This window comes from Panthera tigris, chromosome B2 (genome assembly GCF_018350195.1).
Source record: "Panthera tigris isolate Pti1 chromosome B2, P.tigris_Pti1_mat1.1, whole genome shotgun sequence".
NCBI lineage: Eukaryota > Metazoa > Chordata > Mammalia > Carnivora > Felidae > Panthera > Panthera tigris.
Window position 1 is genome coordinate 1,788,460 of NC_056664.1, and position 243,793 is coordinate 2,032,252.

The 243,793-nt window shown below is 47.2% G+C and overlaps 11 protein-coding genes, 1 long non-coding RNA gene, 6 other non-coding genes and 2 pseudogenes across 40 annotated transcripts in view; 12 read left to right on the plus strand and 8 right to left on the minus strand.

The window, feature by feature from the left end:
- The window catches only part of GPX6 (glutathione peroxidase 6), an 18,190-nt gene extending 5,108 nt beyond the window's left edge, over positions 1 to 13,082 (plus strand). The window contains exons 1-5 of one of the 4 annotated variants that reach the window (XM_042985449.1): positions 1,488 to 1,615; positions 5,074 to 5,227; positions 10,260 to 10,377; positions 10,865 to 10,964; positions 12,127 to 13,081. In XM_042985449.1, the coding sequence (XP_042841383.1) occupies positions 1,529 to 1,615; positions 5,074 to 5,227; positions 10,260 to 10,377; positions 10,865 to 10,964; positions 12,127 to 12,324 (657 nt within the window). In that variant the 5' untranslated portion in view covers positions 1,488 to 1,528 and the 3' untranslated portion in view covers positions 12,325 to 13,081. Of the gene's footprint in view, positions 1 to 1,487; positions 1,616 to 3,466; positions 3,967 to 5,073; positions 5,228 to 10,259; positions 10,378 to 10,864; positions 10,965 to 12,126 lie in introns of those variants that run through there. The other 3 variants (XM_042985448.1, XM_042985450.1, XM_007092718.3) reach the window with 3 other exon arrangements.
- Positions 13,083 to 23,134: 10,052 nt separating this feature from the next.
- On the plus strand, positions 23,135 to 23,208 carry TRNAT-CGU. The gene has a single exon. It is a non-coding gene; the product is annotated as a tRNA-Thr (tRNA).
- A 3,491-nt stretch (positions 23,209 to 26,699) lies between these two features.
- On the minus strand, positions 26,700 to 26,772 carry TRNAM-CAU. Its single transcript has one exon. It is a non-coding gene; the product is annotated as a tRNA-Met (tRNA).
- Positions 26,773 to 28,942: 2,170 nt separating this feature from the next.
- TRNAL-AAG lies at positions 28,943 to 29,024 on the minus strand. The gene has a single exon. It is a non-coding gene; the product is annotated as a tRNA-Leu (tRNA).
- A 990-nt stretch (positions 29,025 to 30,014) lies between these two features.
- On the plus strand, positions 30,015 to 30,087 carry TRNAM-CAU. The gene has a single exon. It is a non-coding gene; the product is annotated as a tRNA-Met (tRNA).
- A 2,246-nt stretch (positions 30,088 to 32,333) lies between these two features.
- On the plus strand, positions 32,334 to 32,407 carry TRNAT-UGU. Its single transcript has one exon. It is a non-coding gene; the product is annotated as a tRNA-Thr (tRNA).
- Positions 32,408 to 39,028: 6,621 nt separating this feature from the next.
- LOC102971930 (olfactory receptor 2B11-like) lies at positions 39,029 to 39,973 on the plus strand. The gene has a single exon (XM_007092731.1). It carries the CDS (start codon positions 39,029 to 39,031, stop codon positions 39,971 to 39,973), a length of 945 nt encoding a protein of 314 aa, XP_007092793.1.
- A 3,537-nt stretch (positions 39,974 to 43,510) lies between these two features.
- LOC122238489 lies at positions 43,511 to 47,297 on the plus strand (annotated as a pseudogene).
- Positions 47,298 to 49,073: 1,776 nt separating this feature from the next.
- On the plus strand, positions 49,074 to 69,379 carry ZSCAN23 (zinc finger and SCAN domain containing 23). Of its 7 annotated transcripts, XM_042985446.1 has the most exons (7): positions 49,074 to 49,702; positions 55,541 to 56,024; positions 56,265 to 56,415; positions 56,732 to 57,357; positions 61,855 to 62,062; positions 65,706 to 66,227; positions 68,620 to 69,379. In XM_042985446.1, exons 2-5 carry the CDS (start codon positions 55,617 to 55,619, stop codon positions 61,903 to 61,905), a joined length of 1,236 nt encoding a protein of 411 aa, XP_042841380.1. In that variant the 5' UTR covers positions 49,074 to 49,702; positions 55,541 to 55,616; the 3' UTR covers positions 61,906 to 62,062; positions 65,706 to 66,227; positions 68,620 to 69,379. The 7 variants fall into 7 exon arrangements, with proteins under 7 accessions (XP_042841380.1, XP_042841381.1, XP_042841377.1 ...); XM_042985447.1 differs by lacking the exon at positions 68,620 to 69,379 and having other exon boundaries at positions 65,706 to 67,316; XM_042985443.1 differs by lacking the exons at positions 61,855 to 62,062; positions 65,706 to 66,227; positions 68,620 to 69,379 and adding an exon at positions 50,236 to 50,326 and having other exon boundaries at positions 56,732 to 57,788.
- A 3,354-nt stretch (positions 69,380 to 72,733) lies between these two features.
- ZSCAN12 (zinc finger and SCAN domain containing 12) lies at positions 72,734 to 91,764 on the plus strand. Of its 2 annotated transcripts, XM_042985429.1 has the most exons (5): positions 72,734 to 72,813; positions 73,265 to 73,720; positions 78,502 to 78,667; positions 80,657 to 81,791; positions 88,343 to 91,764. In XM_042985429.1, exons 2-5 carry the CDS (start codon positions 73,310 to 73,312, stop codon positions 88,506 to 88,508), a joined length of 1,878 nt encoding a protein of 625 aa, XP_042841363.1. In that variant the 5' UTR covers positions 72,734 to 72,813; positions 73,265 to 73,309; the 3' UTR covers positions 88,509 to 91,764. The 2 variants fall into 2 exon arrangements, with proteins under 2 accessions (XP_042841363.1, XP_042841361.1); XM_042985427.1 differs by lacking the exon at positions 88,343 to 91,764 and having other exon boundaries at positions 80,657 to 83,391.
- A 13,376-nt stretch (positions 91,765 to 105,140) lies between these two features.
- Positions 105,141 to 105,492, plus strand: LOC122238490 (annotated as a pseudogene).
- A 1,856-nt stretch (positions 105,493 to 107,348) lies between these two features.
- Positions 107,349 to 120,825, minus strand: LOC102964179 (zinc finger protein with KRAB and SCAN domains 4-like). The gene is made up of 6 exons (XM_042985431.1): positions 119,738 to 120,825; positions 113,072 to 113,527; positions 111,394 to 111,541; positions 110,248 to 110,330; positions 109,178 to 109,301; positions 107,349 to 108,296 (listed from the first exon to the last, which is right to left on the minus strand). The coding sequence occupies exons 2-6, from the start codon at positions 113,480 to 113,482 to the stop codon at positions 107,434 to 107,436; spliced, it is 1,629 nt and encodes a 542-aa protein (XP_042841365.1). The 5' UTR covers positions 113,483 to 113,527; positions 119,738 to 120,825; the 3' UTR covers positions 107,349 to 107,433.
- Positions 120,826 to 120,932: 107 nt separating this feature from the next.
- Positions 120,933 to 129,950, plus strand: LOC102964468 (zinc finger and SCAN domain-containing protein 31). 4 transcript variants are annotated; one of them, XM_042985432.1, is made up of 5 exons: positions 120,972 to 121,043; positions 126,491 to 126,596; positions 126,721 to 127,183; positions 128,075 to 128,225; positions 128,725 to 129,950. In XM_042985432.1, the coding sequence occupies exons 3-5, from the start codon at positions 126,803 to 126,805 to the stop codon at positions 129,498 to 129,500; spliced, it is 1,308 nt and encodes a 435-aa protein (XP_042841366.1). In that variant the 5' UTR covers positions 120,972 to 121,043; positions 126,491 to 126,596; positions 126,721 to 126,802; the 3' UTR covers positions 129,501 to 129,950. The 4 variants fall into 4 exon arrangements, with proteins under 4 accessions (XP_042841368.1, XP_042841366.1, XP_042841367.1 ...); XM_042985433.1 differs by having other exon boundaries at positions 121,028 to 121,043; positions 126,497 to 126,596; XM_042985434.1 differs by lacking the exon at positions 126,491 to 126,596 and having other exon boundaries at positions 120,933 to 121,043.
- A 5,584-nt stretch (positions 129,951 to 135,534) lies between these two features.
- On the plus strand, positions 135,535 to 170,917 carry LOC122238491. Of its 3 annotated transcripts, none has more exons than XR_006217419.1 (4): positions 135,535 to 135,642; positions 152,350 to 152,473; positions 170,045 to 170,366; positions 170,627 to 170,917. It is a non-coding gene; the product is annotated as an uncharacterized LOC122238491 (long non-coding RNA). The 3 variants fall into 3 exon arrangements; XR_006217421.1 differs by lacking the exon at positions 135,535 to 135,642 and adding an exon at positions 136,141 to 136,512; XR_006217420.1 differs by lacking the exon at positions 152,350 to 152,473 and having other exon boundaries at positions 135,543 to 135,642.
- On the minus strand, positions 142,436 to 173,050 carry PGBD1 (piggyBac transposable element derived 1). 4 transcript variants are annotated; one of them, XM_042985426.1, is made up of 6 exons: positions 172,971 to 173,050; positions 167,800 to 168,200; positions 166,295 to 166,451; positions 148,153 to 148,249; positions 144,205 to 144,705; positions 142,436 to 142,832 (listed from the first exon to the last, which is right to left on the minus strand). In XM_042985426.1, exons 1-6 carry the CDS (start codon positions 172,981 to 172,983, stop codon positions 142,781 to 142,783), a joined length of 1,221 nt encoding a protein of 406 aa, XP_042841360.1. In that variant the 5' UTR covers positions 172,984 to 173,050; the 3' UTR covers positions 142,436 to 142,780. The 4 variants fall into 4 exon arrangements, with proteins under 4 accessions (XP_042841360.1, XP_042841358.1, XP_007092765.2 ...); XM_042985424.1 differs by lacking the exon at positions 142,436 to 142,832 and having other exon boundaries at positions 142,854 to 144,705; positions 172,971 to 173,038; XM_007092703.3 differs by lacking the exons at positions 142,436 to 142,832; positions 172,971 to 173,050 and adding an exon at positions 171,556 to 171,715 and having other exon boundaries at positions 142,854 to 144,705.
- A 4,713-nt stretch (positions 173,051 to 177,763) lies between these two features.
- Positions 177,764 to 199,226, minus strand: ZSCAN26 (zinc finger and SCAN domain containing 26). 2 transcript variants are annotated; one of them, XM_042985437.1, is made up of 4 exons: positions 199,161 to 199,226; positions 182,812 to 183,291; positions 182,372 to 182,489; positions 177,764 to 179,091 (listed from the first exon to the last, which is right to left on the minus strand). In XM_042985437.1, exons 2-4 carry the CDS (start codon positions 183,229 to 183,231, stop codon positions 178,190 to 178,192), a joined length of 1,440 nt encoding a protein of 479 aa, XP_042841371.1. In that variant the 5' UTR covers positions 183,232 to 183,291; positions 199,161 to 199,226; the 3' UTR covers positions 177,764 to 178,189. The 2 variants fall into 2 exon arrangements, with proteins under 2 accessions (XP_042841371.1, XP_042841369.1); XM_042985435.1 differs by lacking the exon at positions 199,161 to 199,226 and adding an exon at positions 185,249 to 185,467.
- On the minus strand, positions 192,467 to 194,051 carry NKAPL (NFKB activating protein like). The gene has a single exon (XM_007092727.2). The coding sequence runs from the start codon at positions 193,928 to 193,930 to the stop codon at positions 192,719 to 192,721; it is 1,212 nt and encodes a 403-aa protein (XP_007092789.2). The 5' UTR covers positions 193,931 to 194,051; the 3' UTR covers positions 192,467 to 192,718.
- Positions 199,212 to 207,647, plus strand: ZKSCAN4 (zinc finger with KRAB and SCAN domains 4). The gene is made up of 5 exons (XM_042985430.1): positions 199,212 to 199,637; positions 201,156 to 201,303; positions 202,365 to 202,447; positions 203,394 to 203,517; positions 204,399 to 207,647. Exons 1-5 carry the CDS (start codon positions 199,212 to 199,214, stop codon positions 205,259 to 205,261), a joined length of 1,644 nt encoding a protein of 547 aa, XP_042841364.1. The 3' UTR covers positions 205,262 to 207,647.
- A 17,166-nt stretch (positions 207,648 to 224,813) lies between these two features.
- ZSCAN9 (zinc finger and SCAN domain containing 9) lies at positions 224,814 to 235,009 on the minus strand. 4 transcript variants are annotated; one of them, XM_042985438.1, is made up of 5 exons: positions 234,936 to 235,009; positions 232,993 to 233,499; positions 232,667 to 232,814; positions 227,388 to 227,486; positions 224,814 to 225,825 (listed from the first exon to the last, which is right to left on the minus strand). In XM_042985438.1, exons 2-5 carry the CDS (start codon positions 233,407 to 233,409, stop codon positions 225,224 to 225,226), a joined length of 1,266 nt encoding a protein of 421 aa, XP_042841372.1. In that variant the 5' UTR covers positions 233,410 to 233,499; positions 234,936 to 235,009; the 3' UTR covers positions 224,814 to 225,223. The 4 variants fall into 4 exon arrangements, with proteins under 4 accessions (XP_042841372.1, XP_042841374.1, XP_042841375.1 ...); XM_042985440.1 differs by having other exon boundaries at positions 232,993 to 233,579; positions 234,936 to 234,957; XM_042985441.1 differs by lacking the exon at positions 227,388 to 227,486.
- A 6,037-nt stretch (positions 235,010 to 241,046) lies between these two features.
- On the minus strand, positions 241,047 to 241,128 carry TRNAS-GCU. The gene has a single exon. It is a non-coding gene; the product is annotated as a tRNA-Ser (tRNA).
- Positions 241,129 to 243,793: the final 2,665 nt, after the last annotated feature.

The window sequence follows — 243,793 nt, forward strand, 5'->3', positions numbered from 1 at the left end:
GCTGGTGACCTCCCTCCAGCCTCAGGTTCCTCGAGCACGAAGAGGAGTGTGTGAATGGCTGCTTGCCCGTGTCAGGCGCTGGGCTCAGTCCTGTATCGTTATCAGCACTGCTGAAGCCTAGCAGGTAGACACTATTATGCCCATATTACAGATGAGAAAACTAAGGTTCAGAGACCTGAGCCTTTTCTGCATCAAGGAGCTGGTCAGTGGTGCACAGGGGTCTTGAACTCAATGGTCTCCGGCACCTCATAGTCACCTCATAGTCTGCGGTTGGGCCATTATTTGGGGGCTGAGAGCGGGGAGAGGCCGGAGAGCCTGGGAGTGCGTGTAGGCCTGCACCCCCCCCCCCCCCCCCCGAGGGAGCCTTCTGCTCAGCTGCTGCAAATGTCCTGGGGACCTGCAGGCTGGAACAGGGATCAGCGACCAGGCCAGTTTACAGGCCCCTGAGAAGAGCCGGGAGATCTGAGCCGACGGGAAGCGTGTCTTTCCAGAGAGTTCGCCAGCCTCGGGGTCAGGCGCAGAGGCGCGCGCGGGTGATCCTGGCAGAGGCGGGGAGGAAAGGGCTTATAGCCGAGAAGGAAGGACTTAGCACCTCCGTTCACAGGGGTCTTTAGCCGAGCCGAGCCGAGCCGAGCCGGCGGGCAAACCGGCGGGAGCAGGTGGGAGAGCGGGTGAGGGCGCCTCTCCACCCAGTCACACGCCTTGCAGCGCCCCCGCCCGGTGTCGGTTAGGGCCTCGCAATGACAGGTGTTTCGGAGGAAGCGGGCAGGTGCTTTACAGAGAGAGACCCCAGCCCAGGGCCGCTCCGGACTCACAGTGTAGGTCGTTCTCTCCCGCGACCGCCCTGCAGGTGTGACCCCACCGCCCCCGGCTGCGCCACCTACGCGAACGAGGTCCTCTCCGGGGGACACTCGGGCCCCGCGGCCAGACTGCGTCATTAGGAAACACAGTGCGCCGTGACTACTGAAGGAGGTTTGGGACACAGGACCGAGAGGTACCGTCCTCCAGGACTGCGCTTCTCAAACTTTACTCCGCACACGAACCACGTGACGCTCGTTTTTGAAAAAGCAGATTCTGATTCAGTGGCGGCAGCTTCACTTCCAGAATGCGGGGAGCACCTAGGGGCGGCCGGTCACTTGGAGAGGGTGGGGACGGCACTTCCCGGTCCCAGAGAGTGGCCTCCGCCGCCACCCGCCCGGACACGTGCGCCAGAACAGGTGCAAGACGTCTCCCGGATGCACCCGGGCTAGCGGAGGGCGGTAGGCGCGAGGGAGGGGCGAGCGGGCAGGGGGAGCGGGGAAGGCGAGGGGAGGAGGAGCGTGCAGGGGCAGCGGGGAGGGGACAGGGAGAGTGAGGAGGGGAGGGGGCAGGTGCGTGCGCGTGCGTGTGTGTGTGTGTGTGTGTGTGTGCGCGCGTGCACGCCGCCCTGCGATTGGAGGGCGCGCCTTCGCCCCGCTCCCGCCGGGCGCTCAAAAGGGGCCGACGCTCCGGGGCAGCGCAGAGCCTCCTGGGCGAGTGCGCACCGGCCATGGCCCCGCCGCTCTGGGCTTCGTGCCTCTTCCCCCTGTTCCTGGGAGGCCTCGCTCAGCCGGCCTCGAAACCGCAGACCATGAGGGTGAGTGTCCCGTTGGGGACCCAGCGGACCGCAGCGCCCGACGACTCACCTGGCCTGCGGGGCCTCGTCCGAGGCCGAGGTGTCCGGAGCCCTGCTGAGCGGCCCCCTGCCGGGCGGTGGTGCCACCGCAGGTGGGACCCAGGCTGCCTGGGCGCCGCGCCCGTGGTCTGGAGCTCGTGGGAAAAGAGCTAGCTGATGCCGGGATGCACTCTGGGGCGTCAGGGTCAGGGAACAGGGGCTTCTTTTTCCCGGGGAATAATAAAACACACAAGGCCAGTATTTGTTGGCCCAATGTAATTTTAGGGGACGTGGGCTGGTGAGCAGCGGTTGGGGGTGGGGTGGGGGTCCAAAGCTTGTACCAGAGGAGGAGGATTTGCTCTCAGGTCGCAAAGCTCCTGATGCCCCGAAGTCCCCACACTGGAGGTCACCAGCCACCCTGTAAAACATGTGTGTACGAGCCTTAGGACACAGGGTGGGGACTCCGTAGGTGCCTTGAGGTACCGGCAGATTTGAACTTTAAAACCAGACAAATTCATTCAAAAACAGCCTCACTTGTGGCCTTAAACCAGTTACGTCCCTTTTTCTTGGCCTCCCCCTGGTCTGTAGAAGGTGGAGAATACCGTGGTAAAGTGCAGGGACCCCCAGACAACAACCAGAGGGGAGGCCCCCCATGAACAGTCAAGAAAGAAGTCTTGAGACGTTTTCAGTGCAGAAAGGTGGTTTTATTATAGCACAGGGACAGGACCCGGGGACAGGAAGAGCTGCACTGGGGTTGTGAGGAGTGACTGATCACAGGAGGTTGGGGGACAGCATAAGGGTCAGGAATTTGGAAGCAAGGCTTCCAAGACCTTGAGGGGCGAGCTGCTGTTACGATAAGGTTAGTTATTACTGTTTAGTAAGACCTCAGTCCTGAGACCCTCCAGATGTGTATTGATCCGTATGTTTGGTGACAATTGCTAACGTATATGTAGGGGGGTGTTTGTGGTTAGTGAAGTCACACTGACCAGAGCAAAGCTGCAGTGGTAAAACGTGAGAGGAAGTCTCGCAGGAGCTGTAGGAGTGTTACGGTCTACATGCCTCGGGAGCCCTGCCTGGAGACTGCGAGCCACAGCAAAATTCGGCCTTTGTTCGTTCTTCTCCCATCACCCGCAAAGTTTCCGATTCCGCAGGTCTCGGGAGAACCCAGGAACTTCCGTTGCTAATATGTCCCCAGGTGATACTTGTCTAGGTCCGCAAACCACTTTGAGCGCTCTGCCATTTGGGTCCCTGTGATGTGTAAGATGACGCATATAAAATGCCCAAAGACTGGTAGCTGTTGTAAGAGCATTTCCCCTCTCTGAGAGGACAAGACGCAACCTGTGGGAGGCATCCGGTCTGTGCCAGCCACTACCGCCTGGTTGGGGTGGACTCGCAGCGGTAGAAAGCCATCCTCTGAATAAACGGCTGCATTTTAGGGTATCCTGATCCCTTCAGACTGGAGCAGAACTCACCTTGGAGTTGGGAAGGTCCACCCTTCAAGTGTACGGCTTTCTTGGGGTTCTGTATCCCACTTACGGGGTGATACCCACGTGAGAGACAAAAGCCGGGAGTTGTTGTTGAGCCCAGAGGTAAGGTCGCGTGAAGGCAAGAGGTGCACGCATCACAGTTCTTGGAACGATTTCAGTGTGTGTGTATGTGTGTGTGTGTGTTACTGTTTATTTTTGAGAGACGGAGAGCATGAGCAGGGGAGGAGCAGAGAGAGAGGGAGACAGATTCCGAAGCAGGCTCCAGGCGCTGAGCTATCAGCACAGAGCCCAATGTGGGCTGGAACCCACCAATTGTGAGATCATGACCTGAGCTGAAGTTGGTCGCTTAACCCACTGAGCCACCCAGGCGCCCCTCCATGTGATGTTTTAAGTTAAGTAGCAAAAAAGGCAACTAGTAGGAAGGGTTTGCGTGGAGCCAAGGCAGAGGCACAGGAACACAGGCGCACGGATGACAGCATCTTAGGGGCGTTCGGAGGCCAGCGTTCCCAGACGTTTGGATCAACGTGTGTGCTCCGGTGTGGACGAACGGGCGGACACCTAGAGAAGGCGCCTGCCCAGGGTCACCTCCTCCTCCAGGACAGTGAGGAAGCAGCTACAGACTCGAGAAGTGGACAGCATGTGGCCTTTCCTTGCGGAAGCTCGTCCATAGGCGGTCCCCTTACTGCTCCAGGCCGTCCTTTATGGACCAGATCCCTGGAGGCTCCCGCTCCATTGTTCTAGAATCCTCTGACTTCTGTGCAGTCTCCGGGGGTCTGACATCTCCTCAGACAAGAGCAGTCCAGCCTGTCATCCGGCCCGGTCTGCCTGGAACACGGCTGCTTGTGGGTGGGCAGCTCCTTCCCCTGTGTCCCATTTCATCCAGGAGCAGTCACGGCTGTCCACAACAGGGGGCAAGAAAGATGAGTTCTGCAGCAGTGGGCACCGCACTGGCAAGGCTCTGGGCACGGCCTCCATGGGACCCAGATGGAGAACACGTTATTGGCCCAGCTCTGGGGGAAGGAAATCACAGTTTAAGAACGTATAGATGAAAAATGGATGTAAAACCGCAGAGATCTCTTAAGCAAACTCTAGAAGGGCTGGGATGACTGGAGCATGGTGTTAGTGTGCAGTGTCAGAGCACAGGGGACACTCGTACTGATCTTCCAGGGACGGCTAGAGCGTCACACGTGCACACACACATACACACATGTTCGTGTGCACATACATACATGTGTGCATGCATGCAGACATATACACACATGCATTCACATGCATGCACACACACGTGCACATAAATGCACATGTGTGTGCCTACACATATGTGCATGCGCATATATACACATGCACACACATACAAACATACACACATGCACATACAGGCACTTTTTTTTTTAAAGATTTTATTTTCAAATAGTCTCTACACCTGAGGCACCTGGGTGACTCAGTCGGTTAAGCCTCCAACTTCAGCTCAGGTCCTGATCTCATGGCTCATGAGTTCGAGCCCCGCGTCGGGCTCTGTGCTGACCGCTCAGAGCCTGGAGCCTGCTTCAGATTCTGTTTCTCCCTCTCTCTCTGCCCCTCCCCCACTCATGCTCTGTCTCTCTTTCTCTCTCTCTCCTTCAAAAGTAAGTAAACATTTTTTAAAAATTAAATAATCTCTACACCAAATGTGGGCCTCAAACTCACACCCCCAAGATCAAGAGTCACATGCTCTACCGACGAAGCCAGACAGCCCCCCCCCACACACACAAAAAGGAATGTCACTTACAAGACACACATTCTAGTGGTGGCCTCGCCATAACTAAAAATATTGCTGGAAAAAATGTCCTCAGTTCTTAGACTTCCATGGTACTGCATGAAAGACCGTCAAGCACTTTGCAAAAATCCACGGGTGTTGGGGATCATTGTTTATGTCAATATCATCTCATTATGGTTGTTTTTGTTACATTCCAGATGGATTGCTATACGGGGGTGACAGGCACCATCTACGAGTACGGTGCCCTCACGCTCAGTGACGGGGACTACATCCAGTTCAAGCAGTACGCGGGCAAGGTCGTCCTCTTCGTCAACGTGGCCTCCTACTGTGGCTTGACAGCTCAGTATCCTGGTAAGAACTCGTGTTTCAATTCTTTTGGAACCAGCTTTGTCAGATGGCCACATCCTAATTCCAGAGGTTTTCCCAATTTGCCATTGGGGGAGGGGGTGGTGATCACATGCGTCCGTCCCCCTCAGTCCTGCCACCACTCTACTCCTTGGGGGCCAACAGAATTATCTCCAGATCTGAGAAATAAGATTCTCCCGAAGATGCAGTCAGAGGCCAGGAACGTACCTGTCACCAAACGAGGTGGTTTGTTCCTCGACGCCCTGAGGTAGAACATTTACTGTGGGGAACCATGGGGCTCCTCAGTAAGAAGGTGCTGGAAAGAACTTATTTGAGAATCTGGGCTTGTGTTAGGTGCTCTGGGGCAGAATTCAAGGGGTGGAAGCTTTGCCCTGAACTGGATGCTGTCAGGAAGTGAAGAAGTGGGGACAGTTCTGTGACAATGATTAAGATACACCTTCATAGGGGCGCCTGAGGGGCTCAGTCGGTTAAGCGTCCAACTTTGGCTCAGGTCATGATCTCGCGGTCTGTGAGTTCAAGCCCCGCATTGGGCTCTGTGCTGACAACTTGGAGCCTGGAGCCTATTTCAGATTCTGTGTCTCCCTCTCTCTCTGCCTCTCCCCCACTCATGCTCTGTCTCTCTCTGTCTCAAAAATAAAATAAAACATTAAAAAAAATTAAAAAAAAAGATACACCTTCATAGGGGCACCTGGGGGGCTCAGTCGGTTAAGTGTCCGACTTCAGCTCAGGTCATGATCTCACTGTTCACGAGTTCGAGCCCTGTGTCGGGCTCTGTACTGACAGCTCAGGGCCTGGAGCCTGCTTCAGATTGTGTGTGTGTGTGTCTCTCTCTCTCTGCCCCTCCCCCACTCATGCTCTGTCCTTCTCTCTCAAAAATATACAAACATTAAAAAAAAATTTGTCTCAGTAGATCCTATCTATGAGGTAGGAGGATAAAATAAGGCTAAAACTGTAGCCAGTGAAGAAGCAGAAGTCCCTTACATTGACAAGAATAGGGAAATTTGGGGCATTTTGCGATTTGGACAGGGTTCATGTTTTGTCTGTGTGACAATGTGATTATGGAGCGGTCTTGTTTTGTCTTAAGTCCTCGTGGTCCCGTGTTGTGCGACACTGATGTCCTGTGTAACTGTACCAGGGAAACGCCAAGCCGTGGCTGGACTCCCAGGCCAGAGCCTGGCTTTCAGGGGCCGCCTCTGTCTTTCTTGCCCGCTGGTGACAACAGCAGAGAGGACTGATCTCTGATCTTTTGGAAAACACTCGGGTTCCACGGCACTGCCACAGGACACAAGAGGGAGATGTGGTTTTCTAAGCGATGATCTTTGGTGTGGTGGCCGTTTGGGAAGATGCTGTATCTCTCCAAACCTGGCCCGACCTTCTGCCACGCCTGAGGTGGATTCTTTCTTTCCGTGAGCTCCTGGGGAAGACTCTGGGTTCCCTGTTGGTCCAGACGTGGTTATTTAAAGTTTTAGATGGATTGCAGTAGAGATAAATGCAGTTTCTGACACACCAAGAATTTTTCTGCCTTTTTAAAATGCTTGTTTTCAAGGTTAATTCAAAAGGTTAAGTGCATCAAACGCTACAAAGAACGGAATCAAAATAATACAGGAACAGCTTTTAAGAAGAATGTTTCACATGTTGACATGTCCACATTGATATCTATTCAACTGATCAAAAACAAATTTCCTGGGCGCCCAGCCTAGGCAGCTTAGTCAGTTGGTTAAGCGTCCGACTCTTGATTTCGGCTCAGGTCGCAATCCCGTGGTGTGTGAGATCGAGCCCCATGCTGTCAGTGTGGAGCCTGCTTGGGATTCTCTCTCTTTCCCTCTCTCTGCCCCTTCCCTGCTCACGCTTTCTCTCTCTCTCTCTCTCTCTCTCTCTCTCTCTGTCTCTCAAAATAAATAAATTTTTAAAAATTTTTAAATAGAAAGTCCCATCGATTTGTCCTTTTTTCTTTTTATTCCCATCAATTTGTCTTAATGAAACTTCAATAATAAGAAATCCAAGAACTTTCTCTTTTTTTTTTTTTAAGTTTTAATTTAAGTAATCTCTATACCCCATGTGGGGCTTGAACTCACAACCCCAAGATCAAGAGTCTCACACACTTCTGACTGAGCCAGCCAGGCGCCCCCAGGAATTTTCTCTTTTAACACCACTTAAATTTAAGTACATTGCAACCTCATCTCTAAGATACGTGGTTCACTATATTTTGATATTTTATTTTATTTTATTTTATTTTATTTTATTTTATTTTATTTTATTTTATTGTTTAATGTTTATTTTGAGAAAGAGAGAGAGAGAGTGCAAGTGGGGAGGGGCAGAGAGAGGGAGACACAGAATCCAAAGCAGGCTCCAGGCTCTGAGCTGTCGGCACAGGGCTTGAACTCACAAAGCATGAGATCATGACCTGAGCTGAAGGCAGATTCTTAACTGACTGAGCCACCAGGTGCCTCTAAATTTTGATATTTTAAAATTAATACTTAGCAGGTGCTATGGTCTGAATGTTTGTGTCCCCCCAAAATTATATGTTGAAATCCTAATGCCCAATATGATGGTGATAGGAGATGGGGCCTTCAGGAGGTACTGAGGTCATGAGAGTGGAGCCCCCATGGAGGGATTAGACCCCACAGAACACCCAACCCTTGCACCGTGGGGGGACACAGGGAGAAGGTCACAAGGGTGGGACCCCCATGGAGGGATTAGACCCCACGGAACGCCCAGCCCTTGCACCGTGGGGGGACACAGGGAGAAGGTCACGAGGGTGGGGCCCCCATGGAGGGATTAGACCCCACGGAACGCCCAGCCCTTGCACTGTCGGGGGGACACAGGGAGAAGCCGGGCAGTGTGCAGTCTGTAGAGTAGAGAGTCTTTGCCGGAAACCACCACAACGGCACCATGACCTCCGGCTTCCAGTTTTCAGTTCTGTGAGCAATACACTGTTATTGTTCATCAGCTTCTAGGTCTATGGTATTTTGTTACAGCAGCCTACAAGGTCTAACACGGACGGGGCTGCTTGATTTAGGCAAAATTATATGAATTTTATAATTATATCTAATATATATTATAATTATATGTATATAATTATATAATGTACATAATTTAATTAAATATAATATTTAAATTATATAGTTATATGTAACATAAAAGTATATTATATATATTATAATTAGTTAATTTTCGAAGAACCACAAAAAAAAATGGTTCACATTCACCAAGGGACTCTAAAGACTTTTTAAATTTAGTGGTGAAATTGTGTATAAAAAGATACTCTCAAAAGCACAGATTATGAAAAGATCTTACATTTAAAATAGTTTGGGGGGGGTCACTTTATATTTATTATTTTTTTATGTACAATTGGCCCTAGGAAAAACCCTGAAAAGCTACAGACTAAATTTTTACTTAATTTTTACAACACCTCAGGATCTAATTATAAGAGCCTAAATAACAGTTTAATATCACTTAGCAAGTAGCAATTTTCTCCCTTCAAACAGTTAAATTGGAAACAATATAGTAAGTTTAAAAGTTATGACGTTTAGGGGTGCCTGGCTGGCTCAGTTGGTAGAGCCTGTGACCTTGATCTCAGGGTCATGAGTTCAAGCCCCACACTGGGCATGAAGCCTACTTAAATTAAAAAAGCAAAAACAAAGTTGTGATGTATAAACAGCAATTCCGTGGAATGAGAATCTGCTTTTAAATGTTCAGTTTTAATTTAAATTTGTTCTGAAAAGGGACTGTATTCACAACATTTAAAATGTAAAAGATACAAAAGGCTTTAACAGTGCAAACATCCACATTTCTTTCTTTTTGGGAAACCACTGTTATCCGTTTAGGGTGTAGACTTTCATAAACCTCTAATGTCTATGCAGGCAGATACCTCTCTCCTGTAGAAATACACGAATACACACGTGCAGTCCCGCACCTTGCTTTTTCACATAATCAAGCATCTTGGATGTTATTGTGTATCAGTGCGTGATGAGTTTCCTCATCTACTCGAAGGCATAGTTTCCACTCTGTTGCTGCGATGTAATTTATTAAACTAGCGCATGAGAATCGTAAAGAGCGTCTCATTCACACTTTACTCCAGTTGGGGAAATTGAGAGAGTTAAAGGAATCCGCCGAAGCATTAGAGCCAGGATCGGCTAGGTGTTTCTGCCACAGGAAGGGACTGTTCTTGAGGGTTAAAGACAAAGGTGAGTACGGACGGTCGCTGAAGAAACATACACAAACAGGAAGGCACTGTCACTTAAGAAGAGGTTTTGGGGGGAGGCAGCCGCGGCAGAGCACAGGGCGGAGTCTGCGTGGACTGACTGGCACTGGTAATGCGGACCGAATACGTGGGGACTGAGAGTGGCTGACGATGAGATGCTGGCAGGGTCTGGACACAAGTCAGCAGCTTCTGGCAGCAGGAGAGCACAGGAGTTTGTGGTCTGGAATCCCCGTGAGCGTTCCAAGGAAGCAGAGTAAACAAGAGGGGAGAGAATGCTCTGGAACCAGGCTCTGAATTTCTGCGCCCAGGTGACAGTACCCGAGAGTGCTCCTGGGAGGAGGCCTGGGCATCAGGTGTGTGGTCATGGGGCATCGTGGGGGGTGAGTAGCTTGTCCATTTTGTTTGCCTTTGCCTTGAAAATTTTTGACCAGTCAGTCAGTCTACCACTAAGGAAGGGGGCAGTGGCATTTAAATCTTACTTCCACTCAGAATCACACAGGCCCCCGCCCCTGCCCCTTTCCTCACCCCTGCCCCACAGGGCTAACCGACCTGTGCTTTCTAACAAGCACCCCCACTGGATGACGCAGCAGAGCCACTTACGGGAACCACCACACAAGAACAATGGCCGCTGTTTGGGTCTGTTTCTGGAAACTTCCGTTCCGGCTTCTTGCTCTGCCTCCTCAGTCTCTGTAACCTTGAACTTCTCGCTCATAGTCCTCAGTTTATTCATATGATCAATGGATCCATCCAGTGGTCTTTCCCTGTGCAGGGTGGCCTGCAGGCCAGTCTGCCCATGCTGCTGTCTTCCCACAGAACTGAACGCACTTCAGGACGAGCTGAAGCACTATGGCGTGGTCGTGCTGGGCTTTCCGTGCAACCAGTTTGGAAAACAAGAACCAGGAAAGAACTCAGAGATCCTTTCTGGGCTCAAGTGAGTGCCTGCTGGGACCCTGCAGAGACCCTGCCAGGATTTCCCTTCCTCCTTCTGCCTGGAGGCCGGCTTCCTCTGGAAACTTCCAGGGTGGGTGGTGGATCGTTGGGTCCAAAAACATCATTGTGAAGCTTTGCGTGCAAACTTGCCTGCTGGCCGTGCTCAAGCATTCGCTCTGCCTTGAGCTCCTTGATAATGACATGAGGGGAATGTCCAATGGAAAAGAAGTACGGGACGACGGCAGGAATGTGGGCAATAAAAATGAATCGGGATCCTGACCTTAAAATATGCCTTCCAGTTTTCTTGGAAGTCTCTACTGGCTCCATAATGCATGACGTCCTGACTCCCAGAGACCTCTCTTTCCTCACCTTCCCTGTCTTCCGTGTCTCCCTCTTTATCCTAACTTTTGTGGTAGAGTTATGGTGGCCTTCGCCATCCCTCCTTGTCCTAACTTGCGCCCTCTTGGGAACACGCTGGTTCATTGCAGGTATGTGCGTCCAGGTGGCGGCTTCGTCCCCAGCTTTCAGCTCTTTGAGAAAGGGGATGTGAATGGAGAAAACGAACAGAAGGTCTTTACCTTCCTGAAGGTGAGTGCCCACACACCTGGCAGGCGTTGGTCATAGGCAGAGATGCCCCGAAAGCATGGGGCTCGTTTTGGATCGAGGTTGGACTCCTTGGAAAGAAATGCCTAGATAAGTTCAAGAATCATGGCAATGTCCACGGTGAGGCTTGAGCTTCAACTACAGGAAACGTAACCTGTGACAGTCCTGATGTGGACCAGCGCCCCTTACTGAAGGGTAGCGATTCACTCTTCGGTGGTCGTTTATGGAATCCCCATAGGTATGAGGATCTCTGCCCACTGGGAGCCCAAAAGTGCTAATAGGGCCCAGCCCTTCCCTGGAGGCTCCTCTCCAGTCAGGGAGACGGACATGGAATTCATGGAATTCATAACGTAGAGTGCGTATGGCAACTTGTCTTAGCGTCACCGAGTCTTAGAACCACCCAGGTTCTCTTAGGCCACAGGTTCCCACATGCTGGTCTGCCAAACAAGTCTGGTCCCCGTTGAAATTTTCACCCATCCATTGCAAACTGAAGAAAAAAAAAAAAGGCAATGTGGGGAGTTTTTCGCAAAGCTCAGCTCCTTGAATCTAAAAGACCGTCATTTATTCTGATATTAAATTATTTGTTAAATCCTATAAATTGCCATTTCTGTTGCTCAAAAATGGTGATGCTATTGATATTTCTTCGACCTAATCCTTTCAAAGTCTGCTAATTTTAAATTTTACAGTTAGGTAGACTTTTGATTTTTCTTACTGTCAAAATAAATGTGGGTTATTCTACATTCATCTCCGGAAAATAGTTACTAAACCTTTACCACCCTATGCAGCCCCAAACTCTGGGAACCGCAACTCTAAACCGAACCATTTCTCTTTTCGGGTAAGAAAACCAAAGCTATAGAAATGGTAGGACTTGGCAAAGAAAACAGAAGCTATTATTTTACTGAAGCACCATGATGTAACCATGGGAGAGGCAGACTGGGAAGGGAGGAGTATTTTCTGTCATACTGTCTAGCTCTTGGTTGTTGTACTGGTGATGTTGCATTGAAATGTGTGGTTCACTGGGGGCACGTCGGGGGTTCACATGTTGACACGTGGATGGTGAGTACTCTGGGGCTCCAGATAAAACTGGACCTTACAGAAGCACAGGGGGAAAAAAAAACCTTTTCTCTTTTTCATCTCTCTGCTCCAGAACTCCTGCCCTCCGACCTCGGATCTTTTGGGCTCACCAGACCAGCTGTTCTGGGAGCCCATGAAGGTCCACGACATCCGCTGGAACTTTGAGAAGTTCCTGGTGGGGCCCAACGGGGTCCCTGTCATGCGCTGGTTCCACAAGGCTCCCATCAGCACCGTCAGATTGGACATCCTGGAGTACCTGAAGCAGCTATAAACCAAGTAGAAAGGCCCAGAGGCCGTCAGAAAAAGCCACCTGCCTCCCACCTGAAGGACGTGGTTGAACACTGGGTCCATCTTTGCTCCACATGCCTTCCTACCCAGCGTCCCTGTGACCCCGCCATCTTGGATATGCGTGCGTGTTGCTGTGCGTGTGCTGGTGCGTGTGCTTGAGAACAAGGCAACGAAAACCTATCTCCCCAGCTCTCTGCTCCCCGAATATCAGGTTTTTTCCACTGCATTGCAAAGGAAAAGCAGATTTCCGGGTAGATGGCTCAGACTACCAAATATCCCTGAAAAAGGTGATCCCCAGGAGTTCTGGCGTCTGTCCTTCCCCATCCTGGAGGTTTGAAGAAAGCAGGAACTGGCAGCAAGACCCTCAAGACCCCCTTCATAACCTCTCCTGTCCTTGAAGATAGCCCTGGGGTGGAAGCTCTTCCTCTCCCAAGTGAGGCCTTCTGTCCCCCACACCCTGCACATTCCTACAGGGCCTCTGAAGTCCGGGTGAGGGTGGAAACCTGGGGTCCCTGAAGGAAGGCAACTCCCTGATGGGGGCCCCCGGCCCCTCTGGGTTGGACCTACCCAAGCTTCCTTGGCCCCTGTCCCTTAGTGGTTCCAGGGCAGGGATGTCCCTTCATTCTGAAGCTGGGGCTTTGTCCTCACCCTGAGCCTCCCCCGCCACACACATACCTCTTCTCATCACTGACTCAAATAAAGGAAATTCTGCAGCAGAGTTGGTTTCCCGAGGTGTCTCCCCGCTCCCGGATTACATCCCTGCACCCTCAGTATTTTGTGTTTCCCACATGCACTCTGGATGCTTCCCTGGCCCATCCAGACACCAGGTGAGGCTGGCGGCTGTAACCGTGGACACTGACCTTGCAGAGGCAGCCGCCCCTCCCACTGGGGTCTCCTGGGGGCCCACATGTGAGGTAGCCCTGCTTCTCTCCAAAGACACAAACATTCTGTAAAATTCCTGCTCACAGTTAAAAATCTAAAAACACAGAAAAATGGAAGAAAAGTGAAACAAAATGCCCCCCAATCAGGGGCAAAGAACGTGCTGGGATGCCCCGTCCAGCGGCTGTTTTATCACCGGGGTTCAGCCCTTTCTGCGAGCACAGACTGCAGAACACCAGAAACTAGGAGAGGCTTGTACGAGGAAGTGAAGCAAAATAGCTGTTTTTCTTTTCCCTTTCAGAAATTACTTTCAACAAATTTCAATTTTTTTTTGCACTTTAAATATTTTTTTGCACTTAAAATGTAGAGGGAATTTAAGTGTCAGTGGTGAGACATGATCATCGGCTGTGCGCCGGGATGGAAGCAATCCCTGACTTAACCTCTGTGTAGAACGTGCAAACTGGCAAAGCCAGCGATGGCAGGGGAAGAGATTCAGACCTGGGGACTCCAGCTTCCAGAAGGAACAGGTGCTCTGGGAGCCCAGGAACGCAGGCGTTCACGCGGTCCTCGGGGAAGACCTGGCCTCCTGGAGGAACTGCCGTGGAGACTCTTGGGGTCTGGCCTCCAGGGCTGGGCTGCGTCTGACCTCAGAGGAAAATGTTTTCCCCACATTTGGATGTTTTGTCTTCTTGCACTCAAAATCCAGTCAGGAAAACAAAGCCTGGCCGTCTGTGGCGTCCCCTCTGGATGTGAGACCCCCAGAGGCCTCGCCAAGCAGGGAGGGAGTGAGGAGGGGCTGCAGGGCCTCTCCGGTCACGGTGGGAGATGTGTTCCTTGTGGAGTTTCTCCTGAGAACCCCCAGGGACCGTAGCAAGGCCTCAGAAGCTTCCACACCTGTTACTATTTTCCGATGAGGATCATCAGGGGCCAGGAAGTGGGTGCAGGAGGCGGGGGCCACTCGAGGTTCCAGTTCAGCGTAAAGCAGAGAACTGCTGTGTGAGAGTGAGCGCTCCGGGCAGCAAGTCCCCAGTCCGTGGGAGAGTCCCGAAGCCAAGAAGGAAGAGGGCTCGGCTTCCCCGAGTGGTTACGCTGAGCGTCTGTGACAGGCTCCATCCTGTAGCTGCTGTGAAAAATGCAGGTTCCCTCCGCGATGCCTCCCCCCAGGGCTGACCCTGCAGGGAATCCTTGATGCCCCCCCAAGGCTGACCCTGCAGGGAACAGAAAGGCTGATCTGAGGCCAGAGAAGCGGGGGAACTTCCTGGCGCTGGGAGGTCGGGGAACTGGGGCAGGTGTGGGGGCAGGTGTTGAAGAGGATGGTGGCAATGATGAGGAGAATGTAGAAGTCTTTATAAAGGGGGGATCCGGAGATAAAGTGCCCGCTTCTCCCCTCCTCACCGACCACTGTGACAGATCTTGGTCCCCTGGGAAAGCCACACACAGAACCTTCCGGGAGCGGGCGGGCTGCGCAGGACTGCTCAGGTCCGTTAAGGAAGTTGGAACCTTACTGTTGCCGTCTTGGTGCTCATCATGACCTCACTGGCTCTATTATTGCTGCGGAGTTTTTTCTTCCAACCAGAAGTTCCCACAAACTATCATGCAAATTAGATACACTTGGTGCAGTGTTTTCACAGGCATCTACCCCACCAGCCACCTAACAGGTGTCTGAAATGACTATTGCTCTGCAGATCACAAAACCTTTGAGGACAGTCCCCAGGCGGGATGGGGGGTGGGGTGCGGTTTCCAAAGTCCAGGGAACCAGGACTCAGACCCTCTAACCGCCTACTCCCAGAGTTGAGATGCGGCCACTCCCGGAGGCCAGACCCCAACACACTCTCCCTCCGGCAGTTACCACGTAGAAACCAGGCCTCCCCGAGGACTGCGTGAACATTGGCGTTCCTGGGCTTTGGGAGCACCTGTTCGTTCTGGAAGCCGGAGTCCCCAAATCTGAGAAAGGGAGGGCCAGGGTCCATGCCAGAGCACATCGGATCTCATCCTGTGACTCCCACAAATACCCCTTGACTTGGCTTCGGTTCCCAGGAAGCAGACTGAGACTGAGATGTGGACACATGTCGCTTACTGAGTGGTCTGAGAAGAAGGGACCAGTGATGCAGGATGGGGCAGAGGAAGGAAGAAGATAACGCGGGATTTCTGCTGGAGATTACCTCGGGATAAAGCCCGCTATCATCATTCCACCTTGAAGGAAGAGGGATGGTCTTTTGTAACTCAGGTCAGTCAACCATTGCTGTGGGGTCGCCCCCAGCCCCAGGGTGAGACCTCCAGGTGAGGTGACTCCTCTGGCTGGAAGGGACAGCTGGGAGCCACAGGCGGGGGCAGGGGCACCATCCTGCCAAAGCAGACCTGGGTAAGGCCATGGAGACTGCCCACTACCCTCCACAGTTCCTTACCCAGAGGGACCCCCGAGAGTCTCCACCCACCCACGTGTTCCCCTCCTCACCCTCCATCCACAGGGAGTTCATTCTCTCGGCGATGTGTCCTGACCAGGACCAGCAGCAACAGCATCACCTGAGAACTTGTTAGAAACGCAGTTCTGAGGGGCGCCTGGGGGCTCAGTCGGTTGAGCGTCCGACTTCAGCCCAGGTCATGATCTCGCGGTGCCTGAGTTGGAGCCCCGCATTGGGCTCTGTGTTGTCAGCACAGAGCCTGCTTCACATCCTCTGTCCTCCTCTCTCTGCCCCTCCCCCCTCGTCTCAAAAATGAATAAACATTAAAAATATTTGACAAAGAAATGCAGTTTTTAGCTCGCTCCCAGACTTACTGAATCAGAAACTCTGGGGGTGAGAACAGCAGTGTGTGCTTTAAAAGGCCTTCCGCCTGGGTGGCTCAGTAGGTTAAGCCGCCGACTTCAGCTCAGGTCATGATCTCACGGTCCATGAGTTCAAGCCCCGCGTCGGGCTCTGTGCTGACAGCTCAGAGCCTGGAGCCTGCTTCTGCTTCTGTGTCTCCCTCTCTCTCTGCCCCTCCCCTGCTCATGCTCTGTCTCTCTCTGTCTCAAAAATAAATAAACGTTAAAAAAAATTTTTTTTAAATAAAAAAAAAAATAAAAATAAAAGGCCTTCCGGGCGATCCTAGTATATGCTGCCCTGGGGAGTGGAGGCTGTGCACAAAATGCTGGCGTCTTGACACAGGATGAAAGAATTGCCCCTGCACTTCACGTGGTCGCCCACTGTGCTCAGCCCCAGCCCCACTGCCTCCCCCGTTCAGCCGGTAGGTGTTCCTAAGACCCAGGGTCGACATGGACCGTTCAGCCATCCCCCGGCTGTCAGTGCCCTCAGTGTCTGACCTCTGTGGTCTCCACGTGGGCCCAAATTCAAGGTGTATCATCACACACACCTCCTTGACCAGACCTTGGTCAGGCTCCTCCGATCCCCCTTCTCAACTAGGACTTGACGTTGGCCAGGCTTTGCCAAGAATCCTGCTACGTCTCAGTAGTGCTTGGCCCACTTCTCCTCACCCTGCGTGTCAGCTGTAAGTGCCCACACGTCCCCGCTGTGTGCAGAGCGGAGTTCAGTCTGGCTCCCCTATTTCCAAACTTTGGGCTCTGTTGCAGATGTCTTAGATAAAGTCTTCTGTCCGTTTGAACAAGTCAGAACAATTTTCCTTTATCTTCCCAAAGACTCAGACTTGCAATGTGATTTGGAGCCCGGGAAAAGTCTCACTTTCTCTTCTCCCGTCACCACCCCGCCTGCCAGCCCACCTCACCCGCTGCTCTGACTACAGAATTTTCTCTTGCTTTCCTCAGGTTTCAGGTCAGAAACATTATTTTCTTTGAATCTGGGAAGTTCCTGATAGAGATTCTGTTCCCCTTCCCCCCCCTCCCCGCCCAAATTTTCCTTGTGAAATCACACAGACTACCCACCCTTTTGTTCTTCTAAAAGGAAAGAGCAACGTACGTTGAATTCTTTCAGACGCCGTTTGGCCTCAGAAATGTAGTGGCCTCGACACGGTGCAAACCATTTCGTCACCTCAGAGCGACACTTAGGGCAGACGTACAGCTCATACCAATTCTTAGTTTTAGGTTTTTTTTATTTTTTAAAAAATTCTTATAACATTTATTCATTTTTGAGAGAGACAGAGCATGAGCAGGGGAGTACGGAGAGAGAGGGAGACACAGAATCGGAAGCAGACTCCAGGCTCTGAGCTGTCAGCACAGAGCCCGATGCAGGGCTTGAACCCATGAGCCATGAGATCATAATCTGAAGTCGGATGCCCAACCAACTGAGCCACCCAGGCACCCCGTCAATTTTTAGATTATAATTTCAGAGGGACTAGAGAAAAGATGACTGGGGATCTTTTCTTTTTTCAGATCTTTTCTCTCTTTCCAATTTCTTTGCTTCCGGCAGGCAAATCTGTAGGAATTGAAATTGAGTATCACCCAACAAATTAGTTTTGAAGAACCTGATATGCTGACACCTTGAGCCTCACACGGTAACCCTGCCAGCCTGGGCCTGGAGCTCTGTCTTCACCTCTGGGACCTCAGGACCGTTCGTGTACAGGACACTGTTAGCCTGCCCAGAAATACAGAACGCTCAGTTGGCGGGTCATGAAATATGAGTTTGCTGTACTATTTGATAATATGTGATATGGAAAGTGGGAAAGCAAACTGGATGGATAAAGCCTATCTAGGGGGTAATTAAGGTAGTCGCTCATGAGATAAAGGCAAAACTTCATAGGATGTGGGAAGCATAGATAATAAGTCGCTGGTGAGACAGGCGCAATTCCTAATTGTGTTAAATATAGATACCAAGGACATTAGTAACTTGGAAGATAAACTAAATGGAATGTAAGGAATACATGGAATGCACGGATTATATGATGGAACAAAGAGGACTGTTACTTCGAAATGGTCATCAAACTAAGTGATACTCAGCAGGGCAATTTTTCTATTCCCTTAATTAGGGAAAACTGAGTCTCAGACAGTGACTTCCCACCAAAGGAGAGAAAAGAATTTACGACTTTAATAGTCTATTTAAAATTCTAATATAAAATTGGGGGTGCCTGGGTGACGGAGTCAGTTAAGTGTCTGACTCTTGATTTCGGCTCAGGTCATGATCTCATGATTTGGAGGTCTGAGCCCCACATTGGGCTCTGTGCTGACAGTGTGGAGCCTGCTTGGGATTCTCTCTCTCTCTTTCTCTCTCTCTTTCTCTGTCTCTTTCTTTCAAAATAAATAAACAAAAAATTTAAAAATAATAAAATTCTAGGGGCGCCTGGGTGGCGCAGTCGGTTAAGCGTCCGACTTCAGCCAGGTCACGATCTTGCGGTCCGTGAGTTCGAGCCCCGCGTCAGGCTCTGGGCTGATGGCTCGGAGCCTGGAGCCTGTTTCCGATTCTGTGTCTCCCTCTCTCTCTGACCCTCCCCCGTTCATGCTCTGTCTCTCTCTGTCCCAAAAATAAATAAAAAACGTTGAAAAAAAAATTAAAAAAAAAAATAATAATAATAAAATTCTAATATAAAATAAATCGTGATCAATCACTGTGTTCTAAGGGTATCTCCTGGCTTCAACATATATTCCTAATTTGCAAAGTTATGTAGAAGCCATGCCTCTATGTCTGCTATCAAGTTCTCCTGAAATCAGCCACTTTATGCCAGTACATTTTCACGGACCATGTCTAAAAACCCTAGCCAAAATGTGAGCTAACTTTAAACTTTCTACTTGTCTTCTCTCAGTGCAAAGAGGATGAGTAGTTGATGTGAGCCTGGCATTAGCCACATGGAGCATAAGACCTGGGGACGCAAGACTGTGGCAGGCGCTCCATAACTGGATTATTCATCAGGAACCAAAGCCCACACCTGTCCTGCATTTTAAGAGGTACCGTCCATCAGGGGACAGAAGGTAGCAAGAAGGCGAGGACAAAACGCTTGCCTTGAAGTTTTGAGGTGCCACGGGGCTGAGGCTCATTCTGCCCTTCATGGTCCCAGCCAGGAGGTCACCCGATGTCTACAACTCCCTCCATGCCAAGAAGGACAAACTTGGGACGCTACATAGCATCACTTAGGATTGTTTTTCATAATTTGGGGGGCAAATTCAACTATCCCTCATGGGAAACTTGATCCAGAATGTTTTTGTCCAGGCAAAACCTCAGGTTTGTATCTACTTAAACCACAAGGTTCTTTAAGACAATATCAGATTAAAACTAGAATTTTATCTTTGGAATAGCTGGTTTATTGATGGGTTACCTGCATTAATAGCAAAAACTCTCGATGACATCAAATTATGATTTCACAGTAGCAGGCGCCACTTGGAACACTCTACTAATGCTGTGATTGCCGTGGTGAGTTCCCAAAGATCCCTATTTGAGCCTCAACAGCCGTGACTGCATATTCCCTTATGAATACACGCGTGAGGAGGGAACGGATGATGGAGCATCATCTCGGGTACTTACCCGGTTTCTGGATTGTGGTGTTGACAAGGAGAAAAGAATAGGAAGGACTGGATGTGCTCAGGTGTCTGTGAGATAATAAGGTGGAAATGTCTCATAGGCAGCTGTCTACAATCCTGTGAAATTCTACAGAGGTCTTTGTGAGAAAGATATTTAGAAGCCATCAGCCTATTTTGGGTAGTTGGGAGATGCGAATGTTTGGAATAGTATGAATAATCTCTCCAGGAAAAGTAGGACAATGAAGGATGCGACCTAGAAAACACCAACATTAAAAGGGTGATTCTCCCACTCGTCCCAGATTTTCAGGTCAGAAACACATTTTATTCAAGTCTCTGGGAAGTTCTTGGCCAGAATGAGAGATTCCATTACCCCTAGAATTTCTCTAAAAGGCACACAGTAGGTCTACTCAAAAATCTCAATTGCAGTTTTTCCCAGCATTTTAAAAGGTCAAAACCATGGATTTAAAAATACTAAAAGTTATAAGTGGAGTTACAAAGATTTTTGCCTTTCAATACTTATGCTCAAAAAAATAAAGCAGCAATTTTCATTCAGCAGAAATTCATCAGAGATACAAGTAGAAAGACACAATTAATAATTGGCTTTAATTTACCATTCTCACTCCAAGAAATATCAATGGACAAAGAAATAAGCAATAAGAAACTTTAAAAATAATCAACAAAACTAGCCCGATAAATACAATCAAATTATTTCCTAAAGACGGAGAATACACCATTTTAAAATTACCCATGGAATTTCATAACTTGACTATGTATTGGTCAGTAAGAAACTGTCAAAATATTTTCTTAATTTAGAAAATAATGTACTAGAAAATAAGGATAAAAAAATAAGAATCAAAATATAATTTAAAAATATAAATTTTTTTGCTTAAAAAAATCAAATTCTTCTTAAAATATCTCAAAGAGAAAATCAAAACTAAAACTGAAGGCTATGCACAACAGAATGAGAAGACAACATATATTATTACCAGTAGGATGTAACTAAAGCATGTCAGTGGGAACAATTCATAACTTCAGATGCATTTTTTAAAGAATAAGATGAAAAATGACTGAATTACTGTTTAGTATACCACTTAAAAAGTAAATAAAAGACCACAAAACCTATCAAATGAAAATGGAAGAAAGAAATTTAAAAAGAAAAACTGTTTACATGCTAGGAGAGCTAAAAAAGTCTTCTTGACAAATGAAACCAAAATACAACCCAGTGGAAAGTCTAATCAAAGGAAAATATAAAATCAGAATTCAAAATTAGTAATGAAAGTGTAGCTATATGAATAGATGAGAGATAGTTTAAGCAAAAATCAAATATTATTTACAACTTTATACCTCTGCATCTGGTGATAAGAGTAATGAATGACTGAGTTCAGGACAATATAAATGGCCAACATTGATGTGATAATAATAATGAGCAACATCGACTCAAGGCTTGCCTGTGTCAGGAGGACAATATACGAGGACAATAGACACAGTGAATCAGTTAGTCTTTTAGTGTCATTGTCTCTCAACAAATACACCGAGAATCACAGACAGTAGGACATGCCCAAGTTAAACATTCTGCTGGAATGTTAACCAGAGAAGCAAATGAACAGGGCGTCAGGCCTCTTTTCCACTCTGAGAAGCACTCACTCCCTTAGGCAAGTTCCTTCAAATTGCCAAGGATCAGATCACTCCCGTGGTCAGTTGAAAACAGTTCCAGGGCATAAGAAATGGAAAGCTGCCTGACCTGCTGGTCAGGGCCACCAAAACCTGATATAAGTAGCACCCAAAAGAAAACCAAGTGAGAACAATTCAACTCTAACGTCTAAAGATCAACATCTCAAATAAAATATAACTAAGAATCCAGCAAGAATAGTCAATTCAACAACACCAAACAAAACTCACTCCAGGAGTCCAAGGATTTTTTTTTTTTTTAATGGCAAAACTCATTTTACAAATGCAGACTGTGGTCTCATGACTTCTGGCTAAATAGAGCGGCCAGAACCTCTCTCCTACCTCCATGACCATAATAGACAGTTCAGATCCCTCAAGTGTTTGGTGAGTCATGTCTATTTTCCCTCAGTTTGTGAACCTCAAAATAGTTTGCCGAGATTCAAAAAACAAACAAAACTTCCAAGTAAAGTGAAAAGAGAAATGAGTAACTGACCCAAAAGTAATATTCACAGTTCATCGCGCGCACGCGCGCGCACACACACGATTCTTTCGGAGCTATTTCCCGTGTGGAGAACACACACCGGGCGGCCACGTGCGCGTCACCCACTCCCTTTGGCACAGGCGTCGGGAGTCCCACGGCCTGCAACCCGCACAGTCCGAGGCGACGCGTGTGCTTAGACCGCCCCTTGAGCCCACCGACCGGACGCCAGGTGCCGAGCCCCCGGATTGGATCGTCCGCCTGAACTCTGCCCCCGGGACACGGGGCTGGGGGTGCGGAGGGGGACCCGGCCGGGGAATAAAATCCGGCCCCGAACCCCCGCGCGGTCCGGGTGGGCCCCCGACTCTACCCCCATTGCCGTTCTGGCCTCCCAGCCGCCGCCCCCCCGCCGCCCCCAGTCCCGGCCCCTCCAGGTCCCCCCCACCCCGCAGACCCTCGGGTCCCAGGCCCCGCCCCGCCCTGACGCCGCGCCTCCCGCCCGCGCAGCGCAACAGGGCGCCTTCCGGGTCCAGGGTGCAACCGAGGAGGTGAGGGTCACCGCGGGGCTGCGACCTCGGGAGGGGGGCAGGGATGACCTGGGGGGGGGGGCGAGTCACTGCAGGAGGGCGACCTGGAGGGGGCAGGGGTGACCTGGGAGGGACAGGTCACCTCAGGGGGCGACCTCGGGGGGGAAGGGGTCACCTGAGGGCGCGGCGGGTTCGAGCGGAGCAGGCCTGCCATGCTTGGCGAGCTGATTTTCAGACTGTCGCCGAGAGCAACCGAGGGGACCGCAGATGCGGGAAACCAGCCGACAAACGGCTTTTTCCTCGTGGATGCTTCAAAACTTGACCACGTGGCTCGCACTGCGCACCCCTCCCGAGAGGCGCCCCCTGCAGAGTCGTTCCCGCAGATGTTGGCTGAGCCCTGGAACAGGGCCGGGGGCCCGCTGCCACCTGTCGCTGAGGGCCCCCTGACCCCGGCCTCCTCCGCTCGCCCGGGGACGCGCGGCTCTTCGTGTCCCGGATCTGGAGGCTGCAGGCGCCTCGGGCAGGTACGCGGGTGCCCGGGCCCGGCCGCTCTGTGCAAATCCTGCGGTCATCTTTAAGTTGTAAATAGCCCTTCTTGTCACGGTCTTCGCCACGGATTGCGTGGCCTCGACCCTCTGTGGCACTCTTCCTCCGGGAAATAGAAAAACCCTTGGTCCGCTCCTGCGGCCTCCTGGTGCTTCTGGTGTTCTGCCCCCAGCGCGTCCTGCGGGAGAGAAGCCTCCCTCCGCACCCGCGTGTCTTCCGGAGACCACCGCGATGCGAGCTCGCTTCCACCCTGTCCAAGGGACACGAGGCCTCAGCGCGGTGCCGGCTCCCGGGTGGCTCTATGGCTTAGCTGGTTAAAGCGCCTGTCTCGTAAACAGGAGATCCTGGGTTCGACTCCCAGTAGGGCCTGGCGTTTTCTGAAACCCACTCTTCCTGAGAATCGTTTTACGTTGGCGAGGCCCCTCGAGTCAGTCCTACTCACCCCCCAAACTCTCACCAATCTCCCAGCGGTGGAACCCGAGCTGTTCGGTTGCAGCTTGCTCGAGCTCCTTGCTCCTGAAAAGTGGATTCTTAGGGAGATGACAGTTCAAATGCGACCCACTGCCGAGGAAGGATGCTTTTCCTAGTAGAAGGGTGTTTGAGCACCTGCGGGGTGTTACAGTTTACAGCAGGCAGACACGGAGAAATGCGTAATGTCTCTAGATTCTAGCAATCTCCAGCTCTATTTATAATGATTTCATAAAATAAGAGAAATTCATGAACCATGAATCCTCTGTTGACTACAGAGAAAACTTGGGGTGTTTGCGGGGGGGGGGGGGAGAGAATAAACAGTTAAGATCCCTTGTTAATCCTCTTAAGGAAACTTTAGGAATAATGATCAATTGGAAGTTAAAATGTCCGGGACCCAAGAATTCCCAGGGGAGGACAAAGTTACTGTGGGAAAAGAGCAGGTTGGGGGACACCTAAGGCCGCTTCGTTTGAAACGAAGTTTGTAAGATTGAACCCTGCATGTGGGCTCTGTGCTGACAGCTTGGAGCCTGCTTGGAATTCTCTCTCTCTCTCTCTCTCTCTCTCTCTCTCCCTCTCTCTCCCTCTCTCTCCCTGCCCCTCCCCCGCTCTCTGTCCCTCCCTCTCAAAATAAATAAATAAACCTTAAAAATAAAAAAGAAGACATCCAGATGGCTAACAGACACATGAAAAGATAACTCCTAAAAAAACCCCAAACAACTCAATTATTTTATTTTTTTTAATCATGATAACTGTAGTACTCTTTAATCCCTACTCCCTATCTCCCCCAGCCCCCCACCTACTTCCCCTCCAGTAACCATCAGTTTGTTCTCTATAGTTAGGAGTCTGTTTCTTGGTTTCTCTCTCTCTCTCTCTCTTGTTTTCCTTTGCCTATTTCGTCTCTTAAATTCTACATGTGAGTGGTCATATGGTATTTGTCTTTCTCTGACTGACATTTTGCTCAGCATTATACTCTCTAGCTCCATCCATCTTGTTGCAAATGGCAAGATTTCATTCTTTTTAAGGCTGAGTGATGTTCCACTGTATATTCTATGCCACATCTTCTTTATCCATTCATGTATCCATGGACACTTGGGATGTTTCCATAATTTGGCTATTGTAGATAATGCTGCAATAAACATCCAGGTGCGTGTATACCTTAGAATTAGTGTTTTTATATTTTGGGGAGGTAAGTATCTAGTGGTGTGATTCCTGGATCATAGGTTAGTTTTATTTTTAATTATTTGAGGAAACTCCATACAGTTTTCCACAGCAGCTGCACCAATTTGCATTCCCACCAACCCTGCGAGAGGGGTCCTTTTTGTCCACATCCTCACCAACACTAATTATTTCTTGTGTTTTTGATGAGTGATGTTGAGCATATTTTCATGTGTCTGTTAGCCATCTGGAAGTCTTCTTTTTTTATGTTTAAGGTTTATTTATTTATTCTGAGAGGGAGGAAGAGAGAGCAGGGAAGAGGCAGAGAGAAGTTTCCAAGCAGGCTCCAAGCTGTCAGCACAGAGCTCACATGCGGGGTTCAATCTCACAAACTTGGAGATCATTACATGAGCCAAAATCGAGAGTCAGAGGCTTAACTGACTGATCCACCCTGGCACCCCTGGCCATCTGTATGGCTTCTTTGGAGAAATGTCTGTTCATGTCTTCTACCCATTTTTAATTGGGTCATTTGTTTTTTGGGTGTTGAGTTGTATCAGTTCTTTATAGATTTTGGATACTAACCCTTTATCTGATATGTCATTTGCAAATATCTTCTCCCATTCTGTCGGTTGCCTTTCAGTGTTGTTGATTGTTTCCTTTGCTGTGCAGAAGCTTTGTATTTTATTTTTTAACGTTTATTTATTTTTGAGACAGAGCATGAACAGGGGAGGGGCAGAGAGAGAGGGAGACACAGAATCTGAAGCAGGCTCCAGGCTCTGAGCTGGCAGCACAGAGCCCGATGCGGGGCTCGAACTCACGGACCACGAGATCGTGACCTGAGCCGAAGTCAGCCGCTTAACCGACTGAGCCACCCAGGCGCCCCCAGAAGCTTTGTATTTTGATGTAATCCCAAACCACTCAATTTTTTAAATGTGCAAATATCTGAACAAGCAACGCAACCGAGATAGAGTTGGCAAATAAGCATATGGAAAGGTGTTCAACACCGTCTGCCGTATCAGGGGATTGCAGACTGAAACAGCACTGGGATACCACTAGGTGGCTACTGCTATGTCCAAACTCCAATACAGGAACACCAACTGTTGGTGACCACGTGGAGCAACAGGAGCTCTGATTCGTTGCCGGTGCGGAAGCAAAATGGGCAGCCACCGTGGAAGAGAGGCTGGCAGTTTCTTACAAAATGAAAGAGTCTCACCGTGTGACGTAGCAGTAACGCCTCTCAGTACTTCACCCTTGTCCACGCTGAATGGATTCCGAGAAAAGCCCATGTAGACCTGGGATTGAAATGGTGACTTCTTTACCGTTTCCTCCTCAAACCGCCTTCCAGGAGGTGCGGGGACTTGACACCAACTGAATGAAGTCTTTTACGGAAAAGGGTGATCTGGAGCCTGGCAACTTCGGGGAGGAAGGGCCTCCTGCCCCAAGCCTGTCATCCGTGGAGCACACACTCTGCATGGCATCCACAGGACACTCACCCGGGTCTTGAGTGTGAGATGGGCAGACACTCTGCCAACTGGGACAGAAGGCAGACCACCCGGAAGGACGCTTAACTCCCAAGATGTCAGAGTGAGGGAGCCGGCTGAGCGTCCTGCCTGGCCGGGAACCTGCGCTGCCTTCAGGGGGAAGGAAGCCCAACTCCCATGGCGGAGACTGGGCGGGAGCGGATTTTTCCCAGGCCTGGAGAGCCGGCCCAACACGAAAATCCAAAAGGGACTGGGGAACTTCATTTTGAACTTGCCCAGGACTGGTGCCTCCTTCTTCCCTCAAGGGCTTCCCTTTGCAGGGGGAGTCTCTACCATGGTTATCTATGCCTGTCCCACCACTGCATTTGGGGGAGCAGATAGCCTGTGAATTTCGCACATTTGCAAACGGGGAGGAATTGTGTCCGGAATCGCTCACACGTAGAGCCACCGCTCACACACCGTTCCTAACTGGGCGATTTAGACGAGTTGAGATCTGGGGAGACTGGGCTGGGGTGCGTGTTTTGTCCTGGGGGACCCGTGGAAGGCTTTGGGGAGCAGGGGGCAGGTTGTTAGGTGCCATAGCGTCTCCCCGCCCCCTCCCCGGGATCTCGGCTTCCCAACCTCCAAACCTGTGAGCACGGTGTCCTGCACGGCAAAAGGGGCGTGGAGGGCGGGAGTGAGTCACGGGTCTTGAGGCGCGGTAGTGGCCTGACTTCTTGGTCCACAAGGCGTGGGAAGGGGACAAAAGTCGCGTGCCTTCTCTGAGGCTCGAACTCAGGACCTTCAGATTATGAGACTGACGCGCTGCCCGCTGCGCTAAGAAGGCACCTGCCCGGCGGGCCTCTCGGCCTCTCCATCCGGTCCAGCCCCGGCACCCGAGGCACACCCCGGACCCGGGAGGTCCTGCCCGCTGTCGTGCGGCCCTCCGCGGACACTGTGTCCCCGGCAGGTCACACTGACCGATCCGAGTCCCCGGGCTTTACCCTCGAGGAAAGAACCCGCCCCGAGCGGCGCCGCCACACGGCTGATTTCACCCCAGCCCCACGTCGGCCCCGCGTGGGGCCAGAGCGCGCACCCTCCCCACCCCCCGACCCCCGCGGGACCTCCGGACCGCGGGCCCCGCGCCTGCCCCGCACACCTGCCCCCTGCCCCCGGGCGGCCGCGACCCCCGTCCCCGACGTCCAGGCAGCAGGTGCGGCGGGACCTCCGAGGACCGGGAAGGAGCCGCCGGGTCGGCCCCGGAAGACCACCGGCCACGCGGACCGCGTCCTGACTCAGTGCAGGCCTCCCACGTGCCATCTGGCAGCCCAGGAAACGATTCGCTTGGTTTTCCTGCGAGTAGAAGTTCCTGATTGGAAGGGCCTCGTGGAAGGGCTTCGTGATGTGCGAAACGGGATGACGTCTAACAGGAGTGTTTACGCCACCGAACCCTGGACACAAGACGGCCGCGGATGCTCGGGAGGGACGCGGGTAGTGACGGTGATTGGTATAGCAAATAAAAAGTCCAAAGGAGGGAGCGGCAAATATATACATTAGAGTATGATAACAGTGGTAACTAAGTAAACAGAGCAGGAGGGATTGCTCAGCGTATGGTGTTGAGTAGTTACTTGGGAAAACAAAGCTTACAGCAATACACCACCTGCAATAATAAAAGTTTCCAAGTAGATACAAGTTTTAGAAGTGGGGGGGGGGCAGAAATATAATTCTTAGCACTGCCAAGGGAGACATTTTTATGATTTTGGTGTAGAAAACGAGTTTTTGCAAAAAAATTCAGAAACAATGAAAGTGACGTAACTCACTATATTAAAGCCATATTCTGCTTAGATACTCCGTCGTCCCCTCAAGGAAATTGCATAAGCAAAGTGAAAAATCAAATGAACAAGTGGTGGGGAAATGTGTAAGTTGTGTTGTGAAGTTAATTTTCCTAATATAAGTAACTTCTATACCTCAGCAAGAACATTCCAACTCACAGGAAAGACGTGCAAAGGGTATAGACACTGAGTTCATGAAAAGGGAAAAACAAATGGCTGTGAAACATGGAAATATTATTAATCTTTCAATAATTATAAGATGTATGAGATTATAATAAGTAATATTATTCTTAAGAGAAATGCAAAAATGCAGCTACAGAACTGCAGTGAAACCCCACGTTGCACCTGTCAGACTGGCAATCAAAGAAGCTAACAAAAACAATTGTTTGGGCTGGTGTTGCTTAGCATTTACACACACTGATTGAGAGTCCCAGGCTCCTGTGACAGGTTACCACCGGCTCAGCAGCTTGAAGCCACAGGTATTTCCTCCCAGCGCTGGAGGCCACAAGTCCCAACGTCAGTGTTACTGGGGGGAAATCAAGGCGCTGACAGGGTCGCAGTGGCTTGTCTCGGCCTCGTATCCATACCCTTTTTCTTTCCCCCTCTCTCTTGGACAGTTGTGAGGCAGTTAAGGTCCGCCTGAACCATCCAGGATAATTTCCCCATTTCAACTTTTTGCCATATAAGGTGATATTTACAGCTTCCAGGAATGGGGAGGAAGGGGTATTTTTCAGTCTACTACCGTCACTATGTCCTGAATCCACCTACAGGCACGGGGTTTCCTGGTCTTAACTTTAGTCTTCTTCTCTCCTTGCATCTCTAATGTAAATCTCCTTGCCTATTATTGAGAATATTAGATGGCTTAATATGTGTAAGGAACCCATGACAGTGTCAGGGGACTAGCAGGACATACGTGGCAGTTGTGATGCTCATACCACGCGACAGGCTGGCGGGGAACCAGGACCTTCCCAGGCGCTATAGGAAGACAGTTTAGTAACATCTGGGGGAGGCCAGACTCAACAAAAGTGCCACCCCAGGTCGGGTCTCACGACCGCTCCCCTGCCGTTTAGGGAGCTCGGTGTGGCTGGTGGAGGTCTCACTTCCCTGTGAACCTCATGACCTTACATTACATATAAATAATTAGCAGCCAGACTTTTTTCTAAGGTCTGCTCACAATATAAAGGCTGGCAGCGGTGGGATTCGAACCCACGCCCCCGAAGAGACTGGAGCCTTAATCCAGCGCCTTAGACCGCTCGGCCACGCTACCGCACGCCTGCTGTTTGTGGATCCTGTGGGTGATGAGAAACCTTCCTCACCACCCCCCCCTCCTCCCCGCGATCCTTCTCCGGGGTTCTCCCCCTCCCACGACCCCAGGGGCCAGAACACCGCACACCCCGCGGGGTCCGCACGGAGGGGGGGGGGGCGCCGCTTAGAGCCCCAGCGTGCAGGGGTGCGGCCGGGCAGTGCACCCCCGCCCCCCTCTCGTCCAGGCCCGGGCCACTGCCCATCTACACCGTGGACATAAACGTGCGCACAGAAGGGATGGAGAGACGTGTGTCACTTCAGGTAAGTGGCTTCAAAGAGCACGGCCCAGAGGAGCTCACCGTCACTACCCGCGTCCCTCCCGAGCATCCGCGGCCGTCTTGTGTCCAGGGTTCGGTGGCGTAAACACTCCTGTTAGACGTCATCCCGTTTCGCACATCACGAAGCCCTTCCACGAGGCCCTTCCAATCAGGAACTTCTACTCGCAGGAAAACCAAGCGAATCGTTTCCTGGGCTGCCAGATGGCACGTGGGAGGCCTGCACTGAGCCAGGACGCGGTCCGCGTGGCCGGTGGTCTTCCGGGGCCGACCCGGCGGCTCCTTCCCCGTCCTCGGAGGTCCCGCCGCACCTGCTGCCTGGACGTCGGGGACGGGGGTCGCGGCCGCCCGGGGGCAGGGGGCAGGTGTGCGGGGCAGGCGCGGGGCCCGCGGTCCGGAGGTCCCGCGGGGGTCGGGGGGTGGGGAGGGTGCGCGCCCTGGCCCCACGCGGGGCCGACGTGGGGCTGGGGTGAAATCAGCCGTGTGGCGGCGCCGCTCGGGGCGGGTTCTTTCCTCGAGGGTAAAGCCCGGGGACTCGGATCGGTCAGTGTGACCTGCCGGGGACACAGTGTCCGCGGAGGGCCGCACGACAGCGGGCAGGACCTCCTGGGTCCGGGGTGTGCCTCGGGTGCCGGGGCTGGACCGGATGGAGAGGCCGAGAGGCCCACCGGGCAGGTGCCTTCTTAGCGCAGCGGGCAGCGCGTCAGTCTCATAATCTGAAGGTCCTGAGTTCGAGCCTCAGAGAAGGCACGCGACTTTTGTCCCCTTCCCAAGCCTTGTGGACCAAGAAGCCAGGCCACTACCGCGCCTCAAGACCCGTGACTCACTCCCGCCCTCCACGCCCCTTTTGCCGTGCAGGACACCGTGCTCACAGGTTTGGAGGTTGGGAAGCCGAGATCCCGGGGAGGGGGCGGGGAGACGCTATGGCACCTAACAACCTGCCCCCTGCTCCCCAAAGCCTTCCACGGGTCCCCCAGGACAAAACACGCACCCCAGCCCAGTCTCCCCAGATCTCAACTCGTCTAAATCGCCCAGTTAGGAACGGTGTGTGAGCGGTGGCTCTACGTGTGAGCGATTCCGGACACAATTCCTCCCCGTTTGCAAATGTGCGACATTCACAGGCTATCTGCTCCCCCAAATGCAGCGGTGGGACAGGCATAGATAACCATGGTAGAGACTCCCCCTGCAAAGGGAAGCCCTTGAGGGAAGAAGGAGGCACCAGTCCTGGGCAAGTTCAAAATGAAGTTCCCCAGTCCCGTTTGGATCTATTTCTGGGCTCTGTTCTGTTCCATTCTATTTTTGCCACCAACACCACACTGTCTTGATCACTATGGCTTTCTAGTAAATCCGAGGTCAGGTGGTGACAGTCTCGAAATCTGTTCTTCTTCAGTTTTGTGTTGGTTATTCTGAGCCATTTGTCTCAACTTTGGAATCGGTTTGTCAATATTCTAAGTAACTTGCTGGAGTTTGGGTTGGGATTTCCTTGAATCTATCAACCAGGCTGTGTTGAGTCTCGGGTCTGCGGTCCGGGTAGACAGCAGGGAAATGTTTTCAAGGTCTGCAGGTGGAAGTCACCGGGGTTCCCTCCCCGTCCCTGCCTCCCCCCCAGGGGAGCTGCACTCGGGGTTGTGCTTGCCTGACTGGCGGAGGGTGGGGGAGGGGAAGGAAGGGAGGGAGAGAAGTTTGGGGAGGGAGGGAGAAAAACAAAGACCCGGAGTTTAGGTCCTTTGGAATTCGGTGCGGATGTCACGCGGGGCAGAGTCCACACGCGGTCTGGGCGCGTCCTCCCACGCCGGTCCCTGCCTCCCGGTCTCCCGCCCTCCGCCCCTCACCTCCGGGTGTCCAGGACCCCTGCCCGCAGACATCCCCCCAGTCCCAGACCCCACCCCGGTCAGTCGCGGAGCCTTTCCGGGGGCGCAGCGAGACCAGGTGCCAGCTTGTGCGCCTGGCTCTCGGGGCCCTGGGTACGACCTTGGGGAGGGGGTGCGGGCCATCACTGGGGTGCGACCTCGGGTGCGGGGTGCGGGTCACCGAGAGGGATGCGACCTCGCGGGGGGCGGGGGGGCGGGTCATTGCAGGGAGGTGCGACCTCGAGGGCGTGGGTCAGGTCACCGTGGGGTGCGACGTCGGGGAGGCGGGGGGAGGGGGCGGGTCACGGCTGGGTGCGACTTGGGGGACGGGGGGGGTGGGTCACCGCGAGGGATGCGACTTCGAGGGGGAGTCGGGGAGCGGGTCACGGGTTGGTGCGACCTCGGGGGGTTGGGGCGGATCACCGCGGGGGATGCGACCTCGGGGGGTGGTGCTAGAGGGGAAAAGGCGTCCCCGTCGCCAGCTGAAGACGCCCCGCCCTCTCAGGCGGCCCGGGCTGCGCGGGGTGGACGGAGCAGCGTTCGCCGGAACCGTAAAGCCCCAGGAGGACCGACCCGGACCCACGAACCAGCTGGAGCGCCGGGGGCCTCTCCACCTCCCCTTCGCCTCCAGCGGGGCACCTGCGCGGGTCCCGGCAGCGCCCTCCGCGCGGGCGTCGTGGATTGGAGACGCGGCATGCCTCGCTTGGCCGAGGTCCACACCCCGGCATCCCGCTCCCAGCTCCTGACCCTCCCTGCAAGTGACTGCTTGCGCAGTGCAGGTGCCGGGTGCCCGGGCGGCGCTCCGAGAGTCCTGCGTGAAGCTCCTTTGTTAGAGACCCCAACTTCGCACATTCGAAGGTGGAGTCCACGTTACAGAAGAGGCGCAGCCCCCGCAAGGTGTGATTTTGGAAGACGTCATCCCGCTTGGGGGTTACGGGGGATGGCGTCGACTTACTGAGGGCTAGCCTCGGCCTCAGAGAGGTGCTGTGGGTTATCCTTGGACCGAACGAAGCGCTGGGAGGCCTAAGAGGGCAGAGGCGCGGAGCGTGTCCGCTTCCCACCGGGTCCTGCACCTGCACCTGCTGGGGCGGGAACGTTTAGTCTGAGAGCGAGGACAGACCTAGCACCGACCCCGCTGTGTGCGCAGGCCCCATGGCTTAGTTGGTTAAAGCGCCTGTCTTGTAAACAGGAGATCCTGGGTTCGAGTCCCAGTGGGGCCTCGGCTTTTCTCTTATTGATCCATTAACCCCTTCTGCTCCTTGTTCTGCACTGTATTCAGTGTTTCTATAAATTCTGACACAATCGTTCATAAAGCACTTGTGACCGTGAAATTCTCACTCTCAAGGGAAAGTGATGTTCCTTTATGATCAAAGTGATAACGACTGTAAGAGAGGGAATCAATAGAAATGGACCTCCGGTGACTCTCAGAGCCGAGAAACACAGAAATCGGCAACTCCCTACTTCGCTGAAGCTCCTCCGTGTCCTCGCTTTTTTGGGGGGAGGGAAGTGGCGAGGGAGGGGGGGGAGACAATATAAATGTTCCCAAGTCTTAAAACCTTTTTCTGAACTCCCACAGAATTTATTAGTGATTGTAGAAAACCCAGCATGGTATGTTTTACATGTGATTTTCCAAATACTACTAAATTATAAAATAGTAATTTATATTTTCTTATGTGTCTTCAGTCTTCAAGGGAGGCTTTTAGTCCCCAAGGAACTAAATAAATTGGCCCCACGGGAAACTGAACTTCAGTTCTGCAGTTTAAAACGCAGAACGATCCTACAACGCAGTGATTGCCAAGCTGGGTATGCACTGGAGTCACCTAGGGAACTTGTTAAAACAGTTTCTTGGGACTCATCCCCAGAGGTTTTAATTTGGTGAAGGACCCAGCTGTGTGTACTTTTAGCAATTACCTTTGCAAAACTCCAGCTTAAAATATTGCAGACAGAGCTGAACCCAGAGGGAGGTGGGTGTATGCCCTTCGCATTTTCGTGCTGGTTCACGAACATCCACTTACCCTCCTATCATCAAGTTCGAATTGTGGGACGTCTACAATATTCCAGGTGTTTTCAGACCCACCCTCTCTTAACCCACCAATCCTGTCGAACACGTGTAATAAATAGATCTTTGTCAATATGAAAACAGCCTCAATAATGTTCATAGACACATAGTTAAGGACAAAGTTCAATGTCAAACCCAAGCCTGTCTGATTCTAGAACCCATGCTTTTCTCATGATACATGTCTTCTATTTTATTAGAGTCAATAATGAAGTCTTTGGTCACAGAGCTGAACAAAGTTAAGTGACTTGGACTGATCTCAAACCTAGTCAAAAAAAAAAAACAAAAAAAACAAAAACCTAGTCCAATGGGTTTGGGAGCAGGAGATAACTCTGGTTTTTGTTTGTTTGTTTGTTTGTTTGAGAAAATTCTTGCCCAGTGAATGACTGCTCAACTCATGTTTGAATCATGGAAGAGGAAAATGTAAAACAAAACCTCAGGAAATGATGTAAGAAGTTCTCCGTGAGGAATGAACAGACCCTGTGAACAAACCGGGCCTGTCTCCTAGGATCTATCTTCTTTTGCCCTGGACAAGCTCTCCTCATCCCCTGCTTCTTTTGATTTAAACATAGTGTATTAGTCAGCTGGGGCTGCTGTAACAAAATATCACAGACTGGGTGGTTTAAACAACAGAAGTTTATCTTCTCATAGTTCTGGAGGCTAAAAGTCCAAGACCAAGGTGCCATCAGAGTGGTTTTCTGGTGAGGCCTCTCCACCTTGTAGACATCAGCCTTCGTGCTGAATCCTCACATGGCTTTTCAAGGGGAGAGAGAGACAGCGAGACACTGTGATAGATCTGCTAGCTCTTTCCCTTCTTATCAGGACACCAGTCTTTTTAAGTAAGGGTGCCACCCTTATGACCTCAGTTAATCTTAATTAATTCCTTAAAGACCCTATCCCCAAATACAGGCACATTAGGGGTTAGGGCTTCAACATATGAGTTATGAGTTGGAAGGGTGGGGGTGGGGGGACACAATTCAGCCCATAACAAGCAGGAGAGGGAGAATTGTGTGGCTGAGCTCTGAGGAACAACTTCGTCATGACAGCATCTAAGAGCTGCTAAAGTGCTACCTGCTGAAAAGGGAGCTTTGTGGATGTGAAGAAAGTGTTGAGAAAAAAGTGTTGTCATATAGTCAGCAAGGATTTGGCCTTTAAAACACTTTTTAAATGGCTTTTTCTGTTCTGCCTGGTCCTGAGGGGTGACCTGGCCTGACATATTCTCCCATATCATAATGGAGATAGCTGGAAATTTTCCCAGCCTTTGTAGGAAATAAAAGGAAGACTTAATTGGATTAACACCATCCTGAAGCCAGCTGAGAAAGACATGAGCCTTGTCTCCAAGGAACCTCCAATATGGTTGAAAAGACCAAATAAACACATATCCTAAACACTACAGACATAAAAAAACCAATGCTTACTCATGACATTTGCAAAGAATTCACTTGATGTCTGAATTCTGGAAATGTGTGAGCCTTGGGTACATTGGACAAATTACACCTTTTTAAGCTTCAAGTTCCTCAGCTATAAAATTAGGACATTAGAGGCACCTGGGTGGCTCAGTTGGTTAAGTGTCCACCTTTGGCTCAGGTCATGATCTCGTGGTTTGTGAGTTCAAGCCCTGCGTTGGGCTCTGGGCTGACAGCTCAGAGCCTGAAGCCTGCTTCGGATTCTGTGTCTCCGTCTCTCTCTCTCTCTCTCTCTCTCTCTCTCTCTCTCTCTGTCCCTCCCCTGCTTGCATTCTGTCTCTCTCTCTCTCTCTCAAAAGAAAATAAACATTAAAAAAAAAAATAAAATGAGAACATTCATAGTGCCCATCTCAAGGAGTTGTTAGGAGCATTGTATGAGAACATTCGTGTAAAGTGTCTAGGATATATTAAGCTACTATCATCATCATCATCATTAATGCAATATATGCTTTCTGCAAATTGTTGGGGTAAATCCTACTCACCCTTGCTATTACAATGGGACTAATGGGTGGAGGCAGTGACGCCCTCTATAATCATAACCCAAACTATAAATAAAAGATGGATGCTGTTTCCCCAGGGAGATTCACTTGCCAGGGATGTGCCCCACCCCGCCCCCAGGGGCCACTGGCATAATGGGTGAGAACTGGCTTTATATGCCTTTGAACCAGACTTGGCACCCAGGCCTCAGGAAACACATTCACCCTACCTGCCGCATCAAGACCCTTAGTGGCTCTTACTGAAGCCGAATCGTACTTGCTTCCCTCTCCCAGGACTTTTGGGATCCAACCCTTTTGCAATCTTTCTCCTGACTAAAAGCTTCTATAGCTAAAGACACCTGCTTTATACAAGTTCAAATGAGAAGAGGTATGTTCTGGTGATGTCTCTTTCTAGTCACACCAGCCAAGAGGGAAATGGGTATTGTTGAGTTTTATTTTGTTTTGAGACAGAAAGTGAAGGTTCCAAACTGTGAACAAGATCAAGCATGGTGAGGCGACCCCATGAGCTAAATGAATTCTCATTCTGCCAGACCAATGGCTAGCGTGTATCCACTTCAGTCCAGAATTATGTGCAAAAGATCCCATTGTCTAGGAGACAGGAGGAAAGAGAGCAGGTGTCACTAAAAATCAGTTCTCTAAAGGCCAATACTCTGAAGATAAATGTGAAGATCAAACGTTGTGAACAGTGACCAATAAGCCAAAGTATTGAGGATTTTTGGTGGGGGAGGGGATGCTGTGGGATCTTGTTTTATTCTTTTCCTCTGCCATTTCATATGCAGATGTAGGAACTTCCTGGCAAATGTAGTTTATTATGTTCTCTGTTTTGTGTTTTTAATTTATTTTTGAGAGAGAGAGAGAGAGAGCATGAGTAAGGGGGGCAGAGAGAGAGGGAGACAGAATCTGAAGCAGGCTCCAGGCTCTGAGCTGTCAGCCCAGAGCCCAACATGGGGCTTGAACCAACGAACAGCGAGATCATGACCTGAGACAAAGTTGCCCACTTAACCGACTGAGCCACCCTGGGTGCCCCTGTCCTCTGTTTCCGGAGACATGTTCCCTTACCACTGCCTCTGCCCTGATATCTGTCCTTGGTGGTGACATAGCAGCAACAAAGCGTCCTAACCGTAGATTCAGGTGGTTGTGTGACACTTCATGAATGGGAAGTTGGTCAAGTTGACACAGAAGTGACTTGAGAAGCAGAATTCATCCTCTGGACCCCGAGGACCCTTTGTCACAGGCCAAGCTTTAAATTTACCTTTTTTTAGGATGCCTTTTTTGGTTAAATCACATACTCCTCTCAATCCTCACATACAAGCCCCTTCCTGTCCATTGCATTTCCATTCTCTCAGCACCTCGGACTAACACTTCAGATTTCTCTCCACTGCTTCCTCTGTCTTGCACACATACCTGGCTCCTGATCATTTCCTAGCCGACACTCTCAGCCTCTCTCCCTGGACTCCTGCAGCAAATTTCCAACCGACCCCCCAGTTTCCAGTCTCCTCCCCTCAATCCCTCATTCTGCGGCCCTAGTAAATGTTCGGAGTGCCGCTCCCGTCATTTCACAGCCCTTCTGAAAAAAGTCCTGATTCGCTCAGACCCCTTAACCTCACAGTCAAGATTTTCCGTATCCTGGACTCGAGTTATTTCTACAACCTGGTTTTCCACTGCGCCAGTCTATGCATCCTAGGCTGCATCATCAGTGCGTGCTTCCAGTTTTCAAAAAAATGCGTCTCTCTCTAATGCCCTTTGCCATCACTTAGAGATCTCAAGATACCCTTCCATCCCTTTTCATTTAATTTTCATTTCTGTTCAAAGTTAAGAAATAAAAGAATACTATGAGCTCGCATCGAAAAACCTTCCTCATCGCTCCTCACACTTGATTCCTGTTCGCCTGAGGTAACACATTTTTAATAATTTTGGTGTTTTCTTCTATTCACCCATATTTCCTAATAACCAGCTTTCATTCTGTTTGGATTTTTTCACTTTAAACATGATTTGTTTATTATTTACTATGAAAAATGAGAGGGGCGCCTGGGTGGCGCAGTCGGTTAAGCGGTGGACTTCAGCTCAGGTCACGATCTCGCGGTCCGTGAGTTCGAGCCCCGCGTCGGGCTCTGGGCTGATGGCTCAGAGTCCGGAGCCTGCTTCCGATTCTGTGTCTCCCCCTCTCTCTGCCCCTCCCCCGTTCATTCTCTGTCTCAAAAATAAATAAAACGTTAAAAAAAAAAAGAGAAACTTTAACCCTTACATAACAAAGAGAGAGTGAAAGGAAGAGCAAATGAGAGAAGACAGAGAGAGAGCGCTCTATGCCTCACCCTTCGAGTAGTCACACATCACACTGTTTAGTTACAGCAGCATTGAGGGTTTACGCTTTCGTGGCTGTGTAAACGTTCGTAAGGATGGAATCATGTAATGAACCACAGCTGCTTAAAACTCTCCTCTCAGTTCTATCGCAGATGGTACAAAATTCCTTTTTTTTATTTTTATTTTTTTCATTGTTGGAGCTATGCTGTTCGACCCTTGCTGTACTCTAGCACGTTCCCAAGACGTCCCATTACTGTTGTTATGGGATTGCCCCTCATCGCGGGTTCCCTGTCTCCTGGGGTCGTCCTATTGTTTTGTTCTCTCCCCTATTTTGAAGGTGTATAGCTTCCAATAACTCCGTAAGAAATAGTGCCTGGGAAATGGCATTTGGGGTTTTGTTCATGCCTTCAAATGTCTTCTTCTAACTTCATACTTGATTGCTTGGTTGTGAATAGAATTCTAGGTTAGAAATCATTTCCTTGAGAATTTTAAAATCATCGCCCTTCCCTTCTCACTTCCATGGTTGCTGTTAGGAAGTTCAGTACCATTTTTTATTTTGTTGTACTTCATATGCATATTTTCCCCTCTGGAAGTCTTTGGGATCCTGTCATCCTGATTTATCTGGATGCCACCTATATCCTCATTCCAATTCTTGGAGTCCCGCTCTTTCCTCCTCAGTGCCCCGACTTACGAGAGACCTGCAGAAAATTTCAACCCACTTTCTGGTACCATTTTCTGTTTCAGTCAAGGTCCCTGGTCGTAAACAAAGATAATGATTATGATAAGTTAAGCAGAAAGGAGATATTGGAAGAGTGGTAGTTTACAGCGCAAAAGGAGAAGAACCAAACTTGATCAACAAGCAGAAACGAAGGGAAGCAAGACACAGCCAAGATCCCACTCCAGAAAGACGATGAAGGATATATCCTTTAATGCTGTCACATGGGACATCAGTCAGGGAGGCACCTGCTCTGACAGTCCGTTTCCTCCTCCCCATTCTTTTGCATCATTTTACCAAGATTCAAATCCTGTGTAGAAGAGTCTGACTGACCACATGTAGATCACACGTACCCTTTAGCTCAAGGTTGCTGGGAGAAGAATACACTGCCCACCTCCCAATGGCTTCTTTAATCATGCAGAAGAGCCACAACCACTAATGTCCACTAACCTATCACACAGTGCTTTGATTTAGGAAGGAGATAGATAGATAGATAGATAGATAGATATAGATAGATATAGATACATAGAGAAAGAGATAGAGATAGATAGCTATAGATATAGATAATATAGATATAGATAGATTTGAAAGCACTTTCTCTACTGAAAGGGCTTTTCAAATGTTACTTTATAATGTTAATTATAATTATGATATTCATTAATGTTATGATTTATATTGAGCATGTCCCCCACCTGTCTCGCATAAAAGTATATTTTTTCTCATGTCTTCAAAACTTCTGCTAACTTGGGGTTTTAAAATCAACCTTATCGTCCTTGATCTTAGCAGGTGTTTCCCATCAAAATTCAATGAAGCACATGAATGAAAGTTTTCCAGAAGATTTAATTCTTATGGGTTTTACCAAATACCCTTGGTTGGATCTCCCTCTCTTCTTTGCCCTCCTGATCTCCTACACGTTGACACTGTTGGGAAATATTGCTATTATTCTGGTTTCTCAACTAGATTCCCAACTCCAAAGTCCTATGTATTTCTTCCTCACAAACCTCTCCTTTTTGGACCTCTGTTTCACCACCACGACTGTACCCCAAATGCTGTTCAACTTGGGAGGCTCCAACAAGAACATCACTTATGTAGGCTGTATGGTGCAGGCCTATATATTTCACTGGCTGGGCTGTACTGAATGTGTCCTGCTTGGCATCATGGCCTTAGACCGCTATGTGGCTGTGTGTAAGCCTCTGAGGTACTCTGTAATCATGGACCACAAGCACTGCCAGCAGCTCTCCAGCTCAGCCTGGCTCATTGGTCTGGCAAATTCACTGCTGCAGTCGACACTCACAGTCCAGCTGCCCCTGTGTGGGAATCAGGAGCTAGATCACTTCTTTTGTGAGCTGCCCGGGCTTATTAAGATGGCTTGCACGGACACCACAATCAATGAGGTCACTTTAGCAGTGGTGGCCACCTTTCTGATAATGGGACCCCTCTCCATGATTCTTGTCTCTTACAGTTGTATTGCCCAAGCTGTATTTCGAATCCCTTCTGCTGATAGGAGACTTAAGGCCTTCAACACTTGTTCATCACACTTACTGGTGGTGTCTTTATTTTATGGCCCCGGCATCTACATCTACATGCAGCCCTCAGGGGACAGCCCTCAAGACCTTACCAAAGCTCTGACACTGTTTTACTGTGTTATTACTCCTATGGCCAACCCATTCATCTACACCTTGAGGAACAAGGATGTTAAAGGAGCTTTGAGGAGATTTCTGAGGAGTGCCATTTTGTCCAAAAGAATATGAGAAAATGATGCTTTGCTATGAATTGAAAAGCTCAACAATAAACTGAAATATATCCTCCTTTAAATATATGTTTCACCAGAATTGTGCTCAAAAGCCAACTCAAGAAAACCTTCATGTGCTATATTTATCTACACCACTTTTAACACCAGTTATGTTGGTTTATTTCCAACACCAGCCAATTCTCTGACACCAATGGGGTGGCCTACAATTCGATTCAATTCTGATACTAACTACCCAGAGTTAGCATAGACTCCACAACTTAAGGGCTCAGTCCCACAAAAACAGCCTCCACCTTGGATGTCAAGCAGAAGTCCAGGCCACCTACACTTATGACCCACAAACTAAGTCAAGGATTTCTACAACCTCCTCAGGTTTGATAATTGGCCAGAACAGTATATAAAACTCAAGGAAACACTTTTCTTACTTTTACCAGTTTGTTACTAAAAAAACAAAACAAAACAAAACAAAACCACCTAGGAAGTGCTGAATGCAAGAGGTGCATGTGGTGAGGCTTGGCAGGGAGGGGGGTGGGTAGGGTGTCCATTCATTCTCAGAGCATGACACCTCCCAGCACCTCATTGTGTTTACCAACCTTGAAACTCTCTAAACCCCATTGTTTAGGGGGTTTTATGAAAGCTCCATTACACAAGCATGATTGATTAAATTATTGGTGAGTGATTCAATCTCCAGCCTCTTCCCCTCCGGGGAATCCAGGGAAGGGGCCAGAAATTCCAACCCTCCAATAGAGGTAGTTCCCTCTGGCAACCAGGCCCTTCATCCTGAGGCCATGAATCACGTTATTAGGATAAACTCAAGTATGACTGGGAGGGCTTGTTATGAATAATAAAAGATGCTCCTATCACCCCTATCATTCAGGAAAACACAAGTTCTGTGTCAGGAACTGGGGGCAAAGACCAAATATATATTTCTTTTTCTCACACTTTGCTTGTGAAAATAGGTACCTTCATAAAAAACACATTTACAACAGGTGTTGTTAATTGCAACACATTAAGTGTGAATCAAAAAGTTGGTATGGTAACTACTTAATTTGGGTCTATTCTTCATAGTCTAAATTATAACAAATTATATTTGAATCAAAAAGTTAACATTTTTAAAAAGCTTTTCATGAAAAATAGCATATTTTTCTGTCACATTTGTAGAAGGGAATTGAATTTATGACAATTGAATAAATGGAATGTAAGACCAAACAAGATGAATAGAAATGATAAAGATGTGTGTCACAAAATAAACATAAAAAGTAAAGTTGTGGTTTTGAAAGTGTAGGCAATAGTATATTTTTTTCTATGCAAAATATAATAATTATGTAATATATACATTACCCTGCAATCACTAAATACGCAACAGCTAATAAATATACAGATAGTTTATGTATGGGGAAACATAGGGAAATATACCATTATGTGACAAAACTTGGTCTTGCAAACAAATTTTTAAAAATGCAGACAAGGTTGCAAACTGACGTGGGTTCCTGGCTCCTTCTGCTAATACAAGCTGGGAAATGTGATAGGTATATGAAAGAAGTTGAGGGGTCTTAGAAAATAACATTTTTTAAATGTGAGAAATAGTTGGAATATGTAAATTAGCTTAGTGCTGTTATCTGGAGGGCAACAGGACCCTAGAGAAAGAGCTTTGAGGGCCAAGACTAGAGGATAATCTTGGGAAAACCTTCTCGCTCACATGTGACATGAGGGGATCCTTGTCCTCATTTTGGAAAAGCTGTCTGTTGTTCTTTGAAATATGAGGTGGTTACAGCCTTTTGGAAAGCAATCTAACAGGACCTGTTATTATTAAAAATATATATGTTTTTCTACCCAGCAATTTTACTAGAAATAAAATCATCTGTGAGGAGGGCATGCGTAAGAATAAATGCTGCAGGGGCACCTGGGTGGCTCAGTTGGTTAAGAGCCAACTTCGGCTCAGGTCATGATCTCGTGGTTCATGAGTTTGAGCCTGGAGTCAGGCTCTGTGCTGACAGTTCAGAGCCTGGAGCCCGCTTCGGATTCTGTGTCTTCCTCTCTCTCTGCTCCTTCCCCACTTGTGCTCTGTCTCTCTCTGTCTCTCAAAATAAATAAACATTTAAAAAATTAAAAAAAAAAGAATAAATATTGCAGACTTGTTCATTATAACAACAACAACAACAAACAGAAATATTTTTTAGGGGGATCCTGGGTGGCTCCGTTAGTTAAGTGTCCAAGCCTTGATATCAGCTGGGGTTGTGATCTCACAGTTGTGGGATCGAGCCCTGAGTTGAGCTCTGCATTGACCGTGGGAAGCCTGCTTGAGATTCTCTCTCTCCCTCTCTCTGCCCCTTTCCTGCGCACTTTATCTCTCTTTAGAAATAAAGAAACGTCAAAACAAAAAGAAATATATTTTAGTATGCTATTGATAGTAAATTAGCTATTAAAATAAATGCCTTAAGACCATTAAAAATAATGCTTAAAAATTATTCCAGATGACTTGGAAGGATCTATCTGGCTGTAGGGGCTCTTTACACATGATAACTGCCTGATATGTGTACTGTTATTCTTATTTTACAGATAAGGAAAGGAGGTACACAGAGATTTAGTAACTGGATCCTGCAGGGACCAAGGGCAGGCTGTCCCAAGATGGGCCTCCTAGGTGTGAAGGCTATTTTGAGTTAAAAAGCAATAGAAACCCAGCAGATTCTGGAAAAGCTCTTTACCGCCCCCACAATTACCTAAAAAGAATTTAGGTAGAAGAGCTGCTCCAGGAAGAGCGGTAACCATGGACAACCACACTATGGTATGAAGTAGGCATGGTGGACAGAGAGGAACCTGGCAAGGCTTCTTTGATCAGGGTCCTCCTCTATTTCCCATTGTTTCTGAGCGGTCGTGAAAACGTCTGTTTACCAGACACTTAACTCTTTTTCATCTGGTGAACTGCATTCCTTCCCTTGGAGTCTCAGACTCTGATCCCTTCTCTTTAGTTGAGAATGACATATGTGCCTCATTTTGCCAGTCTTTGGAATTTCATGTCTGTGTGGCTTCCCCTCACGTATACTATTAAATTTGATGTTCTCCCTTCAATCCGTCAATTTGATTCTTTTTGGGCTAGAAGGATCTTTAGGGCAACAGGTATTCTTGCTCCCCCACAATCCATAGCACAAAACTAACCGACCGGTTAAACCCCACAGTGCCCGTCTGTAATTGCACATGAACATGTGTCTGCATATATGATCACACGAGCCGGGAGGAAAATGCGGGAAGGGACAAGGGGAAGTGTAGACTTCGGGATGGCAGAGGTGGAGAGAGGAAGAGGAAAACCGTGGGGGGGGGGGGGAGGGGGGAGTGGAAGAAGAACAAGATCAGTATCTCCAGACTGACGGTCATTTCTGGACCAGCCAGCCAGGTGTTGACCCGGCAGAGCCCTGGTTCTGCCAATTCCCAGGCCACGCGAGACCACCTGGGACAAAACGCAGCGGTTTCCGGCCGGCGGGAGCCACAGAGACGAGAACTCCTAGAGCGGCACGGCGCACTTCCGGGTTATAGGCCGGCAGGAAGTGGGGTTTCTGGGCTTCCGGGTGAGTGAGCCCAAGCTCACCGACTTAGCTCCGGACCCGTCGCGCCGAGGGTAAGACCCCGCATGCAGGAGGCGGGTCTCCTGGTGACCCACGAGGGCCCGCCCCGGCGGCTCCCGTCCCCAGGGCTGTCCGGAGTGTCAGAGGGGAGCCCCGCATCCGGCTCTGTGCTGTTTGCAAAGCAGGCCGAGCCTGCTTGGGATTCCCTCTCCCCTTTCCCTGTCTCTCCCCAACTTGTGTGTGCTCTCCCTCTTTCTCAAGAAAAATAAATAAACTTGAAAAAAAATTTAATAAAATTGAAAAGGGTTTAGTTGGAGTAGAGTGAGCACAGGAAAGACTGGTAGGAAAAGGATTATTCCCTTCATTTCGGAAATAGTCAGAAATTTCCATTAGAAAAAAAAAATCCATTACCAAGAATGTCAACTCCTCCAATCATCTACATCAATCATTGTTAGCCAAACTTCAAAAATCTTTTCTGTCCTCTGGGCAGCCTTTAACGTAGATTAAATTGTAGATTTTCCTTTTTAACTGGTGGCAATTTTTCATCTTAGCACTTTCCTACATTTTGTGAAGGGGAATCTCCTTGCAGCAGAGAGCCGTCTTCGCGGACCCCTCCCCTCGCCCCCAGCTGAGAGAAAATGGCTACAGATCTTATCCAAGAAGGACAACAGGAAGGACCTGCGATGGTAAAGGTGGAGGAAGATCACTTTTACGTACAAGAAACTGACTTGCAGCTGAACAGCCAGTCCAATCATCTTCCACCAGCGCTTCAGGCTCTTCCCTTACCAGGAGACGCCTGGACCCCGCGAGGCGCTGCGCCGGCTCCGCGAGCTGGGCCGCCAGTGGCTGAGCCCAGAAACGCACCCCAAGGAGCAGATCCTGGGGCTGCTGGTGCTGGAGCAGTTCCTGACCATCCTGCCCGCCGAGCCCCAGGCCTGGGTGCAGGGACAGCACCCAGAGAGCGGGGAGCAGGCGGTGACCGTGCTGGGGGATCTGGAGCGGTTGCTGGACGAGCCCGGAGAGCAGGTGGGAAGAGAGGCATGTTCTGTGGTGACAAAGCGCAGCATTTACCGGTTAGGTCAGTAGGAGAGCTGTGAGGGCAGCCATGAGCTTCCGTCCCTGTCCTGCATCATTGTTTCTGTCTGTTCCTTTTCCTGCCTCATCTCTCCTTCTAAGTCTGTTGAGTCCTTTCTCCCTGTCCTGGCTCCATAGGAAGTACTTCCCAAGGTTTTAACATCTAGTTCTCAGGGCACTTTCTTCCCAAGCCCCGTGGTCCCTAATTGTCCCCAGGGCACATTCCAAGCAGTTGGACAGGAAGTGCTCTGGGAGGAAGTGACATCCCTGGGAGCGGGCTGCCAGTCACCATGTGATCAGCTCCAGCACGTGGAGACCCCGTCCAGCATGACCTTGGAGCCCCATTCCCTAGAGAGAGGTGAGGAGAAAGAGGAGGATCTGTCTGGAAAGGTGGATCAGGGTAGCTGGGCTCCCGCTTGGCCAATCACAGCCATTCTTTACAGTTTAATCAGGAGTAGTATCCAAGAAGACTGATGGCCGTGCATGATTTCACCCAAAATCCTCCCTGGCTCATCTGCCTCTCTGTTTGCAAAGTATAACCGGTATTCTTGACCTTTTAAGCAAAAGATTTTTATTTACTTATTTACTTACTTACTTTAACATACCCATCTTTGCTTTTCATTGAAACGTGGAATTATCACCTCATTCAGTGGCTTCTTATATTATCTCTCCATTATGATCTTTACAGAGGCCTCCTCAGTGTCTTGCCCTATCCTGTCTTTCTAAGTTTTCTCTATCCGTTAGGATAGAGCCACCTTTTAAACCTTTCACTTTGACTGCACTGCTCCTATCTTCTTCCACATTAAATTCCCTCCTGTTTTCATGCTCATACCTTCCCCTGCATCTCCAGTCTACTTTCAACCCTTTTTCCCTCCCACATTCTCTCCATGTCAGGAAGAACTTCATACACAGCATGTCAGATGTGCTTCCCACTAACAAAGTTTCCTGATCCTCTTTTTACGTCCTGATCCCCTTCACAATCTCCAGAAAATAGGGATAAAGTGACCAGAACAGCCAAGAAATCAGACCTTTTCCGGTATTTCCTTTGAGTTGAGGTAGAATCTTCATCTTAATGAGTCTGGTGGGACATTTATCTCCCTCGGGCCAAATTTCAGTAAAACTGTTTTTCCATATCTTAGTTAATATAAGGGAATTGTCAGTTTACACTGAATCTTCAAGAAGTGCCCTATTTGGGGGAAGATTAAGAGGAAGTTTTCTTTCCAAGCAATAGAATGAATACACGTTTGTCTTTCTGCTATAATTGAATTTGATTGCAGTTTAAAGTGCTCTTTATACACTTAGACTTTTTTCTTAAGTTTATTTATGTATTTTGAGAGAGAGAGAGCAAGCACAAGCTGGGGAGGAACAGACAGAAAATCCCAAGCAGTCTCTGTGCTGTTAGTGCAGAGCCTGACTCGGGGCTTGATCCCACAAACCACGAGATCATGAGTTGAAGTGAAGAGTCTGATGTTTAACCAACAGAGCCACCCAGGCACCTCCTATAAACTTAGACTTTTAACAAACATTTTAATAATCTGTGCCCTTTGGTAAATTCTGTTCTCTGTCCTACCTTGGTAAGTATCACTTTCACCTTTCCTCTCTAGTACTTGCCTTCCTTAACTGAGCTGAGGACATATTTATTGATTGTTGGGGGAACATGACCACAAAAGAGAAAAATGGTCCCTTGGGGTGTAATAGACCATCAGCTCAAACAGGTGACATTTCCATTTTGTTTACTTTTATAGATGTTTAAAATTTTCCATAACAAAAAGTTTGGAAAGAAAGTGACATTGGAACGATCCATGTCCTAGTTTAGATAGTGAGACCAAGCCCAAGGCTGGGACATTGGCTGGGAGGCAGGAAGTGTCCAAAGGAATGGAATCAACAGAAGATGATACTCTGTGGAATCTGCAGAGGCAGGACCAGTTTCCAGGGGACCCATCTTGGAGACCTTCATGAATGCAAGGACAGGTCTGGCAGGCATCAAGGAAATTCAGAGGAAGGAGAGCCACACAGATGTGATCAGTGTGGGAAAAGCTTCATGCGCAGCATCAGTCTTCTTGGATGTCAGAGAATCCACACGGGGGAAAAGCCCTTTCAATGTGAAGAGTGTGGGAGAGCCTTCAGTCAAAACAAAGCTTTTTAAGTGCCCCCTGATTCACATGGGTGAAAAACGATATTAGTGTGATCAGTGTGGGAAAAGTTTCAGTCAAGACTCAGTCCTTCTTAGATGTCAGAGAAATCACACTGGGGAGGAAGCTTATGAGGAGCGAACGTGGTAAAACCTTCAGTAACAGCACAGGACTCGCTCATTGGAGATGCCGTTCCTTAAACCAGCACACTGACTGTGGGAGGGTTTTCAGTGAGTTCAAACCTCACCAAACATGAGCGAGTTCATATAGGAGAAAAACCCTAGGAATGTGATGAATGTGGGAAAGTCTTTAGTGGAAGTTCTGACCTGAACAGACATCACAGAATCCACACTGGAGAGAAACCCGATGAACGTGGGAAGGCCTTCCGTTTGATCATGTGGCAATTCTATTAATTTTGTTTTTGAGGAACCTCCATACTGTTTTCCACAGTGGTGGTACCAATTTACATGCCCACTGGTAGCGTACAGGATTCCTCTTTCTCCACATCCTCATCAACACTTGTTATTTCTTGATTTCTTGTCTTTTTTATTTTAGCCATTCTGACAGGTGTGAAGTGATACTGTGGTTTTGATTCACATTTTCCTGATGATTTGTGATGTTGAGCATCTTTTCACGTGTCTGTTAGCCATCTGAATGTCTTCCATGGAAAAGTGTCTATTCAGGTCCTGTGCCCATTTTTTAATCGGATTATTTGGGCCTTTTTGGGGCTGAGTTATAGAAATTCCTTATATATTTTGTATGTTAACCCTTTATTGGATATATCATTTGCAAATATCTTCTCCCATTCGGTAGATTGCCTTGTTATTTTGTTGATGCTTTCCTTTGCTGTGCAAAAGCTGTTTGTTTTGGTGTAGTCTAAATAGTTTAATTTTGCTTTTGTTTCCCTTGCCAGAGGAGACATATCCAGAAAAATGATTCTACGGTCAATGTCAAAGAAATTACTGCCTATGTTTTCTCCTAGGAGTTTTATGGTTTTAGGTCTCACATTTAGGTCTTTAATCTGTTAGTTTATTTTTGTGTATGGTGTAAGAAAGTGGTCCAGTTCCATTCTTTTGCATGTAGCTATTCAGTTTTCCAAGCACCATTCATTGAAGAGACTGTCTTTTACCCCATTGGATATTCTTAACTCCTTTGTCGAAGATTAATTGACCACATACATGTGGGTTTATATGTGGGTTTTCCATTCTGTTCCATTGATCCGTGTGTCTGTTTTTGTGCCAGTACCACACTGTTCTGATTATGACAGCTTTATAGTATATCTTGAAATCTGGATTGTAATACCTCCAGCTTTGTTCTTTTTCAAGATTGCTTTGATTATTCAAGGTCTTGTGGTTCCATACAAATTTTGGTATTATTTGTTTTAGTTCTGTGAAAAATGTTTTTAGTATTTTGTTAGAGATTGCATTTAATCAGTAGATTGCATTGGGTAGTGTGCATGTTTTAACAATATTGGTTCTTGCAGTTAATGAGCATGGAATATCTTTGTTTCTGTTATCTTTAACTTTTTCTATTATTCATAATATACTATGAATCCATTTTTAACAAGGATTTAATCATTGGGGTTATGATTGCATAAGAAATACCTAATGACCTGTCATATTAACAAAATTTGAATGTTTAAGAACATACAGTCTGGGAGGCTATGTGAAAACAGGCACTCTCAGAGTGCAAAGTAATACAGCCCTTACAAAGACACCTCCCTTTCTCTCTCCTCACTTCTCATTTCTGTTTATTCATTGATCATTGCAGCATTGTTTGTTAAAATATTGGAAACAATCCAAATACCCATCCCTCAAAGACTAGTTGAAAAAGCCACACGATGGAGTACTATGCCACTGTAAAAAAAAAAAAAAAAAAAAAAAAAAAAAATTCAATGAACAAATTTAGAATAATTTCCAGGTTTTTTAATAAGTGATAAAGCAAGGTATAAAAGAGTGTATATAATATAATTTATGGAGGTAAAGAAGGCAGGTGCTTATTTTTGTAAGAGAAAGGAGAGGAGAGAAGGAAGGAAAGAGGAAGGAAGGACAGGATAAATTAAAACTAATGAAAATGGGGCATGAGTATATAGCTGACCCTTGAACAAGGCAGGGATTGGCGTTCTGACCCCTGTGCAGTCAAAAATCATGTGTAACTTTCCGGGCATCTGGGTGGCTCAGTCGCTTAAGCAGCCAGCTCTTGATTTCAGCTCACCGTTTGTGAGATGGAGCCCCACATTGAATTCCGTGCCTGCTTGGGACTCTCTCTCTCTCTGCCCCTCCCCTGCTCCCTTTCTCTCTCAAAATAAATAAACTTTAAAAATTGTATTAAAAAATGAGATAAAATCCTGAAGAAAAAAAAAATTATATATATACTCACTGATATGGCCTAGAAGCAATGATATATCCTACTACCCATGGCTTATCCGCTGGTTTCTGTATACCATTCTCCACTGAAAGGAACCAGAGCTTCATGCCTTATGGAACAATGGTGGATTCTAGGTCCAGGGCAGGTAATATATAAAGTGAACCTGAAATATCTCGTGCAATTAAGTAAAGTGCACAAAAATGATTTCTTTGCAGGAATGGCAATAAATGCAGAGGGAACGTGCGTCAGTTTCCTCATCTGTTAAATGGGGATAACTATCTAACTTACAGGGTTGCAATGCAGAATGAATAAGTTAATATGGGCTAAACACTATGTTGGCTGTTGTCCCATTAACCCCGCGGGGCAGAATACACCTCCCAGCGCCTCACTCCACCTGTGGAGCCGATTCGGCGGGGCGACCATAGAGGCGTGAGACCTCCGGGCTTGCTAGAAGGAAAGCGGCCGGAACGCCGTCCCGGAGGTGGCACGCGTGACGCACTTCCGGCCTTTGTAGCCGGTCACTGTGCGGGCTGTGGTTGTCAAGGACCGGGAGGCGGTGGGGCCTGGCGGGGTGGCCTCTCCTCCCGCGGATGCTCGGTGAGCTTCGGAGTCGGGCCGCGCCGGTGTGTGAGCTCTGTCACCGGGCCGGGTGCGGGAGGCGGGGGCGTCCTGACCGGACCCGAGCTCGGGCGCCTCGGGCCGTCTCCGTCCCCATAGTAGGATGAGGGGACAGGCGCCGACGGAGGAGCGTTCCTCTCGGCCTCTCGGGGTCTGGTTCACCACCCACGGGGGCGCTCGCGATTTGCTTATGTTTGCTAAGCGAATATTTCAGCAGCAGGTAGTACGTTCTGGGCAGGCGTTGTTCAAAGCACTTCCCAGGTAGTAACGTATGTAGGTAGGCTCCGAGTACGGACCAGCCCTCTCCTGCCCCCTTTTCTAACATCGAGAAGGAAAGTGAGGCCCACTCACTCGACCCAACTCATACCAGCTGGTAAGGGGTGTAGTCAGGGTTCAGATCCAGGCCGTTTTCTTAAACCTGCTGTGCTGACTCTGTTCTTTTCTATATTAGCTTCACGGCCACAGCCCAGGGGTTACTTATCTCGTTTGAATCTGGTCCTCCTCACTTTCAGACCTCAGGAGTCCTGGGCTTCCGGTTAGGATTTAAGAGTAGAGAAAAGTGTTATCTGAACACATGGATGTCTTCCAGAGTACGTTTGCAAGGTTGGTGAAACAGCTACTTTAGTGGTGTGTTAACACGTGCTTCCCCGCCCACTTACCCTTGCTGTGCTTTGGGCAATAGGAAGGAAACCTTACAGTCTTGGCCCCAAGGGTAGGTAGCAGGTATTGATTAAGCCACCTGAAGCCAAAAATTGTACAGTATTTCTTTAAAAGTGGAAGTTTATTGTGTGCCAGGCTTTGTGCCGAACCATTTTGTATGCATTGTCTCCTGTAATACTCTTGACAACTTTGCAAAGGAACTGTCCTCATTTTGTACACGAGATTGAGGATCAGAAAAACCAGTCAAGTAACTTGATCAAGATCACATTGTTAGTCAGAATTCATAACTAAATCTGCTACCTTATACCACTTTCTACTTATTGCAGATGCATAGGAAAGGTTGTGTTTGTGTGTGTGTGTGTGTGTGTGTGTGTGAGTGTGTGCGTGCACACATTAAAGATGCACAGACGACGAAAAGATACATTCTAATCTTTTTAAATTTTTTTTTAATGTTTCTATTTATTTTTGAGACAGAGACAGAGCATGAGCAGGGTAGGGGCAGAGAGAGAGGGAGACACAGAATCCGAAGCAGGCTCCAGGCTCCGAGCTGTCAGCACAGAGCCCGACGCGGGGCCCGAACCCACAAACCGCAAGATCGTGACTTGAGCCAAAGTTGGACGCTCAACCGACTGAGCCCCCCAGGCACCCCTGATACAGTCTAATCTTTAACGGTGTCTACTTCTGGGGAGTAGAGCTTGATGAAGGAATTGGCTATTCTGTACTTTTGGGATTTTGTTTTAATGTGAGAGCTAACTGCAAGATAGAGACTGGGGGCAAAATGATAGAAGAGCTGGAAGGAGGAAGAGGGTGGGCTGGAACGCATGAGGAAGACCTCAAAGGATGTGAGATTCAAATCAAGGTGCAGAGGTTGGGTAGGGTTGGAACAAGTGCAGCTGGCAAGACCACGGATATGGAGCAGGGATGAGGAAAGCCTGACTAAAGAACAGTGAGAAGAGAAGCCGGAGTGGAGCGGGCAGGTTTTGCATGTGGAATATGGGAAAACAAGAGGGGCCCAACAGTTGAAGCTAGAGACCTGACTGGTCTTGAGCCGAGCTTGAGTGTTTCGGGGGCCTTAGATGGTGATATCAGGGGGGAGGGTTTGGGAGTGCGTACAGTAAGTAGTCGGGGGCCTTAGATGGTGACCTCAGCGGGGAGAGTCTGTGGCTGCATCCAGTAAGTAGTGGGGGGCCTTAGATGGTGATGTCAGGGGGGAGGGTTTGGGGGTGCGTTATGATAAAAACATACTTGGTTGCATGCTGCTTGATCTTCAGCAGCATGTATTTCTTTGGTAAAGAGCATTCCTCCCTGAGGGCAGTGGTAGATTTGGGAGTATCAAGCTTGCTGAGACTCTAGGAGAAACTTTAAAATGCAGATGTGGTTCTTTTAAGTGTGAGAGATTATTATGCTAATTCTCTACCTGGCATGTACCGATGGCCCCCTACAAAGGGTGGTACACGTTCATACTACTTCGAATTATGAGTTTGATCTTTCTCGAGTTGCTCGTGAGAAATAACAGATACATTTATAACCATTCTGTTTTTCACTGTCAGGACAATATTCCCTAAGGTACATGAGATTTTCAGCACTTAACAACAAAACAGGATTTGTGTTAGGTGATTTTGCCCCGCTGTAGGCTCATGTTTACGGTAAGTGAGGCTAAGCTGTGATGTGTGGTCGGTTAGGTGGACTCTGCATTTTCAGCCTATGATATTTTCAACTCATGGTGCGTTCATCAGGACGTAGCCCCACGGTAAGTCAAGGAAGGTGTGTACAATGGGGTGGTGAACCTAAGTGAGATTAATAGCTGTATGTTTGTGAGCAGGAGGGCAGCACTGGGTTCAAAAAGCAGCAAAGATGTGCCGGTGTGAGGCCACCAGACAGAAGTGAAATCGGGAGGAAAGCGAAAGGGAGCCTATCCAGAGAAGAGAGGGAAATCGATCTTCGTGAAACTGAGTAAAAATGTGAAACACCACAGAGCGGAGATGACTTTCTATGAGCAGAGCTCAAAGCTTCAGCTGCATTTTCTGTGAATAGAAAATCTTTGACTTAAAGCCAAAGCAGACGGGCAGCAAATAGGAAAGAGACCTTTTTCAGGGCCTAGAAGATTGACAAAACAAGAGGGCATGAGTAGCCGTTTAATCCTTTGAACCTGTGTTCGGTTAACTGAGTGACATCAGAGCGCATGTCCTTCACTTACCTGTTTGATACTTGCACCCCAAACTTCCACACCCTAGAGTAGACCCTGCAGACCACGCTTGCAGCCACAATCATCGCTCCCGCAAAGACTAGATAGCTTCTGTCTCTGCTTCCACTTTTCCCATAGTCTGTTATCACAGCAGCTGGTTATACTTTCATATTAAGTGTAAGTAACATTTCGTCGCCACCCCCCACCCCACTGTAAACCTCAATGGCTTTCCACATGTCTTAGACTAGAAGGCAGAGCCCTCACGTGGCGTTTCATAATCTCCCTACCTGACTCTATCACTGTACCCTTTGCTCTCTCTGCTGTCACCACATTGTTCAACTGGTTGTTGCTTGAAGAACGCAGCCGTGCTCCGGCCTCCAAGGACTCGGTTCCCTTTGCGTGGAACCATCCTTCTCCAGGGAGTCCTGTGACCGCCACTCACTTCTCGAGTCTGCTCAGACGTTACCTTATCCGCAAGGCCTTCCCTGATGCCCCACATGAAATGGAGACCTTTCTCCCCATCTCTTTTACCTTGAATTTTCTCTGTAGCGTTTGCTGCTATTTGGCATATTACCGTCTGTCCCTGTTGGCCCCTTCCGTCTTCCTTCCCACGTAGAGGAGAACGAGTGGTGTAGTGCTCAAGACTGAATTCTGAAGTTAGATTTGTGGGGTTTAAAAGGCGGCTTCCCCACCTAGGCCTGTGAAACTTGTTTCACGAAGATTTAAAGTCTTTGCGCCTCCATTTTCTCATCTATGATACTGGGTAATTACAAAAGCTTACTTGAGGTTGTTTGAGGATGAAATGAGGTAATATATGTAAAGCGTCTAGTACAATGCCCGGTACCTCAAAAACAATATACGTCAGCTGTTACTGATATTGTTATTAGAATGTAAATCCCATGGAAGTAGGGACTTTGTTTTTTTTTTTGCAGCTTATCTCTAGTGCATAGAACGGAACCTGGAATATGGCAGGCTCTAAGTAAATGTTGGCTAGATGCATGGGTGGTGTGTGAGAGCTTTGGACAGAAAAAGATAACGTGGTACTCGAAGTGATGGTGAGTCAGTGCCAGGCAAAGCTGGGGAGGGAATATGAGCTCAGGGATCCTGCCTTTGGAGGAAAAAACTCTCTCCACTTCTCCTGGAGTGGTGACTATAAAAGTTAGTGAAGCCAGAAATGTTAGGAATTTGTGGAAAGGATAATATTTGCAGGTTACCCAGAACGATGCTTCCCTGCCCTGGTAGTCTTTCTCTTCCTGATAAGTATGCCTAATACTGGCGATGCAGATTTAACTTCTCTTGTACTCGTAAGTGATCCATGTTCGGTTGTAATTAAATACCCTCTCCTTAGTTTTTCTTTTTATTTTGTGATGGATTCCAATACCTAAGAACAGTGTTGGGTTATATTTACAATGAATTATAAAAATTTTACTTAAATTTGGCAACTTTTTAAAGCTATAGGTCATGACTCATGTGGATCATGAAGTCCATGTGGGCTGTGACCAGGGTTTTTTGTTTTGGGGTTTAAAAACAACAACCAGGATTTAGAAAAAGAATAATACATATCACATAAATAAGGGTGCTTAGTTTTTGTGAAGTTATTATTTCAGTTATGTGTGTGCGTGTCTCATATACATTCATGTACACACACATGCATATATGTGTTCTGGGTCTCAGTATAAAATACCTCTTACTGTGGGTCCTGGTCAAAAAAGTTTGAAAGCCTCTGCCCAAAAATGATCCTTTGAAATCACTAGGCTACATAATATTCTTTCAGAAAATTGCTTTCCTTAATTACTATTCTGGTTTAGATTCTTTCATAAGCTTTATGTGGTCATAGACATTTGTGTCTTTATGAGCACTGATTTTATTTTACGCATTGCTGTCCACTGTCCATCCTCAAAGTCTCAAAGATAAACAATTTCCAGGAAATTAAAGGACGAGAAACAGCTCAGACCCTACCCCTGTTTTAAAATATCAGAACCAGAGGCTTGGATCAGTCGATTGAATGTCCAACTCCGTAGGCTCAGGTCACGATCCCAGGGCTGTGGGATCGAGCCCTGCATTGGGCTGCGTACTGAGTGTGGAGTCTGCTTAAGATTCTCCCTGGTCCTCTGCCCCTCCACCGTGTGCACACGTGCGCTCTCTCTTTCTCTCTCTCAAATTAAAAAAAAAAAATTCTAAAATATCAGAACCAATATTTCTTTCATTTTAATATCTCTTGACTACTTTCTGATTCTTTTGCCGTGGTGTTTTGATTGCTAGGATTCATTTATTCCTTCAATAAGATTTATAAGAAAAATGACAATAGTAGTAATGTATCATACTTTAGGATTTACCGAGCTGCCAGCTTCCTGTGCTCTTTATCCATGATCTTATTTTATCTTCATATCCCCTAGAAAGATGGGCCCGCACAGATTGTACCTGGAAGATCGGGTCTCAGCCCAAGTACAGAACTCTTTCCTGCACACCTCACCCGACTGGACAGACTTGGCCTCTCCTCCCCAGTACATTTCTTTGGCTCCTCATTCTGTCCTTTTATCTTTACTTCTCCCTTCTCCATTTTGTTTCCCTTTTCTCCTTGACTCTTAGTGTCCTCTGTGACCACTTGGCACCATGATGCTCGTTTACCTCCATTCAGCATGACACGCCACGTCCAGGATCTTGCCATTCAAATGGAAACTCAGTTTATTCTAACTGAGTTACTTGAGCTGATTCATTGAGGATGATCAAAATGGTCCCTTCTTCAATAAAACCGTGGTTGGCGGGGGGCCGGTTCTGGGGAACGTGTTCTGTTTCTGTTTTCCTTCCCCTGTGTCACTTGCCTCAGGATTTGCAAAGTCCTTACTGTTAGTCATGCATTCTCTGCTCTTCACTAGACAGTGACTGCTTTTGCTATAAATACCCCAGTGCCCGCGAGCAGAAAAGATTTTCTGCATTTTAATGTTTTTTTTTCTCTGCAAAATATGTTTTAGATTTTAGGATTTTCAGAAGAAAAGATCAAAGGGAGTCATCAAGGATAGATTCTTTTTCTGAATAGTGAAGCCTAAAATGGCCACAGCCTCCGTCCTTCAGACTCCAGAGATGCAGGAAGGACGTCTGGCAGTAAAGGTAGAAGAGGAAGAGGGGGATTGTGCCTCTGGGCAGGAATCTGGCCCGTGGAGAGATCACCCGCATAGCAGAGAGATCTTCCGTAGACGCTTCAGGCAGTTCTGCTACCAGGAGACCCCTGGACCCCGCGAGGCTCTTCGAAGGCTCCGCGAGCTGTGCCGCCAGTGGCTGAGCCCAGAAACGCACAGCAAGGAGCAGATCCTGGAGCTGCTGGTGCTGGAGCAGTTCCTGACCATCCTGCCCGAGGAGCTCCAGGCCTGGGTGCGGGAGCACCACCCGGAGAGCGGGGAGCAGGCGGTGACCGTGCTGGAGGATCTGGAGCGGGAGCTGGACGAGCCGGGAGAGCAGGTGGGAGAGGGCAGGACAGAGGTCGGTAGCTGTTAAGAACGAGTGTGGGGTTTCTGCGCAGCAAGAGGAAGAGGACGAGGATTTCTTTGTGCCTGATGTGGTCTATTGTGGGTGCCCCATCCTTCTGCCTGTTTCTTCCTGCCAGTTTCTTGGTCCTTCTTTTCCCGTGCAGTGGGCCTGAGGAGGCCTCCTTACGATGTCTTCTCTGACAGTTGATTTCTAACCGTCCTTAATTTCCAGCAGGTTCCAGCCTGTGCCCGTGAGCAGGAAGAGTTGGTGAAGGAGGAGGCGGGTCGGGGAGCAGCCCAGGACTCCTCAAGCGGCCAGCCCCCGACCTTGGAAGGGCCGCATCAGTGCAGGTCGCGGGAGGTGTGCCTGCTTCGGGAGATCGGTGAGGACTGGAACTTCCTCAGAGGCCTCCCTCACTCCCTCACCGTCCATCTGCTCAGCGTCTGCTGTGTGCCAGGCGTTGTGCTTGGTCCTGGGGACACGGTGACCAGCAAGGAGGTTTGCGGCCTGGTTGGGGGAAGACAGTCCCCTGACAGTTACAGTTCAGTGTGTCTTCTCCCTGAGGTCCGGGCATCCTTGTCTAGGTGGGGGAAGTACACAGAACCGTGCTTATGCGTCCCCTGCCACCCACCCTCCTGGTTGCTTTTTTCTTTTCCATTTGGAAACATGACGTTCATGTGATCCATTTCTCGTTTCAGGGGATGAGGCTGGGGCTTGGAGTGTGCAGTCAGCCCCGAAGAGGGAGCTCTGTAAAGAAAAGAAACGTCTTGTGGAAGTTCCTGAGAAACTGAACGGTGACACTCTTCTGGGGCCTGAGTGTGCAGACACATGTGACCAGGAGGGCAGGTGGGAGAGGCAGCGGGCCAGCTCCTCGGCGGAGAGACCCTACGTCTGTGGTGAGTGTGGGAAGAGCTTCACCCAGAACTCCATCCTGATCGAGCACCAGAGGACACACACCGGGGAGAAGCCCTACGGGTGTGATGAGTGCGGACGGGCCTTCAGCCAGCGCTCGGGTCTGTTCCAGCACCAGAGACTCCACACCGGGGAGAAGCGCTACCAGTGTGGCATCTGTGGCAAAGCGTTCAGCCAGAACGCGGGGCTCTTCCATCACCTCCGGATCCACACGGGGGAGAAGCCCTTCCAGTGCGGCCAGTGCAGGAAGAGCTTCAGCCGACGTTCTGTCCTCATTAAGCATCAGCGGATTCACACTGGAGAAAGGCCTTACGAATGTGAAGACTGTGGCAAGAACTTTATTTATCACTGCAACCTCGTCCAGCATCGGAAGGTCCACCCTGGGGTGGGTGCCGCTAGCCCCCTGGAGCAGGTAGGGCAGAGGCTCCCGGTGTCGGACCCTAGTGGAGGTGGTGGGGCAGGCTCTCACTCTGTCCCTGAAGCAGAGTCCTAGGAAAAGAATCGTTCGGTCCTCTGGAGTGCAGACTGTGGAGGGTGTCCGTGTTTTTATGCTGAGAGAAGCATGATATGTTAAGTCCATCTGTCAGCTTCTCTGGGGTCTGTGACATCCGTGTTTGCAGTAGTGAACACTGTTGTGGTGACTTCATCAACTGGTCCCACACCTGTCTGTGCAGAAAGTTCTCCAGGTGTGCTCTAGGAAAACTCCTTCGTCCGAGTTCTAAGAAACTTTTTTTAAAAAGTTTTAAAAAATTACATGCTACCTGAATACACAATTATGTTAAAAGTAGTTTGAATATTTAAAAATTAATTTAAAAATAATGGCAGTAAAACTTGCAACTTAAACGATTTGATTGTTTTCTCATAAGATATGATAATTTGCTTTTTAACCTACAAAAGTGGACAGATAAATCCTCCCATAGATACACAGAAGGCTTCTCCCTGTTAAGAACTCTGTAGAGTTCCACTGACTCCGCCTTCAGTGAGGAACCAAGGACCCAAGTGAGGACACATCAATGTGTTACTGTTGCTCGAGATTTCAGATTTGTGTAGACCAAGAAACTTATCTAAAAATCTGGTATCTCACTTCTGATCTTCATTACGAAAATATAGGCCTCTTTGCATTTTTCCTGTGATTTATAAGCATTTTTGGATTTTGCTTTCTTTATTTAACCCTTAGTTATACAAAATTTCAAACATATACAGAAGTTGAAAAGTATGATCAGTCTTCCACATTGATTGTTTTTTATAAGCTCCATGCTTCTCAGCATTACCTATTAATTACCACCAAGGCCATGCTTTAAAAAACTTCTTTCCCTTAACACTGATTGAACGTTTACCAAGCTTTATACTAAGCCTAGGACACAAAGAAATGGGAATCTATGGTGATGACAATCCAGATTGGAGTACCAAATACACTGCAGGTCACTTAACCATGATAGAAACATCATAAGGGACCCTACAGATCACTTCTGTGCCCCTTATATGATACAGAAACGGAGGCTGGAAGTGACTGCGGACCTTTCAGCTGGGTCACCGAGCTGGAGCCGAAACCCTGTCTCCTGATTCCTAGTGTTCTTTCTAAGCATCTGGAAGCATTTTATCACCATGTAGAAATGACCAGTATAAGGAACTTCCAGGATTTAGAAGGCACTGAGGTTAGAAGGAACTTCCAGGATTTAGAAGGCACTGAGGCACAGCTCAATAAAGCCTCCCGTCTGTGCATGTTGCTCTGTTCGGTTTACAGCCGAGTTCCAGGAAGGACTCCTTCCACTGATCCCTCATTTGGGGCATTTTATTTATTTATTTTTAATGTTTATTTATTTTTGAGACAGACACAAAACACAAGCAGGGGAGGGGCAGAGAGAGAGGGAGACACAGAATCCAAAGCAGGCTCCAGGCTCTGAGCTGTCAGCACAGAGCCCGACATGGGGCATGAACCCACAAACCACGAGATCATGACCTGAGCCGAAGTCAGACGCTTACCAACTGAGCCACTCATGTGCCCCTTATTTATTTTTGTAGTGAATGATTTTTTTTTAACTTTTAATTTACTTAGAGGGACTTTTCAAGAAGATAGTTCATTCTTCGTCTGATTCAAGTATGAAAGCAACATTAAAAAGGGAGCCTATCTTTTCCCTCATAGGTAGCCATTTTTCTAGTATCTTACATATCTTCAGTGTTCCTTCATGGAAATACAAGAAAACGTGAACATATATAACCTTATTTCCTTTGTTCCACGGAAAGATGGTGTATATTTACACTCTTCAACCCCTTGCTGTGTTCATGAAACAATACAATCTTTAGAGAAACAGCCAGCCTCCTCTCTGTTTACAAGTGGACAGTATCTCATTTGCTGATGCTCCATACTTTAACACACTGGTGTAAATGCACAACCACTACTTTGAAATGTTACAGATTATTTCATTCTCCTCCCAAATGTACTTCAAGTCAAACTTTAAAAGCTAACAACTTCCACGTGAGCTGGCAAACAGGGTTTCGGCAACTAGAGGTGGACATAATTCTTCTACAGAGAAATGCAGAGTGGTGGGGATGGTTTCAGTCTCGTGTATTTGGCTCTGTTAGGTATTCTCAGCATTTCAAACCATTAGTGTCGCCGCTTATGGGTAATTGTAGGTCTTCTCAAAAATCTTAAATTTTCTCAAGATTGTATTTTACTGTATCTTGAGGCTTAACCATTTCCAAAGGAAATACATATAGATTTTAAAGTGAAGAAAGATCTAGTAGACTTAAGTTTGAAATAAAATCAACTTCTCAAGTAAACATATATTCCATTCAGTGATATGAGACATACACTCTAATAATCTGAGTTTGTAAGCATCACAGATACCTCTGCATATGCCAAAACAGCATGTTTGGATAATTCCATTATATCAACTCTTAAAAGATTTAAAATATGAACAGATCAGGATTTTAAAGGATATAGTTCTAATGGATTGTTTTTACAGCTGCAATTGAAGATTGAATGTTTGGTTTGTTTTGTGCTTGTTTTTGTTTTTTTGTTTTCACAGCTTTTCAAAAATTCTAAATTTTCTCAATAACTGATAAAAATGCCAAGAAAGAAAAGATGTTATCTGTGCTGTAGAGGCATATACCACTCGAGTGCAGTGATGGTTAACATGATTAAAACTGACAGTTCACCAAACTAACTTGCCTTGTTTTCTGATACGAATACTTCTTCTAATTCTTTTATCTGGGATGCACATTTGTCATTAGTTGACTTAACCGCTAGACAGGGGCATGTAGGCCCTGGCCTTTCCTGTGATTACTCCAGCCTTCCTGGTAGGGTGCTCTTAGGTGTTGTCTCCCTTTACATTTCTGAATTACCCTCACTTCTCTTTTCTTTTTCTACCCTGGCTCTTTTCACTCAACCCATCGAGTCTCTGGCATTGATCTCCTTTCAGCTGCTCTGTAAACCAGTAACCATCTCTCCTTATGCCTTTGAAAAGCCCCAGTCTGAAAGACTAGTCAGTTTTATGGCTGAGCAAGGTGTAAGAAGTATTGATTCAAATCCAATTAAAAAGACTTATTGGTTCGAGGGATGCCTGGCTATCTCACTCAGAAGAGTGTGTGACTCTTGATCACAGGGTCATGATTTTGAGCCCCACGTTGGGTGTAGAGATTACTAAAAATATAAAGAAGCCTTACTGGTTCTTGAGGAATAGTACAGCACCCCTCTGAGCATTGTTAGGACAGTGAACACTGTATGTCAAGAAATGACTGAGAATTTTGCAACTGAAAGCTATCTAGAGCTGTAGGTAAGAGCCCTGAAGACTCTCTTTCACTATAATTTTTATTTGAGGAACCAAATCTTCAAGGAGAACCAAGTCTCTGTCCAGATTTTGTATTTGAAAATGACTTCTATTTTCTCTATCTGACAATATTTTTCCTTTAAAAAACAATTTATAGTGGAAGATTGTTTTACATTTTTCCAATAAGACAAAAAATACCTCTGAGAAAATTTTAAAACAATGGCATATCTAAAGTCAAAATTATAAAATATGAAGTATCTTCTCAGGAGCAGTTTTGAAATCTATGTACCAGTATACATGTGTGTCACTGGTTAAATGTTGAGTTAGAAGTTGAGAGAGAACGTAAAAGTTGAGAGGAAAGTAGATTATTTGTAGAAGGAGCTGGAAGATAGCGGAAAGTATCTGCGATAGAGGAAACAGGGTGAAGAAGGCGCAGCTAAGACAGGCTCAAGAGCCGTGAGTGTGCAGGGGTGGGGGCCAGATGCAGAGGTCATGGAACACTTTGTTAAAGCATAATGGAATCATTGAAAGTATTTTGTTGTGCTATAGGAGTTTCTTAACAAAAAATGAGAAAATATTAGCTTTAAGAAGAAATTTTGAGTTGACCAATTTCATACCTGCATGAGAAAAGTGAAGTCCAAAGTGGTTAAACACTCGTAGTGATCTATTTTTTAATCACATTAAAAATTTTAAAGTTAAAAATCTTAAAAATGTTTAAAACAAAACTGTGAACAAAGATCATTGTGAATTATATAAGGTTTCACAGGCACTTGGACTTGGAGGCTCAGAACCTTTTAGGCCTCTGCAAACAGCAACAGCAGCAACAAAACAGGATGGAAAAAGGAAAGGGAAGAACGAAATGTGAGAACATAAAAAGGAAGCAGGGAAACTTACACGCTAAAACTGGATTAGGCCAACAAGTGGTGACCAAAGAGAAGGAAAAAATAAAAAGAGACGTTGTTACCAAGAAACGTGCTTTGTCCGTAAATAATACCTATTAGCCCTCCGGCTCTCAATTGGTCCGTGTGTCTTAGCAGTGGAAAGAGTCCCACTGCTCTTCACTCCTCACTCTTCTCGGTGCTCTACGTAACAAAGAGGAGGCAAGCACAGTGTGTAAATCACTGATTTCTTTTTTTTAGGTCTCTCTGGACTCACACCCAGTTTTCCATGCCAACGTCTCAGCTCTATGATGAAGCCACTGCTTCTGAATATATACCTGTGTTAGAATCACCTGGGTTGTTTGAACTGCAGTTTCCTGGGCACTACCACAGACCGGCTGAATGTTTGTGAGGGCAGGACCTGGGAATCTGCATTTCAGCTAGCGTATCGGTGGTTGTCAGACTTGAGGTAACTATATATAATGTATTGCCCAATCTAGGACACTTCTGAGAATGAAAGGGATTGCTGTTAATAATTACAGCCAGCCAAGAGGCATAAATCAGGATGTATGGTCTTCCTACTTAAGACTTTTCCTGCTGAGGAGATAGAAGAAGAAGAGACAGAAAGAATACAATGTTCTCATGAAAGCTAAGGTAGAGCATCTATGAAGGAGCTGTGGGATGTTTAGTGTAGCCACCTAGACCAAAGTAGCCACCGTCTGCCTGGTTTGAAATAATCCCCGTTAACACACTTATTGGATTAGGTAAGAAGGGGTGGGTATGCCTATAAAAACAACACCCACCCAGAAAAGCCCTCCCTCCCCCCCAAAAAAAACCCACAAACAACAACAAAACGCTTAAAATAGCTAGTTACCTAAGATGAGCCTGTTGAGACTATGGCTTACCAGACAAGAGAGATGACGTTCCAGAAGCATAGGAGCATTTCCGTGGTAGAGGATCGATGGACTAGTGAGGGCTGTTCACCTCTAACACACAGAGGAAGCGTGGGAATATAGCGCGCCAGATCACAACCTCGCGGGAATAAGGCAGAGGGCAAGCCGTTTGAAGCAAGTAGCTAGGATGAACGAGGTCCAGATACTGTGCCAAGTTTCCTAAGTTATCATAATTGATGCACATTGTTCACGGGCTGTGCAACCAGAGCGCTCTTAACACCGCAGGGTACCAAACACAGGCTGACCAGGCCCCACATTCCGCAGTTGCCCCGGGGCCATTCACAGCGGGGACCGGGCATGTGGCTTCCCCTCACTTTCTGCTAATTCTGCAGAGTCAGGGATCTGTAAGTGGTTAGGTTACTCAAAAGGACCGGAGTCACATGCACAAAGATTGAGACGGTGGACAGCAAAGCAGCACCTGCCCCTCTTAATGCCGCTTTGCTCAGGTGGGTGTCGATTATTGCTTCAGACCCTGGGGGCCGAGTGGACCAGGGTCCTAGGGAACGGAGGACTGCGTCGCATTCCCTCAGTGTAACAGAGAGACGGGCCCAGGCTGAGTGGCTGCTGGACACCCGGTGGACCCGCCTGCGCTGTGCAGAGGCCACCGAGGGCCCCTGCGGTGGGAGCCGGCCAACCACTGAGATGCAGGACCTCTGTGCTTCCTAGAGGGGCGGTGTGGAGCGGGTGGAGGCGTGCCCGGGCGTCGTGACGTACTTCCGGTCTCGTGTGAGCCACGGCTAGCGCGAGCCTTTTCCGGCGGGAGGCGCCCGCGAGGCTTGGTGGCCGCTGCCCGAGACGCAGGGTCGTCTGTGTCGCCGCCCGCGGACGTGGACGCGAGCGCTGCGCGGACCACCCGCTTCGGGGCTCCGGGCGCTGGTGCGCCTTTACGGCCGGCGGTGGTTTTCTGTCCCCCTCCGGAGTCCTGTTTTCATCGAGGCCTTCGTGGCGGTGGTCATGACCTTGCACGCCCGTGCCGGGAGGGTTCGTCCCGGAGGACGTACGGTGACGGGATCTCAGGACTTAGATAACGGAGGAAAGTGTGATTTCCTCGGCTCAGAGAACGTTGAGAAGTGAGCGCGTCCTTCGAGCGGACATGGGATGCCGGTCGCGTAGTGCGGGTCTCCAGGTGCTTTTAAGACCCCTGTAGCTCACAGTGCCGTGGGGACGAGGGGAACACCCTTGCGATACCGCGCGGATGCCCGGAGCCGGGGGTGGGGGCACCTCCCGGAGAGGCGGAGAGTTGAGGGGAAACGGGCGACCGGAGGCAGCCGAGGGAAGGTGGGTGTGCTGTGGCCGGGGCGGAGAGGATGAGCAGGTGACAGCTGCGATACCCCAGGGAACTTGGACTTGAAAAGGCAGTGTGCCTCTCCGTCCTTTCCGTGTGACGGCTCCCGCACAGAATGCACGCGATGTGTGTGCGCACACTGCCTCGCAGAAGGGAGCAGGCCCCGGCTACGCTGCCCCGGGTCCGCGCGCGGCCGCCTCGTAGCCCAGGTGGTCAATGTGCTGGCGCTGCTCCGGGAGGCGAACTCCGCAGAGACGGGAGTCCCTGTCTCCACGCACGGGAGCAGCGTCATCTTACTAGGCTTCTAGAAATTCCAGGAGCGGGGTGGCAGATGGATTGGAAGGGGGTAGGACTGGAAGCAAGAGAGGGGAGAGGTGCGCAGGCGTCACGGAGAGAGCCGGTACTGTGAGTTGGTGAAAGCCAGGTGCTGGCCGTGGAAGTGACGAGGGTGGAGTGGGTTGTGTGGAAGACGCGGATTTAACTCCACTTGATGTCTAAGGGAGAACGATTGTTGAAAAGGTGCTGAGGACAATGCCCGGCACGTAGTACGTATTAGAAGCTTTATTTTTAATATAGTTAGGGATGATTAGGTTTTTGGATTAGTAGATGGTAAGGGGAATGAATGTGTCATTTTTCAACGTTTTTTATTTATTTTTGGGACAGAGAGAGACAGAGCATGAACGGGGGAGGGGCAGAGAGAGAGGGAGACACAGAATCGGAAACAGGCTCCAGGCTCCGAGCCATCAGCCCAGAGCCTGACGCGGGGCTCGAACTCATGGACCACGAGATCGTGACCTGGCTGAAGTCGGACGCTTAACCGACTGCACCACCCAGGCGCCCCTGAATGTGTCATTTTTAAAGAAATGGGTAGGGCCACCTGAATGGCTCAGTCGTTAAGTGTCCGGCTCTTGGTTTCGGCTCAAGATCTTGTGGTTTCTGGGAGCCCCAGTTGGGCTCTGTGCTGACAGTGCCGGAGCAAAGTAAAGTTAAAAAAAAATAAAAAGAAATGAGTAATTTTGGAAGAGCCATTGATTATGAGGGGAAAACAATGAGTTAATTTTTGGTGGTGTTGAGGTGCTTTTAAGACCTAGGACTGGAAGAGTCTTATACCATTGGACTACAATGGTCTTGATCTCCAAAGTAAGACTGGGAAAAGAGAATAGATTTAGGAGTTGTTAGGTGAAAGCGTCTCAGTTCTCAGATGCTACTGAATGGACGAGATTGCCCAGAATGAATGTGGAATGAGAAGGCCGGATCCCAGCTTAGGGTAACCGGACATTTCTTGGCAAGCTGAAGAAAAGCCATAAAGTGGACTTAAGAATGAGCTTTTGACAAGTCCTTATATAAGCTTGAGCACCAAGTGTTGGTCTAAGCACTTTACAAAAGCCAGCTCATGAGAAAACGGCCAGAAGATTGCAGTTCCTTAGAAGATTGGGAGTGGTTAGAGTGTTAGGGACTGCGGGGGCATCTGGTAAGTAAAGGACTGAAAAATACTCACTGGGTTTGTATACAAGGGGGGCTTTGGTTAATTGACTTGGGCCCCCTAACTCAAATGTGGGACACCCCAACTGACATGCACACTGTTCTTTTCTAAAACTAAAAATGCCTTTGAAAGAATCTAGCATAATTCTTGGCACAGGGAGGTTGATTTATAAATATGATTGACTAAATCTGTGACACGCAATTCAAGTAAGCAAAGCTGTTTGCGTTGTTTTTGTTATCGGGATATTTCACGTTATCTGAATATTTCACTTCAGTTTCTAGATCTAAAAGCTACTAGTATTGTTCTGTAGTCCTAAAGTAACCGAATTGTCTATAAGTCAATTTTAGGACATTTTTCTAATGACATTTTGTGCTTGTCTTATCTTTTACAGGGCCTCTTTACCTTCAAATCATTGACTTGACCACAGCGATTCACTCTGAGTAAATATGTTCTTAGTTTGGAGTTGATCTCTGTTAACAGTGATGTGTTATGCCTTATCACCAGCCTTATTAAGCCCCTGCTACTGTTGTGGTGAACTGCTTTGCCCAGGAATGATTCAGTCCAACCCTTTTGGGCTGCAGAAGAACAGAAGGGATGTCAAATAGTTAAAGCATCTAGCCTGCACAGAAATGGTGCTTCTGACAGTTCTTCGGACAAAACTCATGGCAGTTCTGTTAGGAGGATTCCCTTGGGCCTCAGGAGTCCGGCTCCAGGCAGGCTCTCCGCCGCCAGTAGCTGCGGCCCGAGACGCACAGCAAGGAGCAGATCCTGGAGCTGCTGGTGCTGGAGCAGCTCCTGACCATCCTGCCCGCGGAGCTCCAGGCCTGGGTGCGGGGGCAGCATCCAGTGTATAGGGAGGAGGCTGTTACTGGACTGGGGGCTTGTTGAGGAAGCTGGACCATGCAGGAGGAAGGTGAGATAAGGAAGAAACAATCTATTACCAGAGGCAGGTATTCTCTCCAGAGAGAGAGCAGAGACTTGAAGTTTCCTCTCAAGTGTAGTGAGAGGAAATGGCTAAGATGCATGGGCCAGAGTTGTGTTCCCCTCCGTGTCCATTTATTCCCTGTCCTTGTAGGTCAAAGGAAACTCTGCTTTCTGTCCTCCTCTTCTGTTCCCCGATTAATACTGGGATCTAAGCTCTAGAACCCTAGCAGATACCACCCTGGTCAAATTTCTCTAATTGTCCCTGGGTCCTTTGTCCTCCTGTGGGGACAGGAAGGGCAAACGAGGGCCCTAAGGGCAAATGGCTTGCCTGGCAGCAGCATTAAGACTCACGGGGTGGGGAGGGCAGGGCAGCTCCAGCCAGAAACAGGGCAGCTCAGATCTGAATCTACTGAGGAGAAAGAGGAGATCCTACCGGGGAAAAGATCAGAAATGTCTTTTGCGTTTTTCCAAATGAACCTCATCACTAAACCTTTTGCCTACCTTTCACTTGATGTCTTCTTTCATTTTTACCTTGTCCCTCTAAGCACATTGTTTTAACCTTGATTGTCATTCTCCCTTCACTACTTTGCACTAACATTGTTGAAAATCCTGATTCTATTGAAGGGTTGTTTCTCCATTCTAACTGAATACTGCCAGCTTCCCTGGGCCTGACCTTTTATGCCAAAGGCAGGACAACATTTTTCTACATTGAAGCCAATAGAAAATGACTCAAAGGCTACATACAATAGAAAAGTTATTAAATGTGCATTTTCAAAGACTTCGTGTAGAGAACAAAACTTATTTAGTATTTTTATGTGCTCATTGGACAAGCACACATATATGCCCAAATTGTAATCATACTGAACATACCAACTGACAGTACTTTTAAATTTAGTATTACATTATGGACATATTTCCCAAGAGTTACATGTAATGTATACATATGGCTGACATAAGTTCCATTGTACAGATAACAAATTATTTTTCATTTTTACTTTAATCATGTCTTTATTAAAAATTAGCTGTCCAGAATGATTTGACATTTATGGAACAAATAAACTGAAGCTTATGCAGCAGGCTTCTTGTATTACATGGTGGGTTTCTCTTCTGCACACTTCTCAGCTGCTGGTCTCCTATATTTATGACATGAGTCTAGGCATTTGACAGCTTTCTTGTTTCTGGTATAAAAAGAAGTATAAACTCATCTAATTCCTTTCCTCCTCCTGAAATCAATCATTTTCCCAAGGACCCCAGATTCTGTTTAGTGAGAAATGGTATTTTAAAACCAAAAATAAGGTGCTAGGAATGCTCATATTGTTATTGGACATTGTTCCTAGGCCTTTCAGTGCTCAGAGCTAGGAAGAATTTAAGATAAAGTATGTATTGTGAATTCATACTGACAGTTCGAGTTCAAATTCAGGGCCTTAATCTTTCATCTGCATCTCCTTTTAGAGACTTTCAAAGATACCGGGAATGATAGAGTATGAAATACTCATCTGTTTTATCCCACAGTATCTCAGTGGCCTCAAAAAAAATGTTAACATTACCATCAAATATGGTTTTTATAAACAGCTTAATGGTGGTGCCTGATTTTTCCATTCTTTTGTCCTTAAGTTCTATATCATTGGGTATATACAAAAAAATTACTCTTCGAAGGACATTGGAAATAATTTCTCTTTTGTGTGGTTATGTCACCAGCAGGTACACATTTAAATTCAGTTTGTTTCATTTTTGTTTCAATGTTTAGGGATTGCTTTTTTTATTTTATTTTTTATTTAAAATTTTTTTTTCATTTTTTAAATTATGTGAAATACAAAATTTTATACATGAAATCTATAAAATGTTTTCAAGGAAATTCTCCTTTTCCTCCTCCTGTTCCCTCTCTCATATAGGTAATCTTTTTTGCTCTTTAATGGTTTATCCCTTTATTATTTATTTATTATAGGCACATGTGTACATGCACACCCTTCCCTTTTAAAAATAACACACTATAGGGGTGCCTAGTGGCTCAGTCAGTTAAGCATCTGACTTTGGCTCAGGTCATGATCTCACAGTTGGGGAGTTCAAACCCTGCATCTGGCTCTGTGCTGACAGCTCAGCCTGGAGCCTACTTCGGATTCTGTGTCTCCCTCTCTCTCTCTCTCTCTCTCTCTCTCTCTCTCAAAAATAAATAAACATTAAAATTTTTTTTTAAATAATAAAAAAATTAAAGTAACACACTATAGTTTAAGTCATAAACTCAATACACATCTGTCTTACATGAAACATTTTTTCTTCCCTCTAGCATGTAGTTTGAATGAGACTTGTTCAGTGAGCAAGTAACTGAGTAAGGTATGTGTGAATGAGGGAATTAGGCTGAAATTTTCAATCTCTTCTTTCAGGTGATTTGGTCAAACTGGAAAATGAGAAGGTGTTTCCAAAGTAGAAGAAATCTGAAGAAATAACATGCCAACAGGGACACACTGTTAGATTTGATGGCAATATTCTTAAGTGCCTGAATTATGTAGAAGTCCCAAAATACCAGAGAACCCTAGAAATAGATCTATGATTGCATAAGTGATGAATGTGGAATGAGTTTCAGAGCTCCATCCTTATCCAGCATCCGAGATACACAGGAGAAATGCCATGAAAATGAGAAGTGTGGAAAAGCTTTTAGTCCAAGAGTGCTGGCTTCATTGAAGATAAGAGAATTCCCACTGAATTAGACCCACAAATATGGAGAATATGGAAAAGCTCTCGGTGTAGACACTGGACTAGTTCATCATAGAGAACCCATGCTGGAGAGGGACCCTATAATAAAAGTGACAAGTATGGTAAAGCCTTGGACGGTCAGCCCTTAGCCAGGACCAGAGACTTCACACCAAGGAGAGGTGTTACCATCTTAAGTGTGGGAAAGGTTACAGTCAGAACACAGAGATTTTTCACTGTATCAGAGTCTGTGTTGGAGAGAAACTCTTCGTTTAATCAATGTAGTAAGAATTTTCCTGGATATTTCATTCCTTATTAAATACCAGAAAACTCGAGTGTGAGAAGTTGGTAAATGTGAATGGAAAAGCCTGTGAACAGTAGCATCTCATCTAACATTAAAAATTTTAGGGGAGCCTGGGTGGCTCAGTTAAGTGTCTGTATTTCAGCTCAGGTCATGATCTTGGGGTTGTGATATGGAGGCCGATGTCAGGCTCTACACTCGGCATGGAGCCTGCTCAAGATTCTCTTGCCCATCTGCCCTGCTTGTGCTCGCTCACTCTCTGTAAACAAAACAAAACAAACTCTTAAAGTGTCCAGCATCTGAAATCAGCAAGGCAGAATTTCTCCATACCAGACCTCTGGGTGGTCTTTGATGGGAACTGGCCTTTCAGAATGTCCCTCAAAACCTTGTCAGATTCAACAGAACAAGCCATTTACTTTTCCTTAACCGTCTCCTCAAGCAAGGTGCCTGGGTGGTTCAGTCAGTTGAATGTCCAGCTTCAGCTCAGGTCGTGATCTCGCAGTTCGTGAGTTTGAGCCCTGTGTCCAGCTCTGTGCTGACAACTCAGAGCCTGGATCCTGCTTCAGATTCTGTGTCTCTCTGTCTGCCCCTCCCCAACTTGCACTCTTTTTCAAAAATAAACATTGAAAAAATAATTTTTTTTAAGTCTCCTCAAGCAGCTACATTATTTTAGTGATTCAAAGGGCTGCTTCTGGACCACCAGTTCAGATTTCCAGATGTTTTAATTAGTTCTTAAATACAGTTCTTACAAAAGCTTGGACTGTTAAATTATTTTAGTGAAAATTTAAGTTATGTATAAAATACAAATAGGAATGTTATTAGATGGTTAATTATTTTAAATGCTGCAGTTATGATTTGCCAAGTCAAAAAACTTGTTCAGCATCTTTTTAATGATGACATGGTGAGTTCTTGCGCCTTCCGTTCCTATCTAGGGTATGATGTATGACGTAGCCCCCAGTTAAGACTCCAGACAAGAAAGATGCATCTTTATTTATTTTTTAAAGTTTTTTTTTTTTTTTTTTTTTTTTTAATTTTGAGAGAAAGAGTGTGCACACATGAGCAGGGAAGTGGCAAGAGAGGATCCCAAGCAGGCTCCACAGTCAGCAGGGAGCCCAATATGGGGATTGAACTCACGAACCGTGAGATCATGACCTGAGCTGAAACCAAGAGTTTGGACACTCAACTGACTGAGCCACCCAGGAGCCCCAGGTGCATCTTTTTTTCAAAGAGGTGTATTGATTTGTATTAGGAAAACAGAAAAGACCCAAGTTAGTGTTCAAGGGAGAATAAGCAAACTCAAATGCCCAGAAAAGGCAGGTAATAAAAATGAAGCAATCCTAGAGTCACAAAGAAAAACAAAAACCATTATTTTACATTGCATTAGGTTCAGGGAAATTGTTAGGATTCTCTTTATTGATTTTGAATTCTACAGGAGAAAGATGATCAGGTTAGTTATTCATTGCGACCACCATAAACAATGATCTTTTCCTACTCTTGAGTATAGTACAGTTGACCCTTGGACAACATGCAGTTAGGGGTATTGATCCCCTATACAAAAATCTCAGTATAACTTGACCCCCAAACACTTAATCATCAAGAGCCTACTATTGACCAGAAGACTTGCTCATAACCTGAAGAGTTGAACACATATCTTGTATGTTATATGCATCACATACTGTATACAGAGAAAAAAAAATTTTTTTTCAGTTTTTAAAATTTTTTAAAAGTAATCTCTACCCCCAGTGTAGAGCTCAAACTCAGGACCCCAAGATCAAGAGTCACACTACGTGTGAAAAAAAGCTGAGGTTCTGAAAGGTTCTGAATGATGTTACCTTCCTCTAGATTTACTTTTGCTTCTACAGGCACTTAAGAATATAGTTGGGAGCGCCTGGGTGGCTCAGTGGGTTAAGCATCTGACTCTTGATTTTGGCTCAGGTCATGATCTCACAGTTTGTGAGTTCAAGCCCCACATCAGACTCTGGGCTGACTGTGCGGAGCCTGCTTGGGTTCTCTGTCTCCCTCCCTCCTTCCCTGCTTCAACTCTGTTCATGCTTTCTCAAAGTAAATAAACTTAAACAAGCAAACAAAAAAATGAAACAGTTGCTTGGAATAACCATCCCATGAGATTTCTGGCCAGGAATTTGGTGAGGTCTCAGCTGGAAATTTCTTCCATTTCGTGTGGCATCTTACAGTGGCACTTGGTGGTGTTTATCTGGCAGCTGGGTTTGTTGGAAAATCCAAGCTGCACTGCCATGCCCAGTGCCTTGGGGTGAGAACAGCTAGAAGGACGGTCTTGGGGCCTCCTTATGTGATCTTTGCAGTAGGGCCATCGGACTCTTTCTGTGGTGGCTCAGGACTCCAGGAGCAATTGTTCCAAAAAACAGTGAAAGCTGCTGCTGTCCTTAAGGGCTCAGGCTGGGAAACTAAAACAGCATCAGTTTTGCTGTATTTTATTTGAGCTGTCCTCAAGCCCACTCAAGACTCAAGGGGAGATGACATAGACTCCACAGCTAAACAGGAAAAGCACGGAAGAATTTGTAGTCATCTTTAACTTTCCAAAATACCCTTATCCACCCAGATATAAAGCCTGGGGAAAAAATAATAAAGTTGTTTTTGGATTCTCTATATAATTAATTTTTTTTCTCCTTTCTTGCCTCCTTTTTAACTTCCCTAAAGACACCCAGCATGACTCTGAGCTAATCAAGTGTATCTGTGTTCATTTTTTATGTACAAAGTAACAAAGTGATCTGACATTACAGTTTCACCATTTGAGTGAATTTTTCTCTTTTCGTTTTAGAAGTAGTTAGAAGGCTTATCAAAATATCACAGGAGACGGCATTTTTTAAATGTTGGAATCACCTGGTTTATAAATTGTCCAAATGTTAGTAATAAACTAACGTCTATTCTGTGCCCCTACATCCCTGGGTTTCCCGCGTGTACGAGACAGGAACTCTGCTCCTCGGCTTCCCGTGTCTTGCCCCTCGACGCGCAGGTGCTTTCTCCTGGCACTTGCACCGGTGACGAGACCCGCAGCGCGCAGGTCGTGCCTGGGGCTGGCACCCACGCGGCGGAGCCTACAGAATCGGACGAAGTCACAGAAGGGAAGACGACGGGCCAAGATGTCCCACGAGCAGAGACGCCAAGTCCCCAACAAAACACTGGCAAGTTGACGCTAAAAATCTATAAAATGAATTACACACATGACAAAGTGGCACCGATTCCAGGTGTGCCAGGCCTCGCTCACCGTGGGGCGGGGCAGCGGGGACGGCGGGCGGGACCGGCAGGGCCGAGACCTGCAACATCAGTCAGCTCCCCGGCCACCTGCCGCGACCCGCGGGGCCTCCGGCTGTAGCGGAAGTGCGCTCGCGCCCACCGGGCCCACTCTCGCGACCTCGTGGGGCAGCGCGGGATCCGCCCGGCGAGTGCCCGCCCCTTCCTGAGGCTGGAGCGGAAGTGCGCGCGCTCCCGCCCGGCTCGCTTCCGGCCTTTGTGGGGCGCTGTGGGCTGTTCGGGCTCCCGGCGGCTTGGACCGCGTGACCCGTGGTCTCCCCGGGAGGGACCCGGCTGCCGGCCTCGGGAGCTGCAGGTGAGCGCGCTGCTGCTCTCCCCTGCCCTTCCCCGCCGGCCCGAGAAGCCGCAGGGGCGGGGGGCAGCCTTCGGGAGCGGCGTCCGCCGCCCTTTCACCTGCTGCGGGGCTGCCGCGCCGGTTTCGTGGTTTCCGCCACACGCCTGCCCGTTAAAAGAGGCCGTCTCAGTGTTTTATTATTACTTGTTTGCTCTGAACGTTGGTTGTGTTCCATTTGGTCGTCCTTTATTCTAGGGCTAAATGGAAGTGTTGCCTTTGTGAAGTCCTTAAACCCTTAGCACCTTTTACTGACTCTTTCTCTTTAATGTGTTCTTAAGTCTTTCGTATTCAGTTTCCGTGAGTGTCGTGAATTACCCTGGGGGTGGCTTGCAAAGCGCAGAAGTAAATTGTTAGAATTTGCAGTTTTCGCTTATGGTGTAGCTTGTGTTAAAAGCGACGGCTTCTCGCTCAGGTCCACCCTTGCTGGAAGCACCGCTAGAGCTTCTGCACGGCCGCGATGGCGTCGGCCTGGGCTGCGCCGCCCCACGAGGAACCGGGTGCGCTTCTGGAAGTAAAGGTGGAGGAGGAGGAGGAGTACAGGAATACCACCAGACGGGATCAGAACCTGCGGAAGAACAACACCCACAGCAGGGAGGTCTTCCGACAGTACTTCAGACACTTCTGCTACCAGGAGACGCCTGGACCCCGCGAGGCGCTGCGCCGGCTCCGCGAGCTGTGCCGCCAGTGGCTGAGCCCAGAAACGCACACCAAGGAGCAGATCCTGGAGCTGCTGGTGCTGGAGCAGTTCCTGACCATCCTGCCCGAGGAGCTTCAGGCCTGGGTGCGGGGACAGCACCCGGAGAGCGGGGACGAGGTGGTGACCGTGCTGGAGGATCTGGAACGGGAGCTGGACGAGCCTGGAGAGCAGGTGAGAAAGTGAGAGATGGTTTGTGACTGAGATAAGGTAAGTTACGGATTTGTAGGCCAGAGCGAAGGACCGCATTATTCCACCAAGTCATGGAAATTTGGTGAATGTAGTCCTAACTTACTTATATCTTTTTTATGGGAGGATCCTGTATTTCTGTAGTGAGCTTATGGTTTCCAGTTGATGAAATGCTACTCAGAAACATTAGAAACAAGATTTATTTCATTATTATTTTTTTAATTTACATCCAAGTTAGCATATAGTGCAACAATGATTTCAGGAGTAGATTCCTTAGTGCCCCTGACCCATTTAGCCCCTCCCCCCTCCCACAACCCCTCTCATAACCTTCAGTTTGTTCTCCTTATTTATGAGTCTCTTCTGTTTTGTCCCCCTCCCTGTTGTTATATTATTTTTGCTTCCCTTCCCTTATATTCATCTGTTTTGTATCTTAAATTCCTCATATGAGTGAAGTCATATGATACTTGTCTTTCTGTAACTAATTTCGCTTAGCATAATACCCTCCAGTTCCATCCACGTAGTTGCAAATGTCAAGATTTCATTCTTTTTGATTGCCGAGTGATACTCCGTTGTGTATACACACACACACACACACACACACACACACACACACACACACACATACCATATCTTCTTTATCCATTCATCTGTTGATGGACATCTGGGCTCTTTCCATACTTTGGCTATTGTCGATAGTGCTGCTATAAACATGGGGGTGCATGTGTCCCTTTGAAACAGCCCACCTGTATCCCTTGGTAAATACCTAGTAGTGCAGTGCTGGGTCGTAGGGTAGTTCTACTTTTAATTTTTTTTTTTTTTTAATTTTTTTTTTTTTAATTTTTTTTTTTTTTTTTTTAACGTTTATTTATTTTTGAGACAGGGAGAGACAGAGCATGAACAGGGGAGGGTCAGAGAGAGAGGGAGACCCAGAATCTGAAACAGGCTCCAGGCTCTGAGCTGTCAGCACAGAGCCCGACACGGGGCTCGAACTCAGAGTGCGAGATCGTGACCTGAGCCGAAGTCGGCCGCTTAACCGACTGAGCCACCCAGGCGCCCCTCTACTTTTAATTTTTTGAGGAACCTCCATACTGTTTTCCAGAGTGGCTGCACCAGCTTGCATTCCCACCAGCAGCGCAAAAGGGTTCCTCTTTCTCCACATCCTCGCCAACATCTGTTGTTGCCTGACTAGCATTACTGTTACTGTTAGCCATTCTGACAGGTGTCAGGTGGTATCTCATTGTGGTTTTGATGATGAGTGATGTTGAGCATTTTTTCACGTGTCAGCCATCTGGATGTCTTCTTTAGAAATAAGATTTCTAAGAGAAAATGTTAAGTGAGCGTAACGGGGTGCGCAGCAGTCTCTTGGAAGGGACATTGCTTCTGTTGCAGGACACAAGTAATTAAGAAATAAGGTCTTGCAGGTATATCCACTGCTCTGCATCCATTAAAGGATTAAAAGATGGAGAAATCAAGGTCACCATCTTGGAGGAATGTGAGGTCAGAGCAGAGAGGTTCAGAGAGCAGGGACGAGATTCCTGGAGTAGTAGAGCCCAGGTAGGTCCGACACATGGGTAGTGAGTAGAAGGGTTGAGAACAGAGTCCAGGACCTTGAGTATCACCTGTGGAGTGTAGAGTCTGTTCTGTAGGACACAAGCTTCTAACCTTTTCTCTTTAAGTGAACTTCTCTAACGCCAGGATCTAACCAAAGTATGTAGAATTCTGTTCTATTTTGTTCCAACACTGATAAAAGACAGCAGTTCTCAACCAGTGGCAATTTTCTGCCCTGAAGGGCATTTGGTGATGTCTTGGCACATTTTTGGTTGTCATAGTGGGGGGAGGTGCTACTGGCATCGAGTGGCTAAAGGGTAAGGATGTTTTGGAATATCTTATAACGTATAGGATGGCGTCTTATAACAGGGATTTTTCTGACCCAACGTGTCAATAGAATCAAGACTCAGAAGTCTTGGTATGAAGAGTATAAAACAGGGAAGTAATAAAGCAAGAAATGCAACCCAGCATTGGCAAGGGGGAGGAACATGTGGCAGAGTTTGAAGATCTGAGTTTGAAGTAGAGTCAAGACGGTGAGGCTGTGAAGGATGAGGCATGTCTTAGGTAAGTATTAATTGGAAACGATGATAGATTAGATGGATAAAAAAGGGAAAATTCTCTACGGAGCCATCGATTCTAGGCTAAGCGTGGGGGATTTCAAGCTTGAGAGACTAGTGTAATTGAGGTGCTCCTAACAGAGTTCAAGGCTATCGGGGATGGTGGATTGGGGGAAAGTTCATTCGTTCAGAAGACATTTATTGAATGTTTAATATGCACCAGGCACCATTCTAGGCACTGGAAACGCAGCAGTGCACAAAGCACAGAAGTTGCCTCTGTCTTGTAAACAGATTATAGTCTAATGAGAGTAGTAACCAGGTGGTGCCAGGTGGAGATAAATCCTATATGAAAACAGCAATGAAGCGGAAAAAAGGTAAACAGTGAATGAAGCGGAGACTGTGCGATTTTTGACAGACTGGTGAGGGAAGGCCTTCCAGATGGGGTGACATTTAGAGCAGAGATCAGGCTGTGCAGTCACCTAGGCTGAGGACACTCAGCCAGAGGAAATAGTGGGCAGGTGAGAATGTGCTTATCGTGGTAGAGATGCAGGAGGTGAAATCAGGTAGTTATAACGAGATCAAATCGTGGGGGCACTTACAGGCCATTATAAGGACTTTGGATTTTATTCTGAGATGGAAAGTCATTGGAGGGTTTTGAACAGAAGAGAGGTTTAATCTGACCTAAATGTTATTTATTTATTTTTATTTTTTTAATGTTTATTTATTTTTGAGAGAAAGAGCATGAGGAGGACGAGGGCAGAGGGAGAGGGAGACACAGAATCCGAAGCAGGCTCCAGCCCGACGCGGGGCTCGAACCCACGAACCGTGAGATTATGACCCTGAGCCGAAGTCGGACGCTTAACCGACTGAGCCACCTAGGCGCCCTATGACCTAAATTTTAAAAATAATCACTCCAGCCGCTCTGTTGGAAGAGTCCTAGATTAGGGTTCGTGGTGGGAGTGCTGGAGGCCCAGGGTCAAAGGTCAAAGCCGGGAAGCCCAATCAGCACTAATCCAGGCAGGAGGTACCAGTGGCTTGAACTGTGACAGTAGCAGTGGAAGCAGCGAGATGCAGTTGGATCTTGAGGGGGTTTGTTTGAACATCGCATCGTGTCACATGGGTTTGTCATTCAAGGAGATGATAAAGGCGGGGAAAGAAGAAGGTTTGGAGTAGGGGCGGGAATCTAGAGTTACTAGGTTTTGGATGTGTTGAATTGTAGATTCCTCTTAGAACCCAACTGGAAAAGTTGGGCAAGCAACTCCACTCAGCAGAGGGATGTGTGCTGGAAATAACAAAATTGGAGCTTGTCATAATATGGGTGATATTTAAAGCTGTGGAACAAAAGGATCGACAGGACGGTGGAAACTGAGAGGGAGTGGCCAGGGAGATGGGAAGAGAACCAGAAGAAAGACTGGCACTCCCAAGTGTGGGCAGAAGTAATTTGGTTTTAAACATGTTGTCTTTGTACTGCCCTTTCCCTCAAAGCATGCTGGGGGTGGCTGATGGAATTTCATCCTGATTTCTGAGGCCTCACCAGAGATCCAGGGACAGAAGGAAGGCACAGCTCACTGTACCGGCCTTTTTCTCCTTCCAAATTTGAGGTCTGAAAACCTTTTTCTGTCCGCCTCTGAGAGCATCCTACTGACTTTGGCTCTTATTCTGGGGTCAGAAGTTACAGAACGAAGCTGTGTTGGAAGTAGAGGCAGCGTGTGGTGATTTCTTACTCCCAGAATGTAGCTGTTGCAGGATTAGGGGGTAACTTGAGGGTCTGTTGTATGCCGGTGCCCCCGCAATGTGCCTCATGCATAGTCTGAGTCATGCACGGTCTGAGAAACCACCCAGGGACATGGAGCTCCTGAACCAAGAAGCAACTAAGTGGCCCCCGAATCGCTGCCTTTCATACCACGCTGGGGAAATACAATTTATTTTTAAATACAAGAGGGAGTGATTCCGTGGAGGAGCGGAAGCCAGAGTGAGTGAGTTTAGGGAGCAGAGGTCAGAGGTGCAGGAAGGAATGGGGTTGAAGGCAAGAGTTGAGGTTACAAGGTACGGGCCTTGATGAAGCAAAGTCCTCTTCCTCTAAGTGGAAGGGAGTAAGTGTATGTGGGGTGATGAAGAAAAGAGTGGGTGATCTCTGAAGTGACCATGACCTTGGACAAGGAGAGAACAAGGTCATCTCCTGGAAGGAAGTGGGGGAGGAGCCTCAGAAGAGCAGAGACTGTAGGGAACAGCTTCCTCCGCCCATCCCCTGTCTTTCCTCCCTCTTTCTCCTTTGTTCCCTCTGCCTTTTTGCCTCGTTTCTCCATCATTTCTCTTCACTTACCCCGTCCTTTTCTTCTTTTTCTCTTCTGTTTTAATTTCCCCCAAGTTCTTTTCTTGTGCTCGTTGCTTTCCTTTACCTTCTCTTCCTTCTCTCCTTCCTATTTTCTTCCTCTCACATCTCCACTTTGAGCATAAGACAAAGACGTGACGGTGGCACAGGCAGCATTTTTTAGCGGTTCAGAACAGAAGGGCGGGGTTCCTGGAGGAGGTGGCTTGTATACAGGCCTTGAAGAATGAGGCGCGTTACAGCAGGCTGATGTCTGGAAAGAAGTGCAGGTGCCGGAGAGCCGGGTGTCACTGCCTCGGATCGGATCCTATACCGTTGTTTCCTGTTGGCAGGATGAATGTGGCCACCGTGTCCCTGTCCACACTGAGCAACAGGACACGCTCTTGCAGGAGACGGCCCTTGTGGGAACAGGACGGGAGCCCGGCATGTCCCTCCCATCCGGGGTTGCCCGGCTGAAGTATGAATCTCCAGGACCTGGAGCCCAGCCGGAGGAACAAGGTAAGGAAGACGGAGCAGCTTGGGAGGAAGGGAAGACAGGCAGGCACAGGACCTGGGGCCTCTTTAGTTCCGTGTACCGTTTCTCCTCGTCACAGTCAGGAAGACCTCTCGTGCACGGACTCTCAGCTGGTTCGGTTTGTCACGCTTCAACTCTCGTTTTCTCTTCATGTTAATATTTTGTTCTCCACTCCTGCAGTATTTTATGAGATCGCTTAATTGAGTCCTTCTGATAGTTACTTTCCTTCATACTGACTTCCCTGCTATTTCTGGTCTTTATCCTGTCAGATGGTGCTACTGTCCTCCTGCCTTCAGTAACCAGGTTTTGGCCCAGGATGTCTGCAGTTTTCAGATGGTTCAGGAGAAAGCATCTATATGTGTACTCTTAGGAAAAGGAGAAACAGCAAATGTGGCAGAATGTTAAGTTGGTGAATGTGCGAAAGACCCCATATTCCTTATCTCTGTGTTCTCTACTTTTAATTTTTAAAAATAGGTAAAAATTCTTATAGTTAAGAGATAAAAATTTAAAGTTACCCAGTGACAAGTTTTCCTTCCACTCATTCCCTCGGCCATCTGGTCTTCTCCCTGCCCTGAGATGAGTTGTCACTGTTCTGTTTCTTGTATGTGCTTCCCTAGAGATCTTTTTATATGTATACGTTTTTCTACATTCAAGCAAATACATTTTCTTCTCTTTATTACTAAGATGGTAAAGGTTTGCGTTTTTAAAAAAATTTTTATTTTTTTTATTTATTTATTATTATTTTTTTAATGTTTATTTTTTGAGACAATGCGAGAGACAGAGTGCAAGCAGCAGAGGGGCAGACAGAGGGAGACACAGAATCTGAAACGGGCTCCAGGCTCTGAGCTGTCAGCACAGAGCCCGACGCAGGGCTCAAACTCACGGACAGTGAGATCGTGACCTGAGCGGAAGTCAGACGCTTAACCGACTAAGCCACCCAGGCACCCCTAAAAAAAATTTTAAATAGAGCATGCATGCACGCACATGAGTGGGGGAAGGGCAGCAGGGGAGAGAGTCCCAAGCAGGCTCTACACTCAGAGCAAAGCCCGACTCTGGACTCTATCTTACAACCGTGAGATCATGACCTGAGCCGAAATCAAGAGTCAGACGGATGCCACCCAGGTGCCCCATATTTTTTATTTCCTAACGGCACCTTAATATTAAAATGTACGGATGGGGGTGCCTGGGTGGCTTAGTCAGTTGAACATCCGACTTCGGCTCAGGTCATGATCTTATGGTTTGTGGGTTCGAGCCCTGCGTCAGGCTCTGTGCTGACAGCTTGCTCAGAGCCTGCAGCCTGCTTCAGATTCTGTGTCTCCTTCTCTCTCTCTCTCTGCCCCTCCCCGGCTCATGCTCTGTCTCTCTCTCTCAAAAATAAATGTTAAAAAAAAAATTTTTTTAATGTATGGATGAACCACACAATTAACTTGTCCATTCCCCAGTTGTCCCCAGTGATTTGCTCTAACAGGTAGTGCTGTGGTGAGCGTGTGTGAGTACTTCAGTATAAATTCCCATGTGTGGAATTCTAGCCCCAAGGTTAAATACAGTTGTCATTTTGATGGACATTGGCAAGTTGGTCTGTATGAAGCCCGGGTCAGTTGACACTCCCACTGGCGATGTATACCCATTGCATGAACAGTGTTCTACTGATGGGTGGAGGTGATGGGTGCAAATTGTACCTCAATACTCAAATTTGCTTTTCCCTTATTTTGAGGTGGGCATCTTTAAGAGCTGTTGTATTTCCTTTCCTGGAAACAACTTTTCCTTTCCCCAGTTTTTATTGGATTATTGGTCTGTTCCATAACAATTTTTGGAGTGTTTTATGTATTAGGTCTGTTGTATGTTTTAATACCATTGTACAGTCCTGCAGAAACTCCGGGTTCTTAACATGTTTTTCACCTGGATAATGAGTGTCTGGTGAGGTGAATATGTTGTCTAATGAGGTGCAAACTAGTAACCGTGATCCATTGCAGTTTCAGGTGTTGAGACTGGAAATAAGTACAGGAATTTAACTCTAAAGCAAGAAGTGTCTGAAGAAGCAGCACCGCAGGGGAATATGTGTAGCGGATTTGAAAGTGCCATGTCCCGGTCGGCTAGGTGCAGAGAAGCTTACGGATCCGAAGCAGAAACAGAAGAGTCTTCTGGACCCTCCAGGGAAGGTGAACAGTCTGCGGGTGATGAGAACAGACTCCGTCTGACTGAACAGCAGAGGGTCTGTCCAGGAGAAAAACCTCATGGGTGCGAGGAGTGTGGAAAAGCCTTCAGTCAGCACTCGAACCTCTTAGAACATCAGAGGGTCCACACTGGAGACAGGCCCTACAAATGTGAGGAATGTGGGAAAACTTTCCGTGGGAGAACTGTGCTGATTCGGCACAAAATAATACACACCGGAGAGAAACCATATAAATGTAACGAGTGTGGCAAAGCCTTTGGCCGCTGGTCAGCTCTTAACCAACATCAGAGGCTCCACACAGGAGAGAAACACTACCACTGTAACGAATGCGGCAAAGCCTTTAGCCAGAAAGCGGGCCTCTTTCACCATCTCAAGATCCACACGAGAGACAAACCATACCATTGTGCTCAGTGCAATAAAAGTTTTAGTCGGCGTTCAATACTCACTCAACACCAAGGAGTTCACACTGGGGCAAAGCCCTATGAGTGCAGCGAGTGCGGGAAAGCCTTCGTTTATAACTCCTCCCTGGTTTCCCACCAGGAGATCCACCACAAAGAAAAGTGCCATCAGTGTAAGGAGTGTGGGAAATCCTTCAGTCAGAGTGGCCTTGTTCAGCATCAGAGAATCCACACTGGGGAGAAACCTTACAAGTGTGACATATGTGCAAAAGCATTTATTCAGAGGACGAGCCTTGTAGAACATCAGCGAGTTCACACTGGAGAGAGACCTTACAAGTGTGATAAGTGTGAGAAGGCCTTCACTCAGAGATCAGTTCTCACGGAACACCAGAGAACCCACACCGGAGAGAGGCCGTACAAGTGTGACGACTGTGGGAACGCCTTCCGAGGCATCACCAGCCTCATTCAGCATCACAGGATCCACACTGGGGAGAAACCCTACCGATGTGACCAGTGCGGCAAAGCCTTCAGACAGAGGTCAGATCTTAGCAAACACCAGAGAATCCATAGTAGAGGTGCTCCCTCTAATGAGTGTGGGGAGTCGTTCAGGCAGCCCTCAGCTCGTAGGCAGCAGCGGACTGTCCACGAAGGGGAGGAGTCTGTTTCTGGGATGACCACGGGGACGCTGTGTCCCAGAGTACAGGCTGGAGAGGAATACTAGCTTGGGAGTGATTCCAACGGCAGTCACCGTTGCTACAAGGACACCTCAGACGTCTTGTAAAGGGTTCGCCGTGTGCCGCGAGTGACGTCAGCTGGTGTGTAGGACAAAGAGCGTAACACGAAAGTCCTCTTCTCGCCAGTTTACGGTGGAGCCTGGGGTCCGTCAGGTCACGTGTGAGCTTAGATCGGACTGCAGGACGGCAGAAGTGATCTAAGCCGCGTGTCCGTGAGGTGGCGGGTGGCGGCCAGTGCTGTCCGTCCTGAAGGACGGATCACCAATGCCTGAGCGGGCCAGCCAAGATTGTATTGAAGATCGGGGTTCAGTGGGCCGATTTGGAAGGCGGGGTGGAAACCAGGGTAAAGCCCACGTAGGGGGAGGCGAGGACACTCAGGGCTTGTGGCGCCAGTGGCAGCCTGAGGTAGGGCATCTGTTCAGGTGGGCAGTGGCAGAGATACCCTGGGAACGGCTTGGGCCGGGCTGGGAGGGCGCGGACGGTGCCTCTTACAAAAGGCACAAAGCACTTTTCTTAACTCCTAAGATCTGCCTGTAAATTAAAATCCTTCTCTGTTTTAAAAGTGAGGGTACGCCTGCTTCTGGAGAGGGTGACCTAGCTACAGTGTCACAGGGAGGGGCCGGCAGTAGGTCTCTGACTTGTCCTGTCCCTTGCTCTCGTGGTTCTCCCCTTCAGTGCACATCAGAGTCCCCTGTGGAGTTTGGTTAAGATGCCTGCGACCCCCTCACATCCTGCTTCGTGAAGTCAGGGGCGGGGGCCGAGAATCCCCATTGTCCAAGCTCCACGGTCACCTGATTCTAAAATTCGAGGAACACTGCATTGAATCGCAGCTGCCTTCATGGTCGCCTGTGAGGTGGGGAAGCGTGAACACGGGCCACTGAACACAGGCCACTGCAGATTCTTAGCTTGGGGAAAGCTCTGAAGGACAGGAGTGAACAGGGAAATTAGACAGCCATCCAGCATCAGGGGCTTCGGGATGGCCTTTCCACCTCTTCCAACTTAAGTCTTAAGGAAATCGGAGACTGACCTAACATTGTGAGGCACTAGAGCACAAGGCTGTGTGTTAGTTAGGGGAGAGTGCTGGTGTTCTGGTTTGCTCCTAACCTCTCTTTTTTCCCAGCTTATGTTCTGAATTCCCTAATAGTTGCTCTTCAAAACTGGTTTACAATTTTTTGGTTTGTATACCTTCTTGAGCACATAAAAGAGCCAAAGATTGGTGACTCTATCCCTTGAGGCTTGTGCAAAAACATCAACCAAAAGCTAGTTGACCGGACTCCCGTATCACTGAGTAAGCAGTTCTGTTGTAGATGAGGGCCTGTGACTCAGTCGTGGACAACAGGCACGCACACGTGGCTCCTGCTCAGTTTATCTTTTCTTTTTTTTCTTTTAATGTTTATTTATTTGGAGAGGGAGTGAGAGAGAGGACTCTGCACTGACAGTGCAGAGCCCGAGGAGGGGCTTGAATCCACAGCCCTGGGATCATGACCTGAGCTGAAATCCAGAGTCAGATGCTTAACTGACTGAGCCACCCAGGCACCCGGTTTATCTTTTTATTTACAGAGATTATTTTTAATCTTCATTGACATGTCCTCTGATTTCCTTCCCTTTGTACCTCACCGCAACAGGCCCTACAACTTCTGGGACTGCCCCACGCCCCCTCCCCCAGATCATCCCACACAACTCCAGGATCCTCTTCTCCCCACACCTCTAGCTCCTTAGTGGGCCTGAAGTGGTGAGACACACAAGGGACAGGGGAGAAATGAGGGTAGTTAACGTCTTTACTCCTAACTGCCGTTCTGTCCAGCTGCCATGTCTATCCTGTTTCCTCCCCACTCCTGTATGTACTCTGCCCCCCTTTCCCGACGGCCCCCATCTCTTGCCCCTCTATCCATCACCCTGTCCAGAACACAGTATCATCACTGGTTGGAACCAGAAGTCCCTGGAGAAATTGATACGTTCTAGCTTCTAAGCTTTAAGTGTGAGCACATTTTCATAATAATAATAATGGTATTAGTACTATAATTTAGGTACATTGTGTGTCAGATTTGCTTTTGGGATTGGAATTTCCGTGACTAAGGGAAAACATCCTGAGTTCACAATAGAGGAAAGCAAATGAGCATTTGAAAAACAGCTCATTCTCAAGTTGAGGACCCTTGAGGTGTTATATCCTAAGACCAACATCGGAGCTGCACACAGAAGGCGTCGAGGCAGCTAGGGTTGGGTACCTCCTTTTTTACCTCCAGAAAACTGAGTTTGTTCCCTGAGTGAGGCTGGGGGCTCTCAGCCGGGTGTGTTCCTGTTCTCTTCCCAGCTTCCCCTGCCATGCGTCTCACTCTCGCAAGCTCTTTGTTGGAGGGGACGTTGCTTAGAGATGAGAACCTAAATGAGAATGTCCTTCAGATGCTGTCCATGCTTGTCACCTTGCCTGATTTCGGACATGTTATCCGGACTGAAGTTACTCTTCATAGTAACCTCAAACCTCTAATCTTACTGCTCACTGGAACACGACTCTTAATTTAAACTTGCTTTTGGCTCTCAGTGCTGTTATCTGTGGGTTCCGCCCTTCATCTGCTCCTAAACACATCCTCTCAGGGCAGACATGTTCCTCCATTTGCCTCTAACACCTTTATTTGCATAATATGAATGAACCCTAGACAAAGGTCCAGACTAGTGGGATATGCCTATCATATAGGATACAGTTCATAACTTGGTTAAAAATAAAGGTGGGGGTTTTGTTCTGGTTGTTTCTTATGCTTAAATGTAGTTGCACTACCAAGAAAAGGTGAGTGACCTGGCGTTTCCAGGTAGACATCAAAGGGGCTCAAACTATCCAGGATAAGAAAATAGAACAATTGGAGCTAAATGGGCAACACAGGGGTAGGAGACCCTGAGGGGCAAGTGGAGGACGTGACCGAGGTTAGACACAGAATTGGGGAGTGCGGTGCACAGAGAATGCCTCACAGTGAAGTCCACGGTACGACGTTCTGAATAAAAGGTAGACGTAGAACAGCGACAGGCTCTAGGGTCGTTTGAATAGCTTATCTTTGCAGATTTTGAAACCATCAACAACAGGTGGCAGGACGGAAAGGAAAAAGGACACCGAAGCAAGTCCAAGGTAGAAATAATGTCAGTCCAGAGTAGTGACGTAACAGCCAGCTTGAGCAATTGGTGCGACACTCAAATGATGAACGCAAAGCGGTGGCTTGGAAATAACATTAAGGATAAGAGTGAGATTGACTGGCTTCTCTTTTCTGGTTGATTCAAGGTAAACAAGATATTCAGTGTTTAAGACAAAAAGCTCCTGTAGGGTTTGGGGGAGAATCAAATTGCTAAAGCAGTGAAAAGTGAAGGAGGCTCGGGATGAAAAGTAACGTGACAAACAGGAGCTCCAGGGGGCGTAATAGGGGTTGCAAAGGGAAGAAAGATGGGCCTCCTCCAAAAGAAACCTCAGTTGTAGGAACAGGCTCCCGGAATTTTGGGTATGAGATAAAGCTAATGCGGAAAAAGTGGGACGGAGCAGGGCTCCAAATTGAGAAATGTCCGCTGTGTGTTGAGGGCAGAGGGGGAGAGCACGAAGGTACCAGAACGTGGGGCAGCTCTGCACTCCCGTACCCTGAATGGAAGTAGCCTCCTGTTACGGTCCATAGATGATCTGTTCCAGAACTCTTAGAGTCAGAGTCCTTATTGGCCATCTTTTGGAGTCAAGAAAAGGGTTTGTTAGTAACATGTTAACATTAACAGCTTATTAAGGGCCAGGCATTACTAAAGTGCTTCACATGGTTTTATTTTTAGCCGTGAATTGGAGGAGTTGAAGCTGCCTCAGGTCACAAAGTTAGAATGTGGTGGGGCCAAGATTGGAAGGCCAGCGGCCCAGTTCCAGAGCCCATGCTTCCTTGTCTAGTTCAGTTGAAGGAACCCTGTGTTGCAGTCATAATCAAGTAATTATCTGGAAAATCTGTCACTATTCTGGAAGATATTCAGAAACCCCAGAGTCCTGGGTCCAAACACCCAAGGCTAATAATACCACCACCACCCTCTCTGCATACCAACTCTTGGATGAGGTTTGGTCAGCATAACATGAGCCCTAATTCTTGTTGCCTCACAAGGAGGGTGTCCACAGGAGACATTTCCGCTAAAAATGGGCTCTTTAGAGAAAGGGATCCCCCTCCTGGCTTAGAGCTGAAATTCACTCTCCTTTCTGACACAATAGGAGATTTTTGGCAGTCTCCATTGATGCACATCAGAAAGCTGTCCCGTTTTGGATCTACCCAGTAGCCCAAATGGATCTCTTCTATGTAGCTAATACCACTTCTAAGATGAAAGAACCCATCATTATTACATGAAGTCGTTCTTTGAGGTGCCTGTCCTGTCCCCACAGCCCAGAATTGGAGCAACAAGTGCGTGTTCAACTTGGTGATAATCATGCGATAACCTTTACTTTCAACGGCCATCCTTTGGCACTGAAAAGTTCTGTCACAGCTGCTCTAGCAGTTCCTTTTATTGGAATTTCTGTAGATCCTGCCATTCCAAATACTGGGTATAATTGGTAAGGAGTCCTTGCACGTTTTTTACACATGTATTTCTGTAAATATATGGAGAGTACGTGTGAGTATATTTTACAAAAATGTGTTGTGTGTGTTTTATACATACAATAAGATTTTGACAAAGCCAACCGTGATGAGTATTTTCAGCTCCTCAGTTGATCAGCTCCTTAGCTCACATAAGACCACCGTTGAAAGCCAGGAGTTTTCCCTTGATTTCATGGAAACCATTGATTCTCACCCATGGGTCTGAACGCCCATCAGCCCTTCAGTCAAGGCTCGTCTTCCGCCCGTCTCAGTTGAAGGTGGTCTTTGGGTAGGTCTTTAGCCTAAAAGGCCTGGTCCTGGATGTCCCAAGGGCTTTCTAAGTGAAGGTTACTAGTAACCAGTAACCTAACTGTACTAGTTAGGTAACTGTACTAGAAGGTAACTAGTAACTAGTAACAACCAAGGGTTAGGTGTTTATTGGTTCCTCTCTAAGCCTGATACGCATATTTTACTTTTTGAGCTAGTGCTTCAGTGTGCCTGCTTCACTGAGATACTTAGGAGCAGGTATCTCATCATTTCATACCCGCTAAAAGTGGCAGCTTGCAGTTTACTGTAAATTCCAGCTGAGTGAGTTTGGGCAAGCGGTTTACTAGCCTTGTGTCTCACTTTCCCCTTGGGGAACATGGCAATAGTGCCACCATCTCCTGGGGCAGTCAGGTGGGCTGAGTGGGTTACACGCGAAGCACTTGGACGGCGCTTAGCGCCTCTGAGGTGCTGTACGGCCGTTGGCGGTGTTCGGTCACCGGGAGCGCCCGCCGCAGAGGTCACCCGTCCCCGCGCGCAGTTCCCCCAGGACTGGTGCCAGGTGCGCCACCCAGTCCCGCAGTCACTGTCCTCCGTGGGGACAGGCCTCCCCGTGGTTACCGGAGATGACGCGGCCCAGGTTCGCGCCCTTCGTCTTCGGGGGTGGGGGAAGGCGGCTCTGGCTCGGTCGTGCGGCGGGAGGTGGGCCCCGCCGGATGCTCTGCGGGGCTGGGGACTCTGCCAGGCAACCACCGAGAGGAGAAAGCCTCCAGATTCCTAGAGGAGACCGGCGGCGCCGCGGCCGGGGCCCCGCAGCTGACCGGGAAGCGCGCGCTCCGCCGGCCTCGGCGCGCACCTGTATCGGGAGAGGGGGCGGTGCACCTGCGCGCGCCGGGCTGGCTCCGCCTCTGACCCGGCATCTGGGACTGCGGGGGCGGGGGCGGGGGGGGAGGGAGGGGGCTTCGGTCAGACTTCAGCGTTACAGGGGAAGTCAAGCATGGCCTCCGAGTTTTGAATTGTATTAGGATACCTTGGCTGTGGGACACTGAGAGTGGCTGGGGAGGTGATCTGACTCACGACTAGAAGCCACTTCCCGGTTATGTGATTTGGCAAACGATTTGATCCCTCTGTGCCACAGTATCATTCAGCTGTCAGTGGAATTATAATAGTGTCTACTTAAATGAGTAAATTTGTAGTCACTTTTAAATAAATATTAGCTGTTATTATTTTCTCATTTCTCATGTTATCCTCTTACCATTTATTTGGGATTCTCTGGGAAGAACCGAAGGGAAGAGCGTCATGGTCTTTCAAGCTTTATTAACTAATATTTAGGAAGTAAAATATTTTAGCATAGGGTGCTAGCTAATAATTTGCAAAGCCACTCCCACTCTTCTAATGTATTTAGCTTCCTAACAAAGTTCCTTTTTCTTTCAGTGCATTGTCTGAGTAGTGAGTTCTTGAGTAAAAAAAAGAGCTTAACAAAGTTTAGAGGTTTTGTTAACAATCTTATTTTGTGTCCCAGGAAGAAGACCGACTACAAGGAAATACTTCTGAAAAACCAGCGTGAACCTCAAGCTGGAGTGAATCTTCTCCTGAGTGCTCTCATTCCAGAATGGGGTTCCTCCTGTGGGAAGGTCCCTAACGTGACTGATGGCCGAGGGAGAGGGCTGTGCCTGGGACCACGCTGACAAAGAAGTCACGGATATTCCTTCAGACTTTTAAGTTGCTACTACCCAAGATAGCTGCCTGCCCCCCACCCCGGGGCTGCCAGAAGACTCAGAGAACTTTACCTGCAGGTGCTGAGATCAGAAACAGACCAAGGAGCAGGTGCTGAAGTAGGTCCTGACACCTACCTAGGGAGCTGCACAGTTAGGCAGGAATAATACCCAGAATGTGGAGAAGAGGCATCACTTGTGCTAGAGAAGTTGGAGACAGCTTGGAGGGAAAGCCATCAGGTGGAAAGGGTCAGGATAATCGCTTATGTTATGGCTTGACTAGTGACAGCCTTCTGGAATGGCACAGAAAGCAGTAAAGCTGAACTGTAGGATTCACCATATGTCTCTGAAGCGAAAACCCAGCGCCTCCCTCGGGGCTTTAATTCGCCCTGGTATTTGTGCACACCGGGAAACTTCCGATGTTGGGTTCAGTTTTCCAAGACCAGCTTCATCCTATTGGCTCTAGGGTTCAGGCTAAAGGATAGAACAAGATATGGCAGAGAAAGTACTTCGGAATCCGAGGCTTCACATGCAGCCTGTTAAGACCCAGTTTTAGTTTGACTTTCATCATTATTGCCTTTTGAAACAGAAAGCCAGTGAGAAAGGGTGTCTGCAGAGAGAAGAGATCCTTGAAAAGAAGCTTTTTGGGTCTCTCATTAGTTCATGTCCTTTCCCTTGAAAACTTGCCCCTGTCTCCTTGTTGTCTGCCCAGTTCTTTAGGTGGAAACTCAGCTATGTTTGTGAGCAGTTTTGTTGTTTGGTTTGACCTATTCAGCTACTTTACTTCAAAGTGCTGCTTTCTTATGTTTTAGTCCTGAACATTACTGGAAAAATTATTTTTCCCCACTTTAGTTTTTCCATATCAAAATAGTATGTAATTTTGAAACATTTTCCCATATCAAAACAGTGTGTATTTTATAACTGAAACCTAGCTGTTGCTTCGAGTTAACTTTTGTCATATCCCACTGTTCATTGATTCACTCAACCAATATTTGTAGAGCATTTATTTGTCTGTAGTAGTGGCCTAGGTACATTTCAGTTGGTATAAATGATCCTTTTAAGTAGTCCTAACAAATTAAAATTTCTCTTGATTTCATTATATTCTATTTTTTATGTCTGGATTCCAACTGATCTCCTTAAGTTTTTTGATTATACCTTCCTGGTTCTTTGTCACATTTTGTGGGAAAATCCTCCTTGCTCTTCCAAACTTTCTGCCCAGCTGTCTCTTCTCACTCAGAGTGGAACCTCACGTGCCTTTTTGGGCACTTTGCCAACCTGAGATGATAGTTTAGATACATAAAGGCATGTACTTTAAAACTGGGTTTTACCTTTGTCACTGTTCTTCATTTTTAGTCTCATTATCTCAGCAGAAGAGACAACTGACATTTGAATTATCTGTGCGTTTTTTTAGATGGTTATACTAAGAATAAAAATAAGGACTTGTTTCCAATTCTGCAGATGTGAAATGCTGTGGTGGGATCTCTCTAGAACTGCAACATCTATGTGGTAAGTGTAGTAGCAGCTTTAGTAACTGGTGAGTCCTTACTCAGCATCAGGGAATACAGATGCCGCAGAGAACCTCCTTGCGGGCAACAGGTTTGGAAAGGCTTTTCTTTGTAGCGGGTCCCTCCTTTCCTGCCAGGGGATCCACCACAAGGAAAAGTGCTCTGTGTTAGGAGTGTGGGCATGCTTTCATGTATTGTGGCCTTATTTTACATCAGAGAATCCACATAAACGAGAGACTGCATAGATGTGGTGACTGTGAGGAGGCCTTCATTCAGCACAGAACCTCAACGAACTGTACGTGAAGGAAATGGGAACACCTTGACCCAGAAGTCAGGACCGACTGCACCAGAGAGTCTACGCAGGAGGGAGATCTTGTCAGCGGGATGAATGTGGGCATGCTTTGCATGGAATCACCAGCTTTATCATTCAGCAGTGGAGAATTCGCACTAAAGAGAAACCCAGACAGTGTGAGGAGTATGGAAGTCTTCAGGGTGGTTCCACCTTGGTAAACATCAGTGAATCCGTAGGAGAGAGGTTCTTATAAATGGCAGGATCACAGGAAGTTGTATGGGCAGAGACCAAATCTCAACAACAGAATCTCCACAGTATTGAAAAATTAATTTAATATAAGTGCACAGGTTCCATTCCCCATGGAATGGGTATTCTTAATTGCCCAATTTGGCCAATAAAAACATTCAGTGGATGCCTCAGGTCAAGAAAAGGAAAGGTCAGCAGTTCTTTCTTGCTATCTAGAGGAGTCTGTAGATGTGACCAACCAGGAATTTTGAAATGAGCTGCTCACCTGCATGTCGGGACTTGGGACACTGTCTCCTGGGTGACAGTGCACACTGGGGACATGTTTCTCCCAGACATGCTCTTCTCAGAGCTTCATTCAACAAGAGCAGATTACTGTCTACTGTGGTCATTTTATTTTACTTGTTTATGGGCTGAATAGGTTTGTGTCTGTACCCCAGGACACACAAATCACATTTATAAAGTTTCAGTACATGTAATGAAGAACCACGTCATTAATTTGTTGGATGCTCCCCTAAATTTGGGACTGCTTCTGTGTTCTCCAGCATAAGGCCATGCAAGTATCCTTCAGAGTATATATTTTCCAGCTTTGGTTTAATTGTTGTTGTTGTTTTTAAGATAGTGAAATTGAGAAATAATGATGAAGATATTTCCCCTTATAGATAATACATTATATAATGTGAAGGCTAATACTTTATGTAACTTGCTTATTATCCTTTTCAGTTCTGAAACAAACTAAACGGGGAAAGGATGTTTAGAAGCTTTTCAGCAAGTTGTTAATATAGCCCAATCTCTATGAGAGAGAATGAGGCTTATGTATTTTATACTAGGTTACTAAATACAGGAATACTTAGGAATATAGGAATTTAGGAATTCCTAAATATAGGAATAAATATAGATTTTTAAACTTTGCAATGATTATTTCAGAATTCTGAGTATATTTGCTGTACATCCCTATTTTTTTTTTTTTTGCATAGGTATTACAGTCCATTTAGAAGATGGACTGCATTCTATAACAGGTCTTTTTAGCATCTATAGAAATCACGTTTTTTTTAAATTATTTTTTAACTTCATTATTATATTATGTGTAAGGATTTTCTAATATTGAACCAACATTGCATTCCTGCAGTAAGTCCTGCTTAGTCATGGTGTATTCTTTTCTTAATGTGTTAATGAGTTTGACTGCTAATATTTTATTTACTCCATTTTCTTCAATGTTTATGTGAAATTGGTCTGTAATTTTTTTTTGTACTATATTTTTCAGGTTTAGGTTTCAACATTTTATAAATTTTTAAAAACTGTTTTATTTATTTTTGAGAGAGAGAGAGACGGAGTGCAAGCAGGGGAGGGGCAGAGAGAAAGGGGAAGAATTCAAAGCAGGCTCTAGACTCCCAGCTGTCAGCACAGAGCCGGACGCGGGGCTTGAACCCACAAGCCATGAGATCATGACCTGAGATGAAGCCAGATGCTTAACCAAGTGAGCCACCCAGGCACCCCTAGGTTTCAACATTTTAACTGCATTTTTAAAGTAATTACATTTTTGTTCATTGTTAATACTCTAGAACAATTTATAGAGCATTGGAATTAGCTAGTCTCTGAAGTTTGAATTCTGATGTAAAACCATCTGGGCTGAGTGCTTTTCTGTGGGATAGTTCCTTGGTAACCTTCTCTGTTTCTTCCATTAAAAAATAGTCTGTTTGGAGGGCACCTGGGCGGCTCAGTCAGTGGGGCATCTGACTTCAGCTCAGGTCATGATCTTGTGGTTCGTGGGTTTGAGCCCCACATCAGGCTCTGTGGCACAGAGCCTGGAGCCTGCTTTAGATCCTGTGTCTCCCTCTCTCTCTGCCCCCCCCCCCTCGTTCTCTGTGTCTCTCTCTCAAAAATGAATAAATGTTAAAAATAAATAAATAAAAAGCCCTTTTGGGCTTTCTATTTATAATGGGGGTCAATTTTGGTGATCTAATACTCGCCTAGAAAATTAACCATTTCATCTATATTTTAAAATTTATTTGCCTCAAATCTGCAATATAATCAGTTATGACTTTTTAAATAGCTTTATTGAGGGAAACTGATGTACAGTAAACTGCAAAGGTATACAGTTGTACATATGTTTTAACATGTACACACCTGTGAAATGATCACCACAATCAATATAACGAACATATCACCCAAAAAAGTTGCCTTGTGTGTTTTGGTAATTCCTCCCTTCCACACTTCCCTGCATCCTGCCATCATCTCCAGACAATCTGTGCTAGAAATTCCTATAAATTATTATAAATTTGCATTTTTTAGAATTATGTATGGATGGAATACAGTATGTTCCTTCCTTTTTTAGGCTTCTTTCATTCAGCATAATTATTTTGATATTCATCCATGTTGTTGCATATATCAATAATCCATTCTTTTTATTGTTGAGTATTTCATCGTATGGATACACCAGTTTGTTTATACAGTTACCCTTTGATGGACATTTGGGTTATTTCCATTTGGGGGCTCCTAAAATGAAGTGGGTATAGACATTTGTGTACAAGTCTTTGTATAGACATATACTTTCATTTGTTTTCAGTAAATACCTAGGAGTGGGATGGTTGGATCTACGTGATGAGAATATTTTTAACTTTTAAAGAAACTCAAATTGTTTTCTAGTGTCTGTCCTCTTTCACACCCGTACCAGCAGCGCACGAGCTTTCCCTCACTACACATTCTTCTAATACTTGGTAAGGTCGGTCTTTCATTTCACACGTTCTAATAGGTGTGCAGTAGGACCTTATTGTAATTGTGATTTGCATTTCCTAATGACTAATGATATTGAGCATCTTTTCATGGGAACATTTGTCGTTCCTATAAAGCCTTTTCCTGAAGTATCTGTTCAAGTTTTTGCCCATTTTTCCCCTTCTCTAAGAAGTACCATTTTGTCAGTCAGCTTTGATAGGTGTATTGTGCTGGGTCAGCCATTTGTTAAATGCAAAAGCGAGGTAGAAAAATATGACCTTCTAACCTCTAGGGAACTTACTAATTGGGAAGACAGAACTTTATACCCCAAGAATACCTATGGAGCTACCGCCATCACATAGAAATGACCAACTACCCCTCACTCCATACATCCCTTCATGATACAGTTTTCTTCGCTGGTCTGTAGGTATGAAAGAAATCCATGATCTGGAGCCCTGACAGTTTATTCATAGTTTCATTCTACTGGGGCACCTGGGTGGCTCAATCAGTTGAGTGTCTGACTCTTGATTTCAGCTCAGGTCATGATCTCACGGTTTGTGGGATCGAGTCCCACGTCGGGCTCTGCACTGAGCACATAGCCTTCTTGGGAATCTCTCTCTCCTCTCTCTCTGCCCCTCCCCTGCTTATGCACTCTCTGTCTCTGTCTCTGTCTCAAAATAAATAAACTTTAAAAAGTAGTTTCATTCCACTGCTTTTACCCTACAAGGGCAATGCTGTCAGCCATAACAGAAGAGGTAGAGTGGTGACACATCATTAGACTTCATGCTAAAAATGAAGTAACTTAGGGGCGCCTAGGTGGCTCAGTCGAAGTGCCTTACTATTGGTTTCAGCTCAAGTCATGATCTTATGGTTCATGAGTTTGAGCCCTGCATTGGGCTCTGTGCTGACAGCAAGGAGCCTGCTTGGGATTCTCTCTCTCCCTCTCTCTCTCTCTCTCTCTGCCCCTCCCCCACTCTCTCAAATAAACTTAAAACATTTTTTTTTTAATGAGGTAACTTAGATTTAATATGGACTACTGGAATCTGAAAGGTCGGGAAAAAAGGGCTGCTTGGACTGCTTCAGTGGAGTTGCCACGAGATGTGGGTGGGAAAAGACTATATGAAGAAGGTCTTTTATGAGTGTTTTCAAATGTCTTCTCAACCAGAGTGATTTTGTCCCCTGGGAGTCATTTGACCATATCAAGAGACTTGTTTCAAGGCGGCAGGAAGGTGGGGGGGTCAGTGTTGGGGGAGGTGAGTTAGTGGTTGGGAGGGGAGAGGAAGGAGATACTGGAATCTAGTGGGTGGAGGTCAGGGATACTGCTGATCCTACAATGCACAGGACAGCCCCTCACAACAAAATTATTCAGCCCAAAATGTAAATAGTGCTGAAGTTGAGAGATTTGTTGAAAAGAAGAAAACTGGAAAGAAATGGAAGTAGGAAACACATGTTTTCTTGGTTTAAATTCTGGAACGTTTCTGAGCTTGCTTGCTTTTTTTTTTTTTTTTTTTTTTTTTTTTAATGTTTATTTTATTTTTGCGACAGAGAGCAGGGGAGAGGGGCAGAGAGACAGGAACACAGAGGATTCAAAGCTGACTCTGCGAAGATAGCGGAGAGCCCAATGTGGGGCTGGAACTCACTAACCTGAGATCATGACCTAAGCCAAAGTCAGATGCTTAACTGATTGAGCCCCCCAGACACCCCAAGACTAGCTTTTTAAATGTACTACCTGATTCCTTAGGCTGTATTCTCTCAACCAGGAAATGAAACGCTGAAATCGTCATCCTTTGACTCATGTCCCCACCAGTATTGAATTTAATACCCTACAAAGTTTTTCTGTGGGAAGTTTGTTTTCTCAGCAGGGTATATTAACAGAAAGAAGGGGGGAGAAAGGAGAAAGAACCAGGAGGAGGAAGAAGAATCAACGGGGCTGCCCACTCATATTTCCTACGAGCAAGGCACTTCTTTTGGATCTTGCATGTTCATTGGCTGGTCCCTGATCAAAGGCAGGACAGATAAGTAGCAGGCCGGTAGGGGTAAGGCGCTATTTTTATCTAGCAAGTACTCACAAAGCACTTACTTGCTAAAGGACCATATAGAACAAGCCTGGTCAAGTGGGCAAACAACCCTATAAGGAAAGCGTCTGAACCTTACAGACGGAGTTGAGCCCCCACAGTCCGCGGGAGGAAGGGGTGCAGAGCGCCAGCTTCGGGAGGGAAAGGGAAGGCGAGCCTGGAGAACCGCACCCCGTGGCCCGCTAGGCCCAGCCGGCCGCTCTCTACAAAGTCCTCAAGACAACCATCGAGTTAGGGACCTTCGTGCCATCCTAGAGCGGCCCGGAAGCGCATCCGTCAGACGCAAAGCGCGGCGGCTCCCGCGGTGGCCGGGGGCGCGCTGCGGAAGCTGTTCTCGGTTGCCGTCTTCCTCAGGTAGGGCTGGGAGCCCCGGGAGGACGCGGAGTTGGGGGTCGGGCCCGGGGAGGCCTCCATCGTCCTTCCCTCCTGGCCCCTCCCCGGCGGCCCCGCGCTGAAGTCGGCCCGGGGCGGGACCGCGCGTGGTGGCTGGGGAGCCGCGGCATGGCCTTTGGGAGGCTTCGGCCACGGGTGGAGGGTCCGGGCCCCGCTCCGTGGCCTGCGGGACTCAGGGGTCATCTCAGGGAGGCCTGTCCTACGTGCATCCCTACTGCTCTTCATACGGCTCCTACTGCTTCGTGTCCTCTAGAACCCGCTCTTCGTTTTCGTCTGTTGCTTATTGCCTCACAGCCAACTCACTCCCACCCCGACATGGGTCTGAGCCCCCGACGGCAGAGATTCGTGTCTGTTTTTAACTCGTAAGAAATGTAAATTGCCCAGAACCGTGCCTGGCGGCAGTTAACAACTGTAAGTGTCGACTGTTATTATTTCGTTCAGGCAGCATCTGGGGCGCCTAAAACAGGCCTGGGACGTAGTAGGAACTCAGTGTTTATCGAATGAATGAATGAATGAATGAACGTAGTAGGAACTCAGTGTTTATCGAATGAATGAATGAATGAATGAATGAACGAACGAACGAATGAGGTTCTTGCCAGAACCTTATGACCAAGAAAGGAAACAGATTTTCTGTGATTAGTTAAGCTGTGTCAGTAAATGCTTCTGAGTAGGGCACTGAGCTGGACGCTGGAGGTAGAGATTCTTAGCAGAGAGAGGCTTTTAGGGCAACAGGGAAAAAAGGAGAGCTAATTGTATGTATGTATGTATGTATGTATAACATAAATAGCAAAGAACCACATGGCTAGCAGTGACAGAAAGTGCTACTGTGATCATTTTTGCCTCTCACCAGTAGGCACTCTGGGTTGTTTTATTACACTGATTTTTACCCAGCATCCAGTTTCAGCATCACAGACATCAGTGGCCAAATGACTTGAGGTTACATTGGATTTTTCAGGGAATACAGAGCTAAAAAACACAGCACTCTGTTCCCTGGAAATAATGCAGGTAGAAATTAAAATGTGAAATGAAAAGGAAAATGGAGTGTTTGTGATCTCATTGAGAATGCTTTAGCTCACATGCTTCACTCTTAGGTTGTTTTTGTTTGCTGGGAATTTTTGCTGGTTGGTTGTTTCGGGTTTTGTAGGAGTCGTTGGGACTTACTTGGATATCAGATCTGGGATATTTGCTATTGGACTTGGAATGAGACAAATGGGATTAACAATTTTCTGTTTTCTGACATTTTAGCTACTCCATTTTCACGTTCTTCACATTTTTAGTGTTACTAGCAAAAGATGGAATTCAACATACTTAGAGTCCTTAATCACTTAACACATCTTTTGGGGAAGGTACAAAACATTAATTACACAGGATTATTGCTAGGACATAACCTTTTCTGTTAACAGAAATCCAGTCACTCTGAGGCATCCACTGAATAACTTGAGGGTTTAAAAGATATATGTACCAACTAAATTGTACATATTCAAATAAGGAAGTATAATTTAGCCGAAGAATCAGTCATTAATATCATTTAAAATTTACATCTCCAAAAATGTATATATTTGGGGGCCTGGATAGCAACGTGTTTTACTTTCTAACTCTGTATGGGTAAAACCTCCCCTAGAAGATGGCTTTTGGGGCAGAAGACATAATCCTTGTTGGTGCCCCTTGTAGTCTTGTTTATTTGGTGTGTCTAAGTCTGACTGTCCATGCATATCTATCTCATATGGAGCACCCTTTGTGGATTTTCTTTTTAGATTCATTTGTTGCCTTTCAGTTTTACGGTGACAAAACTTTGCATGTGTAACTATTTTTTAAAAATTCTATTTCCAGGGCGCCTGGGTGGCTCAGTCGGTTAAGCGGCCGACTTCGGCTCAGGTCATGATCTTGAGGTCCGTGAGTTCAAACCCTGTGTCGGGCTCTGTGCTGACAGCTCAGAGCCTGGAGCCTGCTTCTGTTTCTGTGTTTCCCTCTCTCTCTACCGCTCCCCCATTCACGCTCTGTCTCTCTCTGCCTTTCAAAAATGAATACATGTTAAAAAAATTTTTTTTTAATTCTGTTTCCCTCAAAATGCATGCCTATGTAGGTATAGGAGGCCAGCACTCCCAATGACACCTTTTAACTTGCCCTGCTTTTACTCCTTGAAGGGCAGCCATCTTGCTCATTTAGTAACTATCTGCCTTTTTCACCCCCTTTCCCCCTTTATTCCCTCCTCCATCTAGTTTTCCTAAATGATAGTCCTCCCTGCAATCTATGGCTACTTTCTTCCTTTCAGTTAATTGGCCAAAGTAGTGAAAGGCATATGAATTTTGGAGTTAGAGACCTATGTTTAAGTAAAAAAGCTTTCGTTTCTTCCTTTTTTCTTGGATATGTCACTGAACTATTCTGAACTTCAGTTTCCTCATTTGTAAACAGATTATAATACCTAAATTGGTCACTTGTAGGAATTCGAGCATCAATATAAGCATCATAAATGTAAGCCCAGCACAGTACCTGGCATACAGAGGATAGTCACTAAATACTAGTACTTGTCTCTTCACCTACTTTCCTCCCCGTTACATGTCTAGTAGCACCCAGCCTTTACCAATGACCATTTCTTTACATGCTTATCGAAAGGCCATTTAAGTCAAATCCATCTTTGGCTCCCTACTCTCTAAAATAACCCAGACTTTCCAGATTCCCCTTTTAAGTAGGTTGGATTACGCCCTCCCCCCTCTTTTTAAAGTTTATTTATTCATTTTTGAGAGAGAGAGAGAGAGCACACATGAGCCGGGGAGGGGCAGAGAGGGAGGGAGACAGAATCCCAAGCAGGCTCTGAGCTGTCAGTGCAGAATCCAACATGGGGCTCAAACTCCCCAAACCGCAAGATCATGCCCTGAGCCGAATTCGGCCACTTAACCGACTGAGCCACTCAGGTGCCCCAGATTACAGCCCCTTTAAGTGCTCTTTTAGGAACTAGAAATTCCTCCCACATAATAGAGCGTATTCAGTGTTAGAGATGTTTCTTAAAAACACTGGCATATCCCAGTGCAATCTCTGTCAAAACACTAACAGCATTTTCCACAGAGCTAGAATAAATAGTTCTAAAATTTGTATGGAATCACAAAGGATGCTGAAAAGCCATAACAAACTTGAAAAAAAAAAAAGCTGGAGGCGTCACAATTCTGGACTTCAAGTTATATAAACAAAGCTATAGTAATCAAAACAGTATGGTACTGGCACAAAAATAGACACATAGACCAATAGAACAGAATAGAAAATCTAGAAATGAAGCCACAACTATATGGTCAATTAATCTTTAACAAAGCAGGAAAGACTATCCAGTGGGAAAAAGTCTATTCAACAAATAGTGCTGGGAACACTGGACAGCAACATGCAAAAGAATGAAACCAGACCACTTTCTTACATCATACACAAAAATAAATTCAAAATGGATTAAAGACCTGGGGCTCCTGGATGGCTCGGTTGAGTGTCCAACTTCGTCTCAGGTCATGATCTCATGGTTCGTGAGTTTGAGCCACATGTCAGGTTCTGTGCTGACAGTTCAGAGCCTGGAGCCTGCTTTGGGTTTGGTGTCTCCCTCTTTCTTCTGCTCCCTCACTTGTACTCTCTCTCTCTCTCTCTCTCAAAAATAAATTAAAAAAAATTTTTTTTAATTAAAAAAATGGATTAAAGACCTAAAATGTGAGACAGGAAACCATCAGAATCCTAGAAGAGAACACAGGCAGTAACCTCTTTAACATAAGCTGTAGCAACTTCTTTCTAGATATGTTTCCTGAGGCAAGGGAAACAAAAGCAAAAATAAACTATGGACACTTAAAAGAAAAAGCTTCTGCACGGCAAAGCAAACAGTCAATGAAACTAAAAGGGAACCTATGGAATGGGGTAATATATTTGCAAATGACATATCTGATAAAGGGTTAGTATCCAAAATACATAGAGAACTTTTAAAACCCAACACCCAAAAAATAAATAAGCCAGTTTAAAAAATGGGCAGAAGACATGAGTAGGGAAAAAAAAAAAAAGGTGCCTGGGTGGCTCAGTTGGTTAAGCGTCTAACTCTTGATCTCAGCTCAGGTCTTGATTTCAGAGTCATGAGTTCAAGACCTGCCTTGGGCTTCACACTGGGCATGGAGCCTACTTTAAAGAAAAAGTGGGGTGGGGAGACATGAATAGACATTTATCCAAAGAAGACATACAGATGGCCAACAGACACATGAAAAGATGTTCATCGTCCCTTACTGTCAGGGAAATGAAAATCAAAACTACAGTGAGCTATCACCTCACATCTGTCAGAATGGCTAAAGTCAACGACACAAGAAACAACAGATGTTGGCGACAATGTGGAGAAAAGGGAACCCTCTTGCACTGCTGGTGGGAATGCAAACTGGTGCAGCCACTCTGAAAAACAGTATGGAGGTTCCTCAAAAAGTTAAAAATAGAACTACCTGACCATGCAGCAATTTGCTGGAAGGTGTTTATCCAGAGAATATAAAAATGCTAATTCAAAGGGATACATGCACCCTGATGTTTATAGCAGCATTATATACAGTAGCCAAATTTTGGAAATAGCCCAAGTGTCCATTGACTGAAGAATGGATAAAGATGTAATATGTATGTGTGTGTGTGTGTGTGTGTGTGTATACATATATATATATATATACACACACATATATATATATATATATATGTTACTCAACCATAAAAAAGAATGAAGTCTTGCCATTTGCAATGATGGATGGAGCTAGAGAGGATTATACTAAGTGAAATAAGTCAGAGAAAGACAAATATATGATTTCACTCATGTGGAATTTAAGAAACAAAACAAACGAGCAAAGAGGGAAAAGAGAGGCAAACCAAGAAATAGACTCAACTGTAGAAAACAAACTGATGGTCACCAGAGGGGAGCTGGGTGGGGGGGGATGGGCTAAATGGGTGATGGGGATTAAGGAGGGCACTTTGTTGTGGTGAGCACTGGGTGTTGTATGGAAATGTTGAATCATAATATTGTACACCTAAAACTAATATTACACTGTGTTAACCAACTGGAATTTAAATAAAAACTTTCAAAAAAAAAAAAAGGACATTGGCAGATTCCTATAGGTTAATCACAGAACAGACTCTTAGGGTTTTGGAGCAAAGCCATGCCATTCTTTTCAAATAATTATTCTCTTTCTGAGAAACAGCTATTGGCTTGCTAGTGGACCTTACTAGAGAATAAATGTTTGGCCACAGACCACTAAGTTGTCATGTAACCTGATCTGTTCATCATGAATTGGATGTTATCCGATATACCAAGCCTTAAAATTGGGCACGCACAGCAGCTTCATTATTAAATGGAAGTTGTATACATATGGTCAGGCTTGAGCAGTCTTGCGGACAAATGTAAGTTGCGTGAGGAAGTGACCCAAGTACTCAAGACCTTTACTCTTGTTGCATTACTTCTCTATTTGCCTGAACCTATAGCCTCATGGGGAGTTCTCTGTGACCAGTTGAAGGAGTAAGAAAACAACTCGGGCCTGGTTTACGGATGAATCTGCATGACATCTACAAAAGCAGACCATTGCAGCACTATAGGCCTACTCCGGGATGGACAGTCTAGAACAGTGATAAAAGGAAGTCCCCCAGGAGACCTAACTTCAAGCAGTGCCCCTGGTTGTTTATTTTGTTTAGGAGAGAGATGGCCAGAAGTAGGAGTCTAACAATTTTGGGTTGTGGTTCTTGGTTTGGCTGAAATGTTCAAGGAACCATTAGAAGGAGGTCTGGGGAAAACTGAATAGACCTCTCCAAATGAGCAAGAACATGAAGTTACACATGTACCATTAAGTGTTTCACCAAAGGGTGACCTCAGCAGAGGATTTTAATAATTGGGTGGGTAGGGTGACCTGTGTCATAGTTGTCAGCCTCTTTCCGTAGATACTCCTGTCGTTGCTTAATGGGGTCCTGAACAAAGTGGCCATGGATGCAGGGATTGAGTTTACGCATGGGCTCACTTCCACTCACCAAGGCCAGCCTTGTTAGAGCCGCTGCTGAGTAATCTGTGTGTCAACAACAGAAACCGACACTAAACTCTCAGGATGCATCATTTCTCGGTGTGATCAGCCAGCTACTTAAGTACACTCAACTGCTTCCACCATGAAAGGGAAGTGTTTTGTTCACACTGGAATAGACACTTACTCTGGATATGGATTTGCCTTCCTGGCCTGCAGTGCTTCTGCCGAAGCTGCCTTCTGTGCATTTACAGAATGTCTTATCCACCATCATGGTATTCCACACAGTGTCACTTTTCTTTTTTTTTCTTTAAAAAAATTTTTTAATGTTTGTTTATTTTTGAGAGAGAGACAGAGTGTGAGTGGGGGGGGGAGTAGAGAGAGAGGGAGACACAGAATCCGAAGCAGGCTCCAGGCTCTGAGCTTTCAGCACAGAGCCCGATGTGGAGCTCGAACTCATGAACCATGAGATCATGACCTGAGCTGAAGCCAGATGCTTACCGACTGAGCCACCCAGGTGCCCCACACAGCGTCACTTCTGACCTGGGAACCCATTTCATAGCAAGTGAAGTGGACACTGGGACTGTGTTCATGGATCTCCCTGGTCTTACCATAGTCCTCATCATCCTGAAGCACGTGGCTTGATAAAACAGTAAAGTGGCATTTTAAAGCCTCAATTATGGCTCAGCTAAGTGGACATGCTTTGCAGAATTGGTATTGTTTTCCAGGATGCGATATATGCTCTAAATCAACATCTAATACATGATTCTATTTCTCCCATAGGGAGGGTCAAAAAGTCCAGAAATCAAGGGGTAGAAATAGAAGATACTTCACTCACTCTACCCCTACCAGAAATGCACTAGCAAAATTTTTATTTCTGATACTGACCTTAGTTTCTGCTGGTCTAGGGAGGAATGCTCACCTAGACGACACCACCTGGCACCACAAGGATTCCATTGACTGATAGCTGGCCGCTTTGGGCTCCACAATGCCCCTGAATCAACAAAGTGTCACTAGACTGGCTGGGGTGACTTATCACCCCAAGGGGAAAGTGGGTTGGTACTAGACAATGAGGAATAAGGAGGAATCCAGGAGTTTCTGGGCATATTTCAGTGCTATACCACCTGTGGTTAACGTCAGTGGATGACTGTGACAACCCAGCACGGGCCTCAGTCTCTTTGGGAATGAAGGCTTGGGTCACTCCGCGAGGCAGAGAACCACAAGCAGCTGAGGTGATTGCTGGGGCAATGGGAACATGGAATGGATAGTGAAAGAAGGTTGTTACAAATAACAGTGAAGACCATGTGACTAGCTGCAAAAAAAAAGCACAGTGGTAGTTATGACTGTTTCTTGTTTTGCTATGAATGTTTATGTGTATCAACCAGATTTTTTGTTGTCTCTCCTTATCATTTAACACCTGTTGCTGGTAACATGTCGATATAAAGTTAAGTTTATACTTCAGTATTTGGGTTATGGGGTTTCAAAAGGAGTGAATCAGGTAGGAGATGAATGAACATCAGCAAAGACAAAAAAAAAAAAAAGTAGGGGAGGGGTAAGGAGAGGGAGAGGGACTTTGTATTGTTTCTTGAGGACAGAGTGGTGATGGTTCTATGAGGGTTCCAGTATGGTTTAGACGGAAGTGCACTTTTGTATCTGTCTTTATTAGGCGACTAAGTATGGTTAAGGAAATGGGTATTGGTACCACGTTGCAGGGGTGGATTTTGATGGCTTATGTTGCGTCAGCTTGGCCAAGCTAAACTACACTCCCCAGAATCCTCTTTCGAGTATGTTGCGATTAGGATGGGCTGCAAAGATGGTCCCTTGAGAGTTACCGGGCAGGCAGGAGGCCGCAGCCACTAGGTGGCACACAGGTGCTGTTGCTAAGCCGCTGGCTCACCCGGTTGGTCTCAGGTACCTGGGTCTTCCTTCTGGTTGACTCCTGACCCAGCCCTGTGTGTTCAGCTCCACACAGGCTCACTTTCCACAGGATACCTTTGTCACAAATGTCAAACGAACAGACACAGGTATTTGCTGGCTTGTGATCTTCCCTTCCTGACTACCTGCTTGTGGGCTTTGGAGCCTCATGAAGGCTGTTTAGCCAGCCCCCCAAAGGCATAAGCCTGTTGACAGATACACAGATGGTAATTAGGTAGCTAGACAGATATCCTCTGTTCTCTGGTTGAACCCTGACTGGTACGGGGAAAATAAGACTCTCTGAACCCAGAGTCTTTGGCCCACGTTCCTTACAAGGTGTTCTTTTTCTTTTCTGGTCATTAAAATTTCTTTCTTTGAACATTCAAGCCTGGGTTCTTTTTCAGTTTCTTTGTTTCACTTCTACAGCAGGCAAAGTTTTACCAGTGATTTTCAAAAGTGAGTATAAGCAAATCACCTGGGATCCTGTTAAATGTAGATTCGGTATCTGTAGGTCTGGATCTTAATTTTTAATAAGTTCCCAGGTGACACTTATATTATCTTTATTCATTTTCTACTGCCATCTTAACAGATTACCACAAACTCGGTGGTTTAAAACAACCTAAATTTATTATCTCAGAAGTCCCAGTTAACCCAGCTGGTTTCTCTACTCCAGGTTTCACAAGGGCCAGAATCAAGGTGTCAGCCAGTTGGGTTCTTCCTGGTAGGCCCCTGGAAAGAATCTGATTCCAAGTTCATTGGTGGACTTCAGTTCGGAACTGGGTTCCCCAAATCCTGATAGAAGAAAGCAAAGAAGATCTGAATGAATGGAGACACACTGTGTTCACGGATTAAAAGACACAACACAGTAGGGATCTGTTCTCCCTACACCGACAATAAATCAGGTTTGATACAGATCCTATCAAATCTTAGCAAAGAGTTTTCGTAGATACAGATAAGCTTCTTCTAAAATTTATATGGAAAGCCAAGGGATCTGGGAAAAACTAAAATATGAAAAAGAATAAAGTAGGAGGAGTCAATGAGCCTGATGTAAGCTTACCATCCACAGTGGTGCAAACAGAGTTCAGTGCTGTGGACCACAGGTCCACACAGAAATGCCCAACTGATTCTTTGCAAAGGTGCAGAAGCAATTCAGGGGAGAAAGGATAGCCTTTTCAGAAAATGGTGTTGGCACAAATGCATGTCCATAGGTCAAACAGAACAAAAACAGCCTAAATCTCACACCCTATACAAAAATCAGCTCAAAATGAATCATGGATGAAAATATAAGACCAAAACCTATAAAGCTTTTAGAAGAAAGCATAGGAAATAATCAGGACCTAGATTTAGGCAAAGATTCTTAGAATTGGTATCAAAAGCATGGTGATTAAAGGAACAGTTAATAATTTGTTCTTCACCAAAATGTAAAAGTGTTGTTCTGTGACTCTTTCCACCATCTTGGAGCCTGTGGATTCAGGACTCCTGAAACGACAAATATGTCTGGAAGGCTGTGGCCCAAAGCCATTTTTGCTGGCTATAAGTGGGGTCTCCGGAACCAGAGGGAGCACACAGCTCTTCTTAAAATTGAAGGTGTTTATGCTTCAGAACTGAATTCTGTCTAGGCAAGAGATGTGCTTATGTGTGCAAAGCAAAGAACACCACAGTGATTCCTGGTGGCAAACCGAATAAAACCAGGGTAATCTGGGCAAAAGTAACTTGTGCTTAGGGAAACAGTGGCATGGGTCGTGACAAATTCCAAAGCAGCCTTCCTCCTAAGGCCACGGGCCACAAAACCTGTGTGATGCTGTACCTCTCACGGATTTAAAGTAACTGAAAAGTAAGAGCACCTGGGTGGCTCAGTCGGTTGGGCATCCAACCGTGGCTCAGGTCATGATCTCACAGTTTGTGAGTTCGAGCTCCTTGTTGGGCACTGTGCTGACAGCTCAGAGCCTGGACCCTGCTTCGGATTCTGTGTCTCCTTCTCTTTCTGCCCCTCCCCTGCTCAAACGGTCTCTCTCTGTCAAAAATAAATAAATAAATAAATAAACAAATAAATAAATAAATAAATAAAAATACTACAGTTGACGCTTGAACAATATGGGGCTTGGGAAAGCAATCCCTGCCCAGTTGAAAATCTGCACATAACTTTTGACTCCCCCAAAACTTAATTACTAATAGCTTGTTGCCCAGAAGACAACAATAAAGTCAATTAACATGTATTTTTTGCTATATATAATTATATACTATTTTCTTACATTAAAGTAAATAGAGAAAATGTTACTAATAGTAAGGAAAATATACTGACAGTACTGTATTTATCGAAAAAAATCTGCAAATACGTGGACCTGTGCAGTTCAAACCATTGTTGTTCAAGGGTCACTGTAATGCTGACTTGCAAAATTTTTTCTCAACAAAATTTGACTATCATGAGGGGAAAAAAGGACACTCTACAAAGTGTGCTTCAGAAAAGTGATAGGGGTGCCTGGGTGGCTTAGTTGAGTGTCTGACTTGATTTCGGCTCAGGTCATGATCCCAGGGTCGTGGGATCAAGCCCCGTGTTGGACTACGTGCTGAGCATGGTGCCTGCTATGTCCCTCTCCCCTGCTCACACTCTCTCTTTCTAAAATTAAAAAAAAAAAAAATTTTTTTTTTTAAATATTAAGGAAAGTAGGTAGCCTCATGAATTAACTTCATGGCTAAAATTCTCATCATGAATACTTAAGGAGATGGTACCACATTGGTGACGTGGAAATTAATATTTAAGACCAAGACGGTCCCACATTAATAATGGAATTTTGAAGCCTAAGTAATACTTGCTTTAAATATTTGGTATGAATCTACTGACCTAAAGGAAGTTTGAACTTAGGAGGCGTAGGTCGTGACTCGGTCTACTATCCTTTTCGGTGGAGTGGGCTATGGGCAGGATAGTGTCTGTAGCTTTAGAGAGCACTGGGCCCAAGAGAACGAAAAGGTGAGAATAAAGATGCTGAGCATTAGAGAATTTATCATTTTATTTTGATTTGATTAATTTTCATACAGTCCGCATAGGACTATTTTCTCTGCAAAGAGTAGCGATATTAACGAATGGAATCCCAAGAGTGGCACACATTCACAGTGATTTAATGATGAAGAGCCTGTTTGAGGTATTCACGTGAAAATTCCTAGTCTGGTCAAGAAATTGGATTCCTTCTATCACAGTAACCCCACACGCACCCCACTCTGCCAATCCTCTGATTGGCAAAAAATGCACTAGATTAACTCGGAGTCTAGAGCCTCCGAATTAGACACAAGCTCCACCAGGTTTCATGAGAAGTTCCTCACAAATCTAGGTGGTATTGTGATGCAGATCTACGAAGGTCATTTCAGTGTTACATTTAGTGTTTATTAGCACCTGTGTTTAAGGCACACTGGGAGGCATAAGATGTCACAAATCTGACTGTGGAGGATCCGTTATATGTAAAACGAACAGTCACGGCAGCAGCCCCCACATCAGAGCCATCTCGCCAGGAGACGTCATCAAGTGCCGGCTGGAGGTGGTTAGCCAGTCTGGAGGCCCATTTCAGTCCAGTAGGTGAGAACAATCATTTCATGTCCTACCTCTTCCAGGCAGCTCTCCCAGAGCCTCCTACCAAACAAGCTGTTTCCCAGCCACCTTCTAGAATGTAGAAGACCATGCATCCCTCCAGACTCGGCCTTCTAACCCGAGATGGCATGTAGCGGTCAGTGAAGCCTCAGCCCCGTTCTGTGAGGAATGAACGACTCTGGCACGTACGACGGGGCTCACTGTGATAGAACTTTCTTTCCCACATGGCTCCTCCGGTGTTGAACAAGGTATGAAGTTCGGGTGAAGCCTTTCCCACATGTGTCACACTGATAGGGTTTCTCACCGGTGTGGATTTTCTGATGTTCGAGAAGGCTTCTACTCCGAGTGAAACTCCTGTCACACTCGTCACATGTGTAAGACGCGGGAGCCTCAACGCTTTCCCACCGGCTTTCCACCCTCCCCCGACCCTCCCGGGTCTCTGCACATTCACGATCCTGCGCGTCTTTATCGCCGTGGATCCTCTGGTGTCTGAGGAGATGTGAATTCCGCCTGAAAGCTTTGCCACACGTGTTGCACTGGTACGGCTTCTCCCCTGTGTGGATTTTGTGATGTTCAAGGAGGCTGCAACTCTGGCTGAAGGTTTTCCCACACTCCTCACACCCGTAGGGCTTCTCCCCGGTGTGGGTTCTCTGGTGTTTGATGAGGTTTGAGCTGTGACTGAACACCTTGCCACACTCCTCACACTCGTAGGGCTTCTCCCCGGTGTGGGTTCTCTGATGGATGACGAGGGCAGAGCTCCTGATGAAGGTCTTGCCACAGTCTTCACACTCATAGGGTTTCTCCCCGGTGTGGATTCTCCTGTGTTTGGTCAGGCCTGAACTCTGAGCAAAACTCTTTCCACATTCGTGACAGTAGTGCCTCCTACTTCCCGTGGCAGTTTTCTGCTTTCTCGGGAACCTGCCCTCCTGTTCGCCAGCTTCGGTGCCTTCAGGAATCTGGGCAGTGTCTTCACGCGGGGGGCGTGGCATTCCCCCAGACTCTTGTACTGGCCGGACCTCGTCCACAGGCAGGGCCCGGATCTCGGCCTCTGTCTCACCACCTGAAATAACAAGTGGCCACACGTGGTCAGGGATGCCCTGCCACGCAGGAAAGCTGTGACTACGGTTCCACATACGCGGGGATGGGGGTTTCTGTACAAGAACGAGGATGGGGACGAAGGGGAGAACGGGCCTGGGGTCATTGGAAGCAGGGTGATGGGGGTGGAGGAGGGTGGGAAGGACCGTGCTGGGGACACTCGCAGAGGCTCTAAGTCCTGAGGACGAAGGCAGGGCCCTGCACTGGGGCTGGACTCGAGGAGGGCTGGGCAGATGGCAGCGGTAAGCAGGCACGCGTGAGGACCTGGAAGTGTTCCGTGCGACACAAGGAGAGCAGGCACGTAGAAAGCGATCGTCGGTCAGGGACGGTCCTCTTGGCTCTTATCCCAGACGAAGGCAGGGGCCCCAACACGACGGGCTTCGGTGCTGACAGGTCTGAGCCAGCGCTCCTGCTGCACCATGGTCGAGCTGCACGAGCTCAGACGGGCCGGGCTGTCCCGTGTGTCCTGCACCCCGATCTCTAGCTCACTTCTCGCGCTCGCCCTACAGTCCCACGGCCCATTTCCCGAGGACACCCCAGCTCTCGTCCCGTGTCGGAACCAGCAACAGAGAGGGGACCAACGGTGACAGCCCTACTATGAGCCAGGCCTGTGCTCGGGGCTCTACCTGCCGTGTCCCACTTAACCCGGCCAGGACGCGGCAGGAAAGGGAAGGGAGCCGGGCCGGGAGGGTTAAAGATCGGGTCACGCACGTGGTTAGTAGCTGGGTTCAGAAACGGTGGCTCTGAACGCAGACAGAATTCAGACAGCGTCTTACGGCCCAGTAGGTTCCAACCGACAAAGGAAGCCACGAAGGCCTACCACGAACCAGCCCCCGTCAGTCTTACCCGGGGAGGTCAGGCCGCCGGGGTTCTCCTGCCCTTCGTCTCCGTGGAAGCTCCCCCGAGAGGAATCCAGCTGCGCCCAGCCGGAGGAGAAAGCCAGGGCCACGTCTTCCGTTTTCAGCAAGCCCTGAAACGGCACACGGGCCTCCTAGTTCCTCTTACCCAGAGTCCCTCCCGGAGCCGGGTGCTGCGCAGAGGGGCTCAGGCGGTGAGGGGACGGTCCCCGAAGGCTCCGCAGACCAAGCCAGCGCGGCACCTAACGCTACTTCTCCCGGTCTCAAGTGACGGCTTCATCAACAAAACCACTGCGGAAGTAGAGTGACAGCACGTGAGGACAGGGGTCTCCACACAAATACGCCAGTCGCCTGCGTCTCTACACAAATACCCCGGACGCCCGCGTCTCCACACAAATGAGCCGGACACCAGGGCAGAAGGTAAAGAGATTTGGAAAACGGAGGCCACGCCACTGCAAGGACCGGAACTGACCCCCACTAGTGATGGTGGCTCATTTGTATTAACAGTTATTCAGATACAGTGAAACGTGGGTCTGAAGTGAGGAAAGTCAGGGAAGCCAATGGACACCACAGAGCCTCCAGGGCGTGGAGGACCGGGTAAGAAGTTCAATCCAGTTTAAGTACGGACTGTTGCGATCGTGTGACTAGCTGACACACGTGGGCATGCCGTATCCGTCCCGGCAAGCTAAGGGACCACGTGGTTACCCCCCGGTAACAGGGCAAGAAAGCAAAAGAAAATCTTCGGAACAAAAGCACCGTCACAACAAAAGCTTCAGTTTGCTTTTGCAGAATCACCGTTACTGATGAAGAAGATCCCACTGAAGAAGGGGCTGGCCAAGGACACGGAGTAGGGGTCTGGCAGACGGCACCCAAGCTAGTCATGAAATAGGACGAGGCTCCCAACTAGGCACCAGGAAGTCAGACAGCGACAGACGACACTAGCATACACGAGAAAGTTGACATCCCATCTGGCATTTGGCTGGAGGATGTAGACGGGGACGGGGCGACCCTCCCAGGATGCACCACGGTAGCGAGGGGCAGGGAGGGGCTCCGGCTCACCTGGGGCTCTGGGGGCAGCCTGGCCGCCACCACTGCGTCTCCTCTGCAGCGCCCTCCCGGGGCAAGCCCAGGACCCTGGAGAACTAGGAAGGAAAGAAGCTCTGGATGAGACGTCCCTGGCACTCAGCCTCCCTCCCTGGCCTGCGGAATCCAAGCTCAAACACTGGGCCTGGAACTTCGTACAGAGTGTGTCTTCCCCAAGGCCCGATCCCTACCCGCTCCAGTCCCGGGGCCTAGAGACCTGTGCTGTGCTCTGCCGACACACAAAATCTATGCAAAAACGGCAGGATCCTAGGAAGGGATGGTGAGTTTAAACCACATAAAACAAGCTTTTCATCTGAAGATACCCTGGGTTTTGCTTGCGAAGGGGAGAAGAGTAAGATTTCGGTTAAAATGCCTTTAGAGGTCATTAAGGGCTTTCTGCTTTGGTTTGGAAGAACTAGAGTCAAAATAAAGCTGGAACCAGAAGGCAGAAATGGGCATCTGCTTGTACAGAACTTGCTCAGCGTCCAGAAGAACCCGAGGTCTCCCTGGAGGAGGCAAACTTTACATGGAGCACAAAACAGCTGGTTTAGCTAGAGCCTGTGTTGGAAGTCAGGACTGCGTGTTGGCCGGCGTCTCAGTGCTGTGTGTCTTGGGACACGTTCAGGGCACGTGAGAAGACACCGCAGGACATACAGCCAGTCCTGTGGAGTAAATCCTGCTATTTTCATAAGAGACCCAGGGTTTAGACATTTATACTCTAATCCGCAGTAGTCCTGTAGTCTGTGGGATATTCTGACGGGCTTTACAGAGTCTGTTCGTTTTCTTCTTGGCACTTACCACTACTGGAAGCTGTACTGTTGTGTGTATGTGCTGTCTTCCCCACTAGAATGTAAACCCCAGTGCCACCAGGAAGGACTCCGTCTCACCAGCGGCCGGTCCTCAGCACCAACCACACTGGCTACCACGTAGGAGGCAGAATTACGTGTTACATGAATGGGGAACCGATTCTTTCCAAACCACCGTTTGAAATTTCCCTTTCAATCTCAAAGTGGAGTCCGTCAGTGATGGCCAAATAAAGTCGCGCTCAGCGCCCCTATCAGATGATCGTCAGTGAAGCTGGACAAAGTCTGCAGGTTCACGCGCCCAGAAGAGAACACTCACCTGTGCCTGGTAAGGCCCATGATCCCAGAGATTCATGCTTGAGCAGAGCCCTCACCGGCTGGAACTGGGCACTCCGTGATCCGCGGGAAGGTGTCAGTGCTGCCATCTCGCAACAGACAAGCTCTTGGCCCTGGTCACCACCTGGGACCTAGAGGTTATTCATTCGTTTTCATTATTTGTCAGACATTTCTGGAGCACTTCCCATGTGCCTCACAGTTTCCAGGGCCACGAAAAACATTAACTCAGGTAACACAGACAACAACCTTGAGGTGGGTACCGTTACCGTGATCATTTCACCGATGAGGAAGTGAAGGCACACAGAGAGTAAGCAGTTTTCCCAAGGTCACCCAGCTTATAAGTGGCGGTGCTATAAGTGGCGGTGCTAGGATGGGCACTCGGGCAGAGGGACCCCAGAGCCCGTGCTCTTTGCCATTACCAGGTGCTCCCGCGTTGTATACGTCGTGCTTTTACAAAGACTTGGGAACCGGTGCTGGCTCTCAAAATACTCCTATCTTATCTGACAAGTGAGGGTAATAATTTCTCGTTTATAGGGTTTTGTTATTGGTTTTGAGAACCAAGAAAGATCACAGAATGTGAAATCACCTAACGCAGGACACACGGTCTATCCCCACTAAAAGGTGGCTTCCGTGCATTTATGGGCAAATTGCACTTGTCAAGTTACTTTCTCACGTGCAGCTCAGAACTCCCCACATCTTCTGTAATGACTGAGGAGGCTGAAGCTAAGAGACTTGAAACGCCTTCACTGTGAAGGGCTCGCGGGCAGTGGGCCCCAGTGCAGACCCGTACCTCCTGGTCAGTGGTTAGGAGGCTCTGGCTGCAGTCCCCTGAAGGAACATTAACTGGTGCACAGACGACACCACCTTAGAACAGACTGGCAAAGCAAGAAAAGGCGGGGAGATCAACCTGTTTTCCACCAGGGGTGTTCTCTAGCCTGGGGTCCTTGGACTCCTCCCATGTGGTCCATGAACTTGGGATAGGAAAGGAGTAGTTTTATTGTTACCAGCCTCTAAGGGAACGTGGCCTTTCCTTCTATTATAAATTGAAGCAGCAATCATGTGGCATAAGCCACGGCACTTTGCCACCAATAGAAATTGCAGATGTTCTGGGGCGCCTGGGTGGCTCAGTTCGAGCCCCGCATCGGGCTCTGTTCTGACACCTTAGAGCCTGGATGGAGGCTGCTTTGGATTCTGTGTCTCCCTCTCTCTCTCTGCCCCTTCCCCGCTCATGCTCTGTCTCTCTCAAAAATAAACACTTAAAATTTTTTAAAAAGAAAAATTGCAGATGTTTTCACACCACAGTACAGCACAACGAACAGTGTCAAAGTCACTCATGCTTCTAACGACTTTGAAACTGCACCCGGGCTTTGGGCCTGTGCCCAGGTCTTACTGATTAGTGCAACATTTTTAAAAAACGCACGCATAACGTTGTCACTAGTTTGTTTAATGCTTTGCTGGGTGTATTTCAACATAATCGAGTTCTTCTGTGCTCCTTCATGTATCTAAAAATTCTGTTACGAGGAGGGGCCCAGGGACTCCACCCGAGTGGCAGAGAGAGAGAGAGAGAGAGAGAGACAGACAGACGGGGAAGTTCCGATGTTGACGGCACGCCCCGCCCTCGGCCCCGAGACCTGGGTTAGAAACCGGGCTGGGGCCTCTACCTGCGGTGTCGGCGCCTCCAGCTGTCTCTGCAGGTGCTCCAGGAGCACCACCACCTCGTCCCCGCTCTCCGGGTGCTGTCCCCGCACCCAGGCCTGGAGCTCGGCGGGCAGGATGGCCAGGAACTGCTCCAGCACCAGCAGCTCCAGGATCTGCTCCTTGCTGTGTATATCCGGGCTCAGCCACTGGCGGCACAGCTCGCGGAGCCGGCGCAGCGCCTTGCGGGGCCCCTCGGCCTCAGGGTAGCGGAAGCCCCGGAAGCGCCGGCGCGAGTCTTCAGGACCCCGATGGGGGCTGGCGTCCTGCACGAGGGCAGAGGCCTCTCCCGCTTCCGTCTTCACCACCAGAGGCCCCATGTGGTTCTCTGCGGACTTGGCGTCCCAGGCTGTGCTCTCCGCCGATTCTCCAGCCATCCTGGATCTGGCTCTAGTGGGCCGCCGTGCTCCTGCAGGAGGATCCTACCGGTGGAAAATCACTATTAACCAGCGACAGTGCTGGCAGCCCCCTCCGCTCAGGCCCGGGGGCCCAGACATTGCCAGGGGGCAGCTGCGATTTCTTCTAGCCCCATCCTCTGCAGCACCTGAAACCATAGTCCCACAACAGGCTCCTAGGGATCCTAGGGGGTGGGCCTGAAACCCCCCACCCCCCATCTCAAGACTAGTCAGGAAAGAAACAGTGACCGCTCAGATCATCCCATTTGCAGCCTGCTCTGTGGGTGGCCTAGTTCTAAGACCCCAAGGAGTCCTGCCCAGGTCCCAGGATTGGAATATGATGATGTAGCTCGTAGCTCTCATGCCTGGACTGAGCACAAGGAACTGAATTCCAGCAACTTCCACGAGCTTGTAAGCAGATCCCACCCCAGAACCGCCCTACCAGCACCCTGAATTTGGCCTTGGAAGACTAAGATGAGGAGTCTGCTGAGCCTGCCTGGCTTCTGACCTACGGGATGGGGAACATCTGGTCATTTTAAGCAGACAGATTGTGTAGATTGTCACGCAGCAGCGGAAAGTGAATACCAGCTCCTTTTCTGCCATCAAGGCCGCACATTTGGGGGAAGAGATTAGGAAAAGGCAGGCCCTGAATCGAAAGCAGTAGGACTGGATTTAAGCCCTGGACACCTGCCAGTGAGGCTCCCAGTTCTCTCTGAGGTGAGTCTCGCCCAAACAACAGGCATAAAACTGACCCAAATTCAGCTGGAAGTAGGGCTTCCCTAGGCCCCTCCCAGCTTTGGGCTGGAGACCTTTAGTGTCTGTGAGAAACATCAAAGCAGCGGAAACCAGCACCGTGTGCTGCAGAGTGGCTGCACCTCGTCCTTAGCAATCCTCACCCTGCCACTCCTCCTCCCCTTCAAGCTGAACTTCTTGAAAGGAAACATCCAGACTCCCGCTGGCCTTCGGCACGCCGTCAGCAGCAAGCCACCAGCGGTGACCACTGAGAGCTCCTGCGCCAGAGGTGCGCCCCCAGCTGGCCTTTTCCGTGGCTGCTTCTCAAGAAGCTGATGCTGCTGTCCACTTCCGGAAACAGTCTTGTCCCCGATCCCGGGCCCCACTCCTGCTTGTCTCCTTCCCGTTTCTTTCCAGCCCCCATTTACAGCCTGGTCAGGTGAACTCTCCCGCCAGACAGCCAGGCTCATGATCTTGGCTCCACTGCTTCCTTACTGAGTGGCCGTGGCAAATTAGTCCACATCTCTGCCTCACCTCCCCCACCGTACCAGGGATATTGGGAGCATTAAGTATGTGCATACAGTTCTTATGACACTGCCTGGCTGGTGGTAAATAGCACGTACATGTCAGCTAATAGCATATAGTTCACTGGCCTTTCTCCATTCTGTTCTTCACCCTTTCCTTTCTCCACATTCTTCCCCAGGACTGTCTTCAACCGCCTGCAAGATTTTAACTCTCACTTCTAGGCTAAAGACTCCTAATCCCTATTCTGAACTTCCTCCCAGGCAGTTCTGGCTGGAAATCCTACAAATAAACCCAATTCAGACCATGCTGGTTTTCTTCCCCCTACTCTGCTCCTTCCCCAGTCTGGCATTCTCTAGAAACAGCAGCACCACCTGCCAGGTTTTCCCTCATCTATTCTACCCTTGGGATGTCTCCAGAGCTGTCCCTTCTTGTCTGCTCTTGCCCTTGTCCTGGCCCAGGTCCTCAGCACTGTCTCTAGCCTTTTCTGCTTTCAATGCTTCTCTTCCTCCCCACCTTCCCCCAAGGGACCTCTTCTAAAATACATACTTAATCAAGTCCCTCTTCTGCCATTCCTTTTTTTTTTTTTTAATGTTTGTTTATTCTTGAGAGAGAGGGAGAGAGAGAATCCCAAGCAGGCTCCAGGCTCTGAGCTGTCAGCATAGAGCCCGATATGGGGCTCCAACTCATGAACAGTGAGATCATGACCTAAGCCAAAGTCGGACACTTAACCAACTGAGCCACCCAGGTGCCCCTTTCCGCTGGCATTCTTACCCAAGTAAAGCACTTGTTTCTTCTCACACCCACTACTCATCCTCTGTCCCCATGAATTGGTAAATAAACTCTGGTCCTGCAGGCTGAGAACTGCTAAATGCACCCAGCCAAGGAGCCAGGGGGGCTCAGGTAGGGCTCACCGTCCAAGGCCCTCAGATGGTGTCCAGTCAACGGAGGTATCGGCTTTTCAGTGGGCACAAAGTTTGCCCAAATCTGTAGGAGGCCAGCTGCTGCCCTGGCAGCTTAACGTATTTGTTTCCAGGATGTCACATCTCTGCAGGCCAGCCACGCCAGCTCTGAAGCTGAAATGCCCCCTGCCTAGCACCTTCTCCACCCTCTTAGGCAGAATGAGGTCTCCTCCCCTGACACTTCCTACCTTCCTCAGGAAAACCAAACAAGAGAGCTTATGGAAAGCACACCGGAGTACTCAAATTCGTATGAAAAACAACAGTCCTTGTGCATCTTTGTTCTCTATTTAAAATTCTGCCAAACCTGATGGACTGCGAGCCTCCTGCCAACAGCTCTGTCTTTAGCTTACCCATGTTTGTATTCCTAGGTCCTGACACGGAGTAAGTGAACCGATGAATGAATGCAAAAGCATTAGAGACGAAGGGTGCCTGCTTGGCTCAGTCAGTGCACCATTTGACTTTTGACCTTGGGATTGTGAGTTCAAGCCCCAAGTTGGGTGAGGAGCCTACTTTAAAAAAAAAAAAAGCACTAGGTAATTAGTTATTTCTGTAAGCCATGGATTCTGCACTTGGACACCACTGACATTTTGGTGGGATTAACGGTGTGTCTGGGAGGCTGGGGGTGCTTCTCGGTAGAGCAGGATGTTCAGCAACCCCCCCCCTCCTCTGCCCACTAAATGCCAGTAGCTCCGTCCACTCCCAGTTATGACCATCGAAAGAATGTCTCCAGACATTGCCGAATTTTACCTTGGGAGCTAGAGGGCCATAGTTTAGAAACCCTGCGTTCACAGGATGTGCTTAGTCTCAGCTTGGGGGTACCTTGGGACCAGAGGAGGGACTCCCCTGGCAGGTGAGTCAGGGCAAAGCCGCCCCCAGGGAACAGAGGCAGGCACTGTAGGGACCAGGTGTCCCCTGGTTGGACACCGGCAGCAGAAGGGTGTGCAAACAGGCTGGGGGTCTGTGTCCCCTGCAGACGGTCCCAAGGAGGAGCCAAGGGAGGGGTGACCACTGCTCTGACACTGGGGAGTGTCAGATGTCAGGAGGGTCACAGGAGAGCCACCTCACAGGACAGCAGGCATTAACCATAACTAGTGCCGGCACCAGGCTGCGTAAACTACCACTCCTCGTGGTTAGAACACGGGCATGAGGGTCACATCCCACCTCTGCCACTTGTTTGCTGAGTGACGCTGGACATGTTGCCTATTAACTTCTCGGCGCCTCAGTCTCCCTGTCTCTAAAAGGGAGATCGCAAAAGGGTCTACTTCGTGCAGTTGCACATGTGATCTCTGTAAAGCACTTAAGAACGCTGATACACAGAAGCATTTATTGGAGTAAATGGAAGAGGGTGGGATTCTAGATCTGTCCCCTCCAATTTTAGCACAGACAGGTAAGAAAACTCTTCCCCCACCTTTCCTGCCACTCCCCCCCCCCCCATGAGTCCACTGATCCAGGAAAGGGAGAAGGGAAGAGTGGAAGGGAGAGCCCTATCAGGCTCTGCACTGACAGTGCGGGGCCTGCTTGGAGTTCTCTCTCTTCTCTCTGCCCCTCCCCTGCTCGCTCTCTCAAAACAAATAAACATCAAAAAAAAAAAAAAAAAAAGAGAGAGGAGGAGGGAAAGAAAAATGTCATAGATTAAAAAGGACTGAATAGACAAGTCAGCCAAATCCAAATGGTAAATTGTATTTGGACCCTATAGGGGAAAAAAATAAAACCAGCTGTAAAAAGGTCGTTTCAGGAGTGCCTGGCTGGCTCAGTCAGAAGAGCATGCAACTCTTGACCCTGGGGTCGTGAGTTTGAGCCCCACGTTAGGTGTAGAGATTACTTAAAAATAAAATCTTAGGGGCGCCTGGGTGGCGCAGTCGGTTAAGCGTCCGACTTCAGCCAGGTCACGATCTCGCGGTCCGTGAGTTCGAGCCCCGCGTCCGGCTCTGGGCTGATGGCTCGGAGCCTGGAGCCTGTTTCCGATTCTGTGTCTCCCTCTCTCTCTGCCCCTCCCCCGTTCATGCTCTGTCTCTCTCTGTCCCAAAAATAAATAAAAAACGTTGAAAAAAAATTTTTTTTTTTTTTTTTAAATAAATAAAATCTTAGGGACGCCTGGGTGGCTCAGTCAGTTGAGCATCCAGCTTCGGCTCAGGTCATGATCTCACAGTTCATGAGTTCCAGCCCCGAGTTGGGCTCTGTGCTGACAGCTCAGAGCCTGGAGCCTGCTTCAGATTCTGTGCCTCCCTCTCTCTTCCCCTCCCCTGCTCATGCTCTGTCTCTCAAAAATAAACAATAAAAAAATAAAAATAAAATCTTAAAATACATATTTCAAACAATCAGGAAAATTTGAATACAATATTAAGGAATTACCGGCAATTTTGTTGAGTGTGATAATGCTATGATTACATTAAAAATTCTATTTGTTAGAAATTAACATTGAAGTACTGTAGTTGTATTTATGGGTGAACAGAGATGATCGCTGGAATTTTCCTTAAAGTACTGAAAGAAAGAGGGAAACAAGGGAAGGACGGATGGGGGGCGGGGGCGGCAAGGGAAAGAAAGAGAGAGGAAGGAGGGGATAGAGGTATGAAAGAAAATGGCCAAAACAGGGGCTCTTGGGTGGTTCAATTGGTTAAGCTTCCGACTCTTGTTCTTGGCTCACGTCAAGATCTCACGGTTTGTTTAAGTTTGAGCTCCCTGTCGGGCTGTGCACTGATGGTGCAGAGCCTGGTTGGGATTCTCTCTCTCCCTTTCTGCCCCTCCCCTGCTCACACTCTGTCAAAATAAACTGAAAAAAGAAAATGGACATAGATAGTAGTTGTTAAAGCTCAGTGATGGGCATACTGGGGTTCATGGTAGTGTTCTCTACATTGACCTAGGTTAGACATTCCCCCACCCCCCATTTAAAAATTAACATCCTACCTTCCTTTTTCCCTTCCTGACCAATACAGTCTAGAAGCATTTAGGTGGGGTCACACGAGGTGAGAGGGCCTCGGCCAGCCACCTGGGAGCCCAAGTGGTGTGAGGAGGGCGTCCCCAGAGCTGGGGGGAGGCACGTGTGACAGGAAGATTAGCACTGATTCATCACTACCATCAATCTCACATTCCCCATCCAGGTTTCACCACCGGTGGTATTTGGGGTCTAAGCCCAAATGAACAGAGTGAGAAGGCACTGGATTGGGGGACCTGCTATAAACAGGAAGTGTGATCAAATAAGTAAATATCTTGAAGATAAGGAGAGCAGAATTTCTCATTATCATAGAAGAGAGTTACAAATATGGAAAAAAATCTAGTGTAAGTCCTGTTATTAGGACTGGAGTTACAGGTGTTGGTATGAACTCAGTTTCCCAAACTAATAGTAACAAGGAAACCTACAAGTAGAAACACTAAGTTACAGACAAATACATCAGGCTAGCACGTAGGGCTCTCCTGGAGGCTTGCAAACTCGAAGATCTGCAGCTCGGGGACAGGACCCGTGACCTCTAACACTGGGGTCCGAAACCTTCACTGTTAAACCATTCCTGCTCCTAGTGAATCCAGGCGCCTCGAGGAAGGGGCACTCCCAAATTTTAAAGCCTTGGGGGAGTCTCAGCATCACAACACACAACACATACCAGCTTGGGTCTTTGCTTAGGGACAGGCTCTTCTTGAGAGTATTTTATTTTCCTTTCTAAAATAGAGAAATCGTTCATCACGAAGAAAACTGACAGATGGCCCTAAAACTTAAACGTAAGAAAAGCCAAGATCACTCATGAAAGAGAACAGGCCGTCATAATGAGAAGTAACAATAGCAATGATAACAGCAAATCTTTGAATCGTTCTTACTCTGTGCCTGGTGCGTGTTACGCATCTTAACTCGCTGAAGCCTCACAAAAACCCCACGACTTAGGTGATATCATTTTTTCCGGTTTACAAAGCAGTCAGGTGAGGCACAGAGAGGTCAAGGGACCGGCCAAAAACCACAAAGCCAATACGTGGCAGGGGGATGAATCGAACCAGGCGGCCTGACCGCACAGAGACTTAGGACCCGGGCACTGACCTTGTCTTCGAATGGAGTGCGACCTGGACCCCATCTTCGCGGCGGGTGTGTGTGCGTGCGTGCGTGTGTGTGTGTGACCCGGAGTCCCGATTGCACACACTGCGAGGCTGCGGCACCTACCCGGAGGCGGGCGCTGCCTCCCCGGGGTCCCCTCGCGGGAGGAGGCGGCTCCTCGGCAACCCCACCCGGACCAGGGGAGCCGGCTCGCCGCACCCCAACAGTTCCGAAAGTAGCGCCCCCGGGGCGGGGGGGGGGGCGGGGCTGCGGCTGCGGCTGCGGCTGCGGCTGCGCGAGGGACTTTTGGGCCTCTCTAGCCGCCGCCGGCCGCCACTCGGTGGTCCCAGCCACCAGAGCTCCCCGCGCCTGACTTCCGCGTGCGCTGCGTGGTCCCCGCCACCTGCGAGCCTGGCGCGTGGCTGTCAGCGTGCGCTCGGTGGTCCTGGCCGCCTGTGCTCCTGGAAGTAGTCTCCTCACTGGTCCCCCTTCGTCTCAGATGCTTCCCATCCTGCGACCACAGCCACAGTAACATGTGCTCCCATCACCTAACTTCTGCTGAGGGACCAGTACAAGTCCCATCCTGCGCCATCCAGCAGTGGTCACACACAGTCCTGTCGTGCTTCTCCTCCTGCTTCTCCCCGCGCTCCTCCCCTGGTCCTCGTCCGATGCTCCCCGCGCTCCTCTGTGATCCTCCGATGCTCTCCGCGCTCCTCTGCGGTCCTCCTCTGATGCTCCTCCCCGGATCCTCCTCCGATGCTCTCCGCGCTCCTCCCGGATGCTCCCCGCGCTACGCCAGCTCTCCTATGCCTTCTGGGCCGCCTATTCGGCTTAGTACGGTTGTCTGTGTTCTAAGTACACAGCGGTCACTACAGCCTGGTCGATTTACAAACATTTATTTCATTTCGGCTACACATCAGCTTTATGTAGTCACTTGTGTTCACGTGTCCGCGTCTCCTCCTCGACTCCGAGGATCCAGACGACGGTCAAGAGTAAATCAATCACCCCCACAACCACCATCTCCTGTGGTGCGGCCAACACCGAGGGAGCCACGGGTGGCGAGCGCCGGAACTGGCGGAACTGCTGCGTGCCCGAGGCCGCCCAAACGGGAGGGCTGGCGGGGCTCGCGGGAGCCGGAGCTGGTTGGCGCGGTGGCCACCGAGACGCAGCGACCTGCGGGGTCCTAGAGAGGACAGGAAAGCTCCTGGAAGACAGCGGGGCTCAGGCGGCTGACGAACTTCCGGCCTTCACGGCCGCTTGGTTGCCAGGGCGCCGCTACCCGCCGCGGCCCCGGAGCTTCCCTGGACCCGAGGTGAGTTTCGGAGCCCTCGCCCCTCGCCCCTCGCCCCGGGCTCCCGGAAGACGGTCCCGCCCCGTCGGGCGGTGGGAGAGACCCCCGCAGGGGGCGGGGAAGAGGCGCTCGGCGGCGGGTCCTGCTCCCCGGGGAAGGCCGGACTCCCCGGTACCCGCCCCCTGTGCGTCGCCAGTGTTAGCATTATTGCATCTGTTTTTTCTCTAAATATTTCGAAAGACCTCACAAGCGTCCTGACTTGTCATTCCTAGTTTAAAAATTGAGGTTTTATGGAAGCAAATCACTAACGCACCTGACTAGATGTAGGAGCATTCCCTAAAATCACCTAACAGCTAGTCCCTAGTCGTCCTACGGATGTCTTTTCCAACTGATGTGCACCGACTAGGATCCAGCTAAAGACTATTCATTGCAAGCAGTTGTCTTTTAACATTTAAAAACGAGTCCTGCCTTTCCCCTCGCTTCTCCCCGTCCGTCGAAGGGAGGAGTTGACAGACCTCCAGGAGGAGAGCACCGTCGTTTCTGGATTTACCTGCGGTTCCTCTACTCGTGGTTGCAGTTGGTCGTGCTTTGGGTTGTAGTTTACAACACAAGTGGTTTACGATTTTTGTGATCTCTCTGTTGCTAATGCGCTGAAGCTAATAAGAAAAATGCTCTTTTATGCTTTTTCCTCCCGTGTTTTTAGTTCAGCTAAGGAACAGGAGGACGCATGTGTTTGCTGCCTGGCACATCATTGACACTTAGTATCTGTGAGTTCTTTAGTGGGTTATAGGTAATTCTAGGAGCTGACTGTTAGGGGTGGCTCAGTAGGTTGAGCGTCCGACTCTTGATTGCTGCTCAGGTCATGATTTCATGGTTTGTGGAATCGAGCCCCAAGTCGGGCTCTGTGCTGACAGTGTGGAGCCTGCTTGGGATTCTACCCCACTCACTCTCTGTCTCCCTCTGTCTCTCTTTCTCTCTCTCTCTCTCAAAATAAGTAAACTTAAAAAAAAAAAAAAAGAAAGAAAGAAACTGAATACTGGATTTAGGATGAGCTCACTTACTTCCTCCAGGAGTCTGCCTGAACACACCTCCCAAATCATGCCTTGTATTTCACCAAATTGTAATTCTCTCCCCTTGAGCTATAAACTCTGTAAACCCAGCTCTTAGCCCAGCTCCATAAACATCTGTCCAAAGACTGAAGCATTTTTGTACAGTAAAAATTAAGCTGTTTTGCCTTTCAGTTGTATTTTTCAGAGTTAAATAAACTTGAAGAATACATTATTGAGGCGGGAGTCTTTCTGGATCCCATGCGACGGCCTCCCTCCCCACTCTTCTTTCACCTCTGGGCTTTTCGGCCTGCACTTTGGCTCCACCGTCATTCCTTAAGCTCATTCGCCATCCAGTAGCAGAGCTTGAAACATAAATCCAGTCTCTTCGCTTCCCTTCGTAAAAGCCTACTGTGACTTTTGCGCTTCAAATGAAACCCATGCTCCTGGCCCTGCACAATCTGGCTTGTCTTGCCGGCCTAATTCTTTGCCACTCTTCACTCTTCTGTCTGCATCCGCTCCAGCCTTTCAGGTGTGTGACCACATGGGCCTTGAACGGTGTCACGTGCTCTTCCTGTCCCCCATCTCTGCTTTTTGCGTGGCTCGCTTCCTTTTTGCTGTTAAGGGCTCAGCTTACACGTCTACCTCCCATCCACCTGTCTTAACAGGTCCTCCGTTTATTTGGTAACTCAGTGGTTGATTTTCCTCCCAGTACTTACCACGACTGTCATTGTATCATTTGCCTCCTCACTTTTACCATTGTTGCTCTTACTTTTGTTTTGTCTTTCATAAGCCCCAGCAAAACAGGGGCGGGGTCCGTCTTTTTGACGATTATATCTCTGGTGCCTCGCTAAGTGGCCTGATGCATTGTAGGTGCTCAGGGAACGTTTACGGAGTAAAATGAGTGAGGAAATGGCAACATCGATCTAGAACACAGGAATCGACATCAGAAGAAATCAAATAGGAAAACTTTGAAACTTTGAGTGTGTAACAAAAACGGCACCGAATCTATCCACTATATTTTAGAAATACGAGTTGTCAACACTCAGTTTCTTGCAGTTGTAGGACAGAAGTTCCTGGTAAAACTGAGGTCCCCCTTTCCTTGCTGGCTGCCAGCAGGACACTGGTCTCAGCTTCCTTTACACGTGGCCCCTTCCTCCAGTGACCAGCCAGCAAATGTGCATCAAATCCTCCTCATGCTTCAAATCTCTGAATTCCTCATCTGCTACCAGCCAGAGAATAGTCTACATTTAAAGAGATCATGTAAGGGAGCACCAGGGCGGCCCAGAGGGTTGAGTGTCTAACTCTTGATTTCAGCTCAGGTCATGATCCCCACTCCACCCTCCGTTGGGCTACACATAGAGCCTGCTTGAGATTCTCTCTGCCTGTGTCCCCTCCCCTACTCATGCTCTCTCTCTCTCTCTTTCTGTCTCTAAAATAAAATTTAAAAATTTTTAAAAAGTCATAGAAGTAGTGTAGCCCCACCCAGAGATCTATCTTCCTATCATAAGGTCCACTAATTAGTAACCTTAATTATGTTGCTGCGAGAACTGGAGAGACTCCCTGGCCCTGAGGCTTTCACCTAGTAATCCCAAGGATGTCACCAAAGGGTCTTGGTCACATAAAGAATTCAATGACGGGGGCACCTGGGTGGCTCAGTTAAGCATCCGACTTCAGCTAATGTCATGATCTTGTGGTTTGTGGGTTAAGCCCCACGTTGAGCTCTGTGCTGACAGCTCAGAGCCTGGAGACTGCTTCAGATTCTGTGTCTCCCTCTCTTTCTGCCCTCCCCCACTTGTGCGCGCTCTCTCTCTCTCAAAAATAAGTAAACATTAAAACAAATTTAACTCATTACATTTGGTTCATCAGATGTGTATCAGCTACCTGCTTCCTCCTAGGAAATCAGATGACACCAAATTGTACTTAATTGAATCAGGGCACTTAATTGAATAAATCAGGTAAGTAAAACATTGAAGAAAGTTCCATCCATAATTTTATGGCAAATGTACACTTGTACATCTTCTAGGCATTTTGTCATAAGAGGTGTTTGGGATCTGTAGCAAGTTGGGATGTGATCGGGAGTGGAGAGAGACCTGGGCACCAGATAATGCTGACAGATCTCTGGGGGGGTGGGCGGGGAGCTTGGGGAGAAGGGAAAGAGGGTGTTTCCCGTCCTTCTTCCCTTCCCGTTCCTTGCCACGTCTTGATGAGATGAAAAGGGAAAATTCATTTCTTGGTCCACAAACCTCCATGAGTAAAGGCAGGTTCAGGGCGGCATAAGGGCAGGAGGTGAGATCTCACCCGGCAGCTGTGGGGAGAACAGACAGAGGCTGCCCGCCTGTGGCTTTGCGTGTGTGGAGGACTCGCCTGCGCGGCTCCGGGGTTCTTGGCAGCATTAAGCATAATCACAGAACAGCTGTTGCCTGTAAATGTAACCCCGTGGTAAGCCACACTTTTAACAATCATGAAGTTAAATGCAAATCCATAGTTAGGACTTCTCAGACTTACAGTCTTCTTGGACTGAAGACTCAAAAAAACTGATACTCGGTACTGCAGTAAAGAGTAAAAACAATGCAATTGGCCGTGGACATTGGCAAAGCATAAGCTCCAGTCCCTGGGACTCTCCCGTTTTCTCAACACCATAACGTTGTTCATGTAGATGTCACACGAGCGTCTGTCTCCCCCACCGTAGGCGCCATAAAGGCAGGGACCAAGTCTATTTCCTCTCACCGCTCTGACCTGAGCACTATGTCAGGCATCTGGTCAGCACATGTATTTGAATGAATGGGATAAATGCATTTTCCCGCAATAAAGTACAACTGGAAAACTTGTAAATTCTCTCAGACATTGATAATTCTATTTTTTAATGTTTATTTTTGAGAGAGAGAGAGGCAGCAAGTAGGGGATGGGCGAAGAGAGAGGGAGACACAGAATCCGAAGCAGGCTCCGGGCTGTGAGCTGTCAGCACAGAGCCCGACACGGGGCTCGAACTCACAAACTGCAAGATCATGACCTGAGCCGAAGTCGGACGTTTAACTGAGCCCCCCAGGCACCCCAGTAATTCTGTTAACACTGGGCTGAGGCCATGTATAAAACTCAAATGCTACCATTAAAGTAAACTGTCAGTGTAACCACCATTCGGCCTCCCAGCTTACAGTCCACAACCCTGCAACATATTCTCACGATTTCCTTCCTGAATCTTCCTCAGTATTTCTAAACACAGATCTAACGCTGTGACAGTGACATGAAAGCCTCACTGCCCCTCAGTTTTCCGTAGGATAGAGTCTAAACATCTCAGCCTGGAGTTCAAGGCTGTTTTCTGTTCCCACCTTACCTCTTCCCACACGTTTTCTGCCCACACCCTGTAATCTGTAGTCCAGCCACCAGCACCCACACCGGTCCCTAGATCTTCTGTGCCCTGTAACCTTAGAGAGCTTTGGTCCTGTTGGGTCTCCTCCCGTCGCCCTTTCTTTGCCTGACAAATTCCTGTTTGTTATTTTAGGCCTAATTCAAATGCATTTGCCCGTAAGCCACATGTTTTCACTGCTCCATACCCAGTCAGAATGATCTTTTCCTACTCTTTGCTTTCTGGATATTTGGTTAAATCCTCTGTTATAGCACTCATCACTTGATTTTTTTTTTCACATTTATTTATTTTTGAGAGACAGAGACAGAGCGTGAGCAGGGGAGGGGCAGAGAGGGAGGGAATCACAGAATCAGAAGCAGGTTCCAGGCTCTGAGCTGTCAGCACAGAGCCTGATGCGGGGCTCGAACCCACGAGTCGTGAGATTGACCTGAGCCGAAGTTGGACGCGTACCCGACTGAGCCACCCTGGCGCCCCCATCATTTGATTTTATAGCTAGTCTTGTGTGTCCTGTTCTTTACCTGATGCTACTGTGTATTGACTGTCTAGCAGGTTTTTAAATCACTATTTTTGTTTGTTTTCTTGCAATAAGAATTTCAAATGATACAAAAATCAGGAAAAGTAGAGAGTATTCTGTGTAAAGTAGATTTCCCTTCTTCTTGTTCTGCACCTGCCTGGTTCCCTCCCCAGTGGCCAAGGCTGTGTCTCAGTTTTTCGTGGCCATAACATGGTGTAACAACCGTAAAACTTCGCGGCCTGCAGCAATACACATTTATTTAGCACAAGAATCTGTGGGGTGCAGCTGATTGGGCAGGGCTTACCCGCGTGTCTGCAGCGAGCTGGGGGGCCGCCGAGCGTCTCGGCAGACACGTCCAGGCTCACACGTCTGGGGGCCAGCTGCCTGTCAGCTGAGCCGGGAGTGTCCATGTGCCTCTGTCATCGGGGGGGGGGGGCCAGTGGGTCCACCTCCTCACGGTCGTGGAGAGCAAGCCCGGGGGCTGTGTCACACAAGTTCTTCCCAATGTTTGTGTCGCATTTGCTGATGGCACGGTGGCCAGATCCAGTCACGTGGTTGAGCACAGACTCCCAGTGGGAAGGCGCTGGAAAGAGTGAGGAGGCCGGGCGGTTATGTGCCACATGCTTTTCTCCAGATTCTGGACAAAGGTAAGTAAAAGCCTAGATGTACTTTCATGAACATAAACGGTAGCGCGATGCTCGTTGTTCCCGTGCTTTACTTTTTCCCCCGGCACTTTTTCACTTCCATGAATACATAACGTTTTATCGTCAGGTGTGTGCTCTTCAAGAAGAGCAGGCCAGGGAGCCCTGAATCCGCTTCCCTTGCCCGGGCTGGGGCGAGCCTTCTGAGCAGGATGGCTTCGGCGGAGGAGCAGCCCGGACTTAGAGCCGTGAAGGTGGAGGAGGACCGTGTCTGGGACCAGGAGACCTTCCTTCGAGAGAGCGGCATTTCTACTCGGGAGGCCTCCCGCCAACTTTTCAGGCACTTTTGTTACCAAGAGTCCCCCGGGCCCCGCGAGGCGCTGCGCCGGCTCCGCGAGCTGTGCCGCCAGTGGCTGCGGCCCGAGACGCACAGCAAGGAGCAGATCCTGGAGCTGCTGGTGCTGGAGCAGTTCCTGACCGTCCTGCCCGCCGAGCTCCAGGCCTGGGTGCGGGGGCAGCACCCGGAGAGCGGGGACGAGGTGGTGACGGCGCTGGAGGGTCTGGAGAGGGAGTTCAGTGAGCCTGAGAACCAGGTGAGAGTAGGAAGATGGGCTCCCAGACGCCGCGTACCGAGTGATCCGGGCCAGCTGGCTGCAGCCGGTTCTCAGTTGCTGTGTAACAAACTACCCCCAAGCGTGATGGCTTAAACAACCCCAGCACTACCTCACGGACTCTGTGCGTCAGGACCTAGGGAGCTGCTTAGGAGGGTCCCTCACGGGGTTGCAGTGAAGATTTGTTTTCTTAACTTGGATTGTCTTTTTACCAGTCCTCTGAGGCTGGGGTGATCTAACCCACTCTCCTGAGGTGGAGAGGGAAACTGAGGCACGGAGCAACAGGGCCTTACAGTGAGTCAGGGCCACAGGCCCCCCATGAATCCCGTCACCCAGAAGCCAGACACGGTGAGGCGAGGTGTAGCGCCGGGGTCGCTGGGGTGGGTGGCTGCAGGGCTGGGCCTATTCCAGCCCCGTGCACAGGGGAGCCCCCTCCCGGCTTGCCTGGGGCTGGTGGGTCCACTTCTGAGACTGCTCCCCCTGTGGGTGCTGGTGGGCGCCCCAGTTCCTCACTGGTGTCGGCCGGAGGGCTTAGATCTTTGCCGCGTGGGTTTCTGCCTCGGCTGAGTGTCCTCGCACGTCAGCTGTCTTCCCCGAGAGAGAGAGACAGACAGACAGAGAGAAAAGGAGCATGAGGATAGAGCCACAGTGCTTTGTATGACTTAGTCTCAGAAGTTGTAGACCATTGCTTCTGAGTCACTAAGTACAGCTCACACTCAAGGGGAGGGAATCAGGCAGGAGTAGGGATGGAACTCTGGGCCTGTCCCCATGCCATCCCTCTGCACAATGTTTCGGACGGTTCCTTCCATAGTATATTAGCCTGGGCTCCCGTGTCCCTCTCTTATGAACCCAAATATACCTACCTGCCTCCAGGCCCCAGACGATGCCCCTGGCCATTCGGAAGTGCTGTCAGAGGATGGGGTGCATGTGAAGGCCAAGCAGGAATCAAGAGCCATCCAGCTTCAGGCCACGGTGACACAGCTCAAAGGTGAATCTCTCGGTCCCCACAGATTTGGGGAACAAGGTAAGGACTTTGATGGGTCCACCTGGGATCTCTGGTGGCCCTGCTGTGTAGGGTAGCAGTTAAGACCGTGGACTCTGGGGTCAGAGTGCCTGCGTGGTAACTTAAGCACGGCCACTTAGCAGCTCTGTGACATCGGGCAGGCCAGGTGGCCATCCGGCACCTTTGGTTGACGCATCCATGGGATGGAAATCATCACAGTCCTAGAGTCGTTTGGGGATTTCCTGAGTTGACGTGTGTGAAAGAGGTGGAACCGCGCCTGCTTACACGCGTCCTTTCGGGAGCCTCGCCCGCCCTCTCCGGGGCCCCTGCAGCCATCGCAGCAGCGCTCCTGACCCCGCTCTGGTCTCAGGTTCCTCCGGAGCCCTTGTCTTCCTCACTCCGCCACTTCTGTGCTCTTAGAACGCGTGTGCTCGGACGGGATCTTCCGATGCCCCGTCCTGTGGCTGTGCTGTCCCGAAAGGACAGAGACGTGACGTCGTCCGTGCACTTACCGTTCCAGGCGCTGACGTCGTACCGGAAGGCCAGGAGTCGGCGGTGCGGCAAGAAGTTTTGAAGGAAGTGGAACATCTTGCAAATAGCCGACTCCAAAGAGACGCTCCCCTGGACCCTCAGTGCCGGGAAGCTTGGAAGCGGGAGAGCAGGGCGGGAAAGCCGAGGGGACGCGCCGCCGGAGAGCGACCGCACAGGTGCGGCGAGTGCGGGAAAGGCTTCGCTCAGAGCTCGGTCCTCGCTCAGCACCAGAGAACCCACACCGGGGAGAAGCCCTACGAGTGCGACGAGTGCGGGAGAGCCTTCAGCCAGCGCTCCGGCCTGGTCGAGCATCAGCGGAGCCACACCGGGGAGAAGCCCTACGTGTGCGACGAGTGCGGGAGAGCCTTCAGTGCTGGCAACGGCCTCATCAGACACAGGCGGATCCACACGGGGGAGAAGCCCTACGGCTGTGAGGAGTGCGGGAGAGCCTTCCGCCTGAGCTCGTACCTCGTTCAGCACCAGAGGATCCACACGGGGGAGAAGCGCTACCGCTGTGGCGAGTGCGGGAAGGCCTTCAGCCAGAACGCGGGGCTCTTCCAGCACCTCCGCGTCCACACGGGGGAGAAGCCCTTCCAGTGCGGCCAGTGCGGCAAGCGCTTTAGCCGGCGGACCCTGCTCGGCAAGCACCAGAGGAGCCACACCGGGGAGAGACCGTACGCGTGTGACGAGTGCGGGAAGGCCTTCGGCCACCACTGCAACCTCATCAGGCATTTTAGAATCCATACCGTTGCCAAACCGGACTGATTCCCCGGACGCCCTGACTCCTAGATGGGGCCGCCTTGGAAAGTCGGCCTTTCACGTGGCTCATTTTGTTTTGGCCAGATTTACGGTGCTCCGGATCGAGTAGCTCGTCTGCAGACCCGGTGCCGGGGTCTCCCGGTGAACGGCCGCGGTTGTGGGCGGTTCCGGGCACCCCCCCTTCTTCCCTATCCTTTGGTTCGTTTCTACTGATTTCCCTCAAAAGAGACCGAAATCACCTGGAAATAAATTGCTGCGGAGGGGCCGTTCTTGGGTGATACTGAATACTGAACAACTCTGAAAAACTGGTTTCTGTGTATGTGTATACGTTTTAAAGATTGGGTAAATCCAGGAGCGCCGGGGGCCTCAGTATACTCTTTAAAGATTAGGTAAATCCAGGGGTGCCTGGGTGGCTCAGTCGGTTAAGCATCTGACTTCGGCTCGGGTCATGATCTCGCGGTCGGTGGGTTCGAGCTCCACGTCGGGCTCTGTGCTGTCAGTTCAGAGCCTGGAGCCTGCTTCGGATCCTGTGTCTCCCTCTCTCTCGGTTCCTCCCCCACTCCTGTTCTCTCTCTGTCTCAAAAAATGAATAAACATTAAAAAAAAATTTAAAGATTGGGTAAATTCAAAGAACATCAAGACGAGGTGCTCCCCACCCCCCACCCCCCCGTAAAAGTTACATTTTATACACACCTAAGGGTTGGGAATGACCAGTGCCGTGGTCTCCCCGAGGAACGTGGTGGATGACCATCAGAGGGGGTGGTGTACTATCTAAGCAGCGTTGTCTGTGGCGTGAAACGTGTGGTCCTGACAGCTTAGAGCGCTGTGTGCCGGGAGATATCTGAGTGCAGGTCGTTACCATATTTCAGGTTTCCAGTTTTGTTGTAAATAATGAGGGGACACTTGAGCGCTTGCTCGGTGCACTCTTACACTTGCAGCCTCTCGGTCAGCATTCTTCCCCTGCCTCTGCCTTTTGGAGGTCAGTCGGCGACGTTGAGTGCCCTTGCAAGAATCATGGAGGGGGCTCTGTGGAGGAGGGGGGCCGCTGACCTGGGGCGGCCTGCTGCTTAACTGGAGAGACCAGCACGCACAGACCGTCGGCTGTCAGAGCTCAGCACAGGCTCTGGCACCAGACAGCGTGGGTTCCAGTCCTGCCCTCTGTGAGTCGTGCGACCTTGGGTAACTCACTCTAGACCCTGCGCTACAGTCTCCCCACCTATAACGGGGTGCTGGCGGCGCCCTTCGCACGGGGCACAGGAGACTAAGTTAACACAGGGGCGCCTGAGTGGCTCTGTCGGTTAAGCGTCCGACTTTGGCTCAGGTCATGATCTCACGGTTGTGAGTTCAAGCCCCGCGTCGGACTCTGGGCTGACAGCTGGGAGCCTGGAGCCTGCTTCGGATTCTGTGTCTCCCTCTGTCTGCCCCTCTGCTGCTTGCACTCTGTCTCTCGCATTGTCTCAAAAGTAAATAAACATTAAAAAAAAAAAAAAAAGACTAAGTTAACACAAACTTTGAAACACTTAAGCCAGAGAAACGAAACGATACCATCTAATGAATATGGGTGGCATTGTGAGCACGCTGGGACTCCCTAGGATATTAAACGCCCCTGCGGACATTCTCATTATACTTGTCTCCACGGTCAAAATCTGAGGCAGAATTCCTAAAAAGAGGAAGTAAAAGTTCAGCTTTAAAGTATACTGTGCTAAACCTTTGTTTTTGAGGTTTATTTTTAAAAAATTAGAATGTGTGTGTGTGTGTGTGGTTTCCCTTATAGCTCTTACAGCTTTGGGGGGGGGGGTGGCTCTTTAAAATTCCTTGACTGGGGCGCCTGGGTGGCTCAGTCGGTTAAGCCTCCGACTTCAGCTCGGGTCACAATCTCACGGTCCGTGGGTTCGTGCTCCGCGTCGGGCTCTGGGCTGATGGCTCAGAGCCTGGAGCCTGCTTCTGATTCTGTGTCTCCCTCTCTCTCTGCCCTTCCCCCGTTCATGCTCTGTCTCTCTCTGTCTCAAAAATAAATAAACGTTAAAAAAAAAAATTAAAATTCCTTGACTGTTTCATTTGTGAGTAGAACAATTGGTTAAATTCAGATTATCCTAGAATAATGCTTATCAAATTTTAGAGTATCTACAAATGACCTGCGATCTTAAAATACAGACTCTAATTCCAAAGGTCGGAGCGGAGCCCAGCAATCTGCATTTTCAGCACGCTCCCGGCGCTGCTGCTGGTTCCCAGAGCACCAAGGCCACGCGGCCCTTCGGAAACGCGAAGGGGCGCCAGGCCGGTGCGGTTTCCCTCCCGCCCCCTCCCTCCTGCAGCCTCCGTGGGCGGCAGCGTGTAGTCCCCAGAGCGGTGCTCCCGCGCAAGAGGGCGGAGGGGGAGGCGGTGTCTGGCACAGGCAAATCCAGCCCGACCTTCAGCCGGGGAGTCTGAAAGACGCCCTCCATGTTCGCCTAGAGAAAGCTGCGGTCCTCGTCCTTCGTGCCTGAGCTGTGCCCGAGCTCCGGGGGTGAAGGCCCAGGGGCTGCCCCGCGCCCACGAGCACACCGCAGACCTGCCGGCCCTCCCGGGGACCCTGGGCATCCAGGACCCAGGGACCAGGTCCCCGCGGAGGTGTCTGTACCTGCCCCTCCCACGTACCGCCCTGAACTGGAGTCTGCCCCTCTGGGTTCCCCACCCCAGGGCTCCGCACGTTCCAGCCTCCTTCCCTCCTTCCCTTCTCTATTCGGGAAGGCAAAGAAAAGCCCCCAGAGGAGAAAGCAGCCACAGGAAGCCAGAGGGGCAAAGGAGAAAAGCAGGGGGTGGGGGAGAGGAGGCCTTCTGAGGGGTGCAGGGGGAGAGTCTGGAAAGAAAGGCCTAATTCAGGGCGAGCCTGCAGCAGGGAGAAAATGGAAGGGAGAATCTGGGAATGTTTTCATTTTATTTTTCAGGTTCTGTTTCAATAATCTGGTCCAAGTGTTGCCCAGTAAACTGGGGAGACTCTGGGCCCTGGAGTCTCGACCCAGCCTGTCCCAAAGATGTTTATTTTAAACAGGAGGTTTTCGGTCTGATCAGAAGAATTCAAGGACACAGCAAATGAGCGACACAAGGGGGAAAGTTTATTTAAAAAGTACGCTCTTGAGGGGCGCCTAGGGGGGCTCAGTTGGTTCAGCGTCCAACTTGAGCTCGGGTCATGACCTCACAGTTCATGAGTTGGAGACCCACATCGGGCTCTGTGCTGACAGCTCAGAGCCTGCTTAGGATTCTCTCTCTCTCTCTCTCTCTCTCTCTCTCTCTCTCTCTCCCCCCCCCTCCCCCCGGCCCCGTGCATCCTGTGTCCCTAGGGCTTGTGTTCTTTATTGACAGTTGTTAAGGGGGTGGAATATCCATTATTTGGAGCAGGAATTTCTTGGAAGCAGGATTTTTTGGTTGTTTGTTTTGGGCCTTTTCTTCATTATTTGGTCAGGGGTTTCCGGCCTACCTTGTCAGTAATCTTGGGCCTGTGCTTTGTTCTGGAATGCTGCCAGGACAGGTCTCTGACCCTCTCCATAGCTGGCCCTGACTTCCCCTTTGCTAACCTCCAGGCATTCCTAAACAACTGCTACTCTAAGTTTCATTAATATTTGTGGAAAAAACATGGGGTGCCTGGGTGGCTCAGTCGGTTGAGTGTCCGACTTCAGCTCAGGTCATGATCTCACGGTTCATGAGTTTGAGCCCCGTGTCGGGCTCTGTGCTGACAGCTCAGGGCCTGGAACCTGCTTCGGATTCTGCGTCTCCCTCTCTCTCTGCCCCTCCTCCGTTTGCGCTCTGTCTCTCTCTCAAAAATAAACATAAAAATTTTTTTTAAAATATATTTGTGGAAAAAACATTTAAAGACCCAATTTCCAAATATCTCCCTTTTAAAACAAATCTAATCATAAGATAGCATTATAATTTATGGATCTATTAATTACTTATTTTCCATCTTCCAGTTAGAACATGGCCCGTTTTATCCAAAGATACCAAATGCTACGGCAACAAACAAACCAAGCGAAGCCCAGAGTGTCTCTATGAGTGTTGGTTCCTCCCGAAAGTTGAGGCTTTACTGACTGAACCAAATGGCTTCCTAGTTTCTGATCGCTTAGTCTTCCAGCCGGTTTTCTGTAATGCTGCGCACGAGACACTAATCCAGACATGTCGAAAAGAACTCCACTTGGGACATCTGAGACTCTGGTTTTCCGTACATTTTCCCGTTAGTAAGGACTTGCAGGTATAGGCTCATATGTATTGTCCGTATAGCCTGCCAGAGTTCCCTGGGGGTGGGAGGTGGTTTTCCAGGAGTTTTGGAACACAGTTCTCTGTTCCTTTTAGTTATATTTTTTTATTTTATTAAAATTTTTTTTAACGTTAATTTTTGAGATAGAGACAGAGCATGAATGGGGGAGGAGCAGAGAGAGAGGGAGACACAGAATCGGAAGCAGGCTCCAGGCTCTGAGCTGTCAGCACAGAGCCCGACGCGGGGCTCGAACTCACGGACTGTGACATCGTGACCTGAGCCGAAGTCTGATGCTCAACGCACTGAGCCACCCAGGTGCCCCTAATTTGTTTTATTCTTAGACTAAGGCTTGAATAAGATCTAAGGATATTAAACGTGGTAGATAGGGTGCTGCCTGTGAATGTCACTTCTAAACAGCCGTAATACGCTCTCATGTGTCTCAGTTTCTCCCAGCAAGGCCTAAGGCCGTCTAGGGGGCCCAGAGCACTGGACAATCAGTCCTTATGGATGCGTCCCCCGATAAACCAATCATGAATTACCTTACGAGACAGGAAATTCCTATGGGAGAGCTAAATCTCAAGGAATTCCTCACATACTCCCGCTAGGCTTTCGGTCACCTGAAAGCACCATTTGGCCAGAAGAAGCAAGTGTCCCTTCATCTGAGCTGCGATTCAGCCTCTCACTTTTCTAACCAGAAAATTTTATTCGAGCCTTATATTAATAACATCAATTAGTATAATGCTAAATTAAGACAACCAACCCATAAACTTCCCCCTCTAGGTTATCCCCACTTAGAGAACATTACCTGTAACCTTTGACCGCTCAAATAACAAGCCCATCAACTCAAATTGACGAGGTCTGGAGAACGGGAGAACACACCAGATACACCTTCGAGGGGCCGCGAGGTCAGGGGTATAAAGGGCCGGTGCAGGTACTCGCTGTGCTTTCCCGAGCACCCCCGCGGTTTTCGGGTAAGTTGCTCTGAGCGCCTACCGGCTACACCAAGAAATGTGGGGCGCAGAATGAACAAGCCTTTTAGAATTTCTTTACAAAAGGAAGAGTTTTTAATTGGAGCCGAAGTTAGGACAGCTGGCAGGGGTACACAATCTTCAAAAAGGGCTCTGGTAAGGGAGTGTTTGGTGTTGCGGTGTATACGTTTTTACATAAACAGTTGCGAGTCATCGCGGAGCTTATGGAACTGTTTTAGTATCTGCAGGGCAGCATGGCTTTAAACTTACTGCAACCAGGGATGGTGATTCCTTTTTCTTTTGTGTTCAGAATGCTTTCTGGTAACTTTAACCAGGCAGAGGTACAGTGTGTGTTCACAGCAGAAAGAACCCCTGCTTTGAGGTTTTGCCCAGTTGTTCTCATTGGCAAATGTTAAAGTATAGCTTCCCTGGGAGTCCAGGAGCAGGACCCACAAACATGAGAAGCTGAAAATTCCCTTTATCACGGGAAGTGAGGGAGTCCCTCCGTGCAATCTGGGAAGAGGGTACGCCTACCAGCAAAGGGATGAGGTGGAGCAAAGGCCCTAGGGATGGAATGAAGATAGCTTTCCATTGGGTGTGTGTGATGATCCTTACCTTCCCGCAGAAGGGGCGGCCGTGGGCATTCGCCACGGGCCTTTATAACGGCGTCAACGGAGCCCCGCATCGGCTTCATGTTGTACTTGATTGAGGTTCATATTTGAGGCTGACTGACGCCCCCATCTAGTGTTTCCTATTAAGTGCCTGGAAACTTTGTGCACCTGGAAAGTCGCTTTTTCCTTCCTCGTCTAGAAGGAGTAGGTGGTGCCTCACGCACAGGTATCAGTGTAATTGCTGGGAGACTCGCGGCGTCCGGAGCCCACGGCCTTCGCGCGCACGGGAGAACACGGCGCTGAGCGTGGGGACAGGTCCGACGGCCGGCGAGCGGCAGGTAGGGGACGGGGAGAAGATGGGTGGGGGCTGGGAGGGGACGGGCGGGGCAGGGGCGGGACTGGGGGGCGCTGGGGTCCGGCGGCAGGCGCAGAGAACTACGCTAGTTTGTCAGCACAGCGCAGGTGTTCGTTACTCTGCGGCTGTGTGCCCGCGGACGAGCTCCTCACGTCTCTGCGCCGCTGTGGAAAGGCTGGGGGGGGGGGGAGGCGGGAGGGCGCATCTCAGGAGGCAAGGCGGCAGGTGAGAAGTGGGATGGGGCCGGGAACGGGAAGGCTAGGGCCAGCCTGGTTTCCTACGGGAGGTCCGCTTTGGGGGAGTGGGGAGCGGGGCACTTCTTACTCCCCCACTGGCCGCCCGCGAGGAGGCCAAAGAGCGGACACAGCCTCCGAGCAGCCTAGAGAGGCAGCGGAAGTGGCCGGGCGTGCGCCGGAAGGGGGTCCGCGCGGCCTCGCCGGCCCGGCTCCGGAGCCTCGGTGGCAGCCCCGCCGCGGCCGGGTGAGCGCGGGCCTCGGCACGTGTGTCGTCTGTGATGGCACAGAGCGCTAGGGTGCGCGCCCGCGGGCCGCGTCGGCGTGACGCGGTGCCTCCCTGGGCTCCGAGCCGCGTCTGGGAGGAGCGCTAATCCCCTCAGGCGGCCGGGCCGGACTTTCGTCCCTACGGCCCTCCTAGAGCGGAGGGCGCGCGTTGCGGGCTGCTCCCCGCGGGCTGGCGTCGAGGTCGTGTCCCGTGGTCGCTGCTGGGGACGACATCGCCGGCCGGACTCGCGCATGACCGAGAGCGACGAGCGGCTCCCCGCGCACGTGCCGGCGCGCTTGCCGTTCGCGTCTGCCGCCTGAGGTTTTCCTCGAGGGTGTCCCGGCCCATGTCTGTGAGTGCTACTTACATGTGGCGGCGTATGTTTACACGGTGTAATATTCTGTGTGTGTATGCTGTGTACCTACCAGACGTACATGTGTGTCGTCACTGCGCTCGGGCGTCCTCCCTGCTTTATAGAACACACCTCCTTTGTCACGCACTGCGGTATGTGATCTCCTTCAATTAAACGATGATGGTAAAAGTGTACTTTATTCCTACGCACCCATGCTTCCCGCTTTGTGTTTTGGATACTGACCCTTTAGGGGATATGTCGTTTGTAAATCTCTTCCGTTCATTGTTTCGTCTCTTAGATGGTTTCCTTTGCTGCACAGGAGCCTTTTATCTCCACGTGCTCCCAGCAGTTTATTTCTGCTTTAGTTTCCCTTGTCTCGGGAGACACATCGAGAAATATTTTGCTGCCACCAAGGTTGAGAAATTACTGCCTATGCTCTGAACCTAGGATTCTTACGGTTTCAGATCATATATTTACGTCCTTAATTTATCTTGGGGGCATATTTTCATCTGTGGTGAACAAAGGTCGTCTGGTTTTATTCTTTTGCATGGAGCTGTCCAGTCCCAACACCATTTGTGAGGAGACTTTTTTCCATTGTATATTTTTGCCTCCTTTGTCGAAGTTTAATTGACCATATAATCTTGGATTTCTTTCCTGGATCTCTGTTCTGTTCCAGTGCTTCCTATATCTGTTTTTGTGCCGGCACCATACTGTTTCAATTAGTACAGTTAGGGAGAATAGCTTGAAATCTGGGATGGTGACACCTCCAGGTTTGTTTTTTCAACGTTTTGGCTATATGGGGTCTTCTGTGGTTCCTATACAAATTTTAGGATTATTTGTTCTGGTTCTGTGAAAAATGCTGTTGGTGTTTTCATAGTGGTTGCATTAAGTCGGTATATTGCACTGAGTAATATAGATCTTTTAAGAGTAATTGTTCTCCCGCTCCAGGAGCGTTCATGTTTTATTTATTTTTGAGAGAACACGTGTGTGCAAGCAGGGGAGGGAGACACAGGATCAGAAGCAGGACCCAGGATCCCAGCTGTCAGTCCAGTGCCAGATGTGGGGCTCCAACCCACAAACCATGAGATCATGACCTGAGCTGGTGCTTAACTGAGCTGCCCAGGCTTCCGGGGAGCATGGACTGTTTGACTGTTCGTGTCATTGTCAGTTTATTTCACCAGTGTTCTTATAGTTTTCAAAGTACAGCCCTTGTACCTCCTTGGTTAAGTTTGTTCCCAGGTATTTGATTGTTTTTGGTGTAATTGTAAATAGGGTTGTTTTAATTTCCTTCTACTGCTACTTCATTATAAGTGTATGGATTTTGTTTTCTGCAACCTTACTGAATTCATTTATCAGTTCTAGTTTTCTGGTGGTGTCTTTAGGATTTACTCCATGTAGTGTCATGTCATCTGCAGATAGTGAAAGTTTTCCTTTTTCCTTACCAATTTGGATGCCTTTTATTTCTTTTTCTGGTCTGATTGCTGCCGCTAGGACTTTGAATGCTATGGTGAAAAAAGTGGTGAGAGTGGGCATCTTTGTCTTGTTTCTGATCTGAGGGGAAAAGCTCCCCCCCCCCCGCCCCCACCGTTGAGTTTGATGTTAGCTGTGGCTTTTTCATATATAGCCTCTACTATGTTGAGGGATGTTCCCTCTAAACCTTCTTTGTTGAGGGTTTACACTATGGATGTCGTACTTTGCCAAATGCTTCTTCATCTATTGAAATGGGTCATATGGTTTTTACCCTTTGTCTTGTTGATGTGAGGTAGCATGTTGATTTGCAAATGTCAAACCACATTTGCATCTGAGGGATAAATCCCAGTTCATTGTGATGCATACTTTCTAACATATATTCTTGGAATCAAATTTGCTAGTATTTTGAAGATTTTTGTGTCTGTGCTCATCTGAGATACTGGCCTGTAGTTTTTCTTTTTTGGTTAGTGGTGTCTTTGTCTGGTCTTGGTATCTGGGTAATGCTGGCCTCATAGAATGAATTTGAAATCTTTCCTTCCTTTTTTTTTTTTTTTTTTTTTGCAATTGTTTGGAAGAGTAGATGTTAACGCTTCTTTAAATGTTTGGTAGAATTCACCTGTGAAACCATGAGGTCCTTGACTTTTTTTTCTTGGGAGCTGATTACCAGCAATGAAATTTGAGTCTGTAATCATTCTGTTCAAATTTTCTATTTCTTCTTGATACAGCTTTGGGATGTTACATGTTTTTAGGAGTTCATGCATTTCTTCTAGGTTGTCCAACTTGGCATGTAATTTTTCATCATATTCTCTTAATCCTTTGTATTACTGTGGTATCGGGTGTCAGCTATCTTTTTTCCGATTGTGTTTGAGTCATTTTAGGAGTCTGGTTTAAGATTTATCGATTTTTGTTGATCATTTCAAAGAAACCATCTCCTGGTTTCATTGATCTGTTTTGGGTTTTTTTTTATAGTTTTAATTTTTTTTTATTAAGTAGTCTTCATGTTCAGTGCAGAGCCCAATACAGGGCCTGAACTCACAACCCTGCGATCAGTCCCTGAGCTGAGATCGAGTCGGATACCTAGCCCACTGAGCCACCTAGGTGCCCCTGCTGTAATCTTTCTTACCTTTCTTCTACTGATGTTGGAATTGGCTTTTTTTTTTTTTTTTCTTCTTCTGGCTCCCTTAGGTGTAAGGTTAAATGGTTTTTGAGATTTTACTTTTTGTTGTAGGCTTGTATTGCTATAAACAAACTGCTTGTGCATTTCAAAGATTTTTGTCCTAAATGTTTTCATTTTCCTTTGTTTCCATGCTTTTAAAAAAAATTTCCTCCATGATTGCTTGTGTGACCCATTCATTGTTTAGTAGCATGTTATTTAACCTTCTTTTATAGGTGTTCTTTCCAGATTTTTTTCGTGGTTGATTTCTAGTTCCTCAGCATTGTGATGGGGGTGCAGGAAATGCATAGTATGACTTTGCTCTATTTGAATTTGTTGAAATTTGTGATCTATTTCGAATAGTGTTCTGTGTGCACTTGAGAATAAGTGCATTCTGCTGTTTTAGGATGGAATGTTGTAAATGTATTTGTTAGATCCATCTGATCCAATGTGTTGTTCAAAGCCACTTTTTCCTTGATGTTCTGTTTGGATGATCCATTAGTGTATAGGGAGTAATAAAGTCCCCTATTAGTATATTACTATGGCTACTTCCTTTATGTTTGTTACTAGCTTCTCTGTTTTGGTGATTATGATTATATAGTGTCCTTTCTTCTTGTAACAATCTGTATTTTAACACCTATCTCTTTGAGTTAGTGTTCTTGTATTTGGGGGGTAAATACCCCATAGTGCAATCCTTGAATCATAGGGCAATTCTGTTTTTAATATTTTGAGGAACCACCGTGCTTGTTTTTCATAATGGCTGCACCAACTTGCATTCCCAGCAACAGCGCAAGAGGGTTCTTTTTTCTCCACTTCGGCAAGGACGCTTATTTTTTGTTAATTTCTTGTTAATTTTAACCATTTTGAAAGATGTTAGGTGATACCCCATTGTAGTTTTGATCTGCATTTCCCTGATGGTGAGTGACATGGAGCCTCTTTTCATGTGACTGTTGACCATCTCGATGTCTTTTTTGGAGAAATGCCTGTTCATGTCTTCTGTTTCTGTTTCATGGTGTTTTTGGTCTTCTGCTTATTAGAGTATTTGTTTTGTTGGTCTTGAGTTGTAGAAGTTCTTTATATATTTTGGATAGGTCATTTGCAAGTATCTTCTCCAATTTAGTAGGTTGCCTTTAAGTTTTGTTTTCTTTGCTGTGCTGAAGCTTTTAATTTTGATGTAGTCCCAATAGTTTGTTTTTGCTTTTATTTCCCTTGCTCTGGAGAACAATGCTGCTATGGTCAGTGTCCGAGAAATTACTGCCTGTGTGCTCCTTGAAGATTTTTAGGGTTTTAGGTCTCACGTTTAGGTCTTTAATCCATTTTTGAGTTTATTTTTGTGTATGGTCCTCCAGGGGCACCTGGCTGGCTCAGTTGGTAGAGTATATGGCTCTTGATTGTGAGTTTGAGCTCCACATTGGGTGTAGAGGTTACTTTAAAATAAAATCATGGGGCACCTGGGTGGCTCAGCTGGTTGAGTACCCTAATCTTTTAAAATTTTTTTTTTTTTAATTTTATTTTTGAGAGGCAGAGACAGAGCACATGTGGGGGAGGGGCAGAGAGAGAGGGAGACACAGAATCCAAAGCAGGCTCCAGGCTCTGAGCTGTCAGCAGAGCCAGATGCGGGGCCTGAACTCACAAACCATGAGATCATGACCTGAGCCGAAGTCAGATGCTCAACTGACTGAGCCACCCAGGCACCCCAAGTACCCTACTCTTGATTTAGGCTCAGGTTAGGACTCCACGGTTGTGGGATCAAGCCCCACATTGGGTTCTGCACTAAGTGTGGAGCCTGCTTGAGATTCTCTCTCTCCCTCTGCCCTTCTTTCATGCACACTCTCACTGTAAAATAATAAAATGAAAAGAAAACCTTTAAAAATATTTAACTAACGTCTACACCCAACACGGGGCTTGAACTCACAGCTCCAAGATCAAGAGCAATATGCTCTGTCAACCTAAGCCAGCCAGGTATCCCCAAAATAAAATTTAATTTTTTTAATTTGTAAAAAATTTACATCCAACTTAGCGTATATCACAACAGTGATTTCAGGAGTAGATTCCTTAGATTGCTTTAGCTATTTGAGGTCTTTTATTTAGAAAATCTTAGGGTTTTTTTTCTAGTTCTGGAAAATGCTATTCATATCTTGGTAAGGATTGCATGAAATCTATAGATTGCTTTGGATATTTATAGATGTTTTAACAGTATTTGTTCTTCCAACCCATGAGCATGGAATATCTTCCATTTGTGTAGTCTTCAATTTCTTTCATCAATGTTCTATAATTTGCAGAGTACAGGTCGTTCACTTCCTTGGTTAAATTTGTTACCTACGTACTATTTTTGGTGCAACTGTAAATAGGACTATTTCTTTCTGCTAGCTCATTGTAAGTGTATAGAAATGCAGTAGATTTCTGTGTATTGATTTTTGTATATTGCTTCCTTACATATTATCAGTTCTAGTAGGTTTTGGTGGAGTCTTTAGGGTTTTCTATATATAGTGTCATGTCCTGTGCAAACAGTGAGTGTTTTACTAATTCCTTACCAATATGGATACCATGGATACCTCTTATTTATGTCATCTAGTTGTTCTGGCTAGGACTTCTCAGTGCTATTTTGAATAAAAGGGGTGATAGCAGACCTCCTTGTCTTGCTCCTGATCTGAGGAGAAAAGCTCTGTTTTTGACATTATGTTGGCTATGGATTTTTCGTATAAGGCCTTAATTATGCTGAGATATATTCCCTCTAGACCTGCTTTGCAGAGGGTTATCATGAATCAATGTACTTTGTCAAATGCTTTGTCTACATCTATTGAAACAGTCACCTTGTTTTTATCCTTTCTTTTATTAATGTGATGTATCACATTGTTTTGTGAATACTTAACCACACTTGCATCCTGGGAATTAATCCTGCTTGATAGTAGTGTATGATTTTTTAAAATCTGTTGGATTCAGTTTGCTAATATTTTCTTGAGGATTTTTGTGTCTGTGTTCGTCAGATATTGGCCCTTAGTTTTTTTGTTGTTGTTTTTTTTTTTTTTTTTTTTTTTTTTTTTTTGGTGGTGTCTTTATCTGGTTTTGGCATCAGGGTAATGCTGGCCTCATAAAATTAATTTGGAAGTTTTCTTCCTATTCTATTTTTGGAATATTTTGGGAAGAGTGGGTATTCTTTAAATGTCTGGTAGAATTTTCCTGTGAAGAACTTTCCTGTGAAGCTGTGTGGCCCTGGACTTTTGTTTTCTGGGAGTTTTTTGATTACTTATTCAATTTCATTTCTGGTGACTGGTCTGTTCAAATTTTCTATTCTTTTGCTTTGGGAGGCTAGGTTTCTAGGAATTTGTCCATTTCTTCTAAGTTGTCCAGTTTATTGGCACATATGTTTTCAACTGATTTTAACAGGGGCTTTATGTCAGCTTTACTCCTAACTTCTTTTCCTGATGGTGCTGTCGTTACCTGATTTGCTTCATATTTCATCATTTTTCTCAGTTTTCAAAGGCACTGCTTCACTTCGTTTTTCCTCTGTAGCACTCTTCTTCAGCATGCTTGCCTGGCCCTTCTCTCCTATGCACCATCTGATCCAGTTTTATGGTAAAGCTGAGGTCTTCAGCCTCTTATCACCTAAGGTTTTAAGATCATCTGTACATCATGAGCCCCGCCTTAATTTTTCAATTGTAGATTCAGCATCAGTCTTTGGTTATTATGGCATTGCCTGAATTAAAAAAAAACAAAAACAAAAACAAATAAAACCTCCACAAAGAATTAAAGAGACACAATTTCCTCCTTTCAATGCACAAATTAATCCAAGTTATTTCCCACATATTTCACACCAAAATTAGTCATAGAAAAAGGTGTAGCACTCAGTCAATACAATTTTTTAAATTACTTCTTTGAAACTTTACATAGGTCATAGATACGACTTTTTAAAATGTTAATTTCATTACATCAGGTTTGCTTTGGAAGGGTACAATCTGACATATACCTGTGATTTTATCTTGTTAATACTAGCATTATGCTCATTTTATCTGCCTTAATCTGATAGATTAGCATTGTTCTCCAAGTAGAAATGTGCAACATATCTCCGAAAATCCAAGAGGTCTAGAGAGGTATCTGGGTTACAGGCTCTGTGTAGCTGCCATGCATTGTTCATGGCTACGTCAATTATGTAGCTCACTAAAATTGAGTACCATTTTTTGCTTCTTATTCTCACCCTGTATTTGGAAATGATTTCATCCATTTTAGCTACACCTTCCTTGCATTCATCATACAATTTCACTATAGACGGTTGAGCTATCTGATGGATCTCCTCATCGTCGGCACAACAACTTAGCTCACTGGCCGGTTCTATGCCTACGGCATTGGAGCACAGACTGATGATGCCATCTCCATGCCAACGACACAAAATTATCTCCTCATTTTCTTCGACTTGGAAATCGAAATACCCCTTCTTCATTTTTTTCATATGTTCTACATTCATAAGGGGACATTTTTCAGTCCTGTTCTCACGAATTGTTCCTGTTGCCCTCACTCCTTTCTTCTTCAAGGCTGACACCAATTTGACACTTGTAAAGAAGCTATCAAAACACAGGTGATAGGGATATTGGCCTCTCTCTAAAAGGACATCAGCAAAATGCATCACTAGATTTCCACCTAAACCAAGGTTAAGATCCTTATCCACCATCACAGATGATTCTTCTTGATGGGGCTCAAACCAAACCAGATAACCCTGTGTGGTTGTGCCACACCAAATTTTATAGCCAATTCTAATAGGTTTCCCATTCAGGAATTGGTCACTATCAAAGCATTCACACATTGTCTTATCAAAATAATAGTGTTCTTCAAGGGGAGCATAGAGGAGGAAATTTCTATTCATTTGCTTTATGAGAGGCCTCAACTTTGTAAACTTATCTTTTTGATCTAGGTGGTTGTTATCTGCAAAATGTAGGTATGAGAAAATCAATTCAAATCTGTCCCTTCTAATTGCATCCTTGACTAGGTTCTGATCGGTATCAGAGATTTCCCAATACATTCCCCTTCTGGGACGCCTCACAAATCCACTCAAAAGCAAGATCCCAAACAGACACCTTATTTCCTGAACTGTGACTTCTAAGTTGACATTTTTCTGAGATGCATAATTATTGGTTTCGTTGACAATCAAGCTGAATGTTTCGTCATCAAAAAATAATTCAAAGAGTTCTACTGGGTTCAACTTTTCACTTTTGAGATTCAAAAGTCCAGAATCCAGTGCTGACCAGCTTGGAAAGTTGGGTTTAAGGTCTCTTTTGGTCCAATTCTTCTCTGGGACGTTTGATATCTTTAGCCTTTTTGGAGCAGGGTGGCCCTCAGGCTTGTTCTCTTCTTCTACATCTGAGTCACCAGAAAATGCAAGGCCTTGGAGCAGTTCACTCACTCGAGCTTTGTCCTTTTTTCTCCCTTTTCGGGTAATGTCTCCTGCAGCATATTCCAAGGAGGAGATGTGCATTCGGGCCCACAAGTCACCTGGGTGACGGTCCTTCAGGGTGTTCATATGTACAACTGTCCTGTCAGTACAGACAGAGGTACCAGGTGGCTGGGGCACACAATCTCTGGAAATGAAAAAATTACCATATTACAAAAATCCTTAGTCTTCCTCACCATGACATCATGAATCTGGTGACACCTAAGTATTCTTCTGCAAAGACTACCCCTTTCTCACTCCTAGGACTTCGGCCAGACCTAACACTGGGGGCCTCCCTCCCAGTAGCTGTTGAGTCTGAAACAAGGAACTGGGCAGCTGAGGGCAGTGCCTCCCCCATCTTCAGGAGCGAGTGGCAAACATCCCATGTTACTTTGGGCCCAAGTTGAATCACCCCAGCCTCTACAGGGGGAGATGGGCCGAGTCCTCTGCTTCAGGGCTTCCCTGTCCAGTTGAGCTTCTGTCAGTAACGAAGCTGAGGTTTTCCAGAATCCTTTTACTCCTGTAGCTCTATCAATTGACTCTAAACCTGGACCAGGAAGGAGGTTATTTACTGGGCTCCTTCACACCTCTCAGGATTTCTGAACACGGAAGGATCTACATTCACCTGGTGGACACTCTACTCTGGGGAGAAACTCAAACTTCCTGTCTTTGAACTGATTTTTATAGGGTTACAAGGAAGCGAGCTAAAGTTACCAAGATGAAACCAACAGGACATTAAACAGTCTAGTTCTAAAAGACTGAAGGGCAAAAAGCAGTGAAGGGAATAGAATTCACACTACATGTATTGACTCATTTCCTTAAAGCCTTTATCATCCGAGGTGTCTCCAGTGTGCTTGTCTGGCCCATTCAACACACCACCCATCCTAGGGTTCCCAAATACTCTCAACTGCAGGGACCCTCCTCGGCCCTGTTGTCATGCTCAATCGCTGCCCTCCCATCTCACCAACTCCTCCCTTCCCTCCCTACTTGTGGACCTCATGATCCATCACAGCAGCCCCTCTCGGGCCGGGATCATCAACCCCCTGCTGCGATGTCCCTCCTCTAGCCCCAGACCAGCAAAACTTCACCCAGTGGAGACCCTGGCTGGTTCTTCTCAATCCACACCCCAGAGCGAGCAGGGCCACAGATATCCCACGAGGGACACTGACGCTCCTTCCCTCTTGCCCCTTTATCCCCTTTCCCCACACTCCACATCTTGGTATCCGCAAACAGAGCCTTGTTTCCTACTCCAAAGAGGACCATTTCTCAGGCAGAAACCTGCTCATTGAGACGGTCTGCCTTCCATGGCTCCTGTAACTCCTCCCAGTCTTCTCCAACCCTGTCTGGGCACAGGCACATTCACTTCTCTGTCTGCTTCCTCTCCATCTCCTCTGCATCTAGCAAATTCCTGCCTGGTGCCCGAGTCTTGTTTCAGAGGTCAGTGCTCTGGGACGCTGCCTCCAGCATCCCAGGTCTTGGCCGGGTGCCTCTCCATACCCACAGCACAGGCACGTGTCCTGCTGCACTGTGGTTCTGTCTGCTCCGCTGTGCCCTCACATGACCCACTGCAGGTGGGGGTCTCTGTCACACAGGCCTCTGAATACAAGTGATAAAATGCTTCCTGAATGAGTGGAAGAAAAAAATATCTAAGTTGGAAACTTCTAAAGATGTGCCTGGAAAACGGTCTTGTCAACCAAACTCTCTTGACCTCTCCTATCAGTTCATCCTGGATTCTCCAAACCAAGTTCTTGATGCATACCTCTGTCTAGTTCACCTTGACCTGTGACACCCAGAGAAAGCTTCCCTAATTATCTGCTTCATGACAGTGGCAGAGTCGGGGACTTTCCTGCCAATGCCCCTTGCCCTCTTCCCTTTAGCCAGTCAGAGACCCCGTTCTGGGGGCAGCAGTGCGTCCAGGTAAAGGCATGAATTGGTCTCAGCCAGGCATAGTAATGCCATTCCCCTTTCCTTGGTACCCGCCGTCCCCAGCCTCTCTTATAGCCAGAGGTGGTCACAGAAGTCCATTTCTGCCCGTGAGGAACAGGGGAGGGCGGGGGGAGACCTCTCCTTTCATGGTGCCAGGAACAAACAAGGGTAAAGATGCCCTCCTACCTCCTTTCTGTGCTCGAGTTGCAGGGACCATCATGGTCCTCGGTCAGAAACCAGCACACTAAGGAAGGTAGAACAAGAGACCAAGAGCCTGGATCCTTCAGTGTGAGAACTGAGTAATGACAAATGCTGGAAGGGTGTGAACCCTCTACTGAGCCGAGTACAGGTGGGGTGTTCTTCCCAGAAGTCAAGTCAGCAATACTGAGCTAACTTTAGTAAAACACACGCTACGACTCGGAATTCTGTTCCTAGGTGTTTGTCCCAAAGAAGTTCTCGCACAGGGGGCACATAGAGGCTGTTCCGTGCAGCAGTGTCCCTACTGATGGGGACCTGGAAGCAGCTGGGTGACCATCTCTGGGGAAGCTGACAGGCCACAGATGTACGTTACAGATAGTATGTGGCAGCTGTAGGTAAAGGAGTAGATGTGTGCAGATAGCTCCTAAAACGTTATGCTGAGTGACAGAATATTCACAATACTATTTAAGTAGTTTAAAACATTCACATCAAAGTGCATATTTTTTACAAACAAATATTGATAACGGGTACACATTATGGCCCTAAATGGTAGAAGAAGGAAAGGAGAGTTGTTAGTGGGGGGAAAAAGTGGGAAAGAAAGTGTGTAAGTGTGGCTGGGCAGGGGTAGTGGTGGGGAGATGCTGAGTCAGTTTCTGTTCACTGAAGTTAAATGTCTGACAGGCACAATATATTCCTATTTTGCAGTTAGAATGGTCACAAAACGTTTCTGGTAGAGCTTGGTTTGGACCTCAAAAGCTTTATGAAAAATTTCACTTCTCTTAAGCTTTAAGACATTTCCATTTTCACTAAGATTTAGCCCCATTTCCCTGAGATGAGCAAGTGTCCCCCCCACCCCAGGCTTCAAGCTAATTGTCCCATGATGTTTTCTTTCTCCTCTGTGCTCATCTCGGAGGAGCCAATGGCCTCACCCAAATCCAACCCCCTGCCTTTGATCAGGTCCTTCCCTGTCTGCTTTAGGAGTATCTGTGCTACATCTCCCTCCCTTCCCTTAACCCTTTCCTCCACAACCAAGGCTTATTAAGTACCTACTACTATCTTTAATTTCAGCTTCATCAGCTACTTTCCTGGTAGTTCTTGTTCAGGACTCTCCCAGTGCTCTTCGTTTCTTCACTGCCATGATAGCCCTCACTCTTGTCTGAATTCTCTTCCTTTTCTGGCTTTTCTTCTCTGTAGCTCCACCAAGACAGAAGGGAACCCAGGGAAAGGTGGCCAGGCAGGGTAAACAGAGTCAGGATAGGATTCCTGGGGGCAACTGTGTACCCACCGAAGGTTCTGTATAATGAGGATACTGACCGGTCCCCTTCCTGGCCCGGGGCCTCCTACCATTCCTGAAGTGAGAGTAGTTCTCTTCCTGTATTCCAGGGAAGCAGCTTTGACCAACTAGGTTCTCTGGTCATTCCAATTTGTTCTTACAGCTGCAGGATCAGTTCCACTTAACATGGACACTCACCTGTTGGGTGCTCCTGAGGCCTCAGCACCTTGCTGTATTTCTTCAAAAGTTTCTTGCTTTGCATTAAACAATCCATCTTTACTTACAGCTTCTTCAGCTAAAATAAGAATATAAATGTCATCATCTGCATTTTCCCCCTCAATTCAATATCCAGAGGGAATAGGATTTTCAAATTAAAATAATCATCAGGTGCCCCAGAAGTGCCATCACAGCCAGTCCTACAAAGTGTGGCACAGCATGGGAAGATAATAAGAAACGTCAGTTAGCTGGAGAGAATGTCTAACAAGGCAAAGCAAATTTAGAGAAAATTCTACATGGACAATAGTATTCTCAGAGAGTGAAGAGAACTTCCTCCAATATGAAGAAGGGATCAGGCAGAGGAGTTTGTGAGACTTCCAGACATGAAGAGCTGTCTGAAGATGACAATTACATGGAACCCTTTATAGGGAAGAAAATGGGAAGCAAAGCAGGACTCGTGAGAAATGATCAGAGAAGATAACAAGAATCATTAAGCTGACTGATGGGGAGGGATGCAAAATGGTAAAGACAGAGAAGTGTGGGGGCAGAAGCGGAAGGGAAAGCAAGGGTCTGGAGGGAATGTGGGCTCCCCGGGGCCAGGTCAGAGTTAATAATGATGGGACAGGGGAGCAGCCCGAGGCTGTCACTACTTATCAGATGGAAGTCTGTAACCTTCTGAGCTGAGTTCCCATAGAGGAGCTCTCTCTCCTCTGAGCCAGACTCAGAAGTGGCCATTCTGGGAAATCGGCAAAGGACAGCCTCTTGGGGTCTTCAGTGGGGTAAGGACTGGGGTCCAGTTGTGAAGGGTGGTGGCTTCCACACTCTAGACCAGTGGTGCCAAGACAAGGACCATCCTTGCCTCTCTCCTGGGCTGTGGGGGTCGGCAGCAGTCCAGAGGGTTCTCTGGCTGGGAGGTCCCTTGTTCTGATCTCTGCCTTCACATTATAAGGACACCAGTCACCAGCCCTGGGGCCCTCCCAGATCCTGTACAACCTCATCTTCACTTGCTTATACCCACAGAGTGTCTTTCAAAATCAGACCACACTGATAGGTACCTACAGTTAGGGACGCAGATCTTTCAGGGGGACACAGTTCAACCCAAACCATCAGTTACATTGAAAATCCTGTAAGTTTTACTTCCTATACAATTCTTTTCATAAGAGTAAATTAAGAACAGAAGACTCTGGCTTCAACAGGATCAGGAACCAATTAGAATCCGCAGTAAGGGACCAAGTGAGGAGAGGACTCCACAGGCACATGTTTTGAGAAAACTGAGGTAGCAACAAGGACTTAAATTTTAACTAAATGACTAGGAAAATGATTGAACCACCGTGAGATCAAGGAAAAAAAAGGGTCATCTGTGGTAATGTGAAGTTTTGCTAAGGACAAATTCCCATTACCATCGTAACTGTGAGGTCTGTGCAGGAACACCAAGAATATAAAGGAGTGTGAGGAGGAACCTCCCAAAATAAAGCATCAGGCCCTGAGCCTCAAAGGAGTGGAGGCACAGTCTGCGACCAAGCATCTCCCTGCCCTCCCTCCCTCCCTCCAGACGTGGACGTGCCTCCTCCACACGGTACAGAATGAGGCAACAGCCGGTCACTGAGACGAGCCCCTGCGCGAGGCACGTGTGGTCTGCTCTCGTCACAAGGGGAACGCAGGGGGCTGGTGCCGCCCCACAAGCTCCCACAGGTGAGGACTGCTACCCACGCGCCCGTGAGCTGGGAGGAGACAGGAGTCCCGCGTGAGACCTGACAGCCTTGACGAGCGCCTTTTGTGGGGGGCCCGGCCTGCACACCTTCTGCTGTACATTGAACATCCCCCATCACTGTATCCACTTTGCCAGGGAGCCTACCATTGTAACACTTCAGGGTCTGCCGTCCACACAACTGAGTGCTCATGAGCTGGTCGAGTGCTTTACGGTGATGCACTTGTACATAGCAGAGGAGGGAGAAGCTAGTGCTAAAGGAGAAATTAAGCTGAGAACAGATAAAGGCCAGGGGGAAATGGGAAAGTAGAAGAGGGAGTTGTGGTGACAGGGAAATAACGAACCCCCCCCCCCCCCCCCCCCGCAGACACAAATACAAGTGGCATTAGATGTGAGGTAAAAATGTTGGGAATGTGCCACATAGGAGCTGATTCCAGAACGACCGACAATAAGTGGGGCACCTGGGAGGGGGGTGCTCAGCCAGTTAAGCGTCTGACTCTTGATCTTGGTGCGGGTCATAGGATCCAGCCCCAGGTCGGGCTCTGTGCTGGGCCTGGAGCCTGCTTGAAATCGTCCCTCTCCCCGACTCTTACATGCTCTCTCACATAAAAGTGAGCTACACTACCCATGAAACTAATGTAACATTGCATGTTAACTACGCTGGAAGTAAAATTAAATAAAAAATTTCAAAGGCATGTAAAGTCAGGGGCACCTGGCTGGCTCAGTTGATAGAGTATGTGACTCTTAATCTCAAGGTCATGAGTTCAGAGCCTACTTAAAATAAAAATTCTAAAATAAAGGTACATAAAGCCAAACAGACCTTTGTTGATTGACTGCTTAATCAATGACCCATTAATTAACTTGCCCAGGTCACACCGTTGGCAGATAGCAGAGCTGGAATTCAGACCTCCACATATCCTTCTTGTCTTTCTGGAATGTTTTCCTCCTGTCCTGGAGCCTGGGGACAGAATGCTTCTCTCACCTGAAGGATGCCAGGAATGAAAGTAGGCTGTGGGCTGCACGTGGCTCTCCCACACCGTCAGTTCACATCACCTTTAGGCCATCGTGCTGTCTGGTCTTGACCCTGATGGACAATCCTAAGGCCTTGGCTGCTGGGGCAACCACACCACTGAGGCAGGCACAACTCCAGCCTGCTCAGTTGAGAGAGAGAAGGATTCCAGTTTGGAGGCTAAGGCCTAAACCACTGCCCTTTAATGAAGGCAGGGATCACACCATTCAAATGCCGATATATTGTACCACAATGTGAAACCCTTGACCACTATCTCCTCCTAACTGCTCTGCTGCCTCAGCATCTAAGTTCAAGATAACAGAAAATTGGATTCCTTGGATAATGCAAGAGGCAATTTTGCAAATCACCCTGAGCTAAGAAGAGGCACCAGAATACTACAAAATCAGTTACTGCCTAATGAGATTCTGTGGTCAAGTTCTGTATTTAAGGTTCACACCTGAATACTGACAGTAAGAAGAGGTGTGTCTAAAAATTCTCAGAGGAGGCACAGTTCCCTCTTTCAACCATCTGACCATCGTTTGGGTGCACGGGAGGGAAGGAAGGGTGGAATTTTCTGGTAAAGACAGCTAAGAACTATGTGAGTATGGGGGCTATGTCATCTGATAATGAGGCCATAGAATTGGCAGGCAGAGAACAGGACACAGGCAAAGAACTGAAGGCCACGAACCAGTCCTATGTGGCCCCCAAAGGAATGAAGAGACAAACTCAGCAGGAGCCAGAACACTCATCAGCATCAGCTATTAACTGAGCTTCGACTATACGCACAGCAGTGGGCCTGGAGCAAAGGAGGTACAAGCTAAGGAGTTTGCTCTCGGTGGGTTGGGTTTACAGACTGACCAGAGGAAGAGAATGCAGACAAACTGGGTATGCTGGCAAAAGAACGGGGTTAGACTGCTGGGAAGATGGCACTCACCTCGTTTCTCGGACACAACTACCTAACACTCACCATGGTGTAAATGCCCCAGAAAGCAACCCGAAGGCTGGCAGAACAGAGCCACAACTCAATGTAAAGAAGAGGACACATCAAAGAAGGTAGAAAGGGCGAAGATACGGTGAGGAGCTAATACCCACAGGACTCTCCCCGGGGTGGGGGCATCTGCAGGCACAGGGAGGGTAGACAGACAATCACAGGGTTGCCCATGTGGGAAGATGAAGCCTCAAAACATTTGGCTTTGAAAACCAGAGGGGCAGAATTTCAAGATTCTTACAACCAGCAGAACTTAAATCTGGAATTTTAAAAATCACCGGGCTTGGGGCACTTAAGTGGCTCAATCGGTTGGTTCATCATCCAACTTCAGCTTGGGTCATGATCTCATGGTTTGTGGGTTCAAGTCCTGCGTCAAGCTCTCTGCTGTCAGTGCTGAGCCGGTTTCTGATCCTCTGTCTCCATCTCTCTCTCTCTGCCCCTGCCCCACTCGTATCCCTGCCTTCTCTCTTTCAGAAATAAACATTTAAGAAAAAAATCACCGGACTCCGCTCTGGGAAAGAATGGAGGCCAAGAGAAAACTAAGTCCCTGCCCTTAAAGAGACGACACAACAGCCCGTGGAGATTCAGCATAGAAGCGGTAGTTGGAAAAACACCTGGGGCCTATGGGAGGCAGAGTTCTTTGCTAAGCTCAGAGCATGTCTGCAGGGACAGAACCCTGGAAGACCACCCCCCAGGGACAAAGGAGCCAGCAGGTGCCATTTCTCTCCCCCAGCCCCCAGGATAGACACATGGAGACCTGCGGGAGCTAGTGCAGCAGTAACAGTCACTACCTAACTTACTTACACCTCACCCTGCACTTTGGGGGATCTGACCCCTCCAACCAGGCCTGCCCCAGCACTGTGGGTACCCTCCCCAGAGGACCGTCGAAAACCTTGCTAACACCACCTCTCCCCAACTCGCGAATGTGATGGATCCGCCTCTTCCAACCCAGCTGGCCTCAGTCCCCATTCACAGAGGGCTGTGCAGAAAACCTTAGTAAAGCTGCACCTTGGGGATCCACCTCTCCACTACACTTGTGGCCAGAGCCCATCCAAACCGGGGCCACAGGCATGGCAGCATGCAAGCAGCCCAAATGAGCCACCGCCACTCCAGAGTGACTCCTGCTCCAGGGACAGGAGAAGAGAGTCCTACGTACCACTCCAGGTATAGCCCCAGCAGTGGGCCGGGGGCAGAGAGCTGGTCTGGTCTGATTGCAGGTCCCACCACCAACGAAAAGCTTCTCAGGCGACAACACAGGGAAAGTGCCCAACAGTTGCCTGCTACTGCATCTCTGGCAAACACCTGGTCTGACTCCATTCGTGCTCGATGCAGTCGCAAGCTGCTTCACTAACACCACAGGGATCCCAGAAGGAGTAGGGAGAGAAAAGAGGGAAGAAAATTTATTTGAAGAAATAATAGCTGCAGACTTCTAAATGCAGGGAAGGAAAAAGAAATCCAGATCCAGGAGGCAAGAGATCCGCCCCAAAAACTCAACCAAGGAGGTCCACATCAAGACACATGATAAATAAAACGGCAAAAGGTCACGATAAGGAGAGTTTTATTTTTTTTTATTTTTTATTTTTTTTTAATTTTTTTTTTCAACGTTTTTTATTTATTTTTGGGACAGAGGGAGACAGAGCATGAACGGGGGAGGGGCAGAGAGAGAGGGAGACACAGAATCTGAAACAGGCTCCAGGCTCCGAGCCATCAGCCCAGAGCCTGACGCGGGGCTCGAACTCACAGAGTGCGAGATCGTGACCTGGCTGAAGTCGGACGCTTAACCGACTGCGCCACCCAGGCGCCCCTAAGGAGAGTTTTAAAAGCAAGAGAGTCAGCTGGGAAGATGGCACAGGAGACGGACCTTACACTCGCCACGCCCCACATGAACAACTAGAGAATATCCACATCAGTGTATATAACCTGGAAGTTACCTGAAGACTGACAGAACAAACTCACAACTAAAGACCAAGAAGAGAGCACGCTGAAGAAGGCAGGAAGGGCAAGGATGCGGTCTGAGAGAGAAACAGCCAGACCATGGCCGTCCGTGGTGGGGAGGGAGCTGGTGGCAAGATGACGGGCAAAAACAGGCCTTCACACAGGGAGTCCACAAAAGAGAGGGCAAATTCCCAAAACATCTGCCTCTGAAAGTGAGAGGGGCCAAATTTCTTGAGTTCTTATAACCAGTGGGACTCACATCCTGGAATTTTAAAAATTGGTGGGCTCAGTTCTGGGAGAGCCCGAAGGTATTAAGACGAGTCCCCACCCTTAGCGTGACAAACAGCCCGTGCAGGTACAGTGTGGAACGAACAGTCTGAAAAATGGCAGGGGCAGACAGGAGAGTGGTTTGCTCAACTCGGAACATGGCATGGAGAGACAGGGGTCGTAGGGAGACCCCTCCAGGAACAAAGGAGCTGGCAGGTGTCACTTATCTCCCTCACCCCCAGCATAAAAAGCAGCCACCTGAGGAACCAGCTCAGCTCCAACACTCTAAACCTGACTTCCTTCCACCAAGCCCCCACCCCTGCATGTGGTCAGAGCTGCCCTTTCTAGTCCTCCTCAGATTAGTCTCTGCACCCAGGGCCTCGGCCCGCAGAAGAGCTGCACAAACCCTGCCAACACATCTCCTGACAGTGCACTTTGTAGGACCTCAGTTCCGGCAGCGACCAGGGCAGGTCACCTTTCACAAGTGACCTTTCACACCCCTTATTAAAACACACCCCACTCCCACTAGGGACTAAACACTGCACAGAAGAGGCAAAGAGAAGCTCTGCAGACAACTGGCTCACGGAAAAACAGGCCAAGATTCAAAAGCAGAACACACACAAGAGACATAGAAAACACTCCCTGGAGCACCAGGCCTAGGAACAGGGGACACTGCAGGGCAGGGCACTACAGGACCTCTTCTTCATAAGGCTCTTATCCTTAGGAGCAAGAGAAGTAGCTAACTTTCCTATCACACAGAAACACAGAGAACTGGAAAAAATGAGGAGAGAGAGAAATACGTCCCAGAACAAGACTAATCCACAGCAAGAGACCTCAGTGAAATGGATAGAAGTAATATGCCTGACAGAGATTTTAATAATCCTAAAGATACTCACTGAACTTGAAAAAAAAAGTGGAGGACATCAGTGAGACCCTTAACAGAATGGCAAAAAAGAACCAATCAGAGATCAAGAACACAATTCATGAAATTAAAAATACACTTGAAGGACAAATAATCCAGTGAAGAAATGGGCAAAAGACACGAATCGACACTTCTCCAAAGAAGATATCCAGATAGCTAATAGACACATGGAAAAAATGCTCAACGTCACTCGTCATCAGGGAAATACAAATCAAAACCACAATGAGATACCACCTCACACCTGTCGGAATGGCTAACATTAACAACTCAGGCAACAACAGATGTTGGTGAGGATGCGGAGAAAGAGGAACCCTTTTGCACTGCTGGTGGGAATGCAAGCTGGTGCAGCCACTCTGGAAAACAGTATGGAGGTTCCTCAAAAAATTAAAAATAGAACTACCCTACAACCCAGCAACTGCACTACTAGGTATTTATACAAGGGATACAAGTGTGCTGTTTCGAAGGGACACAGGCACCCCAATGTTTATAGCAGCGATGTCGACAACAGCCAAAGTATGGAAAGAGCCCAAATGTTCGACAGATGAACAGATAAAGATGATGTGGTATATATAATGCAGTATTACCCAGCAATCAAAAAGAATGAATCTTGCCATTTGCAATAACATGGATAGAACTAGAGGGTATTATGCTAAGCGAAATTAGAGAAAGACAAATACAATATGACTTCACTCATGTGGAATTTAAGATACAAAGAGATGAACATAAGGGAAGGGAAGCAACGTAATATAAAAACAGGGAGGGGGACAAAACATAAGAGACTCTTAAATACAGAGAACAAACAGGGTTGTTGGAGGGGTTGTGGGAGGGGAGATGGGCTAAATGGGTAAGGGGCACTAAGGAATCTACTCCTGAAATCATTGTTGCACTTTAAGCTAACTTGGATGTAAATTTAAAATTAATTAATTTTTAAAAAATAAGCACATTGTGAGGAAAAAAATACACTTGAAGGAATAAATAGCAGGCTAGTCAAAAAAGAGGAATGAATTAACCGTAAGACAGAATAATGGAAAGTAACCAAACTGAGAAATGGAGAAGCAAATTATGCAAATTAAGAATCCTTAAGGAATTCAGTGGTTCTACCAAGCCTAACATTCATATTATAGGGATCTCAGAAGAAGAGATAGAAAGGAGGGAGGGCTGCCTGGGTGGTTCAGTCAGTTGAGAATCCAACTCTTGATTGCAGCTCAGGTCATGATCTCATGGTATGCAGGCCTGAGCCCCTTGTGGGGCTCCGTGCTGACAGTGGGGAACCTGCTTGGGATTCTCTGTCTCTGCCCCTCCCTCTCCCCTGCTCATGCTCTCTTAAATAAGTAAACGTTTAAAAAAAGGAGGGGGGGAGAAAATTGACTTGAAAAATAACTGAGGGGTGTCTCAGTCAGCTAACCACCCAACTCTTGATTTCGGCTTGGATCATGATCTCATGGTCGTGGGATCAAGCCCTGCATTGGGCTCCATGCTGGGCACGGAGCCTGCTTGGGATTCTTTCTCTCCCTATCCCTCTGCCCCTCCCCAACTCGTTCTCTCTCTCAAATAAAAAAAATAAATAAATAAATAAAAATTAAAAAAAAAACTGAAAACATCTCTAATTTGGAGAAGGAAACATATCCAGATAGATTCAGGAGGCACAGAGATCCTCCCAAGAATTTAACTCAAGGAGGTCGACACCAAGACACATAGTAATTAAAACGGCAAAAAGTAAAAAAAATAAAAAAGGCAAAAAGTAGTGACAAAGAAAAAAATCTTAAAAGCATCAAGAGAAGAGAGTTGCATACAGGGGAAACCTGATAAGGCTATCAGATTTTTCAGCAGAAATTAGCAGGCCAGAAGGGAGTGGCCTGATATTCAAAGTGCTGAACGGGAAAAATCTGCAGCCAAGAAAACTCTATCCAGTGAGGCTATCATTCAGAATAGAAGGATAGATACAGAGTTTCTCACAAACAAAAACTAAAGGAGTCCATGACCACTAAAAAAGTCCTGTAAGAAGTATTAAAAGGGATTCTTTGAGTGGAAAGGAAAGACCATAAGAGTATGAAAAGTAAAAAAAAAAAAAAAAGAAAGTAAAAACGAGTATATCTGTAAAAATCAGTCAAGAAAGAGATTAGTAAAATATGAAACCATATACCTAAAACTTGAATGGTGGGAGGGGGAGAGGAATAAAGAATGAGTTCAAAACTAAGTGACCATCCTCTTTAAATGCAGACTGCTATATGCAGAAGAGGTTATACACAAACCTAATGGTAACCACAAATCAAAAGCCAGTCACAGATATGCGAAGAATAAAAGAAAGAAATCCAAATATACAAGAAAGAAAGCCAACAAGCCATGAAAGAGGGCAAGAGGAGAAAGGACGAAGAAAATCTATAGAAACAATCACAAAAAAGTAAAAAATGGCAATAAATACTTGTCTATCAATAATTATGTTGAATGTAAATGGACTAAACAAATCCAATCAAAAGACATAAGGTGACATAGTAGATAAAAAAACAAGACCCATCTGTATGCTGCCTATAAGCGCCTACTAAAGGCGGCTGCAGATTGAAATTGAGGGGATGGAGGAACACTTATGAATAAAGCCAGAGTAGCAATACTTATATCGGACAAACTAGACTTTAAAACAAAGACTGTAAAAAGAGACAAAGAAGAGCACTATATAGTCAGAAAGGGCAAAATCCAACAAGAAGATATAACAATTTTAAGTATTTATGCACACAACATGGCAGCATCCAAATACATAAAACAGTTAATAACAAACATAAAGGAAATAAATGACAGTAATAATAGTGGGAGGGGGTTAACACCCTTTGTGCATTAATGCACTGATCATCCAAACACAAAATCATCAAGGAAAAACTGGCTTTGATGGACCAGATGGATTTAACAGATATATTCAGAACATTCCATCCTAAAACACCAGAATACACATTCTCTTCTTTTTCTTTTTTTTAATGTTTATTTATTTATTTTTGAGAGAGAGAGAGAGAGAGAGTTAGAGAGCAAGCAGGAGAGGGGCAGGGAGAGAGGGAGATAGAATCCCAAGCAGGCTTCAGGCTGCCAGCACAGAACCCGATGCAGGGCTTGAACTCACAAACCGTGAGATCACGACCTGAGCCGAAACCAAGAGTTGAATGCTTAACCAACTGAGCCACCCAGGTGCAACACACATTCTTTTCAATTACACACAGAACATTATTCCAGAATAGATCACATATTAGGCCACAAAACAAATCTCAAAAGATTCAAAAAGATCAAAGTCATACCATGCATCTTTTCTAACAACAATACTATATTACTAGAAATCAGGGCACCTGGGTGGCTCAGTTGGCTAAGCACCTGATTCTTGATCTCAGTTCAGGTCTTAATCTGAGGGTTGTGAGTTTGAGCCCTGCACTGGGCTCCATGCTGGAAGTGAAGCCTAAAGAAAGAAAATAAAAGGGGCGCCTGGGTGGCTCAGTCGGTTGAGCATCCGACTCTGGCTCAGGACATGATCTCGCAGTCTGTGAGTTCAAGCTCCGCGTTGGGCTCTGTGCTGACAGCTCAGAGCCTGGAGTCTGCTTCAGATTCTGTGCCTCCCTCTCTCTCTGCCCCTCCCCCGCTCATGCTTGCTCTCTCTCTCTGTCAAAAATAAATATTAAAAAAAAATTTTTTTTAAAAAACAAAGCAAATAAAATTAAATGAAGGAAGGAAGGAAAACAAGAAATCAACCACAAGAAAGAATCTGGAAAGACCACAAATAACATGGAGGTTAAATAACATGCTACTAAACAATGAATGGGTCAACCAGGAAACAAAAGAAATCAACAAGTACATGGAAACAAACGAAAATGACAATACAACAGTCCAAAACCTTGGGGATGCAATAAAAGTGATTCTAAGGGGAAGTTTATAGCAATACAGGTCTACCTCAAGAAGCGAGAAAAATCTCAAACTACCTAACCTTACACCTGAATGAGTTAGAAAAAGAACAAACAAAACCCAAAACCACCAGAAGAAAGTAAATAATAAAGATTAGAGCAGAAATAAATGATATACAAACTAAAAACATAATAGAACAGATCTGAGGGGCACCTGGGTGGCTCAGTTAAGCATCTGACTTCAGCTCAGGTCATGATCTCACAGTTCATGGGTTTGAGCCTTGTGTCAGGCAGGCTCTGTGCTGACAGCTCAGAGCCTGGAGCCGGCTTCAGATTCTGTGTCTCCCTCTCTCTCTCTGCCTCCCCCATCCATACTCTGGCTCTCACTCTCAAAGATAAACATTAAAAAACAAAACAAAAACAGATCAATGAAACCAGGAGCTGGTTCTTTGAAAAGATCAACCAGATTCATAAACCTCTAGTCAGATTCATTAAAAACAAAAACAGACTCAAAATCACAAATGAAAGAGTATAAATAACAATCAACACCACTGAAACACAAACCTAATAGAATATTATGAAAAACTGTATGCCAACAAATTAGACAACCTAGAAGAAATGGATAAATTCATAGAAACAAAGAAACTACCAAAGAATCAGGAAGAAACAGAAAGTTTGAACAGACTAATTACCAACAAGAAGATTAAATTAGCAATCAAGAAACTCCCAACAAAGTCCAGGACCAGATGGCTTCACAGGCAAATTCTACCAAATATTTAAAGAAGAGTTAGCACCTATTCTTCTCAAATGATTCCAAAAAGTAGAAGAGGAAGGAAGGCTCCCAAATTAGTTCTATGAGGCCAGCATTACCCTGATTAAAAAAAAAAAAAAAAAAAAAAAAAGATAAAGACACTACCAAAAAAGAACTACAGGCCAATATCTCTGATGAACAGATGCAAAAATCCTCAACAAAATATTACCAAACCTAAGCCAACAATACATTAAAAACATCATTCACCACAATAAAGTGGGATTTATTCCAAGGATGCAATAGTGATTTGATTCAATATTTGCAAATCCATCAATGTGATATATCAATAAAAGGATAAAAACCGGGGCGCCTGGGTGGCGCAGTCGGTTAAGCGTCCGACTTCAGCCAGGTCACGATCTCGCGGTCCGTGAGTTCGAGCCCCGCGTCAGGCTCTGGGCTGATGGCTCGGAGCCTGGAGCCTGTTTCCGATTCTGTGTCTCCCTCTCTCTCTGCCCCTCCCCCGTTCATGCTCTGTCTCTCTCTGTCCCAAAAATAAATAAAAAACGTTGAAAAAAAAATTAAAAAAAAAACATATCATTTCTTTCTGTTTTTAAGTTTATGTATTTATTTGAGAGAGACAGAGCATGAGTGGGGAAGGGGCAGAGAGAGAGGGAGAGAGAATCTCAAGCAAGCTCCACACTGACAGCACACAGAGCTCTGTGCGGGGCTCAAACTCACAAAACCGTGAGATCGTGATCTGAGCCGAAACCCAGAGTTGGACACTTAACTGAGTCACCCAGGTGCCCCCATACAATCATTTCAATAGAAACTAAAAAAAGAAAAAATATTTGGCAAAGTACAATATCTATTCATGATACAAACACTCAACAAAGAAGGTTTAGAGGAAACAAACCTCAACATAATAAGGGCAATATATGAAAAACCCACAGCTAATATCAGTCTCAAAGGGGAAAAACTGAGAGCTTTTCTCCTAAGGTGAGGAACAAGACAAGGATGTCCACTCTCACAACTTTTATTCAACATAGTACTGGAAGTCCTAGCCACAGCAATCAGAGAAGAAGGAGGAATAAAGGACATCCAAACTGGTAAGGAAGCAGGAAAACTTTCACTATTTGCAGATGATATGATACTATGTAGAGAAAACCCAAAAGACTCAACCAAGAAACTACTAGAATTAATAATTCAGTAAGGTCACAGGTTACAAAATCAATGTACACAAATCCACTGTATTTCTATATAATGACGAAACAGCAGAAACAGAAATTAAGAAAATAATCCCATTTACAATTCCACCAAAATAATGAAATATCTAGGAATAAACTTAACCAAGGAAGTTGTAAAACACTGAGGAAAGAAACTGAAGATGACACAAATGAAAGACTCACAGATTGGAAGTACAAATATAATTAAAATGTCCATATTATCCAAAGCAATTTACAGCAGCATTTTTTACAGAACTACAACAAACAATTCTAAAAAATTGTATGGAACCACAAAAGATCCCCAAATAGCCAAAGCAATCTTTAAAAAGGAAAAAACAAAGCTGAAGGTATTACAATTCCAGATTTCAAGTTATATTACAAAGCAGTAATAATCAGGGAGCCTGGGTGGTTCACTCGGTCGAGTGTTTGACTCTTGATTTAGGCTTAGGTCATAATTTTCCAGTTGGTGGGACTGAGCCCTGCGTCAGGCTCCATGCTGACAGCATGCAGCCTGCTTGGGATTCTCTCTCCCTCTCTCTCTGCACCTTCCCCACTTGCACTCCCTCACTCTCAAAATAAATAAATAAACTTAAAAAAAAAAAAACCAAACCAAACCAGCAGTAATCAAAACGGTATGATATTGGCACAAAACAGACATATAGATCAATGGAATAGAGTAGAAAGCCCAGAAATAAACCCGTGATTATATGGTCAATTAATCTTTGACAAAGGAAGCAGGAATATGCAATGGGAGAAACCGTCTTCTCCACAAATGGTGGTGGGAAAACCAGACAGCTCCATGTGAAAGAATTAAACTGCACCACTTTCTTACACCATACACCAAAATAAACCCCAAATAAATTAAGGACCTAAATTTGAGACACGAGACCATAAAATTCTAGACAAGAGCATAGGCAGTAATTTCTCTGACATGGCTGTAGCAAAATCTTTCTACATAGGTCTCTTGAGGCAAGGAAAATAAAAGCAAGATAAACTATTGGGACTATATTGAGATAAAGCTGCACAGCAAAGGAAATAACAAAACTAAAAGACAACCTACTGAATGGGAGAGGACATTTGTAAATAGCATGTCCAATAACGGATTAAAATCCAAAAAATACAAAGAACTTACACAACTCAGCACCAACAAATAATCCAATTAATAAATGGATAGAAAACACGAACAGACACTTCTCCAAAGAAGATATGCACATGGCCAACAGACACATGAAACGATGCTTAACATCACTTATCATCAGGAAATGCAAATCAAAACTACAATGAGGTATCACCTTACACCTGTGAAAATAGCTAAACTCAAAAACATAAGAAACAACTAGTGTTGGTGAAAATATGGACAAAAAAGAATCCTCCCACATTGTTGGTGGCGAATGCACTGGTACAGGCACTGTGGAAAACAGTATGGCGGTTCCTTAAAAAATAAAAGATAGAACTACCCTATGATCCAGTAATCGCACTACTGAGTATTTACCCAAAGAATATGAAAACACTCATTCAAAAGGATATATGCACCCCTCTGTTTATAGCAGCATTGTCTACAATAGCCAAACTATGGAAACAGCCTAAGTGTCCACTGATAGATGAATGGATAAAGATGTGGTACGCATATAGAAGTATACACACACACACACACACACGAATGGAGTCACACCAACACACACAGACACACACAGGAATATTACTCAGTCATAAAAAGGATGAAATCTTGCCATTTGCAGTGACATGGATGGAGCTAGATAATGTTATGCTAAGCAAAATAAGACAGAGAAAGACAAATACCGTATGACTTCATTCATGTGGAATATAAGAAACAAAACAAAGGGAAAAAAAGAGAAAAACCAAAAAGACTCTTAATTATATAGACTCTTAACTACATAGAAAAACAAAAAAAGACTCTTAACTACATAGAACAGGGTGGCTCAGTCAGTTAAGTGTCCGACTCCTGATTTCAGCTCAGGTTATGATCTCAGGGTTTGTGGGATTGAGCCCTGCATAGGGCTCCATGCTGACAGGATGGAACCTGTTTGGGATTCTCTGTCCTCTGCCCCTTTCCCCGCTTGAGCTCTCGCTTGCTTGCTCTCTCTCTGAAAATAAAACATTAAAAAAAAAAAAAAAAAAAAACAAAACTACATAGAACAACAGACGTTTACCAGAGGGCAGGTGGGTGGGGGAATGGGTGAAATCAGTGACCAGGATTAAGAGTAACATTTACCGTGGTGAGCACTAATACACAAAATTGTTGAATCACTGTATTATATACCTCAAACTGATATAAGACTGTGTGTTAACTACACTGGAATTAAAAGAAAAGAAAAAAAAGAACTAGGTTACAGCTGCAGCTGTGTGACCTTGGGCCTGTCAGTCTTGCTAAGCCTCCCCCCATTCCTTATCTGTGCCATGGGGAAAACAGAGTCCACTTTACAGGGCTGGTGAAGATCAAATGAATGAACACAAAAGCTCTTTGTAAAACTGCAAGACCCCCCTGAGGTCACGTATTATTATATTTTCAGATCAGCTTAATACCAGCTACACAAAACTAAATGAAAAAGACATGATGATTCTAACCCAGAATTTATCCAAGACTGTAGCATCACTTTTTTTGGCTCCAGACACAATGGATCACCATAGCATCTTTTCGCTGGTGGTGTTTCGTATCTAGAGGAACTAATAAAGCTTGCTGGAAAAACACGCTTGTCCCTGATGCACTGTTGCGACCTTACCCCCAACGTCCCCCAACAACACATACATGCCAAACCCTTCAACTAAAAAAGCACAATGTGAAACAGGTCTGGTGACAGAGAAGGGGCTATATTGAGAAGGGGAAGATGGGAAAGAAAATGGAAAGGGGCAAACATAAAATGCAGTGAGGAAAGAAAACAAAGACAGTGGAAAATCTGAGATAGCAAAGGTCAAATCAGACTTTGTGTTTGCTCCTTATCATCCTCCTCAGGTGGAAGAGCATTAGGGTTAAGCCCGAGAAAGAGGCAGAGGGATGTTTTCACATAAGGGAAAGTTCAATACAAACACCACACTGATCTACTGCTGTGCATCCCTGCTCAAGACAGAACAGGAGGAGGCAGGCTTCAGGTGTCGTCTATCGGGTGATACCTCAAGGTCCCTTCTACTTCTCCACCAACACGCACACACTCAACAATGTGTCTGACACTAAGACTATCACAACTGAGCATTGAGAGACTGGGAAAAATACAGTACTCGTGAGTTTTCATTTAATTCTAGTGTCCCACGACAGATGAGAATACCACACACACACACATACACACACACACTACAATTGCTGTAAATCATATTTTTGATTAAAAAAAAAAAAAAGGCTGGGGCGCCTCGATGCCTCAGTTGGTTGAATGTCCAACTTCAGCTCAGGTCATGAGATGTTTGTGGGTTCGTGCCCCGCACAGGGCTCTGTGCTGACAGCTCAGAGCCTGGAGCCTGCTTGGGATTCTGTCTCCCTCTCTCTGCCCCTCCCCCACTCACACTCTCTTTCTCTCTCCCTCTCTCTCTCTCTGTCAAAAATAAAACATTATAAAAAAATTTTTTTAAAAAGACTTCTATGGCACCCAACTTTTTAATGACAGTCCAAACTTTAATGCCACAAAACGTTCCCACGTGACTTCCCCATTCCTCCCACACACTCTTTCGCAAACAAACCCTACCCTCCAGCCACACTGGTGAACTTACTATCCCTTGAAAATCCCAGCACAGGAGGAAGAAACCCAACTAGTCTGGGAAATTGGTCTAAGTCATGTACTGTCAGGTAGCCTGGAGAAATGTGCTGGGTTTATAACTGATAGGTAGGCCTTTAGCTAGAGTCTTTAAATATTCAGAAGGAGCTAAAAGGATATATATTAAAAAAAAAAAAAAAAAAAAAAGTCTTTGAAAATGACAAAGCATGCTTCCGGAAGGCCCAGAGAGCGTTCTCATCTGGATAACACCTACCACAGCAGTGGTGCCTCCCTCTGGGGACACAGAAAACCACAAGAGGCCACTGTCCTGCCCACAGTGCGGCTAGGGTCCGGTTTGTGAGCCACGTCATGCTGTTTTAAGCATTCACTTACACGAAAGAATCTTACATCCTACGATCACTGTTACCTATTTGTCAATTACCATCCTCGCCATTCTGACGACTGTCCACCTCTGTTCATTACCCCTCTCTCCTCTCCAGTCAAAACAAAATTGCTTCCAGTAGGTGTATATTCATCATCTCATAGGTAAGCAGGAATGTCTGCTCACTGTGGGGCTCCCCACTACCTCTCAACTTCTTCAGATAAACAAACTATTCTGGGGCTTTACGCAATGCTGGTTTTTCACAGCTGCAGAACTATGACAGAACCATCAGCCAAGTAAGCAGGGAAGTATCAAGTCCTATTCATGCTACATGATATGAGTAAACACCATAAGCAATATGAGCCGTATACATTTCATCTCCCTCTAGTGATTTATTATATGAACCGTTTATTCATTCTACACTTACTGTCAAAATATCAGTATTCACAGATCACCAACGTAGCGAATTTGGTAAACCATGGTAAACCATGACTGGGGTAAACCACGAACCCTCTGAAATCATATGCATAATTTTGCATGTACCTACATTTTCCAGGGAAGAGAGTCAAGTTTTCAATAACTTCCGGGGAAAAACTAGTAGCACCCCTCATGAGAAGGTTAAAAAACACTGCACTGTGGAATTCTAAGGTCTCTTCTTTGAACTTTCTGTGTACTTCTGTCTGTTATCAATCCATCTGCAGACCTCAAACATTGTGCCAGATGCCCGCACAGAGCTCAACAATAAGCAACGGTTGGGATGGTTTCCTGGAGGTGAAGCCTGGGTATGGAGAGTGGGGGGACCCTGCACACAGAAGAATGCACTTCAATGGAGAACAGAGAGAACCTGTTTAAGCCCACAGCTGCATTTAAAATGACTCCAGGTTAGACGCAGGGAGGATACTGAAGACAATGTTATTGTGGGGAAAAAGGTAAATTTGTGGAAAGCTGCCAAGTAAATCTTGAAAACACCCACAAGTATAGAATTACACATGTAGAGCAAAGGTAAGTAGCAGAGAGACCTCCGGTCAGAAGGTCAGGTGACTTGAATTCTAGATGTCGCTCTGCCTCTGATGACCCTGGGCAAGTCATTAAACAGCCTGACTTTTGGTTTTCCCAACTATTGGGAGGGGAATTGGACAAGATCTCAGGATCCTAACATTTTACAATTCCAAATGTTTTTAGAAGCTTGCTTAGATACAGGGTAGGGAAAAAATATAGACAGATAGATACACACACACACATATATAGACATAAATATAGATATAGATCTATACCTACCTATATATAAAAACTGAAAGACACAGATAAACAAGCGCCTGTCAGTGTCTGCTCCCAACTTCCGTACTACACACGCACTGGCACTCACCACTCACTTCTCCGGGGTTCTCCTGGCAGAGCTCTGGAGGTTCACACTTCAAGGCAGTTACCCTGGGCAGGAGCTGGAGGCTCTGACACTCTGAAGAGGCTCCCTGATACTCTGTCACCAGTGAGTGCATGTCCTGTCCCCGAGTATAGACAGAAGCCTGGGGATAAAAGATTTACCTTGAAAACGCATCCCGGTGGGAACAGGACTGAACAGCGGTTAGGGACATCTTCAAGGAAATACCACACATGCCCCATTTGATCTTTCAAAGCAGCAGTAAGTAAGAGAGTAGCAGACCGAGATGTCCACCCGTTTGGTAAAGAGGGACTGCACACCTACGGAGACTCGGACTGTGTTCTACGTGCTGGGGATACGCGGCAAACGAGGACAGTGCGGCCAGACAGTGCGGATGCCCGCCCAGAAAGAAAACCAAACAAACCCAGGTGGATGCTCACACTGGCGGATGGAGACTATCCCAGGACAGCTCCCACAGGCTACTCAGGGGACTACCAAGGGGAAAGTGGTAACTTGAGGAAACGGAAATCTGACAGACACCACCTTAAGCTCATCAGTAATGCAACAACCCATCCCCATGTGCCTCCCTGATGTGATGCACTAAGGCAAACACCTCTCCTGTGGCATTCTAGGCAAAAGGAACAACATGGACCTTATCAAGAGAAAATGTAAGACAAATATCAATGTCGTGGCAGACAAGGAAAGACCAAGTGGGGGACCTGGGTGGCTCAGTTGGTTAAGCGACCCACTCTTCATTTCGGCTCAGGTCATGACCTCACAGTTCGTGAGTTCCAGCCCTGCATTGGGCTCTGGGCTGACAGTGCAGAGCCTGCTTGGGATTCTCTCTCTCCTCCCCTCTCAGCCCCTCCCCTGCTTACACACACTCTCTCTCTCTCAAAATAAATAAACTTTAAAAAAACAAAAAAAAGAGACGAGGTCACTGTTCCAGATTCAAGGAGACTAAAGAGGCAATTAAATGCAACATAGGTTGCTGGACTGTATCCTGGACCGGAGTAAAACTGCCACAGAGAACACTACGGAGGTGACCTGGCAGGACGCGAACAAGGACTACTGTGTAGATGATAGTCCATAATAATTTTAATTTCCCAAAACTCGATCTTTGTATTCCAGTTATACAAAAGAACGCCCTCATTCATCAGAAATACACACTGAACACTAAAGTGTTCAGAGATAAAGAAGTGTAGTATCCGCAAATAACTCTCAAATGGTCGAAAAAATACTGCATGAGTGTGTAAGTGTGTGTGACACGCAGAGAGAGAGGAAAGGGGGTGGCTTGCACAAGAGCAGGCACATCATGACACAGTGTCAACAACTAGGGAGTCTGGGTGAGCAGCAGACAGTTCTCTGTACTACTTTCCCACATACTTCTGTAACTTATAAATTATTTTTTAAAAATAAAAAAAAAGTTAAAAATTAATAGACAAACATTCCCCACTTCTCCTCCCATGCCACCGTACACATCCTCTTCCAACCTGCTGTCCTGTGTCCTTCTCCAGACCCTCCAGCGCCATCACCACCTCGTCCCCGCTCTCCGGGTGGTGCTCCCGCACCCAGGCCTGGAGCTCGGCGGGCAGGACGGTCAGGAACTGCTCCAGCACCAGCAGCTCCAGGATCTGCTCCTTGCTGTGGGTCTCGGGCCGCAGCCACTGGCGGCAGAGTTCGTGGAGTTGGGCCAGAGCCTGGCGGGGCCCAGTCCCATCCCGGTAGGAGAACTGCCGGAAGCGCAGGCGGCACAGCTCCTGAGCGTGGCAGCTGCTTTCCCAAGAGCTGCACGCCTGCTCCCAGGGGGAGTCCTCCTCCTTCACTGTCACACGGCTGTCTGCACCTTCAGGTGCGGGGCCTGGCACAGCTTCATCCATGGTGAGCCTAAAGACTTAAAGGAAAGGTTCACTTAGCCCAGGTTCACACTTCAGAATGTTTTCCAAACGAACGTCTGAGGCATACGAATGGATCAGTAACAGCACAAAAACAGACATTAAGATCTGTGGAACAGAAGAGACAACCCAGAAACGGACCCACAAACCTCTGGCCAACTTATCTTTGACAAAGAATATCCAATGGAATAAAGACAGCCTCTTCAGCAAGTGGTACTGGGAAAACTGAACGGTGACAACGCAGAAGAATGAACCTGGACCACTTTCTTACACCATACACAAAAATAAATTCAAAATGGAGGAAAGACCTAAACGTAGGACAGGAAGCCATCAAAATCCTAGAGAAGAAAGCAGGCAAAAACCTCTTTGACCTTGGCCGCAGCAACTTCTTACTCAACACATCTCTGGAGGCAAGGGAAACAAAAGCAAAAATGAACTACTGGGACCTCATCAAAATAAAAAGCTTCTGCACAGCAAAGGAAACAATCAGCAAAACTAAAAGGCCACCGACAGAATGGGAGAAGATATTTGCAAATGACGTATCAGATAAAGGGTTAGTATCCAAAATCTATAAAGAACTTATCAAAGTTAACACCCCGAAAAACAAATAATCCAGTGAAGAAATGGGCAAAAGACACGAACACACACTTTTCCAAAGAAGACATCCAGATAGCCGACACATGAAAAAATGCTCAACATCACTCATCATCAAGGAAATACAAATCAAAACCACAATGACATATCACCTCACACCTGTCAGAATGGCTAAAATTAACAACTCAGGCAACAGGTGTTGGCAAGGATGCAGAGAAAGGGCAACCCTTTTGCACTGCTGATGGGAATGCAAACTTGTGCAGCTACTCTGGAAAACAGTATGGAGGTTCCTCAAAAAATTAAAAATAGTACTACCCTACGACCCAGCAATTGCACCACTAGGTATTTATCCAAAGGATATTAAAATGCTGATTTGAAGGAGCACACCCACCCCGACGTTTATAGCAGTGTTATCGACAATAGCCAAATTATGGAAAGAGCCCAGATGTCCATCAACTGGTGAATGGATAAAGAATACAATGGAGTATTATTACTTGGCGATCAAAAAGAATGAAATCTTGCCATTTGCAAGATTGGAACTGAAGGGTATTATGCTAAGTGAAATTAGAAAGACAGATATCATATGATTTCACGCATGTCGAATTTAAGATACAAAACATGAACACAGGGGAAGGGTAGCAAAAGTAATATAAAAACAGGGAGCGGGACAAAACATAAGAAACTCTGTTTTTTAAATGTTATTTTATTTTTAAAAATTTACATCCAAGTTAGTTAGCATAAACATAAGAAACTCTTAAATACAGAGAACAGGGTTGTTGGAGGGGTTTGGGGTGGGGGGATGGGCTAAATGCATAAGGGGCATTAAGGAGGACACTAGTTGGGGTGAGCACTGGGTGTTATATGTAGGAGATGAATTACTGGATTCTATTTCTGAAATTATTACTGCACTATATGCTAACTACCTTGGATGTAAACTTAAAAAAATAAAAATAATTTTAAAAATGGATCAGTAAATTAGAAGAGCTTCAAAATTCTATGAAACATACTTGTATTTTTGTCCCCACTGTAAGTCATGCTCAGAAACTGAGCCTGCTTGCCCATACTACCAGTGAAGTTAATGAGAAGTATATCTTGAACCCTGAGGGGGGGTTGATCCAGGAGGTAAGGGATGTGAGGGAAGCAGAGTAAACAAGAAGATGCTTGAGCAGCCTACACTCCAGCTGGAGAGAAGAGAATTTCATCCGTGGAGGAATCCTAACATACTCTCTCATCTGTGTATTTCCCACAGAATATTCCACCTTAAATGCAGGGGAGGTAGACTGTTTACAAAGTCTCCTGTCCTCTAAAACTTCGTACGATGAGATTCTGTCACTTCTGTCATCAAAAGGTGGAGTCTACTTGTCCTTCCCTTGAATCTATGCTGGCCTGTGACTTGCTTTGGCCTAGAGAATACGGGAATAACCGTTCTGCAAGAGGAAGTGCTTACAGCTCTTGGCACACTGCCACGAGACTGCCATGCATAGGGCATGTGGATTGGAACCCAGGTGCCCCCAACTAAAGCCCCGCGGGGCCTTGTTCCCAGCTGATTCACCACCTGAGTGCAACCACAGGTAAGTCCAGCCATAGAGGTGCCCAGTCAGCCCACAAAATCAATGAAAAGTAATAAGCTGAGGTGGTTTTGAGCCACTAACTTTGGTGTTTTAATTTTTAATTTTTTTAATGTTAAGAATAGACCATTGAAACACATGCTTCAAGTTCTCTCTCTCTCTCTCCTTACTTTCTTCTTGTATGATCTCATTAATCACAATTTCAGTTCTATTCCAGGAACACTCAAATCTCTGGCTGACTCCACCTGCCTTTTACATTCCAGACTCACGTCTTGAAAGGACAGTAGATGCCTCCAGCTTCCAGCCTCTCCTGGGTCGTAATTCCAGCACATCCCAAACTGAAATCAAAGTGTCCTCGGAGCTGAACTCACTGTTTCCCCCATATTTCCATTGGCATCACCACCATCCTGCATGCATTCAGGCTTAAAACCAGCCCCTGTACAATATTATTCTGAGTCCAGTCAATTCTTCCTCCAAAACGCCTCTAACAGCCATTACTTCCCTTTTATTCCCCTATTACCATTTACATGGCAATAAAATTTGCAATACAGTAATTTTCTGTGTGGTATCCCTGCCCCACAGTCCACTCTATTATGGGTTAATATTTCCTAAAGTACAGTTGGGACCTTGTTCAACGCATCTCCCCCACCAGAGAGTTTCAACTGCTCCTTTTGAACTAAATTCACACTCCCCAGGACCTGCCCTTCCCTGGGCTTTTACTGGTTTGTCTGTCACTGGATAGACATCTGAGCACGTCTTTATCCTGCGGGAATGTTAACCCCGGAATGAAAGACAGCCCGGGCCCCCTAGACAGCCCTCGCCTTCGCAAACTCCGCATCCCTGCCACGCTGACTGCTCAATTTCTATCCGCCCGCCTTCTCCTTCGCGGCCAGGACTGCCCTTCCAGGAGGGCCGATTTCCCAAGTCCCAGCGCAAACACCTCCCCGAACCTCAAGTCCACACCGGGAAAACCGGAGAGCGAGCCCGACCAGCCACGCCCACGCGGTCCCCCTTCGCCGGACGCCCGAGGACGGGGGCTCCAGTCCACACGGTCCAGCGCCCACCTGGTGCCCGGTCCGCGCGGCGGGTGCAGAATGCACCGAGGGCTCCCGCAGCCCAGCACACGCCCCCACCCACCCCCCGAGGTGGCCTCAGGCACCCCGGAGGCACTCGGCTGCCGCTCAATACGTACTCGTCCGACTAGCGGTCAGTCCACCAAAAGCCCAAGGACCGCGCTCAACGAAGACGTCACGGTCTCGCGAGCGCCAGCCTCCCGGCAGCCCCGAGGCCGAGTCTCCACCGCTCTTTCTTCCGCCCCACGGGCAGTCGAGTCTCGGCTTTTCTAGGATCGCGGTCCCGGCCTCTCTAGGATGGCGGCCGCGCTTCTCTCTGGTGCGCCGGGAGGACCCCGTCGCCCCTTCCGCCCCGCGCAGGCGCGTCCCTACGCCCCGCGCCCACCCTCCTCTCTGTAAATCTTTTCAATTAAAAACATGACGGCAAAGGCAAAACTGAGACTGTTTGGGATCTTCTCAGGCTGCTGGTTAGACAGATAAATGAACAATTACAAAATAAGAAGCACAAGTTCTTAAAATTTAAGTATGCAGATCATAGAAACTCAAGTTGCATAGAGACTGTAAAATGAAAAGTGCACCATCCCTAAGGTCAACCATTGTTAATATTTCGTGTGTGTGTTTTCCCAGGACGCCACCAGCCACATAGTAGCACTCAATAAATATTTATTGAGTGAATATGGACCTATAGGATCACCATAGGATTTTGCACCTCAGCTTTTTCTGTTAAGATAGCTGGGAGATCTTTCCATACCAGCTTATTGATTAACAGCTAAATAATATTCCATTGTATGGATGCATCATAATTTACCTAACTATCCCTGTTTTATGTGTACATGTATACACATATGTGTGTGTATGTAGGTGTGTGTGTGTGTGTGTGTGTGTACAGTAAGTAATGGTGCAGAGAACATTCAGTATCTTTACATGCTTATAATCCCAGGTTAAATGCTACACATTGGAATTGATCTGTTAAAGAGCATGTGCTTTTAAAATTTTATATACAGATCCCCTGGTTAATTTTTAAGGGCACTGCTGTTTAAAGTAAAAGAAAAATCTAACAGAAAAATCCAGAAAAATGTGAACACGGCTGTTTACAAAATCAGAATTATAACTGACCAATTAACATATAAAAAGATGTTCAACTTTGACAGCAAAAATATTTGGTAAAACCACTTAAAAGGTACCAGCTTGGCAAATCAAAAGAGTAATTCCCAGGGTTGATGTGGGTATGAAAAATGTGGGCATTTTCACAGACTGCTAACACGAGGTGTAGATTAGTATAACCTTTCTGGAGGACCACCTGGCAAATGAATCAAAAGCCTTAGAAAATGTGCCTATCAGGTGCTTGGATAGCTCAGTGGGTTAAGCATCTCTTGATCTCAGCTCAGGTCTTGATCTGAGGGTGTCATTTCAAGCCCTGCATTGGGCTCTGTGCTGGGCATGAAGTCTACTTAAGAAAGAGGGATGGGGGCAGGTGGGGGCGGGGTGGAAAGGGAAGAGGAAGACAGAAAAGAAAAAAAGGAAAGATGCTTACCCCTTTGCCTCATTAAGTCCAGTTACAGGAATTGAACGAAGAAAAATAATTGTACAAGTGAGCAAAGCTGTATGTACACGGATGTTCACTGAAATACTGTTTACAGTGACAGAATTATAAACTAAATGACTCACAATGGGAACATATAGAATATTGTGCCACCTATATTAAAAGTTATCTTCCATGAAGACTTTTGGTTATCTGTTTGTCTTAATCAGGGATGTTTTTGTTCATTTGTGGGCAAGGTTCAGAAACCCAGTCAAACTAACTTAAAAGAAACCTTTACCAGAAGGAAACAAGGGTATTCCCTGGACTCCAGGACCAGCTGGGAGCACAGTGGACCTGAGAAGCTGAGGGCCAGACCTGCTTCTCCTGTCTCTGAGTCTTCATAGGATCCTAGCTTCAGGACTTGCCTTCTTTATTTCTTGCTGGGCTGGTTTGTTTCTATTTGGTTTTTATGTGATCATAAAAATGGTTCGAGCTCTAGATTAGTTTCTTATCCAAATGCCTAACAGAGACCAACCAGAATCTGATCCAGTATCAAACTTCTAGGGGTATCCAAATGACCACACCTGGCTTACAGGTCCCCTCTTGGTCCAATCCTCAGTGGTCAGAGAAGGATCACGTGGCAAGCTGCCAACTCAGGATTATGGCAGATCTGGACTAGAATGGACTGGGAAGATAAGCAAATTGATTGTACTTTACTTTTACAAATAAAAATTGTTCATGATATTAAGTACAGTGAGAAAAGTTAAGTGTTTCTATGCTTCAGGATCTCAAAATACATTATTAAGAGATTATATCTGGACCATGAACAGGATGATTTGCTTTCTTTATATTTTTCAGTTTTTACAATTTATGTGAATTTCTATCATAAGTAAACATGAGTTAATTTATTAAGAATTTATGAAGATACAACATGGACAATTATGATATATTAAAAATTGAGCAGAGGGGCGCCTGGGTGGCTCAGTGGGTTGAGCGTCCAACTCTTGATTTCGGCTCAGGTCGTGATCTCATGGTTGATGAGTTCAAGCTCCACATCAGTCACCATGCTGACAGCGCAGAGCCTGCTTGGGATTCTCTCACTCTGTCTCAAAATAAATAAACTTTAAAAAATACAAAAATTAAATTGAGCAGAAACTATCAATACTAATCACAATTAGTTTGTACATATATACACATACACACACACTGAATAGTGATTATTTTGGTAAGTGAAAGGGTGATTTATTTTTTCCTTTCCTATTATTTCATGCTAGTTTTATAACAGCACATTTATTAATAACATTATGTTTTTTAAACCAGAAAGTGAGCAGGAAATGAAGACACACAAGGACTTTCATTCCACTACTGTTTGAACATTACAGGATACTATCCCAACAGAAATGCTGATCGGTAGAATTTGTTTTTCAGATTTGTTTTAGAGAGCTGTAATACAGCTCATACTTTCTGGGTTCCTGCAGTCTAAACAGACTTCCAACTTTGCTTTAAGAGTGTCTAAGATGTGTTACATTGTGGGGTGCCTGGGTGGTTCAGTGGGTAAGCGTCCAACTTCAGCTCATGCCATGATCTCATGGTTTGTGAGTTTGAGCCCCGCATGAGGCTCTGTGCTGACAGCTCAGAGCCTGGAGCCTGCTTCGGATTCTGTGTCTCCCTCTCTGTTTCTCCCCCACTTGCTCTCTTTCTCTCTAAAATAAACATTAAAAAATTTTTTTAAAGATGTGTTGCATTGTAAGCAAAACTTTCATCAATACCTGTTATAACATCTGCCCTTTGTTCAATGTTTCTGTATTTAATTTTTAAAAATTTTTAAATGTTTATTTCATTTTTGAGAGCATGCGTGTGAATCAGGGAAGGGCAGAGACAGAGGGAGACCGAGGATACCAAACAGGCTCCGTGTTGACAGCAGAGAGCCCAATATGGGGCTCGAACCCACGAATCGTTTGATCATCACCTGAGCTGAAGTCAGACACTTAACCGACTGAGCCACCCAGGCGCCCAATGTTTCTGTAATTTTCAAGAATAGATGAGGAAATCAGATTATTAAAAGATACCTGTATTGGGCACCTGGGTGGCTCAGTCAGTTGAGCGTCCAACTCTTGGTCTCAGCTCGGGTCATGATCCCAAGGTCATGGGATGAAGCCCCGGTTCGGCTCCATGCTCAGTGTGGGATTCTCTCTCTCTTCCTCTGCCCCTCTCCCCAGCTTCCTCTCTAAAACAAATCTGAAAAACAAATAAAAAATAAAATCTACCTGTATCCTACATTCGTGTCTAGGCGGTTATGGGTGTGCCCCGGGGGTACCTATGAGAACACCATTTTCCCCCTGGGACCGTGAGAGGAATGAGCTCATTTCAGATGCCAGTGAATTTAGAACCTTTATAAATTTATACTGTGTGTACTATAGTATCACCAGAAAAAAACGCAGAAGTAAAATTTCCAGATATTTAAGGGTAGATCATTCTTCATACTTCATACATTCTTGTCATTGTCACTGCTTTTTCATGAGAATAATGACGACATTCTCTGTTCTTTCCTTCTTAAACTGAACAGAATCAAACAGACTTAAACCAGGACATGGAGCTGATAACCTCAGCACAGCCCTCAAAACACACAGGGGGAACATCCCTGATATCAACTCAATTTTACCCATAAAGGCAGAGAAAAAGACTTCCTGAGGGATGGCATAGGATTGTGTTTCCATGAAATACCAAAGTGCCTGAAAAGTTGCACTGTTTTTGGGGCGCCTGGGTAGCTTGGTCAGTTGGGCATCCAACTTGGGCTCAGGTCATGATCTCACAGCTCACGGGTTGAGCCCCGCGTCGGGCTCTGTGCTGCCAGCGCAGAGCCTGGAGCCTGCTTCAGATTCTGTCTCCCTCTCTCTCTGCCCCTCCCCTGCTCACACTGTGTCACTCTCTCTCTCTCTCAAAAATAAACATTAAGGGGTGCCTGGGTGGCTCAGTCGGTTAAGCGGCCGACTTCGGCTCAGGTCATGATCTTGTGGTCTGAGAGTTTGAGCCCTGTGTCGTGCTCTGTGCGGATAGCTCACTGCCTGGAGCCTGCTTCTGTTCCTGTGTCTCCCTCTCTCTCTGCCCCTCACCCATTCGCCCTTTGTCTCTCTCTGCCTTTCAAAAATGAGTAAATGTTAAAAAAATAAAAATAAACATTAAAAAAAATTTCTTTAATAAAAAAAAGTTGCACTGCTTTCGGGTCAACCCTGTGTGGCTCAGTCAGTTAAGCATCTGACTCTTGGTCAGTTCAGGTCACAGTCTCATGGTTCATGAGCTCAAGCCCCATGTCCGGCTCTGCACTGCTTGGGATTCTCTCTGTCCCTCCTCTGCACATGCTCTCTCTCTCTCTCAAAATATAAATAAATTTTTAAAACGTTGCACTGCTTCTCCTACAGATTCTGTCCTCCCCCAGGACATGGTACGTGTCCCCCAGGACATTGCTCTCAGTCAGAACGCATACAGCCGGATGCAGGACGAAAGGAAGTGGGTCAAAGACTGCCAAGTGTCTGTTCTGGCCTTCATGCTACCCTTTCTTCTTAGTGACAGAAGGTGGATTTTCAGCTGGGCACCCTGCAACCCAAAACAAGACACTCTCCAGACTCCCTTTCCTAAGTTCTGGCGTGCGACATATGTAATTACAGGACGGTTTTTGCAGAAGGCTGGCTTAACTGCGAGGGATCTGTTGTCCCACCTGTCTGCATCTTGCATGTGATGACTGGAGCTTTGGCACCACCAAGGACCACATGACCACCTCAAGGGCTGATGGTGTGCACTAGCATGTTGGAACAGAAAAGCAGAGGGAGGGTCCCTAGCGGTGTCATGGAACCACTTTATCAGTCCTGGACTGCTTATCTCCAGATTATTCTGAGAGAAAAACAAGCTCCCATGAAATCACTCCTACTTTTTTTCCGTAATCTATATGCAGCTGAACTAGATAGATCCTCAGCCACACACGAGGCCTCGCTCCTGTGGCAGACTAAGTAAAGTCTTTCCCAGACACTACACCCTAAGCAGCTACTGCCGATCAGCAAGCAGTGATGATGGTTCATGAGTGGACTCCCTGAAGCTTACTATTCCTATCATTTCCATGACATTTTGGTATTCACAGTACAAAGATCATGATCTCCTCCCAGCTGACTTTACTGTTTGCTTCCAAAGAATTCCAGAACAAGCAACATTTTAAAACTGCATTATCAGGGCGCCTGGGGGGCTCAGTCGGTTAAGCGCAAGACTTCAGCTCAGGTCACGATCTCATGGTTCATGTGTTCGAGCCCCATGTCGGGCTCTGTGCTGACAGCTCAGAGCCTGGAGCCTGCTTTGCATTCTCTGTTTCCCTCTCTCTCTGCCCCTCCCCTGCTCACGCTCTGTCTCTCTCTCAAAAACAAACATTACAAAAAAAATTTTTAAACTGCATCATCAGTATTAAAGGAAAACAGTCAAATTTCTTTCCCCATTTCCTAAACAGTGTCTATGGAGGACCCACTATCCTGATACTGAAGTTTGTATCAAGTAAGACAGTTACTATCTGGATTCACTCAGCACTGTTCATTCACATGACTTATAAAATCTCTCCCATAGTTTAACCTGGATTTCTAACCTGAATGAGTGAAGTATTGTAGCAAGACTAGGGGTGGGAAATGGTAAAATTAGATCATCTTTGCTTTCTAAAATGCTTCTGCAGATGGTGGGGGGGGGGGGATGCCAGTAGGGGGTGATTAGTAAAACCACTGGGGGAAAATGTCCACCATTAAACCTGCACTTTAAGACACCTTTAAGAGTGGTATATTTCCAAATGTCATTAGTTTTATTTTACAGGCATTGTTGCTGCACCAGATGTAAAATTATCAACCTGCTCTTGTTCCGTTTAAGCCTATAAATCTGTGGATATGTGACTTGCTGCTGACTTCAAAGCCCTAACTCAATCATGAGGCTCTCTACCACCTGGAGATGCACAATCAAGCGTTTACCACGTTAAAGGCTCAGAGAAGTCCTGCAGTAAAGAATGCTCTTGTTCCCACGGTACCCTCTAGGGTCAGATCTCTATGGGCCAAGGCTGAGCACAAGTGGATGTGCACAGCCTCCCGTGTGCACCCCCCCCCCCCCCAGTGAGTTCTGTGAGGCTAGAATTGGCCGCAGTGACTCTTCCTGACGTGCTGTTTGCTTGTCGACATCCTGTCTGTGATGGTCTCCGCAGAGAGGACGCCCCGTCAAGCCATACTGTCTTTGTGGTGATATCTCTGATGCTGAAAAAGCCCCGACCTCTGCCTGAAGGCTTCTCCGCATTTGTTACACTCATAGGGCTTTTCTTCTTTGTGGATCCTCACGTGCTGAGCCAGGTGGGAGTTTAGGCGGAAGGCTTTCTGGCAAACGTCACACTTGAACGGCTTCTCTCCGGTGTGAATCCTATGGTGTCGAATGAGGTCTGAAGTCAGACTGAAGGCTTTCCCACACTCATTACAGCGATGGCTTCCGGAGTGGCTGTGGGTCCTCTGGTGGTGGGTGAGGAGAAGGGCCTGGCTGAAGGTTTTCCCACACTCCTGGCACTCACAGGGCTCCTCCTGACTGTGGATTCTCTGGTGTCGGTTGAGGTGGGAGCTGCGTCGGAAGGTCTTCCCACAGTGGATGCACAGGTAAGGCTTCTCTCCAGTGTGGATCCGGAAGTGTTCCAAGAGGCCTGTGTTCTGGCTAAAGACCTTCCCGCACTCTTTGCACTGGTAAGGCTTCTCGCCAAGATGGATTTTCTGGTGTCTGACAAGGTGTGAACTCCTCTGAAAGGCTTTCCCACACTCGTGACACTGATGACCTTTCTCTCGAGAGCGGATTTTCTGACGTCCAATGAGACCAGTACCGTGACGTGCCGCAGACTCACAGAGCTTCCCTCGCGTGTGCACGCCTTCGTGTGTGACCAGGTCCGAGGGGCGGGTGAAGCCCTCCCCACATTCTGAGCACTTATACTCGGGCTTCTCCTTGGGCTCGACCCGCTGCCTTTCCAAGTGAGATTCCTCAGAACGAGGCTCTACGGGTTCAGATACTTTCCTGGTTGATCCCACTCCTCCACAAGAGTCTGTCTCTGCAAATACCTTCCCGTTCTCAACCCTGGTCTTCTCACCTGAAACATTAAACATATATCACCAATTACTTGGGTTTTGATGCTTTGGGAAAGGAACCTGCATTTAGGAGGAATAAATTTAAATTTTTTTTTTTAACGTTTATTCATTTTTGAGACAGAGAGAGACAGAGCATGAATGGGGGAAGGTCAGAGAGAGAGGGAGACACAGAATCTGAAACGGGCTCCAGGCTCTGAGCTGTCAGCACAGAGCCCGACGCGGGGCTCGAACTCACGGACCACGAGATCTTGACCTGAGCCGAAGTCGGACGCCCAACCAACTGAGCCACCCAGGCGCCCCTAGGAGGAATAAATTTAAATCAAGCCGTGTGTGCTGGTACAAATGCTGTGGTTGTGTGTGTCTGAACAGGACATACGTGCAAGGGGACACAAGAAACTATTAACAGTGGCTGCTCGGGGGAGGATGGGGATTGTGGTAGGAGGCAGCTTATCCCCATTGGTTTGAACTTTATATGTGATATACACAGCACACAGTTAGCAAACAAGGAAACCGTCTTAAAAGGCCTGCCTATACATTCTTCAAAATGGCTTGTCAGCTGGAGTATAAAAAAATGAGGTCAGGGCACCTGGGTGGCTCAGTTGGTTGAGCGTCCAACTTCAGCTCAGGTCATGATCTCGCGGTTCATGAGTTCGAACCCCGCATCGAGCTTTGTGCTGACAGCTCAGAGCCTGGAGCCTGCTTCAGATTCTGGGTCTCCCTCTCTCCGCCCCTCCCTGCTCACGGTCTCTCTCCCTCCCCCTCTCTCTCTCAAAAATAAATAAACATTTAAAAAAAATTTTTTTTAAAGTGAGGTCAACTGAGGACCTTGGGGCTCATAAGGGAAAGCACCGGAAATGAAGAAACGTGGACACAATGCCCACTGTATCACTGCTTAGCTGTGTAATCTTAGAAAGGTGATTTAAACCCTCTGGGCTCAGTGTCCTCCAGTGAATCAAAACCACTGGACCACAAGACCTTGCAGGTGACATGAAGTTGACAAAAGTGTCTTGGGCTTTCCCGATACCCTTGGACAGCAGCAGCTGCCTTCCTGTGCAGTTCAACAAGACAGGGGACCTCGGTGCTGGGATAATTAGCTCACGTTTCTGGTACGTGAAAGACCGTACGCAATGTCTGCCGATAACACCTAAGCTCAGGCCCGCAGGCACAGGCGGGTGAAGAGGACAGGAGTGAGAACAAAGACGCAAAGCGAGAACGACAGGCAGGAGCCATTGTAAGCAGCACGAATAACCAGCCAATGAGAGCTCATCGGTGTGAGCCACAGAAAGCAGCAGGCAGCGTAAGGTGAGAGCATGCGAGAGTCCGTGTAATGCGGACGACTGGCAAGGAGCCGCCAGAGACCGTGGGTCCCCTGTGGGTCAGGAAGATTCAGCGGGACAAGCCACTTTGTGTGTGTAGGCCCTCTGCAGGAGGGAGGCCGCCCACAGGGGAGGGAGGGGTTACAGGAAGACGAGAGCGATCCTTTACCAGCCATGATATAATGACATAAGCACTAAAAAGAGGGGAATGTCTTGAAACCAGAAAATAACTTGAACTTTGAGTGTAAAATAGCATTTTTCAACAGACCCAGAGGGCAAGGAACAGCGTCAAGGATCTACTGTGACTGCATTTACTTGTTGCATTTCAAATAGTGCCCATCATGGATGACAGGGCCTAAATTCATTTCCGCAAGGCTGTTCACAAAAGTCAGGCCCCTCTCTTTCAGCTACTTTGCTCAGCAAATTTCCATTAGGCGGACCTTTGAACAGACTCAGAAATTGAACAGGGGAGGTGGAAAGAAGGTAAAAGAAGGTTTAGAATCACAATCAGCCATTCATCAAACATTTACTGAGGGTCTGTTCGACCCAGGAGCCACAGCAGACTCAGGAAACAAAACAATGTCCTGCCCTTTTCTGGCAGGAGAAAAAAAGACATGAACCAGCAACAATACGACGTGGTCAAATGGGAGAAATCTTGGAGCTCTAGGAACACAGGTCCTTTTCCACAGAAAAGCCATCCAGGTTTGGGGGACCTTGGGAAGGTTGAGAAAGGGAAGTCTAAGGCCCTGAAGGAGGAGTACGAATTAGGGAAAGCGAGGACAAATTACTCCAGACAGAAGAAACGTGGCAGGAGAAACTCAGAGGAGACAAACAGCAAGGAGCAAATGGGAAACAGAATGTAGCTCAGCATGAAGGGGACCCACGGTGTGATAGGGTCACAGGGGGAAGGACAGTCCTGATTTGTCCCGGACTCAGGGGACATGCAGTGTGATGGGGCCACGGGGGGACAGACCATCCTCATTCCTTCAGGACTAAGGGGACCCGTGGTGTGATGGGACCACAGGGGGACGGACCGTCCTGATTCATCTGGACTAAGGCGACCCGTGGTGTGAGGGGGCCATAGGGGAACGGACTCAGGGGTTTCCCAGGACATGGAACCGTCAGTGCTAAAAGTCTCAAGCAAACTGGTAAGGTCACGCTCATAGATGTGAGGCTGAGAAGGCAGTAGACACCACTGCCAGGGAGGCCTCTCTCACTGCCTGCTGGACGTCACTGCAGGTGGTAGGTTTCTTCTTGGTTTTATTTCTTCCTTTTGATCATGGAATTTTTCAAATGATAAAAAAAACATGTAGAAAAAATAGCATAAGTCAGCTCACTGAAGGGTTTTAGGGACGGGAAGAGCGTTAATGAATCTAACAGAGTAAATGATGGAGAAGGAGCAGGAGGTAAGAATCCCAGCGAAGCACTGAGATGACACAAGTAGCAGGAAGCAGGATTGTAAGGCCGGACAGAGGGGGAGAAATGTAAGCAACAGAAACACGAAAGGCGGATTTCAATGACGAAGACAACAGAGTAAAAACTAACCTAGGTGACATCTGGAAATAAAAGTGATAATCATACAGTAATTTGAAGGAGACAAGAAAAAATGAGCAATGGAGCACGGGCTGGGTGAGAAACCAGCCATCCTTTCTTTATTCACCCCCGCAGCGAAGGAGGGAAGGAGAAGGCCAGGGCAGAAGTCCTGTTTCGGCTGAACACAAACACCACGGAAGGGATGGGGGGAAATGTGGGGCGACGAGAGTCCTCCAGTCCTGACTGTGGCAGTGACTGCGTCACGGACTGCCTTCCTGCCTGAGGAGACAAACGGACCAAACTCCCAGAGTGGACTCCACCACGTGGACACCGCACCTCGACAGAGCCACCTCAAGACAAACACGACAGCGGGGCCTCGGAAGGGACGCCGATGCCCCCCTCTCTCCCGCCCCGAGATGCAGCTGCTTCTTACCCTTGTCTCCTTCAGGCTCCAGAACTTCGCGCTCCGGCTGGGCGCGCCGCCCCCGCACTGCTTCCACCGGGGCTGCCGCCCCCGCCAGCATCGTCTGCTCTTCAGCCTGGCCTGGGTCCTAGGGACATGCGGGGACATGCAGGGACAGTTAGGGACCTGTGGGCTGAGGAGGAAAGCGCTGTTCAGAGAGACACTCCCACGTGAGAAGAAGAAGGAGAAAGCCCAGGGGACAAAGAAGAGGCTGGGGAAGCAGCACGGCCGGTCCCTCCCAGGGGACAGCAGGTGACACCGTGGGACGAGCCAATGGCTCTGAGCACCGGACTGGAAAGAACCCGAACAGGAGCTCCGCAGGCCGTCCCCGGGTGCCCAGCTCATGCCCTCGCCTCCGGCCCCAGGTCCCAACTCCTGCTTTCCTGCAAAAGGGCACATCTGGTCCTCACCGCCTGCTTTCCTGCGTCTCCAAGCTCTGGCTGCAAATCCTCCAGAACCACCACCACCGCGTCCCCGCTCTCCGGGTGGTGCTCCCGCACCCGAGCCTGGAGCTCGGCGGGCAGGATGGCCAGGAACTGCTCCAGCACCAGCAGCTCCAGGATCTGCTCCTTGCTGTGCGTCTCGGGCCGCAGCCACCGGCGGCACAGCTCGCGGAGCCGGCGCAGCGCCTCCCGGGGCCCTGTGGTCTCCTCATAGCGCAACTGCCTGAACTGTCTGCACAACGGCTCCTGCCCCGGGCCTGTGCCGTCTCCCGGCAGCCGGACTCCCTGTTCCCCAGTAGAGTGGGGATCCCCCTTCGTGGTCCGAAGCACCTCCTTCTTCAGATTCAGAGGAGCTGGGGAACGGGCGCCAAGCGGTGCTGTCGCCATCCCCAGTGTCAGCGTGTTTGCTCTCTCTGCTTCAGAAAACTTCCTTTTGATGGTCTCCTCCTGAAAATGTAAAACCAAGAATCACGGAAACAATAACAGTAGTAGGAACAATAATAACAACAGCAACACGCCTTGGTTGGGCTTATACATTTGCAACAATCGCTATCAAATTTTCTTTCTCTGAAACAACCATTCCTAAAAATGGAACACACATACAGAATGAGAAAACTCTGTTCTACAGAAGATTGCCGGCTGACAGAGCAGGAATAGCACATCTGAAAAACCACCATTTTGCAGCTTGACGAAATAACCAACTGAATCCAGGACCACATGGGCAAAGGCACTGGGCAAAAGAACTGGGTAAAAGGGCATTCTCACGGTCTCAAAAGAATCATCATGCTAACTGTGTATTAATTACAAAGGGAAATAAATGGAGATGTCTGGCAGCCACAAACCTAATCAAATGATCAAGCCTGGCAACAACAACAGACAACTACTGACCTTCTGCCTTATCACTTATGCAGCATTTTCACTAAATATTTAACATGAATCTAATAATGAGGAGACTTTCTGATAAATCCCAAAGGAAGCTTATCAAAAAAAGACACGGACTCCTCAAAACAGTCGATTTCACAAAAATAAAAAGTATTGTTCTGGATTACACAGACATCTAAATGAATTGTGAAAATGGCTCCTGGGTTTTAAAAAGAGCTATAAAACCCAGTTAGGCTCCAAATACAGCTTGCTGTTATATAGTCCAGGATGTGTGCATGGTAAGTCCCAGCTAATACATACATATATGTTTTTTTCTTTTGGTCAAAAAATGGACCTAAGATACAAAAAGTCAAATCCAGAGCACCTGGGTGGCTCAGTCGGTTAAGTGTCCGACTTTGGCTTAGGTCATGATTCCCCAGTCTGTGGGCTCGAGCCCCACTTCTCGCTCTGTGCTGACAGCTCAGAGCCTGGAGCCTGCTTCGGATTCTGTGTCTCCTTCTCTCTCTGCCCCTCCACCGCTTGAATTCAGTCTCTTTCTCTCTCAAAAAAAAAAAAAAAAAAAAAAAAAAAAAATTTAAATTTTCTTATGACTAGTGAACTTTCATTTCCTCAGACTTTCAATGATCTCCTGTTCCTGGGTCCTCCCACGTCTTACTCCTTCCTGGAACACTCCTCATCGTCCAATTTTCTCATTTGTGCCCACACACCCTTCATGTCTCAGCATAATGAAACAATAAGCCAGCACAACTGTTGCATGTACTTTTTTTAATTTTTTAATGTTTTATTTATTTTGGGGACAGACAGAGACAGAGCATGAGCAGAGGAGGGGCAGAGAGAGAGGGAGACACAGAATCCGAAGCAGGCTCCAGCCTCTGAGCTGTCAGCATAGAGCCTGACGCGGGGCTTGAACTTACGAACCGCGAGATCGTGACCTGAGCCGAAGTCAGACGCTTAACCGGCTGAGCCACCCAGGCGCCCCATAACTGTTGTATGTACTTTACAAAAGTTATGCATCTAATCCTCACACAACTGCATCAAGACACGAGTGCACGAGTGCAAATTTCACTGTACAGAGCAAGGTACCGGGACACGGACAGCTAAATAACTGACACAAGGTCCCAAAGCTCAAGCCCAGATCTTTCCTTCAGTAGCTCTTGCAGCCGCAGGCCAAACCCTTGGACTGATCGTTGCCTTCTTTCTCACAATGCACATCCGCTCCAACAGCAAAGCCTGCTGGCTCCACCTTCCAGGTAGGTCAGCAATCTGGCCGCTACTGACCACTTCTCTGGTTCAAGAGCCCCTCGGGTCTCATCTCATCGTGAGTCCCCAACTACAGATGCCCCCCAAAACCTCCACACCACCCCGCACACTGAGCCCCGCCCACGGTGGCCTGGTGGCCTGGCTACTCCTCCGGTGCGTCAAGCAGGCGGTTCCCTCTGCCTGAAAGCTCGTCCCCCAAAGGCCACATCGGTCTCACCATGTCCTCCAGGTTTCTGCTCCAGTATCAGCCTCCGAGGCTTACCTTCGATAGGGATTTAATACTGCGCTCAGGGGACGACGCCTGTGCAGCCGACGCTGTGCCCCGTTCAGCGGACATCTCCCGCCCGGCTCCTTCGTCGCCGAGCGTTTCCCTGCACCCGGGGCCCCACTGCCCCCCAGTCTCGGCCGCAGGCCCTCCCGAGCCCCAGCACTGACACTACGCAACCGACAGCTGACGAGCAGGCGCAGCCACGCTCGCTCGGCCCCGTCTGCGCTACGCGCCGAGCGCCAACACCCGCTCCCCAGCGCGACGTCGCTTCCGCTCTAGGCACGCGGAGGACCGCGGCTCGATGGTGTCCGGCTCAACCCGCCCTACCGCGGCGTGCAGGTGCGCTCGCGAGCTTTTCTCTTTTTTAAGCCGGACTTAATTTCCTTCACATAAAAACAGGCTAGCCCAGTTCAGTGTTTCCCTGACGAGCCGTCGTTTCCACTTTGCTGCTTCATAAATTAAACACGGTCACATACTTTTCCATTTCTCCCCGATTTAAATAGTCGTTAAACACAATGGCCAAAAAAAAAGTCAACGCATGGGGTTTTTCCCCTTTTTTCATAGTAGCAAAGATCTGAAGATTAAATTGAACAATGAAAATGTATTTGGACTGGAATATTTAAGGTAATGAAATTTCAGTCTATTATGTAAAGGATAATCTACAATACTTTGCAATGAATGTAGGCTTCAGGGGAAAAAGCATTAGATATCACTTTACCAAAAATTCTACAGAAGAATACAGAATATTCCCTCTTGTTCATTTTACCAAAAACTGTATTTAGAGTCTTTGAATGAGATAAGTCCTTTAAAAAATCTAAACAAACGTCTGATTAATTAGTTAATAGTTTTGAAAAATCATTAAATATCAGACTAATCATTGTTTTATGACAGGTAATTTATTCAGTGTCTTCAGCATTGAAATGATCACAACAAAAGAAAAAAAAAAAAAAACACGTTTCATTGTGACAAGGAGAGTTACCCTTTCCTCCTTGGGTGCCAGAAGCTTGGAAGTATCTTTTAAAGTAGCAATGAAACATGTTCACTTTAAAACTTCCTAAGGCAAACAAATCCAATGAATGCAAATATTTTACTAATTAGAACTTAACATTTTTTCTTGAACAGAAAACTCATGTCTGATTTTCTCTCTTTCTAAAGAAGGGCTTATATATTTTACACAAATTTTATGTAAGGGATAACTATAAAATTTAATTTAAAAAGGAAGTAAATAGGAGTGCCTGGGTGGCTCAGTCACTTGAGAGCCCAGCTCTTGATTTCAGCTCAGATCATGATCTCACGGTTTGTGGGATCAAGTCCCATGTCACGCTCTGTGCTGGCAGCATGGAGCCTACTTGTGATTCTCTCTCTCCCTCTGTCTCTCTGCCCCTCCCCCTCTCGTATTCTCTCAAATAAATAAATAAATAAATAAACAAATAAATAAATAAATAAAAGTTTTAAAAAAGGAAGTAAAGATCTTAACTCATTTACTGCCCCTTTCAAACTCCCTACGATGGCTGGCTTCTTAAATGTCACTCATAGTATCAAGGCTCGGATTATTGGCATTGTATTGGATATCCCACGAAAATCAAAACCAGTAATGCAGGTTAACAAAGTATTTTTACAAAATTCAAGGTGCGCATTTTTAAGTAGTCTGTATCTTTTGGAAGGGGTAGATGTAGATGAGAATAAATAAAAATGCTACTTTTACCAGGATAGTCTACATGTTGCTAATAACAAAAATCAATTTTCATATTTGAGATTTTCATTTTCCAGAATTATCCTTAGTGTTTTTTTTTTTAATGTTACTATTTGTTTTTGAGACAGAGAGCATGAGCAGGGGAGGGGCAGAGAGAGGGGGAGACAGAGAATATGAAGCAGGCTACAGGCTGTGAGCTGTCAGCACAGAGCCCAACACGGGGCTCGAACTCACGGACCGCGAGATCGTGACCTGAGCTGAAGTCGGACGCCCAACCAACTGAGCCACCCAGGCACCCCCAGAATTATCCTTATTTTTGTAAACAAAATGGTGGTCTGTATGTTTTCATCAGGTCCATTCTTAAGATATTCAAAATAAGTTTCCTTTTCTATATGATCACTAGAGGCACAATTGCGTTACAAGTCATGCTACCATGCTATAGCATAAGATTAGCAGTTATCTTTTTGTAATGATGCTTTCTGCATTTCTCTCTGCTTCCACCTGTACGGCAAGATATTATTATTATGAAATTTTTAAAGTTTATTTATTTATTTTGGGAGAGGGAGAGTGCGAACAGGGAGAGAGAGGGAGAGGAGAATCCCAAGCAGGTTCTGTGCTGCCAACGAGGAGCCTGACGCAGGGCTTGCTAAAATCAAGAGTCAGATGTTTAACCAACTGAGCCACCGAAGTGCCCCATCATTATTCTGAATTTTAAATAGAAAATTATGTGACCAGTGAGTGGTACAAACGACCAAAAACCTACAAATGAGTCCAATAAATTTAATTCATAGTTTAATATTAGGAAATCTATAATTCTTTTCAACGTGTATTTATTTTTGAGAGACAGAGAGAGAGCGCACATGCTCAAGAGAGAGAGTCGGGGAGAGGCAGAGAGAGAGGGAGACAGAGGAATCAAAGCTGGCTCCGCACTGATAACTAAGAGCCTGACACAGAGTTTGAAGCCATGAACCTCAAGATTGTGACCTGTGCCAAAGTTGGACACTTAACAGACTGAGCCACCCAGGCGCCTGGAGATCTATAACTTTAAACCATCTTATTAATAGGCAAATAAAGAAAAATCCTATGATCCCTAAATGCTAATAAGTCATTTAATAAAATTTGACATGCATTTCTGATTAAAAGGGGAAGCTCCTAATAAAATAGGAATAGATGGATACTACCTTTATATGCCAAAACCATATACATCTCAAAAAAAAACACCCTCCCTCAAGACTGTGAAATCTTACAAGGATTCTCATAAAAATGCCCCTGAATTTGTTAAGAATAAAAAGACAGCTATTTGCCAAATTAATAATTTCTTACTCCCTAAGTTGCTTATAGCTATAGGTAGAAAATATCTCCTCTTGTGCTAAAGAAGAAGGAGAAGGTGAAGAAAAGGAGAAAATCTACCGCGAAATCCTCATTAGAACCCCTTATTCCAGTGGAGGAGTTTTTATATCTCGTGAAACACTATTTTACATAATCCCCCAAAGTCATAAAATAATGGCTCATGGTAAAATTAACGATGTCTCACAAAATTTATGGATTGTAATTAAACAGCAGTAGCCAATCTAATTTGCTTTCTTGGGCTGTTTCTCAGTACTGAATAAAACTAAGTGTAGGGGTGCCTGGGTGGCTCAGTTGGGTGAGCATCTGACTCTTGATTTCAGCTCAGGTCATGATCCCAGGGTCATGGGATTGATCCCCAAGTCGGACTTCAGGTTGATCTGGAGCCCGCTTAAGATTCTCCCTCTCCGGGGCGCCTGGGTGGCTCAGTCGGTTAAGCGTCCGACTTCGGCTCAGGTCATGATCTCACGGTCTGTGAGTTCGAGCCCCGCGTTGGGCTCTGTGCTGACAGCTCAGAGCCTGGAGCCTGCTTCAGATTCTGTGTCTCCCTCTCTCTCTGCCCCTTCCCTGTTCATGCTCTGTCTCTCTCTGTCTCGAAAAAATAAATAAACGTTAAAAAAAATTAAAAAAAAAAGATTCTTCCTCTCTCTCCCTCTGCCCCTCTCCCCTTACTCTCTCTCTTAAATAAAGTAATAATAATAATAATAATAATAATAATAATAATAATAAAAACCCTCAGTGTAACTCTGGTGGTTAATTCAAGCTATTTGATCTGTTCAACTGCCTCCTTGAGTAGAGTTTAGTAAACAATGATTCTGATGGTTTTTGAAGCCTAAATATGACACAAATTTTTTGTTGTTCTGTTTTTCTTCTATTCCACAACCCATAACCATGTACTCTGGGCAAAACTACTTAAAAAGGAAAAAAAGTTCTACTGCCTTTTATTAGCTCCCCTGAGACAACATGATCTGTAATCAAATTATAAATCTCACAGTCTTGTTTTAAGGCAGATATATTGGCAGGACCCTAATAACAACATAAACCAGCAAGTCAATCCTACTGACGGCACGGAATACTGTCATGGGAACTCTGCTGTGAGCATTGCACTGTGTGTTGCATTGTGTGTATTTTATCATTTTGGCAAAACCCTCTAATTCTGCCTTGCCTTCTCAGAAGGCACAGCTCCTCAGCTGCATCTTTCTGCCAAGTGAAAAAGACAAAGATATTTAATTGGCTAGTATTAGGGAATCTTTGGGCCTTAAAGAACAATATGATCAAGTGTTTCCCAGAAAAGCTATTCAGAAGGCAGACAAGAGGGGAAATATTTCCAAGACATGTGAGAGAGAGATAATTTATTATTTGAAGAATTCTTATGATTAATAAGAAAAGACCAACAAGCCAGTAGGAAAATGGACAAAGCCTATGTGAGTACTTCACACACACACACCAAAAAAATTATAGGACTCATATATATACGTATATATACATGTATATATACATGTGTATATATATATATATGTGTATATATATATATATATATGAAAAGATGCTCAACTTTGCTCTTAAATGAACATAAAAAAATAAAATGTCACTTTTCACCCATCAGATTGGCAAAGATCAAAAGGTTTAGAAGTACAATATTGTTGATGATATAGGTGTGAGAACTGGTAAATTTTATTTGGAAAGCAATGTTGCAATCCTATTAAAATGTAAAAACACATAGAACTTAGATGTGACATTCTTAAACTTTTCCTGAACACCCTTTTTAAAATTTTTTTTAAAAATGTTTATTTATTTTTGAGAGAGAGAGTGAGACAGAGCGTGAGTGGGGGAGGGCCAGAGAGAGGGAGACAGAATTGGAAGCAGGCTCCAGACTCTGAGCTGTCAGCACAGAGCCCAACGCGGGGCTGGAACCACGAACCGTGAGAACATGACCTGAGCCGAAGTCCGACGCCCAACCGACTGAGTCACCCAGGTGCCCCTCCTGAACACTCCTTCAAAAATGTCCCCCAATTACTGTCTCTAGTCCTTTATTTTCTTCACAGCATACTGCAATTAATACATATTGTCTGTTAGTTTTTTAAAGGCCTGTCTCCTCCAGTAGGATGTAAAATTCTGTGATGGCAAAGATCAAACTTAATTTGCCCTCTGGTTTACAGCCAGCATAGTCCCTAGTATATAAAAAGCACCTATTAGGGGTACCTGCGTGGCTCAGACGGTTAGGCATCTAACTCTTGGTTTCAGCTCAGGTCATGATCTCAAAAGTTCATGAGTTCAAGCCTTGCATCAGGCTCTGCACTGACAGCACAAAGCCTGCATGGGATTGTCTCCGCCCCGCCCCAGTGCTCTCTCTCAAAAAAAATAAGTAACTTAAAAAAAGAAGACACTATACACATTTAAAAAAAGAAAAGCACTTAATAAATATTTTCCTTTTGATCCAAGAACTCTACTTCTAGGTGGCCATATCCACAAAGATTTTCACTACACTACTGTGTAATTGCAAAATATAGGAAACATCTTAAACATCCAATAAAATATGGTCCTTTCATTCAATATATTATGAAGTCATTAATTAAAAAGAATAAGGTAGATTTATATGCACTGATTACAACATCTCCAAGATATATTAAGTGAAAAATGCAAGGTGTTAAGTCCATGCATGTAATGCTGTATGGTTTGTTTCTAAAAATAGAAATATACATATGTAACACTGGTTTTTAGTAGTGTTGCCCAACCCTCTTTGGGGAAATTCTCGAGGTAGTGTGGTCCAGCGTCAATGTCATCTACTAGGACGAAAGTGCCCTTCCGCATCACACTGCCTGTGAGATTCTAGAACCCCTTCACCTTCAGTTCTGTGGGGCTTAGTAGGGTCTTGAGCCTTGAAAAGGGAGTTTACTCTTTTTTTCTTCTCCTTCTCCTCGCTTCTACTTCCCCTCCTTCTTAAGAGATAGTGCATGAGCCAGGGAGAGGGGCAGAAAGAGAGGGAGAGAGAATCCCAAGCCTGACATGGGGCTGACATGGGGCCCAAGTCCTGGGATCATGACCTGAGCTGAAATCAAGAGGTGGAATGGATGCTAACTGAACTGAACCACCCAGGTGCACCACAGGGCCCCTTTTCAAATGAGGTAGTTTGCCTAGTGATGAAATGAAATCTTAAAATTCAGGCAGATGTCACTGGATAAAAACAAAGGTTTATGATAGACCATGAGTGGAGCTCACTCTAAAGTCTTCTCCAGTACTGGTGCTAGCCAGGTTCTCAATGTCAACTCTGTTGTCCATGAGGTCCCTCCTGATCTCCTTTCCATGAGCTCCACCAACTGCATTCTTCTTTATACCTTCTCATTTCTTTCCTTGTCCTCTTAGTCTAAGGTGGCAGCTAATCCACTCTTTGGAAGACCCAAGCACCATGGACCTTCATCTTTTCTTCTTTGTATCTATTTTATGGATAAACCCTATGTCCCCTCCAATCAGCTATTCCCCAATATTCAAAACCAAGCTTCAGCAAAATTTTGGCTTTCAGCACATGTATTGGTTTTTAAAAATCATTCACAACTATATTTGGCATTTTTTTCGTTGCCTATCTGCCTTCCAGTTCTTCCCCATGTATGTAGCCTATAAACTGACTATACCTATAGCTCCAGGAGTGGGCCTATTTCCATGGCAACAGTACATTTTTTTGAGAGTAGGCATGTAATTTAAGCTAATCCAATTAGGGTGAATCTCAGGATTCTTATTTGGAATGCCAAGACAGAAATGTTCTTTCTTCAGAGGTGGACCAGGAAGTATATAATCAAATCCAGGACCTTTGGCAGCCTTTTTGTTATTTAAGGGAAACTAGCCTCAGGAGGAAAATGACCCATGATGAAGAAGAAAGCCAAAGTCGCATAAAGCCACACAGGACACCCATTCTCCTGGAGGACTTTGCAATTTCATGAGCCAGTAAATCTTTACTTTTTAACACCAGCTGTTAATTGCAACCAGAAGTCTACATTCAATTGAATCCTCTCTTCTTTCTGGGGTTCTTCTGGTCTTCCTTGGGGCAAATGAAGGGCTCCATAAGGCCCTTCAAGAGAGAGAGAAATCAGAGCAACAGGGAAAATAACCTTCAGGTTAATATCTCCAGCCTTTATCCTGAAATATGCTTGCATAGACACGGAACTTATGAACAGACATAAAAGACATCAAAAAGATTTCTTTGGGGAGAAGAATTAGCGACTAGGGTGAAAGACCTTTTATTAACTTCTACTATAGCATTTGAATATTTTTTAAACTATGTGCACATATTAAGTTAAAAATACAGATCTCAGCAGCTTTTTCTTGAAGGACTTTCTAACATCATAGATACAGTAGCACTGTTAAGTCTTTTCATATTGTTTTGATTACATAAAATTGTTGTTAAAGTCCCACTGTACAACACAAAGTCCTTACTTGTCATCTTTCCCTCTTGTCTTTCTGTACACCATCTCTCGGAAACTGGCTAGAATCTTATTCTCTCTCTTTCGTCTTTCTTCTTGGTTAAAGGATGCAAGAGCTCTCTTCTCATCAGCACTGTAGATCTGGTTCTCCTTACGCAGTCGTACAGCCTCCATTCTACGATGCCTGCTACCACTCATGACATAACCGGAGCATTCAAATGAAGCAATCTCTTCACTTGTCAGCCCAATTTCACCTCTTCGTGGGATTCGCTTTCCAGCTTTCACATATTCAGCCATTGCTGCACCTTCACCTGGGAGCAGAGCATGGCCATAGTTCAAAGGTTTCTCATCTTGAGAGATATGTATTACAGGTGCTTCTGGACCTATTAGATCCATGGTATCTGTAATCTTTGACTGCTCAATCCAGGTATCTTCTGGCAACTCCCCTTCTGAATCTTTAAAGCTTGAGTCACTGGATTCTTTCTTAGTCTTCTTATTCTTCTTTTTCTTGGTTCTTTTTGCCCTGTGTTTCTTCTTCTTTTCCTTCTTCTTGGCTTTTTTGGCGCTCTTTTTATCATCAGAACTAGAATTAATGTCGGAGTCTGAATTACTATCACTATTATCAGAATGTTTCCTATGTTTCGTTTTAGACTTTTTCTTTCTTTTTTTCTTGCTTTTTGAACGACTGGTGTGCCCCTTTTCTTCGGAGTTGGAATCTGAACTGCTGGTCTCCTGACTCTTTACCTCTTCATCCTCCCCTGGGGTATGTTCATCAGAATCCGGCTCAGGAAACTTTGGAGAGAGGCCCCACACCCCAGGAGCTCCCAGCTCCCCAATCCTCTCTCTCTCTTTCAGCCACCTCTGACGATAGCTCTCCTCCTTCTCCTTCTCATACTCTTTGGCCCACTGCAGGTCGCCCGCATAGTGGTGGTGATGGAAGCGGTATCCGCCAGAGTGGACGGAAGAGGACGAGAACGCGTAGTTGCGGGGCCCCGAAGGCTGTGCCCGAGACTCAGATCGGCCCAGCGGACTCGGGTCGCCAACGCCCGACACCCCCCACGAAGGCCTGAGGCCCTCGCGGCCGCGGGAGTGAGAGCGGGAGCGGCCTCCACAAGGGAAGCGTCTGGCCAGCGCGGACGGCGGGCTCCCCACAGAGCTGCGTCGCCGCCTCCGAGAGCCGGCGGCGTCCTCGGGATAGCGGGACTGGGACACCGGGGCCATGAGCCACGCCTCCACCGGCAACCAAACGGCCAACGCCGAGCAGTGGCCACGGAGACTGCGTACGGCCGGCACTTCCCGCCCACGCAGGCGCCACAGCAACGGTGCCCACGCAGGCGCGTCAGCAACGGTGCCCGCAAGGCTTCCGCTTCCGGTGGGTTGGTAGGCGAAGGCGTGGCGCGCGGGCGAGGGCGGAAGGCGTCAGGCCGTAAGGTTTCTCTGGGGCGTTTGGTGGAGATGCGCCGCTCCCCTCGTGGTTCCGATTTGCCTGCGCTGCCCTTGGCCCTCGGGGACGCAAATAGAGGAATTTGCGCCAGTGACCCTTATACTGTTCAAACGTCTCCTACTCCTCCTGGGTATTCGCCTTTCACCATCTTGATACCCTTCAAGTCTCCATGCTCCCCTCGTCCTCTTTATCGTCACCCCTTGATGGGAGCCCCTTACTTCCCGTGCTCCTTTTGTTGATCCCTTAGAAAGGAACCTGTCCACCAGTTTCATGGCGGAAGCACGTTTATTGACTTCAAAATCCCACTTGTTCCTACTGGAAGCAAGCACCAGAACTTTTGGAATCAAAAAGTTTAAGCTCAGCCTCTGAGCCAAGTGAAGACCAGAGGCATGATTTTAATTCTTAAAATTCACAGACGTTTCTACCCTTGAAATGCAGGGAAGCATCCAACCCAGTCTTGTAGATGTCTCCTAATTTGGTTAATTTCTTCAGGAATTTTGTGGTTGGGAACCAGTTTATGCATACACTGTGTTCACTGTCTGAAATGGCTAGCATTTCATGCAAGATCATTTCCCTCTTAGCTTAAAAGGTACATAGGCATTACCATCACCTTGGTTGTCTGTAGTTAAGTTGACCTCAGTTATTTAACAGACTTGGAAAGTGACAAAAACTAAATCAGAATTTAGGTATAAGTGCTTTCCTGATGCTAAGACTCTAAACAGTGAAGTGGGAAATTAAATCGAATAGGATAAAATTAGATTTTTATATATTTATGAGCAAGATGCATGGAAGTTGGCAAACCGCAAACTCTCAAACTTGATATCAGTATTCCCATCGCCTATCACTTCCTGTGCAGATATACTAGGTATCTCCATGCCAGCAGGAAGGCATTGACCCCGTGCCCCTTCATCTGTGAGATGACTGCAGGAATAGGACTATATCCTGGAAAGCCCTTCCAAGCTAGCTGCTGACTCCTTCCTCCTGGCCGTCTACGTGAAAAAGTTCAGACACTGGGCTCCTACCATTGAGTATTACGGTGGCTACAAGACCTCTGATCTTCACCCCTTGATCAACCAGTTGAACATCCTGCTGATTTTGTGTCCTTGCAATAAGCTGGAGACTCTGCATTCCAAGTATTCTCACCAGATCTTCTTTGAAGTCACCAAAATCTCTCCCTTGGACATTTTGAAGCTGAAGGAGATTTTGAACTATGCTAATTCTGAGGCTGAGAATTCACTCCGGCAGCAGCCAACAGGGCCAGGCAGGCATTTAAATAGGCTATATTTATTCTATCATTGAATTTGTCTTTTGATCACTTTTCTCCATTTTTATTCTGTTTGTCTTCCCAAACTGATAAAATTGTAAATACTTACGTTTTTTAATGAAAGAAAATAAAGTATTATAGTATTTGATTAGAAACTGAATAAAAGTTAATTTTGTTAAAATACATAATTAAATACATTTTTGTAACACAGGTCTTCTAACGGGAAGAATAAATTTTTAAAAATATTTTTAATGTTTATTTATTTTTGAGAGAGAGAGAGAGAGGGAGACAGAGTGTGAGCGGGGGAGGGGCAGAGAGAGGGAGACACAGAATCTGAAGCAGGCTCCAGGCTGCAAGCTATCAGCACAGAGTGTGATGCGGGACTCGAACCCACAAACTGTGTGATCATGACCCGAGCTGAAGTTGGATGTTCAACTGACTGAGCTACCCAGGCGCCCCCCAAAACTTTTAACACTTACTTATTTTTGAGAGACAGAGAGAGACAGAGCATAAGCAGAGGAGGGACTGAGAGAGAGAGACAGACAGACAGAATCCAAAGGAGGCGCTAGGCTGTCAGCACAGAGCCTGACACGGGGCTCAAACTCTCCAACTGTGAGATCATGACCTGATCTGAAGTTGGACACTTAACTGACTGAGCCACCCAGGCACCCTAAGAGTATAAAAATTTTTTTTGAGGAATAATATTTTGCTGAATTGCAGTTCTACCACTGTAGAGTGAAAGCAGCTATAGACAATATGTAAATGAACATGAATGTGTTCTAATAAAACTCCTTATAGACACTGAAATTTGAATTTCTTTAATTTTCACATATCACAAACTTTTATTCTTCTTCTGATTTTTCCCCTATAATTTAAAAATATAAAATTTCTTGCTAAGGCCATACAAAACAGGCAGGGGAACAATTTGGTCTGTAGGCAGTAGTTTGTTGACCTCTGATTTAGTAGAGAAAGCAGTGGTGTAAAAAATATGACAATAGGAATAAAAATAAATGCCTACCATAACTTTTGGTGGTGAGAGTCTCTTATTTTCTTAATTTTACTTATAGATGAGCAAATATCCATTCAGATAGAGCACAGAAATGTATTGAAAGATCTTTCTCAAAATTTCTCAAAATTGTTTTACATAAATTTCCCCCAAATATTAAAAAAAAACTTTCAAACCTACAGAAAAGTTAAACACCGGCATATCCTTTACCTAGATTCACTAATTGTTAAGATTGTGTTTCTTACTCACTGAAAGTTAGACATTATGATGCTTCACCCATAAATACTCCACTAATCAATGTCTAAGAAGGACAATTCTCCTTCACAACCACAATGCCATCATTATTCTAAAGAAATTTAATATTATCATTAAATATTAGGTAGTGTTATCTAATAAGCAGGATATGTTCAAAATTCCTCAATTGTTCCAATAATGTCTTTAAATTTTTTTGATGTTTTTTTATTTTTGAGAGAAAGAGAGCCAACAGAGCACAAATGGGGGAGGGCACAGAGTCTGAGACACAGAATCCAAAGCAGGCTCCAGCCCCACTGTGGGGCTTCAACCCACAAACCGGGAGATCATAACCTGAGCCGAAGTGAGACGCTTAACCGACCAAGCCACCCAAGCACCCCTCAATAATGTCTTTAAAATGGGATTAAAATTCAGTCAAGTTTCCTTAAATGCATTTGATTGTGATTACTTATTAGTCTGTTTAATCTAGAATAGTTTCTCTACCTACACTTCTACATCCACTTTTTAAGTATTACTTGACACAGTTTTGCTGAGTCCGGGGTGATTGTTTTGTAAAATGTCCGACAGTTTGAATTTATCTGATAATGTCCTCATGATTAGATTTAGGGTAATTCTGTTTGGCAGATCACAGGGGTGGAATATAATTCTTATGGTATCTCAGCAGTAAGCACATAACATTAGTTTGTCACCATCTATACTTATTACTAAGAAATTCCCAACACACAAGTTATATAGAACTCTGAGAACAAGCTGGAATTAAACATCCCTCCAAATTACATTTGCTTATGGCCTTTACAAATATGCGGGTCACCTTTACTCACCAAGCAACAAAAGCAGTCATTCACTAATGACACTTACATGACCTGACAGTCCCCTCCAGCTACTCATATTTGCACATCCACACAGTGCTCTGATTTACATTTTACAGTGTTTTTACAGGAGTTATCTCATGGCTATGCTCCAGATTACTGAAATCTATGTTGGAAAGAGGAAACAAACACTTGTATTATGACTACAACCTATGTTTCTTACCCTGATAAAGGCAGGAGCAAATTGACTAAATGAAGAACAGCTGACCCTTGAACAACATGGGTTTGAACTGCAGGGGTCCACTGGCACACGGCTTTTTTAAGAGTTGACAGCAAAAGGCATAAGGCATTTACTTTCAAATGCGCACCCCAGTCTACACAGGAACCAATGTAAGACTGGAGAAGTGGTTGCACCTGCTGCCCTTGAGTACCAGGGGCCCCGGGGGTGAGCAGCTGCCAGACCCTAGGACTGGGCAGGGGTGGAGGTAGCTGAGTGTGCCCACCGGGTAATCACGCCCAGGCCAGGAGATTAATAGAAGAGATAGACTGAGGAATTAAAACTCAGGAAGGTACTACCATATTTTTTCACTTAAAAAACATCTACCAAACTTACATTCTGAGTAGAAAGCAGACTCACTGACATCTCAGTCCAGCAAAATAACTGCTGTCACTTCTGGCTTAAAATCTAGCCTCCTTTGGCTCAAAGGAATCTCAGGGCTTCCTACCGTTTTAGGGTAGGCCTAGCTTATTACAGGTTAGCCATTATTCTAAGAGCTTTACATAAAAAACCTCACCCACTGCTCACATCCCTATCTACTATTACTATCCTCAGTTATAGATTCAGAAAGTCAGGCACAGAGAGGTTATATAGTTAACTGCGGTCACTCAGCTAGTAAGTGGTAAATAAAGCCAGGATTAGGAGCCCAGGTAATGTGGCTTGAGAGTGTGTAGCTTTCACTGTGCTAGAGTGTGAATGGGAACTGGAAGGAACAAGAAGACAGCGACCAGGAGTGAACAGGGTCCCCTGGCCACCAAAGACACGGGAGTGGCTGGAAGCAGGGAGCAGCACAAGCCTGGCTGCCCGAGGGGAGGCCACAGAAAGTGGAAAGTGGTAACTGGTGGGGGCCGTTGGGGATCTCGGGTTGCTTTTGCAGGAAGGATCCCAATGGCGCTGGTGGCGGTTCACGCGGACAAGGTGTTAAGGATGCATGGAAGTGAGGACGAAGTCAGAGGCGGGGAGGGTCTTCCCGCCGGCAGGCCTCGCAGGAGAGGCGGAGCTGGTCAGGCTCAGGTGCAGCCGCTGCTCTCCCAGCCTGGCCCAGTGACGTCCGCGGCCGCGGGGGAAAGCCTCAGGCCCGAACCCTGAGGGCCCAGCGGGCCCGCGTTCGCTGCAACGTGAGACGTCGGCTTCAGCCAAGCATAAACCACAGCCCCCCCGTCCTCTCTCGCCGTCTCGCCGGCGGCGGCCCGAGAGCCGAAGGGTTAACGGGCCGCCACCAAGAGACGCGTCCCAGAGGGCCCAGGAAGTGGCTCGGCCCGGCTTCCGGCCCCGCGCTCCCGCTCTCCCGCGCCGAGGGCGCCCGCGGATTCCGGCCGGCGGCGTGGAGACTGGCTGCGGGGCCCGGGGCGGGAGCTGAGGACGGCTCCGGCCGCGGGAAGCCGTAGGAGTGACTTACGCACGACTTACGTCCCCAGAAGCGCAGCCGTCCGCCAGCGCCAGGTCCGGGATGGCCGGGGAGTCGAAGGCGAGCGCGACCTTGGATGCCGGCACTGCGGAGGAGCGGCCGGGGTTGCTGACGGGCATCCTGACCGTGAAGGTGGAGGAGGAGGAGGAGGACGTCCCCACGGCCGCGCCCGGCAGCCCGGCCCCCGGCCCCGAGCGCTCGCGCCGGCGCTTCCGGGGCTTCCGCTACCCTGAGGCCGAGGGGCCCCGCGAGGCGCTGCGCCGGCTCCGCGAGCTGTGCCGCCAGTGGCTGAGCCCGGATATACACAGCAAGGAGCAGATCCTGGAGCTGCTGGTGCTGGAGCAGTTCCTGGCCATCCTGCCCGCCGAGCTCCAGGCCTGGGTGCGGGGACAGCACCCGGAGAGCGGGGACGAGGTGGTGGTGCTCCTGGAGCACTTGCAGAGACAGCTGGAGGCGCCGACACCGCAGGTAGAGGCCCCAGCCCGGTTTCTAACCCAGGTCTCGGGGCCCAGGGCGGGGCGTGCCGTCAACATCGGAACTTCCCCGTCTCTCTCTCTCTCTCTCCTGCCACTCGGGTGGAGTCCCTGGGCCCCTCCTCGTAACAGAATTTTTAGATACATGAAGGAGCACAGAAGAACTCGATTATGTTGAAATACACCCAGCAAAGCATTAAATAAACTAGTGACAACGTTATGCGTGCGTTTTTTAAAAATGTTGCACTAATCAGTAAGACCTGGGCACCGGCCCAATAGCCCGGGTGCAGTTTCAAAGTCGTTAGAAGCATGAGTGACTTTGACACTGTTCGTTGTGCTGTACTGTGGTGTGAAAACATCTGCAATTTTTCTTTTTAAAAAATTTTAAGTGTTTATTTTTGAGAGAGACAGAGCATGAGCAGGGAAGGGGCAGAGAGAGAGAGGGAGACACAGAATCCAAAGCAGCCTCCATCCAGGCTCTAAGGTGTCAGAACAGAGCCCGATGCGGGGCTCGAACTGAGCCACCCAGGCGCCCCAGAACATCTGCAATTTCTATTGGTGGCGAAGTGCCGTGGCTTATGCCACATGATTGCTGCTTCAATTTATAATAGAAGGAAAGGCCACGTTCCCTTAGAGGCTGGTAACAATAAAACTACTCCTTTCCTATCCCAAGTTCATGGACCACATGGGAGGAGTCCAAGGACCCCAGGCTAGAGAACACCCCTGGTGGAAAACAGGTTGATCTCCCCGCCTCTTCTTGCTTTGCCAGTCTGTTCTAAGGTGGTGTCGTCTGTGCACCAGTTAATGTTCCTTCAGGGGACTGCAGCCAGAGCCTCCTAACCACTGACCAGGAGGTACGGGTCTGCACTGGGGCCCACTGCCCGGGAGCCCTTCACAGTGAAGGCGTTTCAAGTCTCTTAGCTTCAGCCTCCTCAGTCATTACAGAAGATGTGGGGAGTTCTGAGCTGCACGTGAGAAAGTAACTTGACAAGTGCAATTTTCCCATAAATGCACGGAAGCCACCTTTTAGTGGGGATAGACCGTGTGTCCTGCGTTAGGTGATTTCACATTCTGTGATCTTTCTTGGTTCTCAAAACCAATAACAAAACCCTATAAACGAGAAATTATTACCCTCACTTGTCAGATAAGATAGGAATATTTTGAGAGCCAGCACCGGTTCCCAAGTCTTTGTAAAAGCACGACGTATACAACGCGGGAGCACCTGGTAATGGCAAAGAGCACGGGCTCTGGGGTCCCTCTGCCCGAGTGCCCATCCTAGCACCGCCACTTATAGCACCGCCACTTATAAGCTGGGTGACCTTGGGAAAACTGCTTACTCTCTGTGTGCCTTCGCTTCCTCATCGGTGAAATGATCACGGTAACGGTACCCACCTCAAGGTTGTTGTCTGTGTTACCTGAGTTAATGTTTTTCGTGGCCCTGGAAACCGTGAGGCACATGGGAAGTGCTCCAGAAATGTCTGACAAATAATGAAAACGAATGAATAACCTCTAGGTCCCAGGTGGTGACCAGGGCCAAGAGCTTGTCTGTTGCGAGATGGCAGCACTGACACCTTCCCGCGGATCACGGAGTGCCCAGTTCCAGCCGGTGAGGGCTCTGCTCAAGCATGAATCTCTGGGATCACGGGCCTTACCAGGCACAGGTGAGTGTTCTCTTCTGGGCGCGTGAACCTGCAGACTTCGTCCAGCTTCACTGAGATCATCTGATAGGGCGCTGACCGCGACTTTATTTGGCCATCACTGACGGACTCCACTTTGAGATTGAAAGGGAAATTTCAAACGGTGGTTTGGAAAGAATCGGTTCCCCATTCATGTAACACGTAATTCTGCCTCCTACGTGGTAGCCAGTGTGGTTGGTGCTGAGGACCGGCCGCTGGTGAGACGGAGTCCTTCCTGGTGGCACTGGGGTTTACATTCTAGTGGGGAAGACAGCACATACACACAACAGTACAGCTTCCAGTAGTGGTAAGTGCCAAGAAGAAAACGAACAGACTCTGTAAAGCCCGTCGGAATATCCCACAGACTACAGGACTACTGCGGATTAGAGTATAAATGTCTAAACCCTGGGTCTCTTATGAAAATAGCAGGATTTACTCCACAGGACTGGCTGTATGTCCTGCGGTGTCTTCTCACGTGCCCTGAACGTGTCCCAAGACACACAGCACTGAGACGCCGGCCAACACGCAGTCCTGACTTCCAACACAGGCTCTAGCTAAACCAGCTGTTTTGTGCTCCATGTAAAGTTTGCTTCCTCCAGGGAGACCTCGGGTTCTTCTGGACGCTGAGCAAGTTCTGTACAAGCAGATGCCCATTTCTGCCTTCTGGTTCCAGCTTTATTTTACCTCTAGTTCTTCCAAACCAAAGCAGAAAGCCCTTAATGACCCCTAAAGGCATTTTAACTGAAATCTTACTTTTCTCCCCTTCGCAAGCAAAACCCAGGGTATCTTCAGATGAAAAGCTTGTTTTATGTGGTTTAAACTCACCATCCCTTCCTAGGATCCTGCCGTTTTTGCATAGATTTTGTGTGTCGGCAGAGCACAGCACAGGTCTCTAGGCCCCGGGACTGGAGCGGGTAGGGATCGGGCCTTTGGGAAGACACACTCTGTACGAAGTTCCAGGCCCAGTGTTTGAGCTTGGATTCCGCAGGCCAGGGAGGGAGGCTGAGTGCCAGGGACGTCTCATCCAGAGCTTCTTTCCTTCCTAGTTCTCCAGGGTCCTGGGCTTGCCCCGGGAGGGCGCTGCAGAGGAGACGCAGTGGTGGCGGCCAGGCTGCCCCCAGAGCCCCAGGTGAGCCGGAGCCCCTCCCTGCCCCTCGCTACCGTGGTGCATCCTGGGAGGGTCGCCCCGTCCCCGTCTACATCCTCCAGCCAAATGCCAGATGGGATGTCAACTTTCTCGTGTATGCTAGTGTCGTCTGTCGCTGTCTGACTTCCTGGTGCCTAGTTGGGAGCCTCGTCCTATTTCATGACTAGCTTGGGTGCCGTCTGCCAGACCCCTACTCCGTGTCCTTGGCCAGCCCCTTCTTCAGTGGGATCTTCTTCATCAGTAACGGTGATTCTGCAAAAGCAAACTGAAGCTTTTGTTGTGACGGTGCTTTTGTTCCGAAGATTTTCTTTTGCTTTCTTGCCCTGTTACCGGGGGGTAACCACGTGGTCCCTTAGCTTGCCGGGACGGATACGGCATGCCCACGTGTGTCAGCTAGTCACACGATCGCAACAGTCCGTACTTAAACTGGATTGAACTTCTTACCCGGTCCTCCACGCCCTGGAGGCTCTGTGGTGTCCATTGGCTTCCCTGACTTTCCTCACTTCAGACCCACGTTTCACTGTATCTGAATAACTGTTAATACAAATGAGCCACCATCACTAGTGGGGGTCAGTTCCGGTCCTTGCAGTGGTGTGGCCTCCGTTTTCCAAATCTCTTTACCTTCTGCCCTGGTGTCCGGCTCATTTGTGTGGAGACGCGGGCGTCCGGGGTATTTGTGTAGAGACGCAGGCGACTGGCGTATTTGTGTGGAGACCCCTGTCCTCACGTGCTGTCACTCTACTTCCGCAGTGGTTTTGTTGATGAAGCCGTCACTTGAGACCGGGAGAAGTAGCGTTAGGTGCCGCGCTGGCTTGGTCTGCGGAGCCTTCGGGGACCGTCCCCTCACCGCCTGAGCCCCTCTGCGCAGCACCCGGCTCCGGGAGGGACTCTGGGTAAGAGGAACTAGGAGGCCCGTGTGCCGTTTCAGGGCTTGCTGAAAACGGAAGACGTGGCCCTGGCTTTCTCCTCCGGCTGGGCGCAGCTGGATTCCTCTCGGGGGAGCTTCCACGGAGACGAAGGGCAGGAGAACCCCGGCGGCCTGACCTCCCCGGGTAAGACTGACGGGGGCTGGTTCGTGGTAGGCCTTCGTGGCTTCCTTTGTCGGTTGGAACCTACTGGGCCGTAAGACGCTGTCTGAATTCTGTCTGCGTTCAGAGCCACCGTTTCTGAACCCAGCTACTAACCACGTGCGTGACCCGATCTTTAACCCTCCCGGCCCGGCTCCCTTCCCTTTCCTGCCGCGTCCTGGCCGGGTTAAGTGGGACACGGCAGGTAGAGCCCCGAGCACAGGCCTGGCTCATAGTAGGGCTGTCACCGTTGGTCCCCTCTCTGTTGCTGGTTCCGACACGGGACGAGAGCTGGGGTGTCCTCGGGAAATGGGCCGTGGGACTGTAGGGCGAGCGCGAGAAGTGAGCTAGAGATCGGGGTGCAGGACACACGGGACAGCCCGGCCCGTCTGAGCTCGTGCAGCTCGACCATGGTGCAGCAGGAGCGCTGGCTCAGACCTGTCAGCACCGAAGCCCGTCGTGTTGGGGCCCCTGCCTTCGTCTGGGATAAGAGCCAAGAGGACCGTCCCTGACCGACGATCGCTTTCTACGTGCCTGCTCTCCTTGTGTCGCACGGAACACTTCCAGGTCCTCACGCGTGCCTGCTTACCGCTGCCATCTGCCCAGCCCTCCTCGAGTCCAGCCCCAGTGCAGGGCCCTGCCTTCGTCCTCAGGACTTAGAGCCTCTGCGAGTGTCCCCAGCACGGTCCTTCCCACCCTCCTCCACCCCCATCACCCTGCTTCCAATGACCCCAGGCCCGTTCTCCCCTTCGTCCCCATCCTCGTTCTTGTACAGAAACCCCCATCCCCGCGTATGTGGAACCGTAGTCACAGCTTTCCTGCGTGGCAGGGCATCCCTGACCACGTGTGGCCACTTGTTATTTCAGGTGGTGAGACAGAGGCCGAGATCCGGGCCCTGCCTGTGGACGAGGTCCGGCCAGTACAAGAGTCCGGGGGAATGCCACGCCCCCCGCGTGAAGACACTGCCCAGATTCCTGAAGGCACCGAAGCTGGCGAACAGGAGGGCAGGTTCCCGAGAAAGCAGAAAACTGCCACGGGAAGTAGGAGGCACTACTGTCACGAATGTGGAAAGAGTTTTGCTCAGAGTTCAGGCCTGACCAAACACAGGAGAATCCACACCGGGGAGAAACCCTATGAGTGTGAAGACTGTGGCAAGACCTTCATCGGGAGCTCTGCCCTCGTCATCCATCAGAGAACCCACACCGGGGAGAAGCCCTACGAGTGTGAGGAGTGTGGCAAGGTGTTCAGTCACAGCTCAAACCTCATCAAACACCAGAGAACCCACACCGGGGAGAAGCCCTACGGGTGTGAGGAGTGTGGGAAAACCTTCAGCCAGAGTTGCAGCCTCCTTGAACATCACAAAATCCACACAGGGGAGAAGCCGTACCAGTGCAACACGTGTGGCAAAGCTTTCAGGCGGAATTCACATCTCCTCAGACACCAGAGGATCCACGGCGATAAAGACGCGCAGGATCGTGAATGTGCAGAGACCCGGGAGGGTCGGGGGAGGGTGGAAAGCCGGTGGGAAAGCGTTGAGGCTCCCGCGTCTTACACATGTGACGAGTGTGACAGGAGTTTCACTCGGAGTAGAAGCCTTCTCGAACATCAGAAAATCCACACCGGTGAGAAACCCTATCAGTGTGACACATGTGGGAAAGGCTTCACCCGAACTTCATACCTTGTTCAACACCGGAGGAGCCATGTGGGAAAGAAAGTTCTATCACAGTGAGCCCCGTCGTACGTGCCAGAGTCGTTCATTCCTCACAGAACGGGGCTGAGGCTTCACTGACCGCTACATGCCATCTCGGGTTAGAAGGCCGAGTCTGGAGGGATGCATGGTCTTCTACATTCTAGAAGGTGGCTGGGAAACAGCTTGTTTGGTAGGAGGCTCTGGGAGAGCTGCCTGGAAGAGGTAGGACATGAAATGATTGTTCTCACCTACTGGACTGAAATGGGCCTCCAGACTGGCTAACCACCTCCAGCCGGCACTTGATGACGTCTCCTGGCGAGATGGCTCTGATGTGGGGGCTGCTGCTCTGACCATTTTGCCTATAACGAATGTTTCACCAGTTGGTCAGATCTGTGCCATATTATACTCCCCACTGTGCCTTGTGTGTAGGTGCTATAAACGTTTATTTAGTACACCAGTGAGGTGACCTCCATAACTCTGAAAATCTGACGTGGTCTAGATTTCTGAGGACTTTCTAAGGCTATTTGTGTTTGTGTCTAATTCTCTGAGGTTCTAGATTCTGGGTCAGTCTAATGCATTTATTACCAAATACATAGGGTTGTCAGATTTGGGGTGGGAGAATCCATATTTCTTCACCAGCATAGTAGTTGTAAGAATGCCTTAAGCAGCTTCTAATTAGATTTGTGAGATTGCTCCATCCATGTAACTCCATTCTTTGGTCCGTATTATATTTGTTCACATTAATTTTGCTCCTTTTATGGGATAAACCTTTCACGTTCTGGTAAATAAATGAATTGATCAAGTCAGATCAAAATGATGATGAATTTTGATAGAAATCCTGTGATGTTGAACAGCTTGTTTCTCACCTCGTAGTTATCTTTGGCCTAACAAAGTGCTAAGACAGCATCTGCATGCCTCTCTCCCAATTCAGAGCCAAGTTGCACCACAGCTTATACCAGCTAAGCTTCCTCCAAGTTAGAGGAGTCATGCCAGATATTTATAACAAATTTCACTCATGTTTTCAGAACTGGTGTGTTGGTGGGGGATAGGAAGATAGGGTCAGAGGCAGCCAATGAGGATGGGAACCCAAGTGTAGACAGAGAAAATGTATCTGTTCAGAATCACATTGGGAATCCTACTCCACAATATCCAAAGTATCAACATGTGAAGCCACAATAAGAATTTTGTGATATCTCTTGTTTTCACCCAAATCACCTTCTACAGAGTTCTTCAGAGACTTAACATCTTCCTGATGCCACCAGCATCCAGCTTTACCAAGCTGTGCCGAAAATGGTTTCCATTTCTCATGGATCTCAGACCATGTTTTGTTGAGTCACCAACATGGTATTCTCTGGGTTCGTGCTCTGAAGCACCGCAAACTAACTAGAGACGCTGCAGACCGTGGGGCTCTCCCTGTACCACTTCTCTGAAGTCTTTCATTGTCTTCATTTCTGCTCATTGGAGTCTAATTTAGAACTTCTGTAGCTTTCCAAAATTCCATGGACTTTCTCCATTTAATCTGTTTTAGCCTTTTAAAATTTCCTTAAATTAACCTTTTGTTACTTTTGCAAAGCTAGCCATTTCCTTTCCTCTATTTTTTCTAAATTTTTCCTAATAGCCTTGATCTTAAACACTGTTCATTTTCCTTTGGTATTTGTTTATGTCATGGAGATAAATGTATGTGAAAGCTTTTGATAAACTAGACAGCGTACATGTGTAAGTCATAGAGATTGACAAGGGACCACTGTGCCTCCTTTCATTCTTTCCGCTCCTTCCCAGCCTAAAACATTTTTCTGTGGAGGAGGACATATTGTAGAAAAATACTTTCAAGTGCCTACTGTGTCCAATAATAAATAAAGCACATGCATACATATATACATACCTAGGCTTAGGGTTTCAGTATACTAAAGTTGATAAGACATGTACATAAATCAGTGCCGTGAGAAATGCCTTGTGAATGGTGAGCTGAAGGGTGTGGAATCTCAGAGAAGAAAAGGTTTCTTCTGGCTGTGAGCTGTTATTATCACATGGATAGGGTAATGTTTGACAGAGCTGGAAAGACTGAGTTTGTCAGATTTAGTAAATAGGGCAAGTTTAAAGTAGGTACATTGTAGGGGTCTTCACTGCCAGAGCAAGGAGCTTAACTTTTATTCAGTAAGTACCAGAGACCCACTGACGTGATCAAAATATTCTCTGTCTGGCAGTATTGTGTAATTTCACCTGAAAAAATTACCTTGTTGACAGTCTTTTGGACACCTTGCTTTTGTATAAAGCAAAGGTATGTTGATAAAGTGAATTATAAAGTGGCTTCAACACTAGCCTATTGAAAAAAGGTGGTCAAAAAATTATTTCTAGATGAAATTAGATCCAGTAAAATACGTTGCTTAGTTAAGCTATAACCAATATTTAAAGTAGAATAAAATGCTACTTTTTGTGCTTTTTAAAATTGTTTTTATGAATTTTAGTGTCGGTTGGTCAGCCATTCTACTTAATTCCTCCATCTGCTGCAGTGCAGTCTTCCATTTTCTTTTTTCTCCCTTTGCATGAGTTAAGGGGCTGGTTAAGACATATTTTTTCCCACTTGGGTAGAATGGTTATTATGAAAAGAGCTTTTGATGAATAGCCCTTCTAGACATGTTCTTAATTTTGGTAAAGCATATAACCCTATGAAATACTATTTCTCTGCTTTCTCCTTTAGAAGGAAAAAAGGTGCAGCTTACCCACGGGGTTGTGAGGATCACCTATACAAACAAGTGCTCGGAGGTTGTAGTTCTGGGTGGTTCCATAGGAGACTTTGAACTCACCTATTCCCACACATTGAGTCCAGCTACAAGGGAACAATTTCCTCTTAAAAAACAAAGGCTGGCTGAGTGACAACTACACATGGGCAAACCAGAAGAAAAACATGTTGAAGCACATAGAAGAGTCCGGGACAGAATCCCCTCATAAAGCCCACTCCTGGCACAGTGACGTACAACTGGGAAGGAACTCAAAACCTGGAGCTTCTTTGTGAGGAGCACTGGGCTCAACTCACATTAGGCATAACAACTTTTAAGACATACACTTGAGAGACAACTCCCCAAAACATACATCTGAAAACCGACAAGGGCCTGTGTTCCAAGACCCACAAGACTAAAGTGATCTGAGAAACTGCTCTTCTAGGACTCACGTGCTCAGACTCACCCATCCGAGGGCCCAGAGGCAGCTGATAGCACCCAGATTGAAAGTGAAGGAGGCTCACTTGCTTATATTAAAACATTGGCCACAGGGTCAATCATCTAACTCGATACATATCTAGGAGCCTGCTGGAACATTCCAGAGAGGGAAACAGGCACCATCTTTGTATTCTTCCTTAACTGTGCTTCAGAGCACAGTATCTCTCATAAGGGAGCTTTTACATGCATCTGGTATCCTGATTTTTGTGGCTGCCACTCAGGGGATTCCTTTGGATCACCTGTCTCTGGAGGCCAGGGAGCTTACATTCCTGGTCTCATGGGACTGTAATATTTGGTGTCACCCAAAAAGGAGCTCATACCCAGTCTGGTGCCCCAATTTGTATGGCCACAAGAAAAGAAGAAAGAAACAGAGAGGAACCACAAAAACAGCCAGAAAACAATAAAATGGCAATAAGCATATACCTATCCATAATTACCTTAAGTCCATGTAAACGGACTAAATTCTCCAATCAAAAGACATAGAGTGGCTGAACAGATAAAAAGACAATACCTATCTGTATACTGACTACAAGATACTCACTATAGATGTAAGGACACACAAAACTGAAAGTTAAGGGATGGAAAAACATTTCATGCAAATGGAAATCAAAAGAAAGTTGGAGTAGTTATACTTCTAGCAGATAAAATAGACTTTACAACAAAGACTAATAAGAGATAAAGAGGGGCATTACATAATGATAAAAGGGTCAGTCCAGCAAGAAGAGGTAACACTAAATATTTAGGCAACCAGCATAGGAGCACCTAAGTATATAAAGCAAATATTAACAGGAATAAAGGGAGAAATAGTAGTGCAATAATAGTAGGGACTTAGATTGATAGACAGATCATCCAGACAGAAAATAAGGAAACACCGACCTGATAGGAAATGTTAGACCAGACAGAGTTAACAGATATTTACAGAACATTCCATCCTAAGGCAACAGAGTACACATTCTTCTGAAGAACACATGGAATATTTTCCAAGATAGATCATATGTCACAAAACAAGTCTTAACAAATTTAAAATGACTGAATCATGTATCTTCCAACCACACTAGTATGAAATTAATTACATGAAGAAAACTGAAAAATTCATTAATCTGTGGAGATTAAACAACATGCTACTGAACAACTAATGGGTCAAGGAAGAAATCAAAGGAAATATCAAAAGATAGTTGAAACAAATGAAAATAGAAATGTAACATACTATAATTGAGGTAATGCAGCAAAAAGCAGTTCCAAGAAGTTCATAGTGATAAGTGCCTACCTCAAAAAACAAAAAGTGTCAAACCATCTAACTTTACACATCAAGAAACTAGAAAAAGAACAAATGAAGCCCAAAGTCAATAGAGGAAAATAATAAAGATTACAGCAGAAATAAATGAAATAGAGACTAAAAAGATAGAAAGAAAATCAATGAAACTAAAAGCTCTTTCTTTGAAAAGATAAACTTGACAAACATTTGGTTACACTTACCCAAAGAGAGAGAGAGGACTCAAAAAATCAGAAAATGAAAGAGATATTACAACTGATACCACAGATATACAAAGGATCCTAAGAGACTGCTATGAACAGTTATATGCCAACAACTTGGACAACCTAGAAGGAACGGGTAAATTCCTAGAAACATATAACCTACCAAGACTGAATCCTGATGAAATAGAAAATCTGAACAAAACAGTTACTATGAAGGAGATTGAGTCAGTAATCAAAAACTTCCCAACAAACTAAAAGTCCAAGACCAGATGGCTTTACTGGTGAATTCTACCAAATATTCAAAGAAGAATAACAATCTTAAATTCTTCCAGAAAAGAAAAGGGGAAGGAATTTCACACTCTTTTTATCAAGTCAGCATTACCCTAACATCAAAACCAGACAAAGATGGCATAATAAAAGAAAATTACAGGCCAATATCCCTATTGACTATAAATGCAAAAATTCTCAAACAAAATATAAGCAAGCCAAATTCGACAATACATAAACAGAATTGTATATGTGATCAAGTGGCATTTATTCCAGGGATGCATGGATGGTTCAACATCTGCAAATTAGTTAACGTGATACATCACATGACCTAACAAAATGAAGGAGCAAAATCATATGATCATCTCAATAGATGCAGAAAAAACATCTGACAAAATTTAACATGTTTTACGATAAAAACTCTCAAGGTGGGTGTAAAGGGATTTAACATAATGAATTCCATATATGAAAAGCCCACAGCAAACCTCCTACTCAAAAGTGAAAAGCTGGAAGCTTTCCCTCTAAGATCAGGAACAAGACAAGACTGCCCACTCACCACTTTTATTCAACATAGTATTGAAAGTCCTATCCTAGCCAGAACAATTAGGCATGAAAAAGGGAAAAAAAAAGGCATCCAAATTGGAAACGAAGAAGTGAAACTGTCATGATTTACAGTAATACATGGATATACATAGAAAGCACTATACATTTTTTTAAAAAATTTTTGTAATGTTTTATTTATTCTTGAGGGAGAGACAGAGCATGAGCGGGGACGGGGCACAGAGAGAAGGAGACACAGAATCCGAAGCAGGCTCCAGGATCTGAGCTGTCAGCACAGAGCCCGACGCGGGGCTCGAACCCACAAACCGTGAGATCATGACCTGAGCTGAAGTCAGATGCTCAACCAACTGAGCCACCCAGGCACCCCAGCACTATACATTTCTATGTATACATGATATACATAGAAAACGCTAAAGACTACACACACATATACACATATATACACATACACGCACACAAAACTGAAATAAATTACAGGATACAGAATCAATACACAAAAATCTATTGTGTTTCTATACACTAATAACTATAGAGAAATTAAGAGAACAATCTTACAATTACACCAAAAAGATTTACATACCCAGGAATAAACTTAAGGAAGTAAAAGATCTATATTCTGAAAACTATAAGACATTAGTGAAAAAAAAATTGAAGAAAATACAAATAAATGGAAAGATATCCAATGTTAATAAATTAGAAGATTTAATCTTGTTAAAATGTCCATACTACCCGAAGCAATCTACAGATTCAATGAAATCCCTATTAAAATTCCAATGGCGGTAGAACTTAAGCAGCTCAGTTGTTAAGAATCCAACTTCACCTCAGGTCATGACCTTATGGTTGGTGAGTTCGAGCCCCACGTTGGGCTCTGTGTTGACAACTCAGCTTTGGATTCTGTGTCTCCCTCTTTCTCTGACCCTCCCCCCCGCCTCAAGAATAAACATTAAAAAAATTTTTTTTTAAATTCCAATAGCATTTTTCACAGAAATAAACAATTTAAAAATTTGTATGGAACCATCAAAGACCCTGAATAGTCAAAGCCATCTTGAAAAAAGAACAAAGCTGGAGTCATCATGCTCCCTGCCTTCTAACTATATTACAAAACTGTAGTAATTAAGAGTAAGGCATTGGTGTAAAAACAGGCATGTACGTCAATGAAACAAAATAGTCCAGAAATAAGCCCACACATATACGGTCAATTAACTTATGCCAAAGGAGCCAAGAATATACAATGAGGAAAGGTCAGTCTCTTCAATAAATGGTGTTGGGAAAATTGGACGGTCACATGCAAAATAATGAATCTGGATCACTATCTTGTACCATATACAAAAATTAACTCAAAGTGGATTAAAGATTTGAATGTGAGACTTGAAACATAAAATTCCTTAAAGGAAACAAAGGCAGTAATCTCATGGATGTAGGTCTTGAATCTTTTTTGAATCTCACACCAAAAGCAACAGCAACAAAAGTAAACAAGCGGGGCTGCATCAAACTAAAAAGCTTCTGCTCAGCAAAGGAGACCACCAACAAAATGAAAAGGCAACCTATGGAATGGAAGAAGGTATCTGCAGATAACATATCTGATAAAGGTCTAATATCCAAAATACATAAAGAACTCGTACTAGTCAATAGCAAAACAAACAAACAAAACCCATCAACAATCCAACTACTAAAAGATCTGAATAGCCATTTTTTCCAAAGAAGACACAGATGGTCAACAGGCACACGAAAAGATGCTCTACATCATTAATCATCATGGAAATGCAAATCAGAACCATAATGAGATATCCCCTCACACCTGTCTGAATGGCTATTATCAAAAAAGACAATGCTGGCAAGGATGTGGAGAAAAGGGAACCCTCATGCACTGTGGGAATGTAAATCAGTGCAGCCACTATGGAGACAGTATGGAGGTTCCTCAAAAAATTAAAGATCTAACTACCATATAATCCAGCAACTCCATGTCAGTATGTATTAAAGCAAACAACAAAAGACAAACCCAAAAACGACAAACGCCACTTAAAAATATATATGTATTGCCATGTTCACTACAACATTATTTGTGATAGTCAAGGTATGGAAACAATGTAAGTGTCCACTTATGGATGAATGGGTAACGAAACTGTAGTATATATACACAATGGGATATGACATGACAGTGATTTAGAAGGACTCGCTATCTCCCCACTCCTCTTGGTTTAGCAACCCGTCTCTGTTGGTATCACATCCTGCTGTTAGGCAGCATTAATTGGTGGCTGATTGCTCTATTCTATATTTCAGCAATGCCTTTTGCCATAAATTATTTAAGTGTGATCCAATTAAATTTGAAGCCCTTTGTAGGGATACTTCTTGAGGCCAATATGTGTAAGGTTTCTTTCTGAGCCCAAGAGGACTCTCCTTACTTGTCTTTTTCCCTGGTTTTCCTTGGTAAACTAGCCAGCCTAAGAATTATCATTTAGCTCTCATGGTTAGCTTACTTTAAATTGCTTACTACCAAAATCTACATTGTTTTGGAGAGTACCTTTAGGCTTGACCTTTCCCTTAATCTGTTCCAACTATAGTCAGTTCCATTGGGGAGAGCCTCAAAGCCCTCTGCTCTTATACCCACCCCCTCCTCAGGTCAAAATCTCTGAGTCCCTGCTCCAGAATTGAGGACAGGGACAGTGACCTACTCCTCTCAGTGACACTTCTGCATTATAATTAGGGTGTTGGGCCAGGCAGTAGCCTCTAGTCTTCCCAGCATGGAACCTCTGTCCTATGTGTGGAACTTGTGTGAGGGCTTTCTGGGCTCCAGTATTCTTAGCCTGCCGTGTCTGAAGTAGAGCCTCTGCCCTATGAATGGGGGCCAGGTGGAGGAAAAAGCTCGACCTAATTGGTTTCACTTGCCTGGAATTTAGTCTCTGAAAAATAAAACTTTGATGTCTTGTCCCTCTTAAGGTGGTACCTTAGCCTTTGCTTGGTACCCCCTTGGACATATCCACCCAGATTGGAGTTTCCCTCATGCTGAGCCAGTGGATAGAGATAGCATAGAAAGTAGTTCATGGCACAAGTGCCATAGATTGTGTTGGGGCACCTGGGTGGCTCAATCAGTTAAGCATCCAACTCGGTTTGGGCTCAGGTCATGATCTCACGGTTTGTGAGTTTAAGCCCCACATTGGGCTCCGTGCTGACAGTGCTGCTAAGGATTCTCTCTCCCTTTCTCTGCCCCTCCCCTGCTCACTCTCTCTGTCGCTCCCTTAAAAATAAGTAAACTTTAAAAAGAAAAAGTGCCATAGATTGTGTTCTTACCAAAATTTAGTAGATTTTCTTGAATAAATGTTTCCTCATTTGCTGTATGCTCTTAGGACAATTTCCAGAGACCGTATGAGGTAGTTTTCACAAGTTATGATTGTTTCACCCTGCGTAGGTCCAGGATCCCCTCATGCTGCCAATTCAGAAATTATTTTAAGATTTAAATTTGTAACTATTTATTCCTAGTTTAATAATGGGTATTAAGGGGCGCCTGGGTGGCTCAGTCGGTTAAGTGGCCAACTTCGGTTCAGGTCATGATCTTGCGGTCCGTGAGTTCGAGCCTCACGTTGGGCTCTGTGCTGACAGCTCAGAGCCTGGAGCCTGTTTCGGATTCTGTGTCTCCCTCTCTCTGACCCTCCCCCGTTCATGCTCTGTCTCTCTCTGTCTCAAAAATAAATAAACGTTAAAAAAAATTTTTTTTTTTAAAATGGGTATTAAATCTCTGTCAGTCATAGCCCATCCTTCTTTTAATATGCTGTGAGTCTTTTTGGCTAGTATTTACTTAGGATTACTAAATTAATATTTATGAGTAAATTTCAGTGGCAGTTTTCTCTATGCTAGCGTTGACAGGTCCTAATATCAATGTAATACTGTATAAAAAGAACTTGGCTTAAACTTACACAGTGAGGTATGTCAATTATTTCTCAAGAGCACTGAAAACAAAACCCCAATTTGGAATAACATCCTTTTCTTTCTCTATGCTCCATAAAAGTTTACATAAAACCAGCTTCGTGTTCCTTAGAATGTTTACAGGTTTTCCTGTGTAATTCAGTGAACCTGGTGCTGTCTTAGGGGTAGAACTGTGACGGGTTTTGTGTTTGTTCTGTTATTGGTCTATGGCAGAGACTGCTCACTGTGCACCCGGCGTCCACTTTCCCTTTCCTCCTCACGCCCATGATCCTGATTTTATCTAGACGCAGTGCCACTACAGGACATTTTGCAGTCTCCCTAGCAGCCAGCTGTGGCCCAGAGACTGCGTTTAAGTCAGTGGGGCACTTGTGGAAGTGCTCTGTGGCACTTGCTGAGAAGTGCCCACGGGGAGTTGACTCAGCTAGGGCTGGGCATTTATTTTTCCTTCTGCTTTTCTTACTCCTTTACTCTTATACCGCAGATGTGATTGCTGGAGATCTAGCAGCCTCACTGGATCTCTAAGTTGATCTTGAGAAATGTCACCAGACACCATGGTGGTTTAACAGAAAAAGATGAGCCTATATCCCTGAAAACAAAACAGATGCAGATATCTTGACATAGATAGTTAGATAGATAGATAGGTAGATAGATCGATCAATCTCCTATATGATATAGGGGAGCTGCCATAGCGGTCCCAAACTGTCTGTCTCTATACTTCTTTTACAAAAAAGATAAATGAAATTTTATTTAAGCCGCTATTACTTAGACTATTTTACCATATTCAGTCAAACTTAATTCTAAGAAATATGCAGTCTCTTTAAACTTTCTATCTTTTCAGGAGTGAATTTTAGTAATTTAAAATTTTATAGAAAATCACCATATGTTAACATGGCCAACCGACACAAGTAAATGATAAAGTATAACCAAAGAAAATTTAAATAGCTGAGCTCAAAAGAAAGGAGATTTTCCAGGTGCCAGAAACAAGGAGGGAACTTGCAGGTACCATGCAAGGTTGTGGAATGGTGCTACGGGAACTTTCAGAGCTACTGTACCTGGACGGCGGCCATCGGTAAGGCAGTGAATGAGCTATTTCTGAATAACACATTCCCTCAAACCTCAGTGGCTTGAAACAGCATTTATCATATTTCACAATTTCTGTAGTTCAGTAACTCAAGAATACATTAAGTGGGTAATTCTAGCTCAGGGTCTTGCGTGAGGTTGCAGGCAAGGTATCAGCCACGGCTGCTGTCATCCTTGACCGGGACTGGAGGATTCCTAGCCGCACGGCGGGCCAGCAGCAGGGCTCAGTGCTACCTGGGCCTGTCCACCCAGCTCACTCCCCCCAGGCAACCACCGAGAGGCAGTTGGGTGCCCCCACCACAGTCTAGCTGTGAGAAGCCAGTGGCTACACTCAGCTCACACATAACGTCCGGTTCCTGGTTCTGAGTGTGAGGAGCCTGGAAGTTACCACTCTGACCTAACATGGAAAGAGCTGGACAGACTGAAAAGTCAGTAACGCTTCCTGGATCAGAAGAGAGGGCAGGATACGGCAAACTGCCCAGACTGGAGACAATCACATGAAGCCAGGGAGGGAAGGTGTAGGAAGCAGAAACCTAAGTGTAAAACCCAGTGTGACACCAGTGTGGGGGCAGGAAAACTTGAATTTAAAAAAAATTTTTTTTTTCACATTTATTTACTTTTGAGAGACAGACACAGCACAAGTGGGGGAGGGGCAGAGAGACGGAGACACAGAATCCGAAGCGGGCTCCAGGCTCTGAGCTGTCAGCGCAGAGCGCAACGCGGGGCTCGAACTCACAAACCATGAGATCATGACCGGGGCCAAAGTAGGACGCTTAACCGACTGAGCCACCCAGGCGCTCCTGGAAAACCTGAATATTAATGGTGGAATTGCTGGAGCTCAATGAAGGCAACTCTGAGAGTTAAAACCTCCAGGGAGGCCTGGAGTTAAGGCCTCCAGTCATAGCGATGCCCGCACAACACTATGTGTTCTACCTCCAGGAGCTCAACCAGGTTCCCACAGTAAATACTGGAGAAAAATCCCCTTTTGCTTCCAGCTGGAGGAGAGGAAAAGGAACTATTTTTAAATAAACAGAGCACTCTGTTCTTTTTAATCAGGCCTGCTTTCAGGGGAGACTAGTTAACTAGAGCCTAACCTTCTGGGGTATTATCAGATCCTAACTGGGTTGGGGGAAGAGAAATACCCAATTTCACTCGCTCTAGCCTTCCTTGTGGGAGAAGGGAAATAACAACTCTAACTACCGCATCCCATCTAAGAGGAGAACACTGAGAGATACTTGTGAAGTTCAGTCCAGACAGACTCACTGAGACCTAATCAAAGGACTTTAGCATTAAAAAACCAAATTCGGGGTGCCTGGGTGGCTCAGTCGGTTGAGCAACCGACTTCGGCTCAGGTCATGATCTCACAGTTCGTGGGTTCGAGCCCCGCGTTGGGCTCTGTGCTGACAGCTCAGAGTCTGGAGCCTGCTTCGGATTCTGTGTCTCCCTCTCACTCTGCCCCTCCCCCACTCATGCTCTGTCTCTCTCTGTCTCAGAAATAAACAAACGTTAAACAAAATTTAAAAATAAATAAAAATAAATAAAAATAAAAAGCCAAATTCAACTGAGTAAATTTTAAAGATCTTGCTGGCTTCAGCAATTCATGAATTGCGCAGCATCGCACCCATCAGACGGAAGCATGGAGAGGAGCTGTAAAAATCAAGGACTTGAAGGAAGAAAGGTCTGGGAACAAGGGAGCTACTCTGGGCAGAAAAAGCAGGTTGGTTATTGAACGGTCACTTTCCTTTAGGGGATGACAGGCATCTGCCAGGCATATTACCTAACTAGTGCTGACCAGGTGATTCCTGATTGACTAGTTTATTTGATATTCCATTTCCAGGAGAGCCGGAACTGTATTTAAGTTACATCTCAGTTTGGTGACGTGGGACTTAGCGTAAGTGACTACATTTGGGGCCTGTTTTGTTTTTAATAACAGAATGCTTCCCACACATCACAACCACATTGCTAGAGGCCATTTTATAGCACTTCCTGGGGCGCCTGTGTGGCTCAGTTGGCTAAGCGTCCAACTTCAGCTCAGGCCATGATCTCGCGGTTCATGGGTTTGAGCCCCGCGTCGGGCTCTGTGCTGACAGCTCAGAGCCTGGAGCCTGCTTTGGATTCTGTGTCTCCAGTCTCTCTCTGCCCTTCCCCTGCTCGCGTGCTGTCTCTCCTTCAAAAATAAGCATTAAAAAAATATATGTATACATTTACAGCACTTCCTTTTTACTCAGTACATCTTGTCTAGCTTTCAAGAAAAAAATTACAAGGCATACCAAACAGCAAAAAACACAGCTTGAAAAGGCAAGCAAGCATCAGAACAAGACACGGCAGGAAGTTTGGAATGGGCAGACCACAAATTTAAAATAACTATGATAAATATGCTAAGGGCTCTAACAGATAAAGCAGACAGTGTGCAAGAACAGATAGGCAATGTCAGCAGAGAGATGGAAATCCTAGGAAAGAACCAGAAAGTGCTAGAGATGAAAAACACCGTTAACAAAAATGAAGAGTGCTTTTGATGGGCGTCTTAGAAAACTGGGCACATGTGAGGGAAAAAAAAAATCTCTGAACCAGAGGATAAATTCAGCTCACACTGAAGGAGAATGGGATTAGACTCTACCTCTGGAAGGGAGGGGTGTCAGGGAATTTGTGGATACATGTTAAAACACAACAAAAAGAGACAAAAAGAAACTAGAAATGAGACTCCCTACAAGAAGCAAGAACAACTGTGCTGCTGACTTAAGAGGACTTGTCTCCTAAGCCTCTGGATGGAAGTTTAAAGCCCATTAGAGAAGAGGGGAGGTGAGAAAGTGTAATCACAATTCACAGTACCTCCGCTTTTCAGGAATCTGAAATTCCAAAAATTAACATATTCAGAAATCAGTATCTATGGTCTTGGGTCCAGGAAACCCTCGAGTTATTTAGCAGAAGTAAATACAGAACAAGCTCGTAGCAACAATTCCATAACCTCCAACACAGGGTGCTGCCACTGATCAAAAGAATCCCTCCTGGGGATGAGCAATGGCAGAAAATACAAACCAGAGTAAGCATTTACCCTGGAAAAAGGCTGTAGAAATGAATAGCAGAGTCTGCTCCCTAAGAGCTTCAGATAACATGATAATCTGAAGGAAATGGTAAAATGTATTTTACCAGGAGACAGTTCTGAAAAAGAATCATGTAAAACATCAGGAAACGAAATATAAAGGCATTGAGATGAAAATCACATACAGTAAACAGCACATTAAATACAGCTCATGGAGAATACATAAACTATATGACTGATCTGAAGACATATATCACAGAGAGATCAGCAAGACACAACGGGAAGGAGGAACCTGGAAGACAGCGGGAGAACGCCCAATGCATACATGTAACGGGAGAGCCAGGAGGAGGTATTTCCTGAGAGAGAATTTGGACGGAGATGTTGACTGAGAATTGCCCGACTTGATGGAAGCCATAAATCTCAAGTTGGAAGAAGCACTTCAGAGCGCTGAAAGAGAAAAACTGTAAGCCTTCTACACAGACTGAGTGAATGGGGGCTCTGTCACTGCAAATACATGGAAACCAACATTCAAGGGGGAGAGTGGAAAGAAAGCATGTTCACACAAAGCCGAAGGGAACTCACCACCGCTAAACCACCAAAAGACATGCTTCAGTGAGAAGAGAAATGAATCTCCAAGGAAGCCTCAGTGAGTAAAATCAACTTGTTAAAACACACACATGAAAACCTAATTAGTCATTGACTATTAAAAACCCAGTGACAACAAGAATTATAATGACAAGGTCAATTTGGGGTCAAGCATAACTAGAATACTAATCCACAGTGGTGTGGACTGCTGGAGCAGGTTCACAGGAGGTATTCAGGTTTTGGGTAATATCATGGAGAAGGGCACAGATAGACATCAGTTTCATAATCTCACAAGTCAGGTGGGCATATTAAAATTTTACGCGTAACCAGTAAAAATAAAGACTAAAATTGTGTAATTTTCAAACATGTAAATGGGGGAAAAAAGAAGAAAATACAAACTAAGCAGCATAAAACAGGAACTGAGAAAATTTTTTTAAAAATCATGGAAAACAGAAAAGACAAAATTGGGTGGTAGAAATAAACTGACAATCAGAATAGACAAAACCGGATCACACTGAGGAGTTAAAAGACAAGATTGAACACAGGAAATTTTATAGAGTTACTAAAATCAATTAAAACAAAAACTCTAGTTAGTAGGAGAACATATGTAGTAAAAGTATAAAAATAGGAAAGCAAGAAATTATAAAATCAGGATTTAAGATGATGTTCCTTTAATTGGGAAATTGAGGTACGGGATGAAGGAGGGGTCCCAAGTGACCAGATAACATAGGTGTTTTTCAAGGTCTTAACTTGTTTTGTTTGTGTTTAATGGCATGTTAATGAGTGCTAAGTACTAAATTAACTACCTAAGTTACCAAACTAATAAAGTAGTTAGCCATTCCTGGACCATGACTCCTATCAAGCATTATAATTAATCTAATTCTGTACACAGGTTATTCGAAGGAAATAATTTTTTTAAAAAGGATAGGAAAAAGTAAAAGTAAAAAGGATGGGAAAGAGATACTAGGCTAATATTCTCTGAAAGATTTTGGACCAGGGCACCTGCGTAGCTCAGTTGGTTGAGCATTCAACTTTGGCTCAGGTCATGATGGAGTCCCACACTGGGCTCTCTACTGTCAGTGTGGAGCCTGCTGGGGATTCTCTCTCTTTCCATCTGCCCCTCCCCCACTCATGCACATGCGCACACGCACTCCCTCACTCTCTCAAAAGAAAATATTAAAAAATGATTTTAGACCAGCTGCATTAGTATCAGCAATATAAGCTTATTAGAGAGAAAAAAAAATCATTAAAGGAATAATTCCACAAGAAGACACACAATCCTTGGACCTCTATAAAAAGCAAAACTGACAGAACACAAGGAGAAATGGGTAAGTCCCCTCCCACAGCAAAGTCTTAACACACCCTCCCAGCAGGCAATAAATGAAACAGACAGAAACTTAGCAAAGATGTAGAAGAATTTCAACGGTACAATTAAACTTGAAAAACCAGTATTTTAACAAGAGAAAATGTGTTAACAATATTTTAACAACAGAAAATCATTCATGATAAAGAATTCTTGCAAATGAAGAATGGGTGTGAATATTCTTAACGTTATGTGGATAATTACCAGAAACACTGAGAAAATGTGATTTTTGCCAAATCATTAGATGCATCCTTCAAAACTAGGAGTAAGATAAGGATGACCATTGGTATGATTTATGCTCCACACTGTGCTGGAGAGACTGGCTAGTGCATCAAAGTCAGAGAAATGAGCAAAAGAAGAAGTAAGTACTTTAGTACTCCTTAGTCACAATGACAGGGTTACGTAAAAATACAGGCACGTTTAGCTCTCAAGCAGAGCCGGAGAAACAGAGATGTGCAGACAGCAGTGCCTGGAGGCAGCGGGGCAGTGTTACAGACTGAATGTCTGTGTCCCCTTCCGTTCTTGTTAAAGCCTTAACCCCAGGGGCGCCTGGGTGGCTCAGTCAGTTAAGACTCCGACTCTTGATTTTGGCTCAGGTCATGATCTCAGATTTCAGTTCATGAGATCGAGCCCTGCGTCGGGCTCTGCACTGACAGTATGAAGACTGCTTAGGATTCTCTCTCTCCTTCTCTCTCTCTGCCCTTCCTCTACTCATGCTCTCTCTCTCTCTCTCTCTCAAAATAAATTAAAAGTTAAAAAAAAAAAAGCCTGAACCCCACAGTGTGATGTTATTTGGAGATGGGGCCTTTGGGAGACAATTAGGGTCAGGCAAGGTCATGAGGGTGGGGATTAGTGGGATTAGTGCCCTTTTAAGAAGAGACACCAGAAGAGCTTGCTCTCAGCCTCTGCCTGTCTGTTCTGGGTCGGTCTCTCTCCCTACCCCCTCCATCCCCCCTACCCCCCCCCCCACAAAAGGGGTCACATGAGCACAGAGCAAGATGCAGCCAGCAGACGAGCCAAAAGGAGGCTCAGAAGGGACGGCACCCTGCAAGCATCCCCATCCTGAACTTCCAGCCTCCCCCCCCACCTCGCTGCATAGTGATGGCAGCCCCAGCCGACTGCGACAGGTACACGCGAGCAGGGGACAAAAGAGGTCGGGATGGGAGCATTCGTAGATGGATTCAGTTGACGAACTGTCACAGATTTATGTTCCACACGAACTAAATGCTGAACCGCATGTGCGGGAAACGAGGAATTGTACTCCAGACACAAGTCTTTACTTTTTTCTCAGCTCCCTGATGCAAATATTGATCTACTTAAAAAAAAAAAAAAAAAAAGTTTATTTTTGAGAGAGAGAGAACCACAGTGTGAACAGGGGAGGGGCAGAGAGAGGGAGACGCAGAATCTGAAGCAGGCTCCAGGCTCAGAGGTGTCAGCACAGAGCCCAACTCAGGGCTCAAACTCACAGACCACAAACGAGATCATGACCTGAGCCAAAGTCAGATGCTCAACCGATTGAGCCACCCAGATGCCCCTTATTTTTTTTTTTAATGTTTTTATTTATTTTGAGAGAGCAGGAGAGGGGCAGAGAGAGGAGAGACAGGATCTCAAGCAGGCCCTTCACTGTCAGCACAGAGCCCGGTGTGGGATTCAAACCCATGAACCGTGAGATCATGACCTGAGCCAACATCAGACACTCAACTGACTAAGCCACCCAGGTGCCCCAGTATTGATCTACTTTTATTTATTTATTTATTTATTTATTTATTTATTTATTTATATTTTTAAATTTTTTAACGTTTATTTATTTTTGAGACAGAGAGAGACAGAGCATGAACAGGGGAGGGTCAGAGAGAGGGAGACACAGAATCCGAAACGGGCTCCAGGCTCTGAGCTGTCAGCACAGAGCCCGACGCGGGGCTCGAACTCACAGACCTCAAGATCATGACCTGAGCCAAAGTCGGCCGCTCAACCGACTGAGCCACCCAGGCACCCCTTGATCTACTTTTAAACCCATGTGACAGCAATCTGTAATACATCTTTTTTTTTTTTTAACTGAGGTAAAAGAAAAAGTCCCACAAAAACCTTAACTTACGAGGAAGTCTCACTGCTGTCCAACCCTCCTTTTCTGTATCATGTTCACATTTAGTAATCACGTCCCCTTCTCCTTATCTGACGTGTACTTTATGGACCCCAGTGTCCTTCCGTACCACTGCCATCTGCTGCTCCTCAGAACAGTCCTGCAAAGGGGCGGGAACAGGCCCTGAGAGCCTGGGCGCAGTCACAGATGCCAGTGGTTCTGTGCCCTGGCCTTCACCCGGCCAGTGCGCCCATCCCCACTGCCGTGAGGGCAGCCCTCGATTGGTGAGTGCCGGCACACGAGGTAAGTTTTGTTCAAGAGGCCCTTCCTCCAAATTAGGCTAAAGCTGGACTGAGACCACATCCTGCTCAGCCCTTTCCTTCTCCATGTCCCGTTTCCCCTGCTGTTACTTCTCCGAGTGACCCCCCCCCCCCCCCGCCGGAACCTGAATCCCTGCCCAGGCTCTGCTTCTCAAAAATCCAATCCAGGAGACTTATCCAAGGCCCCACCTTCCAGGATCCACTGAGACTCCATCCCAGGGGCCCTGGCTCCTGGTCCTCAACCTCCCCGCTGCACCACGTGGTTTGCAGACATAACAAGGGATGGGGACAGGCTACTTTCATAGTTGAATCTTTGAGTCTGAACTCACACAAGACCGCAGACTCTATGACAACTGACATCATCAGCAGAAGCGAATCCTCAGACCATGTCTGTATTTCATGCTAACATTTCTACCAAATGATCCCAGGGCCTACCTTCAAGCCTACTATGATGTGGAAACTCACCTTGGGCTTCTCAGAAGTAGAACCTTCCATGACAGAGTGAGGGAAATGGCTCAAGCTGGTGCTTCGTGGAATCTGCATTAGGTAGTTTCTCTCCCTGTGATGGGAAACTGTTCGTAAGAGTTTTGACTTAAAATCCAACTTCCCAAGAAACAAGAAGAAAGGAGAGGGAGACTTGGACTGAGAAGGGGCTCAGTCCTAAGAGCCACTTAAGGATCTCAGCCTGACCGACCTCTACATTGTAAGTCTTCCTCCAGCTCCCCCAGAGGAAGCGGAGAAGGTGTACACAGACAGAATGCGCCCCGCGTCATAACCGTGGAACCTGGTGCTAAGGACATGGGGGTCACCACTGTGCTCCACTTCTGACTGAAATTCTCCCTTGGAGGTAAAGGACAGAATCCCCAATTCCAGGGCCGGCTGCCCTGGCCAACTGAGGGCACTGCTCCTGTGCCTGGGGGACGTCCGCTCTAGCGGATCGAAGGAGAGAGATGGGGCTGCAGCCTTGGTGGAGAAATCATAAGAGGGAATAAGGGAGCCGCAAGCCTCGGGTCTGTTCCGCCCTGACCAGGGGAGCCTCGTCTCCCCACAAGGACACGTCCCCGGGAAGGCAGCTCCCTGGAAGGCAGACACTCAAGGCCACACAGCTGTCCTCTGAGCTGCTGCCGAACCGCTGCACCAGCTGTGGAACCGTAGGAAAACCCCAACATGTTCAGGGGGGAATCTTTCTCCGGACCGAGCCAAGCGACAGAAAAGAAGGACTCAGGAGATCTAAGAGGGTTGTTTTAAAAGCACGTTACATGGCTCATGATCCAATTCCCTGGCCTGACCCTGGACTCGGGATACGAGTGACCTGTGGTGCTGACGATGGACAGGCACCAAGGGGGTTCCGGGTGACCAGAGACTGCCAACATGCAGCACAACACCCCAACAGACTGAGGATAAAGATAAAGTCTGAAGCCAGGGGTTTAACTACGTGATGTTAGATGTCAACACTAGGGAACCCAGTTAAGAGCATGTGAAAACTCTACCGTTTTCAGGAGCTCAAATTATTCCACAATAAAGGTCCAGGTTTTCAACCTTGACTCCGAGCCTGGACTTGAGTCTTCCCGTCTGCATCCATACAAGGGACAAGGACAGTGCAGTGTCCCCGCCCCTTGCGGGTAGGTAGACCCTGCACACGGTGGCCCCTGTTCCAAGGGCACACTGAGCGCATCACGGGAAGCGGTGGGGTGGACAAGGAGTGAGCGCAGAGGAACTGGCCCTGGGGACACTGAAGACCCACGTATCATAAAACATCAGCAGGGCTCTATGTGACCTTATGGAATTAAACAGGGACGCACGTGTTTCAGGCATATCGGCCTGGCAGCGCCATTTATTCCATTACTAGGAAGGTTCAGCAGCTGCCATCTGAGTAAACAAGAAGGGTGAGTACAGGGCGAAGCAGGGTGGGGAGGGGGAGAACCAGGGCGCGGAAGCAGCAGGTACAAACACCCAAAGCTTCCTCTTCGGATTTGCCCAGACCACGGCTCAGCGTCTGCTCCAAAACGCGAGGAGGGGGCGATAAGACGACGCTTCCTGGCCTTCCCCTCCCCGGGGCCGGGCCCCTGACCCGGGACAGGCGCGCCCCGGGGTCACCGCGGCCCCGTGGCCGCGTGAGTCTTCTGGTGGCGGATGAGGTTGCACTGGCGGGTGAAGTCCTTCCCGCAGCGGGCGCAGCGGTGCGGCCTCTCCCCCGTGTGGCTGCGCTCGTGCTCCAGGAGGAAGGAGCGCCGGCCGTAGCTCTTCCCGCACTGGGCGCAGCGGTGCGGCCGCTCCGGCCGGTGGCTGCGCTGGTGCTGGATGAGGCCGGCGCTCTGGCTGAAGGCCTTCCCGCACTCCCGGCAGCGGTACCGCCGGTGCGCGTCGTGGATGCCGCGGTGATTGAACAGCCCCGAGCTGCGGCTGAACGCCTTCCCGCACTCGCCGCACGCGTAGGGCCTCTCGCCCGTGTGCACCCTGCGGTGGCGGGTGAGGCCCGAATTCTGGGCAAAGGTCTTGCCGCACTCGTCACATGTGTGCCATCCCCGCCCCGGGGGGCCGCCCCGGCGCCCCTCTGCCCAGCCGGGTCCAGGCCCGGGACCCCCGCGTGCCTCCTCCCAGGTCTGTGCGGAAAGGACTTCCCCGCGGGACTCCGCTATCTTGGGACAGTCTTTCCTCGGCACCACTTCTCTGTCCTCAGCCATGCTCGTTCCATCTGAAACACAAGAGACCAGGCAAGCGTCACCTGCTCCGACCCCACGGGAGGGTCCCTGTGCGCATGAAACCGCAGACTGCTTCCACCTGGTGTGATCCCAGGTCACAGAGCAGAGAGGAGCTTGGAAACAGAAGGGCCAGTGCGGAAGCCTCCCTCCAAGTAACAGGGAAGGCTGCCCTCCGGCAGAATGTGGCTCAGTCCTTCCTGACAGGGCAGGGGCCTGGAGGACTCCTTAGGCTTCTTCATGGGGAGGGCAGCTCAACGTCAGGGTGCCTTCTCCTAGTTTTCCCCTAGAACCCCTCCCCGATTTGGGTATGGAGCCTCAAAGAGACCACGTACTCATTCTTTCCTTTATGGAACAAGTGCTCCCACTCTTCTGGGGCATCGGACAGTAAGTACTACAACCGACAGATCCGCGACATCCCAGGTGCGTCCCCGCACGTCCCAGGTATGACCTGGCCTGTCCCAGTGGGCTCCAGGCACATCCCAGGTGTGTCCCAGCACAAGGCCCTTACTGGCTCCACACTCTGCCTGGAAAGCTCTAGGCTCAGACAACAGCTAGAGTTTGCTCAGTTCCCACCTTCTTGGTTCCTGTTCTCAGGGCTGCGGTTGGCCTGCCACAGCCATGGCGCCCTCAATGCCCCCGACTCGCTCCAGTCCCGGCCTGGTGCACAGCACTGACCACCGTCTGACACGCGGCATCGCCACCCCATCTGTGTGCTATGTGTTTCCCCCATCCCACAGTCTAATCTCCATGACAGTGGGATCTTTTTGTTTTATTCCTTGGGTCATGGCTGGCACATGGCAGTTATTCAATAAATATTTGTTGAATGAATAAAAAACAAAGGACTGAAACCGAGCCTGCTGCTGTGGCCTCAAATGACCGGCCCAGGCATGGGCACGGGAGGCACACGGCACCCGATGGAACTGGCCCACACCGGACACTTGTCCAACCAACCCAATCGGACTTGAAGGAATTGAAGACAGGAATGGAGACACACAGACCCAAATTGTCTAGACAGCAGAGCACAGCCCAGTGGAATCTTCAGGACGTCTCAGGTTCCCTGGGCATGACTGCTGGGGGAAGCCATCGAGACTACGAGACAGCCAACCGACCCATGAGCTGGATCTGGACAATCGAAAGCTCCTCACCCCCTCCCCTGAACTTGAAACGTGAGCTCTAGCTGCCTGCCCCACTCCCAAAAGCTGCCCCAAGGACAGTGACTACCTGGACAGCACGCATGACTGCAGTCAGGTAAAGCCTCTACATAAACTTGTAAAATGTGTGGGCGGGTGCCGAGATCTACGCATTTTGCCATGCCCAGGACAAGCCTCCTTTGCTTATTAAAACTGCCATCCACCCCCTTTCTCTGGTCTCTTCCTGCCCCCCACATAAGGGGCAGCCTCAGGTGACACCTGGGAAGCTCCCAAGGACCTTGTGAACCAACAGATTTCCACCTTGCAACCCAGAAAAGTCTCAGGAAAACACCCACCAACCCCCGTCCTTTTGCCAAAACATCCGGCTTTTTCTCCCCCATCCAATTGTACTGTCGCTCACGCACCAGAACAGGCGCCTTGTAGGGCTCCTCTGTTGTCAGACCACGGTTCTCCTGCTCCTTTTAGCTGGGGGAGGACAACAGGTGTGGAAAACAGAAATGTGTCTGCAGAGAAGAAACGGACCACAAATGGGATCAGTACTGCCCTCTGCCCAAACTTCATATTTATAGTTGAGATACACAAGGAAACCGGGTGGAATGAAAGCAAAGACATTTCTCACCTTTTTCATAATTAGCACTTACACAGCCCTCCGTGACTTACAAGGCACTGTCACATGTGGTATCACCCGAACGCACCTCTTTATTTGGGGTTATTACACCACCTCTTTAACAAACTGCATGACAAAAGGTAGACCTGTAGCTAGACAGACTCTACACGTACATAGAAAAAGCCTGGAAAACACACAACAATTTAACAAGTGTGGCTACTCCTGGGGAATAAAATTCGGAGAACTTTCATGTTTTACTATATACAAACTCCTATATTATTGGGATTTTTTACTATCAGCATGAATTCTGAAAGAAAAGCAAACTCAGTACTACACAGTAACCTTAAATGCAGCTTAATTTAAAAAGATTGAAGAGCTGGATGTTGGTTTTTGGTCCTTGTAATCTCAAACACTTACTATGTTGCTTAACAAAACTGGCTTTTCCTACATGTACAACATATACCTGCGCTGACAGTCCTAGAAGAGAACTTTTTGATTTGTAGATGTCCTCTGTGTACTCTCCTATGGCCATGGCAAATGCTTAATGAATGACTGGATGAAGGGATGGATGGAGGAGAGGATAGAAGGATGGGTGGAGGGAGAGAGGGAGGGAGGGAAGGAAGGAAGGAAGGAAGGAAGGAAGGAAGGAAGGAAGGAAGGATAGATAGATAGATAAAGGGGTGGATGGAAGGAAGGGAGGGAGAAAGGAAGGAAGAGGGATGGATGGATGGGAGGAAGGAGGGGTGGAAGGAAGGATGGATAGATGAAGGGATGGAGGCAGGGATGGATGGATGAATGAGAGGATGGATGGATGGATAGATGGATGGGAGGATGGGAGAGAGGGATGAAGGGATAGAGAGACGGATGGAGGAATGGATGGATGAGAGGATGGAAGGATGGGTGGAAGGAGAGAGGGAGGGAGGGAGGGAGGGAGGGAGGGAGGGAAGGAAGGAAGGAAGGAAGGATAAAGGGGTGGATGGAAGGAAGGGAGGGAGAAAGGAAGGAAGAGGGATGGATGGATGGGAGGAAGGAGGGGTGGAAGGAAGGATGGATAGACGAAGGGATGGAGGCAGGGATGGATGGATGGATGAATGAGAGGATGGATGGATGGATAGATGGATGGGAGGATGGGAGAGAGGGATGAAGGGATAGAGAGACGGATGGAGGAATGGATGGATGAGAGGATGGAAGGATGGGTGGAAGGAGAGAGGAAGGAAGGAAGGAAGGAAGGAAGGAAGGAAGGAAGGAAGGAAGGATAGATAAAGGGGTGGATGGAAGGAAGGGAGGGAGAAAGGAAGGAAGAGGGGATGGATGGATGGGAGGAAGGAGGGGTGGAAGGAAGGATGGATAGATGAAGGGATGGAGGCAGGGATGGATGGATAGATGGATGGGAGGATGGGAGAGAGGGATGAAGGGATAGAGAGATGGATGGAGGAATGGATGGATGAGAGGATGGAAGGATGGGTGGAAGGAGAGAGGAAGGAAGGAAGGAAGGAAGGAAGGAAGGAAGGAAGGAAGGAAGGAAGGATAGATAAAGGGGTGGATGGAAGGAAGGGAGGGAGAAAGGAAGGAAGAGGGGATGGATGGATGGGAGGAAGGAGGGGTGGAAGGAAGGATGGATAGATGAAGGGATGGAGGCAGGGATGGATGGATAGATGGATGGGAGGATGGGAGAGAGGGATGAAGGGATAGAGAGACGGATGGAGGAATGGATGGATGAGAGGATGGAAGGATGGGTGGAAGGAGAGAGGAAGGAAGGAAGGAAGGAAGGAAGGAAGGAAGGAAGGAAGGAAGGATAGATAAAGGGGTGGATGGAAGGAAGGGAGGGAGAAAGGAAGGAAGAGGGGATGGATGGATGGGAGGAAGGAGGGTGGAAGGAAGGATGGATAGATGAAGGGATGGAGGCAGGGATGGATGGATAGATGGATGGGAGGATGGGAGAGAGGGATGAAGGGATAGAGAGATGGATGGAGGAATGGATGGATGAGAGGATGGAAGGATGGGTGGAAGGAGAGAGGAAGGAAGGAAGGAAGGAAGGAAGGAAGGAAGGAAGGAAGGATAGATAAAGGGGTGGATGGAAGGAAGGGAGGGAGAAAGGAAGGAAGAGGGGATGGATGGATGGGAGGAAGGAGGGGTGGAAGGAAGGATGGATAGACGAAGGGATGGAGGCAGGGATGGATGGATAGATGGATGGGAGGATGGGAGAGAGGGATGAAGGGATGCAGAGACGGATGGAGGAATGGATGGATGAGAGGATGGAAGGATGGGTGGAAGGAGAGAGAGAGGGAGGGAGGGAGGGAGGGAGGGAGGGAAGGAAGGAAGGAAGGATAAAGGGGTGGATGGAAGGAAGGGAGGGAGAAAGGAAGGAAGAGGGATGGATGGATGGGAGGAAGGAGGGGTGGAAGGAAGGATGGATAGACGAAGGGATGGAGGCAGGGATGGATGGATAGATGGATGGGAGGATGGGAGAGAGGGATGAAGGGATAGAGAGACGGATGGAGGAATGGATGGATGAGAGGATGGAAGGATGGGTGGAAGGAGAGAGAGAGGGAGGGAGGGAGGGAGGGAGGGAAGGAAGGAAGGAAGGAAGGAAGGAAGGAAGGATAAAGGGGTGGATGGAAGGAAGGGAGGGAGAAAGGAAGGAAGAGGGATGGATGGATGGGAGGAAGGAGGGGTGGAAGGAAGGATGGATAGACGAAGGGATGGAGGCAGGGATGGATGGATAGATGGATGGGAGGATGGGAGAGAGGGATGAAGGGATAGAGAGACGGATGGAGGAATGGATGGATGAGAGGATGGAAGGATGGGTGGAAGGAGAGAGGGAGGGAGGGAGGGAGGGAAGGAAGGAAGGAAGGAAGGAAGGAAGGAAGGAAGGATAAAAGGGTGGATGGAAGGAAGGGAGGGAGAAAGGAAGGAAGAGGGGATGGATGGATGGGAGGAAGGAGGGGTGGAAGGAAGGATGGATAGACGAAGGGATGGAGGCAGGGATGGATGGATAGATGGACGGGAGGATGGGAGAGAGGGATGAAGGGATGCAGAGACGGATGGAGGAATGGTTGGATGAGAGGATGGACTTACTCAGATGTGCTTCCTGAAGGGAGAAGAAAGGGAAACATGCCTGGAAAATAAAAAGTCCAAGTTCATGGAGAGGAGAAAGAAACAAAGGAATTGACTGGGAAGATGTTCATAAAAGAGGAAAATGAAATCAAAGGAATTTAATCTGATGAGGTCACTGGAGCCAGAGGAAGGTCTGCAGAGCACATTTACTAAGAAAAAAAATCTTTTAAAATGAAGAGATATGTTTCAAGTGGCAGAAATCCATGACAACTACATGACTGCTAGGGTAGACGAAATAGAGGCAGGAAGCAGAGAGGCAAGAGAAGTTGTGGCTTTGATGAAGTGAAAATGCAAACAGCAGACGCCACTGCAGACTGACTGTTAGAAAGTTAACAGGGGCGCCTGGGTGGCGCAGTCGGTTAAGCGTCCGACTTCAGCCAGGTCACGATCTCACGGTCCGTGGTCCGTGAGTTCGAGCCCCGCGTCCGGCTCTGGGCTGATGGCTCGGAGCCTGGAGCCTGTTTCCGATTCTGTGTCTCCCTCTCTCTCTGCCCCTCCCCCGTTCATGCTCTGTCTCTCTCTGTCCCAAAAATAAATAAAAAACGTTGAAAAAAAAATTAAAAAAAAAAAAAAAAAAAGAAAGTTAACAAATAGTCCGGCAGAGGCTACGCTGTCCTGGTGAGAAATCAGACAGAAGCTGAGCCAGCTGTGACAGGGAGAGCTCGAACAGGACGACAGCTGGCACAGCCCCCAGAGCCCAGGCCTGCACCTGCCACTGAATTACACACCAGGAAATGCCAGACTGATTCCACTGGATTCCCCCGCCCAGTCTGCCACCCACTGCGCGTTCCCCACCCCTTCCTCACCCCTTTATACTGCAAACGTAAGCCCAAATGGGCAACGGGGACCTGGAAGAACAGCTACCATATACTAAGCAAAATGCCTGCCAAGTGCTTTTCATCAGTTGTCTGTTCTGTGCTCGCAACTACCTTCTATGGTACGTACTTGTTAGACTGAATTGTGTTGTCTCCCTCCCCCTAGAGTCACATGTTGAAGCCCTAACTTTATTTAAAAATGGGGCCTTTTAGGAAATTAATTAGGGTAATTAAGAGTGGGGCCCTAAATGGGGCGCCTGGGTGGCTCAGTCGGTTAAGCGGCCGACTTCAGCTCAGGTCATGATCTCACGGTTCGTGGGTTCGAGCCCCGCGTCAGGCACCGTGCTGACAGCTCAGAGCCTGGGGCCTGCTTCAGATTCTGTGTCTTCCTCTCTCTCTCTCTGCCCCTCCCCTGCTCACACTCTGTCAATCTCTCTCTCAAAAAGTAGATAAACATTAACAAAAAAAAAAAAAAAAGAGTGGGGCCCTAATCTAATAGGACTAATGTCCTTATAAGAGGTAACAGCACCAGGACTTTCTCTCTTCCAACAGGAACGTATACAGAGAAAGGCATGTGTGAGAACAAAGCGAGAAGGTGGCCGTCAACAACCCAGGAAGGCAGGTCTCACCAGAAACCAAGCCTGCTCGTATCTTGATCTTGGAGATCCAGCCTCAAGAACTGTGATCAAATGAATTTCTGTTTCAGCCACCCAGTGTGTGTCATTCTATTACAACAGCCCAAGCAAACTAAGGCAATGCTATTATCAACCCCATTTTGGAGATGAGGGAACTGAGACCAAATGGTTAAATAAACCTGCCCACGTACAAGCAGCTTCTAAAACGCAAAGCCATGATTTGAATGTATCATACCCATTCTCTAAAGCTGCCCTCCACAGTGATTCCTGAAAGTCTTCCTAAGGTACCACGTGCCAGAATACCAGAGAGATGACAGGATAGTCCACAGGGGAAGCCTGAACGCAGGGAAGGGGACAAAGTGAGGACGCTGGGCCCTCAGCAGCTGTAGCGCTGACCTTACCTGGTAAAGGGACTTCTGAGCCCCTGGTTCCCCAGGGTCTGGACTTTTCATTTGTTTTTGCTTGACAAGAGGGGATGTGTTCAACACCAGAAAAGTCCTATCCCTCACCTGTCTCTCCAGTAGGGTGGGACTCTTGGGCAGTGTCACGCGGGAGCTGGGGCTCCTCGGGCTGGGACGGAAGGCTCAGTGACGTCTGCTCGCCTAGAGGCACCGTCTCTCTAGAGCAGACTTCTCGTCCCTGTCCGTAGGCTACCATCTGGAAACAGAGAGGTGACATTTGACTTCTGAAGAAGTTAACTGTCTAAAGAAACCCTTCCCAGAAAGCAGCAGGAAGCAGAGTCAGTGTCAGAGTCAGTGAAGGGGATACAAAACAAGGGATCCAAGGGTCCTTGATGACACACATACACTTTTTCCCTGCAAATCTCCCTTCCTACCTCAAGTTGTGGTTCATCGAGCTCCTTCTCCAGATCCTCCAGCAGAATCACAGCCTCTTCCCCGCTCTCTGGACAGTGCTCCTGCACCCAGGCCTGGAGCTCCTTGGGCAGGATGGTCAGGAACTGCTCCAGCACCAGCAGCTCCAGGATCTGCTCCTTCGTGCTGGCATGAGGCCTCAACCACTGGCGGCACAGCTCTCGGAGCTGGGTGAGAGCCTCCCTGGGTCCAGGAGTTTCCTGGTAACACAGCTGTCGAAAGCGCGTTCGGAAGACTTCCCTCGCCAGGGGACTGCTACGTTTCAGTCTGGATTCCTGCATCTGGAGGCGACTTTCCGTCTCCACCTTCACGGTCAGTTCTTCCCAAGCCTCAGGACCGTGTACATCCATGGGCAAAACCTCCTGTGAGTCTGTATTCATCCTGACTTTGAATAGTTTACAAAGCACCCTCCAGCTGGAGTCGTGTTTTAGAAGCACCTTGAGAGGTTCCCTCTTGAGCAGTAAAAATCACTGTTTATATAGAAGAATGACAACAGCTAGAGATGGGCACTGATACCATAAGCAACTGTCATAGACCCCAAGCCTCTTCACTGAAAGTAAAGTCATTTGGTGACCAAAGGATGGGAATAATGGAAAACATAAGGTCATAATGTGCAAAAATCACAGGCTTTCAAGTTAAACAGAACTGGATTCTATTATGGTTCTAACATTTACCAATTTACTGATTGAGTGACTTTCAGCCAATTTCTTATCGTTCTTCAATCTCAGTTTCTCAATGTAAAGAAATAGCAATAAAAATACCTTACAGAGCTCATGGAGAAAAGAGGGACCACACAATTCACTCGGAATTGTTAAAAAGTTCAGACTCGTTTTTTCAAAGTCAAATCAGAGAAAGAATAGATGAAAATACTGCTCTTATCTTTGATAAATGAATGAGCTAACTCTCATTGGACTCTGCTAGAGTTTCAAAACAATCTTGAAAACAACCATTCCATTTCAGGTTGTTGTCCTTTGAGCTAAATTTATTGAAAACTTTATTAAACTGAGAGTGACAGCACTGCGCTGCAGTCCACAACACGCTTTCGGCTACGAGACCACATTTAAGGCTCACGTCACCCTCTGAGGTTTGGTGACAACCACGATGTGAGGTTGCCTAAGGTCAAACCCTCTGTGAGGACAGGCCCTGGGGGAAGCGGTCTGCTCCCAGCCAGGCTGCGCCTCTCAATCACCTGGAAGTGCCGCCCCGCAGCTGAGTTCCAGCTGGACAGGCGGGGGGGGGGGGGGGGGGACGGGACGGGGGGAGGGGAAGGAAGACAGGAGGGGTGGACAGGACGCCCAGGGAATGGAATCCTGGGTGGATGGAGATCCGGGGAGGGACGGCGATCTGGGGTGGAGGGGGATCCAGATGGGAATCGGGGACGGCTGCGGAGCCAGGGTGTATGGAAACCCGGGGTGTATGGGGATCGCAGCACGGAGGGGAATCCGGAGACGGAGGAGGATCCAGGAACAGATGCGGATCTTGGGACGGAGGGGTATGCGGGGACGGATGCGGATCCGGGGTTCGGGCGGGAGGGAGGCAGGGCTCCCAACGCCGCAGGTGCGCTCCAGGGCGCGAGGATCGCGAGGCTAAAGGAAGCGGAAGGGCAACGGGCACGTTCTGCGCCTGAAAGCCAGTCCGCTCCAAGCCCCTTCACCGGCTTCGGAACCGAAAGGAGAGGGTGTGACATCTTACACCCGTGCTTGCCTCCCCCGCCCCCGAGGCCGGTCGCCCAGGCCGTTCCCGCCGAGTCCAGCCTGCGGCCGTCATGCCAGTGGCGGCCCTCGAGCCTCGCGGCCTTCCCAGGCCCTGCCCGCGCGACGTCCCCTCCCCGGGCGGAGGCGCGCCTTCCGCAACCCGCCCCCCACCCCCCCAGCCACGCCCGCCCGGGTTCCCGGCGCCGACTCACGGGAGCTGGACGCTGCAGGGAGACGGAGAGCGCCGACGCGGCGTCTGCGGGAGCGCGCCGGCCGGAACAATGCGCCGCACCGAGGGGGCGGCCGGCCGCGGGGGGCGCTCGCGGCCGAGGCACTTCCGGGCCGCTCTAGGATCCCGCGTCTCGCCGCCCGCCGCCCGCCGCCAGCCTCCCCGCGGCTCACGTGGTTGGAGCTGCGGCCGCAGGTGCGCCCCGCGCAGGTTTTAAACTGAAGCGCAGGAATCCTAGGTCATTAACTTGACGACACTTATTTTTAAAACTTTTTTTTTTTTTAAAGAATATATTACCTGTGGTTTTTAAAAAACCTCAGGCAACGCCAAAATTAACCAAGTAAAAGGTGAAATCCCATCCTGTCACTACGGTCCCCCTACCCTGGGATCGCCGCTGTCATGGTTCGCTGGGGATTTGCGTGTATACTTCCGATCTTTCTCACGTGCAGCTGCATAGACAGGCATTAAGCTATTTTACATTTAGGGGTTTTTTTAATCACTTATTTTAACGTTTTCACTTCAGGTATCTTAGATCTCTTTATTGGTCGTGTAGGTCCGACTCATTTGGTGGCTGAGAACATCAAGCACAGAGACTGCAATTTATTTGTCCAGGCCCCTATACGTTGATAGACTTTCCTTCTTCCTTCCTCCCTTCCTTCCTTCCTTCCTACCTTTTTTCCTTCTGCTTTCTTTCTTCCTCCTTTCCTTCCTTCCTTTTGTTTTTTGCTACAGAGGTTTTTTTTTTTTTTTTGATTTTTAGTGGTAATACAAAATCTGTCCAAAATAAATTGGCTTTATTTGTACAAAAGAGTATAATCATTAGTACAGCTAGTCATCCATCAATTTTATCATGCCAACCAGAATGATAGTATTGCATAAATTATGTTTGTTTTGTTTTTAACAGAACCTCATTATTTAATAAATATTTTTAATTTTTATTTTAGAGAGAGAGAGAGCATGTGTGCTAGCCCGGGAGGGGCAGAGAGAGGGGGACAGAGAAGATGAGGCAGGCTCTGTACTGACAGCAGAGAACCTGAGGTGGGGCTTGAACTCACGAACCTTGAGATCATGACCTGAGCAGAAGTCAGACACTTAGCCACCCAGGCGCCCCCAAAACCTCATTGTTTATTTTAATTACAGCAGTAGGAAAGTATCTTGAATGTTAATGTAAATTCTGTGATGCGTTTTAACTCCAAAACTATAGCTCTATATATTTCTTCAGTTGGTCTCCTCAACCTAGCCATCTCGGGTCATTAAATAAACACAAGCTTCATCCTTTATGTTGACTTCTTCTGAATATCCAATAAGTCTGTTATCATTAAGAGCAGCAGCATGAAGCAAATCTGCTCAAAATCCTGATCACTCTCTTCTACACACCTCACTTCCAGAGCCCTCAGTACAAACTTTTCCAACAAACTATATAATGGCCACAAATTCCCAGCTTCCCTTTAACTGGAATACAGTTCAAATATGTTATTCTTGGGGCACGTGGGTGGCTCAGCCGGTTAAGCATCAGACTTTTGATTTCAGCTTAGGTCATGATTTCACAGTTCGTGGGATCGAGCCCCTTGACAATGAAGCACCACAGAGTCTGCTTGAGATGCTATCTCCCTCTCCCTCTGTCCCCCTCCTGCTCATGCTCTCTCTCTCTCTCAAAATAAATAAATAAACATTTTTTTAAAAACCCACAATTCAGCTCAGACAAGAAGAAATGCTGACTACAAGAACATTGAGTGTTACCTGAATTTGGAAACAGGTATATTGGGATATTGACTCTTCTGTGGGTTATGTCATAAGCTTAAAAAAAAAAAATGAAGAAGGAGGAGGGAGAAGGACAAGAAGAAGATGGAGAAAAGGATTTGGAGAACTGTTAACAAAGAGATTGAGGGAACTAGCTGGTATGAGGATTAAAATGTATCAAGTATAACAATATTGATGTCCCATATGAACCTTCCCTAACCCAAGATAGTTTCAGTAAGTACGTGGGCAAGCTCATCTGCTCTATGGATGTCACCAATCAATTCTGAACCCTAGGTATGATGTAACATTCCATTTGGAACAGCCAGTCACCTGTTGATTACATTGGACTCTCTCTATAATGGAGAGAACAAAACTGCTTCAAAGCGATACATTTTTTTTGGATTTCCATTGGCTTTCCATGCCCACCATCTTGGTATTGACTTGATGAAAGCTCTGCTCACACCAGCCCTAACTTAGTTGGGCATTGAAATGTTTTTCCCCCCAGTCTACTTTCTGAGTTTATTTATTAATTTTTGAGTGGGGGGGCGGGCAGAGAGAGAGAGAGAGAGAGAGAGAATCCCAAGCAGGATCCTAGCTGTCAGCATAGAGGCTGATGTGGGGCTCAAACTCATGAACCGGGAGATCATGACCTGAACCCAAACCAAGAGTCAGGCACCTAACCCACTGAGCCACCCAGATGCACCCCACCCCCAGATCTGTACTTTCAGCTAGGTTCTTGTGAATCCTTCTTTCCTGTCCTTTAATGCTACCTTGGGCATACCCCATAGCTTTCTGGTCAATTTTAAGTATTAAAGATCCTATCCAGAGGTGTCTGGCTGGCTCAGTAGGTAGAGCATGTGACTCTTGATTTGGGGGTTGTGAGGTTTGAGCCCCACCTTGGGTGTAGAGATTACTTAAAAATACAATATTAGAAAAAAATAAAGATCCCATTCAATTTATTTTTTTTATTTTAATGTTTATTTATTTTTGAGAAAGAAAGAGACAGAGTGCGAGTGGGGGAGGGACAGAGAGAGGGAGACACAGAATCTGAAGCAGTCTTCAGGCTCTGAGCTGTCAGCACAGAGCCCCACGCAGGGCTTGAACTCACAAACCCAAAGATCATGACCTGAGCCAAAGTCAGACGCTTAATCAACTGAGCCACCCAAGTGCCCCCCATTCAACTTATTTTTAGCTTGAAAATTTATTATCTATTGAATACGTTACATAGCAACAGATTCAAAATACAAGAAGTATAAAAGGGCAAATGTTGAAAAGTCTCCCTCTGGAGGGTACTTGCGATGAGCACTGAGTGTTATAGGTAAGTGATGAATAACTAAATTCTACTCCTGAAACTAATATTATAATATATGTTAACTAACTAGAACTTAAATAAAAATGTGAAACATTAAAAAAAATCTCCCTGTGGATTTTTTCTTCTGTTGACTTTGATAATGATATTGTAGATCCATAGGAAAATGTCCTTATATTTTAGAGATGGGTATCGAAGTATTCAAAGGTGTTATGTGTAATGATGTCTATAATTTACTTGGAAATACTTCAGCAGAGGAAGAAAAAGCAAATATGGCAAAATGAACAATTACAAATGTAGGTGCGTATATGGTGTTCATTATATATAAACACATAAATCCTTGGGAGTAACTGTTTCCGAATTCAGATTTTCTTAAGACTGTGTTTGCCCCAGATGACCGATGGCTTCGGACGAAACACCTTCAGCGGTTTCTCCTTCGCCCAGTAAGGGCAGGCAGGTGTCCAACCTCAGAGCCAGGGTCACCACGCCGCCCAGTCCCGTGGGGGCCTGGGCCTCCGGACGCACGGAGCCCAGAAGTAAACGCGGCCCCGTCCGGGAGGTGGGCGCAGCGGTGGGCTCCCGCCGACCAGGCAGAGACACACTGCCCCCTCAACCCCCGGCCAGCGCCCCCATCACACACACACACACACACACACACACACACACAGCAGGCGTTCTGCCCGTCCCCCCGCGTGCAGCCCTCCACATCACTGTGGACAAAGCCCATCCCATGGGTCGTGTGGCCAGAACCCCTGCCGCAGGGGGAGGGGGTGCCCATCGAGATGCTGGAGGCTCGGCAGATGAGAACCAGCCTCCAAATGCAGCTGACGGCCGGCGTCGCGCCGCCCCGCCGGGTGTACGGCCGCGCCCCCTGCTGGACGGAGGCCGCGCCCCACCCCCGCCCCGTCTCTGTCTGTCTCTGTCTCAAAATAAATAAAAATCGAAACAAAATTAAAAAAAAAAAAAAAAAACTACAACGCTCTAACAATATCTAAAAGTGATGCCACCCCAAATCTTCACCAAATTTTTTATCTTTGCAAAGCTGATAGGCAAAAAATGGTATATTATTGTAGTGTTAACTAGCATTTTAATTATGAAAACATGAGTACATTAATATTCATGTGCATTTCCTTTCTGTGAACTTTCTGTTTACACCCTTTCCCTTTTTCCTACTTGTGCTCGTTTTTCTCTTGACTCGTATAATCATCATATACTAAGGAAATTAGACCTTTGTGATAATTTGTAATATTTCCATTCTACTTTCTTTATGGGGGGCTTTAGTTTACAGCAATTTTTAATTTTTTAAGTTAAATTTACTAATTTTATATGTTTTCTGTGATAAGAAAGGCCTTCTTTGTGCGATGACTATAACAGAAAATTCTCATGTAGTTTTTTTCTAGTACTTTCACGGTTTTACTTTTTTCCTACTTAAATTTTGAACCACCTGGAAATGATCCAGTTGTAAGATGTGAAGTGCGGACTACACTCTACTTTTTTTTTTCTTCAGATTTTTACACAGATGTCCCAGTACCATTTCTTGAATGATTTATCTTTTCTGTAGTAACCTGAGATGACATTTTTATCAAATGCTTAAATATTGATATTGCCTACTTCTGGATTTTCTATCCTGTTTATACTACAGTACTTTGTTCATTGTAGCTTGTAATATGTTTTAAAATCCCAGAGGCTTGCGTTTTCCTTGTTACTCTTTTCTGAATTTTCCTGGCTATTAATGCTTGTTTACTTTCACATAAACTTGAGAAACAATTACCCAGTTTGAAAACAAAATTCTATGTTAATTTTTATTGGCATTATATTAAATACCTAGACTCACGTGTAGAGAAATTGATTTTCCTCTTTCTCCATATCTTTGGTCAGTCAACAATATATGAAGCTTTTTCTTTTAATGTTTATTTATTTTGAGAGAGACAGAGCAGGAGACTGGCAGAAAGAGAGAAAGAGAATTCCATTGCGGGGCTCGAGCCCAAGAGCTGAGATCATGACCTGAGGTGAGATCAGAGTCTGACATTCAACCGACTGAGCCACCCAGGCCCCTTGAGATTTACTTTTTAAGTGGCGATAATCAGTAACCCTCCAGTTTGCCCTCCCGAAGGCAATTCCCTCTCCCACCGCACGTGTGTGACAGCGACTTCAAGCCGGACCCCAGGCCACCTGGTCCTCCGCCTGTCTCCGCCTCCACCTGCGCTCCAGTCTGCTTGGCCCAAACCCCCTCCGGCGCGTGTCCTGAGCGGACGTCCTGAGTAATAGGGGTGCCCAGCTGGCTCAGTGGGTAGAGCATACAGCCCTGAGGTTGTGAGTTCAAGCCCCACCTTGTGCATAGAGTTTCCTTAAGTTAATTAATCAAAAAGATAAAATAAAGAAAAAGCATGTGTCTTGGGAAAAATGGAAATAATTAAATGAAGAAATATGTTATCCCCCCCCCCCCAAAGTTCTGCCAACATGGAAGTCACAGTAGAAACTACACAAGACTAACGTTTTCCTTTGCTCCCCTCAGGAAGAAATCTTTAGCCCTAACTGGGAATGTGACTTTTAGTTTGGTCATACCTCTAAGAATTCATATCCCTCCTTGTCAAAGACAGGAATCCTTAGGAAATAACGGTTGCTTTTAAAGCTAGTATAAATAACAGATGAAAACTGCAGTAGAGATAACATTAGTTTGAAAATGCCTTAAATAAGCGTCCAGTGTTACAGTGTTACTCGGCAGACAATCTTATCAGTTCCTCTTTGTTAGGCAACATGTTTCTCTGGTGCTCAATTATCCGGTCGTTTCCTTAGCGGGGAATCCTTTCTAAGCAGAACTTGTCAGGGAATGAAAATTCGGCGGGAGGCTGAAACGTGAATCCACTAACTCAACTGACAAAGTAGGTTCCAGCAGGAGAAGAGCTACTGAAAAGGCGGGGAAGGAGGGGTGGGGCGGGATTAGAGGGAATTACTCCACTGGGTGGAGAGTAAGGAATTAACTCTGCAAAAGAGAGCACCTACGCATCGCTTGGGAAGGGCGACACTACGAGAGGGAAAGCCAGCCGACGAGGATGGGATTCGAACCCACGCGTGCAGAGCACAATGGATTAGCAGTCCATCGCCTTAACCACTCGGCCACCTCGTCGCACGGGAACCCAGGCTGTTCTAGTTCTTCCTCCCCGCTGCACTCCATGATTTCCCCCAATGCGTCCGGTCGCCCTTCCCTGGCTTGCTCGCCACACCCGGTCCGAGTCAAGTGTCTGAAAGGACACGGACCCCACGGCCCCGGCGCGGGGGGCAAACGCCCTCCGGCAGGTGGAACCAAGCCCGGGCGCTGACCTTCAAGGGCGAGAATGGGCTTCGGAAAGAAGCGGGCAGGCGAGAGCGTGCGGGGAGGTCCCTGCGGGAGGCGGGCGTGGGGAGGTCCGTGCGGGGAGGCCCATCCGGCTGGGCACCAGGTGCGCTCACCTGTCGCGGTCCGTCCTGCAGGGCGGGGGTGCAGGTGTGGCTCCGTCCCGAGCATCTCTGACTGCGGCCCCCACTTCTCATCTGCACCCCCCTCCCCTCCTCCCGCACTCCTGAGGGTCTGGTGCTTGTTTAGTGCAGAGCTTTGGGGAAGATGTGCTTTTTCCGCCAAAATGTTGGCGCTTCTTTCCCTCCCTGTGCAATCTCTTAGCTCTGTTCTCAGCTGTGTTGCGGGGAGTGGTTTTCTCTCCTCCGCGGTCTCCGAATTTCAGAATCCCTCCGGTCAGCACGAAACTACGTCCTGGGCTACTGCATCCACGCCGCTAAATGGGACCGTCGTTCCCGTTCCTCTGCGGGGACACTCGCTCTTCAGAGAGTCAAGGGCAACCCCATTCCCACCAGCAACTTCAGAACGATTCCCAGGGGAGGGGGAGGAGCGGCATGGACACCACCCTCCCTCAGCTGGAGGGCAGGGAATCGTGTGTGCGTTCTGATCATCCCCGTCCAGCAATGCCGGAGTAAGCAAACAGTAACTGTAGCTAAATGCAGGATGAAATGTTCTACATTTAATTCAAACTCTGAGCATCAGAGTCAAGATACCTACAAAGGATATTTTCAATTAATTAAACCTCTTGGGTTAATAATCCTAGTTTTTTTTTTATCATAAGGTTCTGATGAATATTAGTTAATATCAATAAAATGCTTAGAAAATTATCTTGCAAACAGTAATTGTTGTGTAAGTCTTTGACACTGTAAGCTGTTTTCAGACTAATAAATAAACTAATAATTACATGAAATTGTATTCAACAAGAAAAAGAAAACCCGGTAGGAAAAAAAAAATTTAAAAACCCCACCAGGTATGGTCAATGCACAGAAGACCATCAGATGGTTAATGAACATAACTGAAGTGCACCAGCTAACTTGTACATGGGGATAGGACCCTTAAAACCTCATTCTCCCTCCCCTACTCCCACTTCAGATTTCTGAAATACTGCCCATGCAGGTGTTAACGGGTCCAACCACCCTGAAGGACAATTGCGTAAGACCTATTTAAATTTACAAAGTTCATACCCTTCCTTAACCCAACAGTCAGCCCACTAGTAGAGAATTCTGCTAGAGAAATACCAACACTAGTGTGAAAAAATACACACACACACACACACACACACACACACACACATTACCTACATTTTAGTGGAGGGCTACTTCTGATAGTTAAATATTAGAGACTGCCCAATGCCTAACAAATGGAATAATTTTATGATCAAGCATAACATTGGAGGAGTCTGTGGTCATTAATAAGAACAACACAGAGCTACATGTAGTAACTTACAAATATTTTCCCAATTACTTTTTCTTAAGGCAAATTGTAGAACCGTATGTATAGCATTTTCATATTGTTTTGGTACCGTGTTTCATTTTAGGTGATAAAATGAGTTTAGGTATTTATTATTATTTTTAAAAGGGGGGTTTATTTAATTTTTAAAAATTTACTTATTTTGACAGAGAGGACTCACAAGCACATACATGAGCGGGGAAGGGGCAAAGAGAGAGAGAGAATCCCAAGCAGGCTCCACTGTGCCAGCACAGAGCCCCATGTGGGGCTTGAACTCATGAACTGAACCTTGAGATCATAACCTGAGCTGAAGCAAAGAGTTGGATGCTCAACCTACTGAGCCACCCAGGTGTCCCCAGATATTTCTTATTTTTTAAAGTAATCTCTACACCCAACGTGGGGCTCCACCTTACAACCTGGAAATCAAGAGTCACACGGTCTACTGACTGGGCCAGCCAAGCACCCCTGGTTTAGATATTTAATATCAGTGAGGGCCATTTAGCTGCAGCATCAATTTTATCAAGGTCCCAAACTTCGACTTTCCACGTTACCCTCACAGAAGTATTTACACCTACACCTACGTATCTATTAAGCATCACACAACAATTGTGCATTTCTTTTTAATGAGTTAGCTGAAGAGTTTTTAACATATCCCAATATTTTCAAAATTTATTTGGCATTTATTTTTTATATACTGGGCACGAACCTTTTGCAATTTCTGAAAAGTCTCTGATATGAAAATTAAAAAAAAAAAGTCCTGAAGGATGTGTGTCAATTGTTAACAGCTGAGTTTTTCAGCATTCTTTATTAAAGTTTTTTCAAGATTTCACTTTTTCTCTAACCATATGTTACTTAACAATTTCATTATTTTAAAGAAGGATCCACACCCAACCTGGGGCTTGAACTCATAACCCTGAGATCAAGAGCCAGATGCTCTACTGGTTGAGCCACCGAGGCACCCCAGTGATTTCATTTTAAAAGGTAAAGGTAAATTTAAATGAAGTATTTA

Coding starts and splice junctions, on each gene's coding strand:
- LOC102971930 (XM_007092731.1), top strand. CDS start 39,029: ATGAAGCACATGAATGAAAGTTTTCCAGAAGATTTAATTCTTATGGGT.
- ZSCAN23 (XM_015542286.2), top strand. CDS start 55,617: ATGGCCACAGCCTCCGTCCTTCAGACTCCAGAGATGCAGGAAGGACGT. Junction 56,025..56,264: donor TGGACGAGCCGGGAGAGCAG/GTGGGAGAGGGC, acceptor CTTAATTTCCAG/CAGGTTCCAGCCTGTGCCCG. Junction 56,416..56,731: donor GTGCCTGCTTCGGGAGATCG/GTGAGGACTGGA, acceptor TTCTCGTTTCAG/GGGATGAGGCTGGGGCTTGG.
- ZSCAN12 (XM_042985427.1), top strand. CDS start 73,310: ATGGCGTCGGCCTGGGCTGCGCCGCCCCACGAGGAACCGGGTGCGCTT. Junction 73,721..78,501: donor TGGACGAGCCTGGAGAGCAG/GTGAGAAAGTGA, acceptor TCCTGTTGGCAG/GATGAATGTGGCCACCGTGT. Junction 78,668..80,656: donor AGCCCAGCCGGAGGAACAAG/GTAAGGAAGACG, acceptor GATCCATTGCAG/TTTCAGGTGTTGAGACTGGA.
- LOC102964179 (XM_042985431.1), bottom strand. CDS start 113,482: ATGGCTGGAGAATCGGCGGAGAGCACAGCCTGGGACGCCAAGTCCGCA. Junction 110,331..111,393: donor ATGGGCCTTACCAGGCACAG/GTGAGTGTTCTC, acceptor TTTCCTTCCTAG/TTCTCCAGGGTCCTGGGCTT. Junction 109,302..110,247: donor GGCTGCCCCCAGAGCCCCAG/GTGAGCCGGAGC, acceptor GTGCCGTTTCAG/GGCTTGCTGAAAACGGAAGA.
- LOC102964468 (XM_007092706.2), top strand. CDS start 126,358: ATGTGCCTCTGTCATCGGGGGGGGGGGGCCAGTGGGTCCACCTCCTCA. Junction 126,597..126,720: donor TCTCCAGATTCTGGACAAAG/GTAAGTAAAAGC, acceptor TTTTATCGTCAG/GTGTGTGCTCTTCAAGAAGA. Junction 128,226..128,724: donor CCACAGATTTGGGGAACAAG/GTAAGGACTTTG, acceptor TTACCGTTCCAG/GCGCTGACGTCGTACCGGAA.
- PGBD1 (XM_042985424.1), bottom strand. Junction 166,452..167,799: donor AGAAGGACACAGGACAGCAG/GTTGGAAGAGGA, acceptor TTTTATCCCCAG/GCTTCTGTCTATACTCGGGG. Junction 144,706..148,152: donor GCCTCAGGAGCACCCAACAG/GTGAGTGTCCAT, acceptor TTTCATTTCCAG/AGATTGTGTGCCCCAGCCAC.
- ZSCAN26 (XM_042985435.1), bottom strand. CDS start 185,323: ATGTCCGCTGAACGGGGCACAGCGTCGGCTGCACAGGCGTCGTCCCCT. Junction 183,292..185,248: donor GTATTAAATCCCTATCGAAG/GTAAGCCTCGGA, acceptor TTACATTTTCAG/GAGGAGACCATCAAAAGGAA. Junction 182,490..182,811: donor GAGACGCAGGAAAGCAGGCG/GTGAGGACCAGA, acceptor GCATGTCCCTAG/GACCCAGGCCAGGCTGAAGA.
- NKAPL (XM_007092727.2), bottom strand. CDS start 193,930: ATGGCCCCGGTGTCCCAGTCCCGCTATCCCGAGGACGCCGCCGGCTCT.
- ZKSCAN4 (XM_042985430.1), top strand. CDS start 199,212: ATGGCCGGGGAGTCGAAGGCGAGCGCGACCTTGGATGCCGGCACTGCG. Junction 199,638..201,155: donor TGGAGGCGCCGACACCGCAG/GTAGAGGCCCCA, acceptor AATAACCTCTAG/GTCCCAGGTGGTGACCAGGG. Junction 201,304..202,364: donor ACGGGCCTTACCAGGCACAG/GTGAGTGTTCTC, acceptor TTTCCTTCCTAG/TTCTCCAGGGTCCTGGGCTT.
- ZSCAN9 (XM_042985438.1), bottom strand. CDS start 233,409: ATGAATACAGACTCACAGGAGGTTTTGCCCATGGATGTACACGGTCCT. Junction 232,815..232,992: donor TCGATGAACCACAACTTGAG/GTAGGAAGGGAG, acceptor CTCTGTTTCCAG/ATGGTAGCCTACGGACAGGG. Junction 227,487..232,666: donor CCACCCTACTGGAGAGACAG/GTGAGGGATAGG, acceptor TCTTCTCTGCAG/ACACATTTCTGTTTTCCACA.